Here is a 268974-nt window from a genome sequence, read left to right as displayed (position 1 = left end):
CATTGCAGCTGCACTGAATAACAAAAGATGGCCAGAGACTGAAAAAATACAAAGAGCCATTTCATGTCCACCATGCCAGCTGAAGCAATGTCCTGGTTGATGATGCGTTTCCTATTACTATTGCACATGCTCACTGCCTAATAATAAGATTTAGTGGAAAAATCAAAAAGGTCTTATACAATTCAGATTGGGATTTATCCAAATTGGGTTTCCTCAAATGAATATGAATAAGAAGTATATTTTTATGTTATTAAAATATGTTTTATGTAAAATAGTTGCTGAATGTTTATGATGGCCATAAATCATTTGTTTGCGTGTGGGACCAGATCTAAGGCTTCTGAAAGAACGCTAACTCTACGTTATTCAGTTTAGATCTACAGAGACAATGAACATCAATGAAAATTCTCTGAATATGCTAGTTTAGCCACCTTGTAGTGCGTACAGACAAGCTCAGCAAGTTCACGACTAAATCGCATCTTTAAGCTAGTGAATTGTTTTAGTCTGGGTACTGGCCAAACGTCTTCTTCTTCTATGATCTTTGACATCTCTACATCTGATAAGTTGATGAATGACTGTCAATTGTTCTCAAATGCTCCTTAAAGAGAAGAACACCACCAGACCCCCAAAGCAATACATCACCCCATCCGTTAACAAATCATCTCTTATGCACTTGATAATATCAAATGCTGTCTCTTGTCTATTCAATATTTCTATGTATTCATAAATTTCTTTTTCTCTGCTGTTATTTACTAAAAGCTCCAGTGTATTTGTTCCAAATGCCAAATAAAAACCTGATATCTTGAACCTCAAATCTTGAGAGGGGCTCTCCTGAACTCTCTTGACCTTTCCAATGCAAATTGTATCCTTGAGGACTGCCAGCCACAGGCTGAACAGCTGGGACTTGTTTCTGAATCACGGATCGAGTAAACAGCCCCCAGAAGGTCCACGCAGTGTGCTTACTGTACTAACACTGATTAGGGCTGAGATCTACGGTTGGGATTTAGTTCTCTCCATGAGGGAGAGACCAGAGAGACCAAAGCAGAAGCAAAGTCCCTTTCTGACCTATTGTTGTACAACACACTAACCAGCTGTGCATCTGTGTGGTTTCAGATCTAGTTAAGTATGTATATGAGTGGAGTATATAAGTTGGGTCTTCAGTAGAAATAGAATCAAAATAAAACGATACTAAATTAAAACAAACCTAAACATCCCAACGGAAACATGAAAGCTTACTACAAAATTATGTCATACTGGGCTGTCAAATATGTTTTATTCCTCAAGTTGTACACAGTACTGTGCAAAGATCAGAGACCACTCTTCATTTATTTAATTTACAGTGAAAAAAAAGGCATCCATTCTGGAGATATTTTAAGGAGATAAGATAATAAATGAAAAATAAGTGAAAACTAAAGGATACAGAAAAACCAGAACTGCCAATAACCATGCAAGACCACCAAGCTGTCCCCACCCGATAAGCAGCACTTAAAGCTTCCATCTTTGAGAAAGAGGAGAAGATCATCTAAAAACACCCACCGGTGTTTCTGTCTGTCCTTCCACTGCGAGAAGACGACTCAGCACTGTGGGTCTGAAAGGATGTGTAGCTGTTAAGAAGAACCTCACTGAGAAAAGGAAATCAGTCAAATAAGGAAGCTGTTGGTTTTCTCAGAACAATTGACTGATCACCCCAGAGTCACTCATTACCTCTTCCCCCCTCCCATTCTGAACCGGGCTAACTTTTGGCCAACCTTGCACTCAACTGCACCTTACATAAACTGTACTGCTGCTGTCAGAACACTACTGTTTACATATGTTACTGCACAGAACACTACTGTTTACATCTGTTACTGCACAGAACACTACTGTTTACATCTGTTACTGCACAGAACACTACTGTTTACATCTGTTACTGCACAGAACATTACTGTTTACATCTGTTACTGCACAGAACACTACTGTTTACATCTGTTACTGCACAGAACACTACTGTTTACATCTGTTACTGCACAGAACACTACTGTTTACATCTGTTACTGCACAGAACTCTACTGTTTACATCTGTTACTGCACAGAACACTACTGTTTACATCTGTTACTGCACAGAACACTACTGTTTACATCTGTTACTGCACAGAACACTACTGTTTACATCTGTTACTGCACAGAACTCTACTGTTTACATCTGTTACTGCACAGAACACTACTGTTTACATCTGTTACTGCACAGAACACTACTGTTTACATCTGTTACTGCACAGAACTCTACTGTTTACATCTGTTACTGCACAGAACACTACTGTTTACATCTGTTACTGCACAGAACTCTACTGTTTACATCTGTTACTGCACAGAACACTACTGTTTACATCTGTTACTGCACAGAACTCTACTGTTTACATCTGTTACTGTACAGAACACCACTGTTTACATCTGTTACTGCACAGAACACTACTGTTTACATCTGTTACTGCACAGAACACTACTGTTTACATCTGTTACTGCACAGAACTCTACTGTTTACATCTGTTACTACACAGAACTCTACTGTTTACATCTGTTACTGCACAGAACTCTACTGTTTACATCTGTTACTACACAGAACTCTACTGTTTACATCTGTTACTGCACAGAACACTACTGTTTACATCTGTTACTACACAGAACACTACTGTTTACATCTGTTACTGCACAGAACTCTACTGTTTACATCTGTTACTGCACAGAACACTACTGTTTACATCTGTTACTGCACAGAACACTACTGTTTACATCTGTTACTGCACAGAACACTACTGTTTACATCTGTTACTGCACAGAACATTACTGTTTACATCTGTTACTGCACAGAACTCTACTGTTTACATCTGTTACTGCACAGAACACTACTGTTTACATCTGTTACTGCACAGAACACTACTGTTTACATCTGTTACTGCACAGAACTCTACTGTTTACATCTGTTACTGCACAGAACACTAGTTTACATCTGTTACTGCACAGAACTCTACTGTTTACATCTGTTACTGCACAGAACACTACTGTTTACATCTGTTACTGCACAGAACACTACTGTTTACATCTGTTACTGAACAGAACACCACTGTTTACATCTGTTACTGCACAGAACACCACTGTTTACATCTGTTACTGCACAGAACTCTACTGTTTACATCTGTTACTGCACAGAACACTACTGTTTACATCTGTTACTACACAGAACACTACTGTTTACATCTGTTACTGCACAGAACACTACTGTTTACATCTGTTACTACACAGAACACTACTGTTTACATCTGTTACTGCACAGAACACTACTGTTTACATCTGTTACTACACAGAACACTACTGTTTACATCTGTTACTGCACAGAACTCTACTGTTTACATCTGTTACTGCACAGAACACTACTGTTTACATCTGTTACTGCACAGAACACTACTGTTTACATCTGTTACTGCACAGAACACTACTGTTTACATCTGTTACTGCACAGAACATTACTGTTTACATCTGTTACTGCACAGAACTCTACTGTTTACATCTGTTACTGCACAGAACACTACTGTTTACATCTGTTACTGCACAGAACATTACTGTTTACATCTGTTACTGCACAGAACTCTACTGTTTACATCTGTTACTGCACAGAACACTACTGTTTACATCTGTTACTGCACAGAACTCTACTGTTTACATCTGTTACTGCACAGAACACTACTGTTTACATCTGTTACTGCACAGAACTCTACTGTTTACATCTGTTACTGCACAGAACACTACTGTTTACATCTGTTACTGCACAGAACACTACTGTTTACATCTGTTACTGAACAGAACACCACTGTTTACATCTGTTACTGCACAGAACACCACTGTTTACATCTGTTACTGCACAGAACTCTACTGTTTACATCTGTTACTGCACAGAACTCTACTGTTTACATCTGTTTCTGCACAGAACTCTACTGTTTACATCTGTTACTGCACAGAACACTACTGTTTACATCTGTTACTGCACAGAACTCTACTGTTTACATCTGTTACTGTACAGAACACCACTGTTTACATCTGTTACTGCACAGAACACTACTGTTTACATCTGTTACTGCACAGAACACTACTGTTTACATCTGTTACTGCACAGAACATTACTGTTTACATCTGTTACTGCACAGAACACTACTGTTTACATCTGTTACTGCACAGAACATTACTGTTTACATCTGTTACTGCACAGAACACTACTGTTTACATCTGTTACTGCACAGAACACTACTGTTTACATCTGTTACTGTACAGAACACCACTGTTTACATCTGTTACTGCACAGAACACCACTGTTTACATCTGTTACTGCACAGAACTCTACTGTTTACATCTGTTACTGCACAGAACTCTACTGTTTACATCTGTTACTGCACAGAACACTACTGTTTACATCTGTTACTGCACAGAACTCTACTGTTTACATCTGTTACTGCACAGAACTCTACTGTTTACATCTGTTACTGCACAGAACACTACTGTTTACATCTGTTACTGCACAGAACACTACTGTTTACATCTGTTACTGAACAGAACACCACTGTTTACATCTGTTACTGCACAGAACACCACTGTTTACATCTGTTACTGCACAGAACTCTACTGTTTACATCTGTTACTGCACAGAACTCTACTGTTTACATCTGTTACTGCACAGAACTCTACTGTTTACATCTGTTACTGCACAGAACACTACTGTTTACATCTGTTACTACACAGAACACTACTGTTTACATCTGTTACTGCACAGAACACTACTGTTTACATCTGTTACTACACAGAACACTACTGTTTACATCTGTTACTGCACAGAACTCTACTGTTTACATCTGTTACTGCACAGAACACTACTGTTTACATCTGTTACTGCACAGAACACTACTGTTTACATCTGTTACTGCACAGAACATTACTGTTTACATCTGTTACTGCACAGAACTCTACTGTTTACATCTGTTACTGCACAGAACACTACTGTTTACATCTGTTACTGCACAGAACTCTACTGTTTACATCTGTTACTGCACAGAACACTACTGTTTACATCTGTTACTGCACAGAACTCTACTGTTTACATCTGTTACTGCACAGAACACTACTGTTTACATCTGTTACTGCACAGAACACTACTGTTTACATCTGTTACTGAACAGAACACCACTGTTTACATCTGTTACTGCACAGAACACCACTGTTTACATCTGTTACTGCACAGAACTCTACTGTTTACATCTGTTACTGCACAGAACTCTACTGTTTACATCTGTTACTGCACAGAACTCTACTGTTTACATCTGTTACTACACAGAACTCTACTGTTTACATCTGTTACTGCACAGAACTCTACTGTTTACATCTGTTACTGCACAGAACTCTACTGTTTACATCTGTTACTGCACAGAACACTACTGTTTACATCTGTTACTGCACAGAACTCTACTGTTTACATCTGTGACTGCACAGAACTCTACTGTTTACATCTGTTACTGCACAGAACACTACTGTTTACATCTGTTACTGCACAGAACACTACTGTTTACATCTGTTACTGCACAGAACTCTACTGTTTACATCTGTTACTGCACAGAACACTACTGTTTACATCTGTTACTGCACAGAACACTACTGTTTACATCTGTTACTGTACAGAACACCACTGTTTACATCTGTTACTGCACAGAACACCACTGTTTACATCTGTTACTGCACAGAACTCTACTGTTTACATCTGTTACTGCACAGAACTCTACTGTTTACATCTGTTACTGCACAGAACACTACTGTTTACATCTGTTACTACACAGAACTCTACTGTTTACATCTGTTACTGCACAGAACTCTACTGTTTACATCTGTTACTGCACAGAACACTACTGTTTACATCTGTTACTGCACAGAACACTACTGTTTACATCTGTTACTGTACAGAACACTACTGTTTACATCTGTTACTGCACAGAACACTACTGTTTACATCTGTTACTGCACAGAACACTACTGTTTACATCTGTTAATGCACAGAACTCTACTGTTTACATCTGTTACTGCACAGAACTCTACTGTTTACATCTGTTAATGCACAGAACTCTACTGTTTACATCTGTTACTACACAGAACTCTACTGTTTATATCTGTTACTGCACAGAACACTACTGTTTACATCTGTTTCTGCACAGAACACTACTGTTTACATCTGTTACTGCACAGAACACTACTGTTTACATCTGTTACTGTACAGAACACCAGCTAGGTTGGACAAAAATGGATCAACATAATAGCCCAAATTACATCTACGCATCCATGCAGCCAGTGTCTCTTCCGGCTCTGGTTGGAACGACGTGCCCAGTATGGAAAAATACAGTGAGAGCTGTACTGAGAGTTTCCACTATAGGACGTTCCCTGTCTCCCACTAAGCGCTTAGGTTTAAATGTACCCTCTCTACTCTCACTCTCGTACTCCCGCCCACCCGACAGGGCTGGGTCGGTTCGCTCTGAACACCCAGGTGATCTCGACAACCAGGTAGAGGTCCAAAAACGATTAATTGGACTTACCTGGGTGAAGAGAACACGTCGGAGGTCACCATTTGAAAGGACCGGCCGTTTTTGGTCCGTTCATGAAGAGGAACCAGAGAGTGGATCACCTGTCCTGTGGAAAGTCTCAGTTGCAGCGGGAGCGCTCGGTGCAGAAAGACAGAACCACTCTCGTAATCAATCAATGAGTTTATTAAGTCTTCTGCACCAAGAAAGAAGGGCACTCCTTCTTTTATACAAACACGTCCTGCCCTGTTGCGTACAAGCAAACAGGGTGGACCCAAATAAGTTGTCTAACAGTCATGAAATGCTAAGCTGACACTCACGGACCACCGGAACTGCCCAAAGGAGGGGGGCTTCTGCTCTGTGTACGATAATCTTACCTACGAAAGAGAACAAATGGTTCTGGACAGAATGTTGTCCCGATAAGAGGAGCAAGTTGTTTGTGCAAAACTGCCAAGGACAGTAGCTATGCTTGCTGCAAAGTCTGCTTAGAGCAGAGTTAGAGCAGAGTTAACCCTTTCAACTACTGTTTACATCTGTTACTGCACAGAACTCTACTGTTTACATCTGTTACTGCACAGACCACTACTGTTTACATCTGTTACTGCACAGACCACTACTGTTTACATCTGTTACTGCACAGAACACTACTGTTTACATCTGTTACTGCACAGAACACTACTGTTTACATCTGTTACTGCACAGAACTCTACTGTTTACATCTGTTACTACACAGAACACTACTGTTTACATCTGTTACTGCACAGAACACTACTGTTTACATCTGTTACTGCACAGAACTCTACTGTTTACATCTGTTACTACACAGAACACTACTGTTTACATCTGTTACTGCACAGAACTCTACTGTTTACATCTGTTTCTGCACAGAACTCGACTGTTTACATCTGTTACTGCACAGAACACTACTGTTTACATCTGTTACTGCACAGAACACTACTGTTTACATCTGTTACTGCACAGAACACTACTGTTTACATCTGTTACTGCACAGAACACTACTGTTTACATCTGTTACTGCACAGAACTCTACTGTTTACATCTGTTACTGCACAGAACACTACTGTTTACATCTGTTACTGCACAGAACACTACTGTTTACATCTGTTACTGCACAGAACACCACTGTTTACATCTGTTACTGCACAGAACACTACTGTTTACATCTGTTACTGCACAGAACACTACTGTTTACATCTGTTACTGCACAGAACACTACTGTTTACATCTGTTTCTGCACAGAACTCGACTGTTTACATCTGTTACTGCACAGAACACTACTGTTTACATCTGTTACTGCACAGAACTCTACTGTTTACATCTGTTACTGCACAGAACACTACTGTTTACATCTGTACTGCACAGAACACTACTGTTTACATCTGTTACTGCACAGAACACCACTGTTTACATCTGTTACTGCACAGAACTCTACTGTTTACATCTGTTACTGCACAGAACTCTACTGTTTACATCTGTTACTGCACAGAACTCGACTGTTTACATCTGTAACTGCACAGAACTCTACTGTTTACATCTGTTTCTGCACAGAACACTACTGTTTACATCTGTTACTGCACAGAACACTACTGTTTACATCTGTTACTACACAGAACTCTACTGTTTACATCTATTACTGCACAGAACACTACTGTTTACATCTGTTACTGCACAGAACTCTACTGTTTACATCTGTTTCTGCACAGAACACTACTGTTTACATCTGTTACTGTACAGAACACTACTGTTTACATCTGTTACTACACAGAACTCGACTGTTTACATCTGTTACTACACAGAACTCTACTGTTTACATCTGTTTCTGCACAGAACTCTACTGTTTACATCTGTTACTGCACAGAACACTACTGTTTACATCTGTTACTGAACAGAACACTACTGTTTACATCTGTTACTGTACAGAACACTACTGTTTACATCTGTTACTGCACAGAACATTACTGTTTACATCTGTTACTGCACAGAACTCTACTGTTTACATCTGTTACTGCACAGAACACTACTGTTTACATCTGTAACTGCACAGAACTCTACTGTTTACATCTGTAACTGCACAGAACACTACTGTTTACATCTGTTACTACACAGAACTCTACTGTTTACATCTGTTACTGCACAGAACTCTACTGTTTACATCTGTTACTGCACAGAACACTACTGTTTGCATCTGTTACTACACAGAACACTACTGTTTACATCTGTTACTGCACAGAACTCTACTGTTTACATCTGTTACTGCACAGAACACTACTGTTTACATCTGTTACTGCAGAGAACTCTACTGTTTACATCTGTTACTGCACAGAACTCTACTGTTTACATCTGTTACTGCACAGAACACTACTGTTTACATCTGTTACTACACAGAACTCTACTGTTTACATCTGTTACTGCACAGAACTCTACTGTTTACATCTGTTACTGCACAGAACACTACTGTTTGCATCTGTTACTACACAGAACACTACTGTTTACATCTGTTACTGCACAGAACTCTACTGTTTACATCTGTTACTACACAGAACACTACTGTTTACATCTGTTACTGCACAGAACTCTACTGTTTACATCTGTTACTACACAGAACTCGACTGTTTACATCTGTTACTACACAGAACTCGACTGTTTACATCTGTTTCTGCACAGAACTCTACTGTTTACATCTGTACTGCACAGAACTCTACTGTTTACATCTGTTACTGCACAGAACACTACTGTTTACATCTGTTACTACACAGAACACTACTGTTTACATCTGTTACTGCACAGAACGCTACTGTTTACATCTGTTACTGCACAGAACACTACTGTTTACATCTGTAACTGCACAGAACACTACTGTTTACATCTGTTACTGCACAGAACACTACTGTTTACATCTGTTACTACACAGAACACTACTGTTTACATCTGTAACTGCACAGAACTCTACTGTTTACATCTATTACTGCACAGAACACTACTGTTTACATCTGTTACTGCACAGAACACTACTGTTTACATCTGTTACTGCACAGAACTCTACTGTTTACATCTGTTACTGCACAGAACACTACTGTTTACATCTGTTACTGCACAGAACACTACTGTTTACAGAGGCCTACAGATCAACATAGTAAAGGACCTCATTTGTGATCCTGAGTTTAAAGCCAGTTTTTATTCAACTTAAACTTGGAACTAAGTTGTAAATAAATCTGAAACTGAAACTTTGCTTGTGTGTAAAAAGTGATTTCAGAGCCACTCGGTTCTCCCTGATGGAAACTGTTTACCTTCAGTGTTTTGTGCTTCTGATCATTTTAATAGACGTCAGCGTCACTAATTAATGACGTTCTATTAAAAGACTGGTTTACCAAGAGAGACGCTGGAGGACTTTCACCTGAAATGAGTTCATGAAGCCAGTCTTGTTATAAAAATGATAACAGGAAATTAGTCATAATTAATCTTGTAGTACTTTTACTTTTGATACTTAAGTACATTTGAAGGCAAATACTTTTTGTACTTTTACTCAAGTGGAGGTCTAAAGGGAGGAACTTCTACTTTTACTGGAGTAATATTTTACCTTGGGCATCTCTACTTTAACTCAAGTACATGATTTGTGTTCTTCGTCCACCTCTGGCTGCTGCAGGAGTGTGGAAGACAGGTCATGCAAAGAGGCTCTCAGGAAGATCTATGTTCTATGTTCTCAGTAGGAGAGGCACTTATTTTAGATACTTTTTTTGCTGTTAGCTTAACACGTGGACATGTGTTGTTTGTAATATTTGTAAATATAAATGTAAAAATAAATGTAAAGTGCAATGTTCCCCATGTCTTTTATTTCACTGATGCTGCAATGTCAACAGAGACACCTATCTTAAAAATATAGGTGCCAAGGAGGGTTCTTTGCACAGTTCCATAGAAAACCTTTTTGGTTCCCTAAAATATTCAGTGGACAGTTTAAAGAACCTCCACATAATGTAAACATTTTTGAAAGGTTAAGAAAGATTGATAGAAACCTATAAATTGACATGGACCCTTTATGTAAGGTGCCAAATTTATTTATTTATTTATTTTGGTAAAATGTCATAGAAGAACCATTTTGGTTCCTTAAAAAACTTTATATTTTTAGTTTTTTGGATTAAATGAGCTGTGTGAGCATACAGAACTTGTTACAGCTGCATAGAACCTCCGCATGATGTAAAAAGTCTTAGGAGTTACCTTGAAATTCATGAAGCATCTTTATATAATGCAACAGTTCGTTAGGCTTTTAAAAGATTCTTCACACTCGTGCATCTCAGCGACATATATTCGCTCGAAGCACCCCTGTGGAACCTTTTTTTTTTCGGAGTGTAAAGATAGATGGGTTCTTGCTAGAACCACCTTCATTATGTGGAGGTTCTTTAGGTTGTTAAAAGGTTCTTTGCACTGATGCATCTCATTAAAATAAATGGTTCTTTAGGGACCTAAAAGTGTTTCTTCTATGACATTGCTTGGTTTGTGGACTCTACTGGGAGGAGTGTAATGATTCCATAACAATTCATGGCTTCTAACTAGAACCAACTTATTATGTGAAAGTTCTTTAAACTAATAAAAGGTTTTTCCATTCCAAATGGTTGTTTAAAGAACCCTTTATTAGAGATGTTAATTAGGTATTTTGTTTTTTAAGTATAAGTGAAAATTGGGGGACATAGTGTAGCATCATAATGTTATCGTTGTTAATATAACTGATAATAACAATAAGAACAACCTTATAAATGTGGTTCTCTCCCTGTAAAGAAGACACACCCCCCTCTCCCAGCCACACACAGAGAATTATGTGATTAGTAAACAAACCAGCCAGGCAGGTAGAGAGAGAGAGAGAGAGTGAGAGAGAGAGAGAGGCGTGCCCAATGCAACAGTCTATAGAGAGTGACCTGTGCTAGTATTGCCTAGTATCAGGTTTCAGCCACAGACGTGTGAATCGTGGAGACTCCTACACTGTTAACTCCTGTTGGAACAATTTTATTTGTTATTTCCTTCCTTTCTGCTGCTGTTTTATATTCAGTCAGGTGCACGTCTCACATGGGGAGCACTTTCTGTTAGGATTTACCCGGCGGCAAAATGCTCTTTACTCATCGCATGTACTTTTTTCCATAACAATTAACCAGTCCTGTCCAAAACAAGGTAAAGTAACACAGCTTAATTCATTCTCCATGTTCTTCATGTTGTTATTCATTGTGACTGATAATATGTGTCAGTTGGAGTTGAAATGTGTCAGCTTTAATCTGCAGAGAAGGTTACTGGAGATTTGTTTCCCAATCTAAGCATCAGTGATGAAACTCATTGGAAATTCAACATTGCTTTATTAGTAGAAACGCCTACTGCTTTTCATCCGTGATAATGATGATAACTAGGTTACCAGTACACAAAAAAAAAAACAGTTGACTAAAGATATGTAGAAATATATTAAAGTATTATAGAAGTGTAGAAAGAAAGTGGTTGAAATCAGCTGTATGAGCCAGTGAGTTGGTATTGTTATTATAAAAATAAAGATAAAATAATATTTACAATAACATCAGTGTATTTTTATCTGTTTATATTATTATGGAAAATTAGGTACAAGTTAAGGTAGCATGTAACGTCATTGTATAAATGATAGGTTTGCTTCTTTGATAACGGTGTACTGTGGAAATCTGCGGTCACTCACCACCTCAATTTTGGCCTTTACCTCAAGTGAACTGTATAAAATCTCTTTAAAGAAACGCTTAAGTGGAAATTGAGAAGGTTTTAAGTTTTAGACTCATTTAACTTAAAAGAAATGCTTAAGAGGTCAGTTTCCAGGGCAGCATTAAGCCTATTCCTGGCCTATTAAGCCTATTCCTGGGCTACATTTTCCTTTCAGTGGACAATTTCCATTAAGAATGCTGTGTAGTCTGGGACTACGTTGTAAAATGTGACTCATTAGATCTCACTAAAGAAAGGACTGCGTGTTGTAACAAACACCTGAACTTGTGTTATTCAACTAAAAATATACTTTTTTAAAGAATCGTTCATTCAGTTTATTTATTTAGGTTGAATAAAACTAGTTAATGTACTTGTTACCACATGAAGTCATTTTTTAGGTTGATCTGATGAGCCACTTTTTACAGTGTAGGCTAAATCCCTGTCCAGGAAACTGACCTAAGAATAAACAATTGATGAATTTATGTCTTTCATAAACACTCTTAAAAATAAAGGTTCCTAAACGGTTCTTTCTTTCATTGATCTAGAAGCTTCACATTATGGGAAAAGTTTTTTAGAACTTTAAAAAGGTTCTTTCGTGTGCAAAAATGGTTCTTTAAGGAACCGTCTATTGAAAGACCCTTAGTGGGAACCAAACATGGCATCACTCCAAAGATCCTCTATTTGGTCTCCTTCATTTTATTGTACCATATACAGTAAAAATGCATAATTCATGTGGAAGAGAAAGCAGAATCCAGGACCTGCATGTTGACTGCGTAGTTCTAAGCATTAACGACAGTGTTTAGATATTGACTTAGAGTTCACAACATTTTTCATTGGATTCAACCTTCTATTCTCAGTTGAGGACATGTAGCCCCCATCACAGGATGAGCGTAAAATTATATGATATGGAAATCTAGTTTATTTGTTTGCTTGTCGGATCAGAATGAAAGCCATAAACTGGCATGTGACTGTTCGGCAAAATGTTCCTTAAATTGTTCCTTAAATGGCTTGAGAGTCATGATTCTTGTACTGTCCAAATTATTCAGCAGAGCATCGATTGTATTATATTTGATTTTCTTACGTTGAATTTCTAAGTGAGAAGAAGTGAACACATCCTTTACAGAGAACAGGTGTACGTGTGTCTGTATTTGGTGAATTTAACATATTGGGAAAGAAGCATGAAATATGAAATATGCCATAACTTTTGTGCATGCAGCAATTGTTTTTCCCAATATGGTAAATGCAGTAGATAAACAGTAATTGTAATAAGGTTCAGAAGTGGGTTCTTCTTACTATGTATTGTAATTTTGCTTGGCAGTTTCATGAAACTAGTTTCACAAAGTTGCGAGGCTTGCAACTGTTACTGCTGAGTTTCAACTGCTTTACCTTATGCAACGCAAGAGCAATTTTGCTTCATGTAGGTTTCAAGCAACTAAAGTTGCATGAAGGTTTCACCATATAAAGCCAGCCTTACAGGTCTCAGCCTTTATATTTCCAAAGCAATTTCCAGAAGCTTTTCCTTCTGACAGCGTGGAGAACCAACATGATTCCGTTGTTATTTCAAATGTTAATTGCAAAGACTGACTGAAACTGATTTCTTTCTGTTTTATCTCTTGTCTAGGTTAGTATCCTTCCTCTCATGGCTGGATTCTTCCAGCAACTTCGGCTTCTTCTGTGGAAAAATAGCCTGAGTGTCATCAGACAGCCGGTGAGTTTCCTGTACAAAAGCTTTGTAGTACAATCAACCACAAGCCGCCAAAAAGAAACTGAGTTTGTTAAGTTTGAACTGAAAAGACTGTCATTCTGTTCTCAGGCATGGTCTCTGTCTCTGCTCATATGGCCTCTGGTGATCTTCATCATCTTAGCCATCACCCGCTCACAGTTTCCACCAGCCAACAAAGACCCCTGTAAGTTTGGCAGTTTTATTGACTGTCATTGGACTAATCATTGGACTAAAATAACTATCTGAGTGTTTTTTTTTCATTGGGACTATAGCAGTGGTAGTAATATGGTTTAGTAAAAAGCTACAGTTTGGCTGTACTGCTGATGACACTTTACTTATTCATTTGTTTCCTATATGGATGATAAAGCAGCATTGCTATGTGGTCTACTAGTATCGCTGGCAATTTAGCTTCAGGTGACTGTTCCAACATCATTGGCTTGAGTTTAATGGTCCAGCAAAACACCAGCATTACCAGCATTATAACTGTAGATGTACTGATGTGTAGTTAAGAACACAATGTGCTGGTGTTAACACCGTTATAGCCAAACCTGTTTTGAGAGTGTATGTTTCCTAATATATCATCACCATTGGAACAAAGCCTTGTATTCCCAAAACAGTCATTTTACAGGAGGAGGAAAAAAATTCATCGCTTTGAATGTAAGTTAATATGAACATTTTATTGTAAGTCATTTTTGACCAATCTAATAGTCCATTAATCATAAAATGTAAACCCATTGTAAACAGCAGTTGGGATTAAAAAAAAAAAAAAGTGAAGATACAATGTTTTGTCTCAGCAGCAACAATTTATAGGTCTAGTCATTTAACAAGAACAATACTCTACAGCTAAAGATACTTTGAAAACATGCTAGGAGAACCTTATTTTCAGCAAGAAACTCTTAAAAGTTCATTTTTTTATGACCGATAAAGTCTGTCTGGGGAAATCATACATTTGGGAATTCATTAGCACATTAAACTATAGCCTGATTATTTAGTAATTAAGCTTAAGGCTTATTACTCAGTAACTACTCTGCAACTACTTAGTAACTACTATGAATTATTTGATAACTACATGCCATTAGATGTTCTATCTTTACAACAAAAAGAAATCATTCCTCAAAGATCTGACTATGACTGTGATGCCTCATGTTAAACCCATCTATTCATGCAGAACTTCTTCTACCCCCGCTTTGCTGTTAATGAACATCATTGTCTTTTTTCTATTGAATAAGCACAATAGGACATAGATTGAGGTGTAATGTGATGCTGATGCTTTTTCAGTATCACACTCGTGAGAACATTCCTATCACCCTCCATACACTTCTCATGCTTCAGCAGGAAAATGGTAGCTTATTTAGCCACACCTAATCCTAGATCCCCATTCATGGACACAATTGCTGATTGTTATGTGATCTAGGATCAATGATTATGCATAATAGTGTTTAGTATTTTCAACACTTTGCAGTCATCATGGTTCTTTCCTCTTATTGTTTCTGTATATACCATAAGAGGATTGAAAAGCCTGAAGTTAAATGGTCCTTGTACTGTAGCCGCTTAGCATAAAGGTCAACAGGGATATTGCTCACAGTGTTGTTGGCTGATGGTTCAGTTCTCTTGGGTATCAGCGTGTTTTGTAGGGCTCTTTCCTCTATTGTAAAGCCCTCGCCTACGCTAAGATGGATTTTCCAGATATCCAACATCCGAGGAATTTGTACCAAGGTATTTCAACGTTGGCTGATCAGAGGTCAGCTCCATATGAGGACTGAACAGGTGCAGAGATTTAAAAGCAAGCAACCTCTGTGCCCGTCTTTCTAAACAAAAGCCATATTTGCTTATGTGGAAAATGTATGGTTACTTTTGAACGTGGGTGTACAGGTGGTTAAATAGGCTTTACCTTCAGCAGATGGGAGGGGATGATGAAAGTAATGGCTGAAAGCAGAGCCCTTTTCAGTGGAACTGTGCTTTCAGTCCCATGTCCCAGATTTCCTTCCCATGAGGGTCGTTTTTGTCTTTTATTCTCAGGAAACGATGAGTCATGTTGGAATAAAAAGCTGAAGCACAAATGAACTTTTGGTTGAGAAATGGAAGAAAGACCTGATATGCATATGTTTGAGCCCGCTGATGGCACCCAGTATAAAATATGTATATAGAGGTTGGTTGTCAATAAGTCTTAACAACATTGTGGCTTTCTTCAGCTGGTTTCTGGAGGAGAACTCTTAAAATCTGTCTTAGAGGTTCTGTTAAGCACATTTAGGACCAAGTGGTCTTCAAGAATGCCAATTAGATACTTAGTTCATGGAATCAAATGACCAATAGTTCAAACAAAATCAAAAATACAGGCCTCAGCTCAGCTCATTCAAAGTCAAGTTGCCGTGGGTTCATACCGTATTATTGTAATATTGAAATGGTTCTTTAGGCATGGTTGCAAATAATCTTAAGGAACCATTCAGGAGAAATTTTTAGTTTTTAAAAGGGTGTGCCCTAAAAAATATTCGTCACTTTGAATGTAAGACAATAGAAAGATTTAATTCTAAGTCATTTTTGACCAATGTAATGGTCCATTGATCATGAAATGTCAACACATTGTAAACAGCAGCTGAGATTTAAAAAAATATATATACAAATAAAATGAAGAGACAATGTTTTGTCCCAACAGCAAAAACTTTTAGGTCTAGTCATTTTACAAGAACAACAGGTACGTTTTCCTTATAAACGATAAAGTCTGTCTGGGGAATCATACATTTGGGAAATCATTTGCACATTAAACTAAAGCCTGATTATATAGTAATTAATCTTAAGGCTTATTATTCAGTAACTACTCTGTAACTACTTAGTAACTCCTATAAGGAACCATTCAGGAGAATTTTTTTTAGTTTAATTTGAAGGGGTGTGCCCTAAAACCCCACCAAGAACCATCCAACCTGTTAATGGCTGTAGGTACTGATTTTATCTAATAGTTTGAGGTTTGTTCATTTTTGAAATTTGAGCTTGAGGTCAGCATCTCATCTGTGGAATCTGGTACGACAGCCTTCCTTATATGATGCTTATCTTATCTCTATTTACTAGGAAATGTTTCTATGAATCCAAAATAGTACATTCAGTACTGGGAAAAAGGCACAGACTACAACACTGAACCTTTCTGGTTATGAATGAAACGTGACTTATTCAAGATAATACTGATGAAAATATATCATTCATGTGTGTTCTCTCTCTCTCTGTAGCTGTCACACATCCTCCACATTTTTAAAAGCTGAACTGAGCCTTGACATGTGCCCTACCCAACCTTCAAATCACACTGTTTAGGCTATACAGCAATAATACAAGATAAAAAGTCAAAAGCCATGTTCTCTGAAAAGCACTTTCCAGCCATTTATATGCATTGTAAGTGTACTTCAACAAACAGCGTGAATGTTAATGGGATAGATGTGGAAAACAAATTCAAATAGCTTACTGGCAACTGGCATTCTTTAATTCCCATAATCGATAGTTCATGCAATACTAGACTGCCAGATGTATAATTTATGTCAGAACCAGGAATTAAGCTGTACTGCAGGCTCTTAATTGTAAACAGTAAATCTTCATAGCAACTCTTTGGACTGTAGTTTTGTGCTGAAGGCATTCCCTCTGAATTTGTGAAAGATATAATAGATATGGGATTTTAGCAGATGCAATGGATTTTCACCTGCAGGTGAAATCTAATACTAATAATACTAGTACTAAAGCTATGGGAGTGTTGTAAATAACTGAAACACAAATAAGTAATAGTATGGTATACTCTAAAAAGTAAAGCATTGGGTCAACAAAAAAATTAAGGCAAACGTTTTGCATTAGTCTTTTTGCAGTATGGTACCTGCTGGTTGAATTACATTGACCCAACACAATATTTTCATATCAATGTGAGAACTATGTATATATAAATGGTAATATATCATTAAAATTGTATTATTTTAAAATACGATTGTAGCCTAACTTCTCTAAAGATTCATTTAACGTTTGTTTAGTAGCTCCTTGTTTTTCACGGGATCTTTTCTCACCCCAACCCATGCTTCTTTCTCAGTAATATTCTGAATGAAATAAAAAAGAGCAAATATTAGACAATACGGCTACTTTTATTCTGTACAGTGATCTCACATCACATCGTACTCCAAGGTTAAAAAAAGAAAGACACAGAAGTATTTGGCCTAAAGTATTTAATCGCAAGACAGATAAGAGTCTCTGTTTGATTCTGTTGAGAATGAAACAATTTAAGTTCATGTATTATCCCTCATCAGCAAAGCAGAGGATCTGGCGACGTCAAACCCTCCAGAATTTTGGTTCAACCAATCTTCATCAAGCCTTTTGCTACACAAACATTGCAAGGTAGACACGACAGAAAAGAAGGTTTTATTAGCTCACCAGGGAATTTCCATAACAATGCAAATGCAACTATTTTCAGCCATGAAATTATCCCGTTCTACTCAAGATATTACACCTATTGGTATGTTGGCCCATGCCAGAAAAGCTAACATTAGATGGCTGGCTAGATAGATCATTTGCCCTGCACTCAGTCACTCTTTCTGTCGCTCCAATTCATAGTTCATGCCTACTGACCTTCAACACAGCCGCAAAGCAGGCAGAGTGTCATCAATGGTGCTATAATAACTGAAACACAAAAAAGTAACAGTATGGTAGTGCTGAGCTATAACTGGTGCAAATGAACATTTTTAGATAATATATGCACACTTTAAGCTTTTAAAAGATATTCAGTGTGTCATGATTGGCCCCTCCCAGTCCTGTCCATGTGCTGTGTTTTAGTCTTACATGTGCATCTGTTTACATGTCCATGTGCTTCTTTGTTTTGGTTCCTTCCTAGTCCGACCCCCTTGTTTTCTGACTCCGCCCCTGATTGTTCCCACCTGTTTTCCACCTGTATCCTGTTATTCCTTGTTATCCCTGTTTGTATGTAAGCCCTGTGTTTTCCTGAGTTTCTTGCTGGTCTTTGTTTGAATGTGTTGTTTGATGTAAGGCTTGTGTGCGTAGTATTATTTGAAGAGTTCTTGTTAAGTGTTTGGACTTCTGTGTTCCTTGTCATGTCTGTCCCTCCTGCTCTTTGTGTTGGCTACCTGAACCTGGACCGTTATGACCATGACCCTGGATTTACCCGAAATAAATCTGTCTTATCTCTGCATATGCTTCCACCTCCTCGTTCCCTGTTGCACAAGGCGTCGTATTTGATTTTGTAATAAGCCTTATCTAATTGTTACTCTCATCATCTCCAAAATGGTAACTTTACAGGAGAACCTTTTTAACTCTGAATGGGAGAAAATGGAATAAGATTTTATCAAAATACTTTTGGACCATTTCTGCTGGTTCATTCATCACGAAATGTTAATGCTGAAGTTTTCAAATTAGACAGCAACAAAATATTTTACCTTGTATGTCTTACAATGACACATATACTTCTTATACTTTCCATTTCATTTCTATTCTCTTCTAAGATTATATTAAGATTATATTTGGTGAATGGAGGAACAGCAAAGTAAGAATGTCATTGTACAGTGTAACTGCCTGTTTCTGCTGTGCATATGACATTAAAACTCTTGAATCTCTTGAATCTTGACTCGTTCAGTAATCAACCATTGCACAGAGCTCCCACCAATTCATTTGTAACTATTCTTGCATGAGAACTTATGTGATGGACACACGGTCATATTAGGTTTCTTGGATGTATTTGCTTTTTCTTTCCTTTTTTCTTTTCTTTTCTTTACTTTGTTTTTCTTTCCAAATAGTACTGAGGCCATACATGCCCATGGTTCCCACCATCATATGCAATATTTACATAGGGGTCAACCCATTTCATTTACCCATATAAATGATGTTGTATTCATAGATTGTGAGGTATGTGTTTGTATAACGCTGCGATACGGAAAATCCAGCATAATATGCGTACATTTCTATATTTGCTGATGCTTGTAATGGTAGAAATACTGTTGTAACTCCTGTTAGGATGAAGCAACCTGAACCAAAAAATACACTAGATACCTTGACTCACTGCCATCCTGGTGAGGGGGGTACGCACCTAGAAACGCTACAATGTCTGTCTGGCAACCTACCTCATCGCTCCTATGCCAGGCTACGCTAACGGGGGAATTTCACCTCCGCATTTAACCCATCCATGAAGTGAAACATCACATACACTCTAGTGAGCAGCCCAATCCGCAGCGCCCGGGGAGCAGTTGGGGGTTAGGTGTCTTGCTCAAGGACACCTCAGTCATGTGCTGTCAGCTCTGGGGATTGAACCAGCGACCTTCCGGTCATGAGGCTGGTTCCCTAACCTCCAGCCCGTGACTGCCTATGCTCTCTATACTGAGGAACACATTGCATGTTGTTTCATTCAGATTGCTTCGTCCTAGCAAGAGTTAATACAGAATATTCAGGGCCTCTTTCGGATGACTCTCCCGGTATTAACCCCCTATTCTTATTAACCTCAAAGGAATAGTTCCATCATACATACCAATGTTGCTTACAACAATCGGAATACAGTACACACAAATCAGCATGTCATTTTCATAATGCTAACTGCTTTTATTTATTGTTTGTGATATTAGCATTATGGACTGAGCTATTTAGAAGCTTCTGTAGATTATTCTACATCTTTTTATGAAACAAATCTGTAAGCACTGCAGTTATAAGAGTGAGGAAATGAAGTGTAGACTCACACACACGCCCTTTAGGTTAAGAAGTAAATGTGGTGATGTTCATGGACAAATTAGAAGGAAGTTTGAACAACTTTGCTCTGTTTTTATGACTCCAAACAGTGCTCCCCTAGAGTTTACACTTACGGCATTTGGCTGACACTCTTATTTAGAGCAACTTACAATTTGATTGTTTTAGACAGGTAGGCGAAGGTGGTGTTAGGAGTCTTGCCCAAGGACTCTTATTGGTATAGTGTAGTGCTTACCCAGGCAGGGGATTGAACCCCAGCCTACAGGGCAAAGGTGTTAACCACTACACTAACCAACCACCACTATAGTTCAGTATGGTAATTGAATGAAATTCATCAAACAAGTAGCAGTGCACACATTTTCCTCAAAAAGAGCAGCCGTTAATAGCCAGATATTTTTGAAAGTGGTTATGTGCAATGCCTGCAGTGCAGTGTGACAAGAGTAAAGCCCCTCGTGACTCCCTCACTACTTTTTCCACTCTCATTCTACTCAACAAAGCATGACAAACGAATAGTATGATTTGGCGGTGGACTGACTCCAGTCACTTAACTAATATTGACTGCTATAAGTAATAACTGGGTGAAATGCTTCAGGAACTCTCTTGTGATTGGGCAAATTCTTTTGTAAAATTTGACTTGTGCAAACGCTGATATCCACAGGCAGGACTGGAAGAATTTGATTTTAATCAGGTGCAAGTATATTTCTTTGCTTAAGATTAGATGCAGGGAAAATCGATTTGCTTGACAAACATTTCACAACTTGTGACAACTTTTAAGTCTGGAGTGTTGACCACATTTTTTTCCATTATGCTTCTCTATCTAAGGTCTTGTGATTTCTCATAAAATTGAACACGAACTAAACATTTTACCAACTTCATCGAGAAAAACAGAATAGTTTTTCTCGATGAAGTTGGTAAAATGTTTAGTTCGTAAGGTTTAGTTAAAGTAAGGGAACCTGGGGATTAGGAGACCTCTCTGGTGGAAATGTGTAATTACACACAACACGCAGGAGAACATTCCATAATGTGGGTTGTGTTTCCAAACATTCAGTGAAAAAGTTGAATGACATGCTGGACAGGTCTTCTGAGGATGAACGGTGGGGAATTTTTAAAATTTCAAATGAACTTTAGACCAGACATTGGTATTAACCCATCAAATCATAACATTCCTGCAGTGTAGTGCAGTAGAGCACTTCTTGTAAGTCCCTCTAGATAAGAGCATCAGCTAATGTAGATGTAAATGCATTCCAATCCATAAAAAGTGCATTATGTGCATTGAAGTGGAATGACACATAAACAAAGTACTGAACACAGTAAGAAAAGGCATGAAACCAGCTGAGTCCACTAATTAGTTCTTCTAAATGTGCTACTTAGCATCAGCTGGGTCAAAAGCTCCTCATGAGATTTCTGACTAGGCAGTCAGAAAGTTAGTCAGAAGATTAGCCCAAGAGCCAAGGACCAATCAAAAAGAGCTCCAGTGGGGCTCCCAAATGTGGCACAACCGTCTATGCGTTGACCTTATCATGAGGAGATCACAAGTTCAATCCTACAAGCCATCCATAGCCGGGAGTCTTAGACAGCACGGCTGGTCTCACTCTCTCTGGGCAGGGACGATGCCCCCCCCACCGACTCTACGCAATGCGCTAGAGGCATACTGTTAGAAATGAAGGTACAGTGCAGATACATTTCTCGTTCTTTAAGGTACCAACAGTTTAAAAGTTCCCTCAAAGGTACAACAGTGGTTTTAAGGTCTGATTGTGACACTTAAATACGTTTTCCCAGGTAAAAAAAGGACTTATTTGTACCTTTTCATAAACTGATTTTTAAAAACAGAACAATAAAATGAAAAGCCTGGAGATGAGACGAGGTGTGTGGAGTCAGTACAACTTAGAAAATATCATTTCTGGTGATATTGATTATGGTACAATTACATTCCCTGACTAAAGGTACTGAGATGTACCACCACAGTGACATGGGGGTTACTGCCCAGTGTTTTGTACCTTTTTTTCTAAGAGTGCAGCTCAAAAAGATGCAGGAGCTTCTTGGAGGAAGCCTGCATTAGCCTTCACCCTCCTAGCATTGATCCTAACTAGTGGGTGGAACTAGAGACGAATAAATTAGGGAGAAAATTGAATAAAAAAAAGAGTTCAGAAAAACCTAGAAACAGCAGGTTCAATCATCACAGAGAAAACAACAGGTAATGCACTTCACCGCCACAGTCCCCATTTGTGATCACCCTAGAAAAATTCATTACTTAAGAAAGAAAGTTAAAGCTTGTTTAGAGACGGATTTGGAGAAAAATATCAGACCTACAGATCACGGATCAGGGTATGAGGCTGTTTCTCTTTCTATGGTACTCACAGAATCCATTATTGAAGGAAGATGAATGGAGCCATGAACCAGGAAAGTCTTGAGGAGAATCGGTTATCATCCACCAGGGTGATGAGGATGAAACTTGAAGGCGTAACAGAGGCTGCCTCTTCAGATGAGCTAATGTGCTAATGCCACAGCTAAATTAGTGCTTATTAGGACTTGCCGTCTTCTACACAAGATCTTTTCTTCTTCATGAATGCTGTGTCAACATTTTAGTCCACCAAAGAAATTTCTTGTCATTGTTACTGGAAGCAGCTAACATCTGTTATTCAGCCTAGTTATTGATACAGCCACGGTGGAGCCGCGCTGCTTTTGTTGTCTCAGTCATGTCCTTAACAACACATCCTTTGGCAATGTGCTCATGTTACTTAATAGGAGATTGTTTTACAAGATCAGCAAATGCAAGCCAAACTGTCACTTTTTACAGTCCCGTTAAAACATAATACAGATTAAAATACAGAACAAAAATACAGAATAATTTCCATATTCTTGTGATTAAACAAAATTAGTTTTTGAATAGTGATTTCAGGATTTGAACACCGGCGCCTCAACCTGTAAATTGAGCTCTCAGGTTGTCGTGTACATCACTAATTCCTTTAGTTTTTTAATGCAATAGAATTATTTGCTTTTCAACTCACTCCATGCTTACTATTCTTTATGCTGTACAATCAGATTCTGGAACTTTCCCACCTCAACCTGATTTCTCTGTTACGGCACTTCCAACCTTTAGAACTTTATAAAATTCTTAATGTTGGAATAGACTTAGAGATTTTGTTCTGATTGACTCAGAATGTCCTTGCCTGAGATGTGCTGAACTGTCAGGAATTTCATCATCAAATGTGAACAGTTTTGTAAAATAAAATCACGTCTCACAATTTGGCCTCATGATGGGAGCATCCCTGAGCTACAGACGGAATTACCGGGGGTGTATTTTGACACTGTATGGAATGATTGCGCATTATTGAACATATAGCCAGTGTTATGTAACACTTCATACGATGTGTTCGACCATGTTGGGGACTTTCCATGGCTTGTTGCGTGAAAGTGACTAAGGATCAGAGGACCTATCACTTAAGTCAACACCATCTTCTAAGACCTTTCTACATGTAAGAAAATTCAGAAGCTAAAGATCGATCGCAGTAACAAAGGAGAAATTCCAGAAGCAAAAGAGCATATCAGCAAAATCAGTACCGTTACAGTGAACATGAAAGAGGACTGACCTCCGTGCTTTTTGGGTTAACAATGTAAGTGAAAATTTAAAAGAACACTGTTGTCTTCCTTTTCAGCACTGATGAGATCTCAGACAACTTGTTGATGTCCCAACTCCTTTTGATCAGACACCAGATGGGTAGCTCTTTATATAACACACTTCTAGACGTAAAGTCTGAATGACTGAGCCACAGTGAAATACTTTATTATAGACGCATAGGGCTGCAAACATTAACTGAATTCTCTATTAATATGAGATAGTTATTCTTCATCTTTGAGCTAAATTTATTTAATTGAACACTGCATTGTGTTGTTATTTATTACACTGTAATGCATACATTTACATTGTATTGCATATTGTTTGTCACAGTTTTATAAAAGTAGCAAGGCTGCGTGGAGTGACTTAACCACTAGAGGCACGTACCTTTGTGTCACATCGTGCCTAACAACACCATTTAATTGTGGTAAACTCACTGTAACACACAACCTCTTGTGTCTTACTGCTTTAAAAAGCTAGTGCTGCTTTGTCTTCACAAGAGTGCACAAACCAGTCTTCTGGTTACTATTATCCACTAAGAAATAGATGATTGCATCTGCATATTGTCACTGTCATGAGAAAACCTCGTATTTCCAAAGAAGTAACTTTACCAGAAAAGAAGAAAAACTTTCTCAACTCCGAATAGAAGCTAATGAATACTTTTCTATTGAATAATTATTTACGACTTATTAACACATAATTAATGACAGCTGGTGTTTTAAAGTTCTGTAAAAAATCAACAAATAAAAAAGTAACCTACAAAAAATGTAGATACAATATTTTTTGGACAGCAATATTATGTGTGGTAAGCCTCAGTGTTCTTTAGCCGGGAAGCAATGCTAACCACACTAGGGCCATTTTCACAATACACGGATCAGTTGGACCACAAAATGAACTACAAGCGAACTGTATTGAGACCACTTTGGGAAGCTGTCTGAGTGTGTTTTGTTTTGTTGGTCTGTTTAGAGAAAACAATAACTCATCAAAACAGTCCAAAACACCCAAATGCTATCACAATTAAATACCCCACAGACAAACTACACCATCTGTAAAGCTTTCTCCTTCTCTTTCTCGGGTGTCCCTCACTAGCTTGCTCTTCCATGTGTAGTTCTCCTGCTCTGTCTGGCAGTAAACAAACCCTGCCATATGGCTGCCATGAGAGAAAGACCACATAGCATTTAGTATTGAGAATGAAAGCCCACATGTGGCTTAACTCAGCGGGAGAAAATATTCAGATCGAACCTCGTATCTCCAAAACGATAACTTTACAGGAGGAGGAAAGAACCTACTTTAATTTGAATGGAAGTCAATGGAACCAGAGTTTCTTCCAAATCATTTTGGGTCGTTTCTTTTTGTCTATTCAGCATGAAATTTACACACAGTGTAAAGATCAAGAGGCATTTTCAAAATATGTCACAAACTGAAAAACGAGGTTTTCAGTTCAGACAGCAGCGATATACAGAATAACGTACATGCCTTTTGTATTCAGGAACACCCTTATAGGACTAAACCTTTCCTCTTCTCTTTTCAGGCTATGTGGCCCCGCGGAACCTCCCGAGCGCAGGTTTCTTCCCCTTCCTGCAGACGCTCATGTGCAACACTGACAGCTCCTGCTCCAACAAGTCTTACTCAGACAGGACCACCCGAGGATATTCCACATCCAGGAGCCACCGGCATCGCAGAGACACAGACACACAAAGGTATGGCTGCCCTCATTTGCATTTGTAAGATTTCTTTGGCAAGAACCACATAATTCAACAAATTAAAGGGAAATATTCACAATTTCGCTGATTTTGCTGCATTACTGTATCATTTAATGGTTAGGATATATGAACGATCAAGTCATTTTGAGTGGATTGATATGAAATGCTCTGTGGATTTGATAGGAACCAGACAAGCCAGAAAAATGTAACCCCTTTAAAGGCTTATTATTCAGTAACTACACAGACTGCAATGCAAACTGGCTGAGCTATGCTTATGTTATAGAAATGTGTAATAAAACTTTGGCCCCGTCGGTGGTGCCCTGGCCATTTAAAGGATTAATGTCTTTAAAAGCTGTCATAACACATCACCTCAGTTGTCATAACACGGGTTTAATTGATTAAAGCAGCCTTCACGACAACCGACACTTACTGGAATCGGCATTTGCAAAATCCTAGGTTGGTTTACATTAGTTGTTATGGAAGGCTTATGTAGGTGTCATGCAGCTTTATGTATGCTAAAGTGTTTCCAGTCAAAATAATATTTCCACAGGTGGCGGCACATTAAGCCTTAAAAATCATATTAAAGAAGACATACAAGGAGGATTAGAAACTTGGGTGGGACTTGAGCTTTAGTACTCCAGTTTGGACTTGAGAGTGTTTTATGGTCTTGGACTCAGTAGTATTTGTGTTCTGACTCGTCTCACTCTCTGCCTTTGATCTCTGGTTTCAGCCAAGACCAACCACTGTTAAAAAATTGTGTTTATTTGTATAGTCTTTCCTTTGACTGTCACCAACATGGTCTGACATTCACTGAATCAACTCAAAACCAAATTATTTTGATGAACCAGATGATCTATTTGTGTGTGAGTTCAGCCAACTGGCAGTGGCACTGGTTGAATTAGGAGGAGGCCGTATATGTTGACGGTTGACATATGACTGTTTTAAAGTTGTTGTTTTACATGGTTTGTTTTTGTCCATTCATCCTTCCACTGAAACATGTTTAGACTTTCTCTCTGGATAAAAATGCACATCATAGTCTATAAACTAAACAAATTCATTCACAATCAGAATTGAGCCCTTTTACTTTTTGACCTTCAGCTTCTGTCAATGTGTAAACCACTTTTAAATCACTCCACCAAACAACTGGAAAAGACCAAGAAATTGTTAAAGACTAGTTAAGACTTAGTCTTGGTGACGATTCAGTTTTGTAGGGTCTTGACTGTCTTGATTTACTGTTGTTCTCATTTGGACTCTTGACGTGGTCTTGGTCCTCTTTAGACTCGATCTCGACTGGTCATAAACCCTGGAAACACCTGGTTGTTTCATATAATCTCAGGGTTATAACCAGATAAGATTTGCTTCTGTGGTTAATCAGCATATAATAGGCAAATAAACTCATATACAACAACCAATCGCTGGTGTTGTTCCTAGTATTTATATCCAGAAAAATGGTTGCAGTGTTGAAAAGTTTTCTACAGCATTATTAATTTTCCTCAAACCAGCATCAATGTTTCCAAAGTGCGACTGTGCTTTCTGCATTAGCCATCATGGTCATGAGCCACACGTGTCATGAGCCACACACGTCATGAGCCACACATATACTGAATAACAATGAGGTGAAGTAAAGATTAAACTGGCATTATTTATTGAATATTTATAGAAAAAATCAAACAGCCGATCAGCAACATTATCAACACACATTATCAACACACATTATCATAGCCTCTTGCCTCCAGTGCAAACGTCAATCAACAAGTATGCTTTGGCTGATTGACATGGCTTTCTTGTGGTCATCTGTCATCACTGCTGAATCTTTCCCCATTTATGAAGTGACCTTTTTCCTCGATTAGTCAAACAGCCTAAAAGACTACATAATGCAGGAGATTTCTCAGTGGCTTCACTTACAAAGGAAGAGAAGACACGCCTGATACCTCAGTCAGCATTCACACAGATGAACTCTGTGTGCTCTCTAGCTCTAGGGTAACCTGTCATGCTGAAAGCCTAAGCTGACGGCTGGGTTGTTGTTAGTCACATACCTGCTCATTACTTGAAGTAAAGAAAAAGGTAATATTTTCATTTTCTTTATTTAAGCATTGTGTTTAGAAAATGTGAGACATGAGAGGCATTAAACAAGAACATTTTACAGATGTTTGATGTTTGTATGATGTCACAGCTTATCAAAAGCAATCTCACATGGCAGAAAAGACATGTGCACAGATAAAAGTCCAGACCAATGACCAACCACCATCCTGAGAGGTCCCAGGACAGCAAACATGAGACAGAAATTCTGAGAATGATCTCCATGAAGCTTTTTAACTCTCTGTTACACAATGTTGCCACAGGGCAACAAACCCAGTTTGCTCATTTTACCAGGAAATTATACATATTTTATAACAATGAAATGGTGAATAATGAAGGGAAGCATTACAATGACGTGAGCATGTGCAGGAGAACTAAAAGCTTGTGCTTGGTCTCAATGTCTCTTGGTGGGCACATTTAATGGACTTTCCAGTATGGTGCAGCTTGTGGATCACACGCATTTCTTCAGCAGATAAACAAAATTTTGTCATTCCACGTCCATCATATATGTCATTCATATCTGCTGGAATGTGAAGTTCAGTTAGTATCATGTACAAAAAAGCTTTATGCCATTAGAACGTGCTTAAATATGTATGTTGCCTACAAACACCAATGTTCAACAGTGGACTGGATAAATTCAATAGCAACTAAGGTGTTACTCATGCAGTCACTTGAGAGGACGCTACAGTTATTGTTTAGGTTGTCAGTTACAATTTTCTTTTGTTTGGAAAAATATTTTTCTGTTTTTTGTTTACTAAGGAAATGTAAATTCAGTTTATGCAATATTAATATCTAAAGAAAAAACACATTCCAGGCAATTCTGCCATGTAGCAATCACTATACTGTGTTTTTGAACTGAATTTTTTAAACAGCTTAATTCATTTTATGGTTTATTATGATTTTACTGTTACTTGTGGTTTTAAGCGATTAGTTTGTCTGCAAGAAATCACTTTACATCACAATGTTTTGATCCCAAATACTTAAATGAGAAAACTCATTTTCATATGATACCATGATATCATCTCTTCTGTTGTTGTATAATGTTGCCTCAAGGCAACGTACCCCCAAAAGAACCCTGAACCCCGTTGAAAATAGATTTGGGTAAACTGCGATGGAGATCATTCTCAGAATTTCTGTCTTATGTTTGCTCTGCTGGGACCTCTCAGGGTGGTGGTCTTGGTCATTGGTCTGGACTTTTCTCCTTGCACGTGTCTTTTCTTCACGTGTGGCGTTGCTTTTGAAAAGCTGTGACATCATACAGTGTTAAGGCATTTAATCAGTCCAGGAGAGAGTTCTTTCGGCTACGTGGTCTCACATTGTCGGTTGGAAGCTTCTCTATTCAAAGTGTAGCATACCTTGAGAGCCATACATTTGTGGGAACAGCCGCACCCAGAGTTTACCTTTGGTTATACATACTGGGCTTTCTTGTCTGTCTGTTATCACTCTATCAAGCCTCTGTAGCATGTATTGTGCAGGACTGACGGTATGTACTTGAGTGAGAAGAAGAATTCATATGCACTGATGCTCATGAATGAGTCTGATCACAGGGTGTTTAAATCACATTGTTTTTTTAAAAAGCCTCACCTAAGACTGATGTGATGGTTATATGTGTGCTTTTTTCTCATCATAGGAGAAAATATAATCAGATTTGAAATAATGTTTTTCAGGCTTTTAGAAGAGAAATGTTTACCGCATTTGTACTGCATCTCACAAGACACACGAAAAGCATTCATTTTAAAACTTTGGCGCAATTTCCCTTTAAAAGTCAACCCCAAACATATCTTTTCACTTTAGCTTTTGCTAGTTCTATATTTTTTGTAAAATGTCACATTTTGTAACGTATTATTTTTATTTGCTTTTATTATATATTTTATGTATTTTTCTTAATGCTATTTTTTTCAAGTTCTTTGTTTTTATTCTAACTTGTATTATTTTTAGAAGTGTTTTATTTTTGGTGCATTTTTCCTTCCTTATTCAATGCTTTTGCTCTATTGTCTGTTAATCTCCTATGCTGGTTATTGCTCAGCACGTGTAAAACACTTTGAGATGCATTTTATATGTAGGACAGTTGACACATACGTAAAGTTTATTACTGTCAGAAGAGAAAAATACTTCATTGTAATTTGTCACGAAATTATTTTACTTTGGAAAATTTGGAAAATTTTTAATCATGTCTTACCCGAAAAAAACACCTTATTAATGTTTACATTTTCATTTAGACCTGCAAAAGTAGTTGGTACACGTTTTTTCTTTCCAGTCAATCGAGTTGCTGTGCATTGCAGTGTTGTGTTTTTATCCAACCCTGTTTATTTCAGTGTAAAATGACACTGTTCCTCACGATGCTAATTGCACGCATAGCTGATATCTCTCTCACAAAAAACTATCACTCAGATTTTTGCTTTTAACAGATTAGTACGATTTTGAGTCCCCACACTTTCATTCAGAAAATGACTCGTCAAGCAATGTCAGGCAACATCTTTAAAGAGGAACAGGTAGTTGTGATCCCAAAATCTGATTGAACCTGAACCTAAGTCCCTCTCTCCCTTTCTGTCTCTCAGCTCATCAAATCTACAGGATGGCTTACCCCCCCTAGCCCACCTACAGAAGGGGGGTCTGGTTCATGCCCTCTTGAAGAGAGACATATCCAACCAGTCTCAGATCCTGGAGCTGTGGGACACAATGCTCAGTGAGTATCTGCCTTCTGCCCTTCCTGCCTGAACCACAGTTCAGCATCCTCCTCTCCACAGCTTACCTGATTCAGCTCAGAATCGAGTGCTGCATCGGTAACAAATACCAAACTGTGCCATGATGTCATCATTTGTCATCAGAGTTCAACGCTGTGGTTGAAGAGTGTGGAGTAGATCTGAACATGTCTTAAAAACTCAGATAGGCTTATCCCATATCCTAGTTTTACTTTTAGACTTCATTTCAAATCTTGCAGTGTAAGACACTGTAAAGTGGATTACAGGGATGCAAGCAGGACAATGAAATAATGGTCTCAGATCCTTTGCCAAGTGTTCAGGTTTGAGAAAATGGTTTATTTCCTGATAAGATTTAGTTTTTTCAATCATTGTGCTCCAAATACAGGCTGGATTTTTGTTCATATTTTGAATGAAAGATCAAATGAGTCAGCAATTCATAGCCTATTTTGCTCATGTTTACCAGGGGTGGCATTAGTTGTGGAGGGCACTGCGCAATCCATCTGACATTCATCTCAATATTACATATTTTTACATACATGTTTTATTTCATTGTTTGCCTTTATTGTAATCAATAACGGTTTGTGAATTGATGAATATACCATATCACGAATATATCATCCACATACTATTTATTTTGGAATGTTTTCTGCCTTGAGATTTGACTTTTGAAATATGAGGCATTCTGGAAATGAATTTTATCACAACTTTATTCACGTTTTGAGTCTCTTCAGAATCATCTGCAGGTCTATTCATTATTATGAATTTAAAGCATCAGGAACATCAACATCTAAAACAGCTTCCTACTAATTATTCAAAGGTTGTGAAGTTGAACACGACTAACATATTAGACTCTTGTATTTTTCTGAAATTAAATTGGTTTTACATTGTTTTGTAAAGTTTTGTATGTTGTAGAAACAATATTTTGGTAAGTTTATTTTGAGGGGTCCTTTTTAAATGAAACATTGACATTAACAGATTGTAAGTAACATGTCAATAACATATGTGGGTTAGGATTAGGTTTTGGGTTGAGGTTAAGGTTAGCATTAGGATTAGGGCCAGGGTGAGGGTTGGGTGTTGGGTAAGGTTGGTAAGGTTAGGCTGTGCGTAATGAAGTAACATATTAACAACTCAACTAATGTTAGTAATGTATCTACAAGATATTCACGTAGAGTGTATTCAGATGCTTCACTTATGCTACTTCACTGAAATGTTGTTACTGTGTTACTGACAATGTGTTAAGAGCTTATTAATCATCAATAAAGGATACTAAACAGCCTTTTGTTATTTTGAAGATTCCAGCACTGAAGTCACGCCAAACATGACCATGTCTATCTTGAACATCCTCAACCGGACCCTACAGGCCGATCAGGTTTGGAATACCGTCATGATGATTCATGGCTTTGCTGTTATCTGTCATCTCAGTCTGTCCAGTCAGTATCTGAGTATTAACTGCTGTAATCTTCATTCTAAATCATTATAAACGTGGTGCATTTTGATGATTTTCATTCCCTTTGACAGCTGTTAGGCTGTTTTAATATGCTTGATGAGATCTTATGTTAGTGTATCATTTGCGTTATAAATAGCTTGTCCAAATGCCTGAGGCTGGCATTCCACTGTTGCGTAGAGCAGCCGCCACTGTATGAGCTGGATGTTTGTTTTCCTGCTGGAAACCAGAAGGCAACAAACTCCATATAATGAAGCACCTGGGTCTGATGAAAAGCAGCAGCCAGAGTACACATACTGGGTTTAATGAGCTGAGAAAGCAATTGTGTTGTTGTTTGTTCAAACACATTACATGGTCCTTTGTGAAGGTGCATGAAGATGCATTGTCTGATATCTGAGTGCAGAAATGCTTAGCATATTTTTCATAGGCCGCTCGTTTGATTATTTGGTTAGACCGTCTTTGGTGAGAGTCCCTCAGAGAGAGTGAATGAAGATAATAGCTCTTACTTGTTATTCCGTTTGGCTCCTCTAGGACACCGTCAGCTCCATCCTGGACTCATTACACAACCTGAAAAGCTCCTTCTGTGGTTTCTCCATGTCTGTGCTCAACTTGTCCCGCACGGACCAGATGACCACTGCACTGCTCAGGTTCTGTAGGTCCAATGATTCGTTGATGGAAGTGTCCTTCTCGACACTCAACCAGGTGGGGATATGCTACACTTCACTCATGCTCAAAGATCTAACAGTTTTATTTTCATTGTTTAGTTTTTACTCGTTTATTTAATTAGGAGAGCCCTTTAGGATATAGGTACCAAATCAGTCCCAAATCAGGAGAAAGATTTTGGAAAAAATGTACTGTAGGCCATCATTTATAAGACTACATGACACCTAGATAAGCTCATCATGACCACTGACATAAACCTACATAAACATAAACACATAAAAGTAAAAGTACCTTCCCACACAATAACTTAAGTAGAAGTACATTGGGTCAAAAAACTACTTAAGTATCTTATAGAACTGCAGCAGAACTTCATAGTAAATCCAGCATCTGTCAGCATGAAGTTTGTACTGCTTACTCAGCTCTTTTTGGGTTACTTTCAGTCTAAAAGTAAATGCTAACACTCCGAGTTCAGAGGTGCGGCAGCAAAACATAATAACACCAAAATAAGGAATTAGTAACCAGTAAATATGATTGGCAAACATAACTGAGTGAAAACAGATTAATGTAAAACAGATGTTAATGTAAATGTAACTAGTTACTACCCACCTCTGGAAGTGATATAGCACATTATAACTACTGACTTTATAACTTAATGTATGTCACAGTGAAGCTAATAATGTGAAATATCAGAGAACATTGGGACTTCAACAGGTGCTTAAAAACAATGCAATTAATTTATCAAATCATTAAACAATGACTTAATTACGTGTCCTGTAATATGTAATAAATACCCTGACTGACCTTGATGATCTGTAAGGTCACTGTAGCCCACTTCACTGAGCCGAGGAAGGCTCACTGCAAACTCTTACAATCTATTACAGCTCAGTTGGTGGGAGATTTGCTTTCTAAAATAAAGCTCCTGAACTGTAGAACAACATTCCACGGAACGTGTAATTTTTTTTAAAATCCAAATTAGCATTCCACTTAAAAATGATCAAGGGTTCAAGGGTTCTTTAGCAAAGACAATGGATCTGTGTAGAGCCTTGTTGAAAAAGGTCCTATTTAGAACCATATATAGACATTCTCCCTCATTCTGAGGAACACTTTAATGATGAAAAGGTCCTTTAATCATGCAAAGGGTTCTTTAAATGTTGCTTCTTCTATATATATATATATATATATATATATATCTTTATTTAATGAGTAGATTTGTTTTACCTTTTCAGTTTTAGCTTTACTTATATTTACTTATATACTGTTAAAACAATTTGAAGACTTTGCTACTAAAATTAAAAGTGCTATATTAAAAAAGAATATATCATTAGCATTATTAGTAGAAGTAGTAGCATGGGTGTACTATTATACTTACAGACTGAAGAGTAAAGGAAAGTAAAGAAAGATTACCCCAATAAATATCACTCAGGCTGTGATGTGGTTAGTTTTTAGCACCCTTTAAATATTCTTTTTTTAATGAACATATTCATCTCACTCACATGTAACACGATAAAACTTGGTAACGCCTTCTTTTACACTTGTTTAAGTTTTAGGTATTTGCCACTTAAGTGTGATGTCAAAAATACTAGATAATTATTTGGGTAACATGATTAACAGGTTTTGGCTATTAAACAGATAAAATACAGTAAGATTTGTCATGATTGGATTATTACTTGGATGTGGTAAGTACATTGTAAGTAAACATTCTCATTATACAGTTTCACTGTAATGTTACATGTTTTAGCAGGAAAGTCAACTGAAAACACTTCCAAGTACCAGATGGTTCTATGGGGAAAAAGGCAGTACAAAGACACGTGAGGACATAAAAGCTTTATATAGTATGTACCAGGCTATACCTAAACACAGAGCTGAATCTGGGCAGTAAATTGTTGGTACTTACCACCTTGTTACTCCAAATTGTCCAGTTCTGAGATATTTTACTGTGTCCTTTTCAACTTAATAGCTAAAACCTGTTTCAGGCATTTCAATGTAATTTAGTTAGACTGTGTTGGTACTTACCTCCAAAATAGTCACAGCACTTTGTAACCACTTACCAATTTACCAGGTATTAACCTGGTAACACACTTATCAGATTAATAACAAGAACTTGGTATTATGGGACTATAAACTATTACTGCTGTTATTAACTGTGGTTATAGACTGTTCTAATGTATTCAGCATATTAAACCATTAAATGTGTCAGAAGAGGTTTAGTCAAATAACTCATATTAAGTTATAACACTTTGGCCCTACACCCCTAGCTACACAGTTGTATTCAAAAGTTTGAATACCCCAGTCGGATTTCATGTTTTGTTGATTTTCTAAGTGAAAATAAGGCAATACACCCTCTACAGGGAACACATGTAAATATGGTATTTTCCTACAATTTTTAGTGTTTATTTAAGTTAAGTGTTACGTTTATTTGCTGAGGTTAAGATATTGAAAAAAAAAAGTCAGAGTGAAATGCGCCATACATTTTGCACATTTTTAGTTTTTTACTCACAATATGTTAAATTCAGCAAATAAACAGTAGCTATACATTAAAATGTGCAGACGTGGGCAGATGTGTTAGTTCAGTTTCACTTCAACAACAAAGTGTAGTTTGTGCAAGGGTGCCCAAACTTTTGCACAGGGCTGTATCTCTGATTTTTGCACTTAATTTCAGTACATATGATTAATACATTTGTTAAAAGAAGGAACTGAAAGTCCCTTGAACCCTAAGCTTATTATTCAGTTATTAATATTAATGCCTATTATTAAGGATAGTATAAATTATTCAGTTGCTACAATATACACAGCTATAAGAGCTAAGAACTTAGAACTTACAGTCTGTCCCATAAATGAGCCTCTAGCGTTTAAATGGTATAAAGAAATATATATATATATATATATATATATATATATATATATATATATATATATAAATGAGTTGTGCTTCATTGTCTTTTATGTATTCTACTCAATGTATAGTAAGTTGATATGTTGTGTTCTTTCTTGTGGTGATACCATCGCATGCAGTCTGGATAGAAGAGAGATCAAACACTATCCCTCTCCCTCTGAGCTCCACCTCGTCCCTGCTTTGTCAATCCCTGTGAAAACACGTTGACTTATTTCAGTTCTCCATTTGTGACACACACACACCCTTAAAGCCAAATAGTATATGCCCATTTAACAATAGACGCTGAATTTAAAGTGTACAGTAGACTTAGATCAGTAAAAAGAAAGTTGCGCAAGTGAAAACAAAAGGAATAAGCCACAAAGCCCTTGACTGACATGATGTCAGGATGTCTGCCTACACTTTCTTTTCAACATGCTTTAATGTGTGTTTTTATGTGCGTGGGTTGTTTGTTGGCAGCTATTGGCACAGTTGATGCTAGAAGATCCGGTAAAGGTCATTGAGTCTGTTGAGATGGCTGTGATAGCAGTGGATCAACTTCAGGAGCAGAACCCAGTGTGGGACTTCCTGCTGGGTCTGCCGGACCTCTTCGTGAAGGCTACTGACCAGGACATGATCATGGCTGTTGCTGAGAGGCTCTCGGGCCTGAAGGGGTGAGTGAGTGTAGGAGCCATGTAGAGGGAATGAACGTGGAACATCAGTCTTGGTGTTCTGTCATGGTACACAAGATATATGCATTACCCATGGACATACACTAACAATACTTATAGGCGAAAGTATTGGGACACACCTGTTAATTGCTGAGTTCAGGTGTTTCTGCTCCACACATTGCTAACAGGTGGATCAAATTAAGCTCATAGCCTTAATTAATAATTAATTTAATTAAGTCACCCTTATTAGTCCCCTAATGGGGAAATTTCACCTCTGCATTCAACTCATCAGTGCAGTGAAACACTACATACACTCTAGTGAAGACACACACTAGGGGGCAGTGAGCACACTTCCCTGTAGCGGTAGGCAGCCCTATCCGCTGTGTGTGGGGAGCAGTTGGGGGTTAGGTGTCTTACTCAAGGGCACTTCAGTCGCGTGCTGTTGACTCATGGGATCGAAACGGCGACCTTCTAGTCACAAGGCTGGTTCCCCAAGCTGCATCCCACAACTGCGCCTTGCAGTCCCGATAGACAAACACTGGCAGTAGAATGAAAAGTCATTGTAAGTGTGGCACTGTCATAGGTAGCCACCTCTGGGCACAAGTCAGTTTGTGAAATTTCTGTCCTGCTAGATCTGCCCCGGTCAACTGTAAGTGCTATTATTGTGAAAGGGAAGCACCTAGGAGCAACAACAGCTCAGCCTCAAAGTGCTAGACCACCATGAGTGTAGATACAAGGTAGATTCACTTAAAGCATTTATCAAAACTTCTGCATAGGTTAATCATTGAGATGCAAACAAAGTCATCTTGAGTGGATTGGGGTGAAAGGCTCTGTTGTAGAGAAACTTGAGTCAGAACTGTTTACAGCAGTCCTAATAGAAACCAGACAGCTGAAGAGTTTATTGCCTGTAAATGTTCCCTCACAGAAAGCTATGTTTATGCTGCTGATGTGTAATCCATTGTTTCACAATAATTTTGTGACTTTCTTTTTTGTTTTCTTTAACAACTTCATGGTGGAGAGTGTATATAGGATGTTATGAGGCAATATAGTCCCAAATAAAACTCATGTTTTTTTTTCAGTATCACCTCTATCTTACCATCCTATAATTCTCAGAAGACTGTTGTAGGTACACTTGTAGTTTTGGAAAGTAAATATAATAAGTGTATTTACACTGTAAACATTCCAACCCTGGTTCCTGTCACCACCACTGTCTGTAAGTTTCTCTACAATGAAGCATTTCAAGTCAAACCTCTAAGAATGACTGTTGTCTCATGATTGCATATATTTTGAAAAGTTAGTTAGTTAGTTCACTTTAATGAAGCAGCTGGTCAGTGTATGCTGTGTTAAATATATTTGATATGTTTTCTTTCAAAAATTAATGACTCATATTTAATAGCTGGAAATGTAAGAAATTATATGTATGAAAATGATCAAGTAATAAATACACAGTGCTATGTATATTGCTGCTGTTGGAAGAAAACCTTGTATCTCCATTTTTTTTTGTTCTTCAGTTTTTGGCATAATTTGAAAATATCCCAAAATGACTCAGAAAACATCTGGTTCCATTGACTTACATTAAAAGTAAAGTTACCGTTTTGGAGATGAGGTTTTCTTCTGACAACAGCGATATGCTATATATACTAATTATGCATGTGTACAAAATTACATTTTGTTGGTTTTTTAAGTCACACAACCTCTAGAGAGAATGCACTTCTGTACATTTAATATTTTATTCCTATATATTAAACTCAAAAAAAGAAACTGCAGTAAAATTTACAAAAAAAAAACAGTTCTCTGTAGTGGATGTGTTAAAATATTCTCTTAAAAAAATAAACAAAACAGGTAACTTGCACATAATTGTATATATGCTATAATCGTAGCGTGAGGATTTGGTTTTGCCACCTGACCATAGTCTCAGTGTTTTTTCTTTTTCTTTTTTAATAGGGCCCTGACTTCGATTCAGAGCAGCTTCCCACAGGCCAACATTTCTCTGGACATGGTGAACCCAGCCATCGCTGAAGGAATTGATATCCTTACCTACCTCCGTAAATGGAAGGGCAGAAGTATGTCCAGCAAACGTCACCTCCCGCTGTCTGTTACAACTTCTATCTCTGTTATCCCAATTACTCCCGCAGCTCATTACCTAATTACATTACATTACATTACATTACATTTACATTTAGCAGACGCTTTTATCCAAAGCGACTTACAAATAATAATTACGGCATTAATGAGGAAGACTCACTCAGAGTTAGATCAGTTGTTAGGTTAGCCAATGAATGTTCATCCTGCTTGTCAGTCCCTGCTTCCCAAAGCTTGTTTTTGCTAAAAGGCTGGCTGCCTCTCTCGGGTCCCTGATGATGTACCAAAAACAGAGCCTGTGAGGGGCTTATACCTGTGTTCACAGAGTCGCAAGGGAAACAATAGAAAGAGCAGCTAGCTGGTTTATTGCATAACTTCAATACGTCTAGGGTCTAGAGACAGACCTAGTCTAGTCCAAAATTAGAAAAGTACCTGAGCAAGTTACTCTGTGCTGCCTGAGATGTAAACTCAAGGTGAGATGATGCCCTTTCTCAAAAATAAAATGATAAGAAGTGCTGATGAAAGGGAGGGTGTCAAATTATAGCTATGGGTTCAAAAGAGCTGCTAACTCTCTGAAACCTAATAGAGTCTCTGACATAGGCTGCAAAACATAAATGACTTCTATACACAGGTGTTTATTGTTAATACCATATCTATTATTGGACTATCATAATCCCGTCAAATATTACTGCTTCATTACTGTAATACTGTAAAGAGTATTAAACCTGTACAAGAGCTCACATATAACCAGTCTGGTCCTTCTCACGCATAAATATTAGTAATATGTCTAATGTCATATTTTGCTCACATGCGATTGTCTCCCATATACATGATTCATGATTTATTTTCCAATTCCATGCAGATGCGACTTTTTCCCTTGCTGATGTGTTGAGGCCAATGAATGAGTCTCTAATTAGCCCAGAGATTTCCACCCTGATCCAGCATCTCCAGATCCCTCTGGATAAGGTACAACAACAAGTCCCCATGCTTATCAAAGTATCAGTAATTTGCCTAGCCACTGGCAAGGTTCAGACATTATTTTGTTTATATATATTATCTCATATATGCGTATTATATATATATATATCATCACCATCTTTAACCGCTTAATCCAGCTAGGGTTGCGGTGTGTGTGTGTGTGTGTGTTGTGTGTGTGTGTGTAGAGAGAGAGAGAGAGAGAGAGAGAGAGACAGAGAGAGAGAGAGAGAGAGAGAGAGACAGAGAGAATATACAGAACCATAGAGAAGCTCATTTATTAAATTCCCAGTCAAAACAGCCATTAGGTACAAGTTAATCATTTTACAGCATCAGGAAACAAAACAGAACATTAAACAAAAGCCTCAACTATGGAGCCCCACTGGTGACATCCCCTATAAATAAAAAAAAACATGTGGTCGCTACTTAGTAAGACATGGGAACAAGAAAATTAAGTCAAGGCCATGACTTTGTAAAGCGTGGAAACGAGATCCCCTACTGCATCGCTACAACTTAGTAAGGCCCATGCCTTTCTAAGTGGTGACCAAGCTTTAGGATATCATTCCCATGTATTAATAAAGCGTGGCCATGCGTTATTTTTAATTAGGTGGGATGTGAACAGAAGGGCTCTGTGCTCAACAACTGAATACAATACTACATTTTTCAGTATTCAGTGTTTTCAAGAGATTTGCCTTCAAGTTTTCTAAGAAATCCACTTGGATATTTTTCCACATTGCCAAAGTTCAGTCTTTATGGATCCCTGCTGGTGACATCCCATGTAAATAAAAATAATGCATGGCCATGCCTTATTAACATGTGGGAATGAGATCCTGATGTGTGATCGTAACTGTGTAAGGTGTGGGAACGAGATCATGCCTTACTTCACTCATGGCCACGCATTAGGATCTCGTTCCCATGCCTCATTAAGTCGTAGACACTACTTAATTATCTTGTTCCCACACATTACCAAGTTGTGGCCATGCATTATTTTTATTTTTCTGTCACCAGTGGGGCTCCATACAGTCTTAGAAGTTGATTGTATTTTCTGCTTCTCACAATGCAAGGATTCCCTAACACAATCAATAATGTTGAGGTCTGGACTCTGAGACGGACTGGTCCGTCTGTTGCTTAGAACACATCAGAAGCGTCTGTGTTTAATTCTGCCTTCTCAGAATTATCTCCTGAAGAATGAGTAACTTACACTTAATGGGCATTTTGAATGGAAACTAAAGAACTGAATGGTGAGACTCTGACTTTTGCACAGTGCTATATTTTAGACGACACACTTTGTTTGACTTCTACAGGTGACTGTGCTGTTCAACAATGAAGCCTTCTATGCCTTTCTGTGTTCCACACCTGTTGGCGGCCCCTCTTGTAACCGATCCATAGCTGACATGGTATATGGATGCATAATCCAAGAAAAGGTTGCTCTTCAGGTACGTTCTGGTTAGACAAGCTATTTTTGGCAACAGAACAGTTGCTAGAATTCTGTCCCTCGAGGGACTGTAGGCTGCCGTATAGCATTGAAATGCTTACATCAGAAGTTCCTGCATTATTAAACTGATCAGTTTGTGAGTTTAAACAATTAATGCCATTATTTATTGATGGCTCAATCCGTGACAGTGGTTGAAATCAAGAGTTAGACGTCAAAGATATTATCAGATTTTACAAAATAGAATTTTTTTTTAATTAAACCAGTTCGAAGTCACATTGTGGCCTTATGAATGCACTTTAAAACCATTAGAATTACTCTGTTCATTTAGATGTTATTGTTTGTTGTGTAGATTACCACATACTGTATTCTCAAATGCACAACTTCCTGCACTAATGCATCATTAGCTAACTCACGAGGAGACGCACACACCTAGTGGATACAGTTTCTTAGGAGACAGGGGCACTCATTCAGCTGGTGAGCCTCCAGGGAGCTTCAATTAGAATTGTCTCTCAGTAAAGGGCAAACCAGGCAAAATCCATATTTTAGCACCCACATATTTCCCCTCCCCCACTGCTGTCCCTAGAGCTTTCCTTAGAGTTTCAAGTAATAGGCGTGTATTAAAGGGGATTAATATATTTATCCACTGATTCTTCAAAAAAGTCTGCATAATTGAATTATTGAGATGTAAACAACGTCATTCAGAGCGACTTGATGTGAAATGCTTAATTGTAGGAAAACCTACCAGTTTCTTTACAGTGATGGTGATAGGAACCAGCGCTCATCATGTCTATAACACAAATATAGCCATTTTATTTACTATCCAAAACCACCATAGTGATAGTGATACCTCTAACAATTCAGTTCAATTCACTCTTCTTTGGGTACTATTTTGAATCACAACGCTCCATATGCAAAGTCATATGCAGACGTTTGAACACCACTGGTCAAATAACATGTTTTGTTGAGTTTGAGTTATTTGATGAGTTTAACATATCGGAAAAATCGAACATAACGTATGAAATGTGCCGTAACATTTGCACAGATTCCATTTTATGCTTTATTTGTAGTTCACCGTGTTAAATTCAACAAATAAATAGTAATTGTGCACCAAAATGTGCAGAGGTCTGTTCCCTGCAGAGGATGTGTTCACATGTTTTCCCTCAGAAAATCAACAAAACGTGTCATTTGACGGGGGTACCCAAACTTTTGCATACGACTTGCATACATCTCCACTGTGAATGGACTTTAAAAATGTTTCATTTTAGGCCAAAATCTTCTGAAAAACTATTGTAAAGCAATGTCTCTGGCTTATCTAGAGCTTTATATTTGGTGTGAAGGACAAACTGTGCCTTTAAAATCATTTGAGAAGATGAGTGAGTCTTTTATTTCTAGGCTCTACTACTATTGCTGATATTTCTAAATGTCTGTGTTTTTTGTATGACATTAAAACAATGTTGATAAATATGGTTGGTGTATCACTATGAGTAATATCACTGTCAACTCCCCCAGCAGATGGGCTCTGTGCCTAGACTCTTAACACTACATTCACCTATGTCACTTTGCTCTGGATAAGAGCACTTTCCATGAGAATGGAGCTGTTTAGACTCTAAATTGCAAATTTAGATGTATTATTAATCTTGAAATACACTGCGTTGATACCAAAATGCATGTTCTATTGACAGATGATGTTGGCCTGGAGTCAGTCTGCTGCCTCTGCAGACCTTGCCTTTGTTAAAAATTTACTGGGTGCTATTCCCTCAACGGGAGCCTCCAGCGGCAGCAGGAACCAGCGCAGCAGTGACAGCCAGCCACAGAACCTGCAGGAACAAATGTACACAGCCTAAGTCCTTGAATTATTATGATATAGCCAATGATAAAACTGTGCTTTTGTGATATATTATTAATGGGATGTTCCAGCGAAGAATCTAACTGACACAATTTTTCACCTACCCCAAATGTAGCCAGTGAACCGGTTTAAAACTGGAAGTTAACATTGCTAACATTGCCCCTGGTTGTCACCCAAATCTTTTGCGTAAATCCTTCCACAAAACTTCTCAAACTGCATGGAGGTCTTTATTAAGGTTGCACAGACTTGCTGATGTGATACAGGATGTAGTATGACTTACAGTGAGCTATAAAAATGAACAGAACGTCAGTGAGTGGCTGAACACCTGTTGTCTAAAATGCCTGTCCACGCTGTCGAGCTACATGAAGTAATTTTGTTTATTTTGATGGTTCATAGTTATGTGCCTTAAACCACATTCAGTCTTAATGAGGATCTGGATGTAGTTTGAGCGCACCGAGAGATGTTTTGAGGACGTACTTGCAGAAAAGATTTGGCTGACTATTGACTTGTAGTGTTTGTATCGACTTGTAGCCAAGCACAAAACTAAAGAAGAAAAAAAAATTAGGTGCCAAACATTTCTTGGCTTAATGTCTGAAAATTGTGTAAGTGGTTCTCAAGCAGGTCTCTAGATCCCCATATGGTTTCTCACTCTAGCAGTCCCTTTGCAAATCTCTGTTTTAATGTATCAATAGTGCTTTATATCTCAATATACTTTCACATCCCTCCTCATATTTTCTGTTATTCATAGATTCCTAAGTGTGGGCAGTGTTGTAATAGACACGCTGAAAGGGATACCTGGCTGGAATTACATTAACCTGTTTTTGATGGGAGCTCATTCCTCCATGCGGACTGCCACAGCAGCTATGGAGACACAGATAGGTATTCAATATTCAAGAGAATAAAATGAATATAGTTTGCATTTACAATGGTTGTGATTAAAAAATGCTAATTAATACATTTCCTGTTTGCAGGATACTTGGATCCTGTGCTGCAGGATGCCAGGAAACTCCAAGCAATGGTCTTGTCCCTCATGCAGAATGAGACAGAGGCAGACGCCTGGGTCAGACGTGTCATGGACTCTGCTTTGCAGACTGTGACTGAGGTGCGCCAGCTGAAATGATCTAAACAGTGAACACTGTTGTTGTTTTTGTGTCTCTAATGTTAAAATTACTCATTGGATTTCCTTGATTTAATGAAAAAGGCTCTAATGGGACACATGGACTGCCCTCGCTTGGCTGCTCCCTGGGCTTGGATTTCAGCATACACCTCAATGGATCCTAAGTTATGGGCTGCATTAATGTGTCCTGGCAATGGTTCTCATTTGGAGGATGTCTTAATGGCACCACTGATGCCTCTGGTGCAACAGGTACATGCAAGCGGAATTTAAAAAACGATAGGATTTGTATGCAAAGTTGGGATGTTTTGCCCTTATTTGTATTTATTCTTGTGCGTGTTGCTTTTGCTTATCTTTGTTTTATTCATTTGTGCAGGTGAATCAGTTAATTGGCATAGCTAATAGTACTTTGATGTATGACGTCACACCCGCCATGATCCTATCAGAATGGCACAGCCTATATCGCACGTCAATGAAGTACAGCGCTTCCAGCCAGGCACTTGTTGAAGAGCTCAAACTGGAAGATTTTTCTGAATGGATCGAATACAACATCACAGTCAACTGGCCTGAGATCCTCATAACCAGGTCAGAAACTGCCTGTACTTTGAAATTAGTGGTTCCCTTTTTTCAAACATTTGAAACCAGCATTCTGTTCATAAAATATTTGTTGGTTGTAGGTTTACATCGACGTTTTCAGTAACAACCAGTTTAATTTGGTTTGGTTAGTTATGTGCTAAACATATACAAACATCTACATACATATTGTGAAAATAATACTTGCATGTTTTGTAAGATATTTCGTTTTCTTTTAAAGTGAAGTTGAAACATTTAGATTTGGAGTTAAATAATAAAAAAAAACCCTTAAAAAAATCTATTGCTGTCCCATGTTTTCATGTCACTACCAAAATAGTTGTAGTCCATATCCAGAGACTTAGCCATGCCCCTACATTTTAGCACAGGAAGTGAGACTGCATCCCTGTCCCTCGTGGCCACATAGTGAGCAGTTAGATCCCATTATTTTGAAGCAAACGTTTCTCAAAGTCTAAATCTTAAGAATTATCACTGCCAAAACATATTTAAGTTAATATTTTGGTGTTTTAATGAACAATGCTGATTTATGTGTGTCCAACAGTTCAAAGGTGTACATGCTAGTCATATACTGGCTAGCATTTTTGAGTTCTGCTGAAAATGAACTAAAACTGTCATCATCAAAATAGTCAATACCAAAATATTAGGGAAAGTTTTGATAGGGTTATGACTATTTTGTTAGTGACAAATGGAATGTTTAATCATTTATTATAATGAAATAGGCATAATCAAGGTGTAGAGTCCCTCAAAGCAAGGATTTAGTGAAGCAAAAGTCAGAATGAGTTTGAACAGCTTTGACAGAATGATTGGTATATATGTATATGTACAGACTCTACAGAAACGGATTGCTACAGTGTATATTATTCTTCAAAACTCTGTCAAGAATCTGTCATTCTTTACTTTGCCATCCAGGAGTATAGAGACATTTGAGGTTTTGGGGTCACATCTTCAAAACAGCTCTCAATGGTCATCCATGGAACCATACTTCCACATGGCTTACTGGATCTTGACCTTCCAACCTAATGTGACTGCGCCACCAAACTGTGAGTAACACTTAACAATTAGACCACACATACATACTTACTGATACAGACTCCAGTTATGGTGTGTACCATAAATATTTTGTATAGAGTCGGTTAATAAAATGGAAAACTTTTCCTGTGGTTTCTTGATGTAACTTTACAGTGACTTATTTATAGTTGTCTGTATAAAAACCAGAATATACCACTTTATAATATTACAAAATTTCTTTTGCAAGAGGACATATGACTTGGTTCTTTTAGCAAGTATCTGTTGCTAAAAGAAAATTTCGGTGTACAGGCACTTTTGCTCCAAAAGGCATTGTGTGTCAGACTGGGTTTACATGGGAGAAGTTTATTCCACTGCTTGAATCTCTACTCCGTGAAGTTAGGACAAATCCAGCTGCTCTGCTAAGGTGCGTTAGCTTCAGACTTTTTTTGTGCTGTGATCACCAACATTCAAATTTCTGTTCTACATTTCTCAAATGATATGCTCATCTGGGAACTATTTCAGTTATATTAGAAGATTCTACTCAATATTTTTAAATGTATAAATACTGTAATATCATGTTAGGGTTTACCAAAATTAACACTAGACCATTTTTGTACCACCTTTAGACCTATCCAGGGAGCAGAGGTTTTGCTGCAAAGCATCTACAGGGACACCTACATGAATATGCTAAAAAAGTTCCTCAGCAGCTCTGGGGAGGATTTTTCTGGCTGGTCACCACAGAACATATTGCTGAGTCTTGCTGCTTTGGTGGACACAAACATTCAGCTCCTCTCAAATATCACATCAATTAATCAGCTTGACAACAAGGTCTTGATTGCAATGTTGAATAACATTGTGGAGGCCTTTGGTCTGGGGGAGCTGGAGGTACTATGGTCAGGCAGCTCCCCGAACAGCAACCACAACACTGTTGTTATGAACATTATCCAACTGTTGAAGCCAGAGTCCATCCAGACGCTTTACAGTGAAGGGAAATTTGCAGTACTAGAAGCTATTTTGCGCGTTCTTGGCGAGGTCTTGCCTCCTGAGCAACAGATTCAGTTTAAACAGCTTCTAAACCGCACACATGCCCTCTTTGGAGATTTGGCAGTCTGTTCAGCTACAGGTCAAGACTGCCTGGCTGAAGTTCCAAAGGTTTTCCAGACTTTGTCATGGCTTGCTGAAATGATTTCAGTAGGATCAAATGCCAATGTCACAATAACACCCAGTCTGGACAGCATGACTCTGTCAGTCACTGGTCATATTCTAAACCTTATTCTACCATGGAATACATCAGTGGACACCATCACCAAGGTCCTTCAGCTCCTTGAGGTGTTGTCTGCATCACCCAGTATAAACATCACCAATATTCAGCACACACTCCAAACCTTCAATCTCACCATTTTGGATCTGAAGAAAATTGTACAACTATCTGAGTCCTCTTCTGTACATCTGCTACTCAGCAACCTCTTGGACATTAGTAACTCCTCGGAATGTCTGAACCTATTTCCCCAGAATATAACATCTATAAGGCCCCCAGGTTCCAGTGAAGCAGAATGCACTCTGAAGCTTTTTGAAAGAGCACTAAAATTAATTCAGGTTATGCCATTCCCTGAAGGTTCTCGGGCAATTATATCAGCTTCTTCTAATGCAATATATGAGGAGGTGATGAAGCTGAAGAACATGTTCAGCCTGGGATCTGGGCCTGTCACCATGTCAGAGAATGTTTTGAGAGCTGTCTTGGCAAACATCAGACAAAACCTTTTACATCTCAATGTGGGAAATGGCACATTGATCGGAAATGACCTCAATTTATTGGAGAAGCTATTAAATGTGACACTGCATGAGCAATATCCATACTTCATGATCAACTCTACATTGTTGTCACAACATTTATCTGCACAGAAGGTTTATAGTGAGATTGCTTTGTGGTACTTACACAAACTGGAGAATGCCACCAGTGAAAGCATGTTTAAAGAGTATCTCTACCAACTAATTCACCTGACCAAAGTGCAGGTTGAAATCAGTGCTGCTCAGTCAAACTTCTCAACACTAGTGTCTAACCAGATCCAATACTTGATAGATCATATACATCCTCCCCTAGATGGAGCAGGTTTGAAAATGATCAGCAATGCTGTGATCACCATACTACAGGGTCAACTGCAACTGATAAAGATGAACCTTGAGATTCAGCAGAACTTCTTTGTCTTAATGGGTTTGCAAGGTAATACAACTCTTCCCAGTGACATTGAAGCTCAGCTTATGAACTACTTCAACTTGACTCTAGATTGGATCAAAAATCCACAGCTTACAATGATCATTGCTAAAATCTATGACTGGAACAGTGACTCTGGGCAGGCGCTTGGCAACAAATTGCCAGAGAAATTATTGTTCAGCCTCATCTCTGTGGTGGACAAGCTTCTCTTCAATGTGAACTACACGGACCAGTTCAACAGTCAGCTCCTAATAACAATTTTAAGTGACATTCTGGAAGGTTTTGGCCTAGGACAATTGGAGGTACTATGGTCAGACAAATCCCAGAATACTAACCTCAACAATGTAGCTGTGAACATTCTCCAACTCTTGAAGCCAGAGTCTATCCAGACACTTAAAAATCAGAGCGAATTTGCTCTACTGGACGCCATCTTTCGTGTCTTTGGAGAGGTTTTGCCTTCTGAACAACGGAGCCAGTTAGACAGGTTTCTAAACCACACACATGCCCTGATTGCAGACGTAGCCATCTGTTCAGCTCATGGTCAGAACTGCCTATCTGAAGTTCCAAAGGTTTTCCAGACTTTGTCATGGTTTGCTGAAATGATTTCAGTGGGATCAAATGCCAATATCACAATAACTCCCAGTCTGGACAATATGACTCTGTCAATCACTGGTCATATTCTAAACCTTATCCTACCATGGAACATGTCAATAGATACAGTCAATAAGGTTCTCCATTTTCTCCAGCAGGTGTCTGCTTCACCCAATATCACTATCAACAATATTCAGCAAGCACTCCAAGCATTCAATCTCACCATTTTTGACTTGGAACAATTCTCTGAACTACCCGGGGCTTCATACTTGCCTATGATACTGTCAAACCTCATGGATACCATCAATATCTCACAATGTCTGAACTCTCAGTTCCATAACATAACATCTCCCCCAAGTTCCAGTGAGGGACAGTGTGCTCTGAGGTTTGTTGAAGGGGTGTTTAGGTTAGTTCAGAAGATACCCATATTTCAAGGTTCTGAGACCATTCTGTCAGCCTCTCTTCATATGGTGTATGAACAGGTAATGAAACTCTGGCAGATATCTAACCCACAGTCTAACCCTCTCATTGTGACTGAAGACGTTTTGACCATAACTCTGCAAAACATCAGACAGAACCTTCAAAACCTCAGTTTGGAGAATGACACATTGACCTTAATCACAAAAGATCTCAGTTTATTGGAGAAACTTTTAAATGTGGCACTCCATGAACAGTATCCATACAACACGATCAACACTACACTGATGTCACAGCCATTGTATGCTCAGAAAGTATATGGTGAGATTGCACTGTGGTATCTACATAAACTAGAGAATGCAACCGATGACGATACATTCAGAATACTTCTTTATCAATTTCTCCGCATGACAGAGATGCAAATTTTAATCAATGCCGCTCAGTCAAATTTCTCTATTCTGGTGTCCAGTGAGATCCAGCACTTGATGGGCCAAGTGCACCTTCCCCTGGAGGAGGCAGGTCTGAACAGGATCAACAAGGCGGTCATGACCTTATTGCAGGCTCAGCTGCAACTTATAAAAATGAACCTTGAGATTCAACAGGCCTTCTATGACTCCATGGGTTTCCACATGAACATAAGCATTCCTGCTAACATTGAAGTTGAGATCATGAGGTACCTCAATTTGACACAAAGTTGGATCACAAACCCACAACTCACTCTGGCCTTTGCCAAAATACTCCAGTGGAACAGCAGTTACATTGACATTACTGAGCCAGGTATGGACCTAGAGCAGCTGATCCAAGCCATGGCTCCACTGCTGTCTCCTGAGGAGCAGGCCTACCTTGGTGTTATTGAAGAGGTCACTCAGGCTCTGAACCATGCCCTGCAACTGGGCAACACTGAAGGTGCCCTGCAGAGCACCAACTTCACAGAAGCCATCATGGATTCTATAAGGGTGTTATTGAGGAATAGCTTCAATGGGTCCATTCCCCTGCCTGAATCTGCCATTGATGATATTACAGCAGTTCTCCATATTTCTCTCCAGCTACTTCTGAACAATGACACAAGCTATGCCCAATCTCAGGGATTCATAGTGCAAGCAGCACTCAGGGCAAAAGACTTTATCATTATCCTTGTTCCAGAGTCTGCTGAAGTCTTGGGTCCTATGATCAACAGCATAATATCATACATTAACATCATCTCTAAGCCAAGTGGATCTGATACATGGAATGTGGCGTGAGTAAACTCTCTCATCTGCTTTTAATATATGATAAACAGTTTTACATGCTTTTTTCATTTGCCTAAAGCATGGTTAATAAAGTAAGACAGGTTTAGGTCTACATTTGACTTTTTAGCAATTCTTTGCTCTAGAGTCCAAAATCTGGTGTTTCTAAAAGTTATTGTGTGTAATTTCTTTAGTATTAGAGCAGTGATTTCTAGTAGTACAGCAGTGGTTCCCAGCCATAGTCCGGGGGTACATCTGCCCTGCACATGGTGTTTTTGGTGTTTTTTTGTTCTTTTGGATAAAAACTGCTGAGCCAAACTATGAACTCAAAACCTGTTTTGATTTTTCATGCATTTATAATGTATGGAAAAAAGTAAAATGTGACTTGAAGTGTAACTGCTATAAAATGATAAAAAATTCTTTAACAAGAGATTTAACCTTTATTTAATAATTAAATGCGTTTTTGTTTTTTTCAGTGTGCTGAATTTGATGGACGGACTCCAAGTTTCTTTGCCTCCGAACAGCACGGCCAAGCCCTATATATCAGTGATAAAGGAAATCATACACTTTATTCTCAACTACAAACAAGGCATGTTCTCTTAGAATAAGCATGATTTAGCAGATTTTCTGTTTTGCTGTGAATGCAATTTAAGGCAATTTATGTTCTCTCTTTTCTATTAGAACTCGAGAAGTTAGAGACATTGTGTGACTGATTGTTGGTTCATTTTTACAGGAAACTTAAGTCTGTGGTCCAGTCTGGGGGAGTTGAATCTTAGCAACCTTGATGAACTTACCAAACAGGTGAGGTTGCTCAAAGAGGGTTTCTTAAACAAAAGCTTTCTTGATCTTTATATAAGGTATGCGTGTCGGTGTTGTTGTTTTGACATACACAGTGAGTCGTTATCAGATTCACAGCGTCATCAAATGTGGGCTGTAGGAAACTTCTTTTGGTAGATACAGGTAGATTCATTACTCACCATCTCTAGTATAAAGAAATCCTAAAAAGACTTATATAACTGACCTGAAATCAATTTGTAATATTCACGTTTAGCATGATGAAAGCATGATAATTAATTATAGCATGCATGTACAGTACTGTGCAAAAGTCCTCACTCCACATCTCAAATGTTGCCTTCTTCTATTTGGTTTATTCCTTTTTCTCAGTAAAAGCTTCATAACAGCCACACATTCTTTCAGACCCATAGAGTATAATTGATAACATATTTAGTGTTGAAGATCTTTATGTATTTTTCTGTTAAATATGTGTTTCCTGCTTTTTTATGACTCTGAAAAATGAATAACTTGTACATAATGGCCATTTTAACTGGAAATGTAATAAACAATAGTGTAGTCACTGACTTTTGCATGGTATATGCTGTCGAATAGCCCTAACAAAGAGTCATTTTTACTTTTTTCTGCGACAGATTGCTGGTGTCCTGGACGCTATAATACCGGTCCTCTCAACTGAGCAGGGTATGGCTTTGGCACCTGAGACTATCAAGGCTCTGACAGAATCAATTCCAATACTTGTTCAGATCCTGTCTGGGAAAGCTGACCAGCTCACCTTTCACAGGTGAACAGCACCTTTACGCATTCCTTGGTCGATGTAAATAATTATACAGCAGTTCCTCTTGCTTTGTCTTCTTGTACGGCAGTTCTTTTTGCTTTGTTTTCATAATTCAGCTGTCAATATTTGGTTTGCTGAATAGGTTGGAGAATACACTGAGTGCTCTTCTGTCAATGCTGAACGACACAGCTGTGTGGAACACTCTGCCGGCCGCTGTGGATGTGGTCAGGAATGTCACAGCATCCATGGTTCAGAGCATACAGGCTCAAACCAGTGAGTGAAGTGACACATCATTATTGTACACCAGCAGGCCATAAACATGAACTATAATAACATAAATACTAAGGGTGTAACAGTACAATGGATCGTATGTAATGTACTGTATCATATCGTAATATCAGCGTTAGCATGTTAGCACATGGGTAGTCAGAGTCCTTATAGGAAAGTCTGTTCACTTAGGGGTCATTTTGGCAACACTCTGTTATTTCCTCTTACGAAAGACCACGTTTTGAATGGGGAAAAACACAGAACTGAAGGAAACTTTGTTTCAAAAACAGATTTGACAAAATCTTTGTAGCATGAATGCTAATATGTAGTGTTCGGCTCAAATAATGAACAATTTTTTTTCCCCCACACACATCTCCACAATAAGAAGGGGGGCTTTCCCCACAACCTGATTACCTGTTTTAACTGAAGGGTGGTACTTTCTGTAATATAGCCACATATTGAGCACTACAAGCTATCCCATTCTTTTTTTCAACCAATGACCTGTTTCCTCCTGATATTATAATATCTCTGATGTAGCACATTAACGTATTAACACATAATAGCTTATGGCTAGTGCATTAGATTGAGTCGCAGTTATTGTTAAGGGCTTATGTAGAAGTTTGAACACCTCTGGTCAAATGGCATATTTTGATTGATTTTCTAAGTGAAAGAAAGCCAACACATTCTCTGTAGTTAACTCACACTCTGCTTTTTTCTGCAGGTTTTAGTGTTTAAAAAACATTAAAGTTTTAGTTTTTTACAGTTTAAGATATTAAGGGGAAAGAAATCTATAAAATATGCCACTACTTTTGCACAGGCAGCCTTTTATACTTTATTTCCCTTCTATTAAAGTTAAATGGGCAGAATGATGTTGTCTGTAGAGGGCATGTTAACTCATATTCACTTTTCATTTTCACTTAAAAGTGTTCACATGACATTTGCCCAGGGGTGCCCACACTTTAATGCTGCTAGGAAACTAGACTGAATGGATCAGGAAAAGCTCTGTGCCATTCACAAATATATTTCACTGCTGCTGGTGAAGCGGAACATTTGCTTGATAGGTTAGTTTGAAATCACTTAAATCACTTGTGAGTGAAGAACGTTGCAGCGGTATTTACTACATGCTTCTGACAGATTGTCATTCACATTAAACAATACAAACCAGTCGTAAAGCATAATAACTGCACATTTTTCACAAACACTGCATAACTGACAATAATAGACACGCTGTGTGTTTAATCTTCTGTCTCCAGGAGTCATCTCCAGTCTCTCTGAGGTTTTGTCAGATGCTATCTTTATGAAGCCCAGAAATGTGTCTTTCATCATCAGTTCATTGCCACGGGCTTTCCAGTCCACCTTAGAAGCTACACTACAGGTTAGACCTACATTCCTTACCTGTGTCAGTTGAACTCTCATGCTTTTCATGGTGCCTGGGCTTACAGTATCGTGTCTTAGAGATGAGGCTCTAAATAGACAAAGTTGGAACGTTGACTGTTCTTTTCAGTTCTTTCCGAGAAGCACAAATATCCCTTTAAGGGAAGTTTTGCAAGACTTGCTTTGTTAATGTAAGACCTAGTTTTAGAAGCTTTTGTGTGCTCAGTTATCTCCAATGGATCTGAAACACAATGCATGAAAAACAACCCAAGTCTTTCATAACATGCCGGTGGGTAACATCCAAGCACACTGCCACAAGACGACTATGGTCGCTGTACTTTCTCTATATGGCAGCACAGGAAATATGCATTATGTAATGTTTGTTGTTCAAAATGAAAACAGACAAATTTTATTCCCCACAAATCAAATGTCATTTAATATAGGGCAGCGAACTGTGGTGACCCGCTTGAGGTGCTTCCTCATCTATTGTCTCTCCTCCTCCCCAAAGAGTGTATGATTACCTTTCCTTATAATGAAATGAATCTGAATGGGAGTTGGAAATCCCTGCTAGGCTACTGAATGTGTTGTGTAAACGTGTCACAGATACATATATGAATCTGCACCCTTTCTACACAATAAGGTCTTCAAAGACAGACGGCGTCACTATCACCTGTTTTGTTTTTCTCAGGTTGTTTAATATGCATGAATGCTGTTTCAGCATGTTATCCCTGCACCTGATCATGATCTTGTGACCCCCTCAGGCTGCTTTGAGTAGGCAGGTGTTGAATTGCAGTGAAGTGCAGAAGATCTGGGAGCAGGTCAGCGATGCAGTTGGGATCAACAGCAGTGTGTTTACAGTGTGGTGTAATGACCGTCTTCAAGCAATCCTGGAAAATTTGCCAAAAGTATCGAAACCAATTGCAAGCCAGAATGTGATGGTGAGACATATGCACACTTGTAGATGAATCAGAGATGCCTTTTATGCCTTAATTTTACATTTCCCTTATTGTCATGCCAGAAACAAGGAAAAATCTTTATTAAATGTATTATTTAAATTAAATTATTGAACATTATTAACAATATACAATCATTTTGAAGAGGAATGGAAACATTTCAGGGTCTTCTTTTGATGTGAAATGATGCATTGTAGAGAATTATACTGATTTCTGTACAGTGGTGGGGTCAAAATGTCTTCAACACAATTATTTATATATATATATATATATATATATATATATATATATATATATATACAATCTTCAGTCTTCTGAGTTTGAGTTAATTATGATAAAATAGTGATGACTCTGAACTATTGGGACTGGGACTATTTTGCTGTATGCCCTCTTTTTTGGGCATTAAATGTTTATGATGAATGAAGCAATAGAAAGAATTCAAAAAGGAAAGTTGCTTGGAAAAAAAATCTATTTACTCATTTTGAATGTTCCATTTGTTTGATTGTTCTGTTTAAAGTTAAAGCATTCTTTTCTTTCTCCTTTAAAATCACCATTTGGAGGTATGGAGGATGTTTTGTTGTGACAGCGATGATGTGTTTTGGAGCAAAAATTAAATAAAGCTAAAATCGAAATTATAGCCAAAACTATATTAAAACATGAGACAGTGTACGACTAACTGAATTAGCCTTTGGAGGCCTTAAATGCTTTGAACATCTGGTTCCTATCACCACCACTGTTAACTATACAAACATAAAGTTTTTTTTATAAATTTATAATTAATTTTATACATTTTTTTCAGAGAATTTCACACCAAACCAGTCTGAATAACATTAATTGCATGTAAATGATGTAAAGCAGGAATTCCTCATGAATGGAAAAATATATAGCAGGCCATTACCATTGGCATATTCTTTATAAACTGTTTTGACATTTTCAAATGGTGCAAACAAACAAATAAACAAATGGATTTGCTTTGAATTTTTTGTGACAAACACGTGGTGACAAAGTGTAAGTCCCAAAATTGTTCTTTCTCAGTGTGATAGCAGAAGCTGACCACTAGATTGCACTGTACATCCAGGCTAGATCCACATTAACCCTTTTGTGAAACACTTTTTCTTCACTGATTTACATTACAATTGCTTTCCTTGCTGTCCACAGGTTATGGACCCCCAGTGGCTAAATGCCACGGCAGCAGAGATCGTGGCCTTTCTGGAGGCTCTTTACTCAGCCAACCTTAATGAGTCCCTGGCCATGCAACATCTGTCACAAACTCTTATGCAGGGTGCTTACATGCTTAACCTGTCACTCTCAGAAGTAGAAAGCCAGCTTAATTTGAACAATCTGTTCCTCTGGCTACAGCAACAGCAAAGGTGACTATACGCTAATGTACAGTATATGTGTTCAGCATGTGTTAACAATGTCACAACATTTGAACCAATTAGGAACATGAAAAGAACCACTGCCAAAGTTTAAACACAGCAGACTTATATATGTTATATTTTTGACTACATAATTTATCACAGATTGCTGATAGATTTAGACTTATCAGCTCCGGACAACTGCATTCTGCAGAAAAAAAACACCAAAGAGTGGAATAATTACATTTGCATTAAGGTTAATTTATTCTGTCTGACTCTGTGCCTCAAAACAGATAAAGTGGCTGCTGTTATTCTGTTATCTGAGTTTTCCTGCTCTTAAATTGATTTTGCCTTGTGCACCCATCTCAATAATGAACTCAGTAGTGATAGGAATGACATTATGCATATCTTGGCAAATCAATCAAGTCAAACTGCTGGAACGTTTATGTTCTGGACACAGATCATTGACCACAGCAGGCATTCTCCAATATCTATACATTTTAGAATAACCATAAAGGCAAAATGATTCAGTCAGTAGTGTTTTATAGTAGTTCAGGTATGTTATAGGAAATTTAATGTAGTTTAAAACTTCAATCTACTGATATCGTACTTTAATCATGTCATCTTGATGTTTGTTATAGTATGCTGTTAATATATAAAGCAAATGTAAAGTGAGGAGATTTCTTCTTGAGCTAACTGGCTAAATATTACATGCTAGCAGAAGACAGGAAGTGTCATAACTTGTATTTCATTTATTAAAATTTATTGATCTTTTCTATTGTTCAGTTCCTTCCTTTTTCAAATGGTCTTGGAGAAATCTGAACTGGAGGCACCGCTGAGGACGTTGAGCTGGAGGCCATATGTTCTGGCAGTGCAGAAAACCATGGACTATGTCCTGCAGGACAGTTACCTTAACAAGAATGCAATAGCAAGCCCTCAGATTGTCATGCAGGCCATAGAAATCGTCCTCACTGCAATGAACATTAGCAGCAAGTCTATAAATGCTTTCTTGAACAGCGATATCTTCACTAAACCTAATGGCTTCTCCACTGACATGCTCATAAAAGACCTGATCTGGAAAATCATTGACATGAAACTGCTGGGAGACCTGCCTGTGGTCTATGACTTGCTGAATCAACTGACCTATGTGGAAGACACAAGTCGCATCTTGGAACAAGTCATTGAACTAGTCAACTGGTACAGCACTGCTGAAGACACTGGAGTGAATCTAGCCATGCAGATCCTGCCCAAGTTGTATGAAATGGTGAAAGCAGTACTGCCAGCTGCCAGCCAGCTGACTTCCCCTCTGCCTTCCTACTCTGACCTCTTCATTGACCTCGCTGGCAATGCCTTGTATTTTCTGAGACAAATCGCCAGCACCAGCAATCTCTTCGCCCCCATGGATAATTACCTCAATCCATTCCAAATGCAACTTGCTCCAGGACAAAATCTAAGGGATCTTATATCGCAGTCGAGAAACTCCAGAAGGGTGGCGTCAAATGTGAAGAGAGAGCCAGTGGATGATTTCCTAGATCTCCTCGAGATAGACTACAGAACATTAGCTCATGTTCTTTCTGTCCCCCTTAGCCATGAGGAAATTTTGGAGACCATGCATGTTTTCTTTGCAAACCCTGATCTTGCAGTCATTCTGAAGGGCCTGTCTGGAAACTCAAGTCAAGATGCAACTATTAACAAAGCCCTCAATGTGCTATCTTACTTGACACTTCCAAGCAACAGGCAGAACTTTATGGAGATGTTCATGCAGATCAGCTATGAAGGATGGAGTCTGGGTAGCATGGATAAGACGGGGATGTTGGCAGAAAGCGTGGGCAAAATGATCGACTTGGCATTGATGCTTTCCCAGGAGTCACCCCTGGGCATAGCTCAGAGGGTTGAACAGATGGCCAAACAGTTCAGTTTTGCAGCATCATATATTGTCAGCCACCAAAGTAATGGCACTAGTCTTGCAATCCTCACTGCCATCAATGATATTCTGTCACAGAATCTGCAGGACACAAGAAATATGAGCTCTCAGATCCAGTCCTTCCTTCAAGCCATTATCAGCTCCATATCTGCATCAGGGTCACAGGCTGGCCTTGCACCTTACATAAAGGCTATTGACCAAAGCTCTGAAGCTTTGATCTCCCTTCTACCTCCTCAGGTAGCTGTATATTTTAACATGTCAGCACAGATGGCAGAAGCACTAGCATTACTTGTGTCAAATCCAAGAAATACAGAGAATGTGCTGTTGTCAATTTACAAGATTGCCAATACCCTCAATCGCACCCTTACCCTCTCAGGCATGACCACTCTGCCAAGTGGGCAGCCTGTCCAAGAGATTATATATCCTTTCTTCCTGAGCAGTGCCTTCGCCACGGAATTCTTGTTCAATCTCTCTGTCTCTAACTATACCTTCAGCAGTGCTCTGGAGCGGGACATGATTTTGACCCAGGCATTTGATCAGATGACCTCCACTCTTCCAGTGGAGGTACAAGTGTATCTCCACCCTCTCAAGTCAGCTCTCTTCTATGCTCTTTCTAATGTGACAAGCACAGCCCAAATACAACCTGCCTTCTTTGAAATCTCTCAGCAAGTTACCATGTCGCTCTTGCTATCCCTAAATATAACTGGGGATCCTGCACACATAGGAGTGAATTCTGACAACTTATCTCTTGTCCTGTTCACTGTGTCAAGCAAGGTATCCAGAATCCTCTATGATAGCCTGATGGCAGATCCTCACTCTGTGCAGATTCCGTACGTGCTTAGATCTCTGAAAGAGGTCATGATGTCCTTGTCCTTGGTACTACCTGTGGAAAATCAGCAATATCTTAACATCTCCCTCCAATTCATAGAAACTGTGGCCATTGCCCTGAACCATACCATCAACACTGGGAACACAATGGATGTGATGATCCAGTTTTCCAGCTCTATCCAAAGCCTCCTGGCTATGATGCCAAACATTAGCAGAGACACGTCAGGCATTGTTTCCAAACTGGAGAACACCCTGAAGATACTCCTGAAAGCCCTCCCCTCAGGCCACGACCCTCTAAACCAAAGTTCTGACATCATTCAGGAGATTCTCCTCACCATCCAGAACTTCCTCAGCCTGGCCAACAACAATGCGGAACTGGATATAGCCAGGATCATTCTGCAGGCTGCCGAGATGAGCACAGGGCCTTTGCTGATGATGAACAACACTAGCTGGGATGACAAGTGAGTTGCTTTGAAGTCATGCTACACTAGCACTGGTTATGAGCTTTTAACGAGATGAGGTATATTTTAGGTTTATTAATCTCCTTTCATATTTTCTGCCTGCCTGGCATTTACCCCAAATAACTGCTTACATCTTCAAAAGCAACACGGATCCAAGAGTGAAAAGAGAACTCATTTGGGTTCATAGAAATAAATTAGCATAATCGATCCTGGCTGCACTCATTTTTAGAATGCTGTATGCACAAATAGCCGTAGAACATTATGATTGAGCCAAGCTAAGTGAAAGTGCTGAAAAGCAGTTTTGTTGGGTTAATAGAACACATTCTTTCTACTCCCCCAGCCTGCCTCTAGTGCTGACTAACATTGCCGACAGCCTTCCTGACAATCTTCATTTGGGTCCTTTCAATAAAACCATCCTCAGAAGTTTGGCCAATGAATCACAAGGTACGTAAATGAATTTGCTTCTTCGCTCCCTCCTTTTCATTCAGAAAATTTGCATTAAGTAAGCTCTAACTCATTCTCAGCAGCTACATTTAGCAAATTTCATTATGTCGTAATGGTCCTAGACTTTTTTTGTCATTCACATTTAGCTCTGTTTCAATACACCGTTTCTCGGCATAATTCTAATTTGTCTAGCACATGAAGCACAATCCGCATGGGCTCACTGCAAATGACTCAGCCACTTGATTTCTCCATGGACTAAATCTACTTTCATGGTTCCCCTAATCCCCATATATCTTAAACAGCATGTGCATATAGTGCTTCATTGTTTTTCAAAAAGAAGATTTTATATTATTCACTGGAATACTGTACACAATAGGCTTAATGTCAGCTTTGGAAAATACTCCATAGTGAGTCAGGAGGCAGTCGGCCAGACTCCAGGAGAAAGAGAGAAAGATCCTCAGCATCCTTATTAAATCTCATTACTGCAGTCAAATTCTATCACATCTCTGTTTCATTCTTTTTCTCTCTCTCTGTTTCTCTTGAATAAAGTTTTCAGTTTATTCCTTCTGTCAGTGTATAACAGTTGGTGTAGCCCACCTCTAAGATATGAGATGATTCCATTAGTTTACATATGTAATTAAAGACCTAACATTCAATTTCTGTCACAAGGAAAGAGCTGTTCATTGTAAAGTATGGCACAGGTGCATCACACTAAGCCAGCAAGCATGAAAAGAACACGATCTAAAGATGAGTTTTGTTATTTGAACATATGGATATGTGAATTCATCTAAGAAGAAAAAGGTTTAAAAACACTAAACAACCCCTACATCAGAACTTGTACTCATAATTCTTTTTTTCACAGGATTTCAAGAGTTAATTTTAGGCTTTAAAAGCTTGAATAACTTATTTACCAAAGAGGTTTCCTAAAAAATATGTTATAAGCTCCAAAAGTCTACAGCTGCCATGAGAAGCGTTAAATCCTCTGTGCAAAAGTGAACAAACTGCACTGCTAGCTTTTTGCTAACACATTTAAATATATTATACTTTAGGAAATTTAATATATGCACTTAGCATTATGTTAGCAGGATTAAATGCATATTCATAAGCTATGACCGAAGACAACTTGTCAGTAAAAAATAAACTTCATGATTATGCGGCAAAAAGTTAAAAATCTTACTGGAATGTCCCACGCTTTATTTTTCTTGGTGTGAGTTGTGCTAGGTCATGGATGGAGATGATGACAGGCAAAAAGCACCAATGGCCCATGGGATAAACAACAAAGTTAACTACAGAGCCACAATGAATTCAAGCCATTTTAATCTGGTCTCATTATTTGATATTGAGCAGAGGGAGTGATCAGACCTCTGAAGTCATTCATGCCCATTTTATAGGAAAATGAATGGTGATTTTGAAGGTTGCTGCTGTTGTGCCCTGTGATCAACTAAAATGTTCCAAACACAATAAGGATATTTTTCATCCACATGTTACTGAACCTTCTGAATTCCAAAGGTTAGAAGTCGAAATATGAAAATTGCTACATGCAAGCTATATATTATATTATATATTATATATTATATAATATAGCTGCACACTAAATTGACATCAGCCTTGCCAGAAAAACCAACACAGGCCAGCAAAACCAACATATGTTGTGTTTTAGATGCCTGCATACCGGGTAACCAGCATGACCAACCTGGGTGACCAGGTAAACTAGCACCTGACCGGCATAAATCAGTTTAGAAAAGTATGGGGGTCCTTCTGGTATAAGCTGTTGTTTTTCAGCAGAGAGAAAACTACAACCTCACCAAAATACTGTACCCAAATCAGCAAGGTTTGTCAAATTTGGTAGACAAGAAACTTTGGCAGTAATATTTAATTATGTAATGGTGTTTTAGTTAAATAGCAGACTTACTTTAGTGCAATGTCATTTCAACATTTGCAGCATGTAGCAATTTTCTAATTTCGACTGCTAAACGACCTCACAATTCAAATGTTCCAGTGGCATTCTGGAGAAAAATGTGTGTAGGACTGAACGTGTCTGGTTTCCAATCGCTTTCTTTATCACAGGGTGCTAGCGAGGACAGCGGCAACCATTCTTTTTTCCCACTGAGAAAACCGCCTTAGACCTAGAGTTCTCAATATGAGTATAACACATAATAATAACATAGAATGGCAAACAACTTCCGAAGTCTAAGCCTCCCTCCTTCTTTCATCCCAAAATTTTGTATTTGCAAACATTAACATAGACTGTCCAGTATAGAGTGATGTGGGTGGCCAAGTTGAATATGTAATATAAGGCCGGCTCAGATTAACTGTAATCAGTTAATCAAGTAATGAGGTTAACCAAATGAGGTGTAATTAAAAAAAAAAAAAAAAACAAAGCTAGGGAGCAGAAGTATTTTAAAACTTCAGACGTCATTTACTTCTCAGTGCACAAGATCTGGTGCTGAAACAGAAGTATGTAGATAATCATTGACTTGCTACTGTTAGAGTTTTGAATAAGAAGGGAAAACCATTTGCTTTTTAGTTTCAAAGGCTCCGGAGTTTAGAGTGTTCACCTCTGTTTTGCTCTCTGACTGATAAGCTGCTTGTTAAGAAACTTTCAGTTTACTCTCCCTTATGCTGTTGTGCTTTATCAGTGCCTGAGTCCTATTATGAGAGATTTCATTTTTGTATCAGATCCTTTTGCTACTGCTGGTGGTGCTGGAGATGTGAAGGCATGTAACAGCATGGAATACATCTGCTGCCCTCTTTTCTGGGCCAGTTTTCTTTGGGGGTCTTCTTTAGCATGTCGTTTTGTGCTTGCTGCACCGTGAAACTGCTCTGAAAATGGAGTTGGGTGGTAGTAATGATTTCTGTAGGGAGCTGAGGTTACTCATGTCAGTGTGATAGCAGATTTTTGTGCTGTTGTTGTTGTTGTCTTCCTGCTCTTTTTCTCTTCCTCTCATTCTCATTCTCTCTTGGTTTCCACAGAAAACTTGAATCTTCTGCTTCAGACTCTAAGCGTAGCCTCTGAACTTCTCTTCACTAACTGGATGAGTGACAACTTCAGTGTTTTACTGGACCAGCTGCAGACACAGGTTAGAGCTATAAATCACTAATTAATGCATTTTAGGCACACATCTGCAGGTGATGTGTCGTTGTCATTTTGTTGTCATTATTTCATACAGCAGAGTCGTGCAGAATGATTTTAAAAGGAACTAAGAAAAACCATGTTTATCCATATCATTTAGACACAATATGAATCTTGCCATCTTTTAAATTTGAGTTAGGATGGAAATTTTTACTTAATATTATTTAATTCACTTGTAAGAAATTTTATTTCAGATTCACACATATGTTTTAAAATTTGGTGTGTTTATATATATATATGTGTGGGTTAGAATGCAGAAGTGACATTTCCCCATTGTGGGACTAATAAGGGTCTCTTAATTTAGTTGAATATATATATATATATATATATATATATACCAACATGAATATGAAATCACTTATTATTTGTTCACAGCTACATCATTTCACTCATTTTAGGTCCATTCACAACTTGTGAATTAAGATCTTGTAGGAGCTGTCAGGCATGGTGTGTTGATCAATAAAGGATAATTGGGAAACAAGCACATGTACAAATGACAATAGTAAAAAAAACAATGAATCGCTCTAAATATGCCCCAAAAATCAATATCCTGTCTTAATGGGAACATTTCTTTTCAAAGACAAATTTCAGGGTGGACAGTACAGACTGTCCACATAGTCATTTAAGTCAGTAGTCCCTGTTCCTGGAGTATCCTGCATATGTCCTGATGTTTTTCCTGCTCTAACAAACCTCATTCAAATACACTATATTTCCAAAAGTATTTGCTCATCTGCCTTCAGACTCATATGAAATTGAGTGAGATCCCATTCTTAATCCATAGGGTTTAATATGATGTTAGCCCACCCTTTGCAGCTACAAAGCTTCATCTCATCTTGGAAGACTTTTCACAAGATTTAAGAGTATTTATGGGAATTTTTGACCGTTCTTCCAGAAGCACATTTGTGATGTAAGACACTGATGTTGGACGAAAAGGCCTGGCTCGCAGTCTCTAATTCATCCTAAAGGTGTTCTATCAGGTTGAGGTCAGGACTCTGTGCAGGCCATTCAAGTTCTTTCACACCAAACTCAGCCATGTCTTTATGGACCTTGCTTTGTGCACTGGTGCAGTCATGTTAGAACAGGAAGGGGCCATCCCCAAACTGCTCCCACAAAGATGGGAGCATGAAATTGTCCAAAATCTCTTGGTGCTGAAGCATTAAGAGTTCCTTTCACTGGAACTAAGGGGCCGAGCCCAACTCCTGAAAAACAACCCCACACCATAATCCCCCCTCCACCAAACTTTACACTTGGCACAATGCAGTCAGACAAGTACCGTTCTCCTGGCAACAGCCAAACCTCATCCATTGGATTGCCAGATGGAGGAGTGTTAATCAGCACTCCAGAGAACACGTCTCCACTGCTCCAGTGGCGGCGCTTTACACCACTCCCTTCAACGCTTTGCATTGCGCTTGGTGGTGTAAGGCTTGGATGCAGCTGCTCGGCCATGGAAACCCATTCCATGAAGCTCTCTACACTGTTCTTGAGCTGATCTGAAGGCCACATGAAGTTTGGAGGTCTGTAGTGATTGACTCTGCAGAAAGTTGGTGACCTCTGCGCACTATGCCCCTCAGCATCCGCTGACCCCGCTGTCATTTTACGTGGCCGACCACTTCTTGGCTGAGTCACTTCCACTTTGTTATAATACCACTGACAGTTGACTATAGTGAGGAAATTTCACGACTAGACTTGTTGCACAGGTGGCATCCGATCACGGTACCACAGCGGAATTCACTGAGCTCCTGAGAGCGACCCATTCTTTCACTAATGTTTGTAGAAGCAGTCTGCAGGCCTAGGTGCTTGGTTTGATACACCTGTGGCCATGGAAGTGATTGGAATACCTGAATTCAATGATTTGAATGGGTGACTGAATACTTGTGGAAATATTGTGTATTCAACTAATGAACAGGCTGTTCTTTAGGTAAAGTGCATGTGTTACGACAAGAAAAACACAAGTGCAGGGCAGAGGGCCTCCAGAACCAGAAATGGACTACTGCTCTAAAGCTTTCACTACTCAGTCATGTAATAGTAGTTTGGACATGTTCCTGGCTATGCTGATGTTGCAGGTTTGCAGTCTAGAGAAGATGGACTCAGTGCAGCAGTTCAGCCAGGCTCTGTCTTTAGAACCTGGCTTGCTGTGCCACATGGCTCTGCCCGCCATTCGAGCACTTCGTGACATCGCCAACGACCTGGTGAACCAAAGCGCTAGCGACTATGAACAGCTCTTCAAGACCTTAGTTGGAGACCCCACTACTTATAACATCAACGTGGACTGGTATTAACACCTTAAAATGTCTTCTTCTCTGCTTGTTTGCTTATTTGTGGCTATCTGAGCCCTATAAACATCAGAATTAATATTCAGTTGGTCCTAAATTACATTACATTACATTTAGCAGACGCTTTTATCCAAAGCGAGTTACAAATAATGCAGTTGCAAATAAATGAAGGATTTTCTATAGAGCTTTTTGCACAAAAACTTAGTTTGTAAAATTAGGGTCATTTTATATAGGAAATGCACAAGTTTTCATATTATTACATAATTTCATAGAACAGGATACAGTACTACTAGTAGGAACTTTCTAACAGAGTATTATGTACAGTCATGATGTCATTGAGCATAAAGTGTTTGACAAACATATCACACATTTTTGAGTTAACTTTAAAATGGCAAGAAGTTTGCAATAATAAAGTGACTGTAACAGTCAATAAAAGTCATTAGAACTAGATAAGCTTTCCAACCTGAATACCTAAAATATATTCATTAAAATAGGTTTTATTAGTAACAAATAGCTGTATCATTCTTTTTACTGTAAAAAAGTAAAATAGCACATTTTTTATTAATCTACACGTATAAAACTTCCACTTTTGCCTGTTTTCAATATAGATGGGGGAATATGGACTTCTCTCATTGTTTACTTTGGGGGGCGTAGTTGTAACACTGTGTTCAAACTAACCCCACCATGTGGAGGCTGTACTTTAGCCTGGCTCATATTTCATTTAAATTTAAAATGGCTTTTTGCATTTGCATTATTAATGTTAATGAGTGCAGCTACTCTGTGCTAAAAAAGGTCTTACAAGACATACACTGATACGGCGTTAACCAGACAAAAAAAACTCTTGCTATCAGTGGTTTTATGAGCATTGTAATGGCTTTAAGGCTCATTATGTATCTAATTGATTGCTAGTAATACAGCTAAAACCAAAAATAAGTATCACAATGTGGCAATATCGGGGTGTACCAATATAGACAACATATATCTCTCAGCACCACACCAATATGCATGCTATGTAACTATGAAACGGGCCAAGATGATCATCAGCATTTATTGCTGCATTTGTTATGACTTTCCTCTGACTGTACTGCATACAATGGCTACAGTAGAGTCTATATGTACCTTATTCATAGCCTTGTTTATTATGTATTGTTTTCTATGTTTTTTTTAGGAGCTCTATCCTCTCAAACATTCTTGGTATCAACATCAGCGCTTTGAGAAACATCAACGTCAACATGACCTCTCAGAGTAAGGAGCCACCATCACTACCAGCATAAGGGAAACCGTGACAAAACTGATTTCATGATTTCAGTTCAAGGCGGCACTGATCCCAGTCTCACTGAAAATAGCTTTACTTCCATCTTTCTCCACTCCAGCCTTACTTTAAAGGCTGACTACATATTTGCACTGATGTGTTGAAATGTCCTTTGTTTTTCCAGTAGAGTCAGACCCTGTCTGTGCCAGCAATGTCTAATGTACTATTTGTGGTCTGTCTCAATAGATTCTGTAATGGAAAACAGCAAGGCCAAAGACGCATTTGATGCAACTCATCAGATTTGCTTAGTATTTGAGCAAGATTAATATAAACATTAACCTACACATCTCTGGTTCAAATGAACACATACCTTCTTGAACCTATTGTTTATGAACAATTCAGTAGCGCAACTAACCCTTATATGCAAGGTAACAGACTGAGTCTACATGTAACAATCGCTGAAAGTCTGGTAGACTGATGCAAAACACATACAGTACATTCAATACAGTGCTGTACTGTTAGAACCAGCTGCATCATTCTTTTGACCGTGAAGTAGGGGAGCAAGTACTACAATGTCTACAGCACATTTTTGATGAATCTGTGCCTAAAAAACTTCCACTATTGGCTACTTTGAATATAGATTTGGTAATAGGGACTTCTCTCATTGTTTACTTTGGGGGGCTTAGACGTAACACTGTATTGAAACTAACTCCGCCATGTTAAGATACTTGGTGATATTTAACAGTCACCAAGGTGTGAATTCTGCAACTTACACACCCAAACTGAGTGGTCAAAAAACAAGTATGATGAAAAAACGTATTTTTATGATTTTATGGCTTACAGATGAGATTGCTCTGTGAATACAAGAACATAACTTAAAGCTCATTCAGTCTGAACCTGTTGAACTACGCTATATATCTATGTTACATTATACCCTGCATTAGTTAGGTCCCCACTCTTCCCCACATGCCGAACCTGAATGGGAAAATGAGCATGATGTATGTGTTTGTGTTGTGGCAGGTGTTGTGAAGATGTCTGACTTGCTGAAGAACAAGACGCTGTTTGTTTTGGAAGTCATGCACTACACCGGCATTTCTTCAGAGATCCTAAACACTCTGCTGGAGTCCTCCATGCCTAGCAGCAACCTGCAGGTGCCTTTCCACCTCCCCAGCACCCCCGCCACACATTACAACAGTGATGGCATGAATGTGCAGTGTTTTGTATAGAAGGCAACATCGCAACTCCAAGTGTATATGCGAAAAACACATCAACAGGCACACTCATTAATTTGCATATAAGCTGACCTTATCAAATACCAGGCCTGTTTGGAAACACATACTATGCCCTATTCTAAGACAAAACAAATGTCTTGTACTGCCAGAAACCGTGACATCGCTGTCTGTGCTGAGGTGTTTATTGCACATCTTGTCCTTTTTAATGGAGAATCTTCTTTTACAAAGCGCCGTAGCTCCAGGCTAGGCTGAAAATGTCATTAAAAACTGTCTCGTGCATCTGATCTCCAAGACCTCCTAAAATAATTGTGCAGTGTGAGACAAAATTAAAATATATTTTCAGACCACCTCCTCATCTAATCTAATGGTTGCACAAAATATTGCTTGTTATTTTTTTATTGTGATACTGGCCAAAGTACAGTGGCCCCAAAAAAGTATTTGGACGCTTGTGCCATGCTTAAAAATGTATTAAGTTTATTGTGCTACAAAGTGCCAAACCAAGTCAAATTCACAAGCTCACCAACACCGTCACCATCAGCATCGTCGTTAACTGCTTAATCCAGATAGGGTCGCAGTAGCAGTTGGGAGAGCAGAGCATCCCAGAAGACCCTGTCCCCCGCAACTTCCTCCAGTTCATTCCCATTGACCCCAAGCCACTCCTAGGCCAACTTGTAGATGTAATCTTCCAGCGGATCCAAGGACGACCCCTGGGTCTTATCCCAGTAGGCCGTGACTGGTACACCCCCACCAGGAGGCATCCAGGGGGCATCCGAATCAGATTCCCGAACCCTCGCCAACAACATAGTAGGAAAAAAGGGCACCAGACATTCACGCCTCCACATCTGTGCTATACAGTAGCTTTTGTGCAGTCTGGTTGGAATTCTTCTCCAGACGTTCTCTGCACAAAGGGTCAGATGTACGTACGAGTGTTGGTGCAGTGCAAAAACGTGCCTCAGTACAACTGTATTATGTGCCCACGATGCACCCTTATTTCTCGCCGTGTCTTCTCATATACATAAATATACTCTTGAGCCTTTTAACAATGTTATACTGATGGTAATCATGCTTTCAGCATGTATTTGAGGCTCTTGTCTCAGTCTAACCATGGTGTCTTCTACTCCTGTCAACTTAAGCCTCCCAACAACATGCCTTTTGAGACCTTGATGCAATGTTACACTTAGATTTAAATGATGAGGAAAATCAATGCTTAACCAGCTGCAGTATCTCCAACTACTTTTTGCACAATCCTCTCTTGTTCTTGCATGGCCCTTGCTCAAATGTATATGCATAAGAAAGAGAATTCTATGTTTTACCATGCACACAACCCATTTAAGCTTGTGTGCCAGGTTCACACATAAGACGTAAGCCTGTACCTGGCACAAAAGGCTTAGAAGGTCACAACCAAAGAGTCTACCAACATTTTGATCTTGTGCTAAAAGCTAGGAAGGATTACAGGGCCAACAGGACCACTGTTGACTGCCCGGAGCCTCAGGTGGCCTCTGACCACAAAGCCAGAGGCAGCTAAAAGACTAGCAATAGTCCACTGCAGATATAAAAATAAGATGAATCAATAGCCCTTATATGAGATGACTAAATGCATTCAATAAAGGCCCATCTGCCAACTAACACACTATTTAAAATGATTAAAAAGCCCCTAACACCAAGAACATGCAATAATATTGTAATTGAAATAACTGAAATACTAGGCCATTGCACATTATTTGAGGGTAAATATCTTTGGTTACATAATTTTTTTCCCTCATTGCTGTTCAAAACAAACATAAATATGTATAAGAGGTTTATTTTTAAACTATTTTGCATTCATTTTAAGCTTTTCTATTCATTTTGTCAAAAAGGGGGTGGAGGGTGGGGTCAGGGGGCTACAAATCATTTGTTGTCAAATGGGTGCTTGGTGAGACCATGATCTCTTACTTGCATCATTTTGTTAAGCATTTTATGAAATACCCTGAAGAACTGTATATTACAATCTTGATGTGCAGTAACATAATCAATGATATAATATTTTGTCCATATCACACAGCACTAAATGACTCTAGCAGGGACTCTTTCTCAGATTGTTTTGTCTCTCCTTGCTGCAGCTCTTGGCTTGGCTAGCTAACTTGCGCTACTGCACTGACCCCTCCTCCCTGGACCTGGACCTCACAGGGAAACAGATCTTCACAGCTCTTTGTTCCTTGTCTTCTCAACAATGGTACACCATGGCTGTGCTTCTGGCTCGGCACATCAACATGGAGAACGCCATATACAGGGTAAAGACCAGAAGACATCATGCATGATTTAAGATTAGGCCCTTCTTGGGTATGAAATCCAATCAGATCCAATCAGAATTCTGCTCTTTTATGGTGAATAGTTATACATAAGGGAGTAAATCTCAGCTACATTCCATGAATAAACAACCTGAGCATATTGCCCATATTATATAGATCTAAATGTACAATAATGTTCAAGTAACATGAGGGCTTTCTGTAATAGATACTGGCAAGCACTGCTGCTTTGTACAGTCTGCATTGTTAGGTGAATAAAGGCTTAGATAAACTGGAGGGTAAAGCTCCTTTCTATGCTGTGTGCTGAAGAGGCTGTGTCTAATGCTGGAAGGACACTGCTGTAGACAGTATGAGAACAAGAGGATGGATGTTTGTTGACTGTAGTTGTTCTGGGAGGAGTAAGGAAAATAGCTTCTCTAGAAATCTCCACTTGTAAGCACTTAGTAAATAGTACTGTTTCTTCTTCCTCTCACTGTTCCTTGTTTTCAGGTAACCAGGCATGAGAATAAAGTTTGTGATCCAGTATGTTTTACTTTTGTTACCTTTGTTATTCCCCTTGTAGATGCTGCTTTCCAGTGAAATCCAGGGAATGATGGGCATCCTGATGCAGATGTTGAAATTCTTTACAGACATTATGAACAAGCTGGCCCCTGCCCTGAACCGGCTGCAGGGATATCTGACCAGCTTTGGTGACCTGAACTTGATGGCAAACTCTGAGTTCCGAAATGTAAGTACTGGCAAAGATATCTAGACTGAATAAGGCTGCGCTGTATATGAGTGTTGTACGGCTGATTCTGTGTGTCTGATTCATCACTGTGTGTATCGTCATGTGTTGAGCTACTCTGTCCTGTTTGTGTGGGTGGAACCAATCTAATCCGCCAGTTATGTGACACTAATTTTGGGGTGGCACACAGGGTGGCCAATCAGATTCCATGGGAAGCCAGGGCCAAATAAAATAGTGGTATTGGTATAGTTGAATGCTTTTTTGCTGTTTAAAAATTTGGATATTACAATAACAAATATAACTAAAATGCTGTCTTTAACTGAAGGGTTTTGTTCCAAAATGGACCACTTTCAAGAATTTTCTATAGCAGGAAATATCACTGCTATATTATGATTATTATCACCTTTGTTAGAGAAATAAAAAAGTATTTTCTATTGTTACGTCTCCTGATCATAATGTTCCTTCTATGAGCCTCATGCTGCTATTTTGTGTATCTTCCATCTTGTGTTGCATTGTGTGCAGTTATGTGATTGACCACTTGGGGTGGTCTCCTTTATAAAAGGTCCTCCTTTATAAAAGGTCACCAAACCACTCCCTGGGAGACATTCAGGGCTCTCCCCACTGTAAGGTGACCTGGACGAACACCTGTCCAGACCAGTTGGACTCTGTTCACTCCACTCTGCTTGGTTTTGTCATCTTTGTTGTGTTTATGACAGCTTTATTGGACTTAGAGCTTTATTGTAAAAGTGGGATTTTGTTTTGGTGACCTTTTTCCCGTTTTCTTGTTGGGAGTTAGGGTAGCCACCTGTATTTTTCTTTTGTTTCAGATAGATTTATAATCATTTGTTGTTTTGTTTGTTGTTTTGCTGTACACTCGTCTTTGAAGCCATCACCCCATCTTGTGTTTTCAGGCTTTTGAAGAAAATAAACCTGCCATTTTCTGGTTTCAGTGGTGTCCGGGGTCTGGTCTGGCAGCAGGTCTGCAGAGAGAGCCCACTCTCACTTTCTGTTATGGCCTGACCCTAGACTGGGTCTTAACAGAACCGGGGGCTCATATGATTCTCGCTTTGTGTGTGAGAGGTTCTGGGTTCAGATGCCAGACCAGGCACTGGACACCATTTAAATCAGAAAACTGCCTGTTTAATTAGGCTTTCTAGACATTTAGCAAGATGCCAAGTTGAATGGGGTGATGGTTTCAGGGACAAGCATGCACTAAAATAACAAAACAACCCATGATCTGGGAATCTGACTTAACAATAAAAGAAACAAATACAGATGATTACCCTACCTCCCTACAGTAAAAGTTGGTCTGGACAGGTGTTCCTCTAGGTGACGCCAAAGGGGAGAGAGCCCTGAACATCTTGGTCTTGGTGACCAAGTGGCCAATCATGTACCTGCACACAAGGCAAAACAAGACAAAACATACACAAAATAGCAACACGAGGCTCTTAAAAGGAACATATGACCAGGGGTCATAACAGCACTATATGTCAACTGTTATTGTTTCCAAAAACTTGTTATATTCAAAGTTGTTACAAGTAGATATACAGAATTTTGTAATGAAATTTTTCAAATCTGCATTATGAGTTTAAGTAGCAATGCCTAAGAACGTAATTTTAACAGCCATGTATTTAAATGGTTTACTATATATGTCATAAAATCACAACACAGATTTGCCACCAATCTAAGCTGATTTCAGGTATACACCCTGGATTTTGAATGACCTGTACAGTATTTTAATGCTCTGAACACTTTTCATTGTTACCATGCTTTGTTGCACCATTGACGTTATACTCACATTTTATCTTACTGTCTCAAAGGTTCACATTTGTGCTTGTAAGTGAACCATGAATTTTGAACTGAAAGAACAAGCATTCATTTTATCACCATGTTAAATCTGCACCTGACATTGATTGATGGTGATGACAGTGGTTTGCACATAGATAGTTCTCATTACAGTCACATGGCCAAGTATGACATATTGATCAAATCCAGGGCCACAAACAAGAGTGGTTCAAATTTATCTTGCATTTTTCGCTTTGCCCTCTCTCTCTCTGTCTCTCTGTCTCTCTCTCTCTCGCAGTTGGTGAGGGCGAAGCGATCAGCGATCTCTAGCAAGGCCACATTTGTCACCATCTCCCGTGCCATGTGTAAAAACGGCATGCTGGCGCTCTTTGGCATCTCCACGTTGCCCAACCTGGCCGAGTCTGACCCTTCTTTTGGTGACCAGAAAAGGGTGGAAGAGCTCATGACCAAGTTCAAAATCCCACGAGATGCCAGTATGAAAACACCCATTCTCAGAACACTGAATCTGCAGAAAGGCAGCATGATAATCCTCTATGATCTGCCAAATTGGCTTCTTACGATATACTGCATACTTTGTGCTCATACACAGTGATTCATTTTAATGTTGCTCTCAATTATCTGAGCACAGTTTGTCGACATGTTACTTAAAATTTCAAAACACTCAACACGCAGATACTTTCACTGTGACATTCTCAGAGAAACACCAGGTGCATTTTCAGTGCTTATGCAGAAAAAATCCTTTAGCTGAGAAAACAGTCAGAATTGCACTCTGAGCAAAATGCATAATTTAGATCAATACTGAGAAATTCTGTTCCAGATGACTTCAACTTTCACTGATGTGCACACATAGTTAAATTTTGGGAAACTGAGAACAGACATGAAGAAAAAGATCTTATGCCTTTTTGCATAAGATCTTTGGGTTAAACTGTGGGCTGCCTATGAATATATTTGTAAGGGTATTCATTTCTTCTTCTTTTGTAACAATGACATCATCATTTCTTACGTTTCAGCTCCTTTCTGCACCAACTTCTACCTGGATATGGTGAGCACCACAGGGGGCGCTGTAGCCTGGGCTTTCTTGAAGCCGATGCTGCTGGGAAGGGTGCTGTACTCCCCTGACACGCCTCTGACTAGAGCCATCATCAAGAAGGTAGCAGCACATTCGACTGGGTTACTTCTAATGTGATTCAGATGTTCGTGTTACACAGTTTCTATTGGTCCAAATGCAAACACACTGTAAAGGGCAGCTAGCAGATATCAAGAAAGTGAATAATGGCAAACGTTGGAGATTTTGGTTTTCTAAATGAACATAAGTCAATACATCTCGCATACATACAATGGTAACTTTACAGGAGAAGGAAAAAGAAACATACGTTTACTTTTAATGTAAGTCAATGGAACCAGACTTTATTCAAAGTCACTTTAGGTTCATCATAAAATTTACATGCAATGTAAAGGGCAACAGGTATTTTTGAAATTATGTCAAAAACTGAAAAACTGTAATATATAACAGTTTATCTATCAATGTTATATATCGTCGATAAACAAACTTTTACATTGAATTGGTGTAATATACACTCACTGCTCACATTGTATCGATACAGTTACAGACTGTAGTCCCTCTGTTTCTCTGCACAATTACTTAGCTCACCTTTAACCCATTAATTAATAGTAAGGACCTCCAAAGGACCACCTCAGAGGAGGTACTAACTGGTGGCGGTGTGTCAGTGTGTGTTGCGCTGGTATGCATGGATCAGGCACAGCAGTCCTGGTGGATTTTTAAACACTGTGTCCACTCACTGTCCACTCTAATAGACACTCACAGTGAGTGGACACAGCCTCTCAGGATGTTTTTGATTAGTGGACTATTGAGTTGAGTTGAAAACTTCAGCAAAGTGCACCTATGTGGTAAGGTGACTTGCTAAAATGGAGTGTATGAGTGTATGGTAGAAGGTAAGTGTGCCTAATGAAGTGATCAGTGAGTGTATAGTGTAGAGTGGGCACTGTGTAGAGTGTATAGTGAGTGTTTGGGAAGGATTTTATAGCAGTGATTAACTAGTACTGATATTTATATGTTGCATATAACAATCCCCCACCTTGCTACACTATACCTATATGAGTCCTTGGGCAAGACTCCTAACACTACCTTTGCCTACCTCTATAACCTGATCAAATTGTAAGTGGCTCTGGATAAGAGTGCCTGGTAAAAGCCATTTTAGCGCTATGTTATCCTATTTGTATCTCCATTTTTAAATTTTTCGATAGTTTGAAAATTTCAGCTGCTTTTTACAATGTAATAAAACTTCATGATGAATGAAAGCCACTCAAAGTTTAATATGTTTTCTTCCTTTAATCTTGTAAAGTTACCAGAATCAGAATCAAGCTTTATTGGCCAGATGTGCTACGCATACAAAGAATTTGGTTTTGGTTACAGGAGCTCACAGTGAACAGTATCAGACAGACATTCACATGTAGAGAATAAGATAAAATAAATATAAAATATAACAAGATAAAATAAAATAAAACATGCATTCCTACCATCACTCACTCAGACACACACACACACACACACACACACACACACACACACACACACACACACACAGACAGTCATACCTGTAAACCTTATAATGTGCAAAGTATGGGTCTAAAGTTAAAGTGCCGAGTGCAGCAGGAGTTAAAGGGTGTATAGTGGCAGAGAAAGGGGCCAATGAGGTGACAGTCAGATGAGTGGGGTAATATGGCAGGTAAGTAAGATGCTAGGACAAACACTGGTTAGAGCCGGCAGTTCCAGAGTTTAATGGTTTAACAGTTCCAGTTACCATTTTGGACATACAAGGTTTTGTAGCAACAACAACAACAACAACAATTCATTTTATGTATCTGGGTCTCAGTTAGAGTTGCCAAATATGACATCAGTGTTGCTATCACATAAAGTGGTTACATAAGTAAACAGCTACCACGACATTAAACTCCCTCAGGCATAAGAGCACACACACACAACCGCACGCTCACACACAAACACAAACACACACCCACACAGCCATGTTTTTTCTTTAATCTATTTATGTTTTCTTGTGGCGTCTGGCAGGCGAACTCCACACTGCAGCAGTTTGGTGACCTGCGTGTGTACTCTGAGGAATGGCTACAGTCATCTTCCTATCTAATGCAGTCAGCCCAAGTCCTGAATAAAACCCTGCTCATGCTCCAGGTATGAAGAGAGAAATCTCCACAAGGACAAGCTTAAAGCCACACTGAAGCCACTGATGAGCTGTACATATCACATTTCCTTTGTGCTGTGTCCCTGTGCAGAACTCCCTGCGTAATCCTTTTGTCCAAAACTTCATAAAGAAGCAGACCGACATTGACGTCACGCAGATGCAAGAGACTCTCCAGAATTTCTGTAAGTGTGAGATACTCGATTGATGTGGCTGCTTTGGGTGATTATCCGTTTCAGCCTGTATCATATACAGCCTGCAGTATATTTCAAATATCTTTCTCTGCGCAACTTTCGATGTTTGCTCTTGAGGCTGAGCAATTATAAGCAATTACTGCTCCAATTTGAACACAAATGATCCTTCTCTCTCGTACAGCAACGGCAGCACTCATGGAGGCCTTCTTTTATTTCCTCTAATGCTCCAAATACACGTCCCTTTATGGAAATTAATTATAATGATAAATTTAGATCCTTGAAAATGAATATGTTTCCCAGTCATGCAGCTCTGATGGTTTTTAAATCTGTTTTTTTTTCCCTCCGCAGCAAACATGACGCAGATGTTGCAGCAGAATCGGTTAATCATGCAGCAGATCAGCACTCTCTCCAGCCTTATGATGAACCTCTCGTCCTGCGTCAACTTCAACCGCTACAAAGGCTACAACTCCACTGAGGAACTGGACAAGCAGGCCGAGAAACTGTCCCAGAACCGCGAGCTCTATGCCAGTGAGTCCACCTCACACACACACTCTTGCAGGCCATGAACCTGCATCACAAACACCGTCAGCCCCCATGCCTGAAAGCCAAGCCCACGGGATTTCTGATTGTTTAAAAAGTTCTCAGATGACATAGTGTAATGGTTTAATCAGCAAGGATGCTGTTTTCTACACTCAAATAACTCAAATAAATAAAGGGACTGATAACAGTTACATTTGGCAGATGCCCTTATTCAGAGCAACTTTAATTGTAGGTAGATGAATGGTACATTAGGAGTCTTGTCCAAGGGCTCTTACTGGTGTGGAATGGTGTGCTTGGCCAGACAGGGAATCAAATCCCAGTCTGGTATGTGGAGGCAGCAGCAATTGACACTACACTATACCAACCGCAAAAGCTGATAAAGCTCTCCATCGATTGTCACACATTTTTGGTGGATGCTATCACCATGACAACCTTTACACAGCTGCACACTGCCATCGATTGTGCAACAAAGCACAGAAAGACCCTCTTTATTTATCAAAAAAGTATTTATATACACAGCACTCTGCAAAAAATTGGTATCTTGTCAAGTGAAATGATGTTAAATTAAGTTGCCATACCTACCATTTCCCATTCTTAGATGTTTGTGTACTTATTATAAGGTTTCTAGCTTATATTTTCTATAAATTATATTTTACTTGTTTTAGGTTATTTTATTAAGTAAAAATATCTCACTATATTGACAGATAATTTTGCTGGTTTCATGCACATCTCTTAAAACTAGCACAGTTATGTGCCAATATAATGAGAACATTTTGCTTGATAAACTTACTGAAAACAAGTTAAAAAAAGTCTAGAAATAAATAAAATAGTCTTAAATTAAGCTAACAACAATCTCAACACAAGAAATGTTCGATTTCTTGACTATATTTAGGATTATTTTCTTGATAAACTTACTTAAAACAAGAAGAAAATGCTTAAAATAAGTAAATTAGTCTGAAATTAAGCTTACAACAATCTCAACAGGAGAAATATTAGATTTGACTATATTTAAGTACATCTTAATTGGCTTTATTTCATTTTTACGCAGTAATTAGCTATCTCCATTGTTTCTCCTGATAGGGGGAACTTAATCCTAACCTAAATAGTGAGTAGTAATACAATACTGTGAAGAAAACCGCCGCTTTCAACCACTTGCACCAGATACCTTCATCTAGTGCTGTAAAATGTAAGACTGTGGTTAATAAGCCTTTACTGGCAGTATGCTGACAGTTGTTATAGTAACTAATGTTAGCCAGTTAAATGCAAATTCAACAGTGATGTGTTATAATGCATTCCATTTTTTTTGTCCCTCTGATTATATTTTCATCTGTAATAAAATTGGCCTGTTGGTGGTCATCATCCTCAATTAATGTCTTTGGGCCTTAATACCTGCTAGCCCCCCCCTTTGACTTATAATCACACACATGTCAGGAACCCAACTCAGACACACACACACACACACACCATAAACGTGTCTCTTCAGCTCTACATTGTTCAGATAAATGACACTCAGGGCTGAGTACGCTATACAATGAAGTGCCATTAACCTGTTGCATACATAATAATTCACCGCTTTTAAACGAGTAATTCAACATGATGTCAGTCTAATCAACATGCAGCATCTGCACTATCCACAAGGTTATTACCACAGATAAATAAAGGTAGTGTTTTTTGAGCACAGAAAACCAATAACAGGCTTGAAATAAGGCCTAAAAATAGAGAAGCACATTTTCAAACATATATTTCAGCCTTGCAAAGCAACAAAACTACCTGTAATGGTCCACCTATCACTTGCACTGTGCTGCGCTCCAGTGTACATTTTCTCAGGTCTGTATTCCTTTGCCTTCCTTCTGTTCTTTTTACATGTTGCATTATTGTTCCTGCATATTTAATGCATTGTCTTTATTGCTTTGAGACTAGTTTTGCTCTAATGCTGCTACTAATAATTAGACATCTTTATTTACACAACACTTTTCATTTTAGTTACAAAACTTCAGAGGCACAGGGGAACTTATATTGCTCTGTTGCCCTGAAGTCAAAATGAAAATGAGACACAATACTCTAGGCATATGCTGGCTTAAAGAAATATGTTTATAATCTGGATTTAAAAACATCCATTAAGCCTAATATTCTTTGTAATGCTATTCCAGAGTTTAAGAGCTATATGAAAAATGAAATTCCACCAACTGAGCTGTAGGAGATCCTTGGAGTTTGCAATAAGCCTGCCTCAACTGCACAATGCGGTCGGGATGGGCTATAAAGCTTTAACAGATCAGTAAGATATGCTGGATCTTGGCTATTAAGAGCTTTAAATGTCATAAGCTAGACCTTGTAGTCAATACAAAACATAATATGAAGCCAATGTAAACTAAATAAGATGGATATTAAGCTTGGAGCCAGCTTCGAGAGAAAGTAGGGGAACCAAACAGTAATGCATTACAGTAGTCTAGTCAAGTAGTGAAGAAAGCATGAACTCGTTGCATCTTGTAGGGTTAGCATGCATCACATTTTAGAAATGTAGTTTTAGACATGCTCCTATGTGTGACACAGATGATAAACTAGCATCCAGTGTTACACTGAGGTTTTGAAATGTAGGTTTCGGTAGCATCTTAATGGTTCAAGCCTGCCAACTTTAAAGCAATATTTTGTTCTTTTGGAATTATATTCTGTCTACATTTTTGTCAAAATGTAGTTATTTATATATTCTTGCTATGTGACAACTTCTTACTTGCTGGGACAGTTTATTAGCTGGCTATCACCTAAAACTGACCTCTGCACTGGATATTTATATAGCTCTGACTTTTATACTTAATCTGCAAAGCTCTTTTGAATGAGGAAAAGACGATTTGTCCAAAAACATGAAATAAATATCAAAAAATAATAATAAATAGTAAAAATAAATGTAATAATGTTTGTTTTAAAACCAACTGCAGGTAAACTGTTTGTATTCATCGCTTTTTTGGCAGACAGAACCTTACAATTCCAAGCTGTAACTGAGTTCTTAGGATTAGAAGCTTCTGTCTGCATTTGACATGTTCCAAAAAACGCATCTGTAGATTTGATAGTATTTTGATATTGTATTTTTATATGTTTAGAATTAAATTAGGGTGTCTGTCATTGTCATGCATGAAAGAGATTGCAAGCTCAAAATCTCAAAACTGCTAAGAATACAGATAGAACCTTGAGATTCTAAGGGGACGATTTATAATTTTTCCATTCAAGACTCTTCCTGAGCCTAAATATGTACCACTGTATACTTGTATATGGATGAGATGATAATAACGTTCTTCTTAACTCTTGACATCACACACCAGAGCAAAACACTCACAGAACGAAATACACAGCACTTGAACATGGGTTCCACTGAAGCTGGTGGAGAACATACAAGCTTCCTTCCTTCTCCATTCATGATTACTGTATAATTTTTCTCAGGTGTCATCTTCAAGCTGCCTAAAGACAATGTCTCCTCCTCATCTTCTGGCCTGCCTCCTAAAGTGGACTACACAATCCGCATGCACATTGACAACTCAATGCGAACCGACCGCTCCCGAAACCCGTTCTGGGTGAAATCTTCGTACATCTCCCCGCTGAAGACGCAGCGCTACACCCGCGGCTTCGCTTACCTGCAGGAGGGCATTGAGAGGGCCATCATAGCACTGCAAGCTGGGAAAGAGGTGCAGGAGCCCGCCGTGCAGGTCCAGGCCTTCCCATACCCCTGCTTCTATAAAGACGAGTGAGTGGAATATATACTGTTTCACCACACACAGACACATAGGCCGTATCTGTATATGTCCGTTTGATTTATGGCACAGTATTGTTGAAACGGCATTGACATATGTTAGGAATTCACTACATATACAGCTTCTAATACAAAGAAACCAAGCAAGCAAAAACTACACAATGTCCAATAAATCATTGTGCCCCATTCTATGTACAATACATGTTGGAACAGCTAGAAAATATCCTGATTTTATTGCTGTGATCGTTGCAATGCTGTGATCTCTGCATCCTGGTTTATTTTGATTTATGACTGAACAGCCTGTTCTGCCTACACTATCGTTTTGAAATATTAGTAGGGGCGTAATAAAGATTTCTCCAGCTTTTGTGTCAGACTCTCGCTCCCAACATGACACGACCTCTTGTACAAAGCGCTTGCGGTTCAGTCGGTCATCTCCGTGTTTTTTTTTTCTTTCTGTATCTGTTGTTAAGGTTGAATGTGAAGTAAGTGGTTGAGAAAGCTGGGGCGCTGTTTTATTCCACTCTATGTCTCTCAGGTACCTCAACAGCATCACTTTTGCTTTCCCGCTGGTGCTCATGCTCGCCTGGGTGCTTTTCATCGCCAACTTCGTAAAGAAGCTCGTCCATGAGCGAGAGCTCCGGCTGCATGAGGTATCTTCTCAACCAACAAGGAAATCTGAAATATTTTTTTTCATTATGTCATCAACGCCAGCCTTCCACTTGGTTTTATTCAGTAAAATTATGTAACAAAGAAAAAAAAATATTGTATTCTTTTAGAATCCTGGTGTCCATCTGAAGCTTTTTAATACAAAGAAATACATTTTTCATTTGGCCACATTCCTTTAAAATTGCTAAAGCAATAATTTGGCCAAAAACCAAATGTAAGCCAGGAGTAGACCTGTTTTAAAATGTGCACTTGCCACTCAGGCCACCAAGCCAGTGGATCTACTAGCCAAAATTAAGAATTTTGGCCAGAATTATAGAAACATTGGATATTGTTTATGTTTATTGGATATGCAGGGCAGCCTATAAGGAGGGAAAAAGTGGAAAAGTTTTCAAAGGCCCTACCATTCGTGGGGATCCAGGAGGAGAAAGCATGGCAGTGGTGTATAACGCTGCTATCGGAACAAAACCTTGTATGTCCAAAATGGTAACTTTACAAGAAAAGGACAAACACAATTTACTTCTAATGTAAGTCAGTGGAACCAGACATTTTTCCAAGTAATTCCTTTTTTCCAATTCATTTCCTTTGGCCCATTTATCACAACATGTACAGAAAATGTAAAAACCAGCAGGCATTTTCAAATTATGTCAAAAACTGAAAAACAGCAAAAATAGAGATACAAGATTTTGTTCCAACAGCAGCGATATATAATATAGCCAGCCAGATACTCAGTCTTAAAGAGCTGTGAAGGGTTGTGGGTGCCTAAATCTCAACCATGTGGCTTTGGGCAAAGGTGGACAACAGGATTTTTTAGGGGTCTAGCCATATCATTGTATATGCATTGTATTTACCTTTAACAAAATGGTAACAGATGGTTGAGCCCCCAAAAACAAGTGAGGTGCTGCTTTTTGCTACAAGTCCCACACAAGCACGTCCATTTTTTAGCATAGTAAAAATGACTGCGTTATAGTTATTCAGTTAAAGACGTGAAGGGATCCTCATTTTTCATTATATAGTTGGCCGGACTGAAGATTTTCAACATTCGATCCAGCTCATCTCCGTCAGGCTCTGATCAGCTGTTTTTAAATATTGATTTTGAATATTATGATTTCTGAGAGAGTAACTCCTGGTAAAGAATGAACTGTGGTGTCAAATCAATGATGTGCATGACAGAACATCACATCCTTGTTAAAACTTGACACAAACGCAGACGCCCAAATTCTTTCTACCCACTTGAATCTGAAATTGATAAATAGGTTTTTGTCAAAGTTGATTTTTTTGATTGACAGCACTGTGGCTGACAGTAAACCTCATATTTCAATAACCCAGTCATTGCAACACACCATGAAGAAATGCTCAAAACTCTGAAAAGAAGAAATCGCTTGATATCAGCTACCATGGTGGCAAATTCTCACAATTCTGATTTGATTTATTTCTATGTCCAAACATAAAGGCTCTGGATTATACACAGGAGGGTGAAGCTCATTGTTTAGTTCCTGAGGGTTGGATATTTGTGAATATGCTAATTCAGCTGGTCTGTTGGTTTAGTAAATGTGAAAAAGAGGGTTTTGTAGCATTAGTGGGGGCTAAAATATTTAATGTTGAGCCCAGGGACATCAGGCAATAGGCTATGTTGACCCCTGTACATAACCCCCACCCCCCACCCCAAACATAATCAAACGGCGAGGCATGCTTCGTGTCTGATGTTTGCTTCTTTAGTTTTGCATGGATGAGGCTAACAGGCAATGGAAGCTTATACCCACTTGCCCCAAACACAGTCAAGTTGTTTGGTAGTCTTAAAGAATCTCAAATAGACTAGTTAACTAAAAGGTTAACTGCTAGTTTATAACAGCAGTAACAGACATCTTGAAGCCTGATTCTGTCCATATTTTTGGCCATTGTTATAGATACTGTTTGGTTTCACTATTAATTTAACCTGTACTGAATCTCACTGAAAAATCCTTTTCACATTCTTGCCACAGTACATGAAGATGATGGGTGTCAATCCAATTAGTCATTTCTTCGCCTGGTTCATCGAGAGCGCATTGTTCCTCATAATGACCATCATCATCCTCACCTTCATTCTGAAGTATGGCAAAGTGCTTCCAAACAGCGATGCCTTTGTGGTCTTTCTCTACCTTTGTGACTACGGCCTGAGCATCCTAGCCATCAGCTTCCTTGTCAGCTCTTTCTTCGACAAGACCAACATCGCAGGGCTGAGCGGCAGCCTTATCTATGTCATCTGCTTCTTCCCCTTCATCGTAGTGATGTCCATGGAGGAGACCATGTCCTTCTCCTGCAAGACCGCACTGGTACAGGATATGCAGCTATTCATATCAAAAAATGTTATGAATCAATGAATTCTCACATTTCAGTGATTTTTACTTTGTTGATTGCTGCTGATATACGCACATAATGCACTTTATAGCTTGTGTAGACTCACTTAACCCTCAGATCATTTACAGAGTTATGCTATGAGCATGTCTTGACAGATTAAATCCAGCGATATGACTGTGTCATTACAGTTATCATTAATTATATTGACAGCTACAGTCATAACAGCCAACATTATACCATCTGTCAATCCAATTAATGGTAAAAGTAACATGACATATTACCCTATGACCAGACAATATCTTATCTGGCAACACATGACAGCATATTATTGTGTGGTTGTGGCAAATGCACTTAAAAGGCAATTCCACTGACTTTTTAAATTTCAGTACAATTAATACATTGAAATTGCACTGTAGTGATACTTACCAGCTCTGATGTCTTTACATTGGTGGTATTGGGAGCCAGGGGTCAAGATGTTTAATATGGCCATAACATATATAGCTTTTATTTATCCAAAAAGACCAGTGAACATTGTTAAATCTTCAGAGGACTAATGTTGATAATGCTATAATAGTGTTCAATCTGAAAAAGTATGTGCTTTGTGTAATAGTTTTGCATGTACCGCTAAACCATGAGTGCAAAACAAATCCTACCTCAAAGCTCGCATATATCAGGTATTGTATTCATAACCAATAATCTTCTGTTCGGGAGCTTTTACAGTCTTTAAAGGCTTCAGACATCCGGTTCCTACCACCACCACTGTGGATAATTCTGACCCAGAATGCTTCTCTGGAAAGGCGAATTCCACCTCAAACCACTAAGAAATGTAGACAATTGGTGGAATTCCCCTTTCAAGTCATCAAAAATGAAAAAAATGAAGAACATACCTAAAGCATAACATCGCTGTCTGCTAACTTTGCTCTGAAAATCTCAATCCAATAACTTCACTTAGGGCTGGGCTGTATGATGATATTTACCATCATCATGATAATTTATGTCCCAATATGTTACAGTATGCTTTTCTGAGCATATCGTGGATATCATCACTACTTGTGGAACATTGAAGAACTGTGTTCATTTGACCAAAGATTTGATCGTCCTGTTTAGTTGGATTTCTAGCAAAACATGATGTGAAACATTAAATTGAAATCATTGTATTTATCGTTTTAAAAAATATTTTTAAATTGCAGATTGTGTTGTAACTGCTGTGTTTGTTTCTCACAGAGCCTGTTTTCTCCAACATGCTTCAGCTATGCGAGTCAGTACATTTCCCGCTACGAGAAACAGGAAGAAGGTAGGCACATACAAACAGCAGGCCGTGTCTGTGGGCTTCCCATGGAGCTCCTGTCATATAAGAGCAGGAACAGAGCTCTGTTGATCGATTCTTTCTGCACATCTGTGTTTCAGGCATCCAGTGGAGCAACATGTACATCTCTCCTGTGGCTGGAGACACCGCTTCATTCGGTTGGCTCTGCTGGCTTCTCCTCATCGATTCTGTAATCTATTTCCTTCTGGGCGCCTACATCCGCATGGTATTCCCAGGTATTCCCATTTAACACTGCTCACCTCTAATTAGTTTGCCATTTAGTGATACCATCTGCTTGTTCCTGATCAATTTTCTGCAAAAATAAATGTGTATCATATACAGTTGTATGCAAATGTTTGGGGGCCCTTGTCAGATAAAGTGAAAATAACACGCAGAGAACAAACATTTTAAGGCATAATTACTATATATTAGCTGAATTTAACATATTGGGGAAAAGTAAAGCATATAATGTGGCTTATTAAAAGTTTACATTTACATATTTTTAATATGTTCAACTTTGCAATTAAATAAAAATTGTGCAGTAAACTTTATGCCGTATTAAAGTTTAGAGGAATTTATTTTGACCTATATCAACAAAACAATTTGAGCAGGTGGGGGTGGTGGCGGTTGAGGGTTGGGGGATTGAACATTTGCATATGGCCGTATATATTCAACATATTCTGTGTTTAACTCGTGCTTATAAAGTGTTGTGTTTGTAGCCAAGTATTTGTTTTAATATTGATGTAAAATATTATAATTGTAATGTATTTCTTCCATCATTTCCCATCAGGTAAATATGGCATACCAGCTCCATGGTACTTCCCTGTGCTCCCATCCTTCTGGGCTGATCTCGTTTGCTGCTGCAACAGAGCACCAAGGAAAGTTGGCAGAGGGCTGCTCTTCTCCAACATGGTGCAGGACATCCAGAGAAAGGGCAAAGATAAAGGAAAAGGTACACAGGCATTTGGAGATTTCAGAAAACTAGATAAACTAAAGGTCAACACTAAAGTAGCTGCTTCTGCCATTTAATCTCAGTCAATACCATAATTAATCAGTGCTGTTGTTGTATTTTGTATATGTATATAAAAATGTAGCATAGTGTTAAATCAGGCAGACCATGACATCAAGCTTAGGCCAATCAAATCACCAGCCGTTATCAGCTGATCAGCCGACAGCTCAGTTGATTGTCTGCTGTGTGTATATGGTTAAATTCATCAGGGCACTTTTTAGGCTACTTTAGCCTGCCCATTCTCACTGCTTCCTCTGAGGGCTGATTTGCAACCTCCTGCTGTCCCATGGTTTGCCTGGTATGGCCTTAGGCTTTGGAAGGGCAGGGAGGTCCCAGAACAGAGTCATACCTCCAAATAAAATGAATGCAAATGAAACAAAGAATCTTCTTTGACAAGAAGCTCACTACGGCTGAAAGATTAATTGTCTTATATCTTAACAAGTTTTAAGGGGTGAAGTTTAAACTAGTTGCGCAGAGCTGGTGAAGTGCCTGTAAATCAGTTAGACCAATCAAAAGCAATCAAACACCCTTGCCCTGAAATATTCTGGTCCTTTCCGCCAAGAAAACAGGCCTGCTTCAAAATGGATAGAAAATCACAATTTAAAATTACAATCGCAATATTCATCAGAAAAATAGGTCCTAAACCAGGAAAATGACGATTCATTTTATTCTGCGCCGTGTGAACATGCACACACACACCTGAATTAAAGGGGACGCCCCCTCAGTCTCTGAATGTGTGTTCGGTAGGATGGGGTTACTTTTGTTCTGATCTTCTTCATTTCATCATCCTCTCCCTCTGTATCTGCAGATGTGGGTGATTTCCAGACTCAGGAAGATGAGGAGTTCCCAGAGCTGCCAGTTGGCGTCTCACTCCATGGCTTGACCAAGACTTACGGCAGAAGGAAAGCCATTGAAAACCTGAACCTGTCCTTCTATGAGGGTCATGTCACCTCACTGCTCGGCCACAATGGAGCTGGAAAGACCACCACCATGTAAGAGAGCACATAACTGTCTGTTTCACCAGGTGCTGCATGAAAGAAATGAAGTTATTTTGTTTTTAATTCTCTTTCATATTTCATAGGTTATATTTACATATTTCATATTATAATTGCAAGAGGTAAATATTGGTAACAGTAAACATTGTAAATATTAGTAATACTTTACAATAAGGCTTTCAAATCAACAGTTATAATATTTTATCTACAAGGCTCTGATTATCCATCCATCCATCCATCCATCCATATTCAACTGTTAATTAAGTATTAATTAAGGCTACTAATACTATAATAGTGCTACTAGTACTAGATTGGTAGTAGAAGATCATTGATTTAGCTTATCCTTGCGATTATGATTTATTGATTATTTTGTTGATTTTCTGTTTATTACTGTTTAATAAAACATAAAATGTGACCTGTGTGAAAGTTGTGGTACATTTAATTAATTAATTTTTTTCAATATGTTGCAATTTAAAAGTAGAACCTGAAATTTGCAGAAATTGATATTTATTGACCGCCTTTAAGTGCTTTTTTGTTATCTATGTATTGAGAACATGTAATTGTCTCTTGCTTTAGGTCACTCCTCACTGGCTTGTTTGCCCCCTCCTCTGGCTCGATTGAGGTCTATGGGAAAGACATGCAGACGTTTATTGATGATGTACGGAAGGAGATGGGTGTATGTATGCAGTATGACGTCCTCTTCGACCACCTGACTGCTAAGGAGCACCTGTTGCTGTATGGTCAGATCAAAGCCCCTCACTGGACGAAGCAGGAACTGCGTCAACAAGTTCACAGGTATGTAGTCTATAGGGACAGAATGGTACAACACATTCGGGGTGCTTTCTTCTGAATCAGCCTTCATATTTAACCTAACAGAGGACTAGTAAAAAATTATATTACAGCTAATTCTAGATTTTCGGTTTGGTCCTCGGGGACCCCCAAGTCCACCTCGACTAATGTAACTTACTATTTTTATCACTAGTACACGTAGTTGCTATCATAACAAACCTTGCATCTCCAAAATAGAAACCATAGGCCATAGTGCATAGTTCCACGGAATTCTCTAAAGTGGGATTTTCAGGTTTGAAGACTAGGAAAATACTCTTCTGATGACATATCCTGAAACTTGGAGGGCTGTTTAAAAAACTACAACTGATTTGAGGAGATGGATTTCAAAATAGAGAATGGATTATTCAAATGACAGAAATGACTCATCAAATAAGGAGAGCAACAAGCTAAAAGCTAAAGCTAGCAGCCTGGCTATCTGTACCTTTAGCTTGCTACCTGGCTATTGAGATATCTGATCCGAGTCTGGCTTTTCTCTGGCTGAAAGTGTTAAAAACTTGTTTCCGGTATCTAATTTGTGCTGAATAAAACACTAATTGCTGTTTTCCTTACTATTGTATTGAATGATTCAGGTAAGAGCTGCACTCGTGCTAGCTTTATTTGCTAGCCTGTAGTTCAGTGACTAGGCTAGCAGTCAGGATAGGTTGACACCACAGAGATTCCCATTGTTTGTATGATGTTTTTCCACAATGCATGCTGGATATGGTAATGAGAGAACACTGTTGAATGAAAACAAAAAAACAATGTAAAATGGATAATTCTGTCATACCAGTGAGGCTGAGGAATATAATGCTGCACTACAGAGCAGAGCACAACACTACAAACAACATAACGAAATCTAGTTATAGGCCAGGACACTTCTTGAAAGTGTGGGCAGTTATAGTCGTCATCATCATCATTAACTGCTCAGTCCAGATAAGGTCACAGTAGCAGTTTAGAGAGCAGAGAATCCCAGACAACCCTGTCCCTTGCAACTACCTCCAGCTCATTCCTGGGGACCCCAAGCCGCTCCCAGGCCAATTGGAGACGTATTCCCTCCAGTTTGTCCTAGGACGACCCTGGGGTCTTGTCCCGGTAGGCTGTGCCTGGTACACCCCCACTGGGAGGCATAGAGGGGGCATCCGAATCAGATGCCCGAACCACCTCAGCTGACTCCTCTCAATGCGGAGGAGTAGCAGCTCTACTCCAAGCTCCTCCCGGATGGCCGAGCTCCTCACCCTATCAAATAGAGTGTAGCCCGCCACCCTGCAAAGAGAGCTCGTTTCCACCGCTTGTATTGCACTCCTTGAAAATGTGGACAACTCATGATTATCTGGCTGAGCACAAAGAGAATAAAAAATTACACTGGAGGACTGAATTGAAAACCACTGATCTAATCAGTGTTAACAAATCAGTTTAGTCCCATATGGACATCATATATTGATCATCTTTGAACACATTTTTCTCCCATGTTCTCAGGATTCTGGAGGAGACAGGAATGTACTCCCATCGTCACAAGCGTGTGGGGATGCTGTCAGGAGGCATGAAGAGGAAGCTGTCCATTTCCATCGCTTTCATCGGCGGCTCTCGTCTTGTGGTACTGGATGAACCCACGACGGGCGTGGACCCCTGCTCACGTCGAAGCATCTGGGAAATCATCCTACAGCATAAGCAGGGTAAAAGAGAGAAATCTACAGAGAGAGAGAGAGAGAGAGAGAGAGCATAAAACACTGGTGAACCCAGCAGGCTTTTTGTTCTTATCGGGTTTCTGACATGCCATCTCAAAATTTAATTAAGCGCTAATGGATTTTCTCAAGGTGCGTGCGGCCGTAGAGGAAACAAGAAGGGGGAAATGCCTCAGCAGATGTAGTAATGAGCGATTGTTATCCGCAATGCTTTCGCTGCTCACGTTTCTGATGTTTAATTATGTGCTTCTAAGACAGAGACAGTTTGCCCCTATAAGGGATTTAAAACTTGGAAAAAGTGGTTGGATTTGATGTGTCTTGCTCTACATTCAAAGGGACTTTCTTCCCTGCAGTTTTTCATTCTCTACAGTTTCTGACTAGACTTTGTGCATTTTTTGTGTGTCTAGAACGCACAGTCATACTGTCCACTCATCACCTGGACGAGGCTGAGGTCCTCAGTGACCGCATCGCTTTCTTGGAGCGGGGAGGCCTCAAGTGCTGCGGATCGCCATTCTACTTGAAAGACAAGCTAGCTAAGGGCTACAACCTCACCCTCACCAAGAAGGTTCTGTGCTGAATGTATACACTTAAAGTTAATGTGATTAAAAAATAATAGCATGTTTTCCTTCCATGCCATGACATATTTCTGAGTGAAACATGGGATCAGGGAGGGTCTCTGGACAAGCTGAGCAGTTTCACTCATTGATAGCTGGTAAATGTGAGAGAGGAACATGAAACATGATGTTATTGGTTAATTTTATGCTTTCCCACAAACTGGTGCATAAAAAAAAATGCAGACGTAGAGACAGTTTACAGAAAAAGCTGAATTGTGTCTTTTAAATGATAAAGCTATGCAGAACCATGTCAAGTCTACTCGAGATTCCTCAGCAAAAGGAAAACATGTACTAATCAATTGGGCATTCCTAGTTATCTACATCAACCTTTTAACAAAACCAAAGAAGCGAACAGACACCAAACATATCTTGTTTGCTCAGCTACATTTGGTGTAAAGTAAGATTTGTGCAAATTTATTTTTCCCATGAACCAAAACATTAAAGCGTAGTGTAGTAGTGAGTGTTTGCACCTACTTCTAGACGAATCAGTGTTGCTGTAGTCTCAGATGTTTTATGCCAGATCAGTGCTGCAAACCATGTTCTGTAGAATATCTGAGAACTTCCTCCATGAGGAATGTATGTTTCACCTCTTCTTCATGATAAGTATCATTGCTCCAGTGAATTGGGTTTGTTTTCCTCCGCTTCCTCAGGTCCAGGCGCTTGATTCTGAGGAGAAATTTGACAGTGAAGAGGTGAAAGCTTTCATTCACTCACATATGCCTGAGGCTCAACAGAAAGAGGGAGAGATGGGAGATATGGTCTACTCTCTTCCTGCCTACAGCTCCCAGAATGCATCTGCCTACCGTTCACTGCTTACTGGCCTGGACAGGAATCTGAACGCTCTACAGCTGGGCTGCTATGGCATATCAGACACGACCCTAGAAGAGGTGAGATACATTTAAAACACTGACAGATGGATGCATATGCAAAAACACAAAACACACACACACACACACACACATATATATATATATATGTGTGTGTGTGTGTGTGTGTGTGTGTGTGTGTGTGTGTGTGTGTCTCTCTCCTCAGGTACAGTACACTGATAGATAGTTAGATCAGCCCACACATATGCTAATCTAGCACTATGCATAGATATACATAGATGGCACAGATGGATGTATATGGATGTCTACAAGCATAGAAGCACATCCACCACAACAAATTTACACACAGCTCTGTGCCAAAGTCAGAAACCAACCTTTCCTTAATTCAGTTTCCATTTAAAACAGCAATTAATTACAAGATGTTCACCCGTCAGCAGCACTTGTCAACACAGGTAACATATTTAACAAAGCAATTACACAAAACATTGAAACACTAATAACATCAATTATATATTTATTTTGTAATTTGTTTGTACTTCCAATTCAACGCTTCCATCCTTCCAGTCTTACAACCAACCAGTTACAGCTGTGTCCTCCCAATAAAAGCTGTTCCCAAAGACGGACATTCTGTTTCCCTTCAAACAGACACTGACATTCACACAAGCAACTACCCAAACTCACTTTCGCTGCCTTCAGATTTCGTTCTTATGTGCGTCTAAAATGGATCAGATATTTCTGAGAAGACTAGATATAAGACAGTCCTCGTGCATAAGAAGGAAAATGTCAAAGAAAGATAGCAAAAAGAATTGAGCTTAAAAAAACAACATTACCCTAATTTAATATCTGTAACTTAAAAAATACTTTAAACTTTTTTGGATTTGTCATAGTTACCCAATATAAAGTGCTGCTGGTGTCACAAAATAAAAAAATAAGAGCGATTACAAGATTTTCTAATGACAATGACTGCCTAGACACACACACACACATACAGTATCTAGACACACACTATAAACAGAGCTTCGGATCTGTTTCTTTATCTGTCTCCAGGTATTCCTGCAGCTGACACAAGATGATTTGGAGCCAGTGGAGGACAGGCCGTGTACCGTGTCCGAGTCAGTGCAGGAAATGGCAGCTTCCAGAGACAGCCTGCAAGATGATGCCAACAGCAGCATGTACTTGGGAGAGAGAGCGAGTAAGTGCTTCTCCTGTAATTACCCACCGTACTGCTTTCCTACCTTAACAGGATAAGTAGGCATTTCTTTGTCCATTACTAGAAATTACCACAGGCCTCAGTTTAGTTTTCCTCACAAGATAAATTAATACACTTACAGGCCTCACTGTTTTGTGGCTGGTGGGATGCAGCGTGTATATGTATAAGTCGACTTTAAGTATTGTAACAGTGACGACTTGTGCACATGTCTGACTCAAGGAAAGTTAGTTCAAGAGAAACTCTAACAGGTGCAATCAACTACTACATGTTATTTAAAAAGGCTAGTAAGATGTAGAGAGAAAAATATGCTATTTCTTCAGTTGAATATAGGGTGTAGGTTGAACGAGGGCAGTGAAATGCACCTGCTTGCACTGAGTTGAAAGTTTTTGCTTGCAGGATTGCATTTAATTACAAACAAGTTGTTTTGCTGACAACACTAAACCATGAACTGCACTTTGCAGCTTATAAGCTATGTAACAGCTAAACTGCAGTGAGTATCTAAAACACTGTATTATTTAACAGCTAAACTGCAGTGAGTAACTGAGAAGCTATTGTATATATAATAGTATATATAATATAGTATAAAAAATAGTATATTGTATATAATATACGATATAATAGCTAAATTACAGTGTATAACCAATAAGCTATTGTCTGTAACAGCTGAACTGGAGTGTGTAACTAATAAGCTATAGAATGTAATAGCAGACCTGCAGTTTGTAACTGATAGGTTATAAAATGTAACTGGCGTGTGTAACGTGGTGTGTAATATCCTCTGTTCCCTGCTACAGGTTTAACAGGTAACTCCACAGTGAGCGGATTCCGCCTGGTGGCCCAGCAGGTGATGGCCATGATAGTGAAACGTTTCCATCACTCCAGGAGGGACTGGAAGGGCCTCATCTCACAGGTCCTGCTCCCTGTGCTGTTCGTTATCGCCGCTATGGGCCTGGGCTCCATTAAGAGTGACCTACAGTACTTCCCTGAGATGGAGCTTTCTCCAGCTCTGTATGACACTGGCAAACAGTACGCCTTCTTCAGGTATGCTTACGAAGATAAATCTGAATCTGTGTCAAAGGATTGTTTAACTAAAAATGATTGTTTATTTAGCTGTTTCAATGTGTTTATGAGCATATACCCAAAAGCAGCTCTACATCAGATTGCACATGAATAACACATGTTACAACAATGCCAAAAGATGTGATGATGAACATATTTGATTCAAGTGCAACCACCGAGCACATTGGAATCATGCAAAATGAAAACGCATTTCTTTTCAGTGTATATATGTTGAATGAAAGTGAATCACGTCCTCTTCATCAGAAACTGAATTGCTTTATGGTCAAGTTCACAAAGATTTTGTGGTGCTTATGAAAATCTGTATGGAATACAAATAGTAAACCAAGAACTGCGAATAAATACAGTAACCAGCCACAAAGGGTGTCATCTATACCTACATATATCCAGTTTGTAAGCTAAATGTACTGGAGGTACACAACAATATAGATCAAGTATAATATGGGTGTAACAGAGGCAAGGATTCTATTCTTAATGGATGCTACTTTACACATGCAATGTAAACAGCTATATGATTCAAGATGCCTGGAAAAAGATGTTTTGCTCCTTCTACTGCAAGCTGCACCTTGCTTTTCTTGGAATGATGACGCTATGATGCCATTTCTTTCTGTAGTAACAACAATCCCAACTCCACGTACCTGGTGAATACGATGATGTCATATCCAGGCATTGACCACTTCTGCATGGGCAAACCTGACAGCGAGTGAGTATACTTGAGTGTCACAGTCACAGTGATGGAGGCCAAGCAGATCTCCATATTTATTCTCATATTTATCATATCATTTCATGATGAAGGGATGAAAACAAATGGCCCAAAATGGCATGGAAAACATTTGGTTGCGTTGACTTACATTAAAAGTAAAGTTTGTTTTTTCCTCCTCCTGTTCATTTTTGAGATACGAGGTTTTGTCCTGACAACAGCTATATGGGATTCTGTTTTTGTGTGTTAAGCATCTATAAACACATTCAAAACATGTTATAATGCATTCATAAGGAATCATAAACAGGGCTATACATATTTATAAAAAAGCATTACAGGTTATAGTCATGCTTATTATGCATTATGAATTATTAACACAATACATTATAAGCACTGTTCATAACAAATTATATGAGCTCATAAGTTGCATTTGTTTGCGCTAAGTGAAGCATACTGTACTAAAGCCTCCTCCAGTGTTAAGAGTGAGGCTTCAAGTTGAATTATTTACTGAAGAATTTACTGAAACACTAAAACATTCACAATAAAGCTTATTACAGGCTTCAAATGTCAGATTTTAAACTAGTACTGTCATCAGTGTTTTACCCAATGTGGGAAAGTGAATGTGCACCACTGTTAATGTGCACCACCGTTAGCCTGGCACTAACTTAACACTGCATATCCAATTGAACACTAGCAGAAAGTAGCATTACTGTACTGTACTGTAGTGATGATACAGAGTGAAGGGTTCTAGTGTTTGATGTTAGAACCAGAGAGGGAACAAATTACAATGACAGCACTCTACTATCTTGCTTCTCCCTCTCCAGGCCTTCACAGTGACTTCATATTAGAGGGGGTTCAGGGGAGGGGCTCATGGGTACTTGGCTTGCTGTGATATAATATAACTTTTAAAGTGAGACACTGGGTAACAAAAGCACATTGTAGCAGTGATTGTTTGGATCATCTGAATATTCAGAACGGAAGCCCTGAAGATACCACCCTAACAGAACCTAAAGCTGGTAATGACTTCTTTGGCACCGACAGAATAGCATATTATTAACACTACTTGTAATACATTATATTAACAATTCATAATGTATAATAAACATGGCTATAAAATGTAATTCAGGGTAATTTATTTTTAGACATATTTATAACCATATATACTGTATATACTGCCCTATGAATGCATTATTACATATTATAAATGTGTTTATAGACGCTTACAGATGTCACATTCATAGAAAGTGTTACCAATAACCCCTATACAGCTAATGACTACAACTGTAGCATTGATTTTAAAATTCAGAATCCACACTTTAAACTGGATTTCTCTGTATTTTTCTAAGAGCTATGTGTGAGAAATACTGATATGAATTGTAAGTTAAGGGTTTCATTACATATAAAACCACCTTAAACTCACAGTTTACTTTTTTTACTCTCATAACTACACGACCTAGTTTTAAAGTAGTTACTAAGAAATTCATAGACTTTACCTAAAATAGTCTTAAGTTTAACTTATAATAACAATCATAATGGTTTGAGAGGTTAATAGGTGTTATTCATACAGTGTTATTCTATGTGTCTCTATGCCAACAAAGCCACACTGGCCACACTATGTATGGTCTTGAATTTGAATGATCTGCACCTGTCAGTAGTTTGTGACCAGTCTTTGGAAAATTCATTTGCATTCATTCTTGGCCTTCCTGCATTGTGTAGTACTTCAGCTGTAAAAGCTAATGTGAGCTAATTTAGAGTCTCTTTCATGCAAGTGACCACACAGAGCCACCTGAACTGACTTTCATTTGCAGCGTGAATTCTTTCCCTGCCTTATTTACCAGATTTATCCTTTTTTTTTTCTTTGCAGTGTTGCTTTTAGGCATGCAGTGTTCTACCATTTTCTATTGCAGTCCTTACGCTTGCTCTTTCCTTTGTTCCTCTATATAATGCATTCTCTTCAGCTCTTTCTTTCTCTCGAACACACATAGTCTGTTTCACTGTGTCTCTGAAAAGCTCTCGCGTGTCATCCCTGGGTAAAAGCCCATATCGGCGCTGTTGTGCGTGCATCATTAGTATTCCATTAACATTTCCTGTTTATTGGATAGATCTCCCCTTACAGGCACTCAAATCAGTGTTGGCACGTGGCAGCCAAGACCTTAGAGGCGCTTTAAAATTGTCAGCCAAAAATAAGGAATAAAAATCTGCAGAGTATTGCTGTGTGGCTGGAATACAGATATCAGCTATAAACCCTCTATAAGTTGGTTCTGAAGGTTTTATGGAAATGTATTTTGCCTACAGAGTGTGTCGCAGAAGAGGCAGCATGGTATCTGATGAATGGACATCCGGAGGTAATGGCTCCTCTTGGTCTGGGAGCTGTAAGTGCAGTGGCTATTCACAGGTGAGTCAGAGGCACCCTCTGAGCTCTATCGCAGTGATGCTCAGCTTTGGTCCAGCAGGGCCTTTATACAGCACTGTTTGGTGATATAAACACCTGATATAACTTAGCAGGAGGCATGGGGAAGGTAAAAAACTGCTATATTCCACGATAAAGCCAAAAAAGGCCGTGCATTACAGTGATTTTATCACGTTGTGAAGCAGAGTTCCTAATACCTGTGATAAATCACTGTAAAGTGCAGCCTCAAGTGACTTATTGCTTATATACCATGGAGGACAACATCAGATATGGTAAAATGCATTTTTTGCAATAAAAACATAAGTTACTAATAATAATAATGGTGGTAAACAATTCTTCCCTCAAGAGATGTAGTTTGTTTAAAGTAGGTTATTGTTGTCAAGCAACCATGAGCTGCCAAAGGAGAAGAAAAGATGAAGTCACCCATCATTATACACTATATTTCACACGCATATGAACTTGAGTGACATCCCATTCTTAATCCATAGAGTTTAATATTATGCCGGCCCAAAGTTTGCAGCTATAACAGCGTCAACTCTTCTAGAAAGACTTTCTACTAGGTTTAGGGCTGTTTATGGAAATTTTTTACCATTCTTCCAGAATCACATTTGTGAGGTCAGACACTACTATTACTATTGCTATTACTAATACTACTACCACCACTACTACTACCACTACTACTACTACCACCACCACTACTACTACTAATACTACTACTACCACCACTACTACTACCACTACTACTACTACTACTACCACTACTACTACTAATACCACTACTACTACTACTACTACTACTACTACCACCACTACTACTACCACTACTACTACTACTGCAACTACCACTACTACTACTACTACTACTGCTACTGCAACTACCACTACTACAACTGCTACTACTACTATTACTACTACTACTACCACTACTACTACTACTACTACTACTACTACTACTACTACTACTACTGCAACTACCACTACTACCACCACTATTACTACTACTACTACTACTACTACTACTGCCACTACCACCACTACTACTACTACTACTACTACTACTACTACTACTACTACCACCACTACTGCTACTACTACTACCACTACTACTATTACTACTACCATGACCAATACTACTACTACCACAACCAATACTACTACTACTACTACTTTTACTACCACTACTACTACTACTACTACCACCACTACTACCACTACCACTACTACTACTACTACTACTACCACTACTACTGCTACTACTATTACTACTGCTATTACTACTACCACTACCTCTACTACTACTACTACTACTACCACCACTACTGCTGCTACTACTACCATTTCTACATTACTACTACCGCAACCAATACTACTACTACTACTATTACTACTACCATTACTATTACTACCACTACCACTACTACTACTACTGCTACTACTACTACTATTACTACTGCTACTACTACTACCACTACTACTACTACCACTATGACTACTACTACTACTACTACTACTACTGCCACCACTACTACTACTACGATTACTACTACCACTACTACTACCACCACTACTGCTACTACTACTACTACTACCACTATGACTACTACTAGTACTACTACTACTACCACTATGACTACTACTAGTACTACTACTACTACCACAGACAGACATTATGTGATGTAAACGGTGTTTTTGGGTCATTTAGAGCTTTAAAATGTAGTAGCAGAAGTCTATCCTGAAAGATACAGGTAGCCAATGCAGTTCTTTTATAACAGGATTGATATGATCTCTCTTTTTTGTTAGGATCTGTGCTGCTGTATTTTGAACGACTTGCAGAGGATGGATTATTTTCTTAAGAAGGCCAGTGCACTATTTCGGTGCAGAAACTAGAATTTCATAACTGGCATAGCACGCTATATAGGAAGGAAGGAGCTGTTTTAGATTCAACCTGGGTTCGGTGCTACTTAAGGCACATCTGACTAAAACTCAGATGTTTGAAGCATGTAAGGCATTCAAGTGACATAACCTTTACTCAGTTATATTGCAGTTCCAGAGTGAATCATATAGAATCATGCTTTAATCCATGGCATAAATTGAGGAGTTGGCTAGCATGGGCTGCCCTCCAGGCCTCTAGTACTGAAACTGGAAACCCGCTCTACAGTTCTACAGACTTACACAGTGCCATTACATCACTTGTTCTCATTTATCTGTGACACATTTTTCTTCCTGTTTTATTTATTTGGTTATTATTTGTTGCATTATATTAATGCACACATTGTGAACAGATGAGACTAAAATGTGAAAGTGTGCCAAAAGTAGAATCCTGCAGCACTTAGAATGCACACGACAATAGAAACAGCCCGAGGTGCATTCTGACTCGAGCAGTGTTTGTGCTCTTACGCTGTCCCCAAATACCACTGGCACTCTTTAGTTCTGTGACAGCAGGCTGCAGACGGCTGGCTGCATCTTTTTTTCTTTGAAAACCCGAAAACCCTCTGGCTGCTCCTTCACTCCTCCCTCTGCTCATTTCAGACCTGCCAGAAGCCCGGATTTGAACCTCCTCACAAGACCAATCCCTCGTCCCAAATAGTCTACAACCTGAGCAATGTCAATACTGAGAACTACCTTTTGACCACAGCTAATGACTTCATCAGAAACAGGCAAGTTTATGTGAAATGCACAATGTAAGGAAAGTATGACAACATCATGCCAAATTATAGCATGCCAAGCTATGTCTGCATTATTCTTTCAGAGTGTGTTATAGAAGAAAAGCAAAGATAGAACAATGCTAAAGTGATGACGTTAAAGGGACAGCTCAAGAAGAAATTAAAGCCAGTCCTAGATTTCAATTGCTGAGTGTGTTTACATGAACATGAATAAGACGATCATTATCTGATTTTGGCAGATCACAGATCACACATACGCTGACTCATGTAGCCTTTTCATATGGACTGATTCATTGACCCTTACTCAGATAGACCGAATCATGTAGAATGACTTATGTAAACCGAGTCATGTTTGACTGAATCATGTAAACTTGCTCATGTAGACTGATCTGTGTGGACTGAATCATCTAGACTCATGCCGATTGATTCCTGTAAACTAATTCATGTAGACTGACTCATGCAGACTGGTTCATGTAGAATGAATCATGTACACAGATTCTTTGTAGAATGAAAGATGTAGGCTGGTTCATGTTTTCCCATTATCAAATTAATGCTTAAGTGCATTTCAACACGTCTAATGAATAAAGTTTAGCCTGGCTATCACTTTATGAGAATCCTTAGATTATGAATAACACTAGAGGAAGCTCTTGGCTCACCACACTGCTGTGGCTCCTTTGAACTTTTAACACGTCCTATGTTACACAAACAGTCACCTGCAGTGGAGCATGCCTGGTACATGGAAATACTTTATTAGGCTATGCATAAAATAGTTATGGGAAATCATACATTATTCATATATCATAAAATGTGCCGCCTCCTCTGGGTTGCGGGAAGAACAACAAAGACAAATCACAAATGCATTGTGAGGGCAGGAGGTGACTGCACCAGTAATCAAGGCTGGGAATTAATGGGAAATTAACATGCAAAAGTGTGTTTTTTTGTAACCTAACTTGTTCAATGTGTTGGTGTCAAATGAACTTTTGTTTAAACTGTTTGTCTCTCAGATATGGAGGCTGGTCCTTTGGGAACTCCCTTCCTATTGACCTCCAAATGGACATTCTGGAGGTGCCCAAGAACAAGACCTTAACTAAGGTAATCACAGACACAGTTGGTCTTCAAAGCACAAGCGCTAAATCTCAGGCACCAATTAATTCCAAAATATATTCAGAATAATCTTCTTTGGCTCACAACAGTGCAGTGCTGGGCTAATTAGTAACCGTGTGCAGGGTGCATGGTAGTGCAAGGAAAATTGTTCAATATAAACCAGTCAAAATCAAGCAGCCCAACGTTTGTGTTTGTAGCAGATTTTCCGAAATATAACTTACTAATCTGATCTTAGTACAATTAAAGTATTTACAGAGATTCTCTTTCATGCACAGATACTAGCAGTGGCATCTTCTTCATTATCCAAACGTTGTCACAAAGATTAAAACATGCCTGCAAGATTAATTGATATTATTAACAACAGTGGCAACCATTGCAAAATCTGGGGACTGTGGAGTGAGTTTTAATTAGTGTGCAGTTTGTAGTAATTAATGCAATGAATATTATGGTGGGTATATCATAATGGGCAATACTACTGGCATCCATGGGTCAGACTAGGGTTGAATCCCCTGCCCAGGCAAGCACACCATGTCTAAGAGTCCTGAGGCAAGATGCCTAAGTCAGTTTTCACCTACTTCTGTAACACGATTGATTTGGAACATAATAATAATAATTTAAATAAGAAATTGGTGTAGAATAACACTATTTCTGTACATGCAGGTGTGGTACAACCCAGAAGGCCATCACACCTTACCTGCCTATCTCAACAGCCTCAACAACTTTATCCTGCGCTCTAACATCCCAGCGGACCAACGTCAGCAATATGGTTAGTCACACGCATACATACGAGCACTAGAGCACAGTAATAACACTTACCAGCTGAAAATGAAACTCTATACCATTTCAAAGTGAATCCTCAGAAATCAAGAGTTATTACTTTTGTTTTGCTACACTGTTCAAATGTAATAAAAAGTGATGCGAATTTGGTCAATTCTTCTTGACCAGTAACTGACCAACATCGGTCTGTGATTAATCATTAACCAGCAAGTCTAAACTCAAGAACATCAACTGTAAAACGCTTCTGACATCTGATGGGCTGAGCCGTGTTTAAAGCTCCTTTAAAACACTTGATGAGTGCAAATCAACTGGATTAATGCACTAAAATATTAAAAAGTGTTCTTTTTATGGACCTTAGAACATGCCACTGATCAGTGGGGCCAGGCATTAGCATATATATGAAGTAAACACCCAAAACCATATTAAATGTACCATATGCTACATAAAAACCCAGTTTCGTTTTTTTTGTATAATATGTTCATGATTATCTGACTAAAATCCAGTGGTGGACAAACACCATTTCATTTTATAGTAAATGAGTTTGGGCTGGTTTATGTTTATGAACAGACGCCTACAGATCAACATAGTAAAGGAAAATCATCTGTGATCCTGAGTTTAAAGCCAGTTTTTATTAAACTTGTTTTAATCACAGGATCACAAATGAGCTCCTTTACTGTGTTGATCTGTAGGCCTCTGTTCATAAACATAAACCAGCCCAAACTAATTTACTATAAAATGAAATGGTGTTTGTAGAAATTCAGAAAAAAGCTGCGTCAGTCTCGACTGCATATGTGGACATATTTCTATATTGTGCTCTATTTACACAAAGTTAGGTTAGTTCATCATTTATGTTGAACAGACTCTCCCAAAGTTTTACGCTGCTGCGCTGAGGTTGAACCGTGTGCTGCACTGGGTCGGTATGACCAACAGGTCAAAACCAGCTCTAAACAAAGTGACCGCTGGGCCCTGATTGGCGCTCTGGCTTTGCACTTCTTTCATTTTGACATGTTACGTTTTTATTCACACAGAAACCAAAAGGAACGACTGACTTTTCATAATGTAGTGGAGTGAAAAGTAAAGATACTGGAGTTTGAAATGTTGTACAGATACACAAAAAAACTACTTAAGTAAAGTAACAAATTATATTTATTTACTGTACACCACTGGTAAAAACTGAAAAGGTGTCTGAAATATGCAATGATGGGCTCCTAAAAATTATATATACTTTAGTTGTAGACTTATTTAACACATATTACTTGCCCATAAATTCCATGACTGATGCTAAATTTGGCTCAATGTAGCTCAAAAGTCATTGTTATCCATCCAGCATTGCTATCCAACACACTTCTCTATAATTTTGCAAACCCATGTGTGAATACCTCATACGTTCTCTTGGAGAACATGGATGAAATAGTTGTCTGCCTTGTGGATGTTGGCTTTCAATGTGCTCCATTGTTGAACTCCTGTTTCCAAAAGAGTTGGGACTCTGTGCAAATTGTCAAAAACAATAGAATGCAATTATATGCAAAACACAAAAATACTATTGATTGACAATAGTACAAAGACAACATATAAACTGTTGAAGCTGAGAAATGTTGTTTTTTGAAAAATATATGCCTATTTTGAATTTGATGTCAGCAACACATTCCAAAAAAGTTGGATCGGGGGCATGTTTACTACTGTGTTTCATCACCTCTTCTTTTAACAACACTCTGTTGGGAACTGAGGAGACACTGCTGTAGCTCTGAAAGGGAAATGTTGTACCATTTTGTTTTGTTTCATGATGTGCCAAATGTTTTCAGTGGGTGACAGGTCTGGACTGCAGGCAGGCCAGTTTGGCATCTGGACTCTTTTACAGCAGGGCCCTGCTGTGCTCAGACCAAAAGAATGAAGCTAGCCTGAATCATTTTTAACACTTCTTTACTGTATTATGACTGTTTGTTCACAGTTATTAATGGTGCTTCTTTTTCTCTAATTATCACCACATTTATTATTATTAGGTATGGGCACAAATGGAAAGACAAAATGCCATCATGTGTTTCAATAATTACATATAAAGCACGATATCGATAAGATACGTTGTTTACCCATGTTTACATCTGAATAGCTGTATGTAAGTTATAAACCCCTTAGGTTGTCCCTCTGCCCATCCCTCAATTCCAAATATGCACTCATGAGTTGGATGCAGAATAATTGGAGGGGCTAAAACGCAGATTATTAGAGGTGATCACACTGCTGCAGGAAGGCAGACAGAGAATTAGCTAAGGATTGCCTACAATTCAAAGATAATTGTCCACAATTCGATGTTTTGTTTACAAATGCAAAGTCATCCATAAGCACACATCCATTGTGCTGTTGTGCAACAGCTGCTGCAGTTCCACTGTCCTAGGGCAGGGGGCAGTGTTTCTCTTCAGTCTTGTTGCTGTGCAGCAGGAATTGTAATTAGCGTTGCTGAGAGCTGGAGTGAAGTGGATAAAACAGGACGGAGGCGCCAGTCCTATTTCAGCAGTGCTGCCAGGCCAGGCCTAGTGGCTCAGATTCACTAGCCGCCTCCGGGGCAAGATTAATACAGGCCCAGCAGTCAATAACTGAAAAAGGGAGATGCAATCATTCAAATGTTGCCGGTGAACTCACTGGGGCCCGAAACGGAGCATAAATCCAGCGAAAGACTGTCAGAGTGGCCGCCCTGTGTGCCTGTGACGTGGCTGGGCCGGAAGTGTTGTGTGAATGTGAATTGTATTAAATCATGTCTTCTTCTCTTTTTTCTTCCTTCTTTCCCCTCCCCGCAGCAATCTCACTGTCCAGCCATCCCTACCCTGGCCAGGTGGAAGATGAGGATGCCATGTAAGGACACTTTCATTTCCTCTAACGTGCCGCTCTTTAGCACTCAGGCTCATAAAGGTGCCAGAATGACGATGAGGCTGCCAAGCCCCAAAATCAAAGAAGCCAGTGGTCAGGACAGTGAGGCAAAGGCCTTGGCTTTAGATTAGATATGCAAACAGTGTGCTGCTATTTACATTCCACTGATACCCTCAGAGTAATGCAGTTTGACTGCTGTATTTACTCCTCTTTGATCGTTTTAAATGGATTTCCTCTGAGCTTGGGTTATCGATTACTGGCCCAATATAATATGTGCACGCTCTCAAGGTGGCTCAGAGGTTAATTCATTCAGCGCCGGCCTCCGAAACTTACTTGAAGACTGCTGCTGCGCTTAATTTGGAAGCCGAGCTCTGCACAATTATTTCACTTTTGCGACTCGGATGAGGTTGGCTCGGAGCCTGGTGGGGAGAGGTGTCTGAGGATAAGGAAAAAGGTGTGTAGGAGGGAGAAAAAGACAGAACGTTGAAGGAAAGGAGAGGAGAAGAGCTGTAAGATAAGAACAGAAAGAGCTTTTATGAATAGTTTAAAAACAGTGTGCATTCTCATGTGCCGGTTTTAGTTTCCTGAGAAATGACACAGCGTTTGAACTGTTCAAATCAATATTCATAGTACGACCCGTGCACTGAGACTTTGTTAGAAGAAACATATCTACAAAAGTATGATGGAGAAAAGGTGCGGATCCAGGGTCATTTCCATTCACCTTTGTAATTGCTTCGGTTATGACAAAGTATAGCTGATTTAAAGTCACTTTGAGAAGAATTAGGCACACAATTCAAAGTTCTTCATAAAATGTGCAGTGCTGTTTAAATGACAGAGACTGCCCTGCATTTCAAGCCAAAGTTTATTTATATAACGTTTTTTACTATAGGCATTGTCACAAAGCAGCGTTACAGAAAAAAAAATCCAAGCTCCCACTGAGCACGCCAGTGGCGACAGTGGCAAGGAAAAACAAGCAAGAGGAAGAAACCTTGAGAGGAACCAAGATTCAAAAGGGGAACCCATCTTCCTCTGGTCGACTCCAGATAGCAAAGAATAACAGCAGAACATGAGATTTGACCTTGAATATAAGATACACAAAGAAGGGAAATGCAGGAGTAGTCATGTCTATGATTAAAACATGTAGGAGGATTTACTTAATATCAAATTAAAGGAGCCACTATGTTATTCATTTCTCAGTGTCAGGAAAAAAGCAGGATATAATAAACCACAAATTATATATTTTACATAACTTTACAAAGATGGCACAACTACCAAAGATTAGATTAGATGACCGTTATTAGTCCCACAACGGGGAAATTTCGCCTCTACATTTAACCCATCCGTGCAGTGAAACACCACATACACACTAGTGAAGACGTGCACTAGGAGGCAGCGAGCCTGGTCCCCTAAACCCCAGTAAATGAAGCTGCAGATGTCCCAGGGTGGGCTTGAGCTGAACGCCGCTAACCAGAGACAGAGACAACCGCAACTCGCGTTTCAAATATTTGTAACATCAAGGTAGAGTAAGACACAGGGGAGGCCATGATTCCAACATGAGAAGGGCTTTTTATTCAAAACCAGTTCAGAAAGGCACATACACATCATTGAACTGGCAGGGGAGGTCACCACTAGCACTAGTACTTGCTACCATTACCCCCCCCCCAAACATACTAATAGCCCACATCCTCCCACAGAATAACACAATAAACACATACACATACCTCAAAACAATGAGCGACAGGCATTAACAAGAAGAAGAAGTCCCTTTTCCAGAGGGTGCTTGCCTTTCATGATCCTCCTGGCGTGGCCGCTTTGCATGGCCACACTTCACGAGCTTCTAGAGGACAGTGCCAGCCAGTAGCTGGTTGGTACAGTATAATATTTGGTCCGTGTTTTGCCTTTATTACAGCTTCCATTCTTTTCAGGAGACTCGGTTTTTGAAAAATGAAAAAAGGAAAAAAACTAACTCTGCAGCGATTGCAGTCTTGTTTGCATTTTCTGCTTCTCACAATCCAAATAATCCCAAATACACTACATACATATATTACAAATACATCAAGCTTTTTTGGCCAGGCATGCTTACACATACAAGGAATTTGGTTTTGGTTACAGGAGTTCAGAAAGCACAGTATCTGACAAATATTTACATGTAGTAAATAAAATAAAAGTAAAATAAGATAAAATTTTAAAAAAGATGCATTCCTACCGTCACTCACACACACACACACACACACACACACACACACACACACACACACACACACACACACACACACACAGTCATACAGTAGAAGGATGAATGGAAACACCTGTGGATTTTTTCAGATCTCCTCTCTCAAAGGTGAAAGCTTTAAGTGCTGTTTGTCTGATAGCTTTGGTGGTCATCCAGGTCCTGAATGGCTGTTAGGAATCCCATTTTTAATATAGACCAGTTCTCCAGACCCATTTTAAGCCCACACAAGTGAAAAAAAAGGATATCCAAAGGTGACACACTCTGGCCCCTGTAATTAGTGTAAAGTCAGGCTAAATCTATGTCTGGGAAGCTGGCCCAGTATTAATATTTTGAACTCCAGCTATGAAACTTCCGTTTTTAACTTATTTTCCATTGACTTTCCCATTCCTTAGGCAAGTGGACTGTCTTGTATCTAATCTCCACAGAAATATCTCCTGAGAAATGAATAAATTGTACTCAATATTCATTCTAACGGAACATTAAATAATTGAAGAATGGTCTCTGACTTTTGCACAGTGCTGTACATTTGTCCAAATTTGATCCTACGTACATGCAGGAACTCTCTTTTTAAGGCTAAGCTGTTCTTACTGAGCACAACACGCGAGACTTTCAATCACCTTGACAAATCAAGATGTATTGCACATTGTGGTATGCACACATTTGTATAAGAGCTGTGGAGAGCAATATTTCCAACGAAGCAATCCTTCAGAATGTTAATGGAACTCAATCTTAATATTGCCTGCCATGCAAATCTTATGAACCTGAAAAAAAGGAGGTTCAGTTAATAATAATGATCACGCTAATTATCAGTTAATTATCAATTATCATAATCAACGGTGTTCATAATGATAATAACAATGACTGTTCTGTTCTTGTTTTCAAAACTCAGATTCTTAATCGTATTTTGGGTTTGACTGAAATTGACTGACATTCATAAAAATAGATGACATCAATGCTGCTGGGAGTGAGGAACAGGTGGTTTGGAATGAGGAACATTATTGATATTTCAATAACAGATATTTCACATCTGTGTTGCTAAGTGTGATGAATCGTATTGGCATCAGTATTTATATCTTCTCATCATGCTACATTTTAAGCCAATAGGAAACTTGGACACAAACCCTAAACTACACTGAACCAACAAAAGCGCTACAACAAATTTTCCTATTTTAATGATCTTAAAATCTTCATATTTTATTTTGTGATGCAGCAGCTTTCATTCCGTCTAACCTAGTTTACTGTAACCACTCTTAGAGATTACAGTGCCAAAAATGGTTCTTTGGAGTGATAATAGAACCATGTTTGGTTAACCGAAGTTCCTTTAAAAGGATGGTTCTTTCAAGACCCATTTTTCTAAATGAGAAGTGTGAGTATGCTAAATCAGATTTAAAGCATCTCTATGTGATATAGAGGTTGTGTAATCATTAAAGATCCTTCCTAGAGATTTTAAGGATGTTCACTGGGTGGAGATGATAACGGTTGGATAGCGTAGTGGATAAGATCATTTCCCCACATACAGAATTCACCAATCATAAAATGGTCTGGAAAAATGAAGCTAAATACATGCTTAAAAACAAAGGAGCCAGACTCAAAAAGGGGTCTTTGGAATGGTAGTATTAAAAAGCCAGTTTTCATTCCACAAAGAAGCTTTCTAAAGAGCTTTAAAGTTTAAAGCAGCTCCACATCCAGTCTGAATCCAACCACAGTACAACAAAATGGTCACTCAAAGTGTGGAATATGTGTAACAGCAATAATAGATTGTGGATAAATAATATGGAAAATTATTTGAAATAATATGCAATAAGAAAATAATCAGCTGTCCTAAAACAAGCTGAAATTTTGTTTTGATTAATCTCTTTATTCATCAAATAAGGCTTTCAAATTAGACCCCTAAAGTTTATAGTCTGGATATAATTTCAATACTGAACTTTTCAAATACAGCTTATTATATATATATATATATATATATATATATATATATATATATATATATATAATATATTAGCCTTGGCCTGTGTAATCCTACAGCACTATTTCTCACTATTCTGTTTCTCACTATTTTTAAGTGCTATTTAGAACCATAAGTTCATATAAAACCATTTCCTGCTTAAATGTTTCTTAAATGGTTCTATCGATCTTTTATTGTTACAGCCATTCTGTCTAAATTCTATTTTATTCTACTTTTCTATTCTTATCCTGTTTGGCTCCTTAGGTAGAAGGTTAATTAATAAATAAAGTTTGAAGCTCATTTTTTTTCTATGAACTGAACATTATGAGAAGGTTGTTCCCATAAGAAAGCACTCATTGAGATCCTGGGCCCCTGGTTTGTGTTCTTGTTTTTTTCTTTGCTGTATTATATGCTGTTAGCTATTACAAACTGGGCAGAACCCTATTCGCATTAATGTGCGAAATGTTTACTTCTGCTGTGCAGAGCCTGATTCTGCTCTTTAGATCGATTTTCTCATTTGTTCTTTGTTTTTACCGTGCCTGGCCTTTGGCTAGGCAGCTGCCCTCATGGAAGAGTAGCAGTGATAGGCAAGGGAGGCCAGGCAGGATCAGAAGTACAGGCCCAGCGGGCGGCTTCTGTAAGAGTAAACGTCATGCTGAGACAGAAATCTCCAGAAACTGCCTTGGGCCTTCTACGAGAACATCTGTGAAGAGCTTGAGAGATCTTAATAACTCACTGTGCAAGTTCACAACAGGTGAACCAATTCTGTGAAAGAGCAAATGGTCCAGATTGATTTGTGAAGCTTATAAAGCTCCATTAACCTGTTATCTGTAGTTTTGTGCATTTTTCTTGTCCTCTGTTCTTCTGAGTAAGTGATGTATGTTCTACAGGGTGCGTGGCCTGGTCAATGTTTTGGTTGCACTGTGTGTCCTCACCGGCTACTCCATTATGACGGCCAGCTTTGTCATCTACGAAGTTCAGGAACACCACACTGGCTCCAAGAGGCTCCAGCACATTTCAGGCATCAGTGAACCCTTCTACTGGGTGGTCAACTTCTCGTATGATATGGTACTTAATTTAGTTCGCTTGCACACTATGAACTGTCTCAGTCATGTTGCGCCTCTCCGATTGGTTCCATCACACTAGAATGTAACCATAAAACTAGACTAAATCAGCTCAGTGTTTCTATCTAAAGTGCTAAGAGTGAATGAAAGCTAATGTGGACCACTTAGCATGATTCATTTGCATGCTGAGTGGCACCAATGAGCTTTCATTCATTTTTAGAATGCTTTATTCCTTTGTTTTTAGACACAAATAAACACTGTATGGTAATTGAATAAGTTAAATTCAGATATAATGTTCTTTCTCTCTCTCTCTCTCTCTCTCTCTCTCTCTCTCTTTGTCCTCTGTCTGTCTCTCTGCCAGGCTCTGTACATGGTTCCTGTGGTTCTCTCTGTGATCATGATCGCAGCCTTCCAGCTTCCGGCCTTCACTGATCGTCTGAATTTGGGAGCAGTCACGCTGCTGCTTGTGCTCTTTGGGTCAGTATTAAAGTGACTGAAAGGAGAGACTTTTAAGTTTAAGTAGCACTTACAAAAAAGGTTACATTGAGATTTAGGAGGTGAGGAGCCTTACATCTTCCATGGGAGACAATAATATGGAAAAATATCTTTCAATTTATATGGAGAACTCAGGATTCATGTCATAGAAATGTAGAAATCTAGTATATATATATATGATATATATATATATACAGATATGGATCCAGTACCTTACAGATTGCCTCTGGCACTCAATGATTTGTAGAGATTTTTCAAGAAAAGTCAAAAACTGGAAAACTGAACTAAAAAGTACTTCACCGTTTCACTTTCAACTCCTGTTTGGACATGTGTGGTGACAGAAATGGTAATAAGAAGGTTGCGAAAAGGTACATTTTTTGTCCCCAGGAGTATGGACAGTGTAAATGTCCCCTCAGAGGTGCAACAATGGTCTCCATGCATATGGAGTCAATGCAACTTAGAACCACACTATATTGCCAAAGTATTCGCTCGTCTGCCTTCACACGCATAAGAATTTGAGTGAGATCCCATTCTTAATCCATAGGGTTTAATATGATGTCGGCCCACCCTTTGCAGCTATAACAGCTTCAGCTCTTCTGGAAAGGCTTTCCACAAGGTTTAGGAGTGTGTTTATGGGAATTGTTTACCATTCCACCAGAAGCGCATTTGTGATGTAAGACACTGATGTTGGACGAGAAGGCCTGGCTCACATTCTCCGCTCTAATTAATCCCAAAGGGGGTCATCCCAAAACATCCATTTCTTTATGGACCTTGCTTTGTGCACTGGTGCGTAATCATGTTGGAACAGGAAGGGGCCGTCCTCAAACTGTTCCCACAAAGTTGGGAGCATGAAATGTCCAAAATCTCTTGGTCTGAAGCATTAAGAGTTCCTTTCACTGGAACTAAGGGACCGAGCCCAACTTCTGATAAACAACCCCACACCAAAATCCCCCCTCCACCAAACTTTACACTCGGCACAATGCAGTCAGACAAGTACTGTTCTCCTGGCAACTGCCAAACCTAAACACATCCATCGGATTGCCAGATGGAGAAGCGTGATTCTTCACTCCAGAGAACACGTCTCCACTGCTCTAGAGTCCACTGCTCCTTACAGCACTTGATGATGTAAGGCTTGGATGCAGCTGCTTGGACAAGGAGACCCATTCCATGAAGCTCTCTATGCTGTTCTTGAGCTGATCTGAAGGCCACATTAAGTTTGGAGGTCTGTAGTGATTGACTCTGCAGAAAGTTGGTGACCTCTGTGCACTATGCCCCTCAGCATCCGCTGACCCCACTCTGTCATTTTATGTGGCCGACCACTTCGTGGCTGAGTTGCTGTCGTTCCCAATTGCTTCCACTTTGTTATAATCCCACTGACAGTTGACTGTGGAATATTTAGTAGCGAGGAAATTTCATGACTGGACTTGTTGCACAGGTGGTGTCCGATCACGGTACCACGCTGGAATTCACTGAGCTCCTGAGAGCGACCCATTCTTTCACTAATGTCTGTAGAAGCAGTCTGCAGGCCTAGGGGCTCGGTTTTATACACCTGTGGAAATGGAAGTGATTGGAACACCTGAATTATATGATTTGAATGGGTGACTGAATACTTTTGGCAATATGGTGTACAATAGAATGTGGTATAATCATGCTCTTTAACTAAAGGGAACTCTTTTTGGGCCCGCTGCCAGGCCTGTAGCTTGTTATGGGGGTTAATTAATTGAGTCGAATTGAATTGGTTAATTTAATTGTTACGAAATGAAGTCGTTTTTTTAGGTTGAACTGATAAACATTTTTTCACACTATTTTATAAAGGTTCTTTGAAGAGCACACAGAGAACAACCAGTCAACCATGCAAAGAACCATCCTAATCCAAAGCCACCATGCTTCTGTATAAAACTACTGCCTTTACTAAAGAACCCTTGAAGAAACCCCATTTTTTTGCATAATTGTGAAAAACAACTGACACGCAGCACCTAAAAAAAGGCAATCATGAAATGTTAGATGCAGTGGGAGTAAATAGAAACCTATCAGCATTTAATAGTTACGTGGATTTCACAAAGATTGCCTTAAAATTTATTCCCATTTCCAAATATTAGTACCGAAGCATTTTCGTTCACGTACAGATTCTGGGGTTTCTGTTGTAATTTAACCTCTGGTTAGAAATCAAGGTTTCCTGCTGCGTAACAGGAACAGAAGCTGCTTACAGTCAGGCTGCCAGGCTGTACAGCAGTGATTTCCCCACTCCATCAGTCTGCTAATTGTGCCATGAACGGCATTGCGGGTTAAGCCCAGCGCCGCTCCTCTGGCTGTGGGCTCTGAGGAAGCCCTGGGAGGCCCCGACGCTCAGCGAAAACTCAGCACTCTGTCTTCCATTCATCAGCCCCAGCGGTCCTTTGCCTTCCAGCCCATAAATAACCAGTCCAGGACTGCTGTCTGCTGCCCGCTCTCACCCAGCGCTGCTTAATTGCTTTTGTTCGGCATCCGTGTGTCTGAGGGAAAAGTCGGCTTCTCTCCGCCGCACGTTTTCACTCACACAGATAAACACTCACACCCTCAGCTCACTCTCTTCTGTGTTTAAGCACATCTACTTCCTTGACCCCCTCCACCCCAATCACCGAGAGTAATGAATAAAAAAGCAGATCATTTTGTAGTGCAGAAAAGGCGAGAAAAAGCCTCACCGTGAGAGAGCAGATGAAGTCATTTATCTTCCGCTCGCTTAGCTCAGCTCGTGAACGTTTTTTTTTCCTTTCTTCTTCTTCTTCTTTTGCTTTTTTTAACACCTCCTTTTAGTCATGGTGTAAGTGGACGTTTCTCCTCTGTACTTTTTCCTCAGCGTGGTTGTAGTTGTCCCCTCTCCTTGTCCATTTAAATTCTTTGGCTCTTTTACAGGTTTGCCAGCTTCCCCTGGATGTACCTCGTTTCATCCCTATTCAAGGATGCAGAGATGGCCTTCATCAGCTATGTCTGCATCAACCTCTTTATCAGTGTGAACACCATCATTTCCACTGCCATACTTTACTTCTTACAGCAGCTCAACCAGAATGATGAGGTAAGCCAGCAAGAACAGCTTAACCCCTTATTATTCCAAAATGAATTCTAGGGTTAACACTGTATGCCCAAATGTATACATCTCCTGTAATTAGTGACTTCTGCTACATTAAAGTGCTAATTTACCTATTAATCCTCTTGATTTCTGAAGAAATGTTGGGCGAGCGGGTGTTCTCCTAACTCCGATATAAAAGTGATTTATGTAGTTATGAGATTGAGGATTTGAAGTGTAAACCCATGTTCAGTCAGACGTAGAACCTGAAAGATGTGGCTAAAATCAAAACCAGTTGTAAAGCGTTAAAATTTCTATTAAGCCATAATGAAGCCCACTAAAATTCTTTCAGATTACAACGCTATAATCTAATATTTGTAGCCAAACCATGCTTTACTGATGGATATGATCATCATTTCTTAATTATCACGCTTCTTAAACTCAAGTAAACAACAGAAAGTCACAGTCTTGAATTTTTACCAGTGTTTACATTTTCTTTTCATACTCTCATTACAAAACAGTGAGGAACATTCACTTTTCCATGATATGAGCCCTTTAAATGATTTGTGTCTTAAATTCGGTTACTTTATTATTTAGAAGTCAGATAAACTACAAATTTACTCACTTTCTTAAGTTCCATTGTTCACCTCTGACGCTTTTCTCCACTGTAGTCACTGAACATATGCACTTTAATGTATTGCCATATACGTATTTTCATAAATATACATTTTACATACTTTTAGTTTTTTAACTGTACAATATATATGCATGTACTTCAGTACCTGTACTTTAATCCCAGTGCACATCCTTTTCTAGACTTATTTTTATTAAAAATCTTGAGCCTGATTCTGATTGTAAAGTTAAAACACAGTTTCTTTTACAATTCAATCCTCCTAAAAAAAAATGTAATTATATTATTCTCTTGTTAAGTTTAGTTTTTGAATACATTTTACATATTTTTGCCAAAGAATAATGGTGTTCTGTGCTGAGATTGATCAGTTCAGTCTGTATTGCTGTGATAATAATTTAAACAGGGGGTGACTCATATTGTGATCCCGAGTGGCTCAGTCATCTATGGTTTTCCCCTGTTGTCAGGAGGTAGTGAGTTTGGTGAGGCCATGACCAGAAGCTACTAATTATCTTGGCCTGTATGCCAATATGTTGCCAGTATATTGCTGGGGCCCTAGTTAATTGGGTTTCTGTATATAGAATATACCCTACAGTAATACGACACACTACCTGAGGAAATACATTTCATTTGACACTGTAGTTATGGTAACATACACGTGACAAGTGACATGTTTGAATCACTGTTATATATAAATGAAAAATGTCCCAAGTGGAATGAATGAAAGTCCAAGCCAAATGCAGCTAGCAATAGAGGTTGCAGTCAGATTTTCTACGTAGAAATAAAAAAAAAAACAACTAACTAATCCATTTTTTCCTTTGTCTCCCTTTGGCCCTCACAGAACATCCAGGCGGTGTACCAAACCCTGAACTACGTGTTCCTGATCTTTCCCCAGTTCAGCTTTGGAAATGGGCTGATGGAGCTGGCCCGGGTGGACATAGAGGTCCAGATCCTGAGCGTGTTTGGAGTGGATGCCTATAAGAACCCCTTTGACATGGATGTGTTGGGCTGGATGTTCCTCTCCCTGTTCCTGCAGGGTTTCTTCTGCTTCACTCTGAGGCTGCTGCTCAACAAGTGGCTCCTGCGGAAAGTTAGGTAAGGCCCCAGTAGGTTTATAGAACAGAGTGGAGTAAAAGTTAGAAATGCACTTTAATAGAGTGTCACTCCATGATATTGCAACAATAAATAACAGAAAATTAAAAAGAGAAACACACTGTTATTGCAGAGCCATTTCGTGACAGTAAAAGCACAATACGATGGCCATACATCATTAGATGCTGAATCGTCTATCGGATATTGCACTCGAGCAGTTATAGAATGGAAAGTAGTTGCTGGGTTTAAAATTGTGAAAAATAATTGTTGTTCTTGTCTCAAGATGTGAATATCAATTTATATAGCAGAAAGAAACTTTTTTATTTTACTGTAAATCACAATTATTTCAGGGAAATTAAGTTTTATTATGTCCCATTTTTCACCTGTATAATTCTCAAGCTTACGCTTTTTTGCCTGTCCCTGACAAGGCGTCTCTTCTGCCGGAGGATGTCAGTACATCAGACAAGAAGCTGGGACGAGGACGAGGATGTCTTGGCTGAGCGCCAGCGTGTGGACAGTGGAGCGGCGAGTTCGGATTTGCTGCAGGTCAGCCAGCTCACAAAAGTCTACCAGCATCTGAACCGGAAAGTTGCGGCCGTGAAGAAGCTATCTTTCGGCATACCAGTGGGAGAGGTCAGTTAAATGAACCATACGTGATTAAAATATTTGTTTCAGTAATTTCTATAATTATAATTATAAATTGTGAGTTATGTTGATTACAGTTATTCCTTTCCTAAAGTGTAACCAGATGCAAAGTAATGAGGTCTGGTTAATGATCCTATTGAGATTAAATGTAGAGTGTCATGTTTAAACGTGTGCGCTATTCCAGAAAAAATAGACAGGTCTTTGTCTTTTTTAGTGCTTTGGACTGCTGGGTGTCAATGGAGCAGGAAAGACCACCACATTCAAGATGCTGACTGGAGATGTCAGCCCTACATATGGCTCAGCACAAGTGCTGGACTGGGACGGGTAATGGTTTCCCCCATATCAACTCTGTTTAGCCACGTTTAACCATGGATTTTAACACTAGCTTTTAATGTACACTGCTACAATCTTCTCTTTTCATGTTCCCAGGAGAATGGTTGACATGATAGACTGCAGGACAGAGGGCATAAACATCGGTTACTGCCCTCAAGTGGATGCACTGGATGACTTGCTGACTGGAGAGGAGCACCTGTACTTCTACGCCCGTATCAGAGGCATCGCCAAGAGGGAGATTGATGGGGTAAGAGGCCTCTTTGTCTGTGTTCACTAGTTAGATCAATGGCCTACAAAGCTAGACTCAAAGACAACTGACAATGATCACCTGTTCAAGTCATCCAACCAGACGTTTGAACTCGGTTGGTCATCGACTTCTAGTAAAAATGAACATTGGATCAATATGAATCTTTTCTGGGTTGTCAAGAATTTGGTTCAGTTAAAAATGTATATTAATTAAGCCGGCTTCTGCTTGTCACATTGTTCCTTAGCAGCATTCAAAAGATCCTCACTAATGACTATTAATGACTATATGTAGGCGATGGTAGACAAAGTACACAAATCCAGTGCATGAGTGAAAGTAGAGATACAGTACCTGTGTAAAATATTACTTGAGTATTAACAAATCAGCATTTCTCCTCTTCTGTCTTGAGTTTAGGAAAATATTTTAGGATAAAATTTCACTCCCCATCCCAAGTCCAGGGACATCAGGTAGATTTAAAAATACCCCACGCATTCTTAGAGCATTTTTCTTCTTTCTTTAGGCCTGTCCAGGCTGAGTTACAGTCACTTAACTACAATTGGACATTGTGTATTTAGGGGAAGGATTTAGTGAAAGGTGCACTATGATCTTTTTGATTTATTTGTAAAAGTGCATTGAGTTTTTTATTATGTATTATGGAATAAATTTGTATTATGGAATAAATAATTCTTTCTTTATAGCATCTTGCAGAGAGCAGTACAATATGTCAGTGTAAATGTAGTGAAGTAAAATAAAAACGTTTGATACTTTATAAAATCAATTACTTAAAGCTGCACTATTTCGGAGGTTTTGTTAAACCTGAAAGAAGTAGCGTTATTGAGTTGAAAGAAAAAAAAACACACACAAATATGGTGCGTGTGCAATGTTTAGGTCTCAAATTCAAAATCAACATTATACTGATGAAGCTATAATGACAATAGTAGATAATTCACTTATATCCTCAGAAGAGACGTCCTTCAACAAGTTTTAGCTGTGGGGTTGTGGGGAATGGGTTGCGTGCAATTACACATTTCCACCAGAGAGGTCTCCAAATCCCCAAAGCTTACATAGTGTAGCTTTAAGAACAGTAGAGTCATGCAAGAACTTGGTTTACTGTAGCTGTTTCTGCCCACAACTGCATTTAGAACAACTTTTGCAACAGTTAGAATTAATTACACCCTTACACCCTTACATTAACCCGTTACATTGTTTATCAGTTGTTCACCATTTGTTTAACTGCTACATCACAGCTAATAGAACTTGCCTGAGCTCTCCATTGGAAGTTATGACAGGTGCTAAATGATTAGCCATTTAGCCCTTGCCTGGTGTGTTAATTTATTAAGTAATTTATCCCCTAAGCAACTTTTTAAAACTCTGTTTTGCTCTCAGGCCTTTGAGACTTTGTAAGTCAGCAGCTTTGCAGGGTACTGACTTCTTTCCACATATATCTAAATATAAAGCCAAGCAGGGCTCACTGGGGCTGTCTTGGTGCAGAGAGAGCTTGGTATGAACAGAGTATTGAATTTGACAGTCCAGTGCTGCCGCTTCTCCATATTGATTAGAGAGGAAGCTAATTAATCTTCCATTCTCACAGTATTATCGGAAAGGGGTAGTTCTGGAAAACCTACCTCGGGCCTCTCTCATGAAATCTTCATTAGCCATAAACAAGCAGGAGACAACATTTCTTACGGGCTTATCATGACAGTGCTGATCTAGGCAAATGTGACACTTCTGGCTCATTAAAAAAAATATTGTGTCTGAAGAGAAATGAATTACGCAAAGCCGTGCAGTGCATCTTCGAGAGATTTGTTACTGAAGCGCTGCTTCGTGAAGTACAGCAGTTTAGTCACAGGGAACACAGTGTAATATATTCAAAGCATTTTTATGATACTAAAATTATGTTATATTCCAGGAAAGTTTGAATGAAGGAAAACAAGATATAAATGTAATAAAACACTGCTTAAGCAAGTTTAATAAAACACTGCTTCTAAGACTTGGCCCTAATATTCTGATGATTGACAGCCCTCAGGCTAACAATCCCAGTGTCCTATGCCACCAAAACAGAATAAACACAACAGTGTTTGGCCAGTGGGTCGGGACAGAGGAGTGATACAGACTCCACATATGCAGGTCGAGTAGTAGACTCTTGCATGTCCATGACATGCTAAAAACATCTGGCTCTAACATGGTGACTTCTTACAGAAGGTAGAAAAGGTATGTCTAAACTGGACAGCGCAGTTCTTATTCACTTTACTGCTGGATGTGCATCCATGGAATAAATAAACTGACAAATGGACATGCAGACAGTCATGCTTGTTAGGTTGGCTTTCGCTTGGTTGTCAGCTTTCACTCTGTAAGCTTTTCTGACCTATGACTATGGAGGACTGCTTATGTACACATGACCCAAGATTAGCACTGTCCAATTTACAGAAGGAGAATTCTGGCAAAATATATTTATTAAACGTTCACAGGATATACTTCGTAATTGTTTCTTGTGCACTCACATAATGCTGCTGTCGGAAACAAAATCTCATATCTCCATTTTTGTTGATTTTCAGTTTTTTACATAATTTGAAAATGTCTATTGTCCTTTGCATTGTGTATAAATTTTAGGATGAACAGACCCATAAAAATGGCCCAAAATGAATTGGAAAAAAGTCTGATTCCATTGACTTACATTAAAAGTCAAGTATGTTTTTGCCTTCTTCTGTAAAGTTACCATTTTGGAGATACAAGGTTTTGTTCCGACAGCAGCAATAAGTAAGATTACCCTAATTAGGGAAACAACATGGATTCAGGTTCCCAGGGGCTTCCAATATTCACTCACTGTGCACTTTATTAGAAACACCTACCTTGTATTTCCACTCACTGGATAACCTTATACGTCTACTAGAATACTAACCAATTACAGCCCACAGCCCATCTGTTGGTGTACGATTTATCAGCTCCTCACAACCCCATTCATCACTGGCTTGCCTCCGAACTGTTGGCTAGATATTATTTGTGTGGTAAACACAGCAGTTTCACTGACACGGTAGCGTTGTGATACTGTGAGAGTGATCGATCACCAGCAATCACCAAGAGAAGCTCTGTGGTCAGAAACTGACCACTGATGAAGGATGGCTAATACCAACAGTGCTTCAACAGATGGGCTACAGTCTCTAACTGTACACCAGCAAAGTAGACTAGCAAGGTGGAGCTTTCCAATAAAGATGTAACGTAGAGGCCGGTGAATGTGTCCTGATGGGCTAGTTTGAGTGCCATTAGTCATTTAAATGTTCCGTCTCCGCCCCTTCCTTGTTCTCCTCGTCTGCACTGTCCTCTGCCCTCCTTAATGTGTTTATCTTTGGAGACATTGCTTTCTATAGTGAACAGAAACTGTGATAGCCATTTATTATGACACGACCATCGGAGTGTCTCCTCGTATGGGCATTAGGAGGGTGAAACTCTGCACTGTTATGGTTTTTATCATTTTAATGTGGTTCGCCGCTTCACAGTGATAGAGGTAATGGCTTCTACTTGAACCTTTCTCTTAGAACAGCACACAGCGTGCTAAGACTAATGGAAAGAGCGAAGAATTTCAGGGTCTTTTAGAAGGTGAGTCATCTCCAGAAACAGAGAAGGAGTGACTTCAGCATAGCTTGAAGTCAGTGAGGACACTGTAGCTGTGTTGGCCTTATTCGCCTCTTATGTCTTCAGCAGAGTGAGATGAATTGTTCAGACATGAAAATCTTGAGCCTGAACGAGTGCATTGTTCCACCATCGAAAGCTTTTGCTTGAAAAAAAGAATGGTTTAGAAGCCCTATCGGTCATCTCTTACTGTCGCTGGTGCCTCAGTGCCTCAGAGGCTTGGACATTAGCTCAGATTAGCAAAAGATTTGGGACATGCGGTCTCAAAATCCCAGAAAGCCATGGGAAATGTGCTATTCCTTTCAAGCAGGACGGATGTAAACCCACTGAAACTGAGAGCACTTTACAGTTTGTCACAGGTCCACATTGAGCTGCTTAAATTCAGAGAGGCTGGGTCGCTCCTTTGATGTAGGAATCCAATTAATTAAATGGATGCAGCATGCATGACGTGCTTTTTGTGGTGGGTCAGATGTCAACAGGCATTTAATCAAAATACAGTTCAGAGCAACTCATTATGGTGCTGAGACCAAATGCCCAACGTGGTAGACGTAGTTGTGAAGCATTTTTCGGGGGGCAATTAGTGCCTCGTTGAACCGAAACAGAACGGGATGAGAAGTTGTGATGGAGCCGACTTTAAAAATGTGAAAGTGTGCTTCATCTTAAAGTATATTGGTAAGTTGACTGGCAAGAATGAACTTCAATTTCCTTTCTGAACTGACAAAGTCTTCTGTTTGTTGGTGCTTGCAGGTTGTGAACTATCTGCTGAAGAAACTCGAGCTGAGCTACCACAGGCAAATCACCAGCGAATGCTACAGCTGCGGAACACGCCGGAAACTTTCCACTGCTTTGGCTCTCATTGGACAGCCTCAGCTCCTGCTGCTGGTGCGGCTAACTACCTCCTACATGCCCCTCAATAACACAGTTTACAGTTTATATTAGAATTTCTCCATTCAGCACTTCTCCTTCATCTTTCTGTTACCTTATTCTCAGCCACCTGTCAGCAGTTCCATCTACTGCTACTTTAAAAATGCATTACTTTCAGGGACATTTGGTGGACAGGGACATTTACCAAAGCTACTTCACATAGCAATATGTTCTATTCTCACATGATCTGATGTGAGAATGATGTGCTGTGCCATACAGAAGCACTGATCTACTCATTGTCCATTGGGAAATACAAGTGCTTACCTGTTTACTCTTGCTTGCCCCCTCAATCAGGATGAGCCCAGCTCAGGAATGGACCCCCGCTCCAAGCGGCACCTCTGGAAGATCATCTCAGAGGAGGTGAAGGGAAAATGTGCTGTGGTTCTGACATCACACAGGTAGGAACATTTACAGGTACCTTCTTTAAAGCATGGACAAATACTATATCCGTAATTGAGTAATCTATTCATCATTACTCGACTGATCAACTAAGTGAACCATTACACATTTTATGGTTTCTTCTCACTTTTACCAATCAAAGCATCATCATCAGATCCATCTGTGTGACAAGACGTTTCCTCATTTATGGTGAAATGAAGCAATAGAAGCTATATTGTCTCCTATGCTTCTTATAATGAACTGCGGTATTTCAGAAAGGCCATGTGTGTCTTATGAACATTATATGGATCATTCTGCTGAACTGGTTCAAAGTCAGGTCGTAAACCCATTTTTTAACTGACTTGGACTTTACATTAAAATTCCTTGCCTTTAAATGACTTTATGTCTTTATTTTATAAAAATAAATGATTCTACTTTGTCTTTTCGAAAATAATTATAACACACCGAAACTTTAATGTTTGGTAGGAACTGTTTCAGTAGTGACACTTTTAGCTATTTGAGCAGAACTGAAAACCCACTAACTCACTAGCCACAACATGACTAGCAAACACAGTTATGAACAGTTATAAACACATAAAATGATTATATTATTAATTAAAAAGTCCACTTAATTGCAGAAAGTGTGTGTCTCGCTAATGAAAATTCTTATGGTTATACTCTGATTTTCAGACTTTGTGGCACGATTGGCTGATCCCACTCTGTGTGCGTTTGTTTTGGTCCTGCCCCCTCGTTTCATGACTCCACCCCTGATTGTCTCCACCTGTTTCCCACCTGTCACTCGTTTACCCTGTGTATTTAAGCCCTGTGTTTGCCCCTTGTGTGAGCTGGTCTTTGTTGGTTGTACTGGTGGTGTTTGTAGTGGTCTTTATCTGAACTGTTATCTGAACTGTTATCTGCCGTTGTTTGTACTGGTCTGTGTGCTGTTGCTTGTTCTGTTGGATTCTGGTGTCTGTCATGTCTGCCCCTGATCTATCCATGTTGGCTCTATGACTCTGGACTGTTACGACTAGGACCCTGTATATGCCCTTAATAAATCTCACTTATCTCCGCTTACGCGTCTGCCTCCTCGCTCCCCGTTACACTTTGTAACACATGTACTTCAAAACAGTGGCCTCTAACTGCTCACCATGCGACTGCGAGGGACAGGGATACAGTCTGACTTTGTGCTCTAAAAGGCAGGGGCGTGGCTAAAAATAAGGCTTTGCCCATTTGCTAAAACACTGTGGTTCAGTAGGGACTTGAAAATATGGGCCATTTTTTGAATAATTTATTTTATTTTTAAAAAAGTACTGTATAAATCAAAATCACCCATCTTCACTTTAAAAGACTTTAAAATGGTCTTTTAGAAACAGCAGTAAAAAAACAGACAATCCCAATAGAAAGTACTCTAACTACCCCTATTATATTATATATTTGGCTTACTGCAAAGAACACTTTTACCCTGCAAAGCGTTCTTTGAATGTTCTTTTTAGAACATTTTTCTTCACTAAAGAACCTTTGAAGAATTGTGCATTTAAAAGTGTGGATTTTGATTGAAGGGTAAAATAAAAAAAATTAAAAATGAATTTACAGATACACACTACTAACATGTAGGCACTAAAAGACTATAGTACCGTTACCTTTATTCAGTGTTATGGCCTTAAATTAGCTGAAAAATGATTACGGACTTGTTTATGAGTCAAAAATTAGGACTATTGACTTGAGACTCGCCTGTACTCGGGACTGGAATTGACACTCGACTCTCTTGACTTGGGACTTGAGTGTCAAGACTTGAGACTTACTTTAATTGCAGCTTAGTGACTTGTTCCCATCTCTGGTAAAATGGGTCAGCTTCTGGAATTAAAGCTTTCTGTATGCTCCTGTGTTTTCTATCACTATATAAAAAAAGCTCCATGCTGCCTTTATTGTTGGATGCACTGTGGTTGTATGCAATCATTCAGAGTCATATTCACATCACTTTGGAAATATTTATTATTGATTTGTTTACTCAGAGTAACAATAAAAGGCAACTGAAGTCTGAAATGTTTTCTCATGCATCGGTTTGCTTGTTTAAAATGATAGTTTTTGATGCAGACAAAAGAAAAAAATTCTTACATTTCAAAATAAATGCAACAAAAGAAATAAAAAATATTGCATCATTACAGGAGAAGAGAAGATTAAAAGTCAGAAATTGCTGCTTTTTCACTCTGAATTAAAAGGTTGGGAGAGAAAAGAGAAGAAACCTTTCTTTGGTCTAATTCAGTTTGCTGCATTTGCTTCTTTCAGCATGGAGGAGTGTGAGGCTTTGTGTTCTCGTCTGGCTATAATGGTGCAAGGCCAGTTCAGATGTCTGGGCTCCCTACAGCACATCAAAAACAGGTCAGTGGCCTCTCTTTCTGCCTCCACAAACCTATTAGTCACCACTTTGCCTCCACCTCTTTTGTCTCTTTCTTCTCCTCACACTTCTTCTCCCTCCACATCGAACTACACATCAGTCTAATACCCCTTGCAGACACTCGTTTGCTTTGTCGAGTGAGATAGAGCTAACCTGTGTTGACCCAACAGGTTTGGCAGTGGCTTCACGGTGAAGATGTACCTGACTGCAGCCTCCTGTGATGCAGATCCAATCACCATGTTTATGGAGCAGCATTTTCCCAGCACTTACCTGAAGGTAAAGGCACTTTATTTGTGGGACTAATGAATGCATTCTTAATACTGTCCTTACAGATCAATGCGTTCTATGTACTAGCTCGGGAACATTTACAGCCGCCCTGCTGAGTGTTTCTCTGCTTGGTAATGGTAAGCATTTTTAGCTGTAAGCCAAGGAGCCTGTGTTGCATTTTCCTTGAACTCTGTTAGGAATCTTTAATTGGTAGTTTAGAGAAGGTGTCTCAGTCCCAGTCCTAAGGGAGTTTCTGCATTGCAGTTCCTGTGCTTTCCCAGCTAATTTGGCACTTGAATGACTCTGTAATTACATCTGTGAAGTCACTGAAATGTCCAGTATTAGTGGTCAGGGAGACTGGACTTGTGATGAATGTTCTAAAGGACTTCATCAGTTCAAAAAGACAGTTGAAACTTTGTAATTACGTCAAATCTGTTTTGTTGCATCAGGGAAAACACATAAAAATCTGTGGGGCACAAGGTGGTGGTTTGGCCAAAAATCTAACGTAGACAGATTTCCCCTGACTTCAAATGTAGGTGATCAGACAAGACATGTTTGGACAAATAATGGAAGCTTACAGCCACCAGTTTAGCATAACTCATCACACACTTCCCTGTTGAAGCTGTTTCAAGTTGTTAAATGGCCAAAATGAACAATGTAACCATCGCTACATGTGTTACATGTGTAAACATGCCTACTTGCCCCATACGGCCATGCTGGGATGTTATCTAGAGGGAAGAATGCCCAAAAGTGGTGCTGCAGGCCAAAGTTTGTTTGTAAGGACGTTTCGTTTGGCCGGTCAAAATGCTGCCTAACCCGCTACTTTCTCAACCATTGAGAAGACAAACATATTTTTACCAGCACACATTTTTATATTCATTTCATAGTTTCAATTTTTTTTTTCAAATTGTTTTTGAATGATATGCAGTAGCTGAACAACAGGGCTGGTTTCCCAGACCCAGATTTATGCTAATGCTGGACTTTCAAATGATGAGTCACCATTGGTACTGCAATTTAATCCAAAACTAGGCTTAATTCATGTCTGGGAAACCAGCCCATAGTGTTGCTTTATAGAATTAAATAAATAGTAAACAAATTTGTGACATGCCACACAGTTGCCAGTTGCAGACATAACAACACATATGCAGCTAGCAATTACACGCTAATATAGTGTACCAGGCTGTGGTAAACAGCCAAGGGGGATTTAGATACCACAGCAGTGAAGAACGTTTTACTGTATTTAAAGGCAAGTGTGCCTCATATGTAAGGAAATAATTAAGGTATTGAAAGAATAAAAATATATGCACATATACTGGCAAAGTGTGAAATCATAAGGGTAATAAATTGCTAGCTACTTGTTTTATGTTTGAGCCCTCAGCTGTTTTAGGGACTTTCCAGTTTAAACACTAGAAGAACCCTCTTCTGATGGTGTATCTTGAAGGTGGGGTGGATTCTTGAGGGTGAACTGTTTAAATGAATTTTTCCTCTGGCTGGCTGATGCAGAGGGAGGCCAGCACGGATAGAAAGCTGAATATCACATCTACATTCAGTAGAATTCAACCAAAAAAATCTGTTTTTTTTTTTTTTTTTTTTTTTTTTTTAGTAAAATTGAAAGAAATAGCTTTACTGAGTCCGGAGGAAAATATATAGTGTTTGTGTGTTGCTGTGAGTCATCCTGTCTAAATGGTTAATTCATAAGTCGTACATCTTCATGTGTTAACATCACACATACAGGCTCAAAGAAGGTCCAGCTTGATGGGCTGGTTGAAAGGCCTCAAATGCAAAATTAACATTGCACTGATGGAGATATGATGACAATAATAGATGGTTCCATCACATCCTCAGAAGACATGTCCTTCACCAAGTTTTGATTGAGTTCTTTTTGAATGCTCTTTCAACACCCTCGCAATCAGCAGATTCATCCACTTGGGGAAGGGGTCCAAAGAACAACCCATGTTACAAAATCTTACATAGTGTAGCTTTAAGTACAGTAATGAAGAACACGTACTTTGTTACTATCCACCACTGCATTTACTGTAACATTTACATGAATATATTTAACAATGTTAATGTCTCCAGATCCCCAAAGCTTACGGACAAAAGTATGTTGCATAGTTATAAACGGTAACAGCAGCCGTTGTGAAGCAAGAATTGTGCTTATACGTTTGTCCATTTTAACAGGTAACGGTATGTCATAGAGCTCATTCACCTCAAGCAGCTCAAGGTTGACATTCAGGCAGTTAGTCAATGGAGTTGTGATACACTGGTTTATACCACATTGTTGACTTTGTCTACTGCGTTTGTGCTGTGGTGCATTAACATGACATGCTCTTTACTGTCCATCTGTGCAGGATCATCACTCGTCTATGCTGGAGTACCATGTTCCTGTAGCTCCTGGAGGTGTGGCTGACATCTTCGACCAGCTGGAGTCGAACAAAGCTGCGCTGAAGATCAAACACTTCTCAGTGAGCCAGACCACGCTGGATGAGGTGAGAACTGGGAGAGATGTGATGAGAGGGGAAAGTAGGAGCAATTGAAAAAGGGAAGAATAAAGGGGGAGGGGGTGTTAGAGGGTGAAAGAGTGAGTGACGGATGGATGGGTGGTTGGGTGTGGAAGAACTGAGTTAGTGGTTTGATTCTCTCTCTCTGGCAGAATATTTGAATGAGAGAGAGAGAGAGAGAGAGAGAATGAAGTCAGAAGAAGTAAAAGAAGTGAAAGAGCAACTGTGGCACTGAAATTGACAGAAGTTGTATCTTTTGTGCCTCTCCAGGTCTTCATTAACTTCGCTACGGGAAATGTTGGCACAGAATCGCAAGAAGTCAGCGAGGCCTCTGACTCAGACAGTCTTGACACATTCAGTACTGTTGACACATAGGAGGACACTGGCGGGTTGGACAAAATGACAATGAAAGACTATGTAAAAAATGGAATAGAACGACAAGTTAATGTAAGCAACTCTTGAAGACTTGATCCTGGTACTGTAATTTTTAGACATTTAAAAATGAATCAGTTCATTTACATGATATATTATTTTATTCTCTTTTAATGATGTAATGAAGTATCTAAAGCACCTTGTGAGGAATTAACCTGTTTCTCAGGTTCTTTCTGTGTGTCTGGACATCTAAATCCCCAGTATGCACTTCTCAGGCCAAGAATAAATTTGTATTATTTCTAAAATATAAAATAAAAACTTAAATAATGAACAAAATCCTGAGGGTGAATGTTCTCAGAAAGCCAAATGTATGTTTCTCCACATTAGGTTAAAATCTCTATTACATCTATAGTTATGTATACTGTTTTACTGGAAATGTGATTATTCCTGTGACATTATTACAATGTGAAGTGTCAACTGAGCGACTATAAATGCTAGAATATTTGCACTGCTCAGCCTTAGATCCTGCTTAAATCTGCAGAGGGTTTCTCTTTCCTCAACAAAATCTTTTTGTTGGTTCTATTGTTTACTGTGACCTGTCATCAAAGCCTGAAAAATGCAAAAAAAACCTCAAAAAAACAGATGACCATAATTTGGTTACTCAATCCGGCATTAACTATGCATGCAGGGTGAGGATCTCATCCTTTTGTACTGCGGGCAGCAATGACGCAGCGCTACTTCTGGGGTGGGTATAAATCACAAAGACCGTTTGGCTCCGAGATATAAATGATTCTTCAATGTCTGCACATCTTCATTCTCATTAATATTTCCTCTCAAGGCACATCTCTCATGTACTGAATATTTCATCAGCTCTTTCCTCCGACTGCTTCAAGGCACAGTTCCTCTTTTTAAAAATGTACTAAACTTATTTTTACATTAAAGCTATTTTTCAAACGCAGATGTTCAGTGCTTGTCTTATTGTGCGTGGAACAAGTGGCTCTTCCCATCAGAATCAAATCAGAACCGGCCCTTGTGAAAAATGAAATTAGTCCTTATAGTGCCGTTGTCGGCAGTCTAGGGTAAGGGATTCACTGAAGGCTGTTTTATTGAGAGTGACGAAGCAAATTATGTGAGCTATTATTTTACTTCATGAACTGCTTGAAATCAGTACTCGAGGAAGGGGGAATCTTGTTTGCATTGAAGGCTAAGCACATTAATGCTCATTTTCTCCTATATGGGCATTATGATGTGAACACAGACACGTGTATAAGGGAAAATAGAGAAAATACCCCCCTTTAGTGCAATGTTCATTCACAGTATAGCTAAAGCTAAAGCATATACAAGCATGGGTTTAGCATGTACAGGATGATGATGCATAAGCCTAAACATAGTTAATGGAAAATGAACTAAAACAACAGTAAACTTTGCTTTTATAGCACAAAAAAGAAAATCATTAACATGGGCATCTGGTCCCACTATTGAGGTAGGAAACCCACTCTCTGGTGAATCTTCTAGAGGGGTTTCTTGCCACTGCCTCCTCTGGTGAATTGTTTAGTCATTGCATTTGACAGAAATTGTGTTGTTAATGAAAATATCAACCTAACGAACACACACACACACACACACACACACATTTTCTGAGCTGCTTAACCTTCCGCGTCAAAGGCAGGAAACACTCTGGACAGGTCACTAGTCCATCGCAAGGCAGACACACATTCACACTTACACTTACAACTAGGGGCAATTTAGCATATCCAACTGATCTGGCTACATATATTTGGACTGTGGGAGGGAACCAGAGCACCCGGAGAAAACCCAAGCAGACTTGGGGAGAACATGCAAACTCCCGAACCTAAAGTAATATATTTAAAATAGAATTGAGGCACAGATAAGGTTTGGCTGTAACTCTGCCCAGCTGCAAAACTTACATACTCATCTCCAGCAAGATGACCGAAAAGGTTGCCTAATTGTTCGTCACTGAAATCCCACCCAACAGCTTTGTGTTATTATGGCGAAAATCTGAGCAAATAATATTTTGAGGGCAGTATGTTGGCGTTGGGGGTGGGGGGGGGTGAGGTTAAAGGGGGTTGGGGGGGTTGCAGTTTACCCCATATCTGGGGGGACTCTACATTCCTAAAGGCTCTACATTTTCAAAAAAAAAAATCATAAAAAAAACTTTTTTTCTGATGAAATATATTCTGTGACTGTGACCATAGCCATTCAGCAAAAATGTGTTGAGATTAGATTTGGCATCATCATTTAATCAGGATATAAAATATATATAAAAATATGTTGCCCTGGAGAGCTTTGTTCCCCAAGTTTTATATGTATATGTACATACACACACGTGTATCGCTGCTGTTGTCGGAGCAAATCCTTGCATCTCCAAAATGGTAACTTTACAGGAGAAGGAAAAAACATACATTACTTTCAATGTATGTGAACAGAACCGGAATTTTTTCCAAGTTACTTTTGGACATTTATTTTGGTCCATCCTTCGTGAAATTTATACACAATATAAAGGTCGATATGCATTTTCAAAGTATGTCAAAAACTGTAAAGAGACAAAAATGGAGATACAGGGTTTTGTTCCGACAACAGCAATATATATATATATACTGATTAGGCATAACATTATTACCACCTCCTTCTTTCTACACTCATTGTCCATTTCATCAACTCCACTTACTATATAGGTGCACTTTGTAGTTCTACAGACTGTGGACACTGCTGGAGTTTTTAAACACTGTGTCCACTCTCCTACCTTGTATATGAATAGTCAGAGACAATAGTGTCCATTAGAGAAGATTTCCTCAGGCAAAGGTCCAGAACATCATAATGTCTAACTTTCGTGTCATATACTGTTTAATGAAGTAGCCGAGTAGATATATCAACATCTTATACTTAACAACCGAATGTCAAATCAAATAAAGTACAATTCAGTCATATTTCAACAACATTTATTGTCAGTTTTCAATTTTTAGAGCAGGACATGTGAAATAACTTCCCTCTCACTCACTTTCTTCTCCGACTGCTGTTTCTCGCCTCAACCCTCCCCTGTGTGCGTCACTCACTCAGTCTCAGCGCTAATGCACAGATCTGATTGGCTGAGTAGCATCACGTGTCACAGGACGCTGCGCGCAGGACGCTGTTGGCTTTACATTTTTTGTTTGGTTGGACTAGTCTCAGTCCAGCAGGCACACTGAGGTGTTCATTTTTATTGTTCATATAATACGTATCACAAATTACCCACGCTTTATTTCAATTTATGTTCCCAATTCTGTTTGTACATTCATATTTAAGAATGCCAGTTCCCCTGATAAAAACATCCATTTCATCCATACCCTTAGAAGAAGCTGCACTGCCTTTTGATTGTTATATAACATCAAAAACTATAGCATATTATTTAGTTGCGACTGGCACTTCCAGCGTATTCACTAAGTTTCAATAAAAAGCCATCAAAGAAATCATAAGAATAATACATTTTTAGATGTTGTCGTTGTTAATGACGCATCGCTTGTGAACCAATAGGATTGGCGAGTTTTTGGCCCCGCCCTCCACTTTTGCAGCTGGCGGGAAACAGCGACAGCGTCGACACGAAGGGAAAACTAGTTTCGGCGGTTTTCCTCTGCTTTTCCTTTCCAAAGTGCATTAAAACGTTACTATTCACCTATAATGGGTGATCTGCTTGATCCTCCCGCAGAGTCAGAGAATGGCGCTTGGGAGAAAACCCGAGAGGCAGTGGCAAATTTCCGAAAGTTGCTGCTCTGCTCTAAATGGTAAGTTTGTCTGGCATTTGTTGACGCTTGTTGTGGACGAAATGCATCATGGGTGTGGTAGTTTTTCGCCAGGCTTCCTCAGCACTGCTTGTGTGGAAATGCTTCCCGTTCAAAACTACAAATTGCGAATTGAATGTGTTCCTAGTTTGCTAATGCTATAAGCAGCAAAACAAAAATACTATTAGCACAACTTTCTTACTCTCTGACGCTCTCTGAGGCGTCGGGTGACAGTGTTTAAGCAGTCTGTAATGTCTATAATTGGTGTTTTTAAACGAGACTGAAATTGGGTTAATATTCGCCTGACTCCTGTTCGAATTTTCCCGTTCCACCTTAAATGGTACAACAGTCATAGTGCAGCCTCAGGCGCCAGAACGTAACTGCTGGCGCTGTTTAAGGTGGAACGGGTAAATCCGAATAAGAAGCTGACTCCAGCTTTTTGATTTTAAGACATTATAAACAGACTAAAGGGTAACGCCCGCTTTAAGATTAACGCTTTTGCAGCAAACTCTGGTTTGAGTAATGGCCTGAGTTGAAGTGAGAGCTTATACTGTCTTTTGTCATGAAACATGCAGTTAATCAGTCTTCGTTACATGGGAATTACAGTGATTTTGCAATAAATGTACATAATCCAACAACTAATATTTAAACAAAGTCGTTCAGAGTGGCTCAATGTGAAATGGTTCATTGTAGAGAAACTTGCTGACTTTGATGTCTTATGTTGGTGACCGGTACCAGGGGTCACAATGTCTGCAGCACAAATATAGCTATTTTATTTAGTATCCAAAACCACAAGTGAACCTTCACGTGTCTTCTGAGTTTTTGTATGTAATAAAGTGTTAATAATCATATTATCAACGTAATTTATCTTATTGCCTTACAACGTCTTGCGTGTGCCTCTCTGCTGTGAATGCATTTAAAAAAATATGTTTTAGGAAAAAATTTCTATCTCAAAACTGTTGTTAAGCGATCCGTCAGGTGTCACCCAATGTGTTTGCAGACGTTTCATGCTGTAGTGTTCTGTGAGGTAGCTTCTAGGTGCAGTAATGCTTCGGACGCCTGGTTTCTATGATCTCTATCCTGAACAATTGTAAGCGAGTTTCTCTAATACGGAGCATTTCACATCGAACCACGCGGAATGACTTTGTATTCATCTTAACCATTTGATTATGCAGGAATTGGTAGGAATTGGTGGAATTCCCCTTACAGCGATCTCTATGATATGCCTAGAAAAGCGTGTTGTAATGTAATTTGTTACAGTAATGATGAATATGATCACATTGCCCACCCTGAAGTGTGTGATGTAATTCCCATGCATGCTTCCTTTTTGCTGAGGTTCCTGTAAGTGTTATCTAGTATGATTAACACTGTAAAATGTATTTCTGTTTTTGTGCCCTGACAACACAGGATGGCGAGAAAAGGAACGATTGATTGGTTAGAAGAACATGGCTTTAGTTAATGGTCTACACTATATGTCCAAAGTATTCCGACATTCCTTTTGAATATGTGTTCAGCTACTTTAAGGTGCGGGCATTGCTGACAGACCTTCGACTGCACACACAAAGCTTATATAACCTCCGTGGAGAATAATTTCCACAGGAATGGGATGCTCTGCGGCAGCTGCAGATGAGCCTAAGGTCCCCATGTCCAATCCCAGGCATCAACTAGAGGGTTATAAAGTGCTCTAGCATTGGGCTGTGGTGAGTGGAACTGCGTTCTCTGGCATGATGGAGCTCCATGCGGTACTTTTGGGATAAGCTGGAGTGATCCAGGTCTGATCATTCAACATCAGTAGCTGTTCTCACTAATGCTCTCCTATTTAGATTCAGCCAAATCCTCACAGCAATGTTCCAAAATGTAGTGTAAAGCCTTTGCAGAACACTCGAGGCTGTAAACAGGTGAGAAAATCCCTATTAATACCCTTGATTTGCTGGCGCAAGGGTCTGCAAATGTTTGGACATGTAGTGTACATCAAATAAATAAACTCGTTTGGAATTCTCTGCCTGGAATATTTGCACATGAATAATCTAAGGAATTCCTGAAATGAAAGTAGGAGAGGAGAAGACACCAGATTTATGTGAAGTTTCTGCTTCATCCTCCTTATAATTGGTTGAGTTTGATACCAGCAGTTTCTTTAAAATTGTTTTTTCTTCTGCATGCTGATATCTTTAGCTGTCCATCACCTTCCTGTGCGGCCTTCCACAGAACATGCATATCACGTCTTAATCTGGTCAATGCCGTGTTTAGAATTCATATTTTCCAAATGTCTAATTTCCTGCAAACAGTCCTTCAAACCGCTCTCTCAGAGTGCAGTGTGGCGGCAAGTTTGGAGATGGATGGAGAAATGAAAGCCTAGCTGCTCTCAGACTGGAGATAAGGAGTGTGGAGAAAGAACGGCGCTGTGTCCAAAGGCGCAATCTTGGAAAACAACTTTGGGCTCTGTTGAAGTGAATGTATATAAACACACTCTGTGATAAGACAGTTCTCCGCTCGCCATTCAATATTTTTGGCATTCACGATTATCTTTAACTTACTCTTGCAGTTCAAACATCCTGACTGAGCCGGTGTGCCTGGGCATTTGTGAACATTTGCTTTGCAGGTAAGCGTTCGAGGTGACGGCTTCAGTATCCGTCTTCAGCATATTAAAATAAGATCCGTATCCGTGAGGTCTGAGCAATATTGACGGAATTCTGTATCGCGATTATATTGGTACGTTTTGTGGTCATGAGGTGCCTGAAACACTGAGAAACCCTGGATGTAACATGGTTTTAGATTGACCTGCATTGTTTACACTGTTTTGACCATGATTACATGCAGTACCTTTATTATCCATTGCGAGGTATTATAAGCATACAGTTAATATTTTAAACATTTAGTTTTTCCTCAAGTCTGCTGCTATTTGTGTCGTATTGTGTACCAAAAATAAGTTATATAGCTCCATTTTCCAGCCTTTCTTTATCCCTTAGGATTAAAAGGCTGTTTTTTTACTGTGCCTTTTAAGGCTAAATAAATACAAACAAATGCTGTTCTGATAGGTTGCCCTGAATTGTACCTCATTCAAAAAGCAGCACAGGCTGAAAGCCTCCTTATAACTTTAGTGTGAACGGGCAGGGATAAGTCGCATTAGGCTGAATAGCCATGTATGTTAAATGTATAGGGTTTTGAAATATCACAAAGACAGTGATGTCTGAATGAGCCTCTTTTGCAGCTTAGTTTCCATGAATGGACTGTATAGACCGAACAGTGCGTTTTGAGAGAGAGAGAGAAAAAAAAGTGAAAATTTGACACAGTAAAATCTTTTATTTAAAAAAAAAAAATCAACCCTCAAATTTTAGGATCACACCTATTCTAGATTTTTTTTTGCCCGTTACCAATTTCTGTAAAGCCAAATTTGTGTACAAAAGCCACACTGTGCCTTCTCAGTCATGTCCTCAACAACACATCCTTGGCAACGCATCCATGCTTAAGCATTTGTGGTTCAGAGTAGCAAAGTGTAACATACTTACTCACAAACATGAGCACAAACTTCACGTTTTGCAGTTTTGTTAAAACATAAAGTTGACACTTCACCAAACTATTGGTTTGTGTGTTTTCTCTGTCTTCCTGCGATGAAACCCTGCGAATGCCTGATTAGTGATCGCAGGACTGAGTTGTGGAGTGTCTGTGCACATCCCTATTTGAGTTGTAAGGGTAAAGAAAACATAAGCAATATCTCCCAGAGCAAAAATGATCCCAGCCATCGCAGCTTTGAATAAGCATGAGAAGCTTTTATGAACACACAGCAATGGTGAAATAATGTGCAGACTTGTTCCTGCTTACTCAGACTCGTTTGTGTTTTTTGGGCTGCACCTGGATTAATTTACCTGTACTATTCCAAGTCTGAAACCCCTTTGCATTTGCATAGCCTGTCTGTTCAGTTAGTTTTATTTTTTTATATTTGTTCTCTGGCACTATGTGGCTAATCTGGCTAATGGAAGTCTATATTGCCCACAACATTTACTCTGGTGCAAAACTACAGAAGCGAAATTCAGGCACAATGCATGTCTTAGCCAATCAGCTACGTTTGAAGGAGGGAAATTGAACAAGGCTGGTTTTTCTGTCAACCATTTGGTTTAATGTTTATTTCTTGCTGCAGGTCATGTGCAGGTCCTCATGCTGGAGACGGCTGCAGTGTGTGTCACAGTCCTGCGTGGGTGAAGGACATCCAGATCAACAGGCAGCTCAGCAACATCACAGAGCTCTTCTGCAACCTGGAGTCACTGCTTTATCCCTCAGAGGTCCAAGGTAATGCCACACCAATCACTTGAGGCATAGAGCAACAAATTAAGTAATTCATCCACTGCAGAGTTTTTTTTTGTCTTTTCTCTTTCAAAGCTTGGTTGCATTCACACATAAAAGTCTTGGGAAGTATTAACTTGTTTAAATGATAAAAAAACTGTGTGTATATATATATATATATATATATATATATATATATATATATATATATATATTAGTGTGTGTGTGTGTGTGTGTGTGTGTGTGTGTGTAAAATACCTGACTGAACTTTAAGCCTGATAATGACTATAATTATGTGATGTAATTAGCCATAGTGGTTTTTAGCTTGTATGTCTGGGCAGACACGGTGTGTGATGTCGTGGGCTATGGAACAGTGCTCTGTGTGACGGGCAGATCAGTGCCCATGGGGTCAGTGCATTAATCGCAGCACGGAGATTAGGTTTGGTGGGTTGGCCGACTCACGCTGACGCTGCTGTAGAATGGGAGATAACATGCCTGACTATCTGCTGAGCAGCGCCTCTGACAGAGGTGCTCTAACCGAGTGGTGCAGAATAAACATGCCTGTGATTGAGTGTTTGTCTCTAACCTCAATCACCACATGTTCTAGCAAATATCTTTGAGAGTGTTTTGAGTATGGTTGATTTGTAAATAATATAAAAGCATGCTGCCCTAAAAAGTTCTTTACCAGCCAGAAAAAAATTACATTGTTTATTGTTGAGGTCATGTATGGTACCGGTCATGGCAATGTTTTTCATGCGTCTATCTGCTGATGCTGATCCATAAACATATATTAAATGCCGAAGCTGGGATTACATGTCATTGAATCAGTATTACAAAAAATATTTATTTCTGTAGGGTTGCAAACAGTAAAATGAATAAATTACAGATGTTTTAGCACAGTAGCCAAGTGTTGCATACACGTTCTGCATATTTGGAGTACAAGTACTGTGAATACTGCTAAATATTATTTTTAAAAAGTGGTCAAATCTAAATCTCGCTGTGATGCCTGTGTCTGAATTTACTTAAGACAAAAAAAAAAATAAAAATAAATTAAATGCACCCTAAGTAATTCGCAGCCAACGAGATCACATGTGGTTTTTCTTCAGCTGTGTTGGCAAAGCTCCCCAGGTGGCTTCTCATGTAATTCCTAAGAGAACATAAAGACTGAGCAAAGCTGCATCAAAGGAGGGGACAGTTTGAAGACTTGAAAATAGATTATAAAAAAAATTTGTTTTTCACTTTTATTTTGAAATGTGTAAAGAAGTAGATGTGAGGAAACCTCTTCATAAGTAGGTGTGAATTATTGACTAGTACTGCGTATATAATTTATGTGTAACATTTGAAATGTGTCTACATTCCCTCCTAGCTCCTTCTGCAGATTCTTCCACACCTTCAAATGAAACGTCTGTCCTCAAGCAGAAGAAGAACTTCAAGATCTGGTTCAGTCCAAAGAGTCGCAAAGTACGCTGCAGAGTGGAGAAACCCGTGGAAGTTAACTTACAGACAGGAAAAACTGGGCCATCTGAGCCAACATCTAAGCTCCAAGACACTAAGCTTTTGTCCGTTTTCAACTTCAACTCCTCCTCTCAGGATTCTGGCTCCTCCTCTTCTCCAAGGAATGGAGGACATCACGGAAGAAAGACGAAAAGAAAGAAAAGGAGTGTGGGATATGCTGGAAAACAGGCCAGCAACATATCTAGGCCCCCCACCAGGTATCAGACCAAGCAGAAGCTGAAGACGATGAGGCTGGAGGCTGTGAACCAACAGTGGGGATTTGGTAAAGATGGTGCCCTGGAAGGCGAGGTTCAAGAGAAAGAAGAGAAGAATTGTGATGACAGTGAGGGTAAGATAAGTAAGAGGGTGTCCTTCCAGTGTCCAGACAGCTTACTCAAGCCCCAGGAGATCCAGGAGGCCTCTCCCCAGGGGGCCCCCAGCTCAAAGAAGATATTGAAGGACGGAACAGTGAAGGAAATTGAGCTCTCAAGCGAGGAACAAAAATCTCCAGCACAAAACATGCAGTCTGTCTGTGAGCAGCAGCCTAATCCAGTTATAGAGACTGAACCAGCAGTCAACACCAAAAGACCTGCTCGTCCTTCCCCAGCAAAATCTCCCAAAAGAGCCAGGCCCAAAGAGCAGGGGGGCAGCCCGCAGACCACGCCAAAGCGGCCTAGGTTGTCTCCACTCAGGAGGGGAAGGTCAGCCCCTGGTAGGCTTGCCCCACTGCCCACGCCTTCGCTTTCTCCAGAAAGCTCCAGACTCTCCAATGTTTGTGAGAGAGCCAGACAAGAGGAAGCACAAGGAAGCCCAAACTGTTCACCTTCTAGTGGGAGGAGGGCTCCATCAGAGCGCCACAGCCAGAGTAGCCCAGCCTACATGAAGAGGAACCATAAAGGAGAGACGCCTCTACATTTGGCTGCCATTAAGGTTATTTCCTTTCATTCTTTTATTTGCATCTCTGCTTTTGTGCTGGAGCTACAAGGCTAATGTAGCCAACAAGTGAGGTCATACCCATGACCTTCAATGTTTTATTGTATGTCATGCAGTATCAGAAACCACTGAAACAGTGCACTGAGGGTGTAGCCGAGCGTTAGACTAAAACAAAGGGTGTATGCACTTACAGTTTGAGTTAATCTTATTGAGGGAGCGGGGGGAACCGCTGAACTCTAAGCGTAATGATAGCATTTAGCCTTGATTTAACCTTTAGCGTAGCAGCCCACTAGCCGAGCCTGTGCGTCCACTAGCCCTGCCCGAGGTGCACATCTGTCGGTCAGCTGCATCACCGAGCAGCATGGTCTTGCGGCCCGTTGCTTCAACTGAGCCAGAAAAAAAACCGTGATACTGATACTGATGGCATGAGCTATGGTGACATTTACTGAACTAACACTCAGAAATGCAGCGTGAGTGAACGAGATGCATGTATGAGATGAATGATCTGAGAAATTTGGATGTGAAATAACATTCAGCTTCTTTTTTGAGCCAGAGAAGCTGCTCAGAGCTGTATACTGTTCAGTTTTGTTTTTCACTGTTTCGCACAATAAAGATATGACATTTACTTAAAATGTTAAACCCTTTTATTCCTAATTATATAATAGTGTTACTAAATATCTACAGTAACTAAACAAAAGCATCTAATAAGCATAATCCAACAAGTTAATGCCATCTAGCCAAATTTGTGATAGAGAACATAGATTTTTACAAAAATAAAATATTTTTAAAAATGTAATTTTTATAAATATTAGGACTTACGGGTGAGTTAGGTTAGATAGTTAGCATCAGTTTCAGTACTTGGTATCGGCTGATACTAAAGGATCAGATGTCGTAAGGGAAAACGTTGTATCAGCGCCTGTCTAGTTAAATAGTAAATACACTGTAATTTTGTAATAATTAAAGTGTAACACAGCACAAATATATAATAGTAAAATGATATGATTGAAACCGTACTGACTTTTGGACACTTTAAAACAAAAAAAAAAGATCAGAACAAGCATAAAATTGAGTATAATGATAAAAAATCAGAATAAGATCATGTTAAAAACAGTAAAAAGATAGGAAAAAAGTAGGAAGAGAAAATAACGGCACTAAAACTTTTACATAATCAACTAGATGATGATGTGGATATGCACTGATACACTGAATTGGCTCCAATGCTGACCTTTCGTTAAACGGATTGAATCTCGACCCGATGTGGCCGATGCACTCGGTACTGTTTCCTAGGCTGAGTCGCTCTAAAAGTGTCGTTCTAAAGCGAGATCACGCGTCACATTCTCATTTTATATGGTCATTAATGGAACTGAAAGCTCTACATACAGCTAATAATTACAAATGATCACATTACAGGCAAACATATTTGTTTAAGAGCACCACAGCGTGTCAAAGTAAAGGTCCCACTTAACAAATCATGACAGCTCATGAGAATAAAAGCCCTGTGCAGGGGGCTGAACTTATTCTGCTGTGCTTTATACCAGCTTCATCAACAAATAACTGTTTCAGGCTCGATATCTGGGTACTTTAGTGATCAGAAGGAGATGGTTAAACTGTCTGCAGTGATCAGTTAAGACTGTGTAGGTCTAAAATAAATAAGCAGAATGTGGTTCAATATGAAATACTTGTCCAGAGTGTGTTGTTGATCAGTTTATATGTGTGCTTTCATGTGCTGAGAATAGCGTCTAGCCTGTTGACTCTCCTGACCTTTTTGCTCATGCAGGGTGATGTGGAGGCGACAAAAGAACTTCTGGCTCAGGGAGCTGACCCCAACCTGAAGGACAATGCTGGCTGGACTCCACTGGTCAGGAGACTATCTCTCTGTCTTTCTTTCTTTCTCTCTCTCTCTCTCTGCTTACACTACTCTGCGTGTGCCTTGCCATTTGGCCATTTAACATGTAAAACATTAACATGCAAGTTCTTACACGCGTGTAGATCGTTGTGATGGAGATGGCTGGAGAGCTTTTCCTTGTACTTCTCAGTTGACTTTATGGTGAAACATCTTTTTATACAATATTGAACCATTTCAGCGGTTTGTGGGAATGTCATGCATAATCTATGCAAGCTTTAGGAGAGATTCATAAATATTTCAACTGATGTAAATCCACAAATATACCCTTTCTACCATCTATAGTGTTTGTGCTTTTTCTGTTTGTGGAAAGTGTAGGTTAGACAACATAGTGTTCATGTTTTGAATTATGTAGTAGGTGGATGAAGTATATTGTCTTCAGCGTCTCTAAGATATTTGCAACTTTTGCTTTGTGGAGGAAGCTGTAAATCTCAAAAGCAAAGTATCTTCTGCACATGCCAAATTTTGTGTTTTATTTTATTTATTCCAATTTGTTAAACTCTGCAAATAAACACTAGCTTACTGTCGGCCAAGTGGATCGAACCGGCAACCTTCTGGTCGCCAGGCTGGTTCCCTAACCTCCAGCCCATGACTAAATGAAATTATTAAAATGTGTTAAATGTGTTCTCTGAAAGGATTTGTTAACTTATTTTCTATATATTTATGCCCTTTTTTGCTTAGCATGAAGCATGTAACCTGGGCCACCTGGGTGTGGTGGAGGTTCTGCTGCAGCAGGGGGCGCTGTTAAACACCCCCGGCTATGAGAACGACTCTCCACTTCATGATGCAGTGAGGAACGGACATGTGGCCGTGGCCAGACTGCTGCTGAAGCATGGAGCCTCTCCCAGTGTCCTGTAAGAAACTCCCATACATACACAAAGTCTGCAGCTCACACATGAATCTGAAATGGAAATATGCTACTTTTAAAAATGTCATTTATTTTTATGAGAAAGCAACCAGAATACCTTGTGTGTGATAGTTTGAGTCAGTTTCACTTTCTGAAGGGTTGCTGCAGGTGATTTGCACCTGTAGAGACCATCAATAAGAACTCAACAGGTTGAATGTGCTGCCTGAAAAGAAAGCAAAGAACGGCACTTCTCATTCCAGGTATTGACAGTGGGCTGATATCCGCAGAGATAGCAGGAGGACATATCGAAGGGAAAAGTAGAATTAGTGTGACTCCTGTAACACATCTAACCTGAAATGGCACTCACTCACTTTGTGTGATGTGGTATATAACTTTCCCCACACACCCTACCAGAAAAAAACCATGCACATAACCAGTCTCCGCTTAATGCTACACTTTGTGAGATTTGGGGATTTGGAGACCTCTCTGGTGGAAGTATGTAATTGCACTCAGTATGCAGGAGAACATTTTTTTTTTAATGGGAGTTGTGCTTCCCAGAGCAGATGCTAATTCTGATAAATGTACAGTATTCAAACAGAACTTGGTGAAGGATGTGATTTCAGAAGTTGTGAGTAAATCATCTACTATGGGCATCGTATCTTTATCAGCAAAAATGTTGATTTTTTGCATTTGAGACCTAAACATCAAACCAGACCTTCTTCTGAGCCTGTGCATCACGTAAATACATAAAGATGTATGACATGATCTGAATCCAGCAAAAATCTGATCTGACACTTATGACTTTTAAATTGCAGATTTATAGACATGACTAATTTTTAACTATTTTCCTCTGTTTAGCTGTTAGAATTATTTTTTTTACCGAGCCTTTAATACTATTTGTATATTAGTAAATGTGTAAGTTAGCTTTGTACTGACTGGCTGCACTGTATTGTACCTCAAAAAGCAGTCTGGAGTAAAACACTCTCTTTATAACCTTAACATGAATTATGTTTGAGTGACCTTTTTGCACACTGCAGCCTTCTGTGATAGCAGTGAAAATAAAAAAAAAAAAACAACAATCTATTATTCAGCCCTACCGCAGCTCTGGTCATGTGAAATAGAAGTTTTTTTTTTTTCTTTCAAGAAATGACATGGCTATCTTGGCACGTTATTGCCGTTGAGATGGCGTTACCGGTTGTTGTAGCCGTGTACAGAGTGACACTCAATTTTTCTTCCTCAGTTCAAAGTAGACTTAATATGTGGTCCATTGTTTTTCCCCTTTCTCTTCATTTTTTTTCTGTGTTGTCCTCCCCTGTACTAGGAACTTAAGCCTATGTGTGACTTTTTCTCCTCAGCTTCTCTTCCTTAACCTTTGTAGGCACTGGGTAGAAGTGTTATTGTACCTTTTTCGTGTTTAGGCTCATTTCATTAACAATGCCATCCTACCTGTGAGTCTGTAGGGTGTAGTCTGGGTGTTCCAGTGTTCCATAGGGCATTTCCACTCTCTCTGAGGTAAGCTTTCATCATTCCTATTGCACGCCTCTGTCTGTGGCTCTTTTGTGCATTGATTGCCTATAGTGGAGCGCTGTACAGAAGACATCAGCAAAATGTGCCTCTTGTCTCAGAGGCAGAAGTGAAAGCGAATGATGTCGACTCTGTCATAGTCGCAGTAGACAAAAGCAATCCAGTGCTGTCAGAGACAATCGGTTTGCCCTCTCTCCACTCTGAGCTCGGAGAGAGAGAGGCCTGTCACAGACATAGCTGGGAGTTGGTTTTCACCAGAGCCAGCTCTGAGGTCTCTAATGGATTGACTTGCGTCTGTGTCCATTTGGGTTGTTTTGGCTTTGGTACTAGTACCAACTATGATATTACATTTCACAATACTGTAATGATACTATAGCAAAAAATGAAAAGCACAGACATCATAACATAACATTAAAAAAATAAATAAATAAAAATTCAGGTTGTAACAGCTTAATTAACATCTATGGGTTTCCAAGGCAGTTTTTTTTTCACAAATAAAACGGTTCAAATATAGAAAAGATAAAGTGTGGTTGGTTAGTGTAAGTGGTTAACACCTCTGCCTTCTGACTTGGGTTCAATCCCCACCTGGGTAAACACCCTACACTATACCAATAAGAGTCCTTGGGCAAGACTCCTAACACCGCCTTGGCCTACCTGTGTAAAATGATCAAATTGTAAGTCGCTCTGGATAAGAGCGTCAGCCAAACGCTGTAAATGTAAATGTAAAATAAATTGCTATAATTAAATATGGTGCTGTTCAGCATGATAAGATGAGGAGAAACAGTCTAACATTCGTCACTTTGTGTAAAATAAATAGAAAATGAGCTATTCTTTATTTAAGTTGTTTTTATTATATAGTGTTAGAATATATGTATATATACAGTATATGTATCCTGCCTTCCGCCCGAAGACTGCTGGGATAGGCTCCAGCTCCCCCCCGCGACCCTGACGGAGAAGCGGCTTAGAAAATGGATGGATGGATGAAAATAGTACAAAGACAATATATCAGATGTTGAGACTGAGAAATGTTATTGTTTATTTTTGGAAAAATACATTTTTCATCCTCTTTGACAGTAATGTGATTATAGTCACCATTTTCATTATAATTTCGTTTGATTTTATATATATATATAGTACGAAGTATCGTCACTCCAGTATCGTTACACCCCTAATGCTGTATGTGACTGAAAATACAGTTCACCTGTATATTTTAGTTCTCATGGCCCATTTGAGTCAAGAATGAGCACAGCAGAGTACATCAGTGTAGTGTTTACATATTTGAATAAACAAGTGAAAGCTTTGAACGTTAATGATGAATTGGTTACCACGTGATAGCAGTTTAGACTTTTGGTGTCCACTCTGCAGTTCCAGTGGTAATCCTCAGTAGGGCTGGGCAGTATGGCAATATTTATCATCATGATTAATTGTAGATATCATCAGTACTTAAAAATGCATCCCAGCTGCATGTTTGTTCACAGAGAGAGCATAATTAGTCTTGTTTGTTTGCATTTGGTGCAGCATGGTGTTTACAATGTTAAATGCAAATATCTAGATTCATAGTTTTTATTTATTTATTTTGGGGATTTTCTGTCGTTGGACAGATGAATGCACTCAGAGGAAAGCGGCAATAGACGCCTGCACTGACTAGCATCGTGTTGAGTGATTGGGGAGACGGAGATCATCCTACCCACCCAGAGAGAGCGAGGCCACTTGTGCTCTATTGGACTCCCGGCCACGGCTGTAGCATCACCAGGGATCGAACTTGTGATGTCCTGATGACCGAGCCAATGCTTAATGGTTGTGCCACTTGGGAGTTCTGGCATATTTCCGTGTGTTTTTGTTTTGCCTGTTCAAACTTATCAGGTGGCAGAAAATGAAATGTTGTGACGTCATGTCTCTTCTTAAAGCTCAGCTGTAATCTTCAGTGCTCGCTGGGCTGCTCCATGGCGCTCATTCTACAGCACAGGAAGTGGCTGTGTGCTGCTGCTGCTGCTTGTACAAGCAGGATGGTGCGACTTGCTGGATCCGGCTCAGGAACGCTCTAGTAAACTGTGCCGCGTGGACTGAGCGTGAGTGCCATCTATGTGTGTGTATGATGGTGAGAGGAAAAAGTAGACTTTCTTTGTATGTGCGTGAGAGAGAGAGAGTTTGTAGTGTTTGTGTGAGGAAGTCTCGCAGAGAAAGCACTCCTGTCAATCGATGGGCTGCGCTTGGCTCCAGGCAGCATCCCTACCACACTCAGTTCCTGCAGTTTTCCAGTTGCATGAATAGAAACATCTGGTGCATCTCAAAGGGTTTGTAATTTTCACTTTTCATCGATCTCTGATGCACTGGGCGCTGTTACCGCGGGCATCTGTGTCTGATCCGGCAGCTAAGAAATTGATGGCGTTCTGTGGAAGCAGTGGCTTACTAATATCACAAAGCACGGACCAACTTACTTAGTATTCACCTCTGAGGCAATAAAGACAGACCTCTGCCTTATTGGTATTGAAGGCGTGATTTTAGATGTTGCTTCTAAGGTTGTTTTGCCTGTGCCTCAGTATGTGTTTGGGTGCTAAACTCTGATCCTGAATTAGCTGGGAATGTGTGAGGTTATGTTGTGTTGTGCGTGCTTATGGCTGCGCATTTGTGCACATGTGCACTTAGGAAGGGGGGCCTGATGGCTCCTGAATTCAAATGTAATATTTTATGGACCAGTGGACCTATTAATTGTCCCCCAGGTGTTATCTCCACGCTGACGCTTAATCTAACGAGTGAGGATGAGCCAACTGTTTGACTTAAAACCCCAGCGGGCACCTTTGTGCTGGTCATGGACCTGTGCGCTTGACTCATTAGTTGGTAGTACACACAAGTGAATTTGATATTGCTTAAATGTTATCTTCAAATATTTTCCTACTATTGTCTCACATGCAATTATCTGTATTGTGTAATTATACTTATGGATATAAATAAATGGTAGGTTAGCACTAAATACTAGTGATTGCCTGCTGCTCAGTGCTCTTAGTCACAACATTTCTTGTTTTGAGTACTGAAAATTCAGAGCCTGTGGCCTGAGTGCGCGGATTCCACCCGTCAGAACTGCATACTACTGTAATAATACTGCTCCAATACTAATTGTGGTTTGCCATTTTTGACATACTACTTAGTACTGTAGGCTGGAACTAGGCTCTAAATGAAGGTAGATCTCCAGGACCACAGTTGGTGACTATTAGAGCACCGCTGTTTTTTGAATCTATGTGCTGTCATGCAAATATACATACACGCAGATGGTTTGACCAGCTGCCTGGCTCAGGTCTTATCTGGCGTCTTTGTTAGTGATGTAAAAGGTGTCGATTCTGAACGGTACGTCCCACTTCAGCCAGTTTTTCATGTATTTTGACACGGAAATAACAGTGAACTGAAGTGTTTAGTGAGTGGCAGAAGAAACCATAATCACTGGCAAATGGTTTTAAACACATGCAGAAAATGAAGACATGAGCTGGTCTTTATTAATCTCTTGAAATGACCGATATACACTTCTCTAAGATAGCCGTTTCTTCTGCTTGTATGTTGGTAAGGTTTAAGCTAACTTGATGACCGCAGTTACTTCTAGCCAACGTGTAGTAGCCAGCTCATTTAAGGCAAGTGCTGCTCATTCTCCCGCTGCCTCCTTTCCTCGGTCTCATTCTCTCCAGACCCGAGTTGTGTTCATCAAATAGTCACATTCAAAGCATGTTATTAAAAAATACTAAACATTTTTTAAAGGGTCACTTTGTTTTCCTGATTTGACTGGTTTAATGGGAAATGGTGTGGACATGGGGAATACAAAACACATCATCTGATGGGTTTTTGGCACTGAAGCATGCTTTGTATGATGTAGATATGATGTGTATATGCAGTAAATTTATTTTTATATATTTATCATTTTTGGCTACAAGATTAATTGGCTTAGTGGTCTGAGTGGCCAGTGAAAAATGTTTGTATCTGTCTACTTGTACTTTATTCTGTAGCCATTCAAAGACCATGTATCTTGCAGCATTGGTTTAGATTAGATTATTTAACTTGCTATGCAGCTGGAGTTGTCTGATATACTGTGTCGCAAATTGCGACATGGTGACTTCAGGACGACGAAACCACTGACATAAGCACCTTGATGTTAACCAGCTTGGGTTCAGCTTTTACATTTAAAATGACTAAATGAAGGAAATTTGTCCAAATGCTGCTGCACTCTGTGCAACACTGAAGCCACACCAACTCTCTCTGCTGGTCACAAAGTGAGTTTGCTTACTTTGTCTCTTTAATAAAGTCAGCATACTGCATTTTAACACGGTTAAGGTCTAACTTAGTAAAGTTGGTCTCAGCTGAAAAGTCTGCTCAGCGTCAGCAGATTTGCCACACAGATGAATCCAGAGCTGACATGTTTAAAAATGAATGGCTTTGGAAACAAATGGAAAACATCTTGCAGTGGTGGACATGTAGTAAATGTAATTTGTTACTGTACTTAAGCAGTTTTTTCATGTATCTGTACTTTACTGAAGTATTTCCATTTTTTCTGAATTTATACAAACACTTTCATTTTATAGTAAATTTGTTTTTGCTAGTTCATGTTTATGAACGGAGACCTACAGATGCAGTTTAGTAAAGGAAAACTCATTTGTGAATCTGTGATTAAAGCAGGTTTTTTATTAAACTTGGAACTAAGTTGTAAATAACTCTGAAACTGAAACTTTGCTTGTGTGTAAAAAGTGATTTCAGAGCCACTCGGTTCTCCCTGATGGAAACTGTTTACCTTCAGTGTTTTGTGCTTATGACCATTTTAATAGACGTCAGCGTCACTAATTAATGACGTCCTATTAAAAGACTGGTTTACCAAGAGAGACGCTGGAGGATTTTCACCTGAAATGAATTCATGAAGGCAGGCAGCACGGTGGCGTGGTGGGTAGCGCTGTCGCCTCACAGCAAGGAGGGCCTGGGTTCGATTCCCCGGCCGGGTGATCCTCTCTGTGTGGAGTTTGCATGTTCTCCCAGTGTCTGCGTGGGTTTCCTCCGGGTTCTCCGGTTTCCTCCCACAGTCCAAAGACATGCAGTCAGGCCAATTGGACATACTAAATTGCCCCTAGGTGTGAGTGTCTGTCTGTCTGCCCTGCGATGGACTGGCAACCTGTCCAGGGTGTATCCTGCCTTCCGCCCAAAGACTGCTGGGATAGGCTCCAGCAAACCCCCCCCCCCCCCCCCCCCCCCCCGCGACCCTGACGGAGAAGCGGCTTAGAAAATGGATGGATGGATGAATTCATGAAGCGAGTTTTGTTACAAAAATAGTAATAGAACATCAGAGTCATAATTACTCTTTTAATACTTGTACTTTCAATAATTAAGTACATTTAAAGGCAAACACTTTAGTACTTTTACTCAAGTGGAGGTCTAAAGGAAGGAACTTCAAATTTTACTGGAGTAATATTTTACCTTCGGTATCTCTACTTTAACTCAAGTACTTGATTTGTGTACTTCATCCACCAATATGCTGCTTGAAACACAGCCCTTGTGAGAAGTGTACCAAGTATGCCAACAAACAGCATTTGTGTGACAGGAATATACTTGGCCTTCGACCTGTTGATTACGCCGTGACTCAAGAAATGAAGGAGGTCCTAAGAGCGGGTACTGAGGCAACCCATTCTACGACAACGCCACTGACCTCTCCAGCCAGCCTCTCAAAGGTACAACTGTCAGACGCTGACATGATCCTGTCAAACTGTGCTTGCTTGCTATTAAAGGGAGCCTTTGTTTGAAAGCACTTGGATTCCTCTACTTGTCCTATTGATATTTCCTCATTACCATTTAATGTGTTCTTTTAGTCACCAGGCATCATCAGAAGAGACGTGCCGGTCACTCTGATTGGAAGTAAATTGACCCAACTCCAGCAGAACCAGCTCATCAAAGCGACGCGAATCCTGGGTGGAAGACGTGTCGAGACTTTTTCTAGTGCAGGTATCAGTCTCATGTGATCTGCTGCTGTCATAAAAAATAGATCAGGTAGGAATTATGCATTAGTCATCACTCTAAGAATAGCAGACTCAGACATGTATCTGAAGTGCCGTGACAGATGTGGTGTGTATTAGATTGGTTTAAGCTTAATATGATCATGCCCAGTCCCACGCGGGTCAATGTTGCATCGGTCAGTATTAAGCAAAGTCTGTGTCCATAAAACTGTTTAGAAAGCATTGAATGAATCCGTTTGAAACCGACGTAGTAAAACTGGTCTCGCATTAGTTTCACTATTCTAAATCATGGCTTTGTAGCTGCTTCTGTAGTTCACTTGAGCAGAAAGACATCACATATTCAGTCTTAAAAAAGTGCCACCTCCTTCTTTTCTTTCTTCTAACTGCAGCAAAGTTTTGATTAAAGTGTGCAAACCATCCACCTTGAGTATGAAAAGGATAATTGCGAAATTGCCCCTCATACTGTAGACGCATTTGATGATACTTGCACTTGCTGCAGCAAATGTTCCTCTCGAGAGACTTCATACAGCTCTGAAAATCACAGCAATAGATACACGCATAGTGCAGTCTCATCATCTGAGGCAGTCGGCGTCGGAATGGGGCAAAATTAAAATAACCAAAGTAGTTTGTCATAAGTTGCACGTCCGTATTGTTAAGCAGGGACGGAATCCAATCCTTCCCAGAACAAAATATAAGCGCGCTCGTCACAAAGTCAGACTTCAGGGCTTTTGTAAACATTTTCCATTTCTTCCGGAAATTGCTTTCATTTAAATAGGTTTATAGAAAAGTGCACCCTTTAAACATACACATACATTTGTGCTTTGAGAAATAATTAAGAGCTTTCAGTAATTGCTGTGTAGAAAGCCTTTGTTACTTAGGAGGCTGTGAGTAATCATTTGATTTTTAATTAAGAGCTGCCACGTTGGGTGGAACTTTTCAGTTTCTTACGCTGCTTGAAACAAAAAGTCAACAGGCAGCATTTATTTACATTAACAGATTTGATTAAATTGATCTGTTTACATGTGGTATGTAAATTAGTTGTGAGTCTCCAGTGTGATGTTAAATAACCTTCTTTTATATATTTATAGAATTACCATTGCATTCTGAAGATTTTACAGATGCAGAGATCATCAGGCTTTAACGTGAATCAGTGGTGCCCAGACATTAGTGCAGAGGTCGGCAACCCAAATGTTCAGAAGAGCCGTTTTGTCCTTTCAACAAAAATGAAACCGCTTTGAGAGCCACAACATTTTATGTCCATTTTACCTTCTTGCCTGTAAATGTGTCTCAGTATGTCCTAATGTACAAGTACAGGCTAAAAATGTAATCAAAATGAAACACAGACTTACTTTGCTCTGCTTTAAGCTGTGGCTCATCTATTACCACTTTTCTCGCATCTCTGGCAGGAAACTTTTCTCCAAAAGTAAAAATATTTTCTTGTAAAATGTCCCTCAATGTTCGACTTTTTATGAGGCTGAAGTCATTTTCTCATTTGCCAGATTCTTTTTCCACCTTGAATGTAGCTGCCATACTATTTAAGGTGGAACGGAAAATTCAAAGGAGGAGCTGACAAATTAAAAGCTTTGTGCTTTTTTTGTGTTTAACAGTTTCTCGTTGCAGATTGAACTGGAGTGTTGCAGATTGAATCAGCTGGAGTGTTCATAAACGCACATAAGACAGTTTGTCTGCAAATTATCCATGTTCGTCTTAAATCTTTCTCTTTGCCAAATCTTTAGTTGTTAACTAGATGAGATTGTTGTCTGCATTGTTGTGGTGATCAGCAGTCTGGGCGCCAGTGTTCAGAATCAAAGGCTGGTGAATAAGCAGATATAGGCTAGATTAATTCCAGTGTTTAAAACGATTTGTTGTTAAAACTGTGTTAGAGCGTTCAGCAGAGCTTCATTTTACTAGAAATGAGGATTATTTTGTTTTTATCTAAAAATCTAATTCTGCTGTGGAGCCGCAACAGGGCAGTAAAACAGCAAGTTGCAGACTCCTAGTGCTTTCTTGGAATAGCATAGTGAAAAAATAAATGACACAATTCCCCTCCCTTATCAGTGTTTGCTGTCTGAAGATTTGCTTCTTTGGTTTTGCACTGGAACTGCAAGTCTAACATAAGTTATGGAACTATTGTGGTTTAATTAAAATTAAGAGACCCTTATTTTAGTCCCGAAATGGGGAAATTTCACGCTTTTAACCCATCCGTGAAGTGAAACATCACATGTACTCATCGGCCATGTACTGTTGGCTCTGGGGATCGAACCGGCGACCTTCCGGTTACAGGGCCGGTTTCCTGACCTCCAGCCCATGACACTGTATGGTATATTATTGGCTACCTTAACCTTGTAGCTCCAGTGCAAAACTACGTAAACACATTTTGGACAGCAAACATGTCTGTGCTGATCAGTTACATTGGGGCTAAGGGGGTAAATTTGGTCTTAATTAGGATATGAATTACTAAATTAGCATATTTTTTTCGAGCTTGAAATAGTTGTTGGTAGTTAAAGAATTATAAATCAACAAACTTTTAGATGTGTTTGTTCCTGCAGTTCAAATATGACCAGTAGGTGGCAACATCATATCAGTAGTGCATGCTCAAACCCAGCTGCTCTCATGACGAATGTTGCTTTAACGGAATTGCTGTTATAGCAACAGTATGTAACTAGCTGGGCTTGAGGCTACACTGCTAATACACTTGTTTTTATTTATTTTATCAAGGTATTTTATTTGGTTAGTTTGCCTTTTTTAGTGGAACTTGCACAATCCTAGCTGAGCTACAGAGAGTGGAATTGGAGCTACAGGATCATCTGAACATGACTAGAGTCACCCTGGAAGTAGCTAGGCAGGTACCCTGCTCGACCGGTGCAGATCGTCCTCCTGGATCTAGGTTTCATCTAAGCTAAGAGAACATAGGCTCAAAGGCATCGAGACCTCTGAATACAGATGGGCAATTCCAGCCCAGATTAAAAAAATCCTCACCATGATTTTGCTCCAACTGCATGGCTTATCCAGGTGGCTAAACCAGCAGTAGAGCTGTCCAGGCAGTTAGACCAAAGTCCTGAGTAGGATCTGAGGACCTTTCTGGACCTGAATTACCCATCTCTACTGCTGAAACTGTGGCTAATCCTACCCCACTAAATGTAGCTCTTATTATTGATTATTGTTCCAAATATTAACAATAACCGATCAGTGTAACTGTAGTTTAGACCACAGTGTTTGTGTCTGGATAAAAAAGCAAAGCTTCCTAGATAGAGAATGATTACATAGCAAACTAATAGAAGTTATTCAGGCCAACCCTAGATTTACTTCATTGAGCTATGAGCTATTTTTTAAATAATCTAATTTTCTTGAGTCCAGGTAGCTTCCCCACCTAATTTGGCTGGAATTGACTGAGAGATTTATTCTGTCTTGCTTTGATTTGTGATGTATTCTAATTGCAGTTCTGTCTGTCCTTTTTTAGTCACCCATGTGGTTGTGCCAGACGGTCCTGTGCCCGCAACTCTGACCGCACTGCAGGGCATCCTGAGCGGCTGCTGGGTCGTCAGCTTTAGATGTAAGCTCACTTCAACTTGCTTCATTAGCAATGAAGAAATTAAGTGCGAGTTTTTTTTTCTTTTATTATAATTACTGTTTGGAAACAGCAATATAAGGGGAAAATGGAATAGATTAAAAAAAATTGAGATAGACTTTTAATTAAACGCTAAATTAGAGGAATACATTTTCAGATGTTGCTTAAAAGTTGCTTAATCGAAGGTGGAATTGAGGTCCACAGTTTAGAAGAGTAATAACAGAACAAGGACTCCCCAAATATTGATATCCACTAACAAATACCTGATATACAAATGATAAGCCTGTGAAGTCTTGATTTTCAGAAATGTATAATTGCATGTCATCAGCCTAGCTATGAAAATTAATATCATGCTTCTTGATATTACCTTGACGTAACATTTTCAAGGGAAAAGCAAAGACGCTAAAATTGAGCCTTGTGGAACTCCACAAGAAATGTTGAAATTGGTCGTTCAGCGTTTCCAAGGACTCAACACACTTGAATGTTTACATTGCAAATGTTATGTGGTCATGTGTCCCTGACCACCTCTGAAGGTCGCTTGAATGATGGCATTGCAGTGGCAGGTTCACAGCTGTAATTAGCGCTGTGTACTTACGATTGAATCACCCATGCATGTTAATGCAGGGTGTGAACAGGCCTAAGAGCAGTAGAGCTGATCTAGAGTCAGTTTTTGCCTTTCATATCTTGAGCTGGATGGACCAAGAAAAGCTGATCCTAGACATCTTCTCATGCTCTGAGATGCTACAGCAGCACAATACCACAAACAGCATTTACATCGTAAAAGAGATCCCTGCTCAAGAAGAGTGAGCTCTCCGAGTTATGATTTCACTCTCATGTTGGTTTCCCATGGCTGTTGGCTGTTAGTGGTGAATCCGCAGTATTTGTGGAATGTGTTGCTCAAGGTCTGCCATCCAGTGTGTTCGAGAGTGCCTGCTGGTCTTTCATCCCTCTTTTGATGCCCAATTTACTGTGGACACAGCATTTATCAGACACGCTGCAGAGAAAGCCTTGCTCTTCTCAAATCTGGAATTCTGGTTATTTCCACCACCCCACCTCCACCCCTTTCTCGGCATTTATTTATTTATTTTTTTTGTGTGCGCACGTAATCAATCAGTTTATCTGTTTCACTGGAGATACAGAAACACACTTCAGTTACAAACAGCTTTTATGAAACCCATTTTTTCCAGTATTCCACATCTTGTTCTATTTTCTTTTTATAAATTTTTAAATCTTCTGCAAGGGCCATATGAAAGCAAAACACAGGCTTTTGATTCACTTTAGTCTCTGCTTTTTGTGCGACTGTTTCAGCCTTTTGAAATGGAAAGAGTCTGGTGTGCACAGGCGTGCATATTTTGTTGCTGTCCAAAAAAAGTACATTTTTGTTCCTTTTTTTTTTTTATCTTTTGCAAAATTTGAGAAAGCCAGCTCCTCTTTACATTGTGTGAAATTTCACGATGATTGGACCAGCAGAAATGCTCCAGAATTGCTTGGGAAAAAAAATCTCTTTACATTAACTTGCTGTAGAAATGGGTTTTTCCTTCTCCTGTGAAACCGTCAAGCTGGAGCTACTTCTGTAGTTTTTTTTTATGTATATACATGTATAAACATTTTAAAACGACAGCAGTCGTAAAATGATGGTGGATATCCTGGGGAAGGTTAGAATATCATTATGCACAGCCTAAGCAGGGTTTTCTTGGCCTTTGATGATTATTGCATCATATGCTCGAACCCAGTAGCTGAGTTTTAACCTTGATACCCTCCAGGCTTTTTGTGGTGGTTAGGCTGAAACTAATTTTGTGAAATGTTGCTGTTATGTAATGCTTTCTCAGCTACAGTATAGTGTCTGTTCTTTGAAGCTCGTACTAATTTTGATGTTTATTGTATGTAATTTTTGATTTTTTTTTTATACGTAAGGGTGTAATGACTATGATACCATTATTAAAAAAAGTGGACAAATTAGTCTTCTAAACAGTGAATCAATAAAAAAAAAAATCAGAGATGCCCCTCAGTCTCTTTAGAGTATCTCATTTGCTACCTAGCTGCCGAGACAGTGGAACAGGCTGCCTCTGGACAGTAGGTCTGCACCCACTACTAATGCTTTTAAGTCTAGATTAAAGAACTGTTTTTACTGGTTAGCCTTTGATTCTGTGAATTGATTGTAGTTGTTTTGTTATACACTTCATGTTGGTTTATTTATTTATTTATTTGTTTGTTTTGTTTTCTAAGCATATCCCCTTGGTACAGCACTTGTGCTTTACAGATTATGTACCAGTGGTGGACAGTAACTAAGTCAATGTAATTCGTTACTGTACTTAAGTAGTTTTTTTTTGTGTATCTGTACTTAAGTATTTTCATTTTGGGCGACTTTTTACTTTCACTCCACTACATTTCAAAGTCAAATATCTGACTTTTTACTCCATTACAATTTGTCCCCCCCCTCCCATCATTTAAACACATTCTCCTCTGCTTTCTGCATCTTGATTCACTGCTCTGGGTACATTAACTGCACTCTGAAACCTCTGCTTGCATACATAGACACACAAACACAGTCTCCTCATCATTGTGAATCTAATTAGCTGATATGCTAATGGGTCCTCGCCACTCAGCTAATGAGATGGCCCTATCGTCCGGAGAGGGAACTGGATTAACCCCGGGTTCTGGAGTTGGCACCACCGGCACGACAGGGCTTCTGGAAATGAAAGCTGTAATTAAAGAGGCAGAGGAAATGTAATTATGGCTGATGACTACTGTGGAGGAGAGCATGCGAACGTATGTGGGGTTTTTAGCGCCCTTGCACGGTTTACTTAACGTTACTTATATGCTTTTCTGTTAGGAACTGTTGCTGTGCTGTGCAGGAGATAGAGATAGCAATTGACTGGTCTAGGAGGATGCAAGAAGGACTATCTTGCTAATGGCTGTGTGTCACATAGCCACAACGGCATGCAAAATTTTAATCTAAAGTGGGTTTTCCATTAGGCTAAGAGATTGCAGAGGGAACGTGGGCAGAAATGCATGGTTACCTCGCCGATTTGATTTTCATTTGAAGCCCATTTGCACTCTTGGCTCTCCTCAGCAGCAATTGAAAGGTGAAGAGAAACGCTTCTCTCAGGAGCATAATCAGGGATTAAGCTGCCTCCTCTGACCCTACCTGTGGCCTCCAATTTTGAAAACTTACTTTTATAGGGGCACTGTGACGGGCCTGCTTGTTCTTCTGGTCCTTTGTCACCACCCACAGTAGAACAATAGACAATAGCTGCCGTTCCCAATAGAGCACTTTAAAAAAGTGTCCTGCTTTCCAGGACGAAGTGAGCATAAAAACGACCTGATATTTGTGAAAGCAGTGCAGGGTATAAAAAATGCAAGTAATAGGCGTCTGCTGGAGCTGCAACAACAGCTGCTGTCTTTGCTGGGCATGCTTGTATGCTGGAGCAGTGAAATCAGGAAATGAGAACGTGGGCCCTTTTCTGTAAGGCATTATATCTCAGCTGCTGAAAAAACTCTCCTTTGTCCTTATTTGAAAAGAACCTGCGTGTCCTCGTTTTCCTGTCGTCTGTCTCCGCGCTGAAATCCATGTCCTGCTGCTCAGACATAAACACACCATGATTCGCATCTTTTAAGGAAATGTTGTATCACTGCCTGGATTGGCTTTGAACATGTAGCCCTGAGATATGCAAAGCATTTATATTCACCATGGTGATCCATGGCACAATGAGTCCATGGCACGCGCTCTCTCTTTCTCTCTCTCTGTGTGTGTGTGTGTGTGTGTGTGTGTGTGTGTGTGTGTGCACTCGCATCCAGTTCCAGTGGTGTTTGGGGACATTGTCATTTTGTGAACATGATCAGATCAAGTCATAGCAGTGTATAATAACCCAATAACACTAAAAAAACCACAATTATGTAGTTTTTCATCCATTTGTTGAACAAAGTGATCTAATATTGAATGTATTTGTTGGCAAAAGTAGGCAAATCTCTAGAATTGTCAGTTTGGTATAGCTGCCGATTTCGGTTAGAGGTTCATTCAACTGGAAAACAATCAGGTGTGAGTGTGGATCACCCCACTTTATTAAAAAAAAAATAAAAAATCAAGCACTTTTTTCACCAGTAAGACTTGGGCCCACTTCTTTTTACTTTTACCCCTTATTTTGAGTGTCACCCTAACCCCTTGGAACGAGGAGTTACCAAGTGTCTATGCTTGTTATGAAGAAAAAAAGGATCATAATACATTGAAATAAGATTAAACTAAGATAATAGAGTGATTATCATATATATATATATATAATTTATTATTTTTTTTGCTAGCACTAGTTACTCATTCACACGACGCTACCAACGCTAGGAGGGGAAGGCTAGCACAGGCTTCCTCCAAGACCTGTGAAGTCAGCCACCGCAGCTTTTCAATCAAACTCTTCATCTCCTGGTGATAGGGAACACTTAGACAGTCGCACCACTTGGGGCGCATTATCGTAATTTTTTAATAGAGAAAATTCTCACTTTTGTGGGTTTCTTTGGTTGCTTGTGCAGCCGGTTTTCCTTTTTTTCTCATAGCACTGCGTTTGGAGTGTACCTCTGAAAAACCTGCATGTAGCCCTAACACTTCGCCCTATCTCAACAAAAATGGGGACATCCTAACCCCTTACGGGAACGCACAAAACAGTGGGCTAAGGGCTAAGTGGTAGGGGCAAGAGGTGAAATGGGTTTGGGCCTTAGTCTTTATTAGTGCATTCCATGTCTCAGTATTTGGAGAATCTTGGAACATTATTTGTATGTACTTATTAGGCTGGAAGAAATTCCAAATCAATTTTGGACTACCGATCCACTGTCAGGCAGATAGTGTACAAATGGAGGAAATGCAACATCGTTGTTTCCTCTCCCTGGAGTTGTCATCCAGCAAAAAAATGATTAAGACTTAAGACGTAGAATATTCTGGCACATCATAACTAACCCCAGGGTAACGTCTAAGGATCTGCAGGCCTCTCTTACACTGCTTGATTGTGTACTCCCATTACCTCATCCCGACTTTGAAACATGATGGTGGCAGTATCACATTTGGGACTATTTTGCTGCTCCAACAGAAGCAGCAAGACTTGAAGCAGTTCTGCAGGAATGAGCCAGGATTCCTCCAAGTCAAAGTGCAGGACTGATCAATAGTTATAGGACCACTTTGCTTGAAATCATTGCTGCTCAAGGGGATCACACCAGTTTCTGATGGCAGTTCACATACTTTTGCCATCAAAGATGTTTAATATTATGAATGAATAATGTTTAATGAATGAAAAACTATATGCTTTTGTTATTTGTTTAATATGTTGGCCGTTAAATGAAAATCTTCTCATGTTGTGGTTCACATTCATGTATTAATTCACAAAATGTGGGTTTGTAAACTTGTAAACTTCTAAGCAGTTAGAATGTAAGATGTACATTTGTAATACTTATTGGACACAAACTCCGTCACCTCTCTCTCTCTCTCTCTCTCTCTCTCTCTCTCTCTCTCTCTCTCTCTCTCTCTCTCTCTCTCTCTCTCTCTCTCTCTCTCTCTCTCTCTCTCTCTCTCTCTCTCTCTCTCTCTCTCTCTCTCTCTCTCTCTCTCTCTCTCTCTCTCTCTCTCTCAGGGCTGGCTGATTGCCTACAGCAGGGCAGGTGGCTAGAGGAGAGCGAGTTTGCAGCGGGCGAGGGGCCGCGGCGGGCTCGTGTGAACGGGGACAATCTGGTGAGTGAAGCCGATACAGGTGTGAGCTCTAACGGTTATCGACAGCTAGCTTTCTCTCTGTAGAGACGCGGTAAGGGCAGACTAATGCCAGTCCGTGCTCTTTCCTTTTTAATGGCCTCTTGTGTGGGCCCAGCAGGTCCTCGTACCATCCTCTGGGTGCCTTGGCTTTTATTACCGCCTGCCGTATGGATTGTGGCTCATTTAGAAAGCTTCACTCTTCCCTGGGGGCAGATGACTCTAGTGGAGGCAATGGACCTGAAACAGCATGGCTCTTGAGAGGAGCACTTTTACTCTGTGGAACCATTTAGGTCATCGATATGGTCTCACTAAACTTCTGTGTTCAGTGTAAATTTAGTGCCTATGGAGAAACAGCACAGTTTAAGCTAATAACATTTCCACTGCAAATATTGAACATGACAGAAGGACGGGTAGGGGCGCGCAGTGTTTAGCTGAGTATGAAAGGACTTTGTGCTAGTTAATTCTACTAATAAATTTTAGCACTTTTAAAGCCTTGTATGTTGTTGTTGTTGTTTTCTCTGCTCTGAAACACCTGAACCAACTAATCTGCTAATTAACAAGCCTTTTCTCAGTGGATATGAGTATGATGGAGCTTGTTCAGATACTTTTTTCCTTAACTGTCTTGAGCAGAGGTGCCAAATTGCGTTCCCTCTGGGCGACAGCTCTGCAGAAGTTTGTGTTTTGCTCTCAATTTTCTCCCCAATTTAGTCGTCTCCAATTACACCCGCTAGTTCGGACTCCCCCAATCACATGATGCTATCAACGCTAGGAGGGTGAAGGCTAACACAGGCTTCCTTCGAGACCTGTGAAGTGCCATCGCATCTTGTCGAACTGCCGCTCACGCAACGTCACTGGACAGCCGAACGTGCTCTGAGGAAAGCGACAACCATCAGATCTGTTACGTCAGCTACCAGACGCCTGCACTGACTACCATCGCCTTGAATGATGGGGGGAGAAGGGGAAGCCATCCTACCCACCCGGAGAGAGCGAGGCCAGTTGTGCTCTCTTGGACTCCTGGCTACGGACGGCTGTAGCATCAACAGCATTCGACCTCGCGATCTACTGATGATGGGGCCAACGCTTAGACGGTTCCGCCACTCGGGAGCAACCTTCTGGTGTTTAATTGCGCCTAGGTTAGCAGGTGGGATCAGAAATGGCTTAAAAAAATTAATGGATTTGCTCTGACCAGGCCCAATATTTTTCTTTCACTCCAACCCCAACATTTGATCCCTAAACCAGTTAAAACAACAGAAAAACGACAGAAAAATGGTTGATGCTGTTCCTTTTGTATAAGCTGTACACCGATAAGCCAAAACATTATGACTGTTGGTCCTCCACATAGACACAAAACTCAAGACCTCTTGAGCCCTGTGGTATCTGGCACCAAGTCATTAGTAGCAGTCCTTTAAGGCCTGTAAGTTGATAGTTGGAGCCTCTGTGGGTCGGATTGAAATCTGTGGAAGCCAGGACATCACCTTGAACCCTTTGTCATGAAGGAATTTATTGTGAAATGTGCTGTGTTATACATTCTGTATCTGTATGAATGTGCTGAGGTTGTATGTTAGGCTGCTTATTATGTGTTATATGGTCATGTTTGTCACACCTGTTACTTGTCCTGTATGAGCTGGGTCTAATCAGCTATTAAACTGTGTCAGTCCAGTGACTTATGGGCTGGGTGGGTGTCTAATACCTGCGCGTGCAACGACCTTCACTTGTCCAGACAACAGACAGAGTCCCCTGGTGTCAAGAGGGTTTGGATTCTTCAGTCAAGTTCCTCAAACCATTCCTGAGCACATAAGCTCCATTGTTATTGCAATGAAGGGGTGTATTTGGTTTGCAAGGATGCTTAGGAAGGTGGCATTTGTTAAATTGACGTTGATATGAGTGCCTAGACCCAGGTTTTCCCAGCAGAACATTGTTTAGAGCATCACCAGGAGACTTACCTTCTTCCCACAGCTGGATCCTGGTGCCTTCTCTTCCCTAAGCACACACTGTACGCAGACCCGGCCATCCAGGTGAGACAAAAGAAACATAACTTGGTTCTTTTGTCTTGTGGAACAGATGACCCTCTTCCAATGCTCCAAGGTCCAGTTCCAGTGCTCGCATGACCATTGTAGGTGTTTTCTGGTGCGCTGTTCAACCTGACCAAGATGGCACCATGGATGGTCGCCATGATGAGACATTTGTATGTTTGTGTTTGGTTTTATTTATGTTTTCTATTTGACCTCAAATTCGATGTACAATCAGCTAGAGTGGGGAACAGTTACTGATCTTCAGGTACATTTCTTCTGACATTATTCTGGAGTTTATTCAGAAACCCTCAGATTTTGAATGTCCGTACAACAGGTGTGTTTACTCTACTCAGTCTGGCTAGGAGATGGTTGAGAGGTAGATGTGCGGGCACACTTTTAAGGCTGAGATGGTGTGGGTTTTGTACTCCTTTACCATTCTTATTCCTCTCCAACGTGGGATCTCTACACAATAAAATTTAAGATCTACTGCTGAACAAAACCAGGACACGGCATATGTGGTTTCCAAAAATAATTTCAGATTTTGATTCATCTGTCCAGAGCAGTTTTCCGTTTTGCCTCAGTGTTTCTGGATCATGTTGACATGGATTCTTCTTTGCATGGTACAGCTTTAACTTGCATTTGTGGGTTGCACGGTGAACTGTGTTCACAGACTGAAGTGTTTCCGAGTCCATGCAGTGATTTCCAATACAGAATCACACCGGTTTTTAATGCAGTGCTTCCTGAAGGCCCAAAGATCATGATTATCCAATACTGACCGTCTGCCTTGTTCCTTGCATACAGGAATTTCTCCAGATTCTCTGAAACTTTTGATATGTACTGTAGATGGTGGGATATTCGAAGTCCTCACAATTTTATGTTGAGGAGCATTTTTCTGACAGTGTTTCACAGATTGGTGAACCTCTGCCCATCTTTGCTTCTGAGAGACTCTGTTTCTCTACAGTACTCTTTTTACACCCAGCCATGTGAGTTAGTAACAAATGGCTCCTCCAGCTGTTTATATTACTTATATTACCTGTTTTATTTACATTAAACCTCACATCCCAACTTTTTTGGAAATGGCGTTGTGCTTAGAAAAACTGAAAAGTTTCATTGCTGCTAATGACCCAAGTTTAGTCTGGAAAAGTGTCCAAGAGACCAACTACAAGGTGAGAAAGACTCCCATTTTCCTGAGCGACCTGAATGAGTTCTCCTGTGTATTTGAATGCACAAGACATTCTTCAGACTTTGGCTCTCTCACTTGTTTCCCCCTATCTTCTTCAGAAGTCCTTGATTGGCTGAATCATAAGAATTAGTTATTTAAGGTGGAGGCATTTTAGATGCGCGATGGAACTAAACTCTGTAAGAAAGTAGATCTCCAGGAGGAGAGTTGGTGACCAGTGATCTAACATGAGCCTGTTAAAGATAAGAGCAGCTAAAAGGGTGCAACGAGGCGTCCTAAGTGACAGGTGTGAGCTGAGTGCCTTCACTCGGTTGTGCCTTTTGATGCCTGGGGTTAAAAACCGTGCTGATGTGCTCCATCTGTAGGCCTCTGGGGAGACACCCATGTACACACATGCTGTCCACTGTCCTGGCCTGTGGCTGTGGGTCAGTCCCCGAGCTGATTCTCACCTGGAGAGCAGTCACCTTTAAAGACCTCCCAGCCCTTCATCACCTCTTCCCTTCTGACTGACAGCACCCTGCAGCTCAGGCTCAAAATGCCTCTCAGCTTGTTTATTCTGGTTGCTGTTTCATCTGTTTTCCTTTTTCTGAAAGTTTTATAAATGCGTGTCCTGGTTTGTTTACTTATTTGTTTATTTATTTATTCAGTCACACATTTATTTCTGGATTAGCTTTTTGGAAGTTGCCCTATTGCAGGGTAATGATTTCCTCTTGGAGTAAGAAGGATAGTCCTTGTTAGAACTTGAAGCACAGATTGTCTTGATCACTTGTAAGTACGTGAGCAGAACCGAGTTAGACATGGATCTGGGTTTTTTTTTTTTTTTTTGGAGCAGTCTGGGGAAAAGCAGAAAAAGGGAAACTTGGCTTTCTGTCACGATGCTGTCCCTCTCAGCATCATGTCAGTAGCTTTTCTGGCTTTCTGTCTCCAGCACAGCTCTCAGTGCCATGCTGCAATACCAACCCATTATGTGATTAGAAATTAACATCTGGTCAGTTTCCTAGAGTAAGCCTAAGCTTAAACTAAATGAGATCTTTAATGGTAAACCACCACTACAGGGTTCCTGTGGATCCCTAGAAGTATTGAGATTTTAAAATGTAAAGTCAAAAAATGGCTAAAAAATGCAATTTCTTGCAGGAAATTGAAAGCAATACTGGCTTTTTGTTATGGTTTGTTTATCGATGATATTAAGGCTGATCCAGTTCCGATCCTTTTGTTTCTTTCCTGCGCTCTGCTTACTCTTCTGCTGTAGAGGACATGTAGACTTGCAGCATCTTCAGTGCCATTGCTTCCTCTTTTTTGCAGCGACATGCCACTAAAACCATGTTACCGTACTAAGTGCATTCCAGCAGTTGTAAAACAAAACTATTGATTAAGTGATTGAGAACTATTATAGGAACACTCTGCTTTACTGTGTTGCTTCTGGATTTAAACTGCTGCTTTTGGTTTTAAACTATACAGTAACAGCACATTGAAAAGTGATGAAAAAGGATCGGGCTATTTTGACATGTTAGAGCAATGTGAAATCATAGCATGTTCAGGATCCTATACAATGGTAATTTCACTTAAAAAAACAGAAACAAAAGCCATCATTTCAGAGTGGATATGCACATATCACAAATGAGGAGTACTGTGATACAGAGTTAATCACACTCCTTGTCAGCTGGTTCTTCATATGAAAGGAACACACACATTAAGGGGCACAGAAACGAATCCCTATGTAAATTGAAATGTGTTGACGAGAGTCATAGTCTATATTAAACTAACCCAGAATAGTCTGCTAACCAAAAATGTGACCTTCAAATGGAATTAAAAAGCATTTATTTATTTCTGTGCAGCAATCCTGCATCGATATAGGGGGATTGCTCAAGAGTAGGCTTAGTCCTTATTCAAGAAAACCAGCCCTTAATGTCTATTATAAAACAAATCGTTCCAGCCCTAAAATCTTATTGGCTGAGCCGCGCTTGAAGCCATCATAACATCCACGTTATGCACACACCTTTGACCGCCTCACAACAACTGAATTGTCATTTATCAAGTGTGGATTTGTCCAAAATACTATCTTAGCTGTATTTTGCAGTGTTGGTGTTCATCATCATCATCATTGTCGTCATCGTCATCAACGTCGTAGACCGCTTAATCCAGATAGGGTTGCGGTAGCAGTTGGGAGAGCAGAGAATCCAGGATTCAGTAAATTCCGTTGTAGTGCACTAGATACTTAGGGAGCAGGGAGCCGTTAGAGATTCAGCCCCAGCTTGAGAAGCGGGCCGCTGTTGGATCGGGCCTAAGAAAACGCTTCCAATACTGCAATAATGCTGTGTGATGTGTCAGAACTTCAGTGCGTTTTCAGTTCTGCAGCATGGTAAACTGTTCGGTACTTTAACTTTTAAGGTTAATATTACATTATTGTGTTCTGCCTACAGGTCAAGGGTAGGCAACTCTTGTCTTATAGGTCTGGATTCCTGCAGTCCCCATACCCCCCCCCCCCCTCCCCCCCCCCCCCCCAGCCGACCAAATGCACCTGATTTACCTCCACCGCACCTGATTTACCTCAGGTTCATTGTTTCAGAGTAAAGAAATCAACAAACTGTGTTGACTCCGGCCCTCAGTTACCCACCCCTGCTCTAGGTCGATCAGATTAAGCATGTTAATTTGACTCGGACAGGTTGAGGGGCAATTATTAGCATATCTGTAACATAGTTGTGAGTTTTATTCAGTAGCATTTAGAATCCATTTAATTTGTTTTATTTATTTGTCCTGAGTGTTAATCTAATTGAGCTCCCTTAAGTTTCCCTTGAGAACTTGAGAAGTGAGCCTGTATTTAAATTGTCGCATAAATTACATAATTGACGTTTGAGGAATTCTGCATTCATAAGGGAATGAATTAGAAAATCTGAGATGTTTCACTGTAACAAATTTTTTTTTTGGTATTGAGGTGAAAATTCTCTTACTGTTCTAACCCTAAACTGGTGTGTGCATCTTGAGAGCAGAGCAAAGTGTCTAGAGCTGGGCGATTTATGAAAAAACAACTGTGTTCTGCTCAAATCATTTGCTCTTGGATAACGCCAGAAATAAAGTGACTCATATTTTAGGGGTGTTTCTGGATGTTTCTTTCCTTATTTATTCATTGATTCATTTATCGTTTTCCTTTCCTTAGCTGCCACGGCTGTTTGATGGCTGCTTTTTCTATTTGCTGGGATCCTTCCAGAAGCCTCCTAAAGAGGAGCTCCTGCAGCTAGTAAAAGCAGGAGGCGGACAACTGCTTAGCCGGCAGCCCAAACCGGACAGCGACGTCACCCAGACACTAAACTCGGCGGCCTATCATGCCCAGCCCAGCTCAGACCAGGCCTTCTGCACTCAGTACATCCTCTACGACCCTGAGGGCTCCTACAGGCCCAGCCGAGTCCGTCTGGGCAAAGTGTGGTCAGCCCCCTCCTCGTGGCTTCTAGACTGCATCAAAGCCTTCAGCCTTCTGCCTGTGCCTGAGGTCTAGAGGTTCAGGACGGCGAACCATCAATATAACAGCCACTGTCAAGTGAGCTGGTATCTATAAGAACGATCATGCTGACTCTCAGTTATGTTTGTGGCTCATGTTGACTTGCTTGGACACAAGCTTTGACATCTAATGTTCACCTCTGAGTGGTAAATCCTGTTAAACAGCCGCATAAATGGTTTCTTAAAGAAATATGACAGTTATCTCATCATGATGCAATGCACACAGTTAGACCTGACAGAACTGCCTTATCTGAAAATATGGTGTACTGACACACTTGCAAAAGTAAGCTGAGGTAAGTGCAGTCTTGACAGGCAGTACTTTTTAGCTGGTTGAGAAAATGTCAGCCTTGCCCAGTGCTGCACAAGCTAACTGTCTATTATGAGCTGTCTGGATTTTACACTTCACATAATTTTACTTAAACCTGCTAATAGAGGCATCATGTAAAAGGGCGTTCAGTTTAAAATAACTCATTTCTGAAATCTTGGTCTGTTTTTGTATGTGATGTTTTTATGTTTTACGTTTGATTCACTTTGGAGAGAGATAATGAATGAGGTTATAATTACTGTATCTATGTTAAGCACTGTGAAAGAGAAGAAAATTTGTGCTATCCTGCTGAGATTAGTTTCGCTTCTGCAAAATGCTGTTGTGAAATGTTAAATAGCTTTGCAGGGCTATTGTGCCTTTTCTTTTTATGGGACAAATTATACCATCTGAAAGAAAGAAAATTAGGATGTGAAGGGTTTTTATTTGGGAGTGGTAGTGGGGGTGGGGGGTGGGGATGGGGGGGGGGGGGGGGGGGGGGGGGGGGGGGGGGCGCTGTGACCCACTTTGAACGCTGCATTTATTGTACAACTTGTAGAAAAAAACCACGAAAAGACATTGGCAGTGTTACATCCCAGAATACACTACGTAATTACTAAACCTGTAAAACCTCAGTGCTTCTTTGATGTTTTGCTATGACTAATTTTCTCTGTTTATGGTGAAAGAAGAACTTTTCTTTCTCTTGCTTTTCCGTCTGCTCCTGAAGACGGTAGTGTGGAGATTGATTTGAGGAAGCAACTCAACAAGCAGAAGTGGAAGACACGACCAATTAGTCCTCCACTTGCCAAGGTGGCACTTTCCCTCCTGAAGAAACAAACAAGTTTTCTTTGCCATTTCAGCAAAGGTTTAAAAGGGTAGGGGGAAAAAGGAAAGACTTCTGGCCCTCCATCTCAGAGGTCCTCTTTGGCCATCTCCCAAAACACAGCTTTCACTGGGATTACTCAGGGATGCTCCTAATTGCTATTGATTGCTGTGAGCCACATTAAATTGCTTGGCCCCCGTCTTGCAGGGAGGTGGAGGAGGCAATTAGTGGCGTGGACAGGGTTTCAAAGGCCTGATTAATAAGAGGGTACAGGCAAGCCCGTGGGCTGATGGAGAGAGAGAGAGCGCGGAACGGTTGCATGCTCAACTCGTAACACCTCGCTCTACAAACTTTACACACCTTACAGACAAGAGGCTGAAGGGAGTGGGCCTAGCAAAGCTTCAGGGATAAGACTGGAATCTAGTTTTCAGTCCCAAGGGCTTCGTTTTCTGTGGCTGCGTAACGCTCCTAAAACTATTCCTGATATTTCAGCCTATACTTCTCAGACCTCTGCAGACAAACCAGCATTAGAGGTAATGTTATTCAGCTCAATGGTCCATTTGTTTTGCTTACTTGCAATATACTTTCGTGGGAGCTTGAATGAGCACTTTTATTTATTCACCAAGTTGCCCAAATATGCTGTAGATGCAAAACTTTAGAACGTTCGTGATCCAGGTCCAAGTTTTTGATCTTGCATCATAAACTCTGCTTAGAACTTTGTACCAAGAGAAACTACTTTCAACCTTCAGCAGTTCAGGGTATGTTTTCCTAACAGTGTCAGCTTGAACAGTCCATCTACAGCTATTATACTAGGACTGCAGTGCATAAACACCTTGTTACAAAGATAAATGCATATCGCTGCTGTCGGAACAAAACCTCGTATCTTCATTTTTGGCGTTTTTTAATTTTTGACGTAGCTTGAAAATGCCTACTGTCCTTTATATTGTGTGTAAATCTCATGATGAATGGACCAAAAGAAACAGCCCAAAACCATTTGGAAAAATGACTGGTTCCATTGACTTACATTAAAAGTAAAGTGTGTTTTTTCCTTCTCCTGTAAAGTTGCCGGTTCGGAGATGAGGCAGCAATATTTAAGAATATTTATCTCCATGTATCCATGGAGATCTGTATAGACGTGACGCTGTGAGATCCTTCGCCATATTCTCTATAGGTGAGTGCCTGGTGTACACCAAGAGAACAGTACAGGCCAATACAGTGAGTCTACATTGGCTCTCTTATGTCTTGGGGAGGCATTTTGCTGGTATGGTTTGGTTCCACGTGTTGCTTTTGAAGGGAGGGTCATTGCAAACCAGCACACTATGATAAAATACTCCTATCCTGATGGGAGTGGTTTCTTCCAGGATGACATCCACAGGGTGTGTTAAGACACCATCATCCCTCCAGTACAGTTCCAGAAAGTTGCAGAAACTGTCAAGGTGCATCTCAGCACCCCACAGTGACCATCTTACTGAGCCAGTTTGTTGGTTTTTTTAATTTATTTTGTGACCTGTGTGTAAACCCTTCAGATGAACAGCACCTAAAGCTTTCATCTTTTAGAGAGAGGAGAAAAGCTGCTTCAGATCTGAACAGGTGTTTCTGTCCATCCTTCCACTGTGAAAAGACAACTCAGCGCTACGGGTCAGAAAGGATGTGTAGCTGTCAAGAAGCTGTTACTAAGAAAAGGAAACACTCCAGAGTCCAGACCTCAACATCACTGAATGTGTTTGAGATTATTTCGATTGTGAGAAGCAGAAAATGCAACCAACTTCTGCGACTGAACTTTGGAGGTGTTGAAAAATATCCCTGCAGATGTCTTTCAAAAAGATGGAAGCTGTAATGAATGCATGGTGGACAGATTAAACACTGAAGAACTTGATATGCTTAGTTGTTGAGGCTTTCATGTAACATTTATATAAATATACGTTTTCTGCTTTTTTTATTTCTCTCTGATGCTGAGAAATGAGCAACGTAATGGCTGTTTTTACTGGGAGTTAAATGAAGGGTGGTCTCAGAATTTTGCAGTAGATATTTTCTGACGTCTTCACGAAAGCAAACTCTGCCACTCCTCACCTGTTCAGTCCTGTAATTAAAGAGCACCTGTTTTACTGGATGTGCGAAAGTCCGAATTGGGCTGAATTCTTTGCCTCGTTCTCTCTTGTTTTCCTGACTTTTGCAGAAAGGAGCCTGCGAGCTGTGCTGTGCCTCGGCAGAGCAGATGTGATGTTTTCCAGCGTACCTGGATGTGTGGATGTGGAGTGATGCTGACGCCAGCGCTGAAGAACACTACGTTCGCACCATCAGTGATCAGAGCCCTCAGCCCCACGAGTATCCATGGGGCCCAGCAGGTGCGATCTGCTTACCAGAGAAACAGCAACAATAAATCAACACACACACTTTTTTTTTTTTTTTTTTTTTTTTTTTGCTGAATACCACTTTTTTTCAGTCTATTTAACAAAATAGTTTTTGTCTTCATAAATAATACACATTTTAGTCCCTTCTTTTAACATTTGAATTCAGAATACACACTGTACGCTTGGAGATATTTACATGTCTGTACATCATGAAGGGCACCTTGGATTGGTTTAATACTGGATGAAAAACACAAATGCTTGGCTGAGTATTGAGATCATTTGCATTCCAGCAAAACACTTGTGGTTTTCATCGTCTAATTTCTGTTAAATATATTCATCTGGTTCTGAATTTATATAGTATAATAACAATATTTACCTTGAACAGTAAACATTACTATATTAAACGATAGATATAGGAAATGACAGTTCGCTTTAAGAATGACCATCAGTGCCCGTGTAGTAACAGAGACTGTGTAATAAAAGCTGATTGTTTAACAGTATGTTTTCTTAATAGTTACAGTTTGTTTCAGGCACAAATTCTTATAACAGTTTTTTTTTTTTTTTTGTATAGAAAAAAAAAAAAAAACCAAAGAACAATCTTTCATAGCTTCCAGCTACAGTTAGTCGGTGTCTCAAAAAAGGGCTGTTGTGGGTCACTTTTACAAAACGGACAGTGAATGAGGGAGTGCTCGAGACTGGAATAGACAGACACCATGTGCACGACATCTCTACAGACAGTTTGGTTGGACAGTTTCACAGACGCTTCCAGCAGGTGAAAATCGTCTTTTCTCCCGCAGGTTTCACTTGTTGCAAAGCAGAGATGAACGGAAAGAAAACGCGGTCCATCTCGGAGGCCTTGTCAGTTTCCTTCATGATTGTCATAAAAGAATGGACGAGAGACGCTTCTTCTCAGCGGTGCACCGGTGGCTGAGCTACGGGTAACAGAAGTCACAAATGAACACTAATGGATGAATGCTGTTCCCACACGTACCTCAAGGACGTCAGCTCAGTGTAAACCAGTGTGCGGTATTCCGAGAATGTCAGACATGTCCGCACCATTTAATGGCATTGAAGGTAGGTTTAAGTCCCAAGACAAATGTCAGTGCTGCATTTTAACACTCGTTCTGTTGAATAAAACGCATGATGAACCTACGAGTTGGTTAGATCAGTGTGTGAGGCTGAGACTTTGATCACCAGTAATGACTGTGTCTCCTTTAGCGAAGGGCAGTGAATCAGGAGATCATAATTGAGCAATTAGGGGATAACTGCTCATTTGATAAAGGTCCAGGCAAAAGATCCTCCAAGGGCTTTGAAGGCTGCTTTAAATGTGCAGCCAAGGACCCAGTGCCTTGGCATGCCTCGCATCCCTCTAAAGCCTGCACAGAGGCAGGATCAGCTCAGAACTCCCTCCACTTGATTCTACCCATGTTTGAGCTCAGTGCCTGTAGGAATAGTCATGATCAAAAACATGGAGACCACATTCTGAGCGACTAGACAGCTTGCTTGGGTTGGATTTCCTACGAACGAACACGCAAGCGATTGGTAGTTTTAGTCTGAGAGACATGGTTTTTCCCCTTCAGTTCTTTCAGATAATAATAATTTTGTTGTTTTTATTGTCTTTATTATCTTAAGAGAATAATAAATATATTAATAATAATAATAGTAACAAATTGTTTGATTGTAAGCCAAGTCATTCTGAGTGGTTTGAAATGCCCTGTTATAGATAACTAAGTCAGAATTGTTCACAGTGGTTGGTGATAGGAACCGACCTCTGGAAGCTCCCTCACAGAAAGTTATTACATGGAATAGCTGGGAATGCCCTGCCTGGTGCCTGAAGCGTAGTTTCATAAGAAGTTTGAGAATTTAACATAATGTATTTTTTTTAAATCCATTTATGATTATAGGAGAGGTGTATGTAGGGTGTTGTGGGGCAATAGTCCTGTCATGACCCAACAACACCTCATCATCAAAATAAAATATAAAACCTCAGAAGAAATGTTGACTGGTGGTTTTGGTGGTAATTCAAATGGCTGTGTTTGCATTGTAGACATTGTGACTCCTGGTTCCTATCATCATCACTGTAAAGAAACGAGTCCGCAAGTTTGTCTACAATGAACCGTTTCACATCAAATCACTCTGAATGACTTCATTTTACATCTCAACCATTAAATTATGAGGACATTTTTTTAAATTCATGGAATTGTCCTTTAAGGGATCAAACTGTATGCACATTTAAATAAGACTGTCGTCCTTTTCACTTATAGGCTCAATTTTATATTAATAATAACAATTGTCTTAATCTCAACATCTGTACAAAGCAGATACTGTTTGACAAATATCTGCAGATACTAAATTATCTAAATTATCCTAAATTATCACGCAGCCCATAGTCAAATTATGATTTGTTGATTTTTCTAAGTTAATATAAGTTGACACATCCTCAGAGAGCACATTTAAATATGACATATGAACATTTAGCACACAATTTCTGTGTATTTCTGTATATTAAGTTTAGCATATTGAAAAAAAAAGTAAAATATAAAATGTGCCATTTTTTGTTTTCATCTCTTTCACCAATATTTTACATTCAAGAAATAAACAATTACTGTGCATTATAATGTGCAGAAGTGTGTCTCTGTAGAAGATGTTTACAGTTTTTTTTTCACTTAGCAAATCAACAAAACATGTAACATGACCAGGGGTGCCCAGACTTTTGCATCCGACTGTAAGTCTCTAGTTACTGCCGGAGACGTCTTGATGGCCAGGGCCATTTCAGCTTCTGGCATTTAAGAAAGCCATAAACGGCCTCCTGGTCCTACCAGAGATGTAAATGAGAGAGAATGCAATAGAATGATCCCAGATCAGAACGATGTAAGACAGGCAGCCTGCTGGCAGAGATGGGTGGTAAAATGCTGGTGGGTGAAAATGTATGGAAACTTCCAGTCTCTTCTTAAGAGGTCATGCTATTGCATTCATTTTCATCTCATTACCAAACCCATGGATTTGCTATTAAGTAGCTCATTCATCAATGCTGGGCAACAGGGTCCAAAAGGTTAACTAGGATGAATTCTCTTTGGGTAGGAAAATACCTATGATAAATCGCATGGGCTGTGTAGAATTCACCTTTGAATTAATGACTGGTATTTATCATCTGGGAGGGAAAGAAAGCAAGCAGGAGCTGGGTCTGTTTGGCCAGGTTGGTCTGTCTGCTCAAGTCGAACCAAAGAATCTATAAGCTATGCATTAGCTTATTCTAAACGAAGGCCCGGGCCAGGCCACTGCAGCTCTATGCAGCTAATTTGTGGGTGCTTTTCCAGTAAGGAAAAAAAACCCTATTGTATCAGCCTCAGAGTCTGCTCAGAGGTTCTTATTGGTTTAAGTGCTTCTAGAGGAGTGCTTCAGTGGTTTAAGCGCTTCGGTGGATCAACATGTGGTCGCTAAAAAGCTGAGAGATGGAAAATTGCTGCGAGCCGGGACTACAGCGTGTCGAGGATGAGAGGAAGCGTTTAAGAATGTAGCTTTGAAGCGGCAGCCTGTGTGCAGATTCCCGCCTTCAGTTCGGCTCCCTACCCCACTGCTGTTCTTGTCTGGTGGGTAATTTATCACAGAATATTGCCTGATTAAGGAAAATTAAAGCGGGCTGCTTTGGGCTTGCTAATTGCTTAGATAAGTTCAAGCTGTTGGCCTCTAGGAGGACTTTTGCTTGTTTGTGCTGGGGGGGGAGAAAAACAAGGACATCTCAAGCAGGCAGGGGCAATCTGAATTAATGCTGCAGTGTTCTGCTTTCTTCTTGGCTTCTAAGGCCTGAAAACTAGTCTGGAGAGGCTACCTCTCAGTGTAATTGCGCTTGTGTAACAGTCCAAAATCATGTGACTTCTCACTCAGGACACTGTCATGAAGGTACCATCACAACAGCAATGTCTCATTTATATCGACCACAGGTGTCCAGTCTTATCTACCAAATTGCTAATATGGCTGCAGGTTTTCATTGCAACAAAGCAGAAGCACATGATCAGTTGTTTGAAGAATCAAGTGCGCTCCTGATAGTTTGGCATGGAAACCTGCAGCCTTACTGGCCCTTTGTGGATATGATTGGACACTCCTGACATAGACCGTCTTTGGCTGTTCTCCCTTTGTACTGATCTTTTTTTTTTTTTTATTTTAAAACTTAACAGGGTCCAGGAAGCACCCATGTCCCATCTCTTTACTAGCAGTCTAGGGCTGGCCCAAATACTTAAAATACTCAAGTATTCTTTCATTACGTTTCATTTGTTATTATGCTGGAAATAATAATAATTGTTATTATATCTGCAAAGGCCTTTAAAATAGTTGTTGACATTTTCCACGTTAACAACTGTTAAGTTGCCAATGGGAATACATTATACATTCCTACCAGACATCCACATCACTTCGCCTCAGAGTGCAACAGACTGCTACAACTTCCACATGGCTGTGACAGCTGCCTCTGAAATCATACCTGCGTAAAGGTTGCTAGTGCGCCTCTCCTACTCCATACCATGGGGTCATGACAAGTTTGATGAATCATCTCAAATATGCATCATGGTCCTTGTCTGAGTACCACCATGAATCCAATCTACACCGCCTTCAACTCCCTCACGTACCTGCCTCGCTTTACTTGAACCCGGCTACATAACGTTGACATAACATGTCATTGCGTATTTTGTTCAATAATACAACAGTGTCATGTTTCCATTACTAGCAATTGTCAGGATAGATGCCATAATGTTTGTCACATGCTAAGTTTTGCTGTGTACACTAGTTAGCAGTCATGTCATCGAACATGTGACATCTGTCATGACAGTTAATGGTAATAATATGATGCTGTTTTATTACTGGACATATGCGTTTCATAAGTTTTCATTTACCATGACATGTTTTTTAGCACAGATATGTAGCAGCGTTCAAGGGAAGTGTTGCATCAGTGTGTGACATTAGCTGTCATGTCAGCATCACCTGTCATGATGGTCACTGGTAATGGTAACATGACACTCAACACATAGGACATCTGCTTACACATGTTTATGGCATGGTTTTGTCATGTTTATATAACCTTATAACCTGGTTATTTCAGTATTATGTAACATTTGTACAGCGGTTTTAAACTTGACAGCACAGACAGCAGATAGAAAGCTTTAGAGAAGTATCTCCTGTCGCTGTTAGTGCAGCACAGGAGCTGCTCTGCTATCACCACACCAACTAGATCATCACATTTAAGTAAATTATATTAAATCTAGCTCATAACACTATGATGTGAGCAAGTTTAGAAAAAGTCTTATGTTTTGAGAGTTTAGCGAAGCCAATGTGGACTAAAACTGATTACAATGGAAGTGTCTCTCTCTCTCTCTCTCTCTCTCTCTCTCTCTCTCTCTCTCTCTCTCTCTCTCTCTCTCTCCTCTCTCTCTCTCTCTCTCTCTCTCTCTCTCTCTCTCTCTCTCTCTCTCCTCTCTCTCTCTCTCTCTCTCTCTCTCCTCTCTCTCTCTCTCTCTCTCTCTCTCTCCCTCTCTCTCTCTCCCCTCTCTCTCTCTCTCTCTCTCCCCTCTCTCTCTCTCTCTCTCTCCCCTCTCTCTCTCTCTCTCTCTCCCCTCTCTCTCTCTCTCTCTCTCCCCTCTCTCTCTCTCTCCTCTCTCTCTCTCTCTCTCTCTCCCCTCTCTCTCTCTCTCTCCCCTCTCTCTCTCTCTCTCCCCTCTCTCTCTCTCTCTCCCCCCTCTCTCTCTCTCTCCCCCCTCTCTCTCTCTCTTTCTCTCTCTTTCTCTCTCTTTCTCTCTCTTTTAAGGGTGATTTTTGAGAAATGCTCTCAGGTATTTGTAAATATCAACAAGTATTCAAAGCTGTTCAGGCCAGCCCTATATCGGTCTTTTTGCCTTAAGAAGGCCTTCCACCTATTTCCCTTGAACTTTTGACCTGGCCTCTATCAAATGACAAAATCTAAATCAACAGTACTTAATAAAGAAGCTTAATACCAATTCCATTATTCTTGATTAAAGCCTTTATCATCATTATAGTGCTCCAACAAACTCCAGCACCAAAGAGGGAAAAAATACACCACTAAATATAAATGAAATCCAGGATAACAAATGCAGGAGCGTCAGAGTAGAGCTGTATTCATATTTGGAGATGATGTTGCTCTATATGAGCTGTACTGTGCTAGGCAGCAGGCCTACTGTCGCTGTAAGGAGCCCACCAAAGCTCTTCAACTGAGGCTGAAGGAAAAAAAAAAGCATCCCTTCTTGTAGCTATCGACTGGGTGCAATAGCGTGAGCTAATCCTAACTGAGGAGCTTCCATCGTTTTGAACGTGTCCGTAAACCAGCAGCAATAAATAGATGATGCGGCCTTCAACAAACAGCTTATCAGCAGCTCTCACTGAGTCGCGAAGTCTAGAAACTTTTGTGTTTGAGCAGCATAAGCAAGAAGTAAAACTAGGATGAAACCACTATAGAAACAAACAGTGCCTTCAGACGTTCCCTCCGACACTGCCAGGGTTTAAAGTGTGTTTGTGTTTCTCAGTGTTTCTCAGCAGCCTCAGTTTGCCAAACATATTGTGCTCCTGCCAGTCCCAAGATGGGTCACCCGGGTGGTGGACGGCGCCGTCGCTCGCATGCACCTCCTCTCCATTCCAGAGGGGGTTTCTATGATGACGTCTGGCCGTTGAGGCACTCCCGCCGCAGGCACTGTGCAGGCTTCCACCAGTCTCCGTTGTGGCAGCGGCAGATGGTGCAGTCGTCCACCTTCACTTCAATGCCGGCTGGAATGATCGTCGTTCCGGCGTAACAATTTGGACCTGTCGCAGGGGACAGAGAGGAGGGTGGGGAGAGAGTTAGAGAGATAGTAATGAGAGGGAGCTCTCGAGAGGATCTTTTGGAGGGGATGGCGGAGCGGCTCGAGACACCCAGGGGAGTTCTGAAGCCAGAACAGACGCACACATCTCTTTCACGGGCACGCACCGATGGGCTTGTTTTTCAGCAGTAAAGCTCTTTTTTTTTTTCCCACTTTCTCCTCTCTCTTTTTTTCTCTCTCTCTCTCTCTCTCTCTCTTTCTTTTTTCTGTCTTTTATTTATTCTGTCTCACTCTTTCTCTTCTCATTCCTTTTTCTCTCTTGCTCTCTCCCTCCTCTTTCTTTGTTTTCTTCTTCTCTTCTCTCTCTCTTTTCCTTTCTTTTTCACACTCTCACTCTCCCACCCTGTCTCTCTCTCTCTTTCTTGCTCTCTCTCTCACTCTCACTCTTGCTCTCTCTTGCTCTCTCTCTCGCTCGCTCTCTGTGTCTGTACAGAAATGCTTTGCATTCTAATGTGCTCTAAGCTCAGGAGGCTGGCAGGCGGCCTTGCTGGCAGCGCACACATATACACATATTCCGAGCTCTGTCTCCGAGCTGTGTCTCCGCTCTCTGTCCCGTCTGCCGGAGTCTCACTGGCTCTTTTTGCAACACTAAAGCTTTCTCCTTCTTTTTTCTTGCTCCCTTATTTTCTTTCTGTCTGTTTTCTTTCTTCTGCTACTCTGTTTCTCTCCTTCCATTACAAACACAAACCTTTGTTTCAGGGACGTTTCAGAGGAGATACTGTTGGGCACAGACCAGACAGCAAATTAGTCAGAAGCAGAGCGTTTCTTTCAAGCCACCTCGGTATTTTAATTGTCCTTTTTTTGTGTTATTATTCAGGGAAAGGAAGGTCAGTAGGTTTGTAGATTACAATTCTCTCTAGAAAGATTCTGAATTGATTCACAAAAACATCATAATCAGGTTTCAATGTATTCTCTCCTACAGTTATACAAAACTCACATGCATGTTTCCTTGCAGTGCTCTATGGCAGGGGGATGGCTCTATGCTACTATGATCTATACTGTTTACAGTAGGTGGTACAAAAAAGAAAAGCTCAATTTCTTTGTTCATTTAAATCTGTCAGATGATAAAACAGGCATAGAGATGTAAGAGCTTCTAGAGTGTAGGCTACATCCATAGTCAACAAAGCTAAAATAACTTCTTAATGACAATTACAGGGGGGAAGAACAGTGTAGGCTATACAAATAAAAAAAAAGGTCAAGATACACTGAGAATTGATTTATAATCAAGCTTGAATCATAAATTAACTCATGCCTATTATCCTATATTCCTAATTGTGTTACTACTATGCTTGTTTGTGCAATGTCAGGAAATCACTTTAGGCTGTATGTAAGTAGTAGTGGTGGTGGTGGTGGTGAGAAGTAGTGAGTGGTAGTAATATTTACATGGTAGTCTTTGCACAATCTAATAATTGTGGTGTATCTTAGGAAAACATTGATTCTTGTTTGATAAGATATATATCATTGTTAGAAATGTGGGGAATGATGCTGCAATGCAAATACACTTAACCACGTTCCCAGTATTGGGATTCCAAACAAAGAACTCTCAGCATGCTTGTGCAAGTGCTATGCAACCTATTATTGCTGGAAAAGAAAAGACCCAAACCTGATGAAATGTGTGGTTTGTTCTGCATAAATCTGAATTAAATAGAGCAGTAAACTCAGTTGCATATGAAATATTCATTCAGACGTGCCATTTTTAAGTTTGCAGGTTGAGCCTGTTGGTGTCTGCATTTGGAGATTGTTGTGATTTTCCAACAGTGATAAGCCTCACTGATTACTGATGACAGACCATCGAAATGATGTCTTTTGATCAATGAATACACAACAGAGGACGAAGGAGGTGATAGAGTGGTTCAAGTTGAATTCTGTGTTGAATATTGAGTGGCTGTGTGGATCTTCCATGATGAGCCCTGTTAAAATAATTATAATAAAGTCTTGCGGTCTGACTGTTCAGGCCTTAAAAGCTGCATTACAGGGCCAGTCCAAGTTCAAAATACAACCAGACCAAACAAATTGGGGGAAAAAATAGAAAAAAAAATGTCAAAATCAAAATGTGTTTATATACAGATAGTCTAGCTTATTGTGGTTGGTATAATGTCGAGGGTAACAGTGCACATAGGCCACACATTTAAATGCTTAATTAATTAATTAATTTATTTATTTTTTTGGAGAGCGGGGGACTCTTCAGCTATGCTCATTTACATTATGTTTGGGGGCTCACGACAGGCTTGTTGTCTGTCAGACGGTGTTGACAAGCACGTGACTTCGAGCTCCGCCTTCGCAAAGCGTTGGATTGTTTTAGAAATTTCACACACTGTTTGTTCTCACACTAATAAGTTTACTCTCCCTTCCACATTTACCCCAGAGACTCTCATGGTTGTCCCAAGACGTTCTTGTTCAAAGAGGGTCGAAAAGGATCTGCTTGCTTCTTTTCCTTTTTGGACATGGCACAGTCCATTGACTGTATATAGTTTGTTTAGTTCTTCCTGATCTGGACTTGTATACTTCCCACTATTGGTATGCATAACATATTCGTGTGATTAACTGCGCATGAAAGTACATATTGTTTGAATATGCCATACAGCAGCAGTCATCAAGCCTCCTCTTACAGATCCTGCAGAGTTCAGTTCCAACCCAATCTCACACATCTGACCAAAAAAAAAAAAAAAAAAAAAAAAAAATAGATATAGATATATAGATATATAGATATATAGATATAATTAAGCATTGGGAGACGCGAGGCATGTATATATATGTATAAAAGCATAACATTTAGAAAAGACAGCATATGGCAAAACACACACAGACACACACACACACACACACACACATCTTCTAAGCTGCTTCTCATTCTGGGTCACGGGAGGTGCTGGAGCCTATCCCAGCAGTCATCGGGCAGAAGGCAGGATACACCCTGGACAGGTTGCCAGTCCATCACAGGGCAGACAGACAGACACTTGTACCTTTGGTGGCAATTTACCATGTCCAAACAGCCTGACTGTCTTTAGACTGTGGGGGTAAACCGGAGTACCCGGAGGAAACCCACGCAGACAGGGGTAACATGCAAACTCCAGACAGAAAGGACACTGCTCACCCGGTCGGGAATACTTTGCCCGACAGTGCTACCTACTATGGCACCATGCCGCCCCATAGCTAAATAAATAAATGAATAAATATAATAATAATAACAATAATAATGACAATAATAATGACAGCGATATAATCAGGGTCTTATTATGAGGCTGATTAGTTGGATCAGCTCTGGCAGAGTAAAGTGCAAACCAGTCTTTGCAGGAAAATATTTCTGCAGTAAGAAGGTTGGTGACCACTGCTGTGTGGGGTCTAACCTAGTAATGCCGACGTTATACTGATAATCAGATTATCACACGTCTGTCAGAATCAACATCTCCAGATCAGTGGAGTATCAGGAAGGCATGAGAGTCTGGAAGCCGTGTTTGTGTTGGTCTTAAAGTCATGAATAATTCATGAACTGCCTGACATGATCGATGGTTCTGAGGGAACCTCTTCTATCTTACAGACTACAGTATGTCGTCATCAGAAGCATTTCGTGTTGATTAAGTTGGACGGATTTGGTTTTATTTGCTTATTTTTCCGTTCTTGAGGTGGTTTTGAATCATTTTATGTACCTGAGTCCCTGTGTGCGCCAGTTTTAAAGGAGCCCTCGTGCCAAAGTGAAAAATGTACCCAATGCTGTATCTGTTATATAATCACACTTACCTGCGTCTTAGTCTAGTGCTGTAGTCTACAGTTTTTTTACTTTAGTTTAAACGCTGGTAAAGCTCCATGCTAGTGATGTATCTTGAAGTTGGGAGAAACTTTTAAAAATGCATAAATGATTTAATGTGAATTTTTAGGGTGATATTGAAATGTTGCCCCCCCCCCATTATGTGGTGAAATGCAGAAGGGAGGCAGATAGCATACGGCCTAATACCTTATTGTAGCCAAATACTAAAGTTATGTAACTGTCTAACCATCTTACCTCAGTTAGGCTTATTTTCTCTGGCCAAAGTGGTTAAGAAATGTATTTTGTGCTAAATAAAGAGAAACATAGTAGTGGCTTGAAATGTTTCCTCTGATTAGAGTCAGAACTGTCACATCGATATGCCAGAAATAAGCCCAAACTACATGATGCACAAACAGTGCAAACGACTCTAGCCAGCCCATTCAGCCGAAAGGCTAAGTTATGGATGTGTCAGTCATATGTCAAATAAAAATGAAAACACCACAAACCCTCGATCACCTCCTGCTGCTCTGTGTGGAGTAGTGCACTTTCAAGGCAGCGGACACAAAGGGAATGGCTGGTCTTTTGAGGTTGGCCTTAGACTGACATGAACACTTGGGTTTCTGTTTCCTCTTAAGCCACCTGAGAAGCTGCCTTACTCAGTCAGCAACATCAGATGATGGACCATGGACCAGCTGGCACTATAGCATGAATAACTGTAATGTTTTCCCAATTCCAGCAGAGTTTGATGGTTGGAGGGACAAGTGTGTGGGCTGCACGTATGAGACAAATGACTTGGGAAATTTGACAAAGCTGGAATTGGCTTCTTACTCCAATTTCCTGTTCTTCCTTAAATGGTGCAGCAGTTATATTCCAGTGCTAACATTTGAGGTGGAGTGGAAAATATGATGAAAAAGTCCACTTCAGCTTTGTGGAAATTCAGACGTGAATCAACATTTTTGCCTGGCTGGCGGAGCTAGTGTTAGAAAACAGTATTGACATAGTTTCGTCTTTATTGTTCAGTTTTGTTTTGACTATTTTGTGTAATTCATTTACTAAATTTACTAAAATGATTCTTATTAAAGCTGAAGACATCCCAGAATATTAAGCCATATTTAACCTACAATAGGTTTGCCTAAAAATATTTACTGTGAATTAGACTGAAACTGTCAGAAAATTTTAATTATACTGTGATATACATGTTTGTCCATCCATCCCATTTATAGATAGATTTTATTTATTTATTTATTTATTTTTTTTACGGTTTAGTTTGAACCTGAGTAAAAGTTACACTACCCCTTGCTTGGTTGTGTCTCTTAGCCTGGTTGTGTACACGGACACTCGCTTGGTTGTGTCTCTTAGCCTGGTTGTGTCTCTTAGCCTGGTTGTGTCTCTTAGCCTGGTTGTGTACACGGACACTTTCTTGGTTGTGTCTCTTAGCCTGGTTGTGTCTCTTAGCCTGGTTATGTCTCTTAGCCTGGTTGTGTACATGGACACTTGCTTGGTTGTATTTCTTAGCCTGGTTGTGTCTCTTAGCCTGGTTGTGTACACGGACACTTTCTTGGTTGTGTCTCTTAGCCTGGTTGTGTCTCTTAGCCTGGTTATGTCTCTTAGCCTGGTTGTGTACATGGACACTTGCTTGGTTGTATTTCTTAGCCTGGTTGTGTCTCTTAGCCTGGTTGTGTACACGGACACTTGCTTGGTTGTGTCTCTTAGCCTGGTTGTGTCTCTTAGCCTGGTTGTGTACACGGACACTTGCTTGGTTGTGTCTCTTAGCCTGGTTGTATTTCTTAGCCTGGTTGTGTCTCTTAGCCTGGTTGTGTACACGGACACTTGCTTGGTTGTGTCTCTTAGCCTGGTGGTGTCTCTTAGCCTGGTTGTGTACACAGACACTTGCTTGGTTGTATTTCTTAGCCTGGTTGTGTCTCTTAGCCTGGTTGTGTCTCTTAGCCTGGTTGTGTACACGGACACTTGCTTGGTTGTATTTCTTAGCCTGGTTGTGTCTCTTAGCCTGGTTGTGTACACGGACACTTGCTTGGTTGTATTTCTTAGCCTGGTTGTGTCTCTTAGCCTGGTTGTGTACACGGACACTTGCTTGGTTGTGTCTCTTAGCCTGGTTGTGTCTCTTAGCCTGGTTATGTCTCTTAGCCTGGTTGTGTACACGGACACTTGCTTGGTTGTATTTCTTAGCCTGGTTGTGTCTCTTAGCCTGGTTGTGTACACGGACACTTGCTTGGTTGTTTCTCTTAGCCTGGTTGTGTCTCTTAGCCTGGTTGTGTCTCTTAGCCTGGTGGTGTCTCTTAGCCTGGTGGTGTCTCTTAGCCTGGTTGTGTCTCTTAGCCTGGTGGTGTCTCTTAGCCTGGTTGTGTACAGTAACACTCGCTTGGTTGTGTCTCTTAGCCTGTAGATCAGTGGCTTGGTTAGCGATCAGGATTGTTGGTTGTATTATTTGTTAAAACATGAAAATGACATGTTGATGATTTTTGTGAAATCCGTGAGGCTGAGGGATATAACGCCACACTACTGAACACTGAATAAAACAACAAGTAACATTAAACTCTAGTTTTAGGCTGGAATGCTCCTTTTTTACCCATTTTATGGTACTCTCGCTAGTCTCTGCCGTGGATGCTATTTTTATTATATTGCCAATCTGTGGCACCACATGTCTGTTATAGCAGTAACTGAGTGCATATTATGCATGTCTACTAGGCCCCCTGTATTTGAAGTATGCCCACTGGGATATCTCGTTTTTTTTTTTTGTTTGTTTGTTTTTTTTTTTTTTTTTACATTTTAAAAGTTTTCTTCCAGTTTGCCGTCACCGTGCCAGGTAATTTGTTTTAAAGACAGGGAGCATATTTAGGAAATCATGATAAATTGTACTGTTTCAGTTTCTCGTATTGCTCACGAAGGCATGTCACACAGTTTGAGCCAGTGAATTCACAAAGGTCTGGAGTGCCATCATTGTACTTGCAGCCTCGTAAAAATGCAATATTTATGGCATTAAAATTTCAAGGAACATTTAGAGCTGCATTTGAAGACAATAGCTCTTAAAAAGAAATGTGAATTGTAAGACACCATGATCTTTTCAGAGGTTCATTCTTACGTCTAGGTCTGTAAAAGTCAACGGAGGCATTTAGGGGTCACACAATGTGTTACAGTATCAGAGTCTGACGCCGTATAATAGAGTAAGCAGTGTGCAGTTTCTGGGCCAACAACGATAACCAATAGTTGACAAAGTTGGTTAGCCTAAATTAAAATGATTTATTTTAAAAATAAGTCTTGCTTATATTTTGAGGCTCAAAAAACTGTTTCTGCTATCTTCTACCACTAATTAATTCCAGGAGTGTTTAGGAGCCTGTACCCATATATGTTCACAGTTTGCCCTCCCTGGCGATGCATAGGCTTATTTATTGGCTCACTTAAATTTAGAAAGGTGCACTTATTACTTATTAACTTTCTGTTTAGGTAACATTATTAAAAAGGTAATGAAATGTAGTCTCTGTTCTCAAAATATGCATCTTCTCAAGATCCTTTATGTACAAACAGAATTAGTTTGGAATTTGCTACAGAAAGACCTAAAATGTCAGAAACTTGTAAATGTGACTTATTTTAAGGGGCCCTGGACCTAGAAAACCAGATTTTCCTTGCTTTGAAATAAAGGAGTTTGAATTAAGATATAAACATGGCCAGACTTGAGGTTTCACTGCCCAGTCCACACAGTCCATACATGGGATTCTTGATTCAAAAACGGCCTGTTTTGAATTCATTGTGTCTCGTCACAAAAAGCCAACCCAGATTACAAATATCTGCCTATTCGGCTCTGCCCATTCATATTGAAGTTATAAGGAGGGTTTCAGCTCTGAGTGCTTTTTGAATGAGGTACAGAGCAGAGTGACCAACACTGGCCATTCACTTATATTAGTCTTAAGAGCACAGCAAGAAAAACAGCCTGTTTAATTCTTAGGGATAAAGAGAGGTTAGAAAGTGGTCATGTAAAAGTGGATTAGGACCATTTTTCATAGATAAAACCACACCAGTGGACCTCCTGGGATATACAACAAAAATGTGGAGTATAGGCCATAAAAAGTTATTGTTCAAAGAGAGGAAGTGGGTCAGACTGTAAGTGTTTTAAAGGGCTCATATCATGAGAAAACTGAATTTTTAAATAAGGTTTAATGTAGTATGTGAACATTGCTAAAGTTTTAAAACATACTACTCACATCCCAATTTATACAGTCCATTTACAGAAACTAAGCTGCAAAAAACAGCCAGTTTTTCATTGTTTTCAGCCTACAGCAGTTTAACCCCACCTATTCACAACTCAGATGGCTTTTTGAACAAAGCACAATACAGATCAGCCAAACAGAACATATCAGCCATAATGACACAGCAGTAAAACCTCTTGTTTTATTCTAAGGGGAAAAAGAGAGGTAGTGTAAAAAATGAATTATGATCGGTTTTAGCACTTAAACACACAAATATCATAGGTGGACTTTAGAGGAAACAATTAAATGCAAGAAAAATCTATGATATTGGCCCTTTAAATGATTTTACAGTCTCTTCATGGTTGACAGGGTTGACTCTCTCCTGTTACCTGTTGTGTGCTGCTGCCCGTCTTGGCCAAGATCTTTTAAGATCTTTAATTATTTCAAAGAAAAGATTTTCCAGGTTAAATAATTGCAGTGAGACTTAGACAGGTTAAAACTCCATAGACGGATCCTTGGGTAATTTTCCACAACCGTGGATGGCTAAATCGATGAGATACTGTAAAAGTGCACCTGTGTAAATGCTCTTTGGTCTGGTCTCGTCTAATATTGCAATAAGAGCCTTACCCAAGCACTCTTATTAGTATAGCAATTGCATCCTCAAGCACTAATGAGGTCCATTTAATCACTTGCAGTCAGCTGTAATTTCAATTTCAGACCGATAACAATTTAATTTCCCTGTTTAGCAACAAATATAATCAAGACATGCTCATGGGTAACTGCAGGACACCTAGATGTACGCATTGCCCACCAGCATAAATGCTGCTTGTTCACCAGGGACTCCGGAACATTGCTTACATCTGCAAATCCCCTCTCCTGTCGATACATACCATAGATCTTTTAAAAGTTATTTGGCAAAGAGCGGGAGGCCAGCACTCAGGCAACGGGAGTGCACATGGAGATGTGTGACCACTGGCACTGCCAAGTGCGATTACTCATCGGCCACTGAATATGGGTGTCACTGGAACAAGGACAGTGTTTCCGCAGCCCGTCACCTTGGCCGGTGAACAAAGACCAAATGCTCCGCGCTAACAGACTGTGTCGGCCTTATAGTTGTGTGGAAGCCTGCTGTACGTGAGTGGCTCTGGCGGCCGTTCCATCATCGGGTCGCTCCGCGCTCATTCTGTAAGCAGCTCAAGGCCTCGTCGGTGCCTTGGGCTAGAATATGTAAGCAGCTGTCCAGGTGCACTTAGACATAATTCAGCAGTTTAGCAGTAGCACTTTTAAAAAAAAATGCTACTTTTCCCTGCGCAGGCCTGTAGGACGTGATCCAACTCGCTAGAAAGTCTTGCGTGGGTGTATATGGGAGGATGCGTGCGTGTCAGACAGGCAGACAGGGTGATGCACAGTGGGAGACTGTAGTTTAACTATGAAAAAAGAAAAAAAAAAAGCTGCCATGTCTGAATACTTTGATTGACTGAGCTTTGGCATTCTCTGTGTCAGTGTTGATCTTCTGTCAGCTCTCCCAATGCCGGGATGATTGTCTCTTGACATTTACTGTCTCAATTCCTCAATGGAATGCAATCTAGTGGAGATTAAATGACAGCCTTCCAGTAAAGCTTGCTGTAAGAGTAATACTTTTCTAGCACTACCAGAAAGGATAGAGTACTGAAGAACTTGATGCTTTCTCTTTTTTCTTCTCATAAACTATAATGGACTATGAAAGTCTTTTGATTGGATATGAATATTTCTCTCCACTGTCACTTAGCGATGTGACTCTTGATAAGATTAGCTGAAGTGGGAGGAAAAAGAGCTATTTTTAATGATCGAGCAGCATTCCAGTCTACCCGATGCAATGCCCTGTACAAAAAAAACAGAGCTTAAATCTATATTAATTTAAATATCACTATTAAAATTTTTTAAAAATCTATAATTCTTTAAAAGTGTGTATTTGTATATGTACATATGAACCAGCATGGAAGTATTATATTAGTAAATAAAATATTAGTAAATAAAATTGGGGGCAGTCGTGGGCTGGAGGTTAGGGATCCAGCCTCATGACCAGAAGGTCACCGGTTCGATCCCCAGAGCCGACAGCACATGACTGAGGTGTCCTTGAGCAAGACGCCTAACCCCCAACTGCTCCCCGGGTGCTGCGGATTGGGCTGCCCACCGCTCCGGGCAAGTGTGCTCACTGCCCCCTAGTGTGTATGTGGTGTTTCACTTCACGGATGGGTTAAATGCGGGGTTGAAATTTCCCCATTGTGCGACTAATAAGGGTCTCTTAATTGAAAGCAATTGTATTTCTCTTTACACGTTAATGCTATATACGGTCGCATGCAAAACTTTGAGCACCCCTAAAATTACATTGTGTTGATTTTCTAGTTTGAACGTATTTTCACTCAAAATCAACACAACTTTATTTGACCAGGCATGTTCAAACGGATGTGTGCAGATCATTCTGCTAAACTGCTTCAAAGTCAGAATTCAAAACACATATTTAGACATTTAACTGACTTTAGATTAAAATTCCTTTAACTTGGGTGACCCTGTATATGAAGTTTATTTTCGATGAATGTTTTCAAATTATTAATGTTTTTAATGTAAATGTGTTCTAGGCCCGTATCCCACAGCAAAAAAGCAAATAAATAGCAATTCCATTGCAAGCCACAGAAATTTCACATCTTACTCTCATATATATTTTAAAAACTTGCTTATCTTTACAAGTTATGTCTAGTCTAGATCAGGGGTTCTTAACCTGGGGGTCCTGATGTAGTTCTAGGAGGTGTGTTGCAGGAGGTGTGCTGTAAAGATGCACTTTACAAAACCGAAAATAATTTTGACAGGTGGCTGGTGAAAAATAAAGTGTTACTTAAATGGGAAATAACACGAGAATGTAAAAAATGTATTTGTTTCTGGCAACATATAATTTTGCTTCATGCCAAGGTGAACTATAACTCCCGATCTGTGAATCTGAAAACCTTGGCAGTGTCAGCCAATAAAAAGCAAATGGGTGAGCCGTGTCTCTTTCTTCCTGAAAACTAAACAGAGAAACGTTCCTCAGTCAATAAATTATATAAAAAAATAGATTTATGTATCTTAAATATCTTAAAAAGGGGTGCAGTCTGAAAAAGGTTCAGCACCCCTGGTCCAGATCCCAGGCCATTCTAGTTTCCAGCTGATGCCTAACTGTGTACTATGTGTGAAGTGGGGAATCCATGCCATGTCTTGCCTTTGAGATTGTGAGCCATGCCGATGGGCATGACAGCAGCCGCCTCTCAACTGAAAATGTCAAAGTTTTGATATCTAATTAGATGTAGGGAGACGTTAGGCTCTAGGATTTCAGCTGCATTATCAAGCAACAAAGTGTATTATACCCATCCAAATCATGCAAATGAGCCCAAAAGTTGTCCATCCACCGAAGCTCGTTTTTGCTGCCCAATCCAACCAAAATTCACCCAATTTGGTACAAAACGAATATTGCATTCATGTTGTTTTAGTTTCATTTTAAATCACTTTTTGGATAAGTAACACTGTTTCATGAGTATCACCGTTGACACAGTTGTTGTCAGCAGTCAGCATTTTAGCCAAATTTATCAGAAACATGAAGAAAGATTTCTCTGACCTTGGACTCAGAAGTAATTTAAAAAGACCTTCCTTTTGTGATTTCTCTTTTTAAAATCCTGCCAAAATCATCACAATCCAGTGCAGAATCCTCTCAATTTGAGGTAGAAATGCCCAATTGGGCAGCCCCACTGCCACACCCCCCCTCTGCCACAATATTAGTATGATGGGATTGTACTTCTCAGTCTCATTTGGCACAAAAAGCTGGGAAAACCGGTGTTTTTGGGTTGAGCATTATGTTTTGTTGAAGCTGTGTCAAAATTTGTCAAAATACCATGTCCTTTTGGCACTGATCTCATTAAAAGACTCAGAGTTCTTAAAGGCTTATTCATACAGTGGAATTCATTACTGAGATTAGGTTTAGACTTATTAGTACTTGCCAATGCAGAGTCTGATACCATAAAAATTAACTGTAAAATCATGAAAATGTAAATGACGTACATTAGCTAGCTATGCTACATTAGTTACCTGTGATTGAGTAGTGGAGAAGAACGGGTGGTAAAGTACGTTTTATAGGTTTGAACCTTGATCTGTCACATATAGCAACAGTCTCTGAAGCCCAGCGACAGCAGGAATGACATACGAGACTAATACATCTAAAAATCTCATGTTTTTACATCTGAACTGTATTGATTGGCTAGTTGAGCTGTAGTTGGTTGTCCTCTAAATCCAGACATACACTGTGTGATTGTAGAAGTCTTCTTTGGTGGCATTACAGTGTACATTTGAATGGACCATCAAAGCCTACGATGTATATACTCATGCGGTATGAAAGTACTCCGTCCATGCTATATGAAACGCAGCCCTTACAGATGGCTTTGTCCATAAATGATTTCAAATTCAGCAGTTTCATTTAAAACAACACGCTGTGAACGGAGTACTGAGCAAACATGCTGAGAAGCTGAGCCGCGCTCCTAAGACTATGCATTGAAGCTAAGAGCAAACAGTGATGTACATGGGCAGGACAATATTGTCTCTCTACGGCTTATTTTACAAAGAAAGTTTATTAATGTTTATACCTTATAATTCTGTGCAGTCAAACAGAGTCAAGTCAGCATAGATGGTCTTTGGTCAACTTTTCCACCCCTGTTTTGTAGCAAATGTGTCTCCACTCATATTAGGGAAGCAATTCCACAGTGTAGGTCTGGCGGGAATATACAAAGATGCTATGTTTAAAGTGACCTACAACCTTGTGTCTGCCCGTCTTGGACTTGGTGCCAAATCTGTGTGTAGTAGAGCCTTTTTTCACTGCCAGCTTGACTCATTTGCATCACAGCTGGTATTGACATTTTGATATCTGTGAATTTTTAACGAGTACTACTAAGTGAGCACGGTATTGGCCCGATACCAAAATCGATTCATTCTTAACTAGGAACTCAGAGTTAAGCCCTAAATACTCTCTCTCTCCTGGCCTGTTGTAAGATCTGCGCTCAGGCTGGACTCTCTGGCTCCCACAGGCACCGACCGGCTCTGCTATAGCCTCCCTGAAATGCCACCACTGTGAGCATGTCACTGTGTCCTGTCCACCCGCATTAGCTAACTCGCCTCGCTTCAGGCAAAGTGTGTGTGTGTGTGTGAGAGTGAGGCTGAAGAAAGCCAACGAGGTCTTGTCCGTTTTCTACACCTTCCTTACGCCGTCCCTGTATAATTCCGATTGGGAACTGGGGGTATTTAGGTCAGTGTGTGCTCAAGGGCAAAATCTGATAGATCTGAAAGTTAGAATTAGAAGACTGAACATGAACATTCCTCAAATGTCTGTTTTTAAGACACATCTCCTGAGGCCTTCAGAAGAATAACAGTGTTTCTTTAGAGCGAGGAAGAGAAAAACATGGACTGCAAAGCGCTCACAAAGAAATTTGCTGTGGTCTGGCGTCCATTAAACCCGTCATGTCCCAGATTCTATAGAAGACTCTGAACTTAATTGGCATTCTCACAAAATGCATTTAGATTTTTCTTTGTTAAAGCACTTTTTGCTTTGTGCTTACAGAACATTCCTCTATCTTTCATCCTTCCTTCAACACAAAAACAATTAAAACGTAGCAATATTGCTGTGGAAAAGATGTAATGAAAAACCTACTTTTAGAAGCGAATGACCTTTTTACATTACTAAAGCTTTGAAACCTCAATGGCTCTGTCACCCACCATGGAGCTTAGTGTATGTTTTGGCTCAGATTTGTTATTTATTTATTTATTTATTTTTTGTGTGTTCTTTTTTTTTTTCTTTATATATGTACCAAAGAAGTCCTCAGTGCTCACTGGGATGTCCATAGTGGTTAAAATAAAATGTAAAAAATCCCAAAAATTCAGCTAAAAATGGGTGAAATAAGTTATGATCTTATTTGCATAGAACTTTTTTGCTGAATATGAATGTTGATTCAGGTGTAAAACATAGTCTTGAGGTTATGTTGAACATCAGTATAGTTGTAACACCACTGACCATAACACTATTGACAAAGTGACTAAAATCTGAAATGTTCTAAAATAGGGGCCTCAACCACTTTAGTTTCAGTGAGGTTGTATGTAGAAAATGAGAAATACTGTGTTTGTGCTGTTGTTTTATTTCAGTTTTTAAATTGCTTAATGTTTCGTGAGTAACACCACTGACCAAATCTTTTTGTGACGCATTAAACTGTGTATTGTAGCCACATTTAACAGGAATATAAAAAAATGTACCAATTGTGGACTCATCAGATATATTTTTAAATACCATTATCTTTTTCGATAACACTGACAAAAAAATAATGAAAATGTATGTTTTCTTATGAATATGAAATTTTATATGTTTAAAAATAAGCTTCAAACATGAAATGAAAATTGTTGTTTCAATCAAATATGTGGCATACTGTTTATCATGCATAACATGAATTAAAAATAAACACTTAAATTGAAAAATTCTGGTTAGTTATGTTCTAATTAATAATTATCCATTACCATTATATTTATCCTGTTTAATTTGAGAATAGAACAGAGAATATAGACTGTAAAACAGTGGCTCACCAGATCAGCATAAAAAAAAATATTAATATGGTAAAAAGTTAACTAGATTTATTTAACCTACATCAATACTTTGAATGAATGATTTTAGATCAAAGTAATTTTTTCAGTTGAATAAAACTAGTTTAATTTCTTGTTACAACATGAAGTATTTCTTTAGGTTGATCTGGCGAACCATTTTTTTACAGTGCAGAGACATCAAGGTTTTGTGATTTATTCTTACTTTGAGCTCATTATCATGGCTTCAAAACTGCAGGACACTGTTTGCCACCGCAATGATAGAATGACCCACATAATGTTGTCTTACCCTCAACTTAGTAGAAGTGTTTTTTGACTGAGGCCTTCTGCTCTGTCAGATAGTGTCAGGGTGGTTTTCTCCTCAGTCTCTAATCCATAATGTAATGCTTGGTTAAGGCAGTGGCCCCAGGGTGCTTTGCTTCGCCTATAACCAGTTACCCTTTGATTTGTCCCACTGATTCCCAGGGCACAGATAATGTGCTTCAGCTAAGGGAAGCATGCCCTCTACATTGGGCTGACTCAGGGCTCTCTCTTGCCCTTAGTGTGTGGAAAGCCATTGGAATTCTATAATTCTAATTTTAGGTTTGGGAGTTGCTGACAAGGACATCAGAGATAGAGCGCTCCCTCCAGGCTAATTAATCCCACTCAGGATGGCCTCAATCAATGGAGCAATGATTCTTGCCATAATTCACCATATATTAAGTTCAGACTGAACTGCCCACGTTTTTTTATTTTTTTGTTTTTTTACTGGCTTGTGGTCAGTGGTTTACATTTTAGGCCTGCATCTTGTCTGTTCAAGCCCACCTTGCTAGTCCCCCTCCCCCCAACTTGTCAACATGGGAACACCCCGTGTTAAGATCCATCAGCAAGTCTTTACATGAGGTTTATGGATTTGTGTCACAAAGTGTTTGCGAAGCCATGAATGTGTTTAGGAATCATCACTGGAAATGCTATGAAGTGCACATTTGTTCATTTGGAGTTCACTGCATACTATTGACCACCTGCATGTCTACTGGGGACGCTGAGAACCTGTCCCTGCTACTTTTGGACATGCTCAGTTTTGTCCCCAGCATTTTTGAAAGCGTAGTCGATTGAAAATACTTTATACAATAATTTGTGCCAGAAACCTGTTCAAACACTTCCACGATCTTATTTGCATAAAGGTGTCTTTAGTAATTCCTATTCCTCACTAGGCCACTCTCTGAAAATAATTAGCATGTTCTTGTGAAAAACTAAAAGAGCACAGCACCTTAGATCTGCTTCCTGTGCTGGCTGTAGCTTGTTTGTTTTTAGCAATATTGCTAACAGCTCCCCCTTATGAAGAAACCTCGGACTGCTAAACAGGCACAAGTTAGCAAAATGACTTCCAAAGCCACTTCAAAACGTTGTGCATATTAAAAAAACAAACAAACAAAAGAAAACTTTGTTTTCTGTCATTAAAGCAGAATCACTCTGTGATGGCTGTTCATATCACACAACTCATTTAATGCTTTATTTTTACAGGAATTGGCTGTTTTGGGGTTAACCTGATAATATAGTCAAAACCGGTTGTTAATTTACAGCTGCAGTTTGTTTTACAGTAAAGAGTCGTATTTTGTGTGTATAATGGGATACTGTTGAAAACGTGATGATGATTTACAGCACTTTTTTTTTTTTAAACAGTGTATTTTTGATAATTTTTACAGCTCATCTAAACCACTGGGACACTTGAGCACTTAAGCTGCTTGGCAAGTGCTTGATGATGTGGCATATGTTTATGGTTTACATTTGAAAGCATGAATGTCTTTTATAATGAGTTTGAGTTCGTCTGGAAATTAACATTATAGCAAAATACTACACACACACACACACACACACACACACACACACACACACACACACACACACACACACACACACACAAACACACACACACACCCCTAAGCCGCTTGTCCTTTTGGTTCGTGGGGGGTGCTGGAGTGTATCATTGCTGGACAGGTCGCCAATCCATCACAGGGCACACACACACACACACACACACACACACACACACACACACACACACACACACACACACACACACACACCCCTCCCTACCTAGGGCAGTTTAGTGCATCCAGTTGGCCTGACTGCATGGCTTTGGAATGTGAGAGGACACCCACACAGACATGGGGAGAACATGCAAACTTCACACACAAAGGACCCCCAGACACGGCTTCATGTAAATTTCCTTTCTCAGAATTTGATCAAACCCATTTTTTGTTCTGTGAGCAATATTTGGAATTTCTTCTCGTCTTAACTGATGCATAGATCCACAGGAAAAAATCTTCCTATCCAATGATGCTGCAAGCAGAGCTGAAAAAACCCTTAGAATGTGATTTATTTAACGAAAGTTTTGAAGATTTGAATACAAGGCTGTGAAATGATATATTGTTCAGCCTCAGTGTTTACAACTAAATCATATTTTGTTTCAGCTGGATGCTTTGGCTTTTGAGGTTTCCAAAACGGTTTCATTCTGTATTCATCCAAAGTGGATTTAACCAACTGTGAGCACCCAATATTTCTTGGGGTCCTTTGGGGACGAGGCAGTAAGAATCCAAGTCACACGTTTTTGCATCTTTGCTCCCGGACTGCATGTGTTTCAGATGTTTTTCCTGGAGGAACATGTAAAAGGGAGCTTGTCTTACCGTTTTTACATATGGGGCAGCACTGCTCTGGCTCGTACACCGGGTTGACGCACTCTGGGACTGCACAGTCAGCCACCACACAGTGCACCTCGCTGTTGGGTTCACAGCGACACCACTCACAGGGAGAGGGCTGGGGACAGACACAAAGCGCTGCATGAGAACATTTGAAGGACATTTTCAATGCATGTTCAGAATTGCAGTTACATTTAGTAGTAGCTACAGACTCATGTTTATATGCCTTGGTTAAGAAGGAAGTAAAGTATTGCTTATAGCCATGAAGATGTTTTTCATGTAATGACCCTTACTGGCTCCTTAGCTATAGCTTGCCTGTGTTGTATGTTTGCAAAATACACTGTTTGTTGTTACTTATCACAATGTTGGCCCCTGCAGTGCATCACAAAAGGCTGCTGAATAATGTTCTATGCAGATTTTGCCTCTAATAAATCGTAGTTTCTGGTACGTGCTGTGAGATTTTCTGGCTAGGGCTGGGTCCTGTACAAAATGTTTCAATACTGATACCTTGACCCAGATTTCTGAATAGCACCAATTTTGGAATTGTAGGCCAATGCTGGTTTCTGTTTTTTTATGTGCATATCTGCTAATGCTTATGATGATGTATAAACATCTATAAAATGTTAAGATTGGGACTAAGTTAAAATTGGGCAGTTAAATATTAAAAATGCAAGTATTTCAGTGCAGTGGCCCAGCATCGCCTGATCATTCTGCTCTTCTGGAGTGCAACAAACCTGACCACAAATATCAGCTTCATGTCAATCTCAACATCTCTCTGTGATCATCTGCTGATTATCTACTGATAAGATTCTGATATCATCATACCTCCCTGAGTTAGATACTTTCTTTTAAATTACAGACTCAAAGTGGGTGTGGCTTAACATACTACGGTCTGTTATTCATTAACTACAGAGACTTCAATGCAAACCAATGGAGTTATTCTTCGGTTATAGACGTGTGTACTAAAACTTTCGGCCCCCATGGCTTGGTAAGGGGTTAAGCTAGAAATGAGAGTGAATTGTAGGAAGTGGGTAAAATCGTATGTAAAAGGTTAATTTGTTGTTTTGTTGGAATAAATTAGCACATCCTCTGCAGAGAACTCACTTAAATTTGGCATTTTTCTATGAATTTTAGTGCATAATTGACTGGAATAAAATCATTTAAAAGATGCCACAACTTTTGCACAGGCCAGATTTGATGTTTTTTGCTTTTTTTTTCTAATCATGTTCAATTTAGTAAATAAACAGTAATTGTGTAATAAAAAGGCTAGAAGTGTGTAGAAGTCTATGTAGAAGACGTGTAACTTGCTTTCTCTTAGTAAATCAACCAAATGTGGAATTTGACCAGGGGGGCACTAACATTTGTACAAATGTACATTTATTTCAGACAAATCAAGAAGCACTGACATTAATTTAGACAGCCAGTTAGCACTCTGCATTCTGTAATAAGCATACTTATTGGCTCACTGATGCTAACAAGGCCAACTACTTACGTATTAAAACTTGCTACCGAATAACATTGAATTTCAGTCCTCTACAGTACCAGTTATTCAGCCAGTATCATAAAGTTTTATGTTAAAAACAGCTCTAGTTTTGTTCTGCAAGTGTTTTGTGAGTGTTCCTATGAATATAATGGATTGACACAGTCTGACATGATGAAAATATGTGTAGCCTTGTGCATTACAGCACTTACATGGAATCAAATCACAAGCTCAATATATGTTCTCAGCATTATTCAGCTCTACTGTGCATGCATATTTCAAGACGTGCAGCTTTTATTCCATCTGAAAAATCGAGGCCATTTAATTTGCCAATACAAAACATTGTGTTTGGCCCAGATGCTATTAAAATTTTGGGCAAGCATGATCCTCGTTGGGTTTCAGAGCTTGTTTACATGTTGCTGTAATAAAACATCTTCCCTTATCAGCCGGTTGATACAAACAAATCTCTATTGTGGAAGCTGCAACTTTTTCAAATTCTGCAAACTGTGCTGTTTACTGGCCGTGTAGCTTATTGATGTATTGTGTGCAATACTCCTGTGTAAATTTCATCTTTTTTTTTCCCCTCCACTCTGAGTTTCATAAGCTCTCAGCCGTGCACATTTTTGCCTGTCGGCTGCATCTAAACCATAATTGCCTGTTCAGATCCAAGCTTGCCAAGTACTACAGTGAAAGCTTTCACTACAGATCTGTGCATACTATAATAGCCTGTGCAAAAGGGTGCAGAAATGGTTAACTGCCTCTGTAGGACATGCTGCTGCTTCTGCTCCTTCGGTGAGGTCAAACATGGTCACTGTCTGATGACCTTTCCAGCATCAATTGTGCATCTGTGCGCATCTACATTCTGCCAGTTATTGCGAGTGGCACTTGGTGTTTATGCTCAGTGGCCCTGGCAGTTTTCCGGCAACAGGAGAGGGGGGTTTGAAGGTCACAGTACTGGACTGTGGTGGGAGAGGGTTGGGACCAGTGGGGCCAGGTTGGCGGTTCTGAAAGCCTGGGCTGCTGGTCCACCAGTGGTCATGGCCTTTAATCTCCGCTTGCTCTGTACTTGGCACTGCGCGAAGCCTGGGCGCTAATAATCCTCTGTTCACCGTTGATAAGGGCACGCAGTCCAGTGGGACAGGGGCTTGCGAACCCGCCCATGGAAATCGGCTAATTGTGCCAGGCTACTTGCAATGGCAAAGTAAGGCTAAAGGAGGAGCTGAAAAAAAGAACAAGATGTCTATTTTTCTATCCACATGCATGTTATGCTTGAAACACTTAGAGTTCTACACGCTAAGGAACAGAAAGCTTAAATGCTCCACTTAGTAAAGGTCACCAGAGTAAAGTAGTCACTAAAGGGCAATGCTATATAATAAATGAAAGAAATGAAGTGGCAGACAGTAGGTACAGTAATTCTGATTATCAATCATTAAAAGTGTTCCGTCTGCAGGCAGTGTGTCCATTCAGCTGGGCCAAGAGGTGAATGTTATCTGCTACTGGGAAGCTTCTCAAACAGAACCTGGATCACTCTCATAAGCTTAACTTCTCCCTTGAGGCTTTTTTTCTCTTCGCTGTCTGGCCCCATTGCAAAGAATTACGCAAATCAGATAGCAGACTTTTTTTTTTTTTTTTTTTGACTGTCTATTGAAGAACTGAGCCAAGACCAAGGACAGAGAGATTGCATAATATACTACTTTTAATACTTAAACTTTCTACACATGAGCTCTCAGTCTTACTAAACTGACAGCCTTACAGTTGTATGCAAAATTTCAGCACCCTGACCAAACTTTGCATTTTTAGGTGAAGTAAACACAGCCTCTAGTTCTAATGTACAATCACTTCATATTTAATTAACTTAGAATAATAGAATGAAAATAATAATTGTGGCACGTTCAAAAGTTTGGACACCCTACTAAGTCAGTACTTAGTAGTACTAAGCAGTGGTGGACAGTAACAAAGTAAATATAATTAGTTTAATTCCTAAAATAAGATAATGAAGCAAGAGTCTTATTACAAAACTAGTAATAGGACATTAGAGTCATCATTAATCTTTTACTACTTTTACATTTGTTACTTAAGTACATTTGAAGGCAAATACTTTTGTACTTTTGCTCAAGTGGAGGTCTAAAGGGAGGAACTTCTATTTTCACTGGAGTAATATTTTACCTTGAGTATCTCTACTTTAACTACTAAGTACATAATTTGTGTACTTTGTCCACCACTGGTACTAAGTACTAAGTCAGTACTTTAAGTATTGTCACCCATTCTTCCTTGCAAAATGCTTCTATTTCTGTAATATTCTTATGCCTTCTTGCCTTTTTGAGGCAGGTTTTGGATCACTGCCTTGTAGTAGAAGCCAGTCTCTTTTCAGCTAACATTTTTTGGCTGTGTAACATTTTGCTTCCAGAATTTTTCAGATTTTTTGTGGAATCCATTCTTCCATCTCTCTGTGCAGTGTTTCCCCTACCATTGGCTGCTACATAACCCCAAAGCATACTAGATCCACCCCCTGCTTAACAGTTGGCAAGGTGTTCTTATCATCAAATACTTCTTCAAACATATATTTTTTAAAAAAATAAACGAATGCTTCATCAGTCTTCACTCTTTCAAAAATACCTCTAGCTTATATAATTGTTGTTTTACATACTTCATACATTGGAGTGATGAAGTCGAGAGTAAGGTCCTCCTTCTCCTTCTGATGGCTCTTCCATGCAGATACTGTTTAAGCAAATGATGCTGCACAGCAACATGGTGCACCACCACTCACTCTTGTGTCAGCTAAACCTTCCTGGAGGTCCTTTACTGTCAGGCTTTGCCTTTCTGGGTATACAACATACACAGAGTTCTGTCTAAGGGATTTCTTGGTCTTGGTGAGATCCACTCAAGCGTCATTTCTTAATGACATTTCTAACAGTGGAGATTGTGAGCTGGATATGATTTTGGTTATTTTAGCCTTCCTACACTATGTAGACATCATTAACTTCTTTTTCAGATCCTCAGTCAGCTGTTTGGAGGAGCCCATGCTTGTTAAATGACAGCACAAGGTTTGAAGAGTCAGAGAATTCATTACACTCTGGCATTGTCATCATCTGACCGTTTGCAGTGATAATTCTTGACCTGCTTCAAAAGAGTCACCTTACAGTTGGAAGAGTGTACATGTCATATGTCCTAATTATGATTCCTTCTTTTGATTTTGTTTTTTAGGCTAATCAAATATAAAGTAACTGAGCATTAACACTGGTAGAAAAGTGCTGTTGGTTTTTTTTTTTTTTTGTTTTTGTTTTTTTTTTTTAAATGGCTTGCTTCTGAGGTTTGCTTCAGTGTTTGTTTATTTATTTATTTTTATTTAAATATGTAATTTGGCCCAGGCTGACTTTTTTGTTTTGCAGTCCAGCAAATGATTTGTTAAAGAAGATATCTTGGTGTCAACGCTGCAATGGATATAGTATAATTAGATCTTGTTTGCCAGGCAGTTGGCAATTAGTTTGATTGTGTGACCAAACGATGTTTTCCTCTCTCTTTGTGCTCTGATGACATCCCTGTAATCAAGCATTTGTCATGGTTGTCATGCTTCGTTTTAGTGTGAATCTAAAAAACGCTATTAACGTGTGAATAGATGCTGAAGTCGTCTAGGTGATTATGCTTGACCTGCTGCCAAATCTTCAGAGAGTCGGTTTTTCCAACATTACTGAAAGCATGTTGTTGAACTGGCATTAATCATTCAGAGTCCTATAGTAATTCTGTCAGCAATTTAAGCTGAATGAGAGCAGGGCTGTTGGGATTACTTTACCGTAAATAATGATTACATCATGTGTTGTAACTTGTCCTGCATCATCATGTCTGACACGAATTAAAAAGTCAATTTCTTTGATTTTACAGACCGACCCGCTCTTATCTGACTCTGAGGCTCTATAGACACAACCTGCAATATCGTCTCTCACACTGATGCAGTTTTGGACATATATCAGCACTGCAGTGTTTTGTCATTTCAGGAATTGCACATGTTAATGCTTACCCTGTTGCTTAGCACCTACAGGGTGTGTTGGAGTGTTGTGTGGTGAGAGAGTAACTATGCTTATCATAAAACAGCATGGAGACCTTGAAAGTCACAGACATCCTTTCACTGATGAAAGTTTCACATTTACATAGCTCTCATTTACATGCATTGCAAAGGGAAGCCGAGTGATATTCCTACACAGCCTGACCGCTACTGTTTGCGTTTTTGAAATATAGCATGAGCAAACGTGCTGTTTAGCTCACCCAAATGTTGTAGTTACATTTACTATATTTGAAATCAAAAGGAATCAGTAAACGCTGATGGTAGATTTACAGAATCCCATGCAATAAGTCATTCTGGCTCTGTTTAAAATCCAGAGGAAAACAGCTTTCAGACGTCCTCCATATTTCATTTTCATTCCGGCCGCTCCCGATTCAATTTGTCAAGTAATCATCAAGCCCTTGATTACTTGGCTCAGATGTGCTGTAAGCAGAATGGACTCAATAATGCAGAATGGCTTGAATTCCGCTAGGACATGGTGGGGCAACGGGTCAGCCATCTCTAATCCTTTACGTGAAAACCAATTCCATAAACTCGAGCGCTTCTGTGTCTAGCAGGTGAGTGGGAAAGCGACAAGATGTGTCAGACTGTGCTGAGGCGTTTGAATGTGGGTGAATGTAGCCGGCTATCGGAGGAAAGTAACAAATCGGAGGAAAGTAACAAATCGGAGGAAAGTAACAAATCACTACCTGCTACAGTTCTTTTTAAATATGGTTAAATCACTGGAATTGTACTTTTTGAGTAGTTTTATATCACTGTAAATTTAGTTTAGCCTGAGCTCCTTTTACCTCTGTTTCTTTGTAATGTAGTAACGTTGTGGAGTCCAGTCTCAAGAGCATAAATGAACAGTCCCTGTCTCGTCTTGGCCTCAGTATCATTTGCACTCAGACTTGTCTCAGTCTCGGTAAAGTGGGCTCCGAAATTGTTTGTGAGACCAGCCAAGACCAGTGCTGTTTTTTTCTGTTCTTATATTTTGGCGGAGAAATAAATAAAAAATCTAAATCTGCTCCCAGTTTTGTCTCAGACTTGCCTCTAGTGGTCTCAGTCTTGACTCTTGAGCACTACATGGTCTTGACTCTGACTCAGTGTGTCCAAGTCTTGGTATTGACTCAATCTCATTTTATGGCCTTGACCGCAACTCAATAATTTCTCAACTCAACGTCTGACCTGAAGAAGCAGTTAGCTAGCTGGCTAGCTAGGCTTAGCTAAAAACCGTGTTATACTACTGTTTTCATTTTACCCTTTTTGACTAGAGCATTGAATGTTCTGTAAAACATGTACATTTACATTTCTGGCATTTGGCTGACGCTCTTATCCAGAGCGACTTACAATTTGATCATTTTACACAGGTAGGCCAAGGTGGTGTTAGAAGTCTTGCCCAAGGACTCTTATTGGTATAGTGTAGGGTGTTTGCCCAGGTGGGGATTGAACCCAAGTCTACAGTGTAGAAGAACCACTTAAAATAACTTATGGTAACACTTTACAGTAGGGCAATTTTTGTTAGGCTAAATGACACCTACGTGAGCCTTTCATAACTATTGACATTAACCCACATAGACATTCATAACTGCTTATTCCAGGGGTGTCCAATCTTATCCACAAAGGACAGTGTGGCTGCAGTTTTTTCTTCAAAACCAGCTGGAGCACACCTGACTCCACTTGTTTGATCAGTTGGTTTCAGTCTTTAAACTGCTGATCAGTTGATCTCCGGCTTAGTCCTAATGAAAACCTGCAGCCCCACCGACCCTTTGTGGATAAGATTGGATACTCCTGGCTTATTCCAACAGGTGTCAATTGTCATAAAACCTACTGAGCCAAAATGTCTTCAAAATGGACAAAAGCAGCCTTCATGCAGCTAATACTTGTTGGAATAAGCCCTTATAAATATTTATGTATCTTCACGATGCTGCCCCACTATAAAATCCCCATGTAATGTTCAGCTGAATTATCGCTATAGTACTGTACTGAGCTATACTTTTAGCTTGTGTGGTCTGTGGGAGTGAGTTAATTTGCAATCACTTTACATCTCCATCCACTTCTTCCCCCTTTTTTTTATCTCTGGTAAATGAAAGAACAACACGTGGCACGGTTGAGGGACTCTGCTCTAATTGATATGCGCTCTTTGAGCTGCTGTTTGACTAGGCTGGCTGAAGAATGTAGGAGAGAGTCTTGGTGGGGATAGAGCATCAAAGACGACTCTAAAATGCTGAAATTCTACAGTGAACACTTGAATGCAGGCATCAGTGTTGGATGTCGCCAGATGTTGCCAGTACGGACTCTAGCTTTAGCAGCAATGAGATGGCGCACTGCCATTCTAGCAGCAAAGGCTTAAATGTGGATTAGATTCACAAGCCCTGCCATAAAATTTTGTAACAAAGGGTTTTGTGTGTTTGTGCATTGATTGATTGCTTTGTGAATGTTGGAGTTGTTCATACCTCATGCTTCTTTGGGTACAGGGTGACCATGTTCAAAGCATTTTGGGGAAAAGTGGTTTCAGGCATGGGGTGCTTTAAAAGGCAATTCCACCAGTTTTTGAAACACTAAAATGCTCCATTCTAGAGAAGCCTGGCAAATCAGTATTGCTCTCAGTGGTGTTGATAGGAACCAGATGTCTGAAGTGTTCAAGGCGGTTAAAAGCTACATCAGAGTAAAACTAGTGCACTAAAAGGTTATGAATGTGCTGTCTGAAGCCTGCGAGATTGTTTTACAGTGGTTCTGAGGTGTTAAATATTTTTAAAATATATTCATGGCAGAGATTGGAGATAAAGCCAGAGAGGCCAGGTTGAGATGGTTTGGACATGTGTTGAGGAGGAATAGTGGATATATTAGGCAAAGAATGTTGGAGATGGAGCTGCCGGGTAGAAGGAGAAGAGGTAGACCTCAGAGAAGGTTTATGGATGTAGTGAAGGTGGACATGGAGATGGTTGGTGTGAAAGTAGAGGAGGCAGTGGATAGGGCAAGATGGAGGCAGATGATCTGCTGTGGCGACCCCTAAAGGGAGCAGCCGAAAGAAGAAGAAGAAGAAGAAGAAGAAGAAGAAGAAGAAGAAGAAGAAGAAGAAGAAGAAGAAGAAGAAGAAGAAGAAGAAGAAGAAGAAGAAGAAGAAGAAGAAGAAGAAGAAGAAGAAGAAGAAGATTCATGGCAGAGATTTATATGAGTAGTGTGTTGTAAGGCAAAAATCACCAAAGGGCAACTTATTTTTTCAGAATTACCAATAATTTACCTATAAAAACTGTTGTGTGCGTTCACTGGTCACTTTGCACAGTAAACAAAATGCCTATATTTGTGTTGTTGATATAATGACCCCTGCTTCCTATCACCACCACTGTAAAGAAATTGGAGTCTGTAAGTTTCTCTACAGTGAATGCTTTCACATCAAACCACTCTGAGCAACTGTTTACATCTCAAAGACTTGACAGGAATTATCCAACGATTTGGAGAAAATGGTGGAAATTTGAGGGTCATGCAGAAGACTAAGACTGTCAAAGATGGGGGAGGGGAAGGGGGGCAGCAAGTTAGCAAATTAACATTCAATGAACCAGTAACATATACAAGGAAATACAAGCTGTAGAGAGGGTGATGGGAGAGTCAAGAGAGAAAAGCCACAGATTTATATCTTAGAATAAAATAGGCCTCTTCTATCATTTTGTTTAGTTTCTGACTCCTGTTTCGTCTGATTTAAAGGTAGCTGGGGATTCAACTTGCTCAAACCAGTTCTTAGCTCCAGTTTTCATTGGCCTACTTGTTTGGTTTCCATCAGTGCAGCCTATTAAATTAAAACAGTGTATTTCTTCAGGCAAGTGGATTGGAACATCATTTTGAGCGATTAATTTCAGGTACTTTTTATAGTCATTTCTCTTGTAGGTGTCTGAGCAGTAATTAGTGACTCTGCTCTCAAACACGACGTGGCTCGTGTGGGTGAGAAGACTGTTTGTGTACAAGCGAGTAAGAGCGAACGAGGGTGGACTGTGGAGAGTGTGAGTGTGTACAAGTGAAGGAAAGTTGAAGGACTGTGTGAGGTGGTGGAGGTGGAGGTGGAGGTGGTGGAGGTGGTGGAGGTGGTGGAGGTGGTGGTGGTGGTGGTGGTGGTGGTGGTGGGGGTTGAGATGTGGGTATGTGCGCATGCTGCTACTTTGTGTACCACGCTGACATTTAGACAAAGCATAGAGCCATCTATCACTTCGCTTATATTCGTCTGTTGTTCCATTGAAGTGTAATTCCAGCAGTTTTAGGAACTAAATTGATTCTCCTATTGTTCTGTCTTGCAGAGTTTTGGCCTCTGACGAGAGCTGTGAAGTTCTGACTGGGTTTATGTGGACGTCTCCTGATTGAAAAATCATCCCTGCAAAAGCAGAGCTCTCTGCGGTGGAGACTGAACTGCAGCGGCGCAGCTTTTTAGTCAGAAAATTGGCTGATACCCCTGACAAGACGATTCAACACCTTGAGAATGGCAGGTGTAATCTGATTCATTTTCAAAGCATTGTTTTCTGCGTGCGCTTGAAGATTGGGCAGGTCCCTGGACTGCAGTCCTGTATGACGATGTATCATTTTCCAAGTGTCTTTCTCTATAGATTAGATTATTCACTGAGTAATCAACCAGTTATTTAGCTGAGTAAATGGACTTGATTGAACCAGGTAAAGATAAGCTGTAAAACCTTTAAAAAATGCAAAAAGATTTTGAAAATCTATGAATCTGTGATCTATAATCTATAAATCGGCAGTCTGTGTAACACCAAAAAGAGTCCTTCTGTTGTTACAAGCTTGATATTTTAGCATGCAAAGATCCATTTAAGCATGAAATGTTTGTATATGGAACTTAAGGTTCTGAAAAGAACCATTGCCTTTACTGAAGATCCCTTGAAAAACCCAAGTGTGTACAGTACAATACTGTGAAAGTACCGCAACTACTAGCCAGTAATTTATGGTAATTTTACAGTATATGTCCATAATAAATTGATCTCTAATGATGATTCACCATTGGCCCTGCAGTTTAGTTCAAGACTAGGCTTAATCTATGTCTGGGAGACCGGCACTAAACGTACTTTTTAGTCTCGGCTTAGGCTTAATCTTCATGTGAGAAAGTGACTCTACCTGCCAAAATTAGTACATTCCTTTGGACTGCATTTATTACCAGTGACCAACAGAAAATGTGCACTACATGCAAACTGCCCATTAATCACTGCAGACTAATCAAGAAGATATCAAGATAGTTTGGTTTAATCAAGGAATTGAGAAAGCCCTACTGTGCACTATGAGATATTAAGATAAGCATCTGCTCATACTTTTTTTAAGCATGGCCTCTCCTTTCTCCTCTCGCCCTCTCCCTCTGGTATTCCCCTTCCTGATCCCAGGAGCGCGGACGGGATCGTTTGGAGCTCACATCCCAGCCCTAGCCTGGCTGCCTGGGATCTGAACTCACCCTATAGCTCCTGGTGCTTGCTTGCAGCTGGGCAGGGGCGGGGGCTAGGGCCGCGGCGGTAGAGTGGCTCCCTTCCTCGGCTGCTGGGGAACCCTGTAGGTGAAACACCTACCGAGGGTGAGTGGCACAACGCTTAAAGAACACAACACAACAGCAGAAAAGGAACCACCAACCCCCACAGCCCCCATCCCGACCAGCCCCAACACTGCATTCATTCCCGACAACAGTATATACTCTTACCATCGTCACTATACACTCCTGAAGATAAAGGGTGCTTTGGAGGAACCACTTTTGTTTCCTTGAAGAACCCAACAATAAATCATTCCTTAAAGGAATACTCCAAAATTTTTCAGTAATGTCTATCTGCCATGTGCAGCATATCGTGCATTATGGGCAATAACTTGCATGTTTCTTTGTGGAAAAAAAAAAAAGAAAACACACTGACTCTTAAGACACTGTCCATTGTTTCTGGGCTTTTATGACTCATTATAGTGCATAAGGCATAATGAACATCACTATAAATATTTATGAAATGCATAACATTATATTTCTTTATGAATTGTTATTATAATGTGTTATTAATAGTGTTTATTACACATTATATTTTCAGTGCCAAAGAAAGTCCCAGTGTGCACAGAGCATTATAACCTGCTTATTTATAAACACACACTGAGCAAAGACATGATCTAGATTGCAGTGCCTACAGTTATTTTAATGCATTGTAACATGTCTTTGCAAGTAAAGAGACAACCTTTATACCTGTCATTATGGCTTTATTAATTATAATAATGTTTTGTTTTTGGAAGCTATAAGTATGCAAGTGGGCAATGCTTCCTATAAACCCTGTATTCACAATATATATTTATTCATATATTATATATTATGAGCACTGTGCATCGGAACTTGTTTTAGTGCATTACAACATTATTCTTTGCATTTCAATATTATTCATTGTTCTTATGGACTAGTGTTATAATGCATTACGGAACCTGATTTTATAAAAGTTATAATTATGACAATGTACTGTAATGTAATGTAATTATAACTATTTAGGTGCAATTATACAGGTTTATGTCAGGCATTATAAGGTGTTATACATGTCATATACCACATTATAAATGCATTTAGGGTACTTTGTGAATACAGGATTCATAGGAAGTGGAGACACGTTTTAGACTAAAATAAGATTTATTATAGCCGTGGCGTAATATACTATGTAAGCTGGTACTGAGTTTCTTTGATACTAACAATATAAAATTATATAAACATGTAAAACTATATATTACATGAAAAAATGGCCTTACAAGTATTTTGTTTTTTTTTTTGTTTTTTTTTGAGAATGTGTGTTCTAGCTCATGGAATTCATGGAAAGTGCTGCAGAGTATTTCTTTACAAAACCATCCACTAAATGCTTCTTGAGGAAGCCAAAAGTGGTTCTTCTCTGACATCACTTTTGGCTCCTTTGCTCTTACTTAAGACTTGTTTAAAGCAACATTAGACAGATGCAGTCATGGTGTATAATTGATATTGTATATTCAGTTCCAGTGAATCCCAAGTTCCACATATGCACATGACTATCAGAGAGCCACACGCTGATGTAGCACTTTGAGTTTTTATGTCGAGTTTTCTCTCCGCCACAATAATCTGCAGTAATTACTAACACATCAGAAGCCTGCAGTCTTCTCTTGTCCTCAGCGGAGAGCCCTCCGTGGGCCTGGAAGAGTCACATCTCTGCGGGGCTCCGCTCCGCCTGCCGGGCCAAGTAAACGCAGGCTTCTGCAGCAAGAGCACCATGCCGACGCCTAAGGAAATGCCAGCGTGGCCCACACCAAAGGTTACCCTGTCGGCTTCTCTTAATTGGAGCTGCTATTAAGAGCCGTAACGCCCTTTTGCTTCTTGTTCGCAGCTGGGCTTCACCGCTCTCCGTGTAATTTAAAGAGATGGATTCAAATTCTCTACGGACCCAAATAAGGAGATGATATCCCTCGCCTTCTTAAACACCTGCAGCAAGCCAGCCTCGGGAAACTGAGCAGAAATGTATGTTTGTCTGCCTCTTCATTAATGGCTCATCTCCACTTTATATCTGCACTCTTTGGTCCCACTCTCTTTTGGGAGGGAAATCAATCAGGCCGGATGAAGTCGAAAGAGATGGGAGACGTCCTTTACCGCCCAGAGGACGTATCTCAAGGTCACTGAGCATGTGAGGGTGAGAAGCTATTGATTATACTTGATCCGCCTCATCAAAACCATAAGGCTTACTTGGGCAAGCCAGAAAACATGGGCGTGCATCAAAACACACGGCTAATCAGCCTCGTGCTTACGCGTCAGCCAGTCTGTACCTGGGACGGATTAAGTATTAGACTTAAGAAGTTGATCCCAGAGCCCCTAATTAGCAGTACAGTGCTTCACTTAGGCACTTTCCCCCAATACTAATTATCTAATGCAGATGTCATGTTAGGCAGCTAAAAGCCTCGTTAAACATCAAGCTAAATGCAGCACCTGATTTGTCCTTTGCATCTGCGTTACACTGCGTCGGAAACGAGGAAACACAGAGTAGGTGGCATCTATTTAACCCGACTTTTGGTTGATTAAACATTACTGAGGCTGTGGTGAAGAAGTAATCATTGCCAGCTTTGCCCTTTACTCACTAATTTCTATCAAAGTCTCAATCAAATCGACATCTGCCAAATTAACGATGCTTAAAGGAGGTAAGCCAGAGCCACTTTAAAGGAAGCAAGGGTTGCTGGGAGATAATTGGTGGAAAAGCACTTAAAGGACTTTGCAGGTTGGTTTTTCCCATCACCAATTGCCAAGTAGCTGATTAGCTGAGCTGGAATTGGCTTGTTGAATTGGAATGGTTGCAGGTACAGCGTAGATGTGTGTGGCCAAAATGGTAAAAGTCTTTCCTCAGGCTTTGCTGTATCACAGCATCAGCTACATTATTCAACTTTCTTGGTCCTGAATACATAACAGGCAGTACACTGGCATGTTATAAGATTAGATTACATAGCCTATAAGCCACTACTATGGCCTTTACAGCTACTACAGACAAAATGAACATCTTGGGATTCTCCAGTCTCATACAGATGCAAAGGTATGTAAAGGTTAGGTGCCCCTGATCAAAGTGCCTGTTTTGCTCATTATTTGAGTGAAAATATTTTAACACATCCTGTACAGAAAAAACAATCCTGCACATTTTAATGAACAATTAAAATTGAATTGAACATGTTGTGGAAATTACGCTGTATTTTGTACTGTTCAGTTTAGAACGAAGGCATCACATTTCTGCTTGACCGTGCCTTATATGTTATTGCATCACCTTAGAACTGGCGTTCTGAAGTAAAGACAGATTGAGCTGGTGTCTAGCAGCATCAGGAGCCCATGAAATACCTTGGTTTTTAAAAAGGAGAAATGCATACTGAAATCGATACTGTACAAACTTTATTTTCACCCTGAAAATAGTTCATTTACAATAATATGAGGCTTTTAACTGATTTATGAGCCAACATTGCATTAAACATCATTTGCATTATTCATATGTGGACAGTGGAACAAAGTTACTGTAAAGTTTATGCATAATAATAGCCTAGAAATCCAATAGTAGCTTAGTGTAATGCATAATTTGAATGATGTCATACTCACTATTTGTCGTTTGTCTATTTTAGCATAAAAATATTAGATTATTTTTATTAATATCAGATAAAAAAAAACTCCACTTTTATCTCTTTTTAGTGCATAATTTGAAAAAACGCCAGTTAACTTTTTGCATTAGGTTAAAATTTCAAGATTAACAGACCAACATGAACATGAATGGTGCGAAAATTACTGCTTGTCAAAATTTTGTTATATTAGCTTCCATAAGTTAAGTATAATCTCATAAAGTTATCATTTTAGCTATACATGTTTTGTTCTGAGTGTGATATGTTACATGACAGCAAATGACGTTCCTGTGCTTGCAAAGGAAACATACATTTTTAGCCGTTCACACTAGAACAGTTACAGAAGTGTAGAATTGGAACGACTGTATTTATTTTGAATGCATTTGTCATTGGTGGGCTAAACTGAGTTCTGCATGCTGCAGATGCAGGGCTGAAAGATTTTATTGCTGTTGAAGTTACAATTTGAAAGATTTCAGCTTTCAGATCATCAGAGCTGTCCTGATGATCTTATATCCTACATTATTTACAATTTTTTTAAGTAGAGAAATTTTACTTAATAATTCAGAGCTTCTGAGCTGCTAGTCTGGTCCACTACATGCAGTGTTCAAGGCTTAATGCCAAAACATTCTTTCTGGCAAAAAAAAAGGTCTTAATTTGAAGAAAAAGAATCAGATTTAAATCTCAATTGCAATATTGATCAGAAATAACACTGTGTTTTGTTTTTATCTACCGGGAAAAACTTTGCAGCTTGTTCTGTATGCATTTTTAATACTACTTGTATTATATTTTCAAGGATATTTAAAATGTTAGAAAAACCAACCCTCTGGCCTCACCAACTACCTTCTGTTCAAGGATGTTGTTTGTTGTTGTGGTTATCAGGTGCTGCTGGAAATTAAAATGCACTAAACAATATTTCTCAAGTCTCAGGACCTTTATTTTGTACAATCTGCCATGCAAATGATAAACATGTCTTTGTTCTAGACAAAGGTAATGTAAATGTTGTTGAATCTCCTCAGAAAACTTCAATTATTTCAATATAGCCAATCCAGTGTGAAATATGAACTTGGCATTTCTAAGGCCTGTTAAACTCAGTCACAGTAGTACAGTGCCTGGTCTGCTTCATGATGTAACTACATGCATTAGCTTGTACGCTTGTATAATGTCATGTCAAAGCCATGCACAGTGCCTGGGTTTTAAATGACAGAACAATCAAATTGCACCACAGGTTTACCGATCTTGCTTATATCAGCTGAATGAATGTAAACAGTTCAGATGTTTATTTGGAGGATCAAGGTGGTTATTTGCGAGGCCTGCTCATTCTGTATTCTGTAAAACTAAATCTGATAATCTTACCAGCAACGTGAGAGGAATACAATTACCAATATGTAGTATGATCCACGTATGTATCCACAAGGTTATCTTTGTGCTGTCCTATACCAGAAACTGAATAGAGTGCAGGATGCAGGATTTCATGAACAGATATTATTTCATCTTTAAATTCTGGCTGTGCTGATAAAAACTGTGCATGAGGAGGCCTTGAGAAAAGTCTAGCATTAGCTGGAAATGATTTAAAGTTTCAACCTTTTATAACCTTCATAATCTAAAAACCTGAAAGGGTTTCCCATTGAGTATGTAGAGATGCTATTCTACAGAAGAGACCACTGTTCGCGTTCACTTTCACCCTGCTGGTCAGGAACTTAATGGATGTTTTCATTAAATGCTTACTATGAATTGAGTGTCTATCAGGATGAATTGTGATTTTATTTGATCTTTTTTGAAGACAAATGTTCATTCTGGCTTGCTAAATCTTTCTTTACTGACAGATTGGTCTTATATTTGGTATCATGGTAAATAAAGCCTTAAAGCAATGCCAACAATACCTCTCTACACCCTTCCTTTTACTAAACAAACAATAAAACAGTGTCTGACCATTGCTACATCTGTTCTACACAGGCATATTTACAATCTACAGTAATGCTGAAAGTTGAGATTGAGATTTCCCACTGGCAGGATTCAGCAACCCAAATGTTGAGAAGAGCTATTTTGTCACTTCAGCAAAAATCAAAGCACTTCTGGAGCCATCTTGGCTGCAAATATGGCTCAGTATGTTTTAATGTGTTAGGACAGGATATTAAATTCATTACAAATAAAAACAGACTTACTTTGTTCTGCTTTAAGCTTTAGCTCAGCTATAGCTGCTTTTCTCACTGCTCTGGCAGGATGCTTTTCCAAAAGTGGAATAGTTTCTTGTAAAATGTGTCTCAGCATTTGATTTTTACTTTTGCAGCAGGCACCACTGAAGGTGGAACGGGTAAACATGAATGAGACTTCAGCTTTGTGACATTTTAATGTTTGACAGCTTCTTGATGCAGATTAAATGTATCAGGAAACCAGCTAAGTGCTTATAAATGCAAATAAGTCCATTTGTCTCCAAATCATTCACGTTCATTTTTAATCTCTCTGTGGCATTTGCCCGCCCCTCGGGGCCTGATGATGATGGCCGCGAGAGCCGGCAGGAAGGTGGGGCCCGATCACCCAGCGGTGATGAATCTTGGCGAGGACGCTGGGGAGAGAGCTGCGAGGGTGGAGGGGGCGGAGCACAAAGCCCAAGCTCCCCAGACGGACACAAAATTGACGGAGGGAGGACGAAGACAAGGACGCTGGTGCTGGCTACGAGAGGCACCAGAGGAAGGAGTTACGCAGTGAGGCCGCTTCACTATACCTCATGTTCGATCTGGGCGGCTGAGCTGCCAGCTGGGGGCGATGACGAGGAGGCGGAGCGGCGAGCTCTTGTTCCCTCTCGGCTCGGGTGCTCACACTGCCATGAGAGCCAGCTGATGCTAATCTGGCTGGCAGTGTGAGCACCTTTAAAAAGAGCTGAGAGAGAGAAGGACGAGCAGCAGCAACAATAGACTGAAGTGAAGAGCTGAAATGCTTGAATAAGAGACTGAAAAGTGTAGCTAGTTAGTGGTAGCCACTGAAAAGTGGCCAGCATAGTATTGGTTTTGTTTGGTTTGTGTTTATGGTTTGTAAAGTAATGGCTGCTGCAAACCTGAATCCTGCTTCCAGTGTCCTCCTTGAGCCCGGGGTAGCACATGTGGTGTTACACTCTCTCTGCTTTTTCATTAGCTTCTAGGTAGGTGGGATTGTTATCTGCATTGCTGTGGTGACCAGCAGTCTGGGCACCAACTTTCAAGGATAAAGATAAAATTCCAGTGTTTAAGACCATTTATTGTTAAAACTGTGTCTGAACGATCAGCAGAGCTTTATTTTATTACACAGGAGGATCATTTTATTTTTACCTAAACATCTGTGGAGCTGTAAGCCAGAGCTGCATGCTTCCAACCCCTGGATTAGAAAACCCCCTGCTGATGATGCATCTTGAAGGTAGGGGGGAGGTTTTAACCTCTTATTCTCCAGGGTATATTTTGGTTTTTCCATCTGAATTTTCAGAACCAAATTGTAAGGCAAATTATTCAGTAACTGCATGAAATAAATGTGAATTTTACTTTTTTAAATTTATTTTGTAAAAGCTCCCCTCAAATGAACAGAATGTGTTTTATGATCTACACATATTGCTCTATACTAACAATATACTCAGTAGAAAAAAAATTGCAAGTTCAGCTTCTTTTATTATAAGGGTTTCAAATTACATCACCATCTATATGACTGGAAAGAAGACAGTTACAGCCTCATATGACACCCACTTTTTGAGGGTAGCTTATGAAATATGAAAATTATGAAGAATATAATGAAGTTCCCTTTTTGAACCACTGGTGGTTTCAAGGAGTTTAAAAGGTTAAAAAGTCCAAGCGCTTTGAGGCAGATGTATGAGGGCAGCATCTTTCACTAGCTGGCCATTGCAGTAGTGCTACTGTGTTCTATGTTTATTAGCCTCTCCAGTGAATTCCTCTGTTGCCATGCCGGGGATTCCCAATGGTTCATATTTACACAACGCATGCTGGGTATTGTAGTGAGAGAACACTGGTGGATGAAAACACAAAAAGTATATGAAACCATGAAGTCTGTTGAGTTGATGAGGCTCAGAGATGCAGTGAACATTACATAACATGACATAGTAAATGATAGTTTTAGACTGGACTGCCCCTTTTAGGAGGACTAATGCTATTGCTCAATACGCAAACAGCTCAACAAGACATTCTGTCCACTCAGTGCCGTGAAAGTGCTTATGAGTTATACAGGCTGATATTAATGGTGTAACGATTCACAAAATTCATGATTCAGTTTAGTACACAGTGGTGCCTCGATCCCATTATCCATGCACTTTAACGCTAAACAAGAGTTGTGCTTTATAGTGGTCTGATCTGACATGCTAGCCAAAAGCTAATATGTAAGCCTGTGCTGATGTGCCGGCCACGCATTTCACAATACTAGATATGATATATTGCATTGTTGATTGTTGATCATAATGATAAATAATCTGTAATATATTGCTAGTCACCTAGCTGATATGCTTTTATTAATAAGACACTTTCCCTATTATTTCTTCTAGCAATTGAACAAATGGTTACTTCTTACACAGATATAGTTATTGGCATTCAAATCAATGCTTAGTTGTTGGAAGGGACTTAACTTAGATCATCTGTCCAAGAGGAGGAATCTGTGCTGCTGGGCCAGTCAGTCACACTTCTCATTATCATCTACTCAGTGGACATTTTTCCTGACTGTACCATATTTGTACACTTTATACTGTATTTGGAGGCACAGAATGCATAAAATGTACTGGCCACTTTATTAGAAACCCCCTCTATCTCCACCTTGCTTCTACGCAGAGACTGTAGCCCATCTGATGACGTACAACTAATGTTAGCCATCCTCCATTCGTTCATCAGTGGTCGCTTTCTGACCACGGAGTCGGATTATTTTTGGGTGGAGGACCACTCTCAGCCTAGCGATGATACTGCTGTGCTCTATTATGTCAGTACCCAGCTTTCCATCCATCTATTGGTTCAAGCAAAGAACTTTTCCTGAAAATGGTGCAAAAATAATTATGCAAATTAATCTGTTTCCATCAGCTCTTGTACAAGAGAAAACAATCTATATGTCACATTTGTAAAAACACTTCTTAGGAACATGGAGCAAGCTTAGAAAGAAATCTTGAATGCTGATCAAACCTTCTTGCTTTGTTTAATTTTATTGCTCTATTTTACCTCATAAGAGCACATTGTGTGAGACAAAATGCACATAATAAAACATCTTAAGATCAGCTGCAAGCACCTTCTGTTTACCAACGAAACCACAATAATGTTTTCTTCTTTGAAAAGATAAGGGTACGTTTTAATTTCTTCTGGTGCCTCCTGCCTTCTGTCATGTTTATTCTCTGGGGCTGAGTATAACAGAAACACCTGATTAGATGTGTGACTGTACTCTATTCACATTTATGTCAAATGCATTTCCAAAGTATACATTTTTTTTTGATCAGGTATCCGTTTCCAGGGAGTTTATGAATGTTTATGTGAATTGTGGAGATTGGGTTTCATATTTGTCGTTATCTTAGTCATTTTTATTAAAAAAGCACAGCTAGTGTCACAGTTGTGCTGCGAATGCTCCACGCCACCCAAATAATATCAGTTCCGCAGCCATCCTGTGTTGAAACTGACCGATGATGAATAGGACAGTGTGTGGCTGACAGATTGTGCATGACAACAGATGGGCTACAGTGTGTAATTGTAGTTGACAAAGTGCTCAGTTGTTTGTGTGTGTGTGTGTGTGTGTATGTGTATATATATATATATATATATATATATACACGTATGTATATATATGTTGTGTGTGTGTGTGTGTGTGTGTGTGTGTGTGTGTGTGTGTGTGTGTGTGTAATAAATAGCGATTTTCTGGATATTAGTGTGTTTGTTTAACCATGTTCAAGCCTCTCCTCGAGGAAGTCCAGTATTATATGTAGTTAAAAAGCAGCTCCTGGTTTGACCAATCAGAGCTCAGTAAATTGAGCTCATGATGTAATTGATGATATTAACAAGTCTCAAGGAAAAATATGGACCCAAGAAATTCTTGTTACTGTTTATTGTTTTTATGTGTATTTGAATTATGAATATGACTTTATTTTAATGTATATTGTAATAAACTCTCTGCTGAGGTAAAGGGTTTAAAAATTTGCTTAGATGCCTAAAACTTTCACACAGTACTGTGTGTGTGTGTGTGTATGTGTATATATATATATATATATATATATATATATATATATATATATATATATATATATATATATATATGTATATATATATGTATATATATATATATATATATATATATATATATATATATATATATATACACACATATATATATATATATATATATATATATATACATATATATATATATATAGTAATGTTATAATGTTACAAGACTTCAGTTAGTCCAATGCACAATACAAACATTTCTGATACCGTTGTGTAACTGTAAGCTAATTCCAGACCTCCCTCCTCCCACTTCGCAAAAATAATTCTATGTAGTGCCTCTTTTGACTTGTTCTAGTAGGACAACCCTTTTCTTGCAGTGTCGAGCCATTTTAACAATATTTCATTAAACCATTTCATTAAACCATTTCATGAACCACCAACAGTAATTTTTTCATCACACAAAAAATGATGGATTCAGAGCAGAGAGCTCCTTGAGTGTTCACAGTTCTATGTAGAACCATTGCTGTTGTTAAGGACACTTAAAGAGCACCCCCCCCCCTTTTTTTTTTTAAAGCGTGAAACTTGTAGCCAACTTATTTTGAGACGCTGGGTCTAGTTAGACCCAGGTGGTCGGCGACATGGCCAAAATATTGTATCATGACTTTTCGCTATACCCAATATGCCACATTATTTGCTTTTTTCCTAACATTTGATAAGGTGGAACGGACAAAATGAACCAGTGGTGACACATTAAAAAAAATCAAGAACTCTGGGTACATAATGTACTGCATTAAATCAAATGAATCAGGACCAATTATTGTCACCGTTGGAACGAAACCCGTATCTTCAAAATGCTATCTTTACAGGAGAGAGCAAAAGCTTTCATTTTAGTAGAAAATCAATGTAACCACAATTTTGTCCAAGTTGTTTTGGAGAATTTCATTTACTATAATTCTTGTGAAATATGAAGGGCAAATGGCATGTAAAATTTCTTTTATTGTAATGAAACATGTAGTTGGTTGGTGTTCTAGAATTAGTGAATGTATAAATGAAATGCTTAGAAAAGCATATTGTGACGTAATTTATCACACTCACCATAAATGCCATCATATTGCCCAGTACTAGGTCTAGAATTAGCTTAGAGTTCACTATATATGAGCAACATGTCTGTATCTGTACACATTGTGCTTTTTACTGATTGAATTTTTGCAGCATTGTTGTTGTTGTTAACTTATAGTTGGGTAACTGTGGTAAACATAAACATCCCAGTTCACAGCGCATTCGTCAAACTAGCAATTTTAGTTAGTCAGCTATGAAGAATAGGGCCGCAGGCTTTGCTGCCGTTTTGCCGATGCTTGCGTGAGGCGTTAATGAATGAACTCAGGCCTCTGAAGAGTTTCTAGCAGGTCGGAAAAAAGCTCTTAAAACAGACGTGCTGAATGCTGATATATCTGTTTGAGCTTGTCAAGTCTCTTTAGATAGGCAGCGTTTCTTTTTTGCGCTGTGCCTGTATGATTGATTGGCTTGCCGTCTCTCTGAGATCAATATGAATAACCTAAATTTAAAGCAAGACAAAGAAGACGAAGAAGAAGAAGAAGAATGCTCACTGATGCACCCAAGAATCAAACGGATTGCTTTGTCAGGTGGACTGTTTCTTGTGGCATGGGCATGTCTGTAGTGACAGATAGGCTTTACTGTGAAAATGCTCTAAAGAAATCGAGCGGTTTGTGCATATGTACCACATATTATCCATGTTTCAAAACGAATGCAACATCCTGTAATCATTTTGAGCCATGGCTGCTTAGTATGGCTGGGCTTTCCATTCATTGCGTTATGATATTTCTGCATTTTAAATTCTGTTTGTAGTCATGTTCATGGCAGGGAAGGAGCACAGTAACCTCTGCAGTGTTAAATGAACTCCATCGGTGTTACATAAACTACCACAGAGTGCTTTTTTCTTCTGGATTTCAGCCTCATACGCATTCTGTAGGAGTTCATTTATCCTAGCTACATTTACTATGTGGGTCCACATACTACAGACTTCATGCTGTCATATTCATTCCATGTAATCTGGTAGGTTTGTAAGCCATGTTAACCCAATAATGGGCTGACTTTCACTGTTAATTGGGTTTCCCATTTAAGAAAAGACTGGAATTGGCTTTGTTGGCTTTACAGGCTTTACCCCACTTCACAACTTTCAGTTTAATTTATGTATTCTGAGGATTTCATTGCATTAAGGTCATGGTAATGGTCATTTCTGTGTTGTGTTTGAATGCTTAAATAGAGACAGATAAGGGGTTTAGAGGCCACAAATGATACCCTGCTGTATAGTCAGGGTTGGTTGGATGTTTTCCTATTTGCGGGTTATCAACTTGAAATGCTGAAAAATAAAATAGTTTTTCCACCATAACCAGCTTATGACAAATTACAGAACGTTCCTTTTTTTCTTGGATATTATAGGGAAGTCTTGTTATTGTGGTATATTACAGGATGTTCCTGTTATCCTTCATTTGTGCTTCCCACCTGCACTGCAAAATTTTGTGTTTGCCTACTCTAACACATCTTACTCGGCTCTAAAACAACCTCATCATCAGCTAATGGGACTCAGGAACTGTTCAGTGCAGGTGGACTACGGTACTGGCTCTGGTAAACGCTGACTCTAAAGAGGGGTCATGTATGGAGTAAATCCTGAAAAATGGGTACTTGTGGAACACACAGCACAAATGCTTACAATACCAGTAACTTGCAATCTGTAACCACTATAGAACCACCTATAGCAGTATAATAACTCTTAAACCTCTGTGTTGGCATCATTAACTTAAAGCATTCACACAGCAAAATCCCCAATGTTGAATTCACTCTTATGGAGCTGAATTAGGTCTTACAGTGTTAAATGAACACCCGCAATGTTTATTTAACAATGCAATCCTAAACTCATTCGGTGATGTTGAGCTCGGAGCTGTGGTAGTTCAGATCTGAAGCAGGAGTAAAGCTTGATGTTCTCCTCTCTCTTAAAGATGAAAGCTTTAAGTGCTGTTTATCTGATGGGGATAGTTTTGGTGAGATGTCCATCTGACTCGAAGGACATCTCGTTTGGGGGCAGTTGTGGGCTGGAGTTTAGGGAACCAGCCTTGTGACTGGGAGGTTGCCGGTTCAGTGACCGACAGCACGTGACTGAACTGCCCTTGAGCAAGGTCTCTACCCTCAACTGCTCCCCAGGTGCCGTGGATAGGGCTGCCCACTGCTCTGGGCAAGTGTGCTCACTGCTCCCTAGTGTCTGTGTTCACTAGTGTGCATGTATGTGGGTGTTTCACTGCACAGATAGGTTAAGTCTGGAGGTCTAATTCCTCTGTGTGCAAGCACAGTTGGCTAATGGTTCTGAATTCAATTCAATTCAATTTATTTCAAGATTGGTGTCTTCCCTGTCTTGCATGTGGTTTTCAGGAGTCTCATATTCTCTGTAGCTTTTAATCATTTTTTGACTTGAAATTAAACAAATTAAGGGTGGTCTCTGACTTTTTTACATCAGCAAATACTATTCTAGTGGAGCGATTATGAATCGGATAGTGCTGAATTGCGTCTTACAGTGTTTACCTGTTTCCAGCTGCACTTGCTCAGAGTAAATACTGTTGGTGTTCATTCAGCAGTGGGGACTTTGCTGTGCGGAACTGTAGAAGTACATGGAAAGGCTCTTACCTTGAACTCCTCCAGGATTTTATACGTCTTCCCTCTGTACTCGCAAAAGTTCTTAACCTCCTTGCACTCTGGGCAGCAGCCATTGTGCTCCACCTTGGTGCACTTAGGGTGTATTTTGGGGCACTCGGGCTGTTCGCACACTGGCCCGTCCTCCGTGCACACACACGGGCAGTTTGAGTGGCCTGGGAAGAAGCGCTCGCCAAGCTTGTAGACGAAGCCGCTGTCGTCCACGCAGCCCTTGCCCCTGTAGTCATCAAAGAGCACGTCGTTGCTGGCTGCCCGGTCAGCCTCGGCCTCGTCCGCAGCGTAGTCCTCGGCCTGCGACACAGCGGTGTTCACAGCCAGCAGTACGATGCAGGCAGCAGGGAAGAGAGGGCCCATCCTTCGCTGTGGCAGTCCTGTTGTTGTTATCATTATTATTATTATTATTGTTATTATTATTGTTATTAATAATAATAATAATAATAAAGTATCATTTACAAAGCAAATCAAAGACAATAATGACAAACAGAGCAGTCCTTTAGCAAACCATGTTCAAATTAAAGGTGCCAACAAGGGCTCTTTGATGTGATCCCATAGAACCCCTAAAGAACCTTTCAGTGCATGGTTATTTAAAGAACCACTTTTGTCAATGAGACATGAATGTGAAGAACTTTTTAAAGAACCTCCAAATGATGTACCAATTAAAGATTATTCCAAGATTATTTCATTCCATCATTTCTGTTGGTGAGACGAGGACAATAAAGGAAGTTAAAGAGGACAATATGAGAAAAAGGTGGAGAAAAACCATCATTATAATGTTAATTGTTTGGTGATCAGAGTTTTGCTTCTGCTATTGTATGTCTCGTATCTTGTGTGTATTGTATGTTTTTACTCTGCGTCCAGCAGGTGAACGTGTTGCGAAATGGCTGATATCTCTGGACTAAAGCCAGAGAATCATGATCACAAGAGTAATCAGAGGTGAGTAGCAACAGGCTCATTTCCACCGGTACATAGTGTACAAGCACAGTTTGGGTGACTTCAGAAAAATGAGTACCCCACAGATACAAACAGAGGAAACGTACCCCCACAGCTACAACAATGGCCTTAACGTCCAGTTGTGTAACTTAAATGAGCATTAAAGTGACCCCCACATTTACTTTCCAGAGGAAAGCTGTGTATTTGTTGAAAAGCTCAAAAACAAAATAAAAAGGCTGTAGTCAGGACAGGGAGGTATAGAGCCAATGCAATTCAAAATATAATATAACTGCAATGGGACATGGTCCAATGTTCCCTACTTAAATATACTGAAGACGGGCTTTTGAGGGTACCACCCCATTAACAGTACCTTTTTGTATATTTGTGAGGAATTTCATTTGCCGTCTGTTCTGCTTCGCTGTTCCTTCAGCCTTTTCTTTTAGGCCAAAAAAGGAGTCCCAAAAAAAAAAAAGAGGAAAAGAGCCCACCTTTAGATCTAGTACCACTCTATAGGTTAATCAGCACTGGAGCTGATTTGATTGATTTGTATGTATGTATTTATTTATTTATTTATTGGTAGCTACTTTGACTTTTATCCAGTCATGATTTCACTGAAGTAGCAAAACTGCTTTTAGTGGAGGATGTTTCTTGGCTCCTCTACCCACCTCTGATCAGAAATGATGGAGCTCTGTGTGGGTGCTGAGTTGCAGGGTGGGTTGTCAGACCTTCTGTTGTTTTCTGGAAACGCACATCAGCTCTTTCTATCTGAGCAGCATCTATTTTTGATGTGCTCTGAATGCAAGTTCTGTCCATTCAACTGCGGCGTATTAAAACGTTACCTTAACAGCGTCTATGCGAAATGAAAGGACAGCTATTGTTATAATGAAGTGTTGGGCCACAGAGAATGGGCGTGCTCTTTTGAAGTGAGTGAGTGAGTGAGTGAGAGAGAGAGAGAGAGAGAGAGAGAGAGAGAGAGAGAGAGAGAGAGGGACAGGGACAGTGCGTGCGCGCGTGCGTATGTGCTATCTAGCCTGCTTCCGTCTGTTCACCGAGGGCGAGACTCCAGACAAACGCAGGAAAACGTGAAGAGCCCCTCAAAGCTCAGATGCTTAAGGAAGGTGTCGCAGGTTTGGAGGGAGGCTGGGTTCTGGTGCGCAACACGTCGCTCTAGTATTAGTTCGTCTCTGACCCCAACGAGAAGGTCTGCAATGGTCGAGCCACGAACTCCAGCAAACTCGTGACAGCATCGCGTGAAAAAAAAAGCACGAAAAAAAAGGGCCACATTTTCTCTGAGTCATTGAGGAGCGCGCGGTGGGAGCTGCTCCAAATGCTCCTTCACTCGTGAGGCTGCGAGAAATTAACCACGAAATGGCAGCGCGAGCGGAGGGCAACTTAAAAAAAAGCCCTGAAATATAAAGCCTGGGTTGTGCCCGTGTTTCTCTCCCGGCGCTGCTCCTCTCCCCACAGCCTGTGCTGAGAAGCCTGGCTGGGAAATGAACGCTTGGTGACGCTGAGTCGCGCGTTCGCTCGTGTTTCTGCTGAAACGACTTTGAGTGGTAACTTTTTCTGCTCGTCTGTGTTTGCGGTGTTTAATGCGGAGCATTTAACTCACCGTGTTGAAGCGTCTGGTTCCACTTTGTTGGAATCGAGGCAAAACGAGCTCCGAGCGCCTCTGTGATGCTGAACGGAGGGGGGGGGGGTCCCAATCCCAATCAAAAGAAAGAAAACCACTTACTCCAAATAGAAGAAATAATCCATCCTGATTTAATAAAGGAAGAAAAAAAGCACCTAGAAAGGATCTCTCGTCATGATCCTGCCTCGATGTTCTGAAGACGACTTGAGCGAAGAAATATCCAGAAATGTGTGGGATGTAAACATATTTGTATTTATCCTTTCCCGGTCATCTGAGTTAAGTGACCGCTCGTGCCGCTGTGTGAGGAAAAAAAAACAAAACAAAGAAACAAAAAACAAAAACAAAACAGATCCAAAATAGGTGTGGAAAAAAAATGATTGTACTTCCCCTCTGGTGTTGGCTGACTACCTAGTCGTCCGCGGCGATGAGTGGAATTTCAATCAACTTCCCAATGCTGCAGGTGTACGAAGGAAACGCCATTAGGTCTTTATATCCAACCATCTGAGAATCGACATTAAAGATCCGCAACGCATGAGCTGCAGAGGCAGACGACGGTGGGAGCCACAGTCATTACGTTTCCACCTTTTAATGCGAAGAGAAGTTGAGCTACGCTGGAGATTCTCGGCGCCCCACACACACACACACACACACACACACGCGCGCGCGCGCGCGCGCACACACACGCAGACGCGCGCGCGCCAGTGCGCGCACATACACACTCCCGGGCTCCGTCGGATGAGAGGAAAAGAGCAGCGTCAGAGACGGAGCTGATAAGTGGACTACGACGGTGATGGGAACTGAGGAGCTGTTCGAGTGCGCGGTTTCAGCACTGTCGCTGTCCAGCAGCCCGTCTAACGACGCGGCGTAGACCAAAGGCTCGGCGCTGTTGGAGATTCAGCACCACGGACAGCGGCGACTGCGGCTGTAGCGTAAACGAGGGGCTTCGGCGCTGTAGCTCAGGGGTTTAACGTAGAATACATGTTACATGCTTTAAATCCAGAGGCTAAACGTTTAGTTTAGTGACTAAACGTTTCATGTGGGGAATCTGCAAAAGGCTGTAGCTTTGGGGTTTTAGATAAGAATAAATGTTTAATGTCTAATAATCAGAAGCACAGCTGGAGCTGTGATGGCTAAACGTGTAGTGTGGACATGCAGAACCATAAACAGGGCAGCTCCACTTAATCTTCCAGCACCATGGACAGTGCCTGGAGCACTGTGGCTGTCCCCTGAGCTGCCCTCAACATAGACTGTGCATTTTATGTCAAAATTCAGCACCATGGACGGATGCAGATTTAACCCTACTGCTGTTCAGTTTGCACTATGATAACACGGCATTTTGGTGTCAGAACCCAGCACTGTGGTCAGAGGCAGCGTGAACCCTGTCTAGTTGGCAGTTTCACAGCACAGACTATAAAAGAACAAGAGTCATAAAAGCAGTCTTAATATCTCCCCCCACATCATAAAACACTTTGCCAACAGGGCTCTGTGATGTATGTGCATGCTCTGCTGGGGACTTTTACTCGTGCTATATTGAGCAAGCATTTTCTCATATTAAAATAAGTGGGGGAGATCTCACCCACCTCTAATAGGAGAACATTTATCAGCAATTCTGAATATGCAAATGAAGTGGAACAAAATCCTAAGATGTTTATGATGATGGTTTGAGTCGGGTTTGTAAGCGTGCAGCTGAAATCAAAGAAATCATGCGAAATTGATTTACAGAGGGTAGCCCATAGGGGCCACTGCATTACTGCATTTGGAGCCAGAGTGAGGCTACCTTTTTATGGACCAAGGGATCATAAGAGATAAACAAAGTGAGATGCGACTGTAGTGTGATGAAGTGATGAAGGCAAAAAAGGAGTCTTCACGGTGAGACACTTGAAGCGTTGGATGATCCCTCAGTGAATGCAGACGCTGGTAATTATGATGCACAGTACTGTGCAAAAATACCAATTTATTTAATATCCAGTCAAAATGGCCATTGAGTGTGTTATTCATTTTTCCGAAGATATTTCCGAAGAGATATTAGCTAATCCATTTGCTTAAAGAAGAGGAGAGTCAAAGGCAAATAAGTGAAAAAAATAGGATTTTCCAAAATTGGTGTTAAAAGATAAAAGAGTGTGGACAAACGAGATAATGAGACATTATATATGCATCAGCTCCTCTGACCACGTAAGATGACTCTGTAGTCCATCTGTTTCTCTGATACTTTGTTAGCCCCCTTTTACCCTGTTCTTCAATGGTCAGGATCCCCACAGGACTACCAGAGAGCAGGTATTTGGTTGATGGGTCATTCTCAGCACTGCAGTAACACTGACATGGTGGTGGTGTGTTAATGTGTGTTGTGCTGGTACAAGTGGATCAGATACAGCAGTGCTGCTGGGGTTTTTAAACGCTGCGCCCACTCACTGTCCACTCTATTAGACACTCCTACCTTGTCGGTCCACCTTGTAGATGTAAAGTCAGAGATGACAGCTCATCTGCTGCTGCACAGTTTGTGTTGGTCGTCCTCTAGTCCTTCACCAGTGGTCACAGGATGCTGCCCACAGGACGATGCCCACAGGACGATGCCCACAGGACGATGCCCACAGGACGCTGTTGGCTGGATGTTTTTGGTTCTCAGTCCAGCAACGACACTGCTGTGTCTGATCCACTCAGACCAGCGCAACACACACTAGCACACCAACAGTCAGTGTTACAGCAGGGCTGAGAATGATCCACCACCCAAAAAGTACCTGCTGTGGTTCTGTTGGGGTCCTGACCACTGAAGAACAGGGTAAAAGGGGGCTAACAAAGTATCAGAGAAATAGATGGACTACAGTCTGTTTTTGTAGAACTACAAAGTGCAGCTATACAGTAAGTGGAGCTGATAAAATGGACAGTGAGTGTAGAAACAAGGAGGTGGTTGTAATATTACAGCTGATCGGCGTATCATTTTCATTTATTCCCATTGTTAAAAAGTGAAAACCAGGAAATTTGACTGAAAATTAAATAAATAAAGGGTAGTTCTTTGACTTCAGGGCAGTATTGTATGATATGTATACTGGATTACTTACTTCAGGTCATGGCTTTTATCTGTTTGACAAGCCCACTAAACCAGTATTCAAAATCTTGCTGTTAAATGAGGTCATATTTAAAGAGCCGCATTGGGGCAGTTTAATTACCCAATTTTCTGCCTGGGGGTAACATACAATAGGCTTTCAAAAATCTATGAGGCAGGACCAATCCAAACTAACATTGCCATGGCCCAAACCGATATTGACAAAGCAATAGAGGCGGGTTACGGGGCATCTTGAAGGGCCTCTGAAGCACAAGGAGAGTATGAATCAGCAGGCGTGTCTATGTGTGTGTGTCAATGGTGGGTTTCACTCTCCACTGCATTGAATTTATGGTGAAAATCCCTCAAAATGGTAATGACAGCCTACCTGAAGCTCATGCTGTTCACGCAGAAGAGTGAATCGATAAAAGGCATCAGCAAGGTGAGGAGACAAGCTTCACTCTCTAATGTGAAACCTCAGCTTTGGGCTATCTGCCCCTAAAGACACATTAGACCTGTTTCAAGAGAGCAGACACATGCAAAATTAACGATGAGACATCAACTCCCAAGGCCTTTGTCCCAGTGTGACTCTAAATTGAATAAGCATGGCGCAGAGGGAGACGAGGAAGCTATATATCCATTAGGTAGAAGAATGAGTCTCTGGTTGTCCTTTCTTTCTGACTCTGATTTTATAGATACAAATCATCTGTGTACTATTTAGCTAATGCACTCCTGTTGCAAAGTTAGAGGTTGTCTTTATGCCAAAGTATGTTTCCCTTTGAAGCATCAGTCAGTGTTATTGCTTAGTGAATTATGTATTTACAGTAGTGAACAAACATCAGAGAGCAACCCTCATTTATTTCATTTCCAGGCAAAACAGCCATTAAGTAGAAGTTGTTCATATTTCAGTGTCAGGAAACAAAATCAGAAGACATGTTTAACAGAAAGTTGCACAGTAGCCTCCACAACCCAAGTAAATGATCAAATTTTCACTATTTATTGTGTCCAGGCTTTCCATTTCATGCTTTTTCCAAAGTCTTGTTTTCAGTTTCACAAAGTAATCTGCAGGGATATTAATAACGCCTCCAAAGTTCAGTCTTAGAAGTTGATTTTACTTTCTGCTTCTTAAAATCTACGTAATTCCAAATGCATTCAGTAGTGTTGAGGTCTGGACTCTGGGCTGGGCAGTCCATTGTTTAGAGAATACCATTATAGTGTCAATTAGAGGAGGGCACTTTTCTCTTTTGGGCCAGGGTAAGGATTTAGGATTAGGGCCTGGGTTAGGGTTGGGTTAAGATTAGGTTTAGTTGAGGTTAAGGGTAGAGTTAAGATTAGGGCCAGGGTGAGGGTTTGGGTTAGGATTAGGTTTTGTCTTGAAGTTAAGAGTAGAGTTAGGATTAGGTTTTGGGTTGAATTTAAAGCTAGAATTAGGGCCAGGGTGAGGATTAGGCTTTGGGTTGATGTTAAGGTTAGGTTAAGATTAGGGCCAGGGTGAGGGTTTGGGTTAGGATTAGGTTTTGTCTTGAGGTTAAGAGTAGAGTTAGGATTAGGTTTTGGGTTGAATTTAAAGCTAGAATTAGGGCCAGGGTGAGGATTAGGTTTTGGGTTGATGTTAAGGTTAGGTTAAGGTTAGGGCCAGGGTGAGGGTTTGGGTTAGGATTAGGTTTTGTCTTGAGGTTAAGAGTAGAGTTAGGATTAGGTTTTGGGTTAAATTTAAAGCTAGAATTAGGGCCAGGGTGGAGATTAGGTTTTGGGTTGATGTTAAAGTTAGGTTAAGATTAGGGCCAGGGTAAGAGTTGTAATTAGGTTCTGAGTTGAAGTGAAGGTTAGGATTAGGGCCAAGGGTAAGAGTTGTAATTAGGTTCTGAGTTGAAGTGAAGGTTAGGATTAGGGCCAAGGGTAAGAGTTGGAATTAGGTTTTGGGTTGAAGTTAAGGTTAGAATTAGGGCCAAGGTAAGGGCTGGGATTAGTTCCAGGGTTAGCTTTAGGTTTAGGGTAAGGTTAGATGAGGTTAAGTTTTGCGTAGTAAGTAACATATTAACAACAAATCTACTTAATGTAAGTAATATACCATCTCCAAGATATGTATTTGGATGCTTCACTACTGCTACTTCACTGTCATGTTGTTGATGTGTTACAGATAATCTGTAAAGTGTTTATTAATCATCTACAAAGAACCACTCCCAATGTTACCAATATTTTTTCCTCTATATTACTCTGGATAAGAGCATCTGCTAAATGTTGTAAATGATGGCTTATAAAAGTTTACCACTTATGTGTCAAGACATTGATAAGCAGGCATTGTAATGCATGCAGAGGTTGTGTTCTCATATGCCATATATGGACTGAGGCTCATGTTGCATCAGTCACATCTTTTAAACATCAAGGTCCTGCATTGATGACATGGGCAGCATGTAGTAGTCAGCATGTAGTAGTCAGAGCACCTACTGTTGAACCGAGCTTCTTCATCCCTCCCGCCCTGCACATATACTCCTAAAAATAAAGGTTCCAAAAAGGGTTCTTTGGAGTGACAACATGAAATGACCACTTTCAGTGATGGTTGAATTGAAAACATTAAATTGAAACATTCTTTAAGGAATCAAAAGTGGTCATTATACTGCATTGCAATATAAACCATAGAGCTCTTTTTGGCAACTTTATTTTCAGTCTGCAAGTCTCCTGACACTCGTTATCCAAATTGGTGACCACTGATGGCAGATCTTTTAGCATCATGGCTTATAAACTAAAGAATTTCAACACAACCTCTTCCAGTCTGCTCTTTAATCTCTTACTCTGAAGCTCATCTTAAAACCTTCCTGTTTTTTTTTTGTTACTTTCATTCTCCTTTTCATTCCTGCGGTTATTGTTATTGTTTACTTGTGTTTAATGGACTTGTTTTGGGGTCATTATGCTCTTTTACTATATAAATTGCACTAAAACTAGTATTGCTATTACAATCTGCTTGGGCAACATTTCTTCAGAAATAAAAGGAGTTTGACCCCCTTTACTGCAGTAGTAGCCTCTACTCTTATGGGAAGGCTTCACACTAGATGTTAAAACATTGCTGTGAAGATTTGATTGCATTCAGCATCAAGAGCATTAGTGAGGTCAGTTACCGATGTTGGATAATCAGTCATGAATCACAGGTGCCACTCTAACGCATTCCAAAGCTGCTAGATGGATCATGTCAGGGAACGCAGCCCACTGCTCCACAGAGTCACATTCTATTGGTAGTGCTTTACTATAGAGATTATACAAGCCATGTGAGAACAATTGAACTAATTAGGAAGGCTGACTGGATACTTTTAAACACGTATTGTGTTATTCTCTCTAAGTTTGTGCGTTCGCTGAGTCATGAGCTGGCATTGATGTTGTACATGCAGGGGTTGTGGTCTCATGCTCCACATGTGCACTGAGGCTCTTGTCACATCAGTCACATCTTTTAAGCATTGCCTGCTTCAGGCCTGGGGTTGATGACACCGGTGCCATGTAATTGGGGCGTGTTTTCTCGCGCCCTCGTTCAGGGGGTGTCAGGCGCTGAGCATGATGCGGCTCTAATTGGCCTCAGCCCCCTTGTGCTCGGTGACGGGTTCACCAGCAGGGTCGGGTCTCAGACGCATGCAGGTCACACTCCTCATTATAGGAATCACAACACCAGGGCACGAACGCATGCCCATCAGCCCGGCAGGCTCTGCTGTGATGGCATGGAGCCTTCCCCACAGTGACAGACTGCTAAGATACTGGCGATCACAAGCACAGCAGCCGTGACGAGGAAGCAGATGCTTGATCATGCATTTATTTTTAATCTCTTCTTCTAACATTAGCTGATGCTCAGTGAAACTAAACAAGCAGGAGAGGATTTTGTGACTGCAGGTTAAGATGAGGAACAGCTTCTCCTCTCTTTTGGATTAGAGCAATGATGTAGAGCTTCTCGTGGAGTTTTTGGGGGTATCTTTACATGGCAAACAGTTCTATGTAGAACTTAAGACCTGTTATGAATACTAATGATATGTAGCTATGAGTTAACGTCCTAGGCTTATTACATCCTAAGGCTTATTATTCCATAATTTGCATGGACTACAGTCGAGTCTGGCTGAGATATGACTTAAGTTACATATGTGTAATACAGGTTTAGTCTTACTGGCTGTTCCTGGCTGTTTGAGGGGAATTCAAGAAGCTGGGCTGCATCCGAGAAAGGTGGGTCCTTAGTAGCACTGTCCACTGCAGGCTCTTCATTTGCGTTACGCAATGTAAAATGGAACAGTCTATCCATCTCTTCGTCACGTCATTGGAAAGTAGTGTGTAAAATTTAATGGAGAAAATATTTTTGATGTGAATGATTTAATGTGGCAGGTAAAACATTCATAGCTGTTTCTAATGTTTGTAATTAAACTAGTAAACTAGAAACTTCTCACTGAAAGTAGGGGGCATTTAATCTACACAGTCTTAAATGATACACAAAGAAATAGCTATTCTACTATAAGTCTTACTGGCATTTTTAAACAATGTGCGGTAGATGGAGTTTCTTTGGGTCAAACACTTGTGCCAAGATTATGACTGACAGAAAACCATGAAAGGTGCCCCCTAGTAGTGTTTTCAACAATGTTTTTTGATGCTTTGAGACTTGAAATGTCCTCAAAATGATGAGAACGAAGGCTGAATTTTGGCTGCATGTGAGAATAAACGCTTAACACTTCAAACCCAGAACTATTAGGCCAATACAAATGGCTTACTACCCTCTTGAAAATGGGCTTTTTTGCTGATGCAGAGTTTTCTTGTAACAGCAATAATACAGTGTAAATCTTGTTCAGTCTGCAACGTCTGCATTTTCTCATACACATGACAATGTATACAATTTCAACATGTACATACAGTACTGTGTCAAAGTCAGAGACCACCCTTCATTTATTTAATTTCCAGTCAAAACTGCCATTTAGCACAAGTTATTTCCTTTTTTAGTATTTAGAATATCCACATTTTGCCTTTATTACGGCCTCTATTCTTACCAGGAGAGCGGGGATATTTTTCCACACCTCCAAAGCTCAGAAGTTGGTTGCATTTTCTGCTTCTCCCAATCCAAGTAATCCCACACTCAGTGATGCTGATCTGGACTGGGGTGGTCACTCTGTTGGGAACACCAGCAGCTTCTTATGCTCTAATTAAATAAAAGAAGACTGATTTCTGACTTTTACACATTGCTGTAGTTTATACTAAAAGACATCATTATCATATAAAGTTTGTTAATTATTGTGAAAAAATCTGAATAATTCTGCAGAAATTATGCAAATTAAAATTCTTTTAGCCTATTTCTTATTGGCCTGCCACAGAATTGTACACATTAGCAAAATGCATGTTTTAAGAGGAACTGGCCTACAAGCGTCTTGAATAAGCTGCTACTTCAAATGACCATGAGGCACAGAATTGGCCAGTAAGCCGTGCTGCTGTAGCATGAATCTGGGTATTCCCCTGTCTCCTTTGCTTTGCTTTTGGCCCGATTCGACATGCTGGAGAAAGCATTAATGCCTTGTGAATGGCCACACATCCATCCTTGTTCAGGCAAATCCAGAGAAGGTTGAGGAGAGGGAGCTGGAACAAGAGGCCATTAATCTTTTATTGTGCTATTGCAGGCCAGTGTGGTTAATAATAACTTTAATAGAAAGAGCACGGTAACAACACTGCAGATGGTTCGAGTGCTTGCTATGGCCTAGTATCGAACCATGAGCCTCTTGCACTGAGGAAACAAACAATATCTGTGGCACAAAATACAGCGAAGGAAACATATCGTCCACAATAACATGCTTTCACCTGGCAGGTCAGGAACACTGAGCAGCCCTCTCTGCTCTCCTGAGTTCTAACCAGAGACTGTTTTGGTCTGTTGCAAAGAGCTGATAAAAGCAAAGTGAACAAAAACAGTGTGTGTGTAAGCCATACGGATTCACTTAGCTAATGGAGGAACTGCATATTTTCTATAACCCTCTTTTCCCCCTTGGGCAATGGATTTCACAGTGAGGACTTTAATACTGTTATAATGGGTTGGCCATTAGGCCCATGTTAATAGACTTCCTGCAAGTTCTCAGCTTTATATTTGGTCAAAGCAGTTCACGCTCGCTCCCGAGCTTGAATGGTGCAGGAAGACAAGCCTGAGGCTTCCTCAAACAGCCATGCACTGCTATATTCCTCCCTGTATATGAGGCTGTTCTCTCATATGCTCATATGTGACAAAAGGGTTATCCTCCTGCCTGTTTTGCAGAGAGATTTAAGCATGGTGCTGGAAGAGTGAAAGAGAAAAAAGCTGTTGGTAGTAGAAAGAAAATCCTGTATTTTTTTTCTCCTTTTTTATTATACCGTATTCATATTCCCCTCACAATCTCCAGTCTGTCCTGTGTGACAAATCAAACTCTGCCGGCGAGGTGCTGGAATCCCCTGCAGGGAGGAATGAAGGTGAATTTATTACTTTCTCCATTATTCAAACCATTCAGGAACACATCTTCCGGTCTAATTTTGCGGCGGGACTTTTTGCCGTTGTGGTGACACCTAGATTGTTTCCGCATGTTACATTACACTGGAAGGTTAAGTGCATCGTATGGAAACATGAAGCTCTTGAAGCCATGCCATGCTTCCAACGCGGGAGTGAATTTATTTATTTATCTTTCCACAGCCGTTATCCTCGAAGGTTGTGTGTGCGGGAGATAAATGAAGCAGTCTGTCTTTTTTGCCATTTCTGTCCCATTTCTGAGTAATTGCCTCGTACATTAAGTATAGCCCTTTAAATTTCCCTTACAATTCGGTTATTGACAGCATGGCAACATAAATACAGTGTTCTATACTAAATATAATCACACATGATTTTAATTGGGGCAGCCACTGCATCACAGTGACAGTGTTCATGTGGAAGACACAGCAGTGTGTTTTGTAAATCTCAGTAAGAATGAAAGATGTTTTTATATGAGGGATCAAAGGTTATATAGCACCAGGATAAAAATGCATATATGAAATTAAGGCTGCATAGTTTGTGTAAAGTGTATGGTTTGGAGACTGTGGCTCTGTCTAAAAGACAGGAGGCTGAGCTGGAGGTGGCGGAGATGAAGATGCTCAGATTTTCGTTGGGAGTGACAAGGATGGACAAGATTAGAAATGAGCTGATCAGAGGGACATTGAAGGTGGAGCAGTTTGGAGATAAAGCCTGAGAGGCCAGGTTGAGATGGTTTGGACATGTGTTGAGGAGGAATAGTGGATATATTGGTCAAAGAATGTTGGAGATGGAGCTGCCCGGTAGAAGGAGAAGAGGTAGACCTCAGAGAAGGTTTATGGATGTAGTGAAGGTGGACATGGAGATGGTTGGTGTGAAAGTAGAGGAGGCAGTGGATAGGGCAAGATGGAGGCAGATGATCCGCTGAGGCGACCCCTAAAGGGAGCAGCCGAAAGAAGAAGAAGAAGAGTTTGTATAAAGTGTCTTTAATGGTTTAGTGAATCAGTAAGTGTAAAACATTCCAGATGTCATTCAGCTGGGACATGTTTGTCGTCATTTTGCTTCAGCGCTGGAGCTAAAAGGCTGTTGCTGCTAACAAACACTACAGGTCAATGGTCACTCAAATCTTTTCCATAAATACACCCCCCAAACTTCTGAATGACTGAATAATACTTAACTGTGTAGCTGATTGCTGGGGTCACCTATTATAGACAGGTGTTGGGCCAACTTCGATCCCCCCTAATGCTATGCAGGTCTATGGCACTAAATCGCATTTGAGATTTCTGTTGTTTTTTTTTTAAACATATATCTACAGTTTGAAAATTGAAGATTAACAACTGTTTAGAAAAAGAAACAACAGAAATCGCAAACCTAATCTGTAGCTTTCATAGTATCTCATAGTCATGCCCTCAGTGATCAGCTACATTGTAAAAAAGTTCACGGTTAGATATAAACTACAACACCAAGTCAGTGGAACCTTGATGTGGTTTAAGAGGGTTGAGAGAACATTTGGAGATATTTACAGAAAAGACTTGGGCAACTTGACCGGGGTCCTCTCTGTGTGGAGTTTGCATGTTCTCCCCGTGTCTGGGTGGGTTTCCTCTGGGTTCTCCGGTTTCCTTCCACAGTCCAAAGACATGCAGTCAGGCCAATTGGACATGATAAATTGCCCCTGGGTGTGAGTGACTGTCTGTGTCTGTCTGTCTGCCCTGTGATGGACTGGTGACCTGTCCAGGATGTGTCCTGCCTTCCGCCCGAAGACTGCTGGGATAGGCTCCAGCACCCCCCGTGACCCTGAGGGAGAAGCAGCTTGGAAAATGTATGGATGGATGGATGGACTTGGGCAACTATTGACTTGTTAGCAACATTAGCCTCTTAGCTGCAGTGCTAAACTAAAGAAGCAAAGTTTGGACACCAAACATGTCTTGGCTGATTGAGTATGTCTAATAATTGTGTTGATTTTCCATCAAGCTGTTCATCCTAAATAGACATTGATCTTTTTTTCTACCTTTTTAGTTGTAGTTACTGGTCACATTAAGCACACAATTGAGATGGGGATCGGACGGTATTGGATGTTGTATTACTTTATAAAACAAACAAACAAAAAAATCAACTACATTTTTGATATATTTTAAAATGATTTCCAACCCTACTACTGCTTTACTGTTAACAACATCCATCCATACATCCATTTTCTAAGCCACTTCTCCCTCAGGATTGCAGGGGGGTGCTGGAGCCTATCCCAGCGGTCAGGATAGCAAGCAAGCAAAATTTATTTATATAGCACTTTTTACAACAGGTGTTGTCACAAAGCAGCTTTACAGGACAATCAGTATTACAGAAAGAAAAGAAAAGAAAATCCGGGTCCGAGCCCCCATGAGCAAGCCAGCAGTGACAGTGGCAAGGAAAACCTCCCTAGGAGGAACCAAGACTCAGAAGGGGAACCCATTCATCTACGGTCGACATCAGATAGCAAACATTATTAGTGTGAAGTATTATAGTACAAAGTGGGAAAAGAAAGATCTGAGGGTGAGGACTGCACAGCGTTGTAAAACAAGAAGCTCAGTGGTGGTCAAGCCGGTCCAGAAGGCTGGTGAGCAGCAGCACCCAATCAAGGCAGAAGAGGCAACAGCATCAGACACACAAGATGGGCAGCTATTCAGCTCGGCAAAGAAAGGAAAGAAGAAGAAGAAAAAAAAAAAGGTTACACCCTGGACAGGTTGTCAGTCCATCACAGGACAGACACTCACTCACACCCAGGTGCAATTTAGCATATCCAATTGGCCTGACTGCATGTCTTTGGACTGTGGGAGGAAACCAGAGAACCCAGAGGAAACGCAGACACAGGGAGAACATACAAACTCCACACGGAGAGGACCCGGTCTTCCGGCCGGGGAATCAAACCCAGGCCCCCCTCGTTGTGAGGCAACAGCGCTACCCACCACGCCACCCCTGTTTACAATAGACACATAAAAACACAGTAATAGTACATGGTTAGCAGAATTATGGAAATTCGAAGCTGTATGATTATCATTAAGTTTTGTACTGCAGCGCAGATTATATGTCCGAAAGTTTGTAGACATCTGGTAATTCAATGTTTCTTCTGAAAAAAAGTCGGGAAGTTCACCCCCTTTGCTACACTAACAGTGCAGCCACGGTCCTGATGAAGGTACGCAAAAATGAGCACATTACACCTGTTCTTCAGTCTCTTCACTGGCTCCCTGTGACTAAGAGGATTGAATACAAGGTTCTCCTCCTTACACACAAATGTGTTCATGGCCAGGCTCCCTCTTACTTAAAAGAACTGCTAGTACCACAGACACATCTACGAGCCCTTCGCTCTGTGCATCTCCACCGTCTTCTTCCAACCAGAACAAAACTTTGTACCATGGGTGACCGTGCCTTTTGTTCTGCAGCTCCACGCCTTTGGAATGCCCTGCCTGACCATCTGAGGAAGCCTCAGACAACTGATTCTTTTAAAAAGGGACTAAAGACATATCTTTTTAGGAGGACATATGGACAATAAAGTATTATATTTTATTATTATTATTATTTTTTTATTATTATTATTATTTTTTTTATTTTATTATTATTATCTTTTATGTTTTACACTGTAATAATAATAATAATACATTGGATTTATAACGCACTTTTCATTTATAGTAAATCCCAAAGTGCGTTATAAATCCAATGTATTATTATTATTATTATTATTACTAACAATGTCTACTCTTCTGGGGAAGGCTTAACACTACATTGCTTTGAGGATTTGATTGCATTCAGCCACAAGAGCATTGGTGAGGTCAGCTACTGATAATGGATGGTCAGTTCTGGATCACTCCAACTTATCCCATAGGTATTGGATGGAGCTCCATCACTCCAGAGAACACAGTGCCACTGCTTCACAGCTCAATGGTAGGTGTTTGGGGGGGGTGGTATATTCCCTTAGCCAATGCTTTGCATTAGGAACAACGAGGGGCTTCTCCAGAGCATCACATGGAATTAGCGATGCTTTTCTACAGAGTTGTTACTATTTGTACACTGAACTATCCCTAGAAATCTGTATGGACACTATAGCATCTCATGTGATTCTGTACAAATTCCTCATTCCTCATTGTGCCTGAAGCTGATTACACTAACGTCTACAGTGTATTACAAGTGAGTCCTTTATTGCAGCCAGTATCTTTCCACCTTTGACCCCAGTGCTAATAAAGTCAGATAAAGGGCTTTCTTCCTTCTGCCAGACAAAGTGCTCCTGTAAGGTGCAGCAGCCTGTAAAAAGGATCCATGTCTTGAATTGGGTTGTGCTGGGGATCAGAGGAAGATTCTGATAGTTATTAGTCAGGCTATGTGGAACTGCCACTGTTTGGAGCAAGGCATTTTCCACTGAGTTTAGTTAGAAGCTCTCCCCTTACTCTGTCTGTCTGTCTCTTTCCCTCACTTTCCCTCTGGTCCTGTTTTCTCTTCAAAGTGTCTGCTTCTTGCACGAGGGTGCTGAGCGCACCGAGCGGTTCAGTGCCCTTAATGAAACTCCGCTTCACTTTAGGATAATACTCTCTCTGGGTGCAGGCTGCTAATAATGCTGCAGCATAAGTACGCTGTCGCAGAAAGGAGAGAGCAGAATTACATTTCTGTTTCAGCTGTTGAACTTGAATCTGCGTTTACAGAAAACCAACACTATTTAATCAGCCCCTACAAGGAGGCAAGGATGGCTTAGTATTTCATGATGTGCAAAACTGTAGGCAGTATGTACTAAACAGAGAGGGGAAACAAGTATTTTGACACTTTTGTTTTTTTATTGCACTTTATTGTTATTTTTTCTAATATACACACATTAATATTTGATATTGTATAAATATGAACAACATTATATGTATTCATAAGCTTAAAAAAAGATCAAGCATAGCAATCACAGTGAAGGTGAAGGAGGATGCTAAAATTCTCAGAGACAGCATTATTAAGCAATGTTTTAATGGAAAAAGCTACAGAGCCCTAGAAAGATGTTAGACATCCCTGCCAGTACAATTTGGTTCCATAATATGAAATTGGAAAGTTCATGGAATCACAGCTAAATGTTCCTGGACAAATGCACCGTGCAAGATTTCCCTGAGACTAATGATAAGGAAAATAAGAGAAGACACCAGCAGTCACTCCAAAAATAGTTGCAGGATGACCTGAAAGTCGTAGGAACAACAGAAAACAATGAGCAATGAACTGCACTGCAATCATCTCCATTCCTAAAACAACTCTGTTAAACCAGGAAAGAAGTATGAAGGTGGGAGCATCATGATATGGACATTTCAGCAAGACAACGACCTCAAACATACCAAAAAAACTCAAGACTGGTCTCTAAGATAACGTGAAGGTGCTTGTAATCCCACTGAAAATTCATGGAGGATTTTGAAATTCTTCTAGTTCAACAAAGAGCCCCTCATAACCTTGTACAAATGAAAATGATTTGCCAGGAGAAATGGGCCAAAATTGAACTACAATGCTGCAAAAACCCAATTACTTCTTACAGTAGACGTCTCACAGCTGTGTTTTCAAGCAGCTTTGAAACAGTGTACTAATATTATTAGATTGTGGTGTCTGAATACTTTTGCTCACTATGAATGTTGTTTTTAGTTATATCGTTTTATGCTTATAATGACATTTACAAGAGTTAAATGTGAATATTTAAGAGTTAATATTTATTAGAAGTGGATATATGCACCTGAAGTGTATAAAATAACAAAAACAAATGTTTTAATATTTCCCCTCACTGTGTATGTATAACAGCTTCAGTGCTCATTGGCATGGATTCTACCTTTACTTCTGGAACTGTACTTGAGGGATGGAATTGTTCATTTGGTGTCTTGATGATGATGTTGGAGAGTGCTGTCTTACATGTTGGTCCAACATCTCATAAGGGTGTTGGAATCTGGTGACTACAAATGCTACAGCGTAGGGTTGCCCAGTCTTACCTGCAAAGTGCCAGTATGGCTAGAGGTCACACCTGACATGTTGTTCAAGCTGAGAGTTCACTGTAAAGAACTAATTTTACACTCAACTAAATTTACAAAATTCATAACTAAATTTAAACTGGACATTCTGTAGTAATCTACTGTATTTCTTAAATAAATAAAGAAATTGGTGCTTTCTAGGAGAAACAGGTCAAAATTCTTGTCAAAGAAGGTTAAAATGTTCAAATCAAAATCTTGCTGAATGAATTTGCCCTGTTTGCATATATCTTTACATGTTGTACTACATAATATAATTAAACTTGGGGACCTGCAGTATGTTAGAAATACAGAAGTGCAGGACAAAATATATTTTTTTCTGTATTTAGAAATACAGTAAATATATTGTAGTTACATAATACGATAGCAATACTGTAAATTGCTGGAGAAAATGCTGCCAGTATATTACTGTAATTCCATACTAAATCTTTTTACAATGACTGAATTAGAATCAGATGTTGTCCTGCTTGACTAGAAGGAAAACCCTGCAGGTACGCTAGGCTTTCCAGGCTCACCAAAGTCACCAGGCCCCTTGGCTGTAGAGGTCAAGCATTCAGGTCTGTACTGTTCTTATGGTGCACATGCTGTAAATGCATTCCCCACTTTTTCCACATCTTTGTAGGCCAAAGTTGATGATTTTAATACCACTGAATTCTCAGGTGGATTCTTCCTTGTAATAAGGGTTTATGCACTGCAACCCTATCATGACATCTGTCTCTATGTAGTTGTGAAGAGACTGTTGCTGACGCAGTTTGATTGTGTCCTGCAATGACACCCAATAAACAGTAGCTCTTCCCTTGTATATTGCTCAAATGAGCATTGTGAACGTCAACTATACACTTTTTAGCTCCATTCACTGTCTTTGTCTAGATCTGAATGGAGATGTCACTTCAGTCATGGTTCCTCATTAAAAAACATCATATTACAGTTGATGATGAGCAGCTCAACATAGAATATAGAAAGAGAGAGAAAGAGAAAAAGAGAGAGAGGGCTGAATGAAATATAGCCAAATCTTGAGAAAACTGACACAAAATGTCCAAACAGTTGAAGTAGTGACAAATAAGCAAATAGTTCAGACTTTGAGGTGAATGGATTCATGTTCCTGATAAGAACTTGCTGGACTTTAGTTTTAGAGAGTGAACACTGCAGTATATCATAGCAATGCCAGAGGTGATCTGTTATCGTTTCAATGTGTTCTATATGATCAGTTCATAGCCCTGTGCTATAAATACATTGTTTTTTTTTGAGGTTTCATGGACATAAACACTAATATGACTTACAAAAGCAGTCCTCTGGTAGAATTCTTATGGATACAACCTCTTAACATTAATTATGCCTGCTTTGACTTTGGTACATTACCAAACAGCTGCAGATGCAAAGCAGGAAGCCATCGGTTGTGATTAGGCTTTGAGCTCCGTCCTCTGCTCCTCATTATCCTCTGCTCCATGCTTGCTGTAGGTTAGACTTGCTACACAAATCTCTTTGCCCTGCCAGAGCTCGTCCCACGCATTATAAGCAGATTCTTGCATCCAGAGTGAAAGTTATGCGTGGCTGTTCAGAGATTCAATTAACATTTGTTGTCCCTACTGGCTTCGTTAATGATGATTTGGGTTGTAAATGCACAAATATCTCCCCAATTTGTCAAGACACGCTCTTCTGTTGGGTAATGGCCCACCCCATGGAGCTGCAGTGTGACTTTTTGACCCTCAAAGTGTAACATTTATGCCAAAAGGCTACGAGAAGTCTAAATTCTTCACAACAGTTTGGCATTTTAGTGCCTCTAAGGCGGCGCCTCATGTCTGTTTAAGATTCCAGGTGTGTGTTTGAGTTGAACTGTGCTTAGTTATTTCTCAATCAGTGTTGACACAGCGTTGCTGACTTTTCTCATTGGCTGCATTTAAAGCAAACATTTTCTCTTTGTTCTTCAGTTGCAGCATCAGGTGGCCTCTTTTTGAGGTGACATCCACTTGAACCCCAGAGCCGACTTCCATTGACTTTTCCTTTTTCAGAATGTAATTGCTGTTGGGACTGCAGGTTAAAGAGTTGATGCCGGTGGATGAAGGTCAAGAAGGAAGAGAAGTGAAAGACTGCTGTGGCTATTAAAGGAGAGAGGTGTGTTTCTGTGCCTGGCTGATGCTGTTGGTATGCTGAATTATTAAAATAAAATAAAATAAAATACAGGACAATTTTTTTTACGCAGTGGCTTTTGCTCACAAAGGGTCACTTTAAAATGACTGCACTTACTGTCAACAATACAACCCATATGCACAGAGCCATATACACAATTCCTCAACTAGTCAGTTGATGAGAAATTCTACTGAAATATTGGAAGTGAATGTTACATACTGCGCGAAGCTGGTGTGTGTTGATGGAGTTGGACTGTAGCAGCCGTTCAGACAAATAGATCATTACTATCTAAAAATATGCTAAAATATGCCATCTCCTGATATAGTGTCCAACTTTTTCCAGGACTATGCCAATATTTCCAGGATATTTTATAGTGACACTTCATTTTGAGGGGTCGTTTTAGATGAAACAAACGCTTAACAGACTCTCAATAACATATCAAAGACATATGAGGGTTAGGATTACGGCCAGGGTGGGGATTAGGATTAGGTTTTTGGGTTGAGGTTGGTAAGGTTAGGTTTTGTGTATTGTATAATACATCTACTTAATGTAAGTGATGTATCACCAGAACATCTGCAAGATATGTACTTCAGTGTATCCAGGTGCTTCATTATTGCTACTTCACTGATTTGTTGTTGATGTGTTACTGATAATCTGTTAGGAGTTTATTAATCATCTACAAAAGACCACTCAGAATAAAGTGTTACTCATTTTATCGGTTTTGTTAAGTATTTTCCATGACTGGCAAACTAGTGTCTAAATTTCAAGGTCTTCCAGGGCATGTAGGAAGTTAATTCACAATTTAGAGTATTCCAGAAACAAGAAGAAGTTATGACATGGAAAAAAAAAATAAAAGGAACAGATCATTAAAGTTAATCATTGACATTTCTGAATTCCATTTCTAATCATTTCTTGTCAAGAATTTACTGTCAATAGCTATATGCTCAGCAGGAGTACAAGGAGTATGAGGTGTTACTTTTGTGGAATCATATACATCTCAGTCATCAAACTTTTCATATTACAGACTCCTACAAATAGTTTGAAATGAATAGCATATTACCATCACATTAGAATCGTGTTATAGACTTGCATACAACAAAGTTGATGTCTTTGGTGTTATAGTAACCCAATGGTGTACATCTCTTCAAATATTCAAGGAGTGATCCAAACATTTGAATTGAAGTGTATGTCCTTCAGAGTTATAATGGTGGTGTTTATCATTTCTCACTCATAGCTCATTAAAACAGAGGAATTGTGTCAAAAGTGTCAGTCAATACCACATTTGTCCTTAGAAATTAAAGGTCTTTTTTTATTATTATTTTTTCTCCAATTTTCTACCCTAGTCATATCCAATGACCATATCCGATACCACATCTTTCCAAACTGCTGCTCATGCAACACCAGCGGACAGCCGAATGGGCTCTGAGGAAAGCGCCAACCACCAGATCTGTTAGGTCAGCCAACAGACACCTGTACTGACTAGCATCACGCTGAGTGATGGGGGGGGAAGACGGGGCGATCCTATCCACTCAGAGAGCGAGGCCAGTTGTGCTGTCTTGGACACCCAGCCAGGGATGGCTGTAGCTTGACCAGGGATCAAGCTCACAATCTCCTCATGATGGGGCCAGTGCTTAGATGGTCGCACCACTCGGCAGCCCCTGTGATTTCATTATAATTTGATTTAGATAAAATGTCATTGTAATGCATACAGTCTTGTTTTATAGAAAGAACTCATTAACTTCTGTCATTTCTTCAAATCACAAACAATTAAAAGTAAATGCAGCAGACTTGAACCTCCTAATAGCAAATATAAATCAAAAGTAATTTATCAATAACTTTCTATGTAATTGTATGTGTCATTATGTAATGACTGAGCAATACAACAGTTATAATGCTCCACATCTGTGGGTTAATTAATTAACAAGCCCTTAACGTCCTGAGCCAGGAGACAGAGTAGGGAAAATGCAAAAATGTGCAGAATAAAGAGTCTTATGCACTGACATTTCGAACCACTGCATCAGGCAAGCGCATTTTTGATATATGCACAACAAACAGAGTCATATTAGCATTTAACAAACCTGCATGAGAGTCAGAGTCTGCTAGTGAACAACCCTTGAATGATCTGTGGTACACACCACTAGGTGAGGTCAGATTTCTGTTGAGAATTGAGCGATTGATTCTTTTTTGTTTGTGTGGGACCACCGCTGGAGCCGGTCAGTCAGAAGATCAGTTTAGGGGCCCCTCATTCAGATAATCTACCGTCATCTCTCCTGACTGCTGCTGTGGAGTCATAATTTATAGCCTCATACTCTGAAGTGAGGATGCGATGTTCTTAGTGGAGCGGCAGTGGCGTGATTTGAAAGCATGCAGTGTTTTGCATGCCGAGGCAGGCCCGACGACCTCATTAAAACCTGTCAGAGACAAATCAGATGGAGTAGGTTACCGTGGATACCGTGACGCAGCCTGCCACGAAACACCGCATGATTATAGAGTGAAGCATTGTGCCACTCTCTCCTGTTCTTCCCTCACAAAGGCACAAAATAAAAATCTGTGGTAACATCCGGTGTACGTAAAGGGCGAGCGGGGGGCTGGGGTGGGGGTGGGAGGGTGTGGGGGGCGCCAGAGGTCATTGATTGCAAATTCCAATGACAGAACTAGTCTTTAGACTATAGTTGATATGCTTTCACAGGAGTTCTTCAGTTCTTTGCTTGGCTAAATCACAAATGGCTTCATCGATGTAGCCCATGAATGTGTGTGTGACCTATCCTTGATCATCAGGTGATCTAGACCTGAGATAGATGATGATTTGGACATAATTTTACAAACATGCATTGGGCTCTGGTTGGGTTCAAATTTCACGCTTGGGTTCTCATAGCTACACTTCTCTTTAAACTGATTTTAGCCTGGATTTTTCCCTGCTTTCATTTTTCTCTTTACTTTATCTGTCTTCTCTATTTTCAATACCTAAAACATTTCAAAATCTGCCATGAGTCAGCTACTCATGGTTTTTGATGGAATTTAGCATCAAATTTAGTGCAAGGAGACCCAAAATCATTAGAAAATCAATGTGAGTTAAATAAGTTGGCGGCATGGTGGCACAGTGGGTAGTGCTGTCAGCTCATGGTTTGAAGGGCCTGCGTTCAATTCCCCAACCAGGCGATCAGGGCCCTTTCTGTGTGGAGTTTGCATGTTCTCCCCGTGTCTTTGTGGGCTTCTTCCCACAGTCCAAAGACATGCAGACAGGCTGAAAGGTGAATGTATGTATGTGTCTGTCTGTCTGCCCTCTCTGTGACATGTCCAGGATGTATCCTGACTTCCACCCAGTGGCTGCTGGTATAGGCTCCAGCTCTTCCCACAACCCAGAAGGATAAGTGGCTTAGAATATATGGTAAATAAATGAAATGATTTATGAGAGTACAATTTAGTGCAGCCAAAAGGGCATTTATGTTGAATTTGTTTGAATAAAATGTTTAATTTGTTTTATGCACAGAAAGAGTTTTAGCATTAAATAGGTGAAGACCCACATTTTGCCTTCAGCAGTGCTTAGCATGAAACTAAAACTGATTATGTTGGTTAAAAGCCCTGCTTGATGAAAAAAGTAGACTTCAACTTAATTTTGGCCGGCTATTTATTTCATTATATCATCTTATTTTGCATGATTTTTTCATTTGATTTATGCTTGATCTAATGACTGCTATGTAACTGCTTGCTACAGTTACATGAATTCAACTTCATTTAAGAATTTACTTCAAACGTGAGGTCCTATTCATCACTTGGGTGATGGGCTGGTTCAGAAACTTTCTTCACATTTCTTCTTAAATTGATCTTCTTCACAACGTTCAGAGCACTGATAGTTCAGCTGTGTAGTCCACTTCTGTTGGGTGTACCTGAAACCCTCTGTTGCTACTATGTTCCAGGCCTGGAATCAGTAAGATTATCGCACACTACAGCTACTAAGTATGTGAGAGAACAGGGCATTTCTGACCATAAATATGTCACTACATAAGTAAATAAAACAATAACAATGTACTTAGCTTCTCAAAATGTGTGGAAACATTTGTAAACATCCAGGTCTTTTGCAGATCGATCATTCTGAACAAAGCAACACATCTGCATTACATGCTGAAAAATATGCCTTTTTTTGACAATCATCTCAGGACCACTGATAATAACCTTTTGATCTTCTAGAGGTTTGTGACCCCCAGTATTTCTTCATGTTTTAAAATATTATAATTCATGCATTTCGCTCTGATTTTGTGTGGGATTACTGATTATTACACCCTGCTTCACACTTCAGACCTTAGCACAACAATTTCATTCCATACATGATGTAGATCGCTGTTGTTTGTACCTCACACACGTATGTACAGAGGTGCTTGAAAGTTAGTGAACCCTTTAGATTTTTCTATATTTCTGCATTAATTTGTCCTAAAACTTCATCCGATTTTCACACAAGGCACACTAGTTCTAAAAAGAATGAAATTTTTAAAATGAGACAAAAATATTAGACTTTGTCATTTATTTATTGGGGGAAATGATCCAATATTAAATATCTGTAAATGGCAAAAGCATGAGAACCTTTGCTTTCAGTATCTGGTGTGATGCTCATATGGAGCAATAACTGCAACTAAAAATATCCAGTCACTATTGATTAGTCCTGCATATCGGCTTGGTGGAATTTTAGCCCCTGCCTTCCTCCTTATAAACCTGCCATGCACACTATGGTTGATCGGTGTTCTCCCAATGGTGGACTCATGAACATTAACATTAGCCACAGTGAGGCAGGGCTTTAGTTGGTTAGAAGTTACTCTGGATCCCTTTGTAACCTTATGAACACGCCTTGCTCTTGGTGTGATCTGGTCGGCCACTCCTGGGGAGCGTAACAGTGGTCTTGAATTTCCTCCATTTGTACACAATCTGTCCGACTATGGATTGGTGGCAGGGGTGCAACTACATACTTTCTGAGGTGGATGCAAACATATTATCGGCGACCCCCCCCACCCCCCCCCCCCAAAACCCCGCCCCTTAACTTGAAGTGACTGAAAAAAATTTAAATTAAAATCAAATATTTAAGCAGGCAAGCTAAAATAAGGAACTTTATAAACAGAATACAAATTAAATGGTAAGAGCAAAAAACAAGCAATGAGGATTTAATTAAGAAGAAATAAAATAATTCAGAATAAACTGATAAGTGGACAGGCTAAAATGTAACGCAAAAAATAGAGATTAATAATTAGAATAATAAAATATAAGCACAAAGAAAGAGGGTTAAAACACCAAGTTTATATAAACAAGTAAATTATGGAAATAAAATAAACAGTAAAACAGAAGACAGAATAAATAAAAGGAAGAAATAAATGAAATAAAAAGGTAAAAGGCGAAAAGTATGGAATAAAATAAATAAAAAGGTAAAACAGAAAATTAAATAAATAAAAGGACAAAATAAATAAAAATGTAAAGGAAAACTCAACTAAAACAGTTACAGGCTGAATGTGTCTGAATGTGGCTAGAAACTAAGAGTTTAAGATGATTTAGTGACACCAGCGAGCTGAGCTTTAGACCAGGCTGCCAGGGTTAGGATATTAACAAGAATGTTGACTAGCTAGGTTAGCTAGCTAAACAGGCTACTATAAAGAGCTATGGCTTGACTAATGTCACTCGTTTTGAAGTTAAACCGAGAAAATAACCAGTTCAGGGTTAATCAGGTCGTAGCTGGAGAACCAAGTTTAGCTTTAGCGTTAGCTTGCTGCCTCACTGCTATCATTCATCTGGCTGGCTGGGTAATATTAATATGGCTAGCCTTAGCTAGCACAGCTAGCATACATCTTAAACTGAAAAGGCGATCTCTTCTGATTGTGTGAATCTATTCCCAGTTCACGGGGATCTTTGGGGAAACTATGGAAGGTTTGACCTCTATTAGATTCCTTTATTTTTGAATAAGTGCGTTTGGGAACGCAGCAGTGAGGCAGCTTTGCTAGAACCCAGTGGTCCAACGCTACTTTCGGACCCTACAGTCTCGTTTTGGTAGACAAAGGTGATGTAGGTGAATAACTGACCAACCTGCTGTCTTTCAACCACTTTGAGAAGCTTTTCTTCATCCCTACAACATCTTTTTCTCTCTCCCTCTTCCGTTTTCTGTTTTGTGCCCCGGAGAGCTTTTTTTCCCTATGGGGCGCGTTCTCAAGCGCCTGTGTTTGGGAGCAAATGACAGGAGGGTAGGGGACGGAGTGGATGGGCGCCTGATTAGTGCTGTGCTGTTTTTTGATGTGTGTTATCATACGTGAACAAACAGCTCTTACAGAAAATGCAGACTAGAAATAATTTTCCGGCATCGTTTTGGCGCCCCTCTAGTGCAGCGCCCATATGCGCCGCATACGCTGCACACCCCCTTTTTGCGCCACTGATTGGTGGGGTGTTTTTCTGTAACCTTTTCCAGCCTGATGAGCATTAAGTCTTCTTCTGTACCATGATACACTTCCACAAACATATCTTGAAGATCAGACTGTGATAGATCCCTGTTCTTTAAATAAAACAGGGTGGTCACTCACACCTGATTGCCAGTGCATTGATTGAAAACACCTGACTCTTATTTCACCTTCAGATTATCTGCTAATTCTGAAGGTTCACATACTTTTGCCACTCACAGATGTGTAGTATTGGATCATCTTCATAACTAAATGACCAAGTCAAATATTTTTGTCTCCTTTGTTAACTTTGGTTCTCTTCATCTACTGTTGTGTGAAAATCTGAAAAAATGATGTAGAAATAAGGAAAATTCTAAAGGGTTCACTAACTTTCAAGCACCAGGCCCCATCGCATTTCACCCCTTGCCGCTGCCTCTTGGCCCTTAGCTCTCTATTTTGTGCGTTCACGTCTAGGGTTAGGGTGTCCCAATAGGGGGGTAGGCTGAAGTGTTATGGCTGCACAGTCCTCCAAACTGAGCTTTTTCAGAGGCATTTCAGAGGTATTGTTTGCCCCTACATAATCTGTAGGCTGCTTGTATATTAGTATATATTTATAGTATTATCTGTAAATAAAATGTACATTGTCTGTATATTATTTGTCCATATGTAGTCTGCATATTGCTTGTATACTGTGTATATCTGTCACATATTCGGCTAGTCAGCCTATGGACTACACTTCCCAGAGTCCTCCGCCTCATCACCTGACTCCGGGAAGATCATCAGCGGCCTATCACTGCTAAAGTTCTCCTGAATATTGATGATGTTCACCTGTATGGTTTTATCACATGACCTGCCTAGATTGTCTTTTAGCCTGGGCTATAGTCAGGTTCATTGTGAGGTGTTGGTTTCCAAGTGAAACTACTGAGTGTTATTTCTGGTTTGATCTCCTGAGTTTCTGACCTTGTGTTTTCTCCTGACCTGTCCTGCCTTCCGTCCAATGACCACTGGGATAGGCTCCAGCACCCCCCTGCGACCCTGAGGGAGAAGCAGGTTAGAGAATGTGTGTGTGTGTGTGTGTGTTTTCTCCTGTTTCTCGTTTACGCAGATTTTTGGATTTGCCCTTTTGTACTGTTGCCTGGTTTATTTGGTTTTTGACTCATTGCCTGTGTTTTGGACTCTCTTCTGCTTTTCCCTGCTTGGTTATGATTGCCTTCTGTGTTTTGTGGTTGACTTTGGAACTGACCCATGCCTGTGTATTGATGACGATATATCTGCCTGAATCCCAGAGTAAAGCTTCTTCTCTGTTTTTATAACCGCAAGCATCTGCTTACTGGTCATACATTACAATACTCATGCATTGGGTATTGGCTGCAAATCATTTGTACATGATTTGTTTCCTGTATTTAATACTAGACAGACACCAGCTGGAACCAAATTCCTTGTGCATGTCAACATATTTAGCCCATAAATCTGGTTCCAATTCTGATAGACCATGCAGTTCTGTATAATATAGTAATCCGATTTAGATGAACTAAATGGGCTTTTGTCCCTAACAGATGAGTTATCAGTGTTGCTAACACCATCTGCAGTGATGAGACCACAGCATGATGAAAAGGTGTTTTCCAGTTTGGGCTGATATTCTTTATTTTCTCACCCATGGCTCCCAACATCTTAACACTGACAAAGAACTGCGCTTGTTTTTTGTTTCTCCCTTGAGTGGCTTTGCCTCACGCTGATGTGATTCAGAGAGACTCTTATCTAACACATTGCCCAGCTTGAGCTCTGAATAGATCTCACATAACGTCTGCTCATTAATTACATGATCAGATGACTTGGATGTGTACAACATGTGCAGCCTGGCTGATGGGAGTGAAACGGCCTATAACTAATCAGAATGGCACTCAGGCTGGTTTTAATAAGACTCTGATTGAAAGGTGTTGTTCACTGACCCTCATGGGGTTTTTCGTTCACACCAACACTTCTTTTTCTTTCATGAATGCCTTAGGCCCAATCCCATTTCTTCTTTTTACCCCTACCCCTTGCTTTCAAGTGTCACCCTGACCCCTTGGAACTGTTACAAGGGGTGTTGGTTGAAATCTTGCCCTATGAAATAGGACAACCCTCAAATTAAAAACCAAACATTGCTTCATGAACAAGCTACTAGGGGTGCTCTGTAGGCGACCGTGCCCATCTTCAGTGATGGCAGAGGATGGAAATCCTTTCTTTGGTGACACAAAGCTGATGTCAGCTATTCACCAGCTTCTTGGTGAAATTTTCTCGTTCCACCTTAAATTGTGCAGGCAGTTGCATTCTGGCACTTACACTGCTGGACTTTTTAAGGTGGAACGGCAAGGTTAGCTATATATAGCCACTGAGACATTTGCATGGTATTAACATTTTTTTATGCTTGTTATGAAGATAAGGATGATGATGATGATGATGATGATGATACACTGAAATGATGATGATACACTGAAATGACATTAAGATAAAACATTGCTTACTGTCATTTTTTTTACAGAGCAAATGCTTACATTTGTGGGTTTCTTTGATCTCTCGCACAGCCATCTTGCCTTTTTTTTTTTCTTCTTATAACACTCCTTTTGGAGTGAGCCTCTTAAAAACCTCCATATGGAGGGCCATGTAGCTCTACCACTATCCTCTACTCCTCTATCTCAACAAAAATTGGGTCACACTAACCCTAGACGCGAACGTGCAAAACAGAGGGCTAAGGGCTAAGTGGTAGGGGTGAGGGGTGAAATGGGAATGGGCCTTTCAGTTGCTGCAGCTGCTGGTGAGTGTTGCCAGCCTCTGTAGTAGTGAGGCTTTGGTGCCGTAGCAGGAAGATCCATCTCTGTGTATTCACTGTACCAGTTGTATGAAAACAACCTTATACATCATGTATACAAGTAACCTGCCACATGGACTTCTGATGATCTTTGGTGCACTGATGTTAAGGTTTCTCAGCTCCTGCTATGGGAACCTGTTGTCCTGCAGTTCCATGTTTTCTTTGCTGTAACACACCTGGGGAGGAGGCTGAGCACCCTTGCTTTCTTTTCCAGCACCCATATATCAAACCTCTCAGGCTGACATGGCAGATCCTGGATGCAATTATACAGACATGATTTTAGCTCATTACTCTTTGAGGTGGGAGATAAATATAGCACTTAATTCTGGTGCAGCTTGACAGATACAGAGGAATCTGTGGAACGTTTCTTCTGTGCTACTCCAGGAAGCTACAGTGCTGTGTAAAATCAGAGGCCACCCTTCTATTTAATCTCCAGTCAAAACAGTAATTAAGTACATGTTATTCATTTATCAGTATCAGAAAAAAGTGGAAGTTGTATGTTTAACCGAGAATTACATAGAAGCCTCAAAAAATGAATATAATAGACAGCTTTGTAGTATTTAGTGTTTCCACCTTCTGACTTACAGATTACAGCTTACATTCCTTTCACTCCACCAAAATCCAGTCTTGCGTTTTGTACATCTCATGATCCAAATATTCCCACATTCAGTGGTGTTGAGCTCTGGGTGGCTGGTCCTTTGTTCCGAGAACACCAATAGCTTCTTTGCTTGATAAACCCGTCTTGATCTCAGCAGTGTGCTTGGGCTCTTTGTCTTGCTTTTGAATTCATTTCCTCTTGATCCACCATTTACCACAAGGTATTGCATGATATCCTGATATCAGCATTTGTACTTATAAACATTCATGATGCCTTCAATCAAAACAAAACAAATCCAGATGTTATACATCTGCAAACCTGCTATCAAGAAGCTGTTGCTGAAAAAAGGAAGTGGACAAAAATAAGAACACTTGTACTAGAACTTTGAAACTGGACATCTGAGATGTGGAGTAAAGTTATTTGGAGCGATGAGTCTCAATAGAGCTGTAGGGTCACTATATAGTATTTGGGAACACTCAAGGCCTTCAAGAATTTCTGTGAAATAAATTTAAACCCATGTGTTTGTTTAAATTTGTTCTGGTTTTTGTTGCTTTAATACGCTTATCATTAAGTTGTGGTTGGAATTACGAGTTAAAATCTTGATGTTGAAAATATGTATCTCTTTCTCTATAGTATCTAGGTACACATGATTTTGGATATGGTGAGTTTTTGAAAAGAATAACAGCTGAAGAGTAACATTTTATTTCTCCAATAAAAGTGGTATTCATAATATACCACTGATTTTTCTTGTATGTATAAAGTCCATTCCCAACAATGTGTAATCATGAAAAAAAAAATCTTAAAATTGGTGTTAGAACAAATTTTAGTTCCTGTAGACTGCAGCCTCATTGAGCCATGGTTTATCAGCCCCTCTGCACCGTTCATCACAGGTCAGTTTCTAACCACAAGACTGCTGCTGGCCACATTTTATTTGAACAGTTGAACACTATCAACAGAGCAGTGACACTAACATGGTAGTGCATTTTTGCTGTTGTAATGAAGTTTACATACTTCACTGTCAGTGTCAACTATCCAGCCACTGTCAAACATCCAGTTGTATGGACCACTGATTAAGAGCTAGAGTAGGGGTTGGCAACATGTGGCTCCAGAGCCTCATGCAGCTCTTGTACTGCTCTATTGTGGCTCCACAGCAGAATTAGCTCTGCTGATTGTTCTAACCCAGTTTTAACAATAAATGAAACAATTGAAATGCTAGAGTTAATGTAGAACTGCTAATTAACCAGCCTTTAGTCCTGAAGGTTGGCATGCAGACTGTGGGTCACATAGAAACACAGACAAGAATTTTACCTAGCTAGTAGCTAATGTACTCGCAAAGAGATTTAAAGGTGAACATTGATAATTTGGTGACAAATGGAAACATTTACATTTCTGAGCACTCCAACTGGTTTCTTGCTACTTTTAATCTGCAACAAGAATCTGTCAAATACTAAAGTCATGAAGCTGAAGTCATCAAAAAGTTCCTGCCAGAGATATGAGAAAAGTGGCAGCAGTTGAGCTAAAGCTTAAAGCAGAACAAAATAAGTGTAGATTTTGTTAATATTATATATATTTTTGGTCTATATTAGGACTTTAGCTAGCACATATTTAAGACATATTTTCAGCCAAGATGGTAAAACATTACTTCAATGAAATGGACATAACATGATGTGGCTCCCATGGTGGTTTGATTTTTGTTGAAAGGACAAATCGGCTGCTCTTAACCTTTTGGCCAACCTCTGAGCTAAAGAATGGCTAATGCACATCAACAGACGGGCTGCATTCTCCAACTACACACTAACAAAGTAGAGCTAAAGGTGGGGGGTTTCTAATAAAGTGGACAGTGAGTGTATATACAGAGGTCCTGCTGTCATTACATGAGTGTATTAAACTACAGTGTTCCTAGTGTTCTCTGGTGAGACCTTTTAAAATGAACCTGTCCATTGAAGACCAAGAGCTGCTGACATTATGCTGTCCTTCATAAAACCAAGTGTACTTTTACTTCTTGCTCTTGCCCTCTGCTCTTCATCCTCCAGTAGCCCATCTCATTATGTCCCTACAAAGCAGACTTACTTTAGTTCAGACCTTTAGTCCAAACTTGGTTGTGGTATTTCTAACGCCAGGTAATTATCTGCTTGTGTGGGCCCTTGCACATTAATTTAATAGTAGTTACTGAATATTTTATAGTAGCTCTAATAAGCCTAAGGTTCAAGGGTTAATTGAGCAATCTGAGCACTAGATTGGACGCTGCGTCCTCGTGGGTGATCTAGTTGTTACGAGTTTGGAAAACCTCCAGTGAGAACTGTAAATTGACTATTTCTGCTCCAAAGGCTTTTGCTCACTGCTTTCCACACTACATGCACACTTGCTTGGAGGCCAGCTGTGTAAGCAGGAGTGGATATGGGTTATTCATAAGTAACCTGCAGCTTTCAGAAGCCATAAAAATGTACTTGGTGCCCATGGTTAGTGGTGCTGAAATGGTCAAAAGATGTTTTGTTGAACATGCTTGATACAGTTGCTGTGTTGATGCATCATTAATAATCTTGTTTTAAAAAAAAAAAAAAAAAAAAAAACACCCAAAAAACAAACAAACAAACCACATGCCACATGAAATATGTGCTGCTCAAAACCTCCTCGCTCCTTTTAATTAATGCTGCCTTAGTTACGGCTGCAAACATGCCATATAATTCACGCTAATGTGTCATATTAAGCTAATGATGGTGACTCTATGCTGAGCATCTGGTTGTTTGTGGTTTTAGCTGCTGATTAATTAGGTCCCATAGCCACAGCATACAACCCTTCCATTGTCTCTGGGGGCGGGTCCTCAGGGGAGTAGACACGTCTGGTGCAAAAGCAAACAGCGACAAACTTTGCGCCCTATTCTCTGTTCGCCATTAGTTTCAGTCTGTTTGTTAAATTGAATGAAGTTTTTGGCACTGGTTAAGGCCAGAGAGCCGCGGCAGTTTGCTCATGATGGCAACGCCATGGTAGAGTATAAAGAGCCAGTTTGGTGGCGATTAAATAAAACATTCCAAGCCCATTTTCATTGGACTGAGCTGTCATATGCATCAATAATGCATAAGATTTAAGCTCTTCCAATGAAAACCAGCTCATGGCTAAATGAACCGCTTTCTGTATAGCATAAATGTTTTAACTGGACACTGTTCCAGGCAAAATCAAATTCAGATTAATGTGATTTTACTTATTCAGGGAGTGGGAGTTATTTATAGCCTTTTGAGATGCAGGGACATATGCTGTGTACAGGTGAGTACACAGTAAAGGCATTAAATATAAAAGCCAGGAAGGAAAACTACAGATATAAAGAGTAAACCGATTTTTGTGTGTGTTGTGTGTGTTTTTTTTTTTTTTTTTTTTTTTTTTTTTTTTTTTTTCATAGCACCTGTAATTAGTGTATTCTAATTACAGGGTATGATGCATATGACAACTCTCTTCAATGGAACAAGGTTTTTCTGATGGCAGTAATAAGCATTTGATTACATAGTTGATATTTCAAATGGCTGACTTTTTTTTTTTTTTTTTTTTTTTTTTCCCCTTTTTCAGACTCTGAACAATTGGAATCCAGTGAACTTTGACTTTTCTGAACGTAAAGCAGAAGAGTTAGAGTGCTGGTTTAAACTGAAGTTTTAAAAAAAGCTTTCTAATATATATAATCACTTGTGACCTCAAATCTGGCTTTTAACCTCAAATGTATTTTACAATGTATCTTATATTAGAGATGTCAATGAAATTTTGAATTCTGCTCATGAAAGCCATGTTTATAATCATTTGCAAATACGTCCTGCTTCTCTTAGTTATTGTTCATGCATCCATCAAAAAAATAGAAGCACACAGAGGAGCATGTTTGAAACATAACCTGGCTTTACAAGACATTCAGTCAAGAAATGCATGTTTGTGAACTGACAAAATATTCATGTTGGCTAATTTAATGCAGACAAAAAAGGATTCTGGAAATCATGTTTACATTAATCAAACCAGAGAGATTGTTTAGCTGTCGAAGTAGTTTTAGTGTCTAAAAAAAGTGGTTTTAGAGACGGAAGGTGCGCTTCATCAGATGAGCTAAAGCTGACACTAGAGGTAATCGGAGTGATGTTACATGTTGAGGAGGACTTCTGGTCCTTTGCAGAAAACTATAGTGAAACCATATTGTCACTGGTCACTTGCCATGCTGCCATAGGAACTCAGGAAGTGTGACCATTTGAAGTGGCCATGCGGAGAGGCTCCCGGGAGGTGCCATGCTCCCAGCAAGAACTGGACAATATTTGTTGTTTGTGTTAGCTTTTGTGTTTTTATTGTGTTATAGGTGCTATTCTGTGAATTGTGGGGTAGTTGGTCCTTGCAGTGTGCCTACTGTGAAGTGGAAGTGTATAGCTAGAAGTGACCTGCTGTTTGGGCCAATTGAGTAGCGCTGAGTGGTGGTTTCCCCTTGCTGTGTTCAATAAAAGAGCATTCACCCTTAAGCACAGTGTTTCCCATTTCTTTTCTTTACTGGTGCACATTATATTCATATTCATACTTATCATAAATTGCAAGCTGTACAGCCCTGATTCAATAGACTGATTTAGCAGCTAGAAAGAAAAACTAATTAGCTCTCCATAAAAACAGCACCATCCTCCAGATGATCAGAATAGCATGTGATATCCATGCATTATTCATTTCTCAGTAGCACCTTTCCACAATTTCTTAGCCTAATAATTCTGACTGATTTACTGCCATTCCTGTTTTCTCTGGAGATTTGTTTTGAGAAGTTCTTTCAAAGATTTTCCTTCATTTGACTAGGGAAGGAACGTTTTAGAGACAGTTCCATGACCAAGGGGCATGTCAATCACTATTTTGCAAACAATCAATTTGGTGATGAGTTATATAAAGTTGGAATAGTAAACTTTCAAAACAATTTTGGGCTAAAGGTAGAATTGTTGAAGGTGTGCTGAGTACTTGGTGGTGGCATTATCAGGTAATAGAGTAGCCTAAACCCGTTCTTAAGTACATTTGTTTTTACCTCTGTGAAATGATGACTCAAGTAATAATAGAAATACCTTTCCAAATAACAGCTTGAGTAGAAGTACAAAAGTAGGTCTTTAAATGAATTATTCATAATAGAACTGCAGTGGAACTACTCAGGACTTTCTATCAGCATAGAATGTGAAGTTTGTTTGATGCTAGTCTTCTAATTTTTTTGCCCTAAAATAAAGTAATAAAGCATAATTCAGGTTGAGATGCAAGCAAAGTCATTCAGAGTGGTTTGGTGTGAAATAGTTTATTGTAGAGAAATGTCAACTCTGATTTCAATGCCTACAACACAAATAGATATTTTATTTTTCCAAAGCAATCAGTGAATCTACCCACGTCTTCTGAGCGTTTTAATGTGAAAGGTCAATAATTGAGCAATAACGATAATGCAACTAACATCTAAACCATTATTATGAAAGATTGGAATTACGTAAGGAAAAAGAATGCTTGACTTAACCTTTTACTTCAGTGCATGTAACTGAATAAATGTAACTAGTAATTATCCACCACTGCTTATAGCAGCATCACCAATGAGTGATGTCCATTTATACATTGGCCAGCAGGCACACTGTAGACACTCCAGGCCAGTTGGTAAGGTCCAAAATCATCCTCCAGCAAAGTGGGAAGAGTTAGCTGGAATTGTTCATTAGCATCCACTGGAGAAAACTCAACTGAATGTCTCTGACTTGAATTTTGAAAACACTATGCTCAAAGCCTGTTATATAGACATAACCACACCATAAACATTATGCTAGATGTCATATCATGAGTTGACATGACAGATTATGTCCAGTAATATACACTCATTGGCCACTTTATTAGGTACAGTAAAAGGGTGGACAACCTTTTGCCTTCAGAACTACTTTAATTCTTCATGGCAGACTTTCAACAAGGAGTTGGAAACGTTCCTCAGAGATTCTGGTTGGTTATTTGAGTTCCTGTTGCCTTTCTATCATCTCCAACCGGTCTGCCTATTCTCCTCTGACCTCTCACATCAACAAGGCATTCTTGTCCACACAACTGACCGCTCACTGGATATTTCCTCTTTTTCGGACCGTTCTCTGTAAACCCTAGAGATGGTTGTGTGTGTGAAAATCCCAGTAGATCAGCAGTTTCTGAAATACTCAGACCAGCCCGTCTGGCATCAACAACCACGCCACGTTCAAAGTCACTTAAATCCCCTTTCTTCCCCGTTCTGATGCTCGGTCTGCACTTCAGCAAGTCATCTTGACCACCTCTACATACCTAAATGCATTGAGCTGTGGCCGTGTGATTGACTGATTAGCTATTTCTGTTAAGCAACTGAACATAAATAAAGTGGCTGGTCAATGCAACAGTGTCATGTTATTACTGTTACTGTTACTATTGTGGAAATAGTTTGAGGATGGTTTTGGACCTTACTAAGTCAAAAACTGACCTGGAGTGTTTACAATGTACCTGCTGGCGAGTGTATAAATGGACAACATTTATTGGTTATGCTACTGGAAGCAGAGGTGGGTAGTAACTACTTGCATTTCTCAGTTACATGTACTCAAATAAAACTTTTTCCTCGAGGAATTCAACCGATCTTTAAGTCGGCGGTTAAGATGGGAAGTTATTTGAAGTGAATTGCTCCATTCCAAATCAGAGTTGCTCACAGTGGTAGTGATAGGAGGCAAGTATCTGAAGAGTTTAGTAGCTCTAAAAGCTACATCACAAAAAGTTATTACATGAAATGATTGAATACAAAGCTTTCCAGTAGTTTTGCAATAAGATTTTACATGGTTTGAGTGAAGTGCTACCAAACTTTCTTGAGGTTGGCAGGAAAGGTAGCTTTCATTAAACCCGCTCTGGTGATCTCGCTATGCAATCTCATGTTTTTGCCTCATCTTACATCGCTTGTCCACTGAATCCCAGAGTGAATCTTGGTATTAAAAAGTGAGCTATACTCTCTTGTCTAACCTGACACACACATATTAAATTTCTAAAAGATCTCCTCTCCTTAGAGGTCACATGAATGCATAGGGAATGCTCTACTCAGAGCAGGAGCTGTCCCTATCCCTCCCCTCTTTCTTATTCTCTCTCTGTCTTTCTCTCTGAAATTGAATGGTATGTTATGTCTTGAGCCCTCAATCATTGCGAGCTGCTTTATTGCCCATGAAACGATCTCTCCTTTCACTCCTGGGGATGCCTCTGCTGCGTGCTGTGCTGGATGTGTCCAGAAGAGCTCTGCTGGGCTACACATTGGCTTGTGGCATAGAGCAGATTTCCACAGCTTCCTGTGTGAAAAGGCAGACAGAGGGGAAAAGACTTTGGCAGTAATTAATTTCCTGACTGCTGTCGACAATTACATGTGTATTACTGGCCCCTGGGTTTCAGGCTGTAAGGAGAGGCATTGCTACCCAGTTGGAGTGCTTTTGAGAATAAGGACATTGAAATAATTTCCAGTTATAAGGTGTGAAATATATTTGAAAATATTTCTGCATGGGAGACATGCAGCCTTTTCCGAAAAAGCTCTTCATGTGGCATAATGACTCATGATGAAATAAAATGGTACCATGTGGCAACGTGTTGGCACAGTGCAGCTATAAATCCAAAGACTAGGGCCTTTTCTTAAATTACGATGTAATGGTACTGTTTCTGACAGGTTATTTATGCAGTTTAGTAGAAACACCAATGCTCACTTATCTATGTACCTTATAGAATCACTATATTGGTCTTAGGCTACAGACTGTAGTTCATCTGTTCATGCAGAGTTTATCGGCCGCCCTCCACTCCATTTATCACTGCTTGGTTTCTAGCCATAGGATTATCACTGGCCATATTACATGGGTGTGGAGCATTCTCAGCATTTGCAGCACAGCAATGACAAACACAGTAGTATGTGTGCCACTAGTGTGAGTAAAGTGCTGGGCAAAAGTTAGAGACCACCCTTCGTTTGTTTCATTTTCACTCAAAACATCCTTTAAGGAACATCAGTAGGAAAAACAGGAGTTTTCAAAGCTTGAATAAAAAAAATGGACAAAAAAATACAGTGAAAATGGGACTTTTCTCAGCCATGCAGAATCTGTTACATCACCAAAATCTGGTCCCAGCCGATAAACTGTAACCCTGCAGTAGAATTCAGATGCATGCAGATCGTAAGAAGAGAGTTTTAATCTCAAGTAAGGGAGTCAGCAAAATCAAACAGTGGAGAGTCGATGGGTCAAAACACAGGTCAGAGAACTTGGGCAATGGTAAGACAAAGGGGTAACAAGGGGTAAGACAAAAAGATGGAAGACAGATAATCCAACAATGGTCAGAAAACACTGGATGAGTCATAACAAAAACGCTCAGTTTGATCGGAGATGCAATACTTTGCGTTTAACCTGTGCTAAGCCCGGGCTTAAATATCAAATATTCCTAGTCATATGACTTACGACACAGGTGCCACATATTAAAACAGGTGAGTGAGAGAACTGATAGGAGCACGAGTCAAGTTCATTAGTCACATGATCTCCTGTAGATCTTCGGGAATTGGAGTCTGACGTAAGTGTGACATAAACAATACTTAAAACTGTCTTCTTTGAAAGAACATCAATCTCCAAGTGTTTCTGTCCATCCTTCCATTCTAAGACAACTCAACGCTATGAGTCTGAAAGGATATGTAGATGTCAGGAAGAAATTACTGAGAAAAGGGGAAAAAATGATTCAAAACAGACAAAGATGCTGCTGGAGTTCTCTCAAACAATGGACTGACCACCCCAGCGTCCAGACCTCAACACTACTGAATGTGTTTGAAATAACTTGGACTGCTGGAGATAGAAAATGCAACTTTTTTACATATATAAAATCACTTTTTATACATATGTATTATCCATTTCAGGGGGCCATAAGTCATCGGGTCATAGGAAATTCATAGGATTTTAAATGAAAATGTCTGATTTTCCTATCTGGTGCACCCAATCTAGATGTAAATGCACCCTATAGCCAGTGGCCCAACTTGAATCCAACGTGTTAGAGTACAGAACCAAAATAACAACTGAATCTATGTCCAATTACTTATGGATAGTACCGTATAAATAATGCAGTTGCTATCAGAGATGCCTTTTTTTTCAGACAGCTTAGTTTTGTAGCTATAAATCTTCTGTGGACAAGCATCAAATTGACACTAACACATTTGGAGAAATGAACACATTAAGTATGATAATAGGTTGTCATTTCATTGCATAATAAGCTGTAATGCTGCTGTTATTATCCCCACTGCGATGCAGGCTGGAGCATCTAGCAGAAAATCCCTGCTGCCTGTTCGGCATGTTGGGGATGTGAAGGTGAGCGCGCACAGCAATGTCAGGACACAGTTGGGGAATATTTAAACAGACTGCAATGAGCAAATGGTTAAATATGTTGTCATAGCTGTTTTCATTATCTCATGATTTAAGAAACTTTTGCTGTGTTAAGCAATGATGACTTCCTCATTTTTCCTTTGTTTTAAATAAAAATTACATCATTGTAATATGATGTGTCATGAGGATTGTAAGGCAATGAGGCTTGTCCAGAATTAAAATTGGACTTCATGTGGCAATCAACCGAATGCGCGTATGGCTATTAGCACAACTGTCTAATGGCCCGTCTCTCCATCCATCCCCTAGGGATATAGTAAAAATAATGGGTCGTGTCCCACCACAGGCCTTTCGCCATACTCGGTTGCCAGGGTTATTAGTCAAATCTCGTTAATCAGATAAGACCATTCTGCTATGCGAACCCCTCATAACATCCTAATCTAGCATCTATAGAGCCTTCCCCTCTATCAGCCCACACAGCGCATCGCTCCTGTCCAATTGGAAAATTAACTTCCAAAATTGCAGTTGTCATTAGGTACCATAATGGGGTCTTAAATTACGCACACATTTGAAGAGATTATGGAAAATAGCATATAATAATGCTCCAGCGCATCACGCTTGCCACTGTGCATTACACGGTGCTTCACCGATATATTTCTCATTAGTCAGAAATCTGATGAAGCTTATTGAATAGGTTGAATCCACATAGGGAGAGAAAAAGACAGCACATGGGTTCTAATTAGGTGCCTTTGCTGTTGTGCTGTATGATATACTAAACTGCACACCTATACAATCACCTTTTATGGCTTGCTTCTGCTCTCTGTTTTCTCCACCGTACCCTTCATCTCGCCAGGTGCTGCAGGTTTACAGCTCATGTGGAGATCTGGAACAAAGCCCGAGTGAAATAAATCTTGTTTATGATGGAAAGAGGGAAAAGGAAGAGTGGGGATACAGTGGCCCGATAGAGCTTTGGAGATTAGATTAGCTCGCTCGGTGGACGCCTCTCTACTGCCAGCTTCAGTGCTTTATTGGTGGGGGGAAGAGAGTGTAGATCAGCTGCCATGGCATATCCGCGACGTATGGGAAACAATTTAATTAAGGAGAAGCGTCTCTGAGCTTCGCAAGTCACTCCTGAAAGTCCGAATCCTGATCTGCCGCTGCGCCGTGCCAATATTTCTGCTTGAAGTGCAGTTCCATTCCGAATACATTTATTGTGCTACATTATGTTGATGGCCTTTCAGCAGATGGAACACATTCGAATATACATGCCCATAAAAAGTTTGGGGCCTCTTATTTTTTGAATATATGTTTTAAAGGCAAACATGCTGGCCAAAATGAAAAATGTAACCCTTGTTGTAAACATGCCTACAGCAATGCCATGGTGCGAGTTTTTTAATTTAACGATTAGTAAGTCTCCCTTCTTATGATGTATCTAGAAGGTGGGAGGAGCCTTTGGGGTGGATATTTGGGGGCATTTTTGATTGCAGAATTGACTGATCAGATGAGGATGACGAGCTAAATGCTATAGTTGGCAAGATACCTTGCAATCTAGGTATCTTATCTCGGCTTGGCTTCTTTTCTCTGGCCAAAAGGGTCAGAAACTTGTCTCAGGTGTCTGTTTTTTTTCCTGTATAAACACAGTATCATTTTTTTCATTGCATTTTTTAGTTGTATTTATTAGCCTATAGATCTTGGCTAAGCTGGCAGTCTTGCTTGACTGACACCACAAGGGTTCCTAATCAACCCCAATTCTGACTGCTTTGACTGGGGGGGGGCAATGAAAGATAATGTGGGAGGGGCGAATGTTAATTAGTCAGAATATAAAAGGCCATTGCTGCACTCAATATTGATCTAATAAAATTCATCTATAGACTTTTTGATAATTAAATCAAGAGAAATTGGATTTGTTCTAGCCATTTGGTAAAGGATTCTAATGAAACTTCTACAGTCACGTGGCACAGTGACCTCATTTTGAATGAGGCCTGCAAGAAATTGATGGTTGGTGTAGTGTAATGGTTAACACCTCTGCTTTCTACACTGTTGACTGGGGTTAAATCCCCCATCAGGGCAAGCACCCTACACTATATACCAATAAGAGTCCTTGGGCAAGACTCCTAACACCACTTTGGCCTACCTGTGTAAAATTAATCAAATCAGTTGCTCTGGATAAGAGCGTCTGTCAAATGCAATAAATGTAAAAAGAAGAAAACAAAAGTAAATGTAAATATGAGAGTACACAGAAAATCCAGAGTGTCAATACACTGAAAGGTACCACAGCTTTGTATGTTTCAAAGATCTATACGGAAAGCGACGCAAGGTTCACAGAAAACATTGATTTTATTCAGAGTGCTTGGTACATCTGCTGTGCCAGTCTCACTCCAGTCTACACAGACATTAAGACACAGTGTTCAGTGTGTGGTCAGTGTTCTCAGAGCCTTAGATTTGGCTTGCTCAGGGACTCAGATACTACTGTAAATACCTAAGTGTTGTAAACTGTGTGCTCTGTCCCGGGAAGGCCAAATCCTCCTCAGGGGGTGCCGTAAAGGCTGTTCGTTGTTATTGTTCAAGCCATGGGAACAGAATGTAGCCAGCTTCTTTTAAGAACCCTTCAGCATTAATACTCCTTGACAATGAACAGCTTAAAATACAGGAAAAAGAACAGAAAACTAGACAATTAAACAATTCCCAACATCCACTTCATTAAGTACACATCCTTGTTTGTACAGTCATTGTTCATTTCATCAGCTCCACTCATCATACAGCAGCACTTTGTGGTTCTACAGTTACAGACTGTAGGCCATCTGTTTCTCTGCATACTTTGCCCCTGAGGGGGTTAACAAAGTGCTGTTTAATGTTAGCAAAGCTTGGACAATAATGTACATTTTGACAAACGATTATCGTCTGCAGAACCATCACAAAGAGATCATTGTGTTTCAAATTCCATTACAAAATACCACAAGCTTCACAGAGCCTTACACTGAGGCCTGCATTAATTACCATAAAATTCCCAACTATATTCTGTACAAACTGCATGTAACACAACAACATCTGTTTGTTTGGTTGAGAACCAAAATGCTGCAGAACTGGCACAGTGGCATCCTTCCTCTGGACAAGCTTGTTCATTTTACTCTCTACCAGAGAGCAGGTTTATGTATACTACAATTTCTTTATGTACCAGTGTTTCATTTGCATTTTCTCCAGCCTTGTTTTCCACACTGAAAATCTACATAAAACTCTGTCCAAGTGGTGTTTAAAGTTTGTGTATGTAGTTAATTATTTGGTCTATATGAAGTGCAGTCATTTCTGTTGTATACATTTTGATTATACCCTATTGGAATGACCCCATGACCCTAAGGGAGAAGCGGCTTAGAAGGGGTGTGTGTGTGTGTGTGTGTGTGTGTGTGTGTGTGTGTGTGTGTGTTGGAATGATTATATTATATTGCAACAGTTGTACAAGGGGTGTGATTAGAGTGAAGCATTGAAAAAAGATTGATACTATGTATAGTAGCAATACTTCAAAACTAATATCAATTAACAGGTATTTTTCTCAACCCTACACAGAACATTTTCAAAAGAAGCCCCCAAATATTTGAACAGTGTCAGTATCAGGATGTCATGAAAGTGCTGGTGAAAATAACTTTGTCTTGCTTCCAGAGCTTTGTGCTTTTTGGTGTGACATCATCTCTGATCTTTCCAATGCAGGATATGAACCACATGTAATGAATCTGGACATCTGGGATGTGTTGATAAAGGTCTAACCCTGTAGAAGATCCAGAATCTTGATGCAAATGCAAGGCAAAATGTTGTCGCCCAATGGTCTCTCGCATGGTTATGTACTGAAGATGAGCCGTCTGCATACCAGATGGCATGTTCTTCTCTTGCACATGCCATAGCTTCACAATGCTGGTCCATCCAGCCTCTGCTGCATCTTGGTGTTCACCTCCAACAAGAAGTTCCAAATTGAATTCCATGGTCACAAATCACGTTAAAGTGCACTAAAGCCAAAAACCACAGCAGTGCGGAGCGCTGGGAGCCCTCCATCAAATCAGTGTGTCTTCATTCCGCACATGGCTGTCCTCTCTTTGAGCCCGAGCCCGGGCTTTCGTTGCTATCCGAGTAGCAGCTGGAGGCTTGTCACTGCAATGCCAGGGGGAGAGAGGCTGAAACGGATGGATGAGGAGTGATTACAGTCTGCCCAGCGCTCTGGGTGCACCATGTACTCTCAGTGCTTTTAAGAGAGCTTTGCTTAGACTTGTGAACATCTCAGTAACAGTCTGAGACGTCCCATGACACCATTAGCAGTCTAGCTGGGGTACCTTTTTTGCGTTCGATCACCAGCACCACTTCAAAGAAATTATCCAAAAGAAAGGGTGAGCAAGAGCCAATAGTGAACTCAGGAGGAAAACTATATCTGGCAAGAATCCATGTGGCTAAAAAGGATACAAGAAAAATGCATCACTGGCAAAGATTGACATTGATCTTTTAATGAATCTCAAGCGAAATTCTTGCTTGAAATGTGGTTCCATCGTTGTCTAAACTGTTCAAGCTCTTTTTTTTTTCTTTTTTTTTTGCCTTTGTCCAGAGTCTCAGCAAGGAGGGTACTGTGGGAACAATGCAGAAACAGGGTGCCTCACTTTCTGACTATTTTCTACCTCTGCATGTGTGCTGCCTTCGCATTCAGAGCTTCTTTCGCTCTCAGCAAACGCCAGATTCCTGCTTTGTCAGGTTGCTGGGAAAAGCTCCAAGATGGCAGACTAATTGCTTAGCGATTGGTTTTCTCTGAACTCCCCAGTAGCTGCAGCCCTCCCATATGGAGCGTGCCATCACAGAAACTCCCCACAAGTCTCACTTTGCACAGGGTCTTCTGTCTTTGCCCATTTAAAGTTAAGGCTGTAAACCAAAGGATGTCCACTAGTTTTATGGAATGAATGTCTCATAAAAGGGCCTGTTTTCTATATTTGCCTTGTATTTTTTTTCTTTAGGTGTAATCTTGTAATAATAAACTTGTTTCTGTGTGTTAATGTACCTAAAGATTTCATTTTCATATGAACCTCATTTTTAGCCAGATTCAGAAAACTCAGTGGTAACAATGCTTTGTCATGCAATGTGTGGCAAAGCATATCAGCGCCAATCATGCAGTAAGAGCCAATCAAAATCAACATGTAAATGAGGTCTTGCATATTAAAGACACACGCCAAGTGATGCTCCAGTCAGATGCCAACATGGAAATAATGAAAGAAAAGAAGAAAAAAAGACATCCAAAATTCTCAGAAAAAGAGCTACAAATTACAAAGGGAAGACATGCTGACAAATAATAGTACTTTTAATCATGTTTCTTTATCAGAAAATGTTGCAGATGCTAGACATTTTTTTTTATTACCATTTTACCTTTTATTTAGTTTTTTAACATGTTTTACAAATGTGAAAATGAAATTTCAACTATTGTCTTTTTCAATAGCTTAAATTTTACATTTTAATTTAAAATGTCATTTTCACATGAAAATAAATTTCATTCTTTTGTAAAATCCATTGTAAATTGAAAAGTATGATTAAAAGCTAAAACTGCTTGCAACTAAATCAGTTCTCAGCATATTAGATTACTCTTCACTTATTTGGATTACAAGCTAAACTTACTTGCTGTACACAGGGACAGTTAAATCTGCTAATCTGAAATATTGATCAAGCAAGTCTCCTTCCTCCATGTGTACTCATACAACAGCAGTTAGAAGGTTTACTGGGGAAAATTACAGCCTGTATGGATGTTGTCATGATTGGCCCCTCCCAGTCCTGTCCATGTGCTCCTGTTGTTTACTTTCCAGTCCTGTCCATGTGCTTCTGTTTTGGTTTTCAGTCCTGCCCTCTTGTTTCATGACTCCACCCCTGATTGTTTCCACCTGTCCCTCGTTGTCCTGGTCTGTATTTAAACCCTGTGTTTGCGCCTTGTGTTGGCTGGTCTTTGTTTATGTTTGATCGTGTTGGATGTATTGTACTCTTGTGGTGTTTGGTTCTTGTTTCTATGTTCATTTTGTCATGTCTGTCCCTCCTGCTCTCCATATCGACTGTTTGAACCTGGACCGTTTTGACCACGACCCTGGATTTGCCCATAATAAATCTTGCTTGTCTCCGCACATGCGTCCGCATCCTCACTCCACGTTACTGATGTTATTTTTGGTGGGACTGTGTGTTATGGCCAGCACTTTTAAATCAAGGAAAATCATGGTCACAACATTGCAGACACTCAGGTTATCCTGGTGTGCTAGAGCAATGATGTTCACTCTTATCATCACTGTAAATCTGCTGATGTGTTTTATGAATCTGGACCTTTCCTGGGCATATTTTGCTACCTTTATATTAAAGGTGACAGTGGATCTGTTTCATAGAGAGTTGCATGTCTATGGAATCTGCAGAAGCTAACCTATATGTAGGGATCATGTATACAACCCCCCCAAGTGGTTCAGCAATGCCCCTGCCAGCATATATCCCTTTTGAGAAGATTTGCTGTTGTCCATTTCATTTAATATTGCAATGCACTGTTATGATTGCCGGCTATAAGGAACAAGATCTGCATCGCTGTTCTGTCAAAGTGAATTATGAGCTGACTATTATACAACCCCAATTCCAATGAAGTTGGGACGTTGTGCAAAACATGAATAAAAACAGAAGATGATGATCTGCAAATCCTTTTCAACCTATATTCAATTGAATACGCTACAAAGACAAGATATTTAATGTTCAAACAGATAAACTTTTTTTTTTTTTTGCAAATATTCACTCATTTTGAATTTGATGCCTATAACTCGTTCCAAAGAAGTTGGGACAGGGTCAACACAAGACTGGAAAAGTTGAGGAATGCTCAAATACACCTGTTTGGAACATTCCACGGGTGAACAGCTTAATTGGAAACAGGTGAGTGAGCCTTTCGGGGATGCTAATACCAACCACAGGTCCTGTACGTTCAGGAAGACCCTTTCCCAAGTGAAACCTAATGTTTCACAGGGTTAATGAAACAAATGAGCACCCACTACCTTAAGAATCAAGCTGTCAAGTTTCATGTAGGATATGAAAAATGAGCAATTTTCTCTTGCACAGTAAATTAGCTCTAAAAAAATGGGGTGATTAAATTTTTTCATCATAGAGTAACGTGTAAAGGTCAGAGACCAACCTTTTCATTTATTTGATTCCTATTCAAAACAGACATTGGGTACACACCCCCCTTCTAAGCCACTTCTCCTTCTGGGTCACAGGGGTGCTGGAGCCTATCCCAGTCATCGGGTGGAACGCAGGATAGGTTGCCAGTCACATTCACTCACACCTAGGAGCAATTTAACATGCCCAAGTAGCCTGACTGCATCTCTTTGGAATGTGGGGAGAAACCGGAGGAAACCCATGCAGAGAACATGCAAACTCCACACAGAAAGGACCCATGTCGCCCAGCCGGGGAACTGAACCCAGGCCCTTCTTGCTGTGAGGTGACAGCACCACCCACCGCACTACAGTGCCGCCCTATATTTGCCTCTTTCACAGTTTTAATTCTTTTCAGGAGATTTTCTATTTTTCATAGAAATCTGCAGGGATATTTTTCACATCTCCAGCGTTCAGTCTTCTATTGAAATTTTCTGCTGCTCATGGCCCAAAATTAGACTCTGTTCATAAAACCATGCTCCATATCGTTCATCCAGTTTTGGTGTTCTAGTGCAAAGATCAAGAGCACAACTTGATTTTCTCCTCTCTCTCAAAGAGGAAAGCTTTAAGTGCTGTTTATCTGATGGGGACAGTATGGTGGTCTACCAGGCCTTACACAGTTGTTCTGAGTGCTCTTTTTTTTTTTTTTTTTTTTGTCTCTTTTAATCAAATCTGGATTTGGACATTTTTTTTTTTTCTTCCTATAACTCTCCTTCTACTATTATTTTATATTTAATCTCCTCAGAGAAATGTCCTTTAGACATTTATATGCACATGAGAGAGAAATTTGTGAGGCAGCTAAAATGAATTTGCTTGTGTGAATGTTAAGCCTTGGGTTCACTACATGACTTTTAGACTTATTATAATATGATTAGATTCTGAAAAGACTAGGCATCTCACACTATATGGCTGCTTTTTTGCAGATTTTTTTTTTAGGCAACTGAAATATTGGGGGTCACGCAGTAAATGATTAGGGATCACACACTGCTCAACTTCTAAGCTGTTGCTGAATGAAAAGGAACTCGCTGAACTCGCGCAAACTCACGCTAAAACTTGCGCTCTCCTGTTGCTAGGAGACCCAAGTAAACAAAAGTGGAGGTACACATGTTTAAGTGAGGATGATGGATTTAAAAATGTGATCACTGGTATTTTGTAGAGGTTTAAATGTACATAAACTTGATTGAGTTTTCAACATTTTTTTTTTTTCTGGTTTACTTGCTGTGTTTTCCTCTTTTGTGCTTTTTTTGTGTTTTCATTGGCTGTTGCAAGAGTCCTTTCAGATTGAGTCGTTGATCAGTTTACATGACTCAGAGTCAGGTCAGTGTTTGATATACTCTGACAGGTCTGAAATACGATCAGGAGGTCTGCTCCTCTCACACGACTCTATTCTCTCTCCAACTGTCAACTACACCTGACCAGAAATATGCAGACTAGAGCCAACTAGCACAAACTCGGCCAGACTGAGAATCAGGCCTAAAATCATCGTAAAATTTGTGTAGTGTAACCCTGGCTTTAGTGTCAATGACAGCTGTGGGAACAGCTTTAGTTGGGAGGACACAGCTCTAACTCAGTTCTTATGTGGTCAGCCTTACCGAAGAAGGACGTCTGCCATTCAGGACATTGTAACTTTTACATAATCATATTTTGGGGGTTAAAAACAGAAGCACTGATCTCAGGCCCTCAGTTTAGTTCTGTCTTTCAGATTCCAAGGAGCGTTAACTCCTGTAATGTTCATTTCTACTGTATTACCAATCTAAATACCTAAATAAGATGCTGAGTTTTGTCTCCTCTTAAAAAAACGCAGCCTACTGCCAATTCGATGACACTTCAGAGTCTTGCACACGTTGGCACTGTGGATCTTCCTAATTCAGCCGTTTGTTTGGAGCAGTAAATTAGTTACTTTATGATTTTTAACCCAGCAATCTTGTTTAAACTTGGCTGGCAAGGTGCACACCAGTAGGAGAGAATATATATTAATAATAATAAAAATAAATAAATAAATAAAAAATAAAATAACGCCATGACAGCTCAAATATGGAAGTGTGGCATCTCCTTTTGAACAAAGATAAAAGGGTATAACATTTGCCAGGGAGCTGCTAACTGTGTTTGACAAATGAGCCTTGTTGCTTGTGAAGGCTGTATTCCTGGAGACAGAGCAGAGTCAGGCTCTGTGTGGACCGGCACAGAGAAAGGCCAGAGTCTTAGCAGTGGTGACAACAGGGAGATAGAGGAGAGGAGACATTAGCCTTTGATCAGCCGAAGCCTCATTATTTATCAGCTCCCACCTCCTCCTTCGGCTAGTGCCTGAAAAGTTCAACTATATCTCCAACTTAATGAAAACCTGAAGGACGATGCTAAACTTTGTCCTCCCGCACAAAGGGGCTGTCATCAGTTATCAAGCTAGCTAAAGTTCTTTTAAAGGGATGCAGAAACAGCTGTAGAAAGACGCCACTGAGCAGCCTTTTGAAAGCTTTGCCAAAGTTTTAAAAGGGATCTGCTAAGTTCTACAGCATATTGGGACATATTAAAGGGACAGTGTGACCAAAATGTATATCACAATTACTGTTAACATGCCTCACATCCTACAGCAGTGCTGCAGTAGCTTTTAGGGGATGATTTTCTGGTTTAAGACAAAGAAATCCCCCTTTTTGTCTATGTTGAAGATGAGAGAAACTCTTTGAACTACAACTATGACCACATCTGCTTTGGGGTAGATTTTTTGTGGGAGGGCTGTATACATAGTTTTGTTAGCTGGGAATGCAGAAGGAATCCAAGTAGCCAACATTACTACTAGACATTCAATATCTCATTGAATCTGTATATTTGTGGTAACTGTCTGTCATCATTACACTATAGAGAATGGGCTACACCAAACAACAGAAATGACATGTGAAACGAGGAGGACTACAAGATAAAACCTTAATCCTAACCCTAACCTCAACCCAAAACCTAATCTTAATTCTAACCCTCATTCTGGCCTAAATCCTAACCCTAACCTTAACCCTAACCCAAAACCCAATTCCAACCCTCAGCCTGGCCCTAAACCTAACCCTAAACTTAACCTAATCTAGCTAAGATGCAGTCACAGAATGGTATAAGCAGCTGGTTAAACATCTACAGACATAAACTATAAACAGGTGTTATTTACACACTTAATTAAAAGTCTTGGTAATGTACTGAATGTATTCACTGCTCATCATCATTGATATGTTATGTTACCAACAGTCTGCTGAGAGTTTTCATCTCTAAAGGATGACTCAAATTAAAGTACCAGCCTAATCTCATCCATCCATCCATCCATCCATCCATCCATCCATCCATCCATCCATCCATCCATCCATCCATCCATCCATCCATCCATCCATCCATCCATCCATCCATCCATCCATCCATCCATCCATCCATCCATCCATCCATCCATCCATCCATCCATCCATCCATCCATCCATCCATCCATCCATCCCAGGGTTGCAGGGGGGAGCTGGAGCCTATCCCAGCAGTCTTCGGCCGGAAGGCAGGATACACCCTGGACAGGTCGCCAGTCCATTGCAGGGCAGACAGACAGACACGGTCACTCACACCTAGGGGCAATTTAGCATGTCCAATTGGTCTGACTGCATGTCTTTGGACTGTGGGAGGAAACCGCAGAACCCGGAGGAAACCCACGCAGACACGGGGAGAACATGCAAACTCCACACAGAGAGGACCCTGGTCACCCGGCCAGGGAACCTAATCTTAGTTTACTTATATTTTTTGCCTGTAAAACAGTCAGGATTGCAGTCAGGATTGTTTGACACCAAATTGGTTCCCATTGGTCATATGATGTATGTGCAAAATGCATGCTGGATATTGTAGTGAAAGAACATAAAGGGCCAAAAACATTGTCAATACAAAGTAATGAATTCTGTCAAATTAGTGAACTACAGAACATCCCATACAACATAAACATATTTACAGTCAAATTGTACTGGTCATTAAATTTGACAGCTTTTTTAGAGTGTACCATTAACCTGCATGCACTGACAAGCCTTGATAGACAGAGGGGTTTAAATACAATCAGGTTAAGCGTTGATAACCCTACAACTCTTGGCAGCACATCAAGAACTAAAGTGTTACCTTACCTTAAAGGTCAGATGTCAGTTACTGAGACAAATACTTTGTGCTCCAGGGAACTTTGGTCAGGATGTTTGACATTTTGGTCGTTTACCATCTATGGAACAGCAGTGCAGAAGCCGTTTATTGCTTCCAACACTTCAAATGTAATAAACAAAAGCTTAGGCATCTTGACTGCCAGAATGAAGGCCTTGGAACGGCATCAGTAGTGAGAAGTTGCATTAACAACAGTGCTGCCTTCAGTGCACCCAGGTCTGATTTAGAATTAGAATTAGTTAGAATTTAGAACCACTTGTCACTGTGCTTGCACACTGTGAAATTAGACCTCTGCATTTAACCCATCCATGCAGTGAACACACACACTAGGGGGCAGTGAGCACACTTGCCCAGAGCAGTGGGCAGCCCTATCCACGGTACCCGGAGAGCAACTTGGTGAAGGTGTTGCATTTATTTGACTGGTAGTACTTTCATGCTTCTAAGTTTCACAGTAGAATATCCTGCTGTATACTTTCTTCAAGACAGTGCAAGGAAACAATAAATTTGGTATAATACATAAAAGAACTTGATGCACTTTCACATCAAACCACCTTTCACTAAATGCCATCTGTAGTCAGTCTAAAAGATGTCAAGGCTAAGCGGCACTTGCTGAAACTTTCATGCAACTTTAGTTGCCTTAACTTACTTAAATCTAAATTGCACATGTGTTGGATGAAGCAAAGTGCCCTGCAACTTCTCTGAACCTCAGCCGCAACAGTGGCTCAACTTTATGAAATGGGTTTCATGTAACAGGCAATCAAAACGCCAAGAATGTATCACATGATCATGCTGAGCAACGTACATTCAACCACTCATTTCACCAGGTCAGTGGACAAGAAAATAAAACAGAAGATTGGACAATTGGAAAGGAGACCCTCTTGACCAACTCAAGGTTGGCAATTTTTCATTTTGTCAATTCCCTGAGCTGGAACAACAAACATGAGTTTCTCAAAGCAAGTTTTTAGCAATTTTTTACACTAACAGCTGCTTATAAGGCTCCTTGTTACACTGTTTATTCTTTCGTTTGCAGTTAACGTGACCTGCGCAGCTAAATTCATTTTCTTCTCTCTTGCAGTCCTATAATATTTCTCAGAGCTTAGATTCTAACAGAGATCTGGCCGAAGATGAAGTTCTTGTGATTCTAGGACAGGATGAGTGAAACATCAAAAGCCTATAACTGAAACAGCTACTTAAACATTCATTTTTGGTTGGCTTCACCTCGTTGATGACTTCATACTAGGGAATAATACAGGGAACCTCATGCGAACCTGAAAACTTGCTTGTGAAAACTTGTTAGCTTCATTGTTTGTGAATGAAGCAAAAAACACTGCTTTAATTAAACTGCTTGCCGTCTTGCTGAACCTCACTTTACAGCTCTAAAGCTTCTCACCATCTCCTATTAGCTGCAGCATGAGTTTGTCAAATGTGATTTTTGTGCTCTGAACTATGTTGGTACCTGTTGTCTGTTATAGCATTACTCAGTGGCAAAATTAATGTTTATTACAAATTCCAAAGTGTTCTGGTGAACATGGCCTAGCAGCCTAACAGCATTAAAATCAATTTTATAACACTGTGCAGAGTATTTTTAAATCTGATACCCCATATCACTTTGGACTTTGGAAGTTTCCCAAACTGATGACTCAGGAGGAGAAATGTTGGATTGTTAGAACATCTTGCAACGCTTTTTATTTATGTACTTTTAAAAGCAAGTACTTTTTTCTGAAGTAAAAACAGGAGTAGAGTAGTATTATCATCTCTGAGGCTGAACTCTATACTTCTTCTGAACTCTGATACTTTCAGAGACTTCAAAACACCTGATCATGGTATAGTTGACAGTGCTATGTGAAGACCACTTCAAGCAGGCAAATGAGAGGAGATGTGGCAATTAGCAACAGGTGGAGATTGTTGGAGCCCGGCCTGGTGAGCTTATTGTGGAACAAGAAGTAGGTTCTACTTTGCAGGCTGCTCACTCCTGCAAAGTCACTTGGCATCACTGAGGCTGCAAAGAGAGAGTCTATTAGGTCCATCACAGAGGCTGCTGAAAGAGCCTCTAGATGGCATTGAATTAGGGGGGACGATCCATAGTGTAACGCTGCTAGGATGCTGCCTGACAAACTGATTCACCCCAGCTAGGCTGCCTGAGCAGGAATGTCTGATGTTGAAAGACCTGAAACACCCATTAACCTCAGGTTACAGCACTGATGGTGTATCTTAATGATATATCTTCACAGCAATGATGTCACTTGAGTAATATTTTACTTATGTTAAGTTTGTCCAGTAGGTAGTAGCTATTGTGATTCTAGACATGGTCAAAGAATCCACTGGCCTTCAATTTAGGCTATAACATGAGGACAAAAATTGGGGTCAAAATCTGAGGAAAAATCCACCTCTACACCCTCAAACAACAAAAAGTACGAAACTGTCACTGGGGCAGTACCTGTCTTGTCACTGGGGTGGTACCCTCAAGGCTACATCACAGTACTTTTAGTCAGGGAACATAATTGTACCATAATCTATAGAAACGAAATGTTCTAAGCTGTCCTGATTCCACACACCCAGTCTCGTCTACAGGCTTTTATTTTATAGATCTGTTTTAAAACATTCGGTTATGAAAAGGTACAAATATGCACTTTCCTATGGGGAAAAATATTTAATTGACACAATTGGACCTTAAAACCACTTCCTTTGAGGTTACATTTACATTGTTTGTACCTTGATGAATGAAAAATGTACCTGCACAGAACCTTTATTTCTAACCGTGTACTATAATGCAGCTGTTGCCAATGTCTCTATTTGATTCTAGTTTGTTAGTGCCAAGCTAGCAGCGTGAACATTTTTTGGTCATTCTAGTAGATTAAACAAGACATTTGAGGTTTGTGAGGCGTTCCATGTTTTACTTGAAGCTTGTGGCAGATCTAGTGCCATATATTTTACCTTGTGGAAGGTTTCACAGTAACTCTTTCAGAAGAGAGGCTGCTAAAGAGCTGCTGCCTCTGTTTTCCATTCCTACCAGCCCATTGCCCAGGCTGTTACTTATATTCCTGGTTAGTGATGTTTATGGGACTTCCTGAAGACCTAGTGAGACATTGTATCTCTCAAAACAGGCCCCGCCTATTGGAAATCAAAAACATGATTGGCTGATCCCTCTGTCATTCATGCACATTAGTTCTCTAGAAGGCCATTTGAATTCTTCTCTGAGAGAATCTTTATGCACTTAGAGTTAGAATTAACAACCATTTGTCACTGTGTTTGCATGCTGTGAAATTAGACCTCTGCATTTAACCCATCTGTGCAGTGAAACACCTACATACATGCACACTAGTGAACACACAGACACTAGGGGGCAGTGAGCACACTTGCGGAGCGGTGGGCAGCCCAATCCGCAGCACCCGGGGAGCAGTTGGGGGTTAGGTGTCTTGCTCAAGGGCACTTCAGTCATGTGCTGTCAGCTCTGGGGATCGAACCGGCGACCTCCAGCCCTTGACTGGCTAATATGTGTAGCAGAAGAGTTTTGCACATTGCCAACTTTGTCAAAGTAGTAATTCTACTCTAGAAACACACTGTCCCTGTGCACTGTGCAATACTTTTATCTGAGCTGGCACTGCAAAGTCTATGCAACCTCCTGTCTGTAGAAATGACACTTTCACTGACAGGTCCTGTGATGCTGTGTGTATGAACCATTGTGTGTAACACAATTTCCCATAAAAGTGTCTCTATAAAGATGTCATGGCACTCAATGAGGGCGAACAACATATCTGAACCAGTCCCCACACAATTGCTCTCCCATGACACTTCCTCTGTGATGTGCCCACGATTCCTATTGAAGGCATTTCAGCAATCGTGGCAGTGGAGGTGACATCAGACAGCGGTCTTCCTTTGGTGTCAGGTTGAATTCTGTGGGCATTTTTCAGCTGGTTTAAAGCCTTCTGTCTAAAAAATGCCTCTGGTGTTGAGTCAGTCCACAGCACAGTGCTTTCCAGAGGTGGGGGTGTGTGTCTGTGTGTATGGTGGGGGGGGGTGGGGGTGGATTGGGGGGCAATTCGGGCAAACGGGTGAGTCATTGTTCTCATTTGATTGACAGAGGGTTGAAACTTGAGTCAAGTTATGACTCCAGTACACATAATTTTTTTAAACAAAACTGACTCAGCTGTGACCTTTGATTGTGCTTCACATTAGATATGAAGAGAAAAAGAGAAAAGCCTGAACTGTGAATGGTGTGACATGATTTCAGTGGCAGCAGTTATTCTTAACACAGTGTTTTGAATGTGCATGCTGTTTAAACAGAATGCATCTATTTTAGGGACAAATTTGTTCAGGTTACTATGGACACAAGGCAATTCTTGTTTCTATTCATGGGCAATGATGGACGCAGCAGCAGGTTTGAGTAGAGTTTTTCTTTTAAAATGCTAAATGAGTTATACCAGTGGTTGCTACAGACGAAGTGACGCAGTTGATATCTTTTGTCAATGGCTACATGGTTAATTTTTCATGACAACTTTATACTGTATCATTATCATTAGTCTCAATCAGTTCTATTAGGGTCAAAAAAGTATGTTCAGGTTCCTGTAGATGTAATGAAATGCTTGAGGGAATATTACTGGGCAATATTAGATGCAATAGGATCTGTGAATTTAGGGTTTCCTTTATTCCAATTTTATAATTAGTTAATTACTATGATAAATCCAA

The 268974-nt window shown here is 39.9% G+C and overlaps 3 protein-coding genes across 4 annotated transcripts; 2 read left to right on the top strand and 1 right to left on the bottom strand.

The window, feature by feature from the left end:
• The first annotated feature begins 32866 nt into the window (after positions 1-32866).
• Positions 32867-125745, top strand: abca12 (ATP-binding cassette, sub-family A (ABC1), member 12). The gene is made up of 65 exons (XM_017707317.2): positions 32867-32970; positions 36281-36474; positions 38416-38534; positions 39416-39519; positions 40833-40964; positions 42646-42794; positions 43558-43688; positions 43781-43911; positions 44011-44175; positions 44300-44508; positions 45424-45554; positions 45832-45946; positions 46149-49979; positions 50445-50557; positions 50702-50769; positions 51393-51541; positions 51678-51808; positions 53056-53177; positions 53938-54114; positions 55288-55499; positions 56274-58700; positions 59041-59144; positions 62118-62224; positions 64341-64549; positions 65719-65795; positions 66823-66953; positions 69134-69304; positions 69882-70046; positions 72127-72322; positions 72860-72999; positions 74941-75060; positions 75162-75252; positions 75610-75789; positions 79234-79534; positions 80076-80190; positions 82186-82515; positions 83765-83834; positions 83948-84082; positions 84637-84798; positions 85664-85847; positions 86427-86645; positions 88155-88351; positions 88768-88925; positions 89625-89861; positions 90849-90993; positions 91803-92049; positions 92699-92788; positions 95081-95180; positions 97725-97852; positions 98863-98950; positions 99623-99728; positions 102529-102583; positions 107670-107847; positions 108205-108320; positions 111231-111390; positions 112851-113104; positions 113530-113734; positions 113961-114070; positions 114176-114326; positions 118698-118832; positions 119169-119272; positions 121539-121631; positions 121818-121923; positions 124266-124403; positions 124686-125745. The coding sequence occupies exons 1-65, from the start codon at positions 32896-32898 to the stop codon at positions 124788-124790; spliced, it is 15498 nt and encodes a 5165-aa protein (XP_017562806.2). The 5' UTR covers positions 32867-32895; the 3' UTR covers positions 124791-125745.
• A 2622-nt stretch (positions 125746-128367) lies between these two features.
• On the top strand, positions 128368-162230 carry bard1 (BRCA1 associated RING domain 1). The gene is made up of 11 exons (XM_017707318.2): positions 128368-128566; positions 131106-131162; positions 132699-132847; positions 134208-135265; positions 137046-137126; positions 137853-138025; positions 145109-145235; positions 145374-145506; positions 148978-149070; positions 154695-154792; positions 161157-162230. Exons 1-11 carry the CDS (start codon positions 128463-128465, stop codon positions 161490-161492), a joined length of 2409 nt encoding a protein of 802 aa, XP_017562807.2. The 5' UTR covers positions 128368-128462; the 3' UTR covers positions 161493-162230.
• An 8484-nt stretch (positions 162231-170714) lies between these two features.
• vwc2l (von Willebrand factor C domain containing 2 like) lies at positions 170715-216774 on the bottom strand. 2 transcript variants are annotated; one of them, XM_037539069.1, is made up of 5 exons: positions 216129-216774; positions 213560-213957; positions 200044-200136; positions 189076-189205; positions 170715-171770 (listed from the first exon to the last, which is right to left on the bottom strand). In XM_037539069.1, the coding sequence occupies exons 2-5, from the start codon at positions 213938-213940 to the stop codon at positions 171619-171621; spliced, it is 756 nt and encodes a 251-aa protein (XP_037394966.1). In that variant the 5' UTR covers positions 213941-213957; positions 216129-216774; the 3' UTR covers positions 170715-171618. The 2 variants fall into 2 exon arrangements, with proteins under 2 accessions (XP_037394966.1, XP_017562808.1); XM_017707319.2 differs by lacking the exon at positions 200044-200136.
• Between the last annotated feature and the right edge of the window lie 52200 nt (positions 216775-268974).

Source organism: Pygocentrus nattereri, chromosome 6 (assembly GCF_015220715.1).
Source record: "Pygocentrus nattereri isolate fPygNat1 chromosome 6, fPygNat1.pri, whole genome shotgun sequence".
Taxonomy (NCBI): domain Eukaryota; kingdom Metazoa; phylum Chordata; class Actinopteri; order Characiformes; family Serrasalmidae; genus Pygocentrus; species Pygocentrus nattereri.
This window is presented reverse-complemented; position numbering and strand designations above follow the sequence as displayed.

What these genes read in the sequence shown, in the direction of transcription:
- bard1 (XM_017707318.2), top strand. Translation starts at nt 128,463, where the DNA reads ATGGGTGATCTGCTTGATCCTCCCGCAGAGTCAGAGAATGGCGCTTGG. An exon ending in TTGCTGCTCTGCTCTAAATG is followed by an intron (nt 128,567 to 131,105) that starts GTAAGTTTGTCT and finishes TTACTCTTGCAG; the next exon opens with TTCAAACATCCTGACTGAGC. An exon ending in TACATTTGGCTGCCATTAAG is followed by an intron (nt 135,266 to 137,045) that starts GTTATTTCCTTT and finishes TTGCTCATGCAG; the next exon opens with GGTGATGTGGAGGCGACAAA.
- abca12 (XM_017707317.2), top strand. Translation starts at nt 32,896, where the DNA reads ATGACCACTGCACTGCTCAGGTTCTGTAGGTCCAATGATTCGTTGATG. An exon ending in TTGCAAGCCAGAATGTGATG is followed by an intron (nt 54,115 to 55,287) that starts GTGAGACATATG and finishes TGCTGTCCACAG; the next exon opens with GTTATGGACCCCCAGTGGCT. An exon ending in CTGCTGCTTGTGCTCTTTGG is followed by an intron (nt 108,321 to 111,230) that starts GTCAGTATTAAA and finishes GCTCTTTTACAG; the next exon opens with GTTTGCCAGCTTCCCCTGGA.
- vwc2l (XM_037539069.1), bottom strand. Translation starts at nt 213,940, where the DNA reads ATGGGCCCTCTCTTCCCTGCTGCCTGCATCGTACTGCTGGCTGTGAAC. An exon ending in CAAGCACCAGGAGCTATAGG is followed by an intron (nt 189,206 to 200,043) that starts GTGAGTTCAGAT and finishes GTCTGTCCCCAG; the next exon opens with CCCTCTCCCTGTGAGTGGTG. An exon ending in CTGCCCCATATGTAAAAACG is followed by an intron (nt 171,771 to 189,075) that starts GTAAGACAAGCT and finishes CCCCTGCGACAG; the next exon opens with GTCCAAATTGTTACGCCGGA.